General features: G+C 43.3%; 4 protein-coding genes and 1 long non-coding RNA gene across 16 annotated transcripts; 2 read left to right on the plus strand and 3 right to left on the minus strand.

The window, feature by feature from the left end:
- Positions 1-38,093: 38,093 nt before the first annotated feature.
- LOC128399425 (uncharacterized) lies at positions 38,094-44,585 on the minus strand. The gene is made up of 4 exons (XR_008327226.1): positions 43,915-44,585; positions 42,913-43,037; positions 41,174-41,253; positions 38,094-38,284 (listed from the first exon to the last, which is right to left on the minus strand). It is a non-coding gene; the product is annotated as an uncharacterized LOC128399425 (long non-coding RNA).
- Positions 44,586-46,631: 2,046 nt separating this feature from the next.
- Positions 46,632-71,975, plus strand: NR4A3 (nuclear receptor subfamily 4 group A member 3). Of its 5 annotated transcripts, none has more exons than XM_053361740.1 (8): positions 46,632-46,762; positions 49,028-49,150; positions 51,122-52,029; positions 55,378-55,507; positions 57,624-57,796; positions 64,144-64,343; positions 65,133-65,190; positions 68,816-68,919. In XM_053361740.1, the coding sequence occupies exons 3-7, from the start codon at positions 51,124-51,126 to the stop codon at positions 65,158-65,160; spliced, it is 1,437 nt and encodes a 478-aa protein (XP_053217715.1). In that variant the 5' UTR covers positions 46,632-46,762; positions 49,028-49,150; positions 51,122-51,123; the 3' UTR covers positions 65,161-65,190; positions 68,816-68,919. The 5 variants fall into 5 exon arrangements, 4 of the variants coding, with proteins under 4 accessions (XP_053217715.1, XP_053217714.1, XP_053217713.1 ...); XM_053361738.1 differs by having other exon boundaries at positions 46,638-46,762; positions 65,012-65,190; positions 68,816-71,812; XM_053361739.1 differs by lacking the exon at positions 49,028-49,150 and having other exon boundaries at positions 46,637-46,762; positions 65,012-65,190; positions 68,816-71,812.
- Positions 71,976-106,715: 34,740 nt separating this feature from the next.
- On the minus strand, positions 106,716-137,977 carry ERP44 (endoplasmic reticulum protein 44). Its single transcript, XM_053361178.1, has 12 exons — positions 137,884-137,977; positions 127,037-127,109; positions 126,160-126,199; positions 125,660-125,775; positions 119,178-119,362; positions 118,268-118,383; positions 117,789-117,846; positions 116,101-116,217; positions 114,070-114,181; positions 112,435-112,576; positions 109,471-109,573; positions 106,716-107,229 (listed from the first exon to the last, which is right to left on the minus strand). The coding sequence occupies exons 1-12, from the start codon at positions 137,941-137,943 to the stop codon at positions 107,128-107,130; spliced, it is 1,224 nt and encodes a 407-aa protein (XP_053217153.1). The 5' UTR covers positions 137,944-137,977; the 3' UTR covers positions 106,716-107,127.
- A 7,785-nt stretch (positions 137,978-145,762) lies between these two features.
- INVS (inversin) lies at positions 145,763-205,363 on the plus strand. Of its 2 annotated transcripts, none has more exons than XM_053362993.1 (16): positions 145,763-145,916; positions 157,719-157,885; positions 170,989-171,162; positions 174,974-175,141; positions 175,941-176,121; positions 176,842-176,951; positions 180,451-180,622; positions 185,651-185,806; positions 186,874-187,103; positions 188,170-188,276; positions 194,038-194,250; positions 196,226-196,542; positions 198,448-199,222; positions 202,432-202,667; positions 203,314-203,397; positions 205,083-205,363. In XM_053362993.1, the coding sequence occupies exons 1-16, from the start codon at positions 145,763-145,765 to the stop codon at positions 205,214-205,216; spliced, it is 3,378 nt and encodes a 1,125-aa protein (XP_053218968.1). In that variant the 3' UTR covers positions 205,217-205,363. The 2 variants fall into 2 exon arrangements, with proteins under 2 accessions (XP_053218968.1, XP_053218969.1); XM_053362994.1 differs by having other exon boundaries at positions 175,941-176,058.
- A 106-nt stretch (positions 205,364-205,469) lies between these two features.
- Positions 205,470-241,647, minus strand: TEX10 (testis expressed 10). Of its 7 annotated transcripts, none has more exons than XM_053362998.1 (16): positions 241,545-241,583; positions 238,621-238,692; positions 238,203-238,392; positions 235,701-236,413; positions 234,858-235,104; positions 234,562-234,674; positions 233,583-233,842; positions 231,194-231,329; positions 228,754-228,929; positions 226,990-227,167; positions 221,843-221,931; positions 219,935-220,068; positions 214,610-214,690; positions 210,831-211,012; positions 209,119-209,329; positions 205,470-206,602 (listed from the first exon to the last, which is right to left on the minus strand). In XM_053362998.1, the coding sequence occupies exons 3-16, from the start codon at positions 238,380-238,382 to the stop codon at positions 206,489-206,491; spliced, it is 2,814 nt and encodes a 937-aa protein (XP_053218973.1). In that variant the 5' UTR covers positions 238,383-238,392; positions 238,621-238,692; positions 241,545-241,583; the 3' UTR covers positions 205,470-206,488. The 7 variants fall into 7 exon arrangements, with proteins under 7 accessions (XP_053218973.1, XP_053218974.1, XP_053218975.1 ...); XM_053362999.1 differs by having other exon boundaries at positions 241,549-241,573; XM_053363000.1 differs by lacking the exon at positions 238,621-238,692 and having other exon boundaries at positions 241,549-241,647.
- Positions 241,648-243,793: the final 2,146 nt, after the last annotated feature.

Genomic DNA, 243,793 nt, shown 5'->3' on the forward strand with positions numbered 1-243,793 from the left:
CATTGTACACACACACACACACACACACACACACACACACACACACACATATATATAGTAGCCCATGCATCAAGCCTCATGTCTTACTATATATATTACATGATAGGCATACAATGTGCAGTGCTTGTTTGTATCCATATTAATAAGCCAATAATTCTCTGATAACAACAAGGATGAGAATAGCAATATCCCGGAGAAACGGTAATCTCCCTAAAACTGATCACTGGCTAAGAAAAGTGTGGGACATTGTGATATAGGACTTTGTCTTAGTCCCTGTGTGGTTCAAGCTTTCTATAAGTGACTTGGACAAAGGGGTAGAGTGGCTGCTTATCAGATTTTCAGATGGCCCAAATAGATAGCTAGTACCATAGTAGAACCAACACTCAAAATTATCCTGACAGGTTAGGACAGTGAGTAAAACCCAACAAGCTGAAATTCAGCAGAGATAAATGAGAAGTCCTGTATGTATGTACAAGCAAAGTATAGGATGAGACCAGGCTTAGGAGCTGTGCATGTGAAAATTGCTGTCCTATTGCTGTCCTAGCGATCATAAATACAGTGAGAACCAGCAGGACTTTGCAAGAGGAGCCCATCTGTCAAGATACTTAGTCTAAGCTTGGGGGTAGGTACCCTACCCCCCACCACAAGCCAGGATCAAATTCAGGGTACCCCAGTAAAGGGGTCCAGGGGCTGGCTTCTGTCTGAAAGCCTAGATGGGAGCCAAATAAGTAGCTATCTTATCTTTAAAAGACATCTGAAGGCAGCCCTGTTTAGGGAAGTTTTTAATATTTAATGCTGTACTGTTTTTAACACTCGATTGGAAGCCGCCCAGAGTGGCTGGGGAAACTCAGCCAGATGGGCAGGTTATAAATAAGTTGTTGTTGTTGTTGTTGTTGTTGTTGTTGTTGTTGTTGTTGTTGTTGTTGTTATGGGCCATAGAACCCCACAAGTGGCAGCCTGGCAGGATAGCCCTATAGATCTGTGTCTTGGGGGGAGTGTCCTTAACCCCCAGGATGAACCCTGATAGAGTATCAGCCAGCAACTGGATTGGTTGATTCAGGGTACATACCCTGCCCCTGTGCCAAAGCCTACTTACATCTGTAATCAATAAAAAGTTGTGGCCATTTCGATCCAAAGACAGTGTCTTGACTTTCTTTGCTGCTCCTGCCACAGCTGCCTCCCAGTGGGGGGGCCTGCAAATACCAGTGAGAACCAGTATGGCTTTGGGAGTTTTTTTCAGTTCTCTCTCAGCACCACAAACCTTTTTATTTGTAAAGTGCTCTTCATTGTGGGAATGATCTTCTTCATCTAAATTGCATACTGCCCTATGCCCATAGATCTCAGTGCAGTTGGCAACATAAAACCACAATATATGAAAACCAGAAAATATGTAATAAAAACAAAAGCATCATGTCATATTTCAACATATAATAGGAATTACAATGCGAAGCAGCAACTACAGTCATACCTGTTGCTCAGGCAAGGTTCCAGAATTTAAGTATTTGAAGGAAAGCGTCAGGACTGTACACATGACACGGAGGGGAAAAAAGTACTACAAGATAGTTGGCAAATAAATGAATTTCCTTATCCTACATGTCCTAAATTCAAAACTGATTGGAGGAATTATGACAATTAAACATATGAACACAAATAGCTATGTGGATTCTAACCCACATAATTGAAAGTAAGCCCCACGTAATTCAATAGGGCTAACACTGGGTAGCCCTATTGGCTAGGCCTGTGCTTTATGAGAATCTAGGGACAAGGATTTGGGGAAGGTACAATTTGCACCATAAGGCTGGTACAGTATTCAATAAAGCTGGCCAGCACTCTGAGGTTTGTGTAAATCACCCCACCCCATTCTGGCCACCAGAGCAGTCTTCTGATGAATGGAGGGGGGAAATAAATCCTCCTCCTCAGCTGATTTGCATGGGTCAGCTGACTGGGGGGGCTGTTGTGTACCACTTTGGGGCAAACTCACTGCTGAGATGCAGCCCCCGGAAGGTTGCAAATGGTGAATGCAGCTCCCAAGCCACCCCTGATCTAGATGGTCAGGCTGCCTTACTGTTTCCACATATTTATTTTTTGTTTGTTTATTATTTGTTTGTTTCCCCTGATGGGACTCAAGTCAGCTTATAGATAAAGGTAAGAATCACGGGTGGCGCTGTGGTGTAAACCACAGAGCCTAGGGCTTGCCGATCAGAAGGTCGGCAGTTCGAATCCCCGCAACGGGGTGAGCTCCTGTTGCTCCTCGGTCCCTGCTCCTGCCAACCTAGCAGTTTGAAAGCATGTCAAAGTGCAAGTAGATAAATAGGTACCGCTCCAGTGGGAAGGTAAACGGCATTTCCGTGCGCTGCTCTGGTTCGCCAAAAGCAGCTTAGTCATGCTGGTCACATGACCCAGGAAAACTGTCTGTGGACAAACGTTGGCTCCCTCAGCCAGTAAAGCGAGATGAGCGCCACAACCCCAGAGTCGTTCGCGACTGGACTTAACTGTCAGGAGTCCTTTACCTTTACCTTTAAGAATCTCTACAAACATAGACAAATCGGTCATTGAAATACAATTAAACATCAATGGATTATATATGTGTGTGTATGTATATATATATATATATATATATATATATATATATATATATATGTATGTATATGTTTAAAACAAACAAATAAATTGTAATGAAACCAGCACAGCACCAGCCCTTTTATGAAAAGCAGTCAGATTCCAAATGCCTATTGAAACAGAGAGCTTACCTTTGATACCTGGTAGTCTGCCTGATCCCTTAATATTATGCAAATACAGAGGGCGTATCTCTCCCCCCTCATTATTACTCATTTTAGCAGGCTGTCAAATCATTAAGGGTTGTTGCTTTTTAAACCTACTAACTGTGTTGCTGACTAATTTTGATGCATTATATTTTTTATGGGCGTAGTGTTATGTGTGTGAAAAGAGGACTGCCAAAGAGCATTTCCTAATGGGCACTGAAAGGTAAAAAGTGCTTGATTAAACGAGTATTAATAGTTTTTGATGGCTGGGGTCTACTAGTTACTGCACACAGCATTCCTATTGGGGTGGAGCTGGAGGGAACCAGCTAGCAATTTGAATGCAGCCAGGAAAGGAGATGGAGGTCTGAGTTTTGTCGCTAGCTGCAACCAAAATATTCAAGGGACTTGTTTTGTATACTTTTTGCTGGGGTGGGGGCTCTGATGCTGCTGTAAAGAATAGTGTTATCCGTCTGGGGGGGTATGCCTGCTCCAGCTTCACCATGACCCACCTGTAAATTTAAAAACAAACAGATTTTACTATAACTACAACAAACCACTATAAGACTCCAGTACTTCCCTCACAGGGAAATAGCCCTTGCAATGGATACTCCCGAGACTTCCCATAGAAGGGTTGGAGACCATTTTTCTTTAAGCTGCAGGGCCACATTCCCTTATACCGTGGTACCTCAGGTTAAGTACTTAATTCATTCCGGAGGTCTGTTCTTAACCGGAAACTGTTCTTAACCTGAAGCACCACTTTAGCTAATGGGGCCTCCTGCTGCCGCCGCACCACCGGAGCACGATTTCTGTTCTCATCCTGAAGCAAAGTTCTTAACCCGAGGTACTATTTCTGGGTTAGCGGATTCTGCAACCTGAAGCGTCTGTAACCTGAAGCGTCTGTAACCAGAGGTACCACTGTGGTGGGCAGGACCAGAGACAAAAGTGGGTGGAGTCAAGCAGGTGGATCTTACCTTTGTTCTGTAGGATGCATTCCAGCCACAAAGTCACACGTGGGCACATCTCTCAAGCAAGAGGCATTGTTCCACTTCAAGGATCAATTCCAGCCACACTGAAGCAACTGAGATGGAGTCAGAGCAGGCCCAGCTAAGGGGGTGGCCTCTGGGGAATCCTCAGGGACAAATAGGAAGGATCACGGGGATGGAAGGATTGCAGTTGTTTCCTGCTAGAAGCTTTATTCTGCTGGTGGAAGGGCTGACTTGGCTGTTCAGGATCAAATCAGCTGCAAACAGCTGCTAACTATCAGTGGGTTTTCTTTTGCCTTCCTTTCTTGCCCTGGCAGCCTGATCCTCCTGCTGACACTGATCAGAAGATGTCTGTCAGAAGCAATAAACATAGTTTCTCAACCCTTCCTGAGCCATGCAGAGTGACGCTGAAGTAAGGACCTATTGTTGACTGATTTCTAAGGCTCACTGGGCTGCATTATGTTGTTTAGGAATTAATTTATAGGTTTATATATCACACAAAAATAAAGTATGTAGGCAGTGAACATTGCACATCCTGCCAGGTACATAGTAATCACAACAAATGTTGTTAAAATGCGCTGCTTTGTAGCAAACCACAGTGCAATGTATGCTTGCAAAAGCACTTTTACTGCACTCAGTGCTAGCTAGGCTGGTCAGGGTCCTGTACTTTTTACATAAAAAAGAAAAATATAATTAGCCACAGCTAGGAATGGGAGAGAGCGGATTTGATTCTGCTTGCATTTAAAGGCAAGCCTATCTAATCCACACTTTGCAAAACAATATACAATCCAAAACCCAAATTTTGCAGTGCACTCTCTAGCCAAGTAATGTGTACAAAAATGCAGATATTAGTTGGGAGGGGGCAGAATACAATTTATTTATTTTTTATGTAAGGGGAAATTGCTTTGCAAAGATGTGATGAGCATGCAAAATTGCATGCAAACGTGTACATTAGGAGAAATTCGGACTGGAATCTTGAGTGGTGTCCAGAGCGCTTTCTAGTCCTGTTACACTAGATAAGTTTCCGTTAGTATGGCTTGAAGACGTAGACAAGGTGCTGGGATCAGTCAGGGTGACCACTTGCACTCTGGACCCTGGACCCTCTTGGCTGACAAAAACTAGCAGGCAGAGGGCAGCTGGCTGGCCCAGGGAGGTGGTTAATGCCAATCTTCCCTTCTAGGGCAAAGTTCTTGAGCAGCCCAACCCAGGTTTGGAGGGACTTGCCTCCGATACACACAGGTGTGCCAGAGGCAACCCAGTGCAACCTAGAGATTCACACTGTTGCAGCAGAAGTTCTGAGGAAACAGAAGCTTTCAGACTCGCTCTTCCTTCCACAGCTCTTTTGTCTACTTCTTCCCCTCCTGATACATCTGGGGTCTGACTTGCGCCAAGCAGAATGTGGAGGGCTGTAAACAGATGCCCCAGGAAAGAACAGGGGAGCGAAGCCACAGCTACATACTTCGTCTCTGCTTTCTCATGTGTTTTAAAGCTACGAAGTGAATTGTAATGTCACCCCCTAGTCAAGGTAACCCATATGCAGCATAGTTCTACGTATCCATCGATTATGTCCCACAACTAGAGACAAGTGCCACATTCTGCCACATCATCTGGTGCAAGAAATCTGCCCACTGATGCCATTTGGCCCAGGGAAACCTGCAGTTTTATTCCTGCCTGTTAAGACATCAGCGACAGCATTATACCAAAGAAGAGATGTTATGGGCAGGTACACTTGTGCTGATGTTCCAGGGAGGAAATGGCATAAAATTATTATTTAATATTTGACCTTATCTGATAGTTGACATGCAGTGGGAGATGCTATTTGATTGATTGATTGATTGATTGCGCAACACTTTTTTGGTTTTTAGGGACTTTTTATAAAGTACCTCATAAATGTAATAAATAAATGAAAGCTACTACAATCAAATGCCGATTTTTGAGATAAAATTTAAAATTCTTTGTTTGAATTTCAAATGTGAAATTGCACATTGAATGGCAACATTTGAAACTTTCCGATACTGGCAAAGTTCCTATATTTGTTCAGTTCTACCTGGGAATTTCTTTTATCGGTGCAAAATGGTTTCATCTGTAAAATAAGGATGCCAAAGGCACAGGCTGCCTGAGGGGCATCTGCTATAACTAGAAGTCAGAGAGCCACTCACTCTTGGAAGAGGTGCAGCCTTGCTACTCTGGGGAATGGTTGATTTCTCTTATCAATGAACTTAAAAATCATTTTGTGAGCTGGAAAGCAGACTGTGGTTAAAGATTAATGTAATACACATTAATTGGTCATTGGACTCAAGGCGTTTTAAAAGTAGTGTTTAGATTGGAGATCAGCTTAGTAGCATTCAGGCATTCTTGATCTTTACCATTTTTTATTATTTGAAAACAAAATATAAGTTAAGAAAAAAATTTCTAATCATGAGGCTGAGTCATCCACTGTCCTTAAACAAACCAGCCTACTGAAACGGAAGTTCTTCATCTCCTCAGGAGGGTCCACAGGTAACGTCTGCTGACGGACCACACACCTCTAGATCTAAAGGTCTCTAGATCTTGATGGCTTGCATTATGTTGCAGGTAATCTGAACCAAACTGGTTGCCAAAAATGAGGAAGCTAAAGACCAAAACACCACTCCAATATTTTAGTGTCAGTAGATGGCAGTAAAATCCTTAGCACTCCCTACCAACTGTAGTCCAGTAGCTTAACTTGAAATGGTTTGCAAAACAAACCAAACCTGACTTATTTAATTCACACAAGCAATATCTTAATCATGAAAAAACCAGACAATTATAATTACAGGAACATTTCTAAAAATCGGAGACTTCAAAGATGGCCTCCATTCTAATGCAACCTGAACTTTGGTAAACTCATGTAAAAACAATTCTGCACATCAGCAAAATGCATCTTCTCTTGCTTACTACATTTGTTCAAAGCTTCAGTCTGTGGGATCCCCTATGGGACTGCACAAGCAGTCTTCATAAGCCAGTGCTCCAGATGGGACTTATTCAAAGGACCTTCTGATAGAACAAATGTTATGTCTTACAATCCCATGACCCCATTTGAAAACTTGTCTTGCTATGGAACCTCTTACAGCCACTGAGCTCTCCAAGACCTACATGGCCTGGCCTGACCCAGACTATGCATAAAATAACACCTCTTGCCAAGATTTCAGTCAGATTTCTACTAATAACTGGTACAAGTGCCACAGATAGGACCTTTAGCTAACTAGACTCAAAAAATTGCATGCAAATAAGCTACGTCAACCCTAATCAATGTCTGTGGTAGAAAACACTTAACGAATTGTACCGGAAAACCTGAAAAAAGTGAACAATGTACAATCAAGGTACAATGTCTAGGTGGCTTTCACACAAAGATGGGTGTTTTTTAATGTATTTGATGGCTGAATCAGGACTACAGGAAGCCCTTGAACTGGTTAATGCTTCCAGTAGCATTGCACATATATTGTCATGACCATAAAGTAAGTGGGAAGAGGTCATTTCCTTGGCAGATGCTGCTTCAGATGCTGTTATTACAAAGGCAACAACAGCAAGACAGACTTTGGGAGTGGATCGCTGTGGTGCAGGTGAAGGTACAACCAGTGCAACCAGTGGCTTCAGTGAAGAATCAACCTTAGAACTATAGATGAGATGAAACAGCTTTACGGTATTAATATGGTGTCAAGTAGCATAAGCAGGGGCTATCCTTCACAGATGCACTGTTCAGATCTCAGCAAATAATTGATACCACAAAGAAGTCTATGACTCATCCTCATACAGTTCGTCTGTGGCTGCTGTACATGGAAATGGTTGCTGTTTTATGGAAATTCCTTATAGGTGAATCAACAGGAAGTTGGCATTGTGACGCTTTTAAGGCCACAACACCTTAGCCTCATTTCATGTCAGAGAAAGGGGCTTAAAGCCCCTTTGGGTCCCTGTCCTTGGATCTAAGAGCCACAACTCATCATGGGTGAGAGATGAAGATGGCCTAACTCTTCTTATAATGTTCCTTCATTGGTATTTCTTTCTGCTTCTTTTCCTCCCATTAAATCTTCCTCTGTTCATCCTTCCCCCTTTCTTAGCATTCTCTGCTGCTTCTAAGTCAGAAATGGCCCTCCCACACCTCTCTTTTCATTTGTGCCCTCCTTCAGGGCACCTGGCCTCAATTCCAGGCAGGTGGTGAGGGCAGGGAGCCAGGCTGTCTTGGGATGTCTCCAGCACCCCTGACAGGTGTCTTCACTGGCAGTCTGTGCTAGGCATGGCCTTATACTCTGAAGCAACTAATGATGGCCTGTATTCAGATTCGGTCTACATCTATAGGCAGCAGATCTTGTTCATGAGAAGCAACAGCCAGATACACACATGCTATTTTCACCTGGCCATTGCATTCCCCAGACAGCTCAGTGCTTAGCAAGGCTCTCTTCAGTTCTCTCAACTCAACAAGTATTTATGAGGAATCTGAAGAGCACTACTGGAGGTTTTACACATGGGTAAGCTCAGCAAGTTGTGTGGCTCCTAGCAGTGCCAACCTATGCAGAAAGAAACAGGAGCAGAGCACCGAACAAGTATAGCACCACTTCCAGGCAGGAAGTAGGTGGTGTAGCCACTCATATTATCTGTGATTGTCTCCAGGGTAGAAACTCATTCAGCAATTACCCATCTCTATGAAACAGCAAATGGAGTGGTTGTTAGGTCATCAACAGTTACATTGTAAAGATGTTGGGAAGAATATTTTGAGGTCAATAGCTGGGGGGAAAGTACTTCACAATACACATTCAAGAGAGGAAATCAAGTTGCAGCTGTTACACTGTAACACTTACCGTAACTAATGCTGTGGAAGTAGGATCTGAGACCATACATACACATCTACAGTTACTTCTTCAACGTTTGGTTTTGGGAGCAAAGAGTATAAGTGAAGATATCTCACGAAACTTCAAATATCAGTTGTGTCAGAAACCATCATTACTTCCTGAGAAAGGCAAGTGAGCCCGTCCTTGTTGAAGCCCTGTGGGCCATAATGGGCAGTGAAATTAGAGGAGAGTCCATCAAGTTTTCCTTGCTGTGGAAGTTTAGATGGTGGTCCACTTCTTAAAGACCGAATAAGATGTAGCCCCTCTGTGCAAAGGCAATTTGTGACATGTATGTGAATTATCTTTTTCGGAAGTACCTCTGAGATGGTCACAAGGTGTTGGCATGCAAGTGAGCTTCACAGGTAGCAAAGCTGTTCAAAGAAAGGAGGAGCATTTCCTTGCTAACAAGACCAACAAGCAGGAGCTCATGGATAAACTAGGTACAAAATTGATGGACAGTGTTTGGATAGACTATGAAATGGTTTATGAGCAGAAAACTAGGGAAGGGTAATTTCAGAAAACTGACCTGTTAAAGCAGTCATGGCACCAGCCCTCCGGGGCTTGTTAGTGCATGTAGGTGCAAGTCTCAGAACAGCTGCAAGAACGGCCAGGGCAGCTGCAGAAAACAACAGGATCAGAGTGTCAAGTGGCCTGGTGTCAGCTATTGCAATTCGCCTGCTTTTTCTCACTGAAACCTCACCGACGAGGCATAACACAAATGAAATGTACTTGGATGCTGTATTGTATTTTGTAATATTTGTGATTTGATGGCAAATGTACACCAGTACATGTATCCTAGGTCTCTAAAATTACTGAAGGTGGAGAGTAACAGATGCATTTTGCTGATGTAGATAATATAGTGTGCATTTGCCAAAGTTCCGTGCTAGATCGCATTAGAATGACAGCCATCCATGCAATTTTGGGGATGTTCCTCTGATTATAACTTTGATTGTTGACATGTTCAATACACTGTTCATATGCATTAAATGACAGATTTTTTTTTCCTTTGCAATAAAGTTGACATTGGGCCCCAATTTTCAGTAGATATATTGGATTACAGAGAGAAGTTGCAAGAGAACCCCAAGCCGCACTCTGGTGCCTGTAAGGGCTGATTGATCAGACAAGGTTTCTTCACTTCTGCCTTGCTAAGAAAGCAGCAGGCAACAATCTGAAGAACAGTCGCTCCGTACAGCTGGTTTTATGCTCCTTAGGAAAGCCTTCCAGCGCCAATGTGTCTGTAAATTCAACATGACAGGAAATTTCTCTGTAGAAAAACATAGCCATTCCCACAGTGGAGGCCCTGTAGTGTTCGGCTTGTAGTACTGTCAAAAACACTCCTATCAGAGAACCATGAAAGAGGAAGAGAGTTCTGGTGCTGAAAAGTGCTAGGCTAAAACTTGGGAGGTCTTGCTGGTCTTGTTGCAGGTGAATCTCACCTTATAAAAACTCCCAGGGGCTGATGGCGAAGGAAAGTGGGCTGACAAATGACGGCTAATGACTGTGTTTGACTTCAGTTTTAAATGTATTCATAACAGCCATTCAGGACTCGTACTTCCCATATGAAGAGTTGGAGAAAGCACCATCTGTGGTGTCAGCACTGCTCTGGCCACATTCGTGCACCCAAGCCATTCCTTGAAAGAGCAGTTATCAAGTGGTGGATGTGAAGAAAGGGAACCACCACGCAGACTTCCAAGGAACTGAACCATGCCATGGCTGATATTCCACCCACAAAGCCCTGTGAATGCCACTCCATCCCTTTAGCAGGGGTGAAGTTGCCACCATATCACCCCCACCCCCAACATTTCTCCAGCGAAAATAGAGACACCCCACACCCCCTTTATTGGGAGAGGACACAAGCTTGTTGCTCCCAGACTTTGGAACTCCCTTCCTGCATTGTTTTTCTGCGTTGTAAATTGCCCTGTGATCATCAGATGAAGGGCAGTATATAAATTTAATAAATACATAAAATAATAATTCAACCCACCCAGCCAATTCTGTCCCAGCAGAGCCCCACACATTGGATTTGCCAGGGACCTGCATAGGCCAGACTATCCTGATTGTGTCCCAATTGTGTTTTTGTATTATTCTAAACCTAGACCACCCCCCCTCAGAATCAAGGAGAGCCAGGCAGGAGATCTTTTGCTTCTTTATATATCCCCCCCCTCTCCAAGCCTCTCAAGGTAGCATTCATGGTTTTCCATTTCCCCATGTCATCTTCACAACCAGCCTGCGAGGTAGGCTAGGCCGAGAGACAGTGACTTGCTCAAAGTCTCACGTTGAGTTTCATGGCTGAGTGGTAATTTTAGCCCTGCTCTGCCAGAGCCTAGTTCAGAAAATATCTCACCACTTTATTCCATACTCTGGAAAGACCTTAAAGTGAATGAGCTGGAGGAGGGAAACAAACTTTTCCCATAGGTTTGGGAGTTTATGGAGCCAGTGGTTAACAGTTATGTTTGGCACCTTTTCATTGTCCCCCGCTCCACCCAGTGCCTTTTTTCTGGGGGGACGCATACCCCTAAACATTTTGTGAATTTAAGTTTGGTCTCATTGAGGGGCAGTATTTCAATATGAGAAGGAAAATGAGAGTACCCCTAAATATTTTTAAGGGGAGGAGCAATGGCTCCACCTATGCAATCTCCTAGTTGCCCTACCAGCTGCCACTCACAACTTCCTATGTAATAGGCACTGAACCATATTTTAAACACTAAACACACACAATCCTGTTCTTTCCTCCCTTCACCTTCTCTGCTGTGGCCCCAAGGAGGCATCTAATTCCCTTTTCAACTAACCACTGTTTCTCATTTTTTTCTGAACTAGGACAAACAATGGTTAGTTTAAACTACAATTTATCCCACAAGCCATGGCTTCATCTTGACTTGTTTGGAATTGAAAGTTGGAAATGGAATCAGATTCTTCCAGTCTCCTCAGTCATGCCAGAGGAGGAGAACGGAGGGGTAGCAACTGTTCACACAACACAGAATTATAGTGAGGTCATTATGCAACATGCCATGTGAAATTCCACCCTCACACACAGTTCAATATTTGGAGGAAAAAGAAACCTGCATCCAGGCCCCCACAAAACACACACACACACACACGAGAAGTTAATGTTAATGTACAGAGGTGGTTCTTAATTGTGTTTCTCCCAACAGCATATAAAATTTTCAGACACCCTTGGTATGGTAGCTTGGGTTTAAATTTCACTCACTGTGCTTCAGTCATAAGGAAATTTCCTGTGTTTCTGGGAGAAAGAGTTAAAATCAGGAACCAGCTCTGTACAATTTGAAGCTCACATGCTCTGCCCCTCAACCCTGCCTTTACTCGTTGCTTTTAGATAATCAGTATGTTTTGTTGAATAACCAGCATACTTCCTAACATAGCTGGAGAGAATTTCATAATAGAGTTCATTCATTATTATTAAAAACACACACACAACAGCAAAGCTTGTATTCTTACATCATTTCAATGAGCATTTCAGAATTAAATGGCAATCATAAGACCGCCAGCCTACACACGAGGAAGTGGTTTCCTCAGGCTTGCCAGATTAAAGAGTGACATCACATTATCTTCGTCAGTACAGATTCCAGTTCTTCGATAACAGGCAAATATGGAAAATAGCTTCTTGTGTCATCATGTCGGGTTCTGCTTTCCACTCTTTCATTTATCTTTTTTAAATGTACTTGCCCTAATCTCAAAACCTGACCTCCGTGGAAATACTGCAATGAGCAGCCGCCCAGGCCAAAGCTTGGGATATGAAACAAATGGTAGAAATGTTCTCAGTTTTCAGTGCTGGCTTCTGCCGCAGCTGGGAGGGGGAAAAAATGAGTTGTGGGTTTCCCCTTTCTAGGGTTTTTTTTTTTTTAAAAAAGTTGTTTTTCCGATTCCTGTCAGACACTCCCACCCCCACACACATACACACACAAAAGCCAAATGAACACAAATCGTGCTTTGCTGCTTTTGTATCAGTGGCTGCTTTCTCAATGGAGGTCAGTAGTTCTTGCCTACCATAAAATAACTAGCAAGACAACCCACTATGAAATCTTAACTCGCTGATATAGGAGTCAACCCTTGGCGCAATTACTCTACGGGGCCCAAATCTGGACGGGAAATCATTGCCGCACACTTGAAACGGTCCAGTCTAAATTTTTAAGACAGATTCTAGCTGTTCCACCATGCGTACCAAATGCGGCCCTACGGCTGGAGACTGGCCTCCTCTCCGTCAAAACCCGGACCTGGCTAAGAACATTCAACTATTGGCTTCACTTAAACTTAAACCCATCCAGACTACTACCTCTAGTAGCACGAGATGCTCATAGAAGTCGGTGGTCCAAAGTAGTGCATCAAAAACTACTTACATGTGGCCTCCAAGCACAGCATCTCCTGAAAATGGGTCTCCCCAAGGCAAAAACCTTTATTGACCAGCGCATGAAGGATATTGAGCAACAGAATAATCTGGCCTATATTAAGAAATTTAGTGCTTGGTACGCTTATCTGCCCCCCTCCCACTTTGATTTTCGGGCACCTTATTTGTCTACCTTAACCATTCCAAAACTCAGACGGGCCTTTACACTGGCCAGACTAAATATGTTACCATCAGCTGTTCTTGAAGGTAGATATCAAAAAATTTCTTTCGAGAACCGGCTCTGCCCCTGTGGAGCTGGCTACGTAGAGACTGTGTCACACGTTCTCTTGTCCTGCTCCCTATATAAAGATCTCAGGGACGAGACCATCACGCCGCTCCTATCTGCCATCCCGGGCCGCTCTTGTGAAGCCAAATTGTTCTCACTCCTAGCCGACCAGAACAGCTCGACAACAGAGAAGGTTGCCAAATTTATCGAGAGAGCAATGAGACTGAGAGCTGCTATCTGAATGACATCTGTGTCGTCACCTGGATTCCTCGCCTAGGATTTTATTATTATTATCATTACCTCTGCCAAGTTTTAAGTACTGAGATTATTTTATGATAACTATTTCCGTAATGTATTTTTGTTTTTGTCTGTCCTTTGATGCTATGGCCTGTTGGCTACGCAAATAAAGTCTATTCTTACATTCCTAGAGGCCAAGGTCCCTTTGCCCCCCAACAAAAAAATTTTTTGAAGGGGATGGGGGAGCCCCAAAGTTGATGTGCATTGCCATTCAAATGGTGTGTGTGCACCATGTCATGTGATAGATTATGTGGGGGCAGGGCTTACCTGGGTCCCCCAATATTTTATTCAAGTTGGCACCCTTGCAAGGGCATTTGACTCACCCTTTTCAGTGATTTGGATCCTGAACCAAACTGAGCTAATCCAAGTGGTTCAGGCTTTTGGCAAATCAGACTGAGACACGCCTATAAAAATAAACTTTACCCCCAAAAGTATATTGAGGCTGCACTGGATCAGCCCATCCAGAGTGATTCGGGGCTGTCTATTACTTCTCTTGATCTGGACAGTATACTTCTGTTGATGTAGCTTAGAATAGCATTAGCCTTTTTTTTTGCTATTGCATCACCATGTTGACTCATGTTAATACTCCCATATTAAGAGCTCAGATTTGTCTTGCTTGTTTCCTATACTCTGTGCATTGGCACAGAGATGGAGGCATAGAAGTGAGCCTTCTTTACTGCCTCATTGCCATACACTAAACATGATGATATGGTTTCACTTGCCCTCAGTCAGGTTAAAAGCTCAGTTTTTGCCACTTGTGGTGTACCCAACCCTTAATTCCTGGGCATATCAGTTGTGCAGGGCAGGTTCCACAGCACCAGACATCGTGCTCAGGGGTAACCATTTCAAGAGCCTGAAGGGTCTCACTGTTAAACGGTGAGATGGGGCTTCAAAGGGGTCATCTACTCTAGCTGCTGGGAAGAAAAAAACAGGGCACTTAAGAATCCATTGGGTTCCATTAGTTTCTGGGTGCAGACTATCTGAATCATTCTACCACCCCTGGAGGGGAGGATCAGAACTGTAAGTCCAAACTTCACCAGGACGGCAGGGTGTTATCCACCAGCGCCCCCATCTTGAGAACACCCCTTCCTCTATCTGGAGCAAATCTTGTGTGCCAGATCAATGAAGTATGCACAAATGTAGCAGGGTTGTTAATCTTCAGTCTATTACATAATAGATGGTGAATATTTATCCTACGTGGCTCGAAGTATAAGTCTCTTAGCAACCACAAGGTCTGGTAGAGTCCTTTTTCATTCTCTAATAGTCAATTCCCATACAACAGGGATATAATTCAAAAGTACATGAACATCTGCAAACATCAAGAATTTCTCCAGTGGAAAATTAATATTGTTATAGCTTTGCTGTAACAGGTGGTGGTGTTCAGTCTTGATGATAGTCATAGAGCCTGTATATGTGAGGTTAGAATCTATGAGGGGAAACCTGATGAACCAGCCAAGCCACTTGCTTTGTTAAGGTTGGCCACTTCAGTACTGCCCTTGGTTGGCCAGTTCAGCACTCCCATTTACTTGCCCCTAAAGGTTGCCATACAGACAAATGGGTGGGCCTTTCCCCACTTCACCAGGTTGGGTGCCATGTCATCTTAGGATGGAGAATAATAGGCCAAGGTTGGGGGAGGCTGCCCGTGAGAGAGTTTGACTGGTGCTGGAAGCCAAGGACAGAGGAGCATGTCTTGCTCTGTGCTGTGAAGGGGCCTTCCTGGAAACCAAATGCAGAGGCAAGTTCTGTTTTAATGCTTTGGGCCCCTCCATCCTATGCTCAGGTTGTATTTACCGGTATGTGTAAATAAAACCACATATCACAACGACACCACAGTCTCCATTGACCTTCATGCCAAGGAAACCGAACGCTGGGTCAACCCTCAGGACAGTAATACCTCAAGAACTGCATCTCCCCATATGAACCGACCTAGACCCTGCAACCTTCATTGGAGGCCTTCTCCATGTGCCTCCTCCATGAGAGGTCTGGAGGGTGGCAACACGAGAACGGGGCCTTTTCTGCAGTGGTTCCCCACTTGTGGAATGCTCTCCCCAGGGAGGCTTGTTTGGCATCTTCCTTATACACCTTTAGGTGCCAGGTGAAAACATTCCTCTTCAACCAGGCCTTCGGCGGATTAACAGTCAAACACTTTATTATTGTGTCTGGGGGGTGGGGTATTGTGTTGTTGTTGTTTTGCTTTTGTTTCTGTTTTATTATTTATTTTGTGTTTTCCTTTTCTATTTTGATGCTGCGAACCACTCTGTGACCTTCGGATGAAGGGTGGTATACAAATATAATTAATCACAGGAATCACAGGCATCCCTGGAGTCTCTCACTGCTCGGAAAGTGGGGTACGTGCAACAATATGGACAACTTCCAACCAAAAAGATGCTATCACTCGACAAGCACACATCATGGGCCCCAGCATTACACCTCCAGCATATACCTGAATTAGAAAACAATAGCTTCTTGCAAGGATGCTGTGGAGTCCAGTGTACCCAAAATACTACTTTTTGCTGAATCAGCTTTAAATAGTTTTTTACCATGATCAGCAGCATTCCTTGAGAAACCCATTTGCTGTTGTTTGCATTTTAAGCTTTCTGTGAAACGCTATGGAAGAAATAGGGGTTTTATTTGCAGGAACCTGACATCATAATTTATAGGACACACTTACGTATTTGCAATGGGCAGAATTTACCAGAGCATGACACAGTTGCTTTGTTGAAGATCATGTGACGGATCTTTCCTGAATATGACAGAAACTCTGCTTTCCCATTGGATCAAAAGATCACACTGCTGTGGCAGACAGCTTGAATGTTTTGGTCTCAGACAAATGAGGAAGGCTGCTGGAGGGCCCAATGAAATCCAACATGACAGCTGCGTTAAGCAGCCTATAAGCATAAACGTTAATGCTGTTAGATATAAAAGCATTGCAAGAGCTTTTTAAATATATATTTCTGGTACCTGTTTGGTTTTGCTTCCTCTCTATCAACCATGGGTCTTCTATTAACCATTTATCTTAAATGTTATGTTAAGAACAAAAAACTTTTTATTGCAAAACTCCTTTATTTCACAGTGATAAGCAGAAATAGTACAGTACATCGTTATACAACAAAGTTGTTCAGCTCTCAAGTATTAAATGCCCTCTCTACCAAAACCTATGCTAGGCATTTTACTGAAATGTCTTCATTCTAGTAAATAATAATGCCTTTAGCTGATATTAATAAGGTATGGTTGGAAATTATAACAAATTGTTATTAATCATAAATGCAAAACCAAGAAGATATGATTAATCCAGCTTGATTAACAGAGAGTACAAGGGTGTGATCTCAAGCATTGCACGAAGGGGCCAGCTATGGATTAGAGGGTGAGTCAGAGAAAGCTTTGATTCATCCCCCTTCAGAACGGCATTCCCTTTTTCAAATTGTCACTTTTTACTTCAGCAGAATGCATTCTGTTCAATTCTTTTCACTCCTTTCCCTGAGCCTTGGAGCGTTCACTGGCTCCCACAGCTTTCTCTGGAAGGCCACTTTAACATCTTATGCACAACGGAGACCCCACTGCAAACTTATCAGTTTTTTATTCCTCTCTTTGTTTCTGTCCAATGGGAGCTCACGCTTTTAAAGCCTCAAAAAGGTAGTTTTTCCATGTGTCCTAGGAAAGATTGCATATGAGTCCAAGAATCCTTGGCCTACTATTCTGATGAAATATTTATCATACTAAAAGTTCCCCTTTGGTATAATATATTGCAATGTTTTCTTTCCATGAGCATTATGCATTACGTAGTGCGCAGCCCATTGAAGCTGCTTTGGCTGATAGGGCCATTTTGCACATTGCCTTTTTAGATATATGTCTAAGAAGCTTTGTGCATACTATGGAAAGATATAAAGTGTAAATGTGCAATAAATGCTTGTGTCATACAATAATGAGCAGGGCTTCAGCTCCTGCTTTGAGTGCCCACATTGTACCAATCCCAGGTTTGCCCCTGCATCTTGTGACAAATGGCCTGTAGATTTCACAGTGTCAAGTGTACCAAAATAAGGCACTCTGTACTAATTTTGCGTGGAATTGCTAAGCTAACCAAAATATGCAGGTTGTCCCTAAAAGTGGCTTCCACACCACATGCTTGAAGAGCAGTCAATCGAACGCAGTTTTTGGGTTTGTTTTTAGCAATCCGGGAAACTACAAACCAATTCGCTTAACGTTAAGTGCACGTAAACCAGGCCTCTTGCACACTGAGCATTTACTGTGGTGTTGCCATGCTTTTTTCACTTACTTTTGAAAAGGCAGCTCTACAATGTCATGAACGAAACATCCCCCTCTCGTTTTGTGTGTGTGTGTGTTGAGTTTTATGTTTAAGAGCTCCAAAAATACAACTTTTTAAATTATCGAAGGAATGGCTGTGCAATTTCTGTAGGTGCAGGTGACCTCTTGTGTTGCTGCTCACCTGACTCTGGCATACAGACTATTTCCAAGGCTGCTAGAGCCATTTGTTTTCCCTCTCCTCTGAGGGAATCAACCCTTCTCTTTTTAAATACCAGCGCCTTCATATCTGTTTCTTTCTCTTTTCTTCCTAAATTGCAGTGCCACGAGAGTTGGGGGAGGAAACATGATCAGGAGCACAGTGCAGGGGGCAGGGTATATCTGACCCTTATCACACAACAGGTCTGTCACACACACAGCCCCCACCCCCTGCCACCACCCAGCATTTGGAGTTAGGGAAATGGGGACCGTCTGCTTGGTTACAGACAGCTGGGAATGTGGACACAGTTTTCATTCCATTTTAAAGCAGAACAGCCACTATTTGTTGTTGTTTAGTCGTTTAGTCGTGTCCGACTCTTCGTGACCCCACGGACCAGAGCACGCCAGGCACTCCTGTCTTCCACTGCCTCCTGCAGTTTGGTCAAACTCATGCTGGTAGCTTCGAAAACACTATCCAACCATCTCGTCCTCTGTCGCCCCCTTCTCCTTGTGCCCTCAATCTTTCCCAATCTCAGGGTCTTTTCCAGGGAGTCTTCTCTTCTCATGAGGTGGCCAAAGTATTGGAGCCTCAGCTTCATGATCTGTCCCTCCAGTGAGCACTCAGGGCTGATTTCCTTAAGAATGGATGCGTTTGATCTTCTTGCAGTCCATGGGACTCTCAAGAGTCTCCTCCAGCACCATAATTCAAAAGCATCCATTCTTCAGCGATCAGCCTTCTTTATGGTCCAGCTCTCACTTCCATACATCACTATTGGGAAAACCATAGCTTTTACTATACGGAGCTTTGTTGGCAAGGTGATGTCTCTACTTTTTAAGATGCTGTCTAGGTTTGTCATTGCTTTTCTCCCAAGAACAGCCACTATTGGGTGCTGCTAAATAATCAACACCTGGAAGCATGCCCGGCACATGCATCTTGGGGGAGAGGCCTGACGTAACATTTACTCTAGTGTCAGGGGTGATACACAGATATATATTGCCCACAATTCCGCTGGCACTGCTACCACCATGTCTCTGTAGATAGAGATGGCAGAAGGAGCAAAGTTGTGGACAGTGCTGCGCTTTGGCTATGGTTAAGAGTTCCGCTTCTGCTGTTGGTGGATTTTAAACTGTTAAAAACCATGCTCTTTTTGAGATGACAGTGACCCTAGAACCACACACGTTACTCAAAGTCATTTGCAACCTTTTTGCGGAGACAATAGCAAACAGGGTGTGCCAAAGGCCGGGCTGACGTGGTATAAGGGAAGCTTTCTCGGTTGCCATGGCAGATACTTCAAGAGAAATGTTGACCCAGCGTGCGGCAGCTGTGAAAAGGGCAAATAACTTGCTAGGGATTCTTAGGGAAGGGGCTGGAAATAAAACTGCCTTTAACTTTACACAAACGCCTGACGTGTCCACACTTGGAATAACATGGGTCACCATCTTCCCACCTCAGAAAGGATATCACAGAGCTGGAAAAGGTGCAGTCAAAAGGATCAAGGAACCAGGAGGCAGTCCCTACAAAGACGTCCAACATTTAAGAATGTTCAGTTCAGAAAAAAGAGCATCATAAAGATGTTTGTGGAATTGTGCAAGGTGTGGAAGAAGTGGATAGTGATAAGTTTTTTCTTCTCCATTTCTCATGATGCCAGAGTGGAGGACACCCAGTAAAACTGATTAAGAGCCAATTTTAGGACAGACAGAAGAAAATATACAGAACACCTAATATGGCACTCACTACCACACAGTAAAGGCTATTAGTCACAAGAGTTTAAAGAGGATTAGACAAACTCATGGATGAGGGGGATACCAATGGCTATTAATGGCCATGGCTAAATGCCACCCCCAGGATTAGAGGCAATATAGCACTGAATCGTAGCTGCCAGAGAATAGAAGTAAAAGTGACCTATTATCTTCAAGCTCCGACTGTCCACATTAGGTCCCTTTCTGCTCCAAGACCACGTTACGTGGAAGAGCCATGGAAACCCTCAGCTCAGCAGATTGTTCCTTGACAATCAAGCCACATAGGTTTGAATGTGCACGCAAACATATCACTGTGTCTTGATACAGTCATATCGCTGAATGTGTTTCAATAGTCATGCCTTCTCAAGAGCTTTAAAAAGTTGATGCGGCACCCACAGACAGCAGCACCCTACTCCCCCCAAGAAAGGTCTCAGTAGATATCTCCTCAGAAATTCACAATGCACATTACAGTAGACTGCTCAGTTTCTGTTTGTACTGGCTCAGCCTCTCCTTCATTGAACACAGCACATTTCGTTGGCTGCCAGGACTGGACACACACACACCCATCCATTCTGAACTAGTAGCTAGTGCACCTTTTCTTCATTGAGGGAGGGGGGCGGCATGCCCAAACCATTTTGTGGCCCTGTCATTTTGTGTTAGGCCACACCTCCGTGGCGGCCACGGCACCTTCTCCAAATGTGCTATTGGCTCAGAAAGATTGGCAACCCATGTTTTAAGACCTCACATCACAGCCAACCATTTGGCTCATTATTTCCAAAATACCATGGAAATTCCTGCGTAGATTCCTGCATGGCAGGGGGTTGGACTAGATGACCCCTGGGTCCCTCCCAACTTTAAGATTCCACAGCTCCATTATTTGTGCATTTGAATCATGCCTCTCCGTCCATGCACTTTCCCGGGCAGCCCCTGATAAACACTTGCCTGGTAAGATAAAATAAGACTTGTGGCAGCCTGCCTTTTTCTTTCCTTTCCGCTTTTGTGGAAATGGGGAATATGGTGAATAAAGCTTAGCATGAGCAAGGTTATTTTGATTACATATTTCCCTGTTGAGCTTGTAACTATTATTACCTCAATCAGTGCCAGTTTGAGGCAAGTATAGTGCACAGACACAAAAAAAGCATTCTAAACAGCCCACAAAGGGAAACTATGTTTAGTGAGGAAAGTGAGAAGATAGTTGCTTTAGATTGGTATGAGTAATGTTAAGAAACAGCTGGGAAGGAATATTAGGTAATCACACACACAAGCTGGAAACTGGGAGCATCAGGCTAACATACTAGTATAATTTTGTATCCCCTCCCCTTCCCACAGATACAGCAAGGCAGAGGCCATGATGTAGTCGGGTCTTCAGATTTAGAAGCTATTGGGAAAAGCAGCGTGACTCATGACTTTCTTTCGTAATTTTAACTCAGTCCTTCAACTGCAGTTCCTCCTGAAGACTGGAAGCAATGAGAAAGAATAAGAAATGGAGACAGACACAATACGCTTAGTGTGTAGTAGCGTGAAGCCTGTTTGAAAACTCAATGTACATTTTTGTGTTGCTTTGTCTGAGGCCTGCAACAACAACAACAACTTTACATTCTTTCCATATTTCACAGAAAAGCAAAGCACAACAGTTCAGCCTGCTCAGTTCTTCCCCTGCCAACTGCAGATGGGCAGAGCAACCCTGGAATGTTAAATCATGTAAAATGTTGACAGTAAGACAACAAATACGGTCATTTTTGAAAGGAAAGAAAGAGGCTGAATTCCCTTTCAGGATTTACTTGTAAACAAATTATGGGTCAGTATCTACCAGTGAGTACTCCCAGGCCAGCTGAATAGAAGGTGCCCAGGTGTCCTGTTCATTTTGATGACATTTGTACAGGAGTACTTTCTGGGAGACGGTGCTCATATGACATTGCAGGGGGTTGGGCTGGATGATCCTCAAAATCCCTTCCAACTCTGCAATTCTATGATACAGGCTTCCCCGTCCGTCAGCTGCGCAGCTCAACAAGGCCCCTCCGCCCCTCCGGCTCACGTGAGCAGGGGGGGCAGCGGGGCTTGCTCAGCTGACGTGCAGGGACACGGCATCGGCTGCTGCACTACCCTGTATGTCAGCTGTTAGGCGGGGAGGCTGAGCAGACTCAACAAAGCCCCACTCCACCTCCAGCTCATGAGGAGACCCTCCCCGGAGCTTGAAGAGGACATCCTCTTTGGGCTCTGGGGAGGGTCTCCTCATGAGCCAGGATTCTACAGGGTGCCCCCCACTTCCGGGTTCCACTTCCAGGTTCCTGGCACTGTCCGTGTGAGCAGTTGAGTGCAAACAGGAAGCTGTCTGTATAGCATCTGCTGAGATTTCTGTTTCTCAGTCTATAAGGTGTGAGAATTGATGCACTTCATAATGAAGAGGTTTGCGGCGGTAAAAACAAAATGTACACACACTTTAAAAAGGAAGGTACACAAAGCCTATGGACAGCTCCCAGGTATCATAGTGAAAGATAGGAGAGAGAGAGAGAGAATGGACTACAGTCAGACCTCAGGTTGAAGTAGCTTCGGGATGAATATTTTCAGGTTGCGCTCCGCGGTGACCCGGAAGTAACGGAGCGCATTACTTCCGGGTTTCGCCACTCACGCATGCACAGACGCTGAAAATGGTGGCGCGCGGAAGCGGCGAATCGCAACCCACGCAGACATGGGTTGCATTCGCTTCAGGATGCAAACAGGGCTCCGGAACGGATCCTGTTCACATCCAGAGGTACCACTGTATATCTTGTTCAAAATACAAATTCTGCTTTTTTTCTGCTTCCATTTTAAATCCGTTCTTAAGGAAACAGAAACATATGAATGGGGAGGGGATTGGGAATTTATTTGAAAATAGGGGTGGAGGGCATTCCTAATAAGGATGATTCCTCCCACTGGCTATGAGGGGCAGGATCTTCAGAACTGTTCAGCTCCTGCCCTCCAGACTGACTGGCAAGAATGAAGACAATTCCTTGACCCCAAATCCAATGTCTGCAGAACCTGGCTGCCAACCAGATGAGAACAACAACTTCAAACCAGAGAAATAGCAAAGAAGGAGACCTGGTCCTAGACATAACAAAAGTGGGCATACACCAGTACTCTAAATAATGCGTGCAATATGTAAGAGAGCAGCAGAAGTCCTACATCAGCAATCTCGCTCCAGGAGAAAACACAGAGAAAGGAGCGGTGCCCTCTGTCCCTATCTCCAAATAGAAATTCTCATTAAGTACAATTTCCATTTTTGCCAGATAGGGACAGAAGACATTCATCGTAGATATATATCAGAGGAGCCTCCTTCAGACCTGCTTGGGTTTCCTCTGCCTTCACTGACTGCAGCAGAAACCCTCTGGAGAAGCTTTCTGCCAAAGGCTCCATCAGCTGATGAAAGTAAATCTATTCTGCAGTGTTTTACAAAAGTGTGTGGCGAGGCCCAAGTGGACGCCCAGCAAATATCTATGATAGGAAAACTACACCTGTAAGCAGCTGCGGCAGCCGCTTCCCTGAAAGAGCAGTCATTCCAGAGGGAGCAGACTTGCACATCAAGAAATCATGGCTGTGGACACATTTATACCTTTGGAAGCCCCCGAAAATGCCACAAGGAGGGACTCTGGTTTCCTAAATTTCACTGTTGGATCCAAATAAAACTGCAGGGCACGACTGACATCCAGTGAATGTCATATATGCTCTTGACAACAAGATGGAGGGGTTCAGAGGGAAGGCAAAACCACCTGGGCACAGAACTCTGGACACAGATTTCACCTTGGGAATAAAATCAGGATCAGGGCAGAGGACAAGCTTATATTGATGGAATATGCAGGGTTTCGAGGGGTATGCTGTCTGAAGACAAGAGTTAGCAGTTACACAGCGCATTTCAGGTGTGCCACACTTATTACCGCCATAAATCTTACAACAGTCCTGTAAGAATCTAGTATTGCTATTCTCATACCTGAAATGGGGAGTGAAGGCAGGCAGAACAATGGATTGCTTAAGGCAACTGGATGGCTGCTTGAGGTGATATTTGAATCAGGAACTTCCCATTTCACACTTTTAGCAACTTATGCTCCATTAACTCTCTGAAAATATAGCAGGGGTGCTGGGTTCTGACAACTAGCTAATTTACAGATCCTATCCATTCTTAAGGTTTGTTCCACATGGTACAAGCTTCATGGAGAGGTAAATAAAAAAAAAATGAAACATACTGCTGTTGCTGAATTATTTTTAAATTGTCACATGACAGGGAATCCTCCTTATTTGTTCTCCCAAAATATTACTATTTTGCCTCATTTTATAACTAGGTTTGCTCCTATATTAAAGTGCTTTAGAGAGGGCGTACATACAAGTCTGCCTGGCCACGAGAGGGTTAAAATATCCTTTCAAGTAAATATCCTATATAGTACCAGGTAAAAATCACACTTTTAAAGCTAACACAGTGGAACTAACCTATTCAGACACAACAAGTCTTCCTTAGGGGAATATGTCTCATTCCAAGGTTCATTCCTGGTTTCACATAGTGTGTCATGAATTTCTTGTTCAAAGAAATGTAAAACACATCCGTTTTCTGCTTTAGAGACAAACTGTAGTGCCAAATATCTTAATTTCAAAATGCAGTAGCTAAAAATAATTAAGCTTCATATAAATCCCAGTCACCTCTGTGCTATAATTTTAAATGTCCGCTTCAAACTCTTTCATTTTGTAAAGAATCTTGCTGTCAATTGTCATTTTTAATATAACGTCCATCCATTCATATTATTGTTATTGCCAACTTGTACTGTGATTTTCACTAGCAAAAAAGCAAACAAAACTGACTAGTGAATACTAGCGGTCATTCATTCAGCCTGAATCCTCTGAAAATTGCAGATTTTGATAAAGTTGCAATTGGCTTTTTTAGCAGAAAAGAAGCAAGTGACTCACCCCAAGCCCTGGTTCCACACAAATACTCAAACCAGGAAGCCCAAAGAGCTCTCAAAGGTCCCAGACCTCTTTGTTTTGTACTGAATGTAGAGCTCTGTGTTTTCAAGTTTGTTTATGATCGTTTTACAAAACACGATTACATGAGAACAACTCAGGATGACAGAAATTGCAACCTGGGAACAAATTTATAACAGTGTAGTTTACTTCTAAGGAAACATAAAAAAGATTGAGGCATAAGTGGCTTACAACAAAGGTTTATTCTTAGCAGTTGGCTAAACTTGAAACCTGAGAATATCAGATTTTATTTATCAAACGTAAATTTCTGAGAGCAGAGGGAGAAGACACCACACTCAGGGCCTCCTCCACCGGGCTGGAGTGCAGGTCCGGCTGAGACCACCCCCCTCCATCTAACTACCAGTGCGGTTGGTAAAAGAGCAGCCCAGGGAGAAAAAGCCCAGGCAGCGTGTGCTTAAAAATGGACAATAACTTCCAGCCCATAGCTTCGCAATAAGCCAGCTGCCTCTGGGGTCACCAAAAGGTAATAGTACTACTCCCCTTGGCAGCACTGTTGCAGGACCAGGCACCAGACTTCCCAGACCCCAACCCATATAAAGAAGAGACCAATAAGACTGGGTTTTGGGTAAAAGCAGGCCACCACTTTATTGAATACAGATGAAAGAGGTTTGGTTTGGGCAAGGGGCAATCTAAATATTTCCAGCCCGTCCACCGAAAGTGACGCGTGGTCAATCCAGGCGGGGGTTCCTAAGACTTACATCCAATAGGGTGACCCCCACAGGGACCGCCGTCTGGGGGAGCGCCTTTGGCCCTGGCCCCCCTGGGCACACGGACGTGGCGACTCCCCCCGGATCCTTTTAATGGGCTGCCCCAGCATTTGGAGGGGCAGGCAGGGACTACAACCTGCCCTCCGTCCCAAACAAGGGATTGCCCCAGTGCTCAACCAGTTGTGACGAATTGCTATGAGGTAGGCAAAACCACCAGGTCAGTGCCAATTAGCCCGGTGGGCAAATTCCTACCCGGGCCTGTAAAGAACGGTGACCACCACAGCCACAGCAAAGTCATTGCCTATGAGCGTAAACCGGGGGTGGGGTGGGGAACCTGGCGCAGGAACAAACAGGCTGTGCCCCAGGTGTGGGCTGCTTAAATGGGCAGGGGGCGGATCTGAGGGAAGCCCACCGTCGGCTCTATTGGCTCCGCTCACATCCCAGCCTGCATCCCCATTCGCCAATGTAGAGGGCAGGCTAAGAACCATCTCCTGGTAGGCAGCGGGGGCATATGCCCGCTCCACCTATCAGGAACGGCACTGCTGTTTGAATTCCACCGTCGGGAAACACCGCTGCACCAAGAGAGGTATTATATAAGCTTACTCAGGGCTGCATCCCTGCCATTCCTCCCAGGGGGTAGAGAGCAGGCGGAGGCGTGGCTGGTGCCGGCGGGGGCATGGCACACCTCCTGGGGGTGTGGCACGCCACCTGCGGGGGCATGGTGCGCATCCCAGGGTGTGGCACGCCACTCACGAGGGCATAGCGCACCGCCCACAGGGGTGTAGCACCCAGTGCGTGGGGGTGCATGGCACGTGTCCAGGGGGGCCACCGCGATGGCACCCTACCGGAATAGTGGTGCCAGGGGCGGACCGCCCCCTCTGCACTCCCGTTCCTACCAAAGCTGTCCACCTTCCCTTTTTGGGGGGAAATTCCCTTATTCCAGTGCCGTTTCCCGCTGCTTCCCGCTGCTATCCCAGATTGTTAGATATCCCGTAGACTGTCCCCGGGACAGGTGAGGCTGCTGATCCCTTATTTTCAAATCTGGAAGTTGACAGCTATGGTTCCTGCGCCAGTGATTTCCCTCACCATTAACTCCATGCAGCTTCGTCTTCTCACCTCGTACAAGCTGCCTTTCCCTTTCCCAACCCCAGACCCGAAGCCGCTTCTCTCTTCTGCTCTGCAGTCCCACTCTGCATCCGTGTTCCCCTTCACTCCCTGGTCCCTGCCTCCTCCCTCCCCTTTTGTGCAGCCCCCCTGCACCCAAACCATCCCCACGGTCACCTCCCGCATCTTCCTCCTCCCGCACATTGCACCTGCTAAGCACGCTTTTTTCACTTTCCGCCCAGGTCTTAGTGAGTTTCTCCTTGCAGAAAGTTCAAAGCAGCTGAGACCAAAATTGACACTGCCACTTGCCCTGTGCTTCCTAGGCACAGGTCAGAAGTTTCTGCCTTGCCCCGCTCCTTTCCCAGGGAAAACCTGCTCTAAACCGGAACAAACAGCTTGGAGGAGTGTATAGCGAAGGCCTAAGTAAAGGTAAAGGCACCCCTGACCATTAGGTCCAGTCGTGACCGACTCTGGGGTTGCAGCGCTCATCTCGCTTTATTGGCCAAGGGAGCCGGCGTACAGCTTCCGGGTCATGTGGCCAGCATGACTAAGCCACTTCTGGCGAACCAGAGCAGCTCACGGAAACACTGTTTACCTTCCCGCCGGAGTGGTACCTATTTATCTACTTGCACTTCGATGTGCTTTTGAATTGCTAGGTTGGCAGGAGCTGGGACCGAGCAACGGGAGCTCACCCTGTTGCGGGGATTCGAACCGCCGACCTTCTGATCAGCAAGTCCTAGGCTCTGTGGTTTAACCCACAACGCCACCCGCGTCCCTAGTGAAGGCCTAGCAGGGCCCAACTTAACAAAATCTATCCCATCATTTCAGACTCAAGTTAGATTTGGAATCGGGGTCACTTTGCTACATGCAGACCACATAGGGCATCGGCACCGAATTACTGAGTCAAAACGGAATTTAAAACTGAAGCCTTTTACTGTTGCAAATAAAGGTGCTAAATTTAGCGCCTGTTCCCAGGACTCAGTTAAGCTCCTCTTAATATAATACGGTCACTGCTTTTCAGCTACGCAGAGCTATAAACAATAGCCAACAACTCTGCTTTTATTTAAAACTTGAAGGGGGTTATTATTTTAGCAAAGGCTTTAAGAAATCCTACCTATCAGAAAAATTCAGCTTGTGAGGGGAACTTCCTGTTTTCATATTTGGCTCCTGTTTCCCTCAGTTGCCGGTTATTAGGCAGTTAAATATGAAATGTATTTTTAGCTCACTTGTGCCTATTATACAATCCCTACCACAGCTTAAAGAGCTTACAAATTGAGAAAATGTAATTACCGTATCAAAGATAAAGACAAGGATATACTTAGTCCCTTTGAAACAGCCAGTTTGGTTGCTTTGGGCTGTTGTCTCTTTTTTTAAAGGGGAAGTAGATCAATTTTTAGATGGCTGAAAATACTCAACCATTCAGCCTAAAATAATATTTTATTTCAAAATTTTGTATCCGATTCAAAAAGGTTCCCCCCCCCACTAGCTAAAGCATTAATCAATTGATTAAACTTAGCTCTAATAAAATAGGGTGGATTCAACTAGTGAAAAGTTTTTTTGAATCAAGTACAAAATTCTGAAATAAAATGTTATTTTTAGGCTGAATGGTTGAATATTTTCAAAACTATAAAATGGACAGACAAGAAGAAAAGAAAATGTAATTGCTTATGTGGCCTCTAGTTTACCTAGTAATAAAAGAAGTTATTTTCAATTTATATATATGCGCTGCATTTTCCACAAACCCAAAATTTGTACCCAAAGTTTACAGAAAATAGAGAGTCTACAGAAACAGAATTGCAATACATAATAAACTACAATATCATATTCAATTGTAGAATTATTAATTCAACCATTAACAATTCATTTTAAAAATATTAAAAAGTGAGCATAGGTTCACCATTTTTGACCGTTTGGTCAATTAGCAACATTAGGTCAATTAGCAACCCATTTATGCGGCCACAACAGACCACAAGTTCTCCTCACAGTTCTGCATGTGAATTTTTTTATTAAAGTTATTCATAATGCAATAATATATAGAAGACTAATCCAAATAAAACACAAAAGCAGCTACAAAAAACACAAATTGAACGTAGAATGCGGAGTCCTCTCTTAAAGGTAGTTCTTAAATTTCTGTGCCTCCCACCCGGTTCTCTTCACAGTTCAGAAAGGAGCTTCCTCATAAAGGTTCCCAGGGCCAGAGGTTGGGTCAAGGCAGGTGGAAAGAGCCATCCCCAAATAACAGATCTCTCATCTCGCAGCAAACTTCCAAGGAAGGTCCCTTATGCAATGCAGAATGAGTGTGTTTCAAAAGCATTTGCATTATTCCACACACTGGGATTTCCTCATTCTCATGTGAGAGTCTGAATAAAAAGTGGAGAAACTTTGATATGTGATTCTTATTCCCCACACCTTGTCCACATCATCAGGAAATGACATTGCTATGATTACCTTCATCATTAATTCACTGAGACTTAAATCACGGCATGAGTGGTATTTGGGATTCGCTGGGCACTGGGCAGCGCTTTAGGACAAGCTGGGGCTGTCCAAAAGGGATGAGCTCCACTTGAACCAAGATGGAACCAGACCAGAGGGGTTCACCTGCAGATCCTAGAAGCCTCTGAGCCATGACAGGGGACATATACTGGGAATCCAGCTGCTGCAAAACAGATGTTATGTCAGATACCATACCTACCCTGAAAACTGAAAATTCAGCATAGGATGATGACAGGTCATCATGCCCACCATGGGTCAATGACCTGTTTCCCCAGTCTTTATTTAATATTTTAATTAATTGAAATACCCACTTACCGGAAAAGATTAGCATATTAACAGCACACTCCTCTTGCCCCATGGGTGCAGTAACTGGGATCAGAATTACGATGGCCTAGGTGCATCCTTGCATGTTAAGCAGTTTGGTCTGTGCTGAATTTATCTGGGGATGGTACATCCATACATGCAAACCATCAAGTGATGTTGCAGCCATCAAGTGATGAAATGCCATGTGTGAACCAGTCCTTTCCTTCCATTCATGTTGCAACAGTATGTTAGTAATTCCAGGAGTGGGGGTATGGATATACTTGCTATTTGCTGAGATAAACTGAATAGACTGATTAGACTGTTAATTGTTAAATGTAAATCTCCCTCACCCCTTTCCCCAGCACGAATAAAATGACACATTTTAGACAGACTGTTCAGGCTCTTTCTTTTGCCAGTATACCCAGCAAACAGTCTTTTGGAAAAAGCTGAGATTCTGTTGTATGAATCAGGCTTATCTCACTTTTAACCTGTTCCCATAATAACTGTATTTTGTAATATATCTACATGGAGGTGTGGAGAGAAAGCTGCTGTTTTTTTCCCCTGCAAGCATTTTTAAATAGCTATCAGCACTTAATATTGTGGATCATTGTACAATTGTGAGGCGATACGTTCTACTGTGGTTGTAGAAAGGCTATTCAACCCAATTTTGGCCTTTCATTTTAGAACAGAAAAGCTGCTTCCATGTGATTGTTCCTGGTAGACAGAATGGCTCTTTGTGACGCAATACGTCAGAAATATGTCATTCTTTGATGCAGACTTGAAGGGGTAGGCTGGAAGAACAGCTTTCATAGGAAATAGGAAAACAGTTTTGTTTATACAAGGAGCTATGCAATCTCTCTGGGACTTCAAGAACTGTAATGATGATGATAATCTACATAGTTCTATTATTCATTTTTGAATGATAATACTATACGTTTTTGAGAGAGAAGTTACCATTACTGCTCTCAATAGATACTAGTCTAAACCTGTGTGTGTTAAGTGGAATATAAATTGAGTGGTTAATGTGTATCACAGCCAGCCATTGTGCACATTCACCAGGCCTCATGGAGAACATACACATAATCCTTCAATGAAGAGGGAACTGTGTACATTTACCAGTCAATAGACATAAACTTGCCTTTGGGCAAAGTACACATCTCAGCTGAATTTTGTTTATTATCTGGCCCTTATAGATAATTCCCAACAGGCCTTGGGGAACATGCATATCCTGTTTTGTACACTCTGTGCACATACTCCAGTCAGTCTGCAGAGTCTCCAATAAACACAGTGCAGTCATGCCATGATCGGTTAGAATTTTGTTAATTCACCCAAACACTATTAAACTGCAGATGCATTATTCATCTTGCAAAGACTCATCTTGCTATCCCCCTATAACTGTCTTCCCTCTCAGTCTGCATTGACCATTCCACCTGGTCATTAATTTTGGAAGAGGTTATCCCGAAATTATATTTCCTTTGTTTGTCCTTTACATTCATTGTGTTGGTCATATAGGAATTACACTCAACTCATTTCTCTTCCTCTGTAACTCAGGAAACACGATCATGGATTTCTTTGCAGCCTGTACAGTGGACCCTCTAGTTACGTACCACTCTGGATACGTAACTTTCAGGTTATGAATGCAGAAAACCCGAAAGTGTATACTTCCAGGTTTCACCGCGCACGCATGCGCAGAAGCGCTCGATCACACCGCGTGTGTGTACAGAAGCGGCGCCTCTGCCTAAGATTTTGGGTTGTGGACGGACCCCTGGAACAAATTTAATTCATATCCGGAGGGTCTACTGTACCTGTTTAACCTTTTTTTGCAGTGGTTCCCCATTTGTCAAATGTTCTCCCCACAGACTCGCCTGCAGCCTTCATGATCTTTAGGCGCCAGGCAAAAATGTTCTTCAACCAGGCCTTGGGTTGCTTAACAGTCTGTGTCCTTTTAAATGAGAGGGGGGAGTTATTGGTGTGCATTATTGTTGTTCCTGTTTTTATTATGTATTTTTGTTGTTGGTTTTTTTTGTATTTTTATACTGTGAACCTAATATTGAAACATGGTGGCTAAACCATGTCACCCTGCAGCTCTATCACCACAGCTAAGTAAGTCCACCAGGACCCACTGAGAGAGGATGGAACCCACATTCCCCGGGGCCTTCTCAAACCTGGTGCCAGCTCTGAATGAACTGTATCTACTATTTTAATGACTAATCACCTGGTTTGGAGCTACCCTTGATTCCTTTTGCTTTTACCTGCCTGAATAATTTGGTCTCATCAGGAAACCAAACCATCATACAGTTCACTACCTGCTCCGGATCATTTTTGAACAAGTTACAGGGCACTCCACTTCTTACATCCATCCATGGTGACAGCTGTCCATGGATGCCTACTCTCTGCTTCCTGTTCTTTAACCAAGCTATAAGGGTACAGAGGCATACCTCTTCTAATTCTATCACTGCTCCATTTACTGTGGGAGAGAGGCTTGTTATATTTATTATTATTCATCAATCCATTCACTCAATGCATTTATACTTCCACTCTTCAGCTGAAAAAGATCCCAAAGCAGCTTCTATCAACAAAAATAATGCAAGCCTTCAACTGAAAAGGCACAACACAAAAGGAAAGTGGGATGGGTAGGGAAGAGGAAACCAAGCAAACTCATGCACCTCTTTCATGGTGTCAAGGTGGTCGTGATGATTTTTACTATTTAATATATTGCTATTTATTTCTCAGGCTAACTGTTAGGATTCAGCGCTGCTCAGACTGATAACCTGAGGTCTCCTCAAAAAAGGAACAAGGGCAGCTGGAACCTCCAGCAGATCTCTATACTCCAAATGAACCTGAGGAGCTATCCCTGCCCCAGGACTGGAGGTCCTTACCCAGCTGCCTGGGTTCCTAGTCAGTTCTCCAACACCCAACAAGACCACCGGAACAGGAGAGCAAGCCAGGGAGGATCTTCAGAGTCACTGCCAAAGCACCTGGCTATCTGCCTGGGAAGAGGACATGCACAAGCACTTTTTGTGGATCAGGGCCTGAGAACTTTGTTGCTTAACTAACAGCTCTTATGACAGCTCCAATCTTCCTGATGTCAGGATGCAGACAATGCCCCAGAAAACATGTCATTTGTTTGGTTAAAAGGAGAAATATTTTAGGTATAACGAAAAGGAGAATTTCCTGGACGCCAAGATCCAGGTTTGGGGCAAGTACTTTTAGGTGAGAGCCCCAGCATAGATTTAAAATCACAGTATATGCATCATAGTAAAGTGTGGAAATATAGGCAGTTAGTACTTTAAAATATCCCCTTCTAAGTTGCTTCCAAAATTCCCCACTTTCCATAGCACAGAAAGAGACCACACGTTTGGTAAGTTAAAATTTGTTTACTTACAAACTCCTCAGAGGTCAGATTCATGTGCTTTTCCATACAGCAGTAAAAAAAAGACAGGCAATTTAACTTGGGTTAAAAAATGCCAAGTTTCTAAATTATTTGTATAGAATCACGAAAATAGCTTGTTTAAGCCACGCATCCAGCTTAGACCTCCTTACTAGTAGGGTTCATATGGTGGAAGTGAGAGAACAAACAGTTTAGTAGCCGTTCCTCCCAAGGTGAGGGGCAGTGTCCTAGGTAAGCCTGGCAGGACAGCTTACTCTATGGTCTTAACCTCTTAGTGCATTCATTAGAGTTACGCATGTTGGTTATATGAGGCTGATTTATCCCACAAAACATTGGTATTAACAAACTGTAAACAGCAATAAACCAAGATGAGAGCTATCACTTTATTCCAATAATGTTTTACAAATTTTCTTGGAACTGCTGGTACATTTTCTTCACGTCTTACACTACAAAAATCTTAACAATTGTTTTCCTCATTCAGAAAAAAAACTGCCAAAACTTGCTCCAAGAATTAGGCAGACTACATAGTGATAAATCTTTGATGGCATAAACAATAAATGGAGCATAAACAATAAATGGATACCATGTTGTCATGAATAAATCATTTTCCCCCCCAATCCCTTGCCTAATTTGATGTGCAGGTTCTTCAGCTAAAATAATGTTCCTTGCTCATTCTATCTACTCTTTAGTGGAAAGTTCCTCCCCATCTTTCCAATGCTTATCCACCTCCATCTTTGCTGCAGCCAAGAGCATCCTAATACATTCTTTGTGAAGTAGCTCCTTATTAATAGTGATAACAAGGCCCTATCATTTGTCCAGTTTATTTCTGCAATACAGCGGTACCTCTGGTTACAAACGTAATTCGTTCCAGAGGTCCATTCTTAAGCTGAAACCGTTCTTAACATGAGGTGTGCTTTCACTAATGGGGCCTCTGCCGGCACGTGACTTCCGCTCACACCCCGGGGGAAAGTTCACAACAAGGGGCATCTACTTCCGGGTTAGCGGAGCTTGTTACCCAAAGAATTCGTAAGGAGGACGGTACGTAACCCAAGGTTCCACTGTAGTAAAAAATACCACTACTGATAGTCTTCCACAGCAGGACAGTGTTACTGCATGTAGGCTATGCATCCTCTTCAGGGATTTAGAGATAGAGAACTATATAATAGCTTTCTTTCTTTCTTTCTTTCTTTCTTTCTTTAATAAAAATATTTATTATACTGCTGTATCATAAAGATATACAACAGCTGTTCACAACAATATAAAAATATGAAACCAAACAATAAAATCATAAAAAGTTAAAAACACGTTGGTAGCCATCAAAAGAGCCATTTATCTTTCATTACTTTTTAAGAATAAGCAAAAAAAAATCTCTTAGTCTTAACTAATTGCAAGAGCTTCATTCTTATACGTAAAGGTTAGAACATTCCTCTAATATATGTTTCAGGCCTAGCTGTGTTTGAGAGAAGAACCACATTGTCCACATACATGAGTCTGGAGGCATTCTGGCTTCTGCAAATTTTCAGTTTATGACGTTCTGGAGAGTTAAATCAGAGAACAAGGGGAGCTAGGCTACAAGACTAATTCCTCTCGCGGTTGCAACAGAATTTGACAGAGGACCTCCTACACAACATCTGATTTCCATTCTACTTTCCAACTGTAATTGTTCCGTGAGATAAAACAGACTTTTATCAATTGATGCACTCTTTTGGTTGTTCTGCAACCATCCCCTAGGTGAGCAGTTTTCAACCAGTGCGGCGTGGCACCCTGGGGCGTCTTGAATGGTGGTCAGGTGCGCCATGGGCAACACTGGCCTCTGTCCCTCTTTCCTGCCTTCCCTCCTCTGATGCCCTCTCGTGTCTCTGCCACCCAAAGGCTTGCACAGCTGTTTTTTTTGTAGTGGCCCAGGCTACAAGTTCTCCAGGCGAAAGCAGCCTCTGGGGCTGGCCAGGGGAGCTGAGAGCTGGTTGCCAAGAGCCAAGGTGGCCTCAGAGTAAGCAAGCAAGCGGGCAAAGGTTCCTGAGGAAAGGGGAGAGGAGGCTGAGGGAACCCTCCACAAGGAAGGGTCTCCACAAAAGAGGTGAGGGGTGCACAGCTCGGCAGGCAAGGGGAGACATAACAGCTCTTGACACTCAGAGCACGTTTCCCTCCAGGGGAGCCGCAGAAAGAACGCAGTTGGTCAGGGGAACTGTGGACTCAAAAAGGTTGACAACTTCTGCCTTGGGTTATCAAATCAAAGGCTGATTTGAGACCTACCATCACTATTATCATCATCAATTTATTAATCACTAATAGGGATGCGGGTGGCACTGTAGCTTAAACCACTGAGCCTCTTGGGCTTGCAGATCAAGAGGCCGGTGGTTCGAATCCTTGCGACTGGGTGAGCTCCAGCTATGTCCCAGCTCCTGCCAACCTAGCACTTTGAAAGCACACCAGTGCAAGTAGATAAACAGGTACCGCTGTGGCGGGAAGGTAAACGGCACTCTGGTTTCCATCACGGTGTTTCGTTGCAGCAGAAGCGGTTTAGTCATGCTGGCCACATGATCTAGAAAGCTGTCTGTGGATAAACACAGTCTCCCTTGGCCAGAAAGTGAGATGAGTGCCGCAACCTCATAGTCACCTTTGACTTTACTTAACTATCCAAAGGTCCTTTACCTTTTACCTATTAATCACAACAGCTAGTAGTCATCAGAGTTAAGATGTGGGAATTCAAAACTTTCCAGCCTGTGGGTTGCATCCAACACGGCATGCACTAATTTCCACTCACACAATGAAGTTTCCTCTTCTCTCCTTTTGCACCCTCAAAATCTTCCCCAGGTGATGTTCCAGCCCTCTGGAGCTGATTTTGCGCTGCTAGGGAGAGGAGGGATGGTGAAAGTCTCATTTTGCAAGCCGAAGTCTCCTGAGATAGCAGAACAGCAGAGCCTCTGCCAGCATACATTAGAGAGAAAGAGTACAATTAAGCTTTGGCACAGGTAGGGTAGGACACCTGTGCAACTTCCTCACGTAACATCAGAGATTTCACTGGCTTGTTGGCAAAATTGTAGGAATGGGGTATTGCCTAGTAGCTCTGTTCTGGGAAACTGCTAATAAACTAAAGGAATACAACGAATGTACTCCTCAATGGCTACTATTACCTATAATTGTGGGTCCTAAGACTGACATTAAATTTAAAGAATTGCACATCTTTCTCAATGCTGCAGTCCATCCATCAACTGCCAAAATATGGAAAACCTCAACAGACTTGGACATTAACATTATGGCACAGAAATATGTCGAAAACAGCAACTCTGGGCAAGATAACCCACCAACTGAGAACGCTAAAAGGACTAAAGACACCTGATGCATTTTATGCCACAAGGCAAAGGTTTGTTCCTTAAACAAATCAAGGAAGGGCGGATCTTTCTCCAGCTTGCCTCCACATATGGGCTTCTAGACACAGAAATCTGAAAGTCTCCTTACTTTATTGTTGATAGTGCTTTGGATTTATATACATGTAACTAACTCCCTATATAGCACAAAAAACATTTTGGACATTAATATGTGAAAATTTGGCATATATCCTGTTTTTTGCTTGTACACCTGGTCCCCGCTTCATGCTTCTTATGTTTTGCTATAGTTTATCTATATATAAAAGCAATAAAAATATTTTTTTTCAATAAAAAATGGAATCCAGTTGCTGTGCATCTGTGGTATCATTTTCCTTTCCCTCTCCCCATTCATCTCAAACTATTTCCATTTATCTCCTGTGATTTGCTTTCCCCACCTCCTTTCATACCTAACTTCTACCTGAACTGCAAACTGCAGGCTGAAGTTTGGGATGTGAGAATCCTGCCTAGTAACAGCAAGATTCTATTGTCCCAGACTGGCCAGAAGTACTGCCTAGCAACAGTAGCCCCAACAAGTCCATTGATTACACTGGCCAACAAAGTGCCTTTTAAATAAAAATTACAAACACAACTCATGGGTACAAGTACAACCAACTGACCTAAAACAATAACCCATTTCCCCAAAATGTTAAACCTACTCAAAGCAGACCCACCGAAATTAATGACACGACTAACTTAGGTCCATTAATTTCCATACATCTACTCTTGAGCAGAACCTAGCTGGATACTCCCCAAAATAATTGGGTAAATCTTTCTGGAAAATCCACCCCAGCAAAGTCTACGGAAGAAAAATGCACAATACATGTCATTTAACGAATTCAAAATAACCCATTTCCTCTCTTTTCTACCCCAAGTTCGGCAGAAACCACCTTGATACTTACTGATGCCACACTGCCGATCTGTTGAACCATCTTCGAACTACCTGACTCCCCTCCTGATTTCTCATTGTAATGGTGTGATGTAATTCAGTTGACTTCACTTGACTATGGCCCTATAATAAATAGGACGATAAAATAAACATTTCCTATTATTTAATATAATTTTATAATATGTTATATTTTATACTATTACCAAATAAGTGTTTTCTATTGGGTATGAGGACAACTGTTGGGACTGGAGAAAAGCTCTTCTGAAACAGCTTAGGCTGCTGACTTTCTCTGGCCTTGGGCTGTTTGACAAAACCTCTCATGGTAAGATGATGTCCTGTGTGCTGTTGCTTTTATTGCAGTGAACATAAGAAGCTCAGCTTCTGTGAGAGCTTTGAGCTGATGACAGCATGCAGTTCCCTGGAGAGATCTTTAATCTTCCCTAGCAACTGCCTTTGAGAAAGCAGCACTCGGGTTCTTCACTCGCTTTATCCTTAAAGTATGTTTGGCTCTGCCTTGAGTGCTTTGCTGAGCACATGCATGGGTGCTCAATTCATTCACAGAAGCACCAAAGAAAGGGTGAAACGAACTGCTTCGGGCTTTGTCTGCAGTGAGTGTTTTTGGCAAATCTTCCTCATTGTGCTAGTACTGAAAAATAGCTTCTCTGATGGAAGCAGCAGTTTAGATGTCATACCTTTGTGTGGACCACTTAATCTGGCTCTACTCCAGCACCACTTTTCTGCGGAGGAATTGCAGTGTGCAGACTTGGGGGTGGCGGTGGGGACAGAACACACAATTCCCCTGTCAGCAGTGTGTATTTTGTAAACAAGGGCTCTGGTTTCTGTCTGACCTTTATATTTAATTCTTACTTCACAACAGTGGTGCAACCTAATTTATTGGAGCCACCCCCCCCCAAGACATTTTGCTGCCTGAGCGGCTACGCTGCACCATCTGATGACTAGAAGACCCCAGGATATCTTGCAACGTCACAGATGGTGCTAACATGAATCTCTTGGATCTCAAATGGGGACATTTGCAGAATTCTGAGGCAGGATATTTTAAAAGGTGGTCCCAGCATCTTCCTGCAAGGATCCCACCACCCCGTTTCACTGCATTTTCACTGCATTTTTTGAGTCCATTGTTCACACCTTATTTATTTACATGCTGCTTACTTGCCAAAGTGGCTTCTAAGCAGTTGTCCGCTGAATCAGGCAGCAACCCAGATACTTGACTGTCCCGTTTGAGAAAAAGCAATGAATCCAATATACAGACAACCAGTTCACAGAGAGTGCCTCCAACTTGCCTTTGAGTTGCTCTTCTGAAAAAGGAGTATTATCATGATAGAAACAAGAACAATTCGCTGTGTTTTAAGATTCTTCGAAGTGGCCCTCTACGTTGACAACAGAAAGGGGGGTGACAATGTAAGAAGGGAAGAACAAGAGAGATGGGAGGAGCAAGATTCCTCTGCGAATTCCACCCCAAAAAAGGAGTTCTCAACCCCCTTTCATTTCTTGTGGGAACAGGGAAACTGTCTGGGTCAAGGTGCTATTCCAATTACAGGCCTCCAAGTCAGCCCAAGGCTTAAGCAGTTCATTCCAGAGCGAGAATAATAAATGCTTACTCTGAAAAGAATCATAAGAGTCGGATGTGCGGGAAATCCCACCCATTCGTCAGAATCAATTTGTCAGAGTTTCCCACCCTGATTGTTCAAGCCACAGGAACAAACGAGGACAAGAGCTTGCGCAGGACTGCCATCTTCAGTGAAGTAAACATATCCAAGAGGAAGAGGTTGAGTTTGGACCATGACTTAGTGTGTTTTTCAATTTTCCTTTAAAAATGGGTGGGGGCAGGGCAATTCAGGATAAAGGTCCACGCACACACCCTAATTTTTCTACATTGACATCCCAGTAATTGAGAAATTTAAAGAACAGATAGATACAGATGTTAGGGGATTATATTGATTAAGATTCGGATTTAGAGAAATTGTTATTATGACCACCCAGTGTTCCAACCTGATATAAGGTGTGCATAATCCTGAGGGGCCACTTTGAAGGACCTGGCACCAGGGCAGCCATACCATCCATGAGCAGAATGGGGAGGCGATCCTGAGTCCCCCAGCCATAGCCTCTAATGGGAGGGTTCTCTCTTAATCATTGGGCCAAGGGTTCCAAAGAAAGAAGAAAGAAGGGGAGGGCGAGGAGAGGGCAACCTCATCTGGTACCCCTTACACCAAGTTATTGCTTCATAATCTGTGTCATTCATGAAGACTATAGTCTGTCAAGATGTACAGTTTGTCAGTAACCTGTTCCGATTTAAGCAGCTTCTTGCTGAACCCAGTTATAATAATGCGAGCAAGGAAGCAGACATTTAATCATGTTTGAAGAACTGATAATGAACATCACACAAAACCCCAGGGGGTTGTCTCTGAAATTTATAGAATACAGTATGGTTGAAAGAGAATCAAAAGATTGTGACAGCAAACAGGATTATCTGGGTGAGCTTGAGAATTGCTGGATCAGATGAGCAGGTGGGGGAAATAGATTCATAGATGTAGATCATACGTGTGGGGTAATTAATAAAAGAATTGTCTGGATCCCTAGATCTAAAGCGTGACACTAAACATGCTCTTCAGCAACAGACAGCCCCCAGCAGAGATTTAAAAGTCACAATCAGCAGCATATTGTTGGAATATAGCCTGTTAAACCTTTTAAACAACTCGTTCTGAGTCGCTACCAGAGCTTCCTCATTTCTACCCTCTTAGCACTGAACAGACAAGACACCTTAGGAAGTTTTAAAATGCTTTACTTGCAAAGTTCCAAAAGTCAGGTTCATGCATTTATCCATGCAGCAGCATATAAACACAGGCAAAAATGTTGGGGTACAAAATATAGTGAAAGAGCTCTAAGCACATGGTCTGAACTAATAGCGGGCAAGTTCAGGCTCAGGCACAAACTTTATCTGAGTTCACATGGTGAAAGAGAATGACCAGTACAGTTTAGGCCTTTAAAGACGACCATCAGCATTTTGAACTGGGCCCACAAACTGGTGACCAAGGCAGTTCTGTGTCATAGTCTCTGGATGGCAACCACCAACGGTTTTAGTGCTGAATTCTGAACATTTTTCAGAGATCAGATAAAATGCATTTTTCAGAGATCAGATAAACTGTAATATGACCTTAAGGTTACCAAAGTGACCCAGTTTACTACTTTCTCACAGAAATATCAGTATGCTGTAACCTCAGCTCAAGTATTAACAACAGGAGGGCTTTATAATTAAAAGCTTCACTCATGCTCAAAACATAACTATCTTAAGCCTAAGTGTTTTCATGCGGCTTAGGAAACACCTCTCATATTTTGTTTGTGTGTGTGTGTGTGTGTGAGAGAGAGAGAGAGAGAGAGAGAGAGAGAGAAAGAGAGAGAGGTCTGAAATCTTCTAATATTTGAGTTTGGACAGGAAAATAAGTTTAGACTGTGAACTACTTTGCTTGATATTTTCATTAGGAGCTGTTTTACATTTGCAGTAGAAGGAGAAAAACTGCAAGCCCTAGAGGCTTTGTCCAGTATCAACTTACCTCTGCCTTTGGCAGACTCACAATTCCTGGGCGGCCAGGACAACACCAACTTTGGTGAAGATGCAAGGGCCACTCTATGTATATTAGTCTTTCTGTTGAGGTGTATTTGTGCTTTGTTGGTTTTCGTTAACTTCCCACAAGACCTTGGTCAATGGGTAGTCTATAAACAGCACAAACAAAAAAATTAAAGCTGATTTAACTCTCAAATGTGGAAATGTTGCTAGCGGTGCAATTATTTGAGTGATTCTCCCTCCCCAGGGAAGCTAAACTGGCGCCCTCCTTGTTGGCCTTCTGCCAGCAGGTGAAGACTTTCTTGTTCCAACCGGCTCTGGGGAATTGATGGCTTTTAATGAAAGGGCTGGTGCTGTGCTCTTTTTATTGTCATTATCTGTATGGTTTAATGTATTTTGATCTATCTACGTAATATATACTTTTAATTCTGACAATGTTTAATTGTTTTTTTAATTATTGTTTTTTTCTTTGTTTTTAGCTCTTCTTACTTTTATCTATAAGCTGCCTGGAGTCCCTGTGAGGGAAAAAGGTGGGGTATAAATATATATATATAATACTGCTACTATGACGACATTTCCTTTTACGGTATAATGCATCTAGTTGCGAGCCCATTCCTTGTCTTACCCCTGTTACATTTCCTCATTGTTTCTTGGGCTTAATTTGTGTCAGGGCTCAGCATGGATTTTCAGTATCAGCGCTCAGCCCTATAAAAGACAAAGTAAGTAAAAAGAAAAGAGGTGGTAATCAAGGCTGCAACATTTAATTAATTAATGATTTAGAGTAATCATTTTTTTAAAAAATCATTGACTCAAAAAGTGTCCCTGTTAAGGGAAATATAGATTTTGCAACACAACTATATATATAAAAACTGCAGGTGGCAAACACTGTCACAAAAGAGGCCTTCTCATTCTACTCTCACACAGAAGGAATGCCTCTTAAGAAGACACATGCAGGCATCATCTAAAAACAAAGAGAACATTCATCTTGGTTCAAAATGGCACTGTGGGTTAAACCACAGAGCCTAGGACTTGTCGATCAGAAGGTTGGCAGTTCGAATCCCCGCGACAGGGTGAGCTCCCATTGCTCAGTCCCTGCTCCTGCCAACCTAGCAGTTCGAAAGCATGTCAAAGTGCAAGTAGATAAATAGGTACCACTCCGGCGGGAAGGTAAACGGCGTTTCCGTGCGCTGCTCTGGTTCGCCAGAAGCGGCTTAGTCATGCTGGCCACATGACCCGGAAGCTGTACACCGGCTCCCACAGCCAGTAAAGCGAGACGAGCACCGCAACCCCAGAGTCGGTCACGACTGGACCTAATGGTCAGGGGTCCCTTTACCTTTATATTTAGGTGACAGCTCCATTACAGTGTCTTTAACCAGACTGCAGTAAGAGTTTTAATGAGAGAAACTGCAGTTGAAGCCTGCTCCATGTGCCTATTCTCTGTAGTTTCAGGATTCAGGGCGTTATTGCCAGTCAGTGTTCATACAGTAACGTGGACCACCTGTTTGCTTTTCTCTCCCATCAACTGGGCACTGATTTATCCTCCAGAAGTCATGCTTGCTTCGTAGAATAAAGTCAACTTACAGAACACACACATGCACACCTGCAACAGTCCCTATCTGTGGTTTGTTTATGTTTTCTCTTGTGCGGAAAAGCCCAATTACTTCCCTGATCTGATTACATTTTTAACAGTGGGCTGTGCTGATCAGTGGGACAATGAAAGAAGGCTTTCTGCAGGTTTCTCAAAATTTAGCAGTTACCCAGGTATGAAGAAAAAAATTAACTGTAAGAGAGAGAGCGTCTACCAACGCTGCAAATGTGCAAAGACTTTCCAGCTAGAAACTTGGGGGGGGGGGCTGACGAAAGCTACAAGGGGCAGAATTTGGCCAGGGGGGCAGGTTATCCAGTTTTCTGAACCAGATTCAGAAAAAAACACAAACAAGGGCAAGTATTTGCACAAGAGCATTTTTTTTATTTTCTTCCTGCCCTCCATTAAAAAGGAACTTTCTTAGACAGCATGGAGAAGGATGAGGTATACCCCCAAACTCTCCAAAACAGTATAGTTAGAGGAATTTAACCAGAGAGAAAGAGAAAACATTATTCAGAAGGAGTCTTGCAGAGCAACTTGCTATGCTGAAAACAGAAACCTCCTTATAAAGCACTAAAGTTCAGAGCCAATCACAGAGGGATTTCCTGCCCTTCCCCCTCCACCAAAGTTGTATGATGGGCTGGCACCCAAGTTAGGCACTCACACCTACTTAATGCCCAGGGGGCGTGGGGGTGTTTGAACTGCCTCTGTCCCCCTGCACAGGACAGCTCAGGTTAGGCCACCCCACATTTATTGCAGTCCCAGTTCCCTTCGCTCACTCATCACATTGAAGGAGAACGGGCCCCTCCCACGTGACTTCTCCTAGCCCTCCAACTTGCCTTTCATTCAGAGTGTGGCTGGCAATCAGCGACAGAAGTTGTGGGGAATGGTCTCTCTTCTGGGCCTGCAGGAAAGATAGCTGAAGATTAATCCCCACACACCAAGGAACCTTCCAGCAATGGCACCCCTGGAGGAAATGAACACTTTGCATTTACTGCAGCTACTATGATGTCCAGCAGTAGAGGGCAGCATGGAGTCACTGGCCCCGGAGCTGCCAAGGAACCAATTTGGGGGGGGGGTGCCCATCTGGAAAATGGCAACAATATTCCATTTGACATGGTGATAAAAAAGAACCACCCCCCCCCAAAAAAAAAAACCCACCCCAAAGAATTACAGCTTTTGCTCCACTGGCTCATGGAACTTATCTGGTCATCTGTCTGATCAGAAGATTGCTTTTAAATAAATGAAAGAAAAACATGCTTGCATCTGCCTAAAGGCTTCCAGGATGCATGAGCAAAAGCCCGACCCCTATAACCAGCTGCCTCTTTTCTCCTTGCGCCTTAACCCTTACAGGATGAGGAACTGCAGGAGCAAACAGGGGAAGCCACCCATTTGCAACTTTTAACAGCTGCAAGGGGTCTCAAAAGCAAACATCACTGCTGGAATCTTATGGAATGTAATGAAGATTCCTGTGATGCATATGGACTTATGCATATGCACTGCAGCAACCCCAGTGCAACTGGACCCTACATTTTTAAATGCATGCTTGTGCATATTTCACTATTAGCATGTTAAAGGTGTATTCACACGTTTTGCTTTTCTCCTCCAGGGCTGTCAGTACCCGGATATGGGAAGACTGTTTGTTTTGCAGCAAGGACCGGATAAAAACCATTCAGTCACTTGCAAGAAGTAAACAAGTCCCACTAAACTCGTGGGGACTTACTTTCGACTAAATACCGCATAGAATGCTGCCCTAGAGCTACAATCCTGTACACACTTACCTGAGAGCAAATCCAATAGAAGTCAATGGGGCTTACTTCCGAGTAAACACAGGTAGGGTCGGGCTGCAATTCTACGGGTATTTATTAGGGAGCCAATCCCCTGTGACTTCAGGGAAGCTTTCTTCTGCGTGCACGTGCACGGCACATCCTCACGTCCGCACACGCGTCTCCACCGATTGCGGATCAGCCGTTCCAGCGCTGCACCCAGGTGCGCCCGAGCAAGTGCCCGGAGGGGGCCGGAGGTTGTTTGGTCCCGCTCCAGCTTTCTGGACTCGGCGGCTTCGTCCCTTTTCCTTGGCGAGAGGGCAGCGGCCCCCTCCGGGCAATGCGCGGCACCAAGCCTCGCGGCTCCGGGCGGAGTCCCCGCCCCGGCAGGGAGATCCCCGTCCGCTCGCCATTGCGTCAGGCTGGCCCGGGGCAGCCCCGGCGTCTCCGCCCTGCCCCGCCCGCGCGGGGAATCCCTGCTCCGGCTCTCGCCCCGGGGGCAGAGGCTCCGGCTCGCATTTTCCTCTCCCCGCCCCGGAAAAGCGGCGGCGGCGGCGGCGCCGCGCTATAAATACTTCCCGCCCGCGCTATCTTTGGCTCGCCCGGCGCTCCCGAAATAGCTCTCCCTTGCGCGCGGGCGGAGCAGCAGCCGGGCGCCCGCCCACCGCGGGGGCCAAGCCGGAGCGCAGCCGCCGCCTCGGGACCCGCCCGCCGCGCCCCCGGCCCCGCCGCGCGCAACCGGCTCCGCGGGGGCTAAATTTAGCCTGGCCGCTTGCGTCAATCACGCGCCTTCCTCTGCGTCAAGCCTCCTCGGCCCCGCCCCGCCTGGCCGGGAGCCCGCCGCGTCCGGGGCTGGGATTGGGCGCGGGGTCACGAGGGCCGGGGCCGCGCGCTGACGTCCCCGCGCCCATTGGCTCCCGGACGGGGCTCCCTCGGGGGCGGGGGGGGGGGCCGGGGCGAGGGCTGCGCGCTGGCCAGTTCCCTTTCCGTCTCTGCGCCGCGCGACGGAGCTGCTTTGCGCGGAAGGGAGCTGCCCCCGGTCGGAGAAACAGGTGCGCACGGAAGTGCCCGGGCAGATGCGCGCAGCCTGGTCCTGTGCAAGGTGGCCGGGGGGACAATCCCCATTCACACGTTCGAGCAACGAGACTTAACCCGCCTAAACAATGGCCGGGGGGGGGTGTGTCTCGCAAACCAAGTATTCTCGCGCGCAAAGGGGCTTTTGCAGCGCCTCTCGCCTTCCTCGCCTCGGGTCCACACTCTCTCCCGCAACCTGCAGGAATACTGTCCTGGGAAAGGAAGGCGCGTGCGGACGCGTGTGCCAATCTCGAGTCCCTTCCGGGATTCCGCCCGGTTTCCTGCTCCTCAGCAGCAGCGGAGCAAAAGGGAAAGTGCCCGTCCTCCTTTCACCTGGCCGGGCATTCTGGATGCTCTCCGCCGCCTCGGGTCTCCGCGTTCCTGTCACCGGGAGCGTGAGAGTTGGAGAGGCGGCCAGGGCCACGTTGGCCTGAGCAGAAGCCAAGGCAAGGGGCCCGGCGCAAGGAAGACGAACCGCGCAGTCCATCAGCTGGACGTTGCAACAAAAGGGGCCCCAGGGAATATTGCTGGAGCCCGGAAGGTCGCCCAGCAATTAAGGGAGCTCCTCCGAACTCGTTTTTGCACTGCCACTATCTATATCCAGACAGTACCCGGCCCTGTGTGCCTGAAGGAGCGTCCGCACCCCCGTCATTCCGCCCGGACCCCTCCATGCCAGAAGTGAAGCTACAGGGCACCAGGCAGAGGGCCTTCTCGGTGGTGGCCCCCTCCCTGTGCAACGCCCTCCCGTCAGATGTCAAAGAGCTAAATGCCTACACAACTTTTAGAAGAAGGCAGCCTTATGGTGTTTTTAATATTTTGTTGATGTCAGATGGGCAGGTACAAACAATAAAATTGATTATTATTATTACACTTGGAAGTGCAATAACGAGCGCTCCCCCCCCCCGCAAAATATACACATATACACACGTCAGGGGATATAAAATATTGGGGGACTTAGGTAAGCCAAGCCCCACAACCACAAGGCGCGCACACATATTTGAATTGCAATGCAATTCCTTTTGAGTACGGTGTGGCCCTCTCAAATATGACACAAACATACACACCATTTAAAATAATCTGTATGTATAATATTTCGGAGCCACAGATCTCGATGGTGCGTCTCTGTGTGTACATACAGGAGCTGACCTCGTCCTGGCACTTCCAGCCAGCCACTGTTTTCCACATCCTCGGACCCCCCGAGCGCCGTTGCCCCGCGAAGACGGCTCCGTCTTGGCCCCGAGCCGCGCGCCCCTTCTCGGCCCGCCTCTCTCCTCCTCGGGGCTCCTCCGGCCGGAGAGCCGGGTCGCCCGCACACGTGTGTGCGCGTCCCCACGCCGCGCGGGAGGGGCGGGGGGCGGGGGTCAGGCGCGTCAGGCTCCCATGGCGTCACGATTGACGTCTCGCATTCCAGCCGCTGTATGAAGAGGCCGCTAGGGCTCCTCTCGCATAAATGACGCGCGGCGCGCAGGGAGAGCGGCGAGAGGGAGAGGTGGCGCGCGCGCTGCGGAGCCCGAGCCGGAGCCGGAGCCGCCTTCGCCGCCGACCGACGCGGACGGGCTGGGAGCGGCTCGCCCCGCCGGCCTTTCCGAGCCCGAGGCGCCTCGCTCCGCCGCCTGGCCCGCGCCCCATGCCTCGGGGCGGCGCATCCCCCCCGGACTGCCGCTTCGCCCGAGCCGCCGGCTCCCTGCCCGCCCGCCGCGCCTCACCACAGCGCCCACCTGCCGCGGCTTCTCGGGGAACCAGGCGCGGGACAAACTGCATGTAAAGACGGAACCGCCACAGCGCCCCAGTACGTAGGCGAGGCGCGGCGCCCCGGCCGGCCGGCCCCGGCACTTGCGCAAAGTTTGGGGGCTTCGCTTCTCGCTCCGCGGGGCGCCCGCCGCTCCCGCCGCCGCCGGCTGCTTGGCGTTGTCATGGGGATGGCGCGCGGGGGGCGCGGGCGGGCCGGAGGGCGGCGACCTGTCCTGCTCCGGGGCAGCGGAGCTTCCCGGCGGGGGGCGGGCAGGAGGCGCGCGGGGAGAGGCGCCTGCTCGGGGCGCCGAAAGAGGCAGGCTGGAGTTGCGCGCGGGGAGCGGCGGCCCTTTTCGGCCGGCGAGGAAGTGGGTCGCTCCCTTCTCGGCTCGGCTCCGCGGGTCCCGCCTTGGAACCCGGCCGGTTTGGCGGGGGCTCTGCGATGGTGGGGAAGCAGGCCAGCTTCTGAAGTGAAGCGGAGAGAGCCTTTCTCGTCCCGGGTCGAGATCCGCCCTCGAGGGCATCCTGCACGTGCCCCTTGCTCGAGACGGCCCATCGGAAGCAGGTTGTTGGGCGGGTCCCGCGCGGCGGCGGGGCGTCGGCCCGGGCTCTCTGGGGGCGAGGCGGACTTGCCCCGGGGCGGAGGCGGGGGTCTTCGCCCGGCCTCTGCGCCCCTGCAGTGCCACCTCGTCCGGGGCGCGGCGATGCCCAACCTCTTCGGGGAAGAGCGGGGCGAGGCGGGAGGGACGCTGCTGGGGGCGGGAGGCGGATGCCGGGCGAAGAAGGGGCTTTTCTAAGGGACAGTGTCTAATTGAAAGTAAGGAGGATGGTGGTTTTTTGGAGGAGTGTCCCGGCAGAGGACCCGCCAGCAGCCCCCCATCGGGGACTCCGGAGGAAGGCTTTCCACAGGTGGGACTGGAGTCGCTTCGCTTTTCAAAAGGCGCGCCGGAGGGCTGCCGCTTGGATGTAGCGCTCTTGGCGGACCGGCTCCTGGTTCTCCTGCCGCGTTCAAGTCCTTTGAGACGCCGCCGGACAGTCATTTGGTGGGAGGGCGGGGGCTCAGCAAACTCGCGGGGTTTTCTTCGCTTCCTCCTTGCGAAGTTTGCTTTCTCCTTGCCGGCCCATCCTTCTCCCTGGCCAGACCTCTGGCTTACCGGGAAAGAGCGAAGGGGCCTGGCAGCCCCCTCGCCTGTTTAGCTTGCCAAGGGTGCCAGCCCGTCCCTTGCCCACTTAGGAACCCGGGGGGGGGCGGGCTGGGGGCACGATGGTCCAGGGTGCTTGGGGGACGCCGGTACTTCGCGTCCTTGGGAGGAAAGTAGGGGCGCCGCGGGCTTGAGAGACGAGAGTCTCCAGGGGGCGCGGGACTTTGAGACGTCGAGCCGGGGCAGCCCAGCCGGCCCCTCCAGCCCTGATCCTCAGCTGGGCAGCCTGAGCCAAGGAGCTGGGTGGGTCCCCTAAGGCGTCTCTGGTGCTGAGAAGGTGGAAGCGAGATGCCCCTGGGTCGGGGGAGCTTCTGGCGCTGGGATCGGGCTGGCCCGGGCCCGGCTGCTCCCACCCCAAGGCGGCCGGGGGCGGTTCAGGGGGTCCGGTGTGACTCCTCCGGGCGCCAGCGGGAAGAGCTGTGTGCCCGGCTGCGCGGAGCTCAGTTTGAACTTGGTTGAAAGTTGGTGCCTGCGCGCCCAGCGGAAGGGGAGCCAAGCGCGGCTCTTGTGGGGAAGAGAGCCCTCCGCCCCCTCGACGGGGTTGTTGGGGCAGAATGGACCTTCTCCGGCCGCAGCAGGGAGGCCGCTTAGTGCCCGCGCATGGGCATCCCCGAGGGCACGATGCCGCCCTAGAAGGGCGCCCCTCCTCGAGGAGACCAGAGCAAAGGTTGCGCCCCTCTCGCCTTCGCCCCGCGGCGGTGGTGGCGCTCCGGGGCGCTTTGCTTTGGCCCCTGGCGCGGGAGGGCCAGGCGTCGGGGAAGCCCCTGTCTGGACACACGCCCCCCTCCCATGCCGAGTCCCCTCGAGGGGCGGCAGGGGCGCACTCGGACCCTGGACTTTCCGACACCCGAGGCCAGAAATTGGGTCGGGTGTGGCGCCGTCCAGAGCAGCCTGGGCTGCAAGATCAGGGGAGCCTTGCGGCAGGTTTCGAGCTGGCATTTCGCGTGAATAAAAGCGCATCGGGTAGAGACGGGGGTGGCCGACGCTGCGGACTGGATGTCCCCCTCGAGGGCTCCCCGGACTTGCCTGGACGGCAGGCGCCCGCCTCTCCCCAGACCCCTTCCTCCGGCCCCGGGATCCTGCCCGCTGCCCCCGCCGACCCCCTTGTCTCCGTCTTGCAGAGTCCAGGTCGGAAGAGCCCTCTCCGGGGAGCCCCCGCCAGCCCGAGGCCGACCAGCCAGCGCCGCCCCCGCCAGCCGCCCAGCCCGCTGTCCGCACCATTCGGCCAGCAAGTCACCGTCCAGGTAAGGGCGCCCAGCCCGGCCGGGGCCTCCCCGGCAGTGGCGTAGCGTGGGTTGTCAGCACCCGGGGCAAGGCAAGTAATTTGCGCCCCCTAATCCGTGGATTTGCGCCCCCTAACCCTAACCCCCAGATGTTGCGCCCGGTGCGGCCGGCCCCCCCTGCACCCCCCACGCTACGCCACTGCTCCCCGGAGCCCGCTTCCCCTTTCCAGCGCGGCTCCTCCGCGCGCCCAAATGTCAAGCGGCGACCTTTGCTTTCTCCGGGAAAGCGCCTCTCTCCCGGAACGGGGGCCGCGGGGCGGGCGAAGGGGGCTTTCCTGCCCAAGGCATGGATGTTGCTCAGGGGCTTCTGGTGAAAGAGGGCGTTTTCCAAAAGAAAGGAAAGGAAACTTGGAGAGAGGTCTCTGAGCCTCCTCTAATATATGCTGTATAGAAAAATTAGATGCGAAGCACACAATTTAAAGTCGAGAGTTTTCTTTGGAGTAGTTTTCAGTCAGAAAGAAGGTAGAACGCTCCTGGGTGCATCTTTTATTGGAAGTAAGCCTCTCTTTTTTTTGCAGTGGCGTTTACTCCTTTAGTAAGTGTTTAGGGTTGCAGCCTGAGTTCTCTTTCTTTGCAAATCCCAGTAGTTAAAATCTGCAAAACATATTTTACTATAAACATGAATGTTAAATCTTAAATAACTGTTTATAGGGCAACTTTCCTTATAGTGGGGCAACAGTAAAACTGCCAGAACATTTGCAAAGCTAAGCAGAGCCTGGTATGTTTTGTAGGATTCCAACCACTTACATTGTAAATTTATTTATGGATTTTAATGGAAAAATTGAAATGAAAGCAAGAAGTTGTTTTCCAAATTAAGAAGGAGAAGCTGCTATTTAAATGGGGGAGGCCATTATGAGAATTGTGGATTTGTTTGGTTCCTTTACATTTATTTTGAAATAAACAAGAAGCCTAAATCTCCTGTCATGCATAATAAATATGCAACATACAGTATGTTCTTCTCTTTTACCAAAGGGTCTCTTTTAGTCCTCAAAAACTAATACTAAAACTTGATGATTTAATGTTTTATTGCATGTGTTTAATCTTTTTCACAGTTTCAGTTTCATTAAAGTATCAATGAAAATAACACAAAATAAAATGGTATATTTATTATATTTTATTCAGATTCTTATATGGGCATTTGCAGTGCTATCATAGCATTGTTGCTGGTGTTAAAGCTAGTTTGATTTACCTTCACAATAACAAGCTTCAAATTATAAAAATATCAATATGCAGATCCAATAGCAATAACCATTTATCTCTGGTATATGTTCTTCCTTTCTATACCACTGACAAACATTTTCATTTTTCTCTCTTTTTGTAATGTCTTGATGTTTTGATTTCTCCCCTGCCCCCTCCCAGCTTGGGTATTAGGACCTAATTGTTCAGAGCCTATTAGTTCTTCTTTTGCTTCTTGATTGATATATTAAAAATAACTGAAATTTAAACAGTCAAGGGGTTGGGGAGCTGAATTCTGTCGTTATATCATTGGAAAACGCTGAGTAACTCTGCTCACTTGATCCAGCTGCCTGAAAGCCAGTGTTAACTTTTGCACATTATGGGATGTGCAATTCCCACATTCATTCGAGGGGCTGCCACAAATGTGAGGAACTCCTTATGTGGAAAACCTTTCAGGCTGCAACGCTATATCCAGTTACTTTGGAGTAAGTCCCATTGGACTTGTGTATCTTTCATTGCCTGAAACTGAACTGAGAGATAGCACACTAGTCATATGCATGTCCCTTTTTCGTGTGCCCCCCCCCCCCGCACAGAAGTATTTTCCAAGTAGAAAGTTTGTTTCATTTTGAAGCATCTCCAAGGCAGAAAATGTGTTTTAGTTGGACTTGCAATAAAGTAACACAAGGAACAAGTACTGATAAGAAAACTTGGGAGTTCAGCCGTTGCTAATGGACCCTTTCCTCTTTGCCCTTGCAGATATGCCCTGCGTGCAGGCCCAGTACAGCCCTTCGCCCCCTGGCTCAAGTTATGCAGCTCAGACCTTCACCTATGGCTCGGAGTACAACCCCGAGATCATGAACCCGGACTACACCAAGCTGACCATGGAGATGAGCGGGGCTGAGATCAGTGCCACTGCCACCACCTCTCTGCCCAGCTTCAGTACTTTTATGGAGGGCTATGCTGGGAATTATGAGCTCAAGCCCTCCTGCTTATACCAAATGCAGTCCTCTTCGCCCTCCTCTTCCGCAAGCCAGAGGCCCCTCGTCAAGATGGAAGACAGTCGGATGCATGGCTACCACCCTTCCTTGCCTCCCTCTGCTGATGAAGGCATGGCTGTGAACACCTCCATGTACTTCAAGCAGTCCCCGCCCTCCACGCCCACCACCCCCGGGTTCCCCCCACACCAGGCCCCCTGGGACGAGCCGCCGCCGCCCCCTCTTCCGCCAGCACAGACCTGCATGGCCCCTGGCCACCTGATGAGCGCTGCCCCCATGAAAACGGGGCCCGGCCGCTTCCCACTCTTCCACTTCAAGCATTCGCCGCCCCACACGCCACCTGCCGGCGCCCACATGTGCTACGATGCCACTGCCTTGAGCCTGCCCATGGGATCGGATAGACCCCCCGCCGGCCAAGCCGCCATGGAAAACCACCCGTACGGGCTCCCGTTGTCCAAGAGAGCAGCCGCCTTAGCCTTCTCGCCGCTGGGTCTCAATGCAGCCGCTTCCAGTCTTCTGGGGGAGAGCAGCGGTAGCAGCAGTGGTCTTCCCTCCCCACCCAGCAGAAGCTCTTCGTCAGGGGAGGGCACTTGCGCCGTGTGCGGGGACAATGCTGCCTGCCAGCACTATGGCGTACGGACATGCGAGGGCTGCAAAGGCTTCTTCAAGGTAAGAACCGCCAATGTGAGCCCTCCGCTCTCCCCTTCAGCCAGTAGCAGTGTAATCCAATACACGCAGGGCCTGCTATCCCAGTGCTCATTGTGCAAAAATTCACTTATCTGAGCACGAGGATTTAGTACCCAAACCTCGCTATACATAGTGCAGATTCAGATATTCCAAGAGTCAGACCTGTGTGTGGCGCTGTAAACAGATAAGCAGCCTTAAACAAGTCTCCTTTTTGTGTTTTTCTGGGTTGCGGCACCCATTTCTCCAGAAAGCCTGGTTGGAGGAGGGGGAGAGTTTTGACAACTAAGAAAACTTTTCCCCTCTTCCTTGCAAGGATTTAGAGGGGTTTCCCAGGTCTTTTCCTCATTTTGGAGTCAAAATTCTGTGGTCAGGAATGCATTCGAAGTCATGACTCGTTATGCAGATATTCGCCTAGCAGACAATTTCCTGAGAACAAGTTGTGTTTGGAGAGCAGGATCTGTGTGTACGTGTTTAGGTAAAAGTAAGTCCCATTGTGTTAAGGAGGGTTTAAGGATTGCAGCCTTATTTGTGAGGAGGCCCCATTGAAAACAATGGTACTTCTAAGTGGATGTGGATTAAAAGCTGCACATTTCAATGGAACAAGTTTGGTTGCTTTCCATGGGTCTTGGTTGCAACCAGTTTTCGCTGAATATTGTGTCTGCTCTTAAGCTTTTACATTGTTCATTAAAAAAAAAAATTGCCCTATCTGATTTTTCTGGGGAAATGCAAGATAGCTAACAAATCAGTAATGGAACAATATGAAAGTAAGATTCAAATAATCCCCAAATTAAAGTCAACCACAGAATCAAAATATCAGAAAACTAAAAGCGCATTTGATGATTCCAAAACAGCCATTGAATAAATACAAAACTAAGCCAGCAAATTATTTAATTATAAAGCCAGGGGCCTTTTCACCAACCACCTAAAGCGGTATAATGACAGGACCGCCAAATCTCACCCAGCAGTGTGGACACAACAGCAGAGAAAGCTCACTGACACCAGTCTTTCCTCCCAGTGCGGAGAGATCTGAAGCAAGGCCTCAGGTGGTAGGTGGAGCATGACAGAGAAACAACACGTGGAATTAGGCAGCCCTTACAGTCCTCGGGTCCCAAACCACTCAGGGCTCTAAAGGTTAACACCAGTGCCTGACACCAGTGCCCTGCTGAAAGTGACCTATGGAGCAGCCTGGCCAACCACGAAGAATGCGCCTAATACCTTCACAGTGCAATCCTATTCTTGACTTGAAATTAAGTTCCAGGTGATTTCTAAGACAATATATCTGAAATATATATTTCAGATATATATTGAAAATACACTCTCTCACATAAATGCATTATACAAATATATCTATATGTTTATTATATACATTTTATATATTTTATTATACACCACCTTTGTTTCGTGTATAATAAAGTATGTTGTTTGACTTGTTCTGCAAATCATGTTCAGCATGTGAAGTGAACGGGTAAAGGATTGTACCTCAGTGTAGGGAAACAGGCAAATACATCTAAGAGTTTTCTCTTCAAATTCACTAAGCCAAGAGGCCTTAGGCTGAGAACACTCCACCTCTCTCAGGCTCAGTTTCAGGGTCAAAACACAGACCTGTATTTTCTAATAGGACCGAGAAGAGACGTGCTCTCAAAACGTTAAATAAATGTGATATATATGAAACAAATTGTGTGTGCTATACACAGTTGTTTCACATATCATGTTTCCATAAATATGTTGGTTGACTTGTTTTTCAGACTATGTTGTGTATTTGAGGATGTACAAGGTTGCTTTAGCTCTTGATACTGAAACGTCAGCCTGCCCTGTTTCTCCTTGGGGTCAAGGGACACATGTTGCCAGAGAGTTCTCTTCCGCATGTCCATTGAGAGGAAGAGGCGGGTGTAATCTCCTGCTCATTTCAGTAGGACATGCCCAAAAGAAATTGGCCATGCCTTGAGCTCCAAACTTCCTAGAGCCTGTACCAACTGAAGGGATCGATTGCTTTCTTATTGCCTTTGTTGGAAACATGTTTTATATTATGGTCACTACTTAGTGATAATATATTTGCAGCATATTTATCAGGCTTTTGCTGTTAAAGCCCTAATTTTGGCCTGCACTAAACCACAGAAATCTTCCCTTAGACAGTTGAAACTTGGTCCCTTTATAGGGACCCAGTATATAATGTGCAAGTTATAGTATAGCAAAGTCACCTACTAGGTTTTAAAAATATGCTGTTATATAAAGACAAGCACATAGCAATCCTTTATATGTTTGTTCAGACGTCAGTGCTATCGCATCTAGTGGGGCTTCCTTCCAGACAGGATTGCAGGCTTCACTGTTTTTCAGCTCTTGGTTAAAGTAATAAGTAATATTATTAGAAGGAAATAAAAACCCCTTTCATTTTACTTTAGCTGTCTGAATACATTACAGTATCTGTTTTCCTCACATTTAACAAAACCCAAGTTTAATCTTAATACTTGAGGTTTGTGTGTTTTTTATGACCCACCTTGCTTTTATGGCTGAAAGTTGCTTTAAAAAAATTCATATTGTATTTCAATGCTGCAACGCATCCTGGGATCTTAGAGTGAAGGGCAGGCAAGAAATAAAAGAATGAAAAAATAGTAAAATAATTCCATGCAAACATTATTTAACCATAGACAGTTAACTCCTTAAAAAAAACCATATATATGAGGAAAGGACTTCAGCTTAACGCTTCCATTCAAATAAATTTGACTGAAAAGTACCTAACTTTGGTTGAATCATGCCCCCTATTTTTTAAATTTTGTTGTGAGCCCATAGTAATACTTGTATAATTTAACTTACAGATTTATATATTGTACATTTGCTTCTCTTTGTGTTTTATATATTCTTTGTTTATGGCAATGATGAATTAAACCAGTTATTTTGATATCTAATAATTGAAGTAGTGAGATAAATCTAAACCAGTTATCTTGATAGCAAGAGAGATCAATCTTCAGGTAATTTTGATTCTATTTTAATAAGGTCAGTAATAATCAGGGGAATGAACCAAGTAAAAATTGTTCTCAGAGGAATATTAAAAGCCCAGATAATACATTCCCCAAAGGTATGATGCGATGACCTGGTAATTTCAGATATGATTTTATCATTTAGGAGTTGGCTGTCTCCTGAGCGCGGCTTCTGAACCACCGTCGATTTTCATTGTCAGTAGCTAACACTAATAAAATTGTTTTTCCTGGAGGCTAGTGTGTTAGGAAATTAATTTTATTTAATTATGTGAATTGCACTGTCACTTTTCACACTGTAATTAAAATGCAACTTGTCAGGTCCCGGCTCACTCTTTCTTGCATTGTATCTTCCTAGAGGACAGTTCAGAAAAATGCAAAATATGTTTGCCTGGCTAATAAAAATTGCCCAGTGGATAAGCGCCGTCGAAACAGATGTCAATACTGCCGATTTCAGAAGTGTCTCAGTGTCGGCATGGTAAAAGAAGGTAAGAGTTTGCTATTATTAGCCTGCACATCAGACTACAAAACGGCTTGAGTGCAAAAGGAGGGACCCTAAAGGAATTGTGATTTTTAGAAATAACAGTGAATGTCTTTGTTTTTACACGTTGCGTAACAATGACTTTACAACAGATGTTGGATCTCTTATTCCAAATAACATGGATTCTTCAGAGGTTCTTTAGATATGGGAGCAAGAAAGTAGATCTTTTAAAAGGAAGGTTTTCCACACCAATTATTTAGTCTGTTCTCCTTGCTTTTTTACATAGTTCTTGTTTCATTGAGTCCTGTCTCCCTCTATTTGAATAGCCCAATCCTATACATAGCCTAGTTAGAAAAAAGCCCTGCTATGCTGAATGGGGCTTATTGCATTCCACCCTCATCAAATTCATGCCACTTTCCTTTTCTCAAAATTATTAAGTACTTTATAGACACGAAACAAGCAGATAATATCCTTTTTGCTATCATAATTGATAATAGTGTTTCAGGGCTGCAAGCCTTTTTATCCATTAAATATAGAGATTTATCAGTAGAAGTTTTAATAGATTAATGTTGGGGCTAATTTGAAATGGTTAGGTAACATTTTAATCAATGTGATTAGTTGGCTATGTGGCTATGTTTAGTTTTTGTGTTTTCCCGTAAAAGGACATTTCCAAGAAAATATGTTATTTGTTTTGTTGATTAGAAAATAAACTACATCCCCCACACAAAGGAATGGCTAAGAGTACCTTATGACTTAAATGCAATAACAAAATACAAATGAGCAAAACTAAAAAACGGCAGCAGAAGCACAAAGGGTGCTTAAGTCATACTCCAAGAAGACACAGTGAAATCAGTAGACTGACTTATAAGTTAGTCATGGCTAACTTTAAGGCCACTGACACAGTTGCTGACAGGCAATATATCCACAGAATCAAAAGCTTTAAAAAAAAAGTTACCAGTTGTCAGCAGAACCACAAATAAAGAGGCAGAATAACCGAACCCCTTGGGGCAGAGAGTTCCACAGATGGGGCACCACCACAGAAAAAGCCCTTTCATGTGTTCCCACCAAAGGCAATGGCAATTTAATATTTGGCTTTCCTCCACTGATGTGTGGAAGCTATTTTTAACTCCCATCGGTATCTAAAATAATTACACTGAGGGTTGAATATTATGTGTCTTATCAGTTGAAAAGCAAATAATTTGTCAGGGCCACTGGTTCGAGTGTCAGACTAGGACCTGGTAGTTCCCTATCCAACCATTAAGATCCCCGATCTTGGCCAGTCACAATCTCTCGCCATAGCCTACCTTTCAGGGTTGCTGTGAGGATAAAATGGAGGAGAATCATGTACACCATGTCAGGCTCCTTGGGGGAAAGGAGTAAAATAAAGAAGCTTAATATGCAGGACTTTGTCTTCTCAGAAGTAAGCCCAATTGGGTTCAGTGGCATTTACTCAGGAAGTGTGTGGCTGCAGCCCTGTGCACGCTTAACTGGGAGTAAGTCTCATTGAAATCAATGGGACTAACTTCTAAGTAGATGTATCAAAAATAGCTCTGTAAAACTGTTTAATTGTTGACAGTCTTGTTTTATCTAAAATCATTAATACAGAGCTGAACACTTCAAGAGAAGAGAATTGCCATCTAGTTCATGTTTTCAGTCAGTTACAAGATGTATTTGTCAATATTATATTTCATTTTTATATATGCCTATCTCTTGTATCTTTACTGCTAATTACAAATGCAAAGGTATTTGTTTTTAGCAGTGCTGTGGTTAACGCATGACAATCAAGCATGTACAAATTTAAATCATGCCAGACTCATAAAATGCCTGTAATCTCCGCCCCCTATAAATGTTACAGAATAGACAGGATAGTACTCTAGTGAATACTGACTGTTGGTACAATACGTGTTGTTGTTGTTTTACATAATCTCCATTTGTGTAACTGCTGTGAACTGAAAACTGCATGTTTAAGGAAGGGAGATCAATAGGCAGCTTTCTTGTCTGCTTTGATTTCCCTCGTATTAATTAGGCAAAAAGCTGGCCGTGTAATGTTCACGTGTATCTTGTTGGAATTTCCCTCTGAAGACTGATGGTGTGTGTGTTTTGTTTTCTCTCCTCTTGATCAGTTGTCCGTACCGACAGTTTGAAAGGGAGAAGAGGCCGACTGCCTTCCAAACCAAAGAGCCCTTTGCAGCCAGAGCCTCCTCAGCCCTCGCCACCTTCTCCTCCAGTCAGTATGATGAATGCTCTTGTGCAAGCGTTATCCGATTCCGCACCCAGAGAGCTTGATTATTCCAGAGTAGGTTTTGTGCTTTTCTATATAGAATTAGCTTTTTTGATGACCAATGGCTTTTAGCAAATATATTTGGCCAGCTGATACATAGGATTCTTTATCAACTGTTGTGTTTTAATGTATGAAATACCAGTAAATGCCGGGTGCAGGTAGAACAAGTGGGTGGTTTCTCGGCGCAGCAATGGGTGCTTTGTGACTGTATAGCATTTTGCCAGAAGTTGTCTGTAGTTGCAGCAATGCTGCAGAATGGTTTCATTTTATTCCTGAAATTGGTCAGGGCTTCATGCATGATTCTGTAATACAGAGAGTAGAAAGTAACAAAAGGAACCCCATGAAATTTAAATGATTTGTGAATCATAAGTGTGTTTCAGTCCAGTCATTTGTATCTTTACTTGGAAGTAAGTCCCCTTAAATCCAATTAGTAACTGTGGTTAGAACCAAGGAGTAAGAAAGACTGGAATTTTTCTGTGGTTTTTCATGTACATCAGCCAGCACTTGTGGACCCAATCTTCCACCATTTCAAAATTTCCACATACAGTAAGCCCGCAACTTAGGCACATTTAACCTGTGCGCATTCAGCTTTATGCGCTTGGCCAAATTTTTAAAAAATTAATTAATAAGAATAAAAATAAAAGAATTAGAAAGGGGGCGAGTGGCACCCAGGTGAAAAGACTTTAGCAATCGCACCCACATCCAATGTGTTTTGACTATATGTGATTTTGGCTTTAGGCACCATGCCCAGAATTTAACCCCTGTGTAAGTTGTGGGCTTCCTGTATCTTAAGTGAAAGCGAGACTCTGACCTCAGGAATATGCTTTGTTTCTGAAGTGAAACGCCATCACCTCAAAATGAAAAGATAGCCCACCGCTTGACAAATCCCTAGTCATAAATCTTATCATAATTTTATGCTTTCATTTGGCGTGTTTCATTTGGGATGGTTTGCAATCTGGAGCATTAAAGTTGGTTATGTACACAAATAATAGTTAAAGCTGCCTTGGGGGTGGAGATTGGGACCCAGAACCTAAACATGTTTCCCAATTAACTTAATCAGTGGGGCCTACTTCCAAGTAACTTTGGGGGATTGGAGAATAAAATATTTTTGTATTTTACTCACAATGGTTAGTATCCGCTGCTTTTGTGTAGTTCCAATGCATGAGATTTTTTTGGTGGAACATCTATTTACACAGAAGTAGTTTGAGAGTGAGCACTTAAGATTTCAGTTGGATTTCATGAGCCCTATTGCAGAATGCAACTCTTGTTGAGAAGCGGGTGTAAACATGCTGATTATGTTTTAATTGGCAATATTTTGTTCCAAAATCATATTACTGATCAGCATTTTAGATTTACCTGGGTACATAAACTTTGAGCAGTCAGCACAGCTTAGCAAAATTTTGTTAAATAAAATTCATTTAATATTAACTATTGATTAGTCTTAACTTTTGGCTAAATATGTTTGCCCAGTTTTTCCACATGCCTTACGTAGGGCTGGTTCATCTTTATTAAATACTTTGCAGAATCAATGTGGACACACAACAGTAGTTTCATGACCAGCCAGTATTTTGAGCCAGAGTCATCCTAGATAACTTGAATTGATGATCCTTAGATGCTATACAGTTATGTTAGAATTTATTTTGACTTGCTGCTAATGTTTTAGGGCTGGTATTAGCTTACCCAACCCATAGCAACAGTATATTTAGAAACTGGCTTTCAAAAAGCAGTCACTAGGAGGAAACCCTTTCAAGGGCAGCAGGCCTCATTCGGGTCTCCCACCTGTTTTTACACTGTTCCAACTCCATTTCAGACATGAGCTGTGTCAAGGCGACGAGAATCTATCGTTAAACCATTTTTTTATTCAGACAAAACTCTTGTTGAGTTCAGTGAGAATTCTGCCCCATGCAGTGACTCTGAGAGATCATAAATTAACAAGGAGAGCTTGCCTAGCGCTAAACAAACCTTGTGTTACCTTCATAACACTAGAGTCAAAATGACAGCATTTGCAGGGGACCAGCGGCAGGAGGGAAACACTGAGCTCCTTCTCAACCTGCTCATTCTATCCTGCAAATGCCCCCTGGGCAATATATACCCCCACAGTCAGGCTTGAAAAGCAAAAGTGAGTCCCAGCTGGAGGTTTGTTTAGTTAGGTATTTTTATACTGCCCTTTACCGCAACAGTCACAGGACAGTGTTCAGCAAACTGCATTGCACTGAACTGGAACCGGAGAGAAGGCTTGTGACTGAGGACCACAAAATATGATTAACATAACTCAGCCTTTTGGGAGTGGATTCCTTCCTTCCTTTTAAAACAACAAACTTAAAATATACTTTTGGATTACTAAGGATATCAAATCAAGCAAATATAGACAGCTTAAAGTTTCATTAGTAATGTGGCAGATGAGATAGGCACAACCATCCCAATTTAGCAGGAACTAAATTCAGAAGTTTTACATTTACATTTCTGATGTTTACATTTCTGATGTTTACATTGGCGACATACTTAATAGACAATATGCTACCTTGGGCCACATTTGTTTTTTTGTTTTTTTCATCAGTTTCTCTCTCTCTGATAAACAATTGGCAACCTTTTAACTCCCCTTCCTTCAATAATAATAATAATAATAATAATAATAATAATAATAATAATAATAATTTGTTTATACCCTGCCCATCTGGCTGAGTTTCCCCAGCCACTCTGGGCGGCTCCCAATCAAGTATTAAAAACAATACAGTGTTAAATATTAAAAACTTCCCTGAACAGGGCTGCCTTCAGATGTCTTTTAAAGATAGGATAGCTACTTATTTCCTTCACATCTGAAGAGAGGGCTTCCACAGGGCAGGCGCCACTACCGAGAAGGCCCTCTGTCTGGTTTCCTGTAACCTTACTTCTCACAATGAGGGAACTGCCAGAAGGCCCTCGGCGCTGGATCTCAGTGTCTGGGCTGAACGATGGGGGTGGAGACGCTCCTTCAGGTATACAGGACCAGGGCCATTTATATACAATTAATAAAATTTCTGCAACACATTTCTACACCAGATATACTCTCAATCAATACACAATCTCCACTAAAGTTTCCAAGCACCACCTGCCATTTACTGGAGTGGTTGGTGCATTCAGCCTAAGGGCTTACACCATGGTAGACAGCAGGAGCTGGATGGGCCTCTGAACCCCCAGAATCTTTGGGGACCTGCGCTGTTAAGCCTCTTTAGGGAGACTAAAAACAAAAAACAACAACTTTGCTGTGTTTCCACATTAAATTGCCTTTAGTTCACAAGAATTCAGTTGTGCTTCTTTCTTTCTCGTGGCACTATTTTTATTGGTTAGGGAGGACAAAAGATATTAGCAGGGCTGCCAGGTTGCAACTTGCAAACCAGAGATCACACCTTTTACCATTAATCCATTTGAGTTCTTGCCACCCACCCCTTGCTTCCCAGATCTCATTAGTCACCCTCTTCCCCCACCCCACCTGCTGTAGGGGGCAGGGACTGAGGTTCTGCAAATTGCAGCAGAAAGGCAAAGAGAAGCTATGGGACCTGGGAAGGATGCGGCAAGAGAGTAACAGCAGCACTAATCTCTGCCACTGCGCATATGCATTTAGGTTTCAAGTTCAACCTGCAAAGAAGCTGTGCTGATAACAAGTATCACTTTTCTCTGCTTGGAATATATATATATTTTTAGGCAAGCAATTTATTATGGTCACAGGCTAGTAAAATTCAGTACAAAGAGGCACAACATCTAGTAACAAATATAGCCAGCAAGTTTTTTTTAATTAAAAAAAGGCATCATGTTTGGGGGAGAACCTGGCAACCCTCTTGGAGACACAAGAGGATACATACATTTCAGTATGTTTCTTTTGTAGCACCCCCCTCCCCAGCCACTTAATTTTTTTACACTCGCTAATTACAATACATATCCAGCTGTCATCCTGGCATGCAAACTTACAGGTCATTTATATATTGCCTGCTTAACCGTGGAATGTAAACATGAAGGCCACTTAACCAACTTGTCCAGCAGAACTCCAACTCCCATCAGCATCAGCCATGGTGGTCATTGGTCAGGGATTGTGGGAGTTGTAGTCCAGTGATTTCTGGAGGGCTTCAGGCTCCCCATCTCTGATTAAGTATTCAAGCCCGTTTGTAGATCTATCAAATGGGAATGCTGACATGTTTGTCAAGAAATATTATTTGCGCGTCGAGGTCCCCAAGACACTCCCCAAAGAAAAACACAATTGACACTTAATTTTTGTTTAAGGTTTTTGGCATAATTTTGGCCACAACTTTATTCAAATTACAGCAATGTAATGGGAATGCTAACATGTTTGTCAAGAATTATTATTTGTGAAAAGTTGTTTTTTAAACTTTCAGACAAAAATATATTGTCAAGCAGAAATCTGAAGCAGGCCTTTGCCCCTAAATATGGCAGTAATTAGTTGTGCAGCCCTGCCCTTCAAAAATGTTTCAGGTCATTCCAGTTTTCTTTTAACTTCCCTTGACATTCGTACAAAGCTTTCACCTGAGTGGAATCCTCCAGATTTTCCCCTGAATTTCACTTTAGATTAACTTCTCTGGCAACTCTGTCGGTGCGCAGTATAGCTTTGGCGTCACAGTTGTATATCCTCAGTGGTGTAGCGTGGGTTGTCAGCACCTGGGGCAAGGCAAGTAATTTGCGCCCCCTAACCCCTAACCTGCCGCCGCTGCCAGCTTCTTCTTGCTGCTGCCTGGGCTGGGCTGGTGTGGTTCTCTCCCACGCTCAGCGCTGCGCTGGGCGGCCGCTGCACTGTCCCTCCCCCAGATAGTCCCTCGCTCTCTCTCCGCACCACACGCCTGGCACCCACCCCCTCCACAGTGGGCGGCAACCCGGCGGCTCGGATCGGATTCGCACAGCCAGCACTGCAGTGAGAGAGGGTGAGTGAGCCAGGTAGGGGCAGAGAGCTGCGAGTGCGAGCGCGCCCCCCCAGATGTTGCGCCCGGTGCGGCCGGCCCCCCCTGCACCCCCCACGCTACGCCACTGTATATCCTGTAGCTGTAGTAGAACATGCTTTTAAAAGGTGGAGATGAAGAATTAGGAGATAGTGGAAGATGATGGGAACTGATCTGCAAGCAATTGAAGGAAATGGGATGTGGGGAATGGTGACATCATTCTTCTAAGTCGGGGTGGTCCTCCTGTGGCTTTCCTTGACGTTCCTGGACTCCTAGCTCCCCTTGGCACTGGCTGCTGCATTTGGGATCAGGAAAACTTTCCCACAACCCACAAAGTAATTGATCCTACCAATTTAGAGAAGAGAACTTGAGATGGGGTTTTAGGCAAAGCAAAACCCAGGTAACGCACAATGTGCATTTTCCACCTCAACATTTTAGCATTAGTACGCACTTGCTCAAACATCACTTTCACATTGTTATAAAAGAGCATGTCTGGTGGCCCTTTTGAGCAATGTGAATGCAGAGCCGGACTGCCCATGAGGCAAGGTGAGGCGACTGCCTTAGATGGCAGGATCCACAGGGGCGGCAGATCTGGTCTCCAAAGACCAGATCACCCACTGCAGCGCCACAGCAGCTGCAGCATGCTCCTTGGAAGCCAAACCCGCCCACCCCTCTTCTTGATGAAGATCTTCACTCCCCTTTTCTTCCCGGGTGAGGAGAGTGCCATTCTGTGGTTTATCTCAGGTGCCAAAATGTCTTGGGGCCAGCCCTGTCAAGTGTTTGATGGAAAAAATCATGTTCTAGATTAGTTTTTTGGAGTACTATACTACCAGTCATTCTGTGGGGTAGATTAGTTTGAGCCAATAGCCCAGAGTCACCCAGTACGCTTTATGGGCATGCAGGGGTGTTAAACCCAGATCTCCCTTGCCTTTCCAAATCTCTACTTTTAAGAACTGGAGTTTGCTTTCCCCTTCTCCCTCCCACTCCCTTTTCCTTACACGTATCTTCTTAGATTGTGAGCAGGAGGGCAGGAACTGCCGCAACTGCTCCAGGAGCCTTTTCAGCTAAAGGGCGAGATACAGATATATAAGTAAATAATACATAAAGTCCACGCCAGCTCTTATAACCATTTTAGTTTCAGAGAGACTGTAATGGCAGCAAAGCGGGCTGATTAAAGGATGCTTTTGATTGATACAACTCTCATGTAAGAGTCAGGAAGCCCAGAGGCATGGTTTAGGAGTTGAGATGCTTATGAATTGTCATATTTACTGTGTCTGTGTAGAATAAGCATTCAGAGCTACACATATAAAAACAAAGCACACCTGACAATTTGTATAAAATCTGCTTTTGCTTGGCAGAAAAGAGGTTAAGAAGAATACTGTGATATTTCTCAAAAACGTATTTCCCCTTTTCTCTTTTCAAAAATAATTTTCATTCTAGTACTGTTCCACTGAGCAGACTTCTACAGGTACAGATGCAGAACATGTGCAACAATTCTATAATCTTCTCACTGCCTCCATTGACATATCCAGGGTCTGGGCAGCAAAAATCCCAGGATTTACAGACCTCCCAAAGGAAGATCAAACTCTACTCATAGAATCAGCGTTTTTGGAGCTCTTTGTATTGAGAATGTCCATCAGGTAAATCTGAGGTTCATTTTGTCGAGATGTCATGACTTATTGATATTTTAAAATATAACTGTGAGGTCATTAACTCTGTTGTTTCTAAAACTATAATAGCTGTGCAAGTTGAGCTCTGTCTTTGGGATAAACAGGATCTCTCGGCTGACATGTGTCAGTCAGACTTGTTTACTTGGTCAAGGGCTTAATTCGCGTGCCAAGTAAATTATGAGTCAAGAAAAGATTCCCCTGGATAATTGGAATTCTTGATCCCTTCTCTGCGTGTGGTTCTTTTTTTCTTGGCATGACTTTGTAAAAGTTGCTTTGATTGTGGAGAGGTGGGTAAAGGAAAGTTCAGTGCAAACATGATAGAAGTGTCCCATAGACATTTACTGCAAGCATGACTGAAGGACTCCCATTAAAACACAAACAATGTCTCCCTACATACGCAAAATCAGACGCCCAGGAGAAGGGTTCTTGCATGTTTCTTCAGGGATCTGCAACTCATCTGAAATGAGATTACTATGTGATCGGCTGTTTTTGTAGACCTGCCCAAAAGCTTCAGTCTTGCCAATCCATTTTCAGACTTCTTTCCAAGTAAACATGTACTAGTGTGCAAATGATGTGCTGTTAACAACGGCACATACCACTCTAACAACGTTCATAACGTGTGTCTTTTTACATTCAAGATCTGACACTGCTGAAGATAAATTTGTTTTCTGCAATGGACTTGTGCTTCATAGACTTCAGTGCCTTCGTGGATTTGGGGAGTGGCTCGACTCAATTAAAGACTTTTCCTTAAATTTACAGAGCCTCAACCTTGACATCCCAGCCTTAGCATGCTTATCAGCTCTAAGTATGATGACAGGTAAGAGCACTTTCAATTTTAAAAAATCTCTTGAGTGAAAAAAAAAATCTCTGCAAATATTTTTTAGAGATAATAAGGTGTTTCAGTAAGTGCCCATCCACTTTTACAATATTCTAAAAAGATGTGTCATTCTTAAAAAGGTAAAGGGACCCCTGACCTTTAGGTCCAGTCATGGCCGACTCTGGGGTTGCGGTGCTCATCTCGCTTTATTGGCCGAGGGAGCCGGCGTACAGCTTCCGGGTCATGTGGCCAGCATGACTAAGCCGCTTCTGGCGAACCAGAGCAGCGCACAGAAACGCCGTTTACCTTCCTGCCAGAGCGGTACCTATTTATCTACTTGCACTTTGACATGCTTTCGAACTGCTAGGTGGGCAGGAGCAGGGACCGAGCAACAGGAGCTCACCCCGTTGCAGGGATTCGAACTGCCGACCTTCTGATTGGCAAGTCCTAGGCTCTGTGGTTTAACCCACAGCGCAACCCGCGTCCCATGTCAATCTTAAATGCTTGCAAAGGCTAGACTGACAAGAGTTGCAATAGTGAATTCTTCCAGTTCATAAAGCCCTTACTGCTATGTTTTCCATGAGATCATTTTCTCTGTGATATTTCACTTGCCGAAAAATTGCATTACAGATTCTCAGTCCTGTAAGTTTCCCATTTCTGGCATTATTTATTTGTTAACTGATACTTCTTTGTGTTCAGTCAGGGGCAAATCATAGGCTGCAGTAAATATTTCATTGGAGAAAGGGCTTTCTTGCTAAGAATGTGATTTGTGTTCAGTCCTGATCAAAGTTAGTCTGCCTAAATTCCTGTGAAATCAATGATACGTTGGAATAAGTCCTGGATTTCAGCTCTACTGATCTTGGGCCAAATCCTGCCACTTTCATTTGGAATTGCGCAACAGGCAAGAAATGCGTAACACAGCAACACTCCCTGCAGAAGAGTTTTATTGCCCAGCAGGCACTGGTAGGCCATTTCCCGTGGCACATGGGGGAGTGTGTTCAAGACTCCTAACCCAAATCAGACCATGAGCCAACTAACAGGTCCACCTTGTATGGATAAAGCTTCAGTCTGTTGTATCCCTTGCAACAGATGAAGCAGAGAGCCATGCTTTCCACTGTCTCCTTGGGGGTGCATGGAAGCAATCCTAGCATCAGAATCTTGATGCCTCCACTGCCCAAATCTCTAAGTGAGATTTTGTCTGCGGCTTCATATAGAACAAGGTCCTGCTTCTAGGTCTTACTCTCCAGGAACAAGCAAAGCCCCTAGGTTCCCAAAACCATTTGCAGAAGAATAAACCACAGAGCCTAGGGCTTGCCGATCAGAAGGTTGGCAGTTTGAATCCCTGCGATGGGGTGAGCTCCCGTTGCTCGGTCCCTGCTCCTGCCAACCTAGCAGTTCAAAAGCACCTCAAAGTGCAAGTAGATAAATAGGTACCACTCCGGCGGGAAGGTAAACGGCGTTTCCATGCGCTGCTCTGGTTCGCCAGAAGCGGCTTAGTCCTGCTGGCCACATGACCCGGAAGCTGTATGCCGGCTCCCTCGGCCAGTAAAGCGAGATGAGCGCCGCAACCCCAGAGTCGGCCACGACTGGACCTAATGGTCAGGGGTCCCTTTACCTTTACTGTGGTATGAAAAGCTGCAGAGGGTCCAGGAGAAGCAACAGGATTGAAGTTTCCCCCTGGAATGACTCCCAGGGCAAGGGAGGCTGTCCTTTTCTGGCCCGAGGGCTAGGCCACATGGGCTGCCAGCCACCCTTCCATGCCAGCAGTGGGGGTGGCCATTGCAGACGCGCACATGCACTTTACATGCAGCACACACACTTCATCAGACATGCAGCCTCTCAGAACTCTCTCTCTCTCAGACAAGCACTTCTTGGCAGCTCACCGCCAGCCTCATGGGCCACTGGCTTACTGTCCCTCTAAAAGAAAACGTGGTAAAGCGTGTTCTCCATAATAGAGAGCACGTGTTGCGGTGGGGGCCAAAAAGGCCACCCCACTGTTGTTGGGCAAATTGGCCACATGCTGTGATTGGGCAAGGAGTGTTGCTGGGGGGAATGTTATGTTGCTAAAGTGTGGGAGGGGTCAGAGGTCTTCAATGCAGGGCTCGCAGCCTGGGGCCTTCTCTTGGGCTGCGTGCACCGGATCACCCGCCCACCCTCCCTGAAAAGGGGGGGGGGCTTCGTTGTCCTCTGACCTTGCTATGCCTGTCATGGGGTCGCCTGCTTTGGGTGCAGGGGCCTGGTAGGAATTTTGTCCATTTGGCTGATTGGCTGTTGCCATTTGGTTTTTGCCTACTGCGTAGCAAATCGTCACAACTTGTAAGGTTGGCGGTTAGGCATCGGTTCAAATTGGTTGGTGGAGGGGTAAGTGCCTACCCCTCCAATGGTGGTGCGGAAAGGGAATTCCGTTAAAGGAATCCAGGGGCTTGCCATTCTTTTCATCCTTGTCCCTGGCATCGGACTTGGGCTGTGCAAGCCACCAGGAGCATGAGGGTGAGAAGTGAGGGACTGATGTCCAGCTTCATTTTCTCCCCAAAACTGTTTCCCTCACTGGCTTTCGCTGGAATCCGGAGGTCAGTTCTGTCCCTGGGGCAAGGACAGATAGTCGTAACCAATGCCTAAGCAACCACTCACGTGTGTGTATTTAAATAAAGTTGTGGCCAAATTCATGCCAAAAACCTTAAACAAAAATTGATGTGTGAAGTGTGAGTTATTGGGATGGCCTGGGGGACCTCGATGCGCAACTTTCTCTTCCAAGGCAATATGGTACAGAGTACCAATTAGCAGGAGAGAGAAAGCAACAGTCAGGGAGGGCTACATCTCCTGTTGGTGGGCTTCCTGGAAGCTTCTCCGGAAAACCTTATAAAGGCCTAGAAGGACCTTCTTATGTTTTCCATATCTGTTACCACCTACCGTTTGTCACAGGTTTGGTGGAAGGTGGAGTATAGTGAAAGCTTTTCTTAACATTCGGGGTTTTCTAATATAGCACTTTACACAACGCAATAAAATCTTTTTTTCCCAGCCCTGAAATATCTGGCTTGGAGATTGCTTTCTCTCCGGCCCTTTTTACAGGTAAATAAGCTGCAAAAAGTAGAAGATAATCAAAATAGCAAAGCTTGGTTGAGGTGCTTTTCATTTCTTAGAAGAGTGTCTGAATTCCTGATGGAATTCCAGGCCTAGCACTGATGGAGCTCACAGTGGATATTGATCTCCACTTGAATTCACTGAATAAATAATGGTTGCCATAGTTATAGAGTATTCACAACTGGTAGGGAAGCTGGGAGATCTCCAAAACACCTTCTGTGACAGTTCTGCCATCAAATCCTCCAATGAAACTATGGCACTAAAATTATGTATACATCATCTAGGTCCCTTTCTCTTCACCTGTGGCCGCACAAACATTTTGGTCTCTTAACTGGAGAAGGCATTTTTTAAAGACATTAGTGGTGTTTTAAAACCAAACTAGTGCATGTCTCTAACTGCCACACCTCACCCTGACATTCACATCTCAGTACTGTAGTTACTATGTAATGTGGTTAGTAATGAGCAGCCTTTTAGTATAAGAGGAGCTGACAAATTGATCATAAAGCATGGGTGCTCACTTGCGTTCTCTCCTGTTGCTTTGCAGAACGACATGGCTTAAAAGAACCAAAGAAAGTGCATGAACTATGCAACAAGATCATGAGCAGCTTTAAAGATCACTTGGCCTTCAGCTGCCAAAGCAAAGGACAACTTTTTGAGCCTGTGGAGTCCAAAGTGCTTGGGGTCCTTGCTGACTTGCGCTCCCTCTGCACCCTCGGACTCCAGCGGATCTTTTACCTGAAATTGGAAGATTTGGTGCCGCCTCCTTCCATTATTGACAAACTGTTTCTGGATACCTTACCATTCTGAGGTTCAAATTACCCTCGTGAAGGGCAACTGTCTACCAGAGCAGGCAAAAAAAAAAGACTGAAAACTTAATGCTAACAATGCTGCTCTCATTTAACCGGCGGAAAAAGCAATTCCAGCCCTGCGCATTGGACTTCGCCTAATGAATTTCCTTGCAAGCTGCCTAAAATGTATCTACAGGTCTGGAGCTAGGAAACTGGAGAGAGGGAGCGTTGAGTGCAGTTTTTGTTTTTTAATCACTAATATGGCACTTTTGAACGATGCTACCCCAGCAGGAAAAAATCTATTGCATAGCACCTCATCTTAAGTGGTGAGCAGAAAATTGTAGATGCTGTGTGTTTGAAAATAGTAGTGTTTGAAAACAGTAACAATGGCAAATTGTTCAGGCAGGTAGTATGTCTTTTATAGTTTATACCTTTAGCATACTTCCTGTACCAAGGGCACATTAACCTGGCACAAATGAAAAATTCTCTCTCTTTTTTTCTAATGTTGATTCATGTTTCGTATCGATCTGATATAGCAAAATGACAACGGCTGTTAACTCCCATGGTCAAGTGCAATTTTTAAAGTCTTGTTTGTTAATTATAATTTATTTTAATATAAAAAGTAAATGGAAATAGCAAGAGTGAGGGGGGGGCATAGTTTTTACATGCACTAACTTCCATGATAAAGTTTCCCAAACTTTGAATCCATGTAACATGACTTACTAACATGCCAATATGGGGGGGGGGGGGGGAGGAAAGGCAGGAAGGAGCAATTTGTGATGAGGCCACATTCTTATGAAGTAAGTCACGATGCATAGCAGCCGAAAGGGTCAGCGCCATGCATAGCTACAGTTTAGAACTGAATTTAGCAAATTGATTAGTAAGGATACAAGACAGTTTGGAAGAAGAACAAGTCTTGTAAAAAATAGTCTGAATGTAAATGCTAGAATGGGTTTAGTGGGCTGCATTTTAAACATTCCGTGTATGTACTCCCTATTTTGTATGTTTATACTGTTGATGCTATATTAATATGAAACTATTTGTTGCATAGTGTCTTTATTTGTATAAATATTTGCATGCATAATATATTGTAAAACTTCGCCTGTATTTATTGCAATGACTGCCCGCTCCTGGGAGCCGCGTTACACAGATCAACGAAATAGTGCGTTCACACTGATTCAGTTGAGTGTGGGTAGTTCACACACACATATATGTGCGCATTTCTATTAACCAGCTGTATATAAAATTCATCCTTCCACAAGTAAACTTTATCTTACTGTTTTATTTGCAGTGACTTTTAAGGCAGTACAATTTAGCACTTTGATATTAAAAATTTTGCTCATGTTTGGTAACATAAATAATATTTAAATATTTTAGTTCTTTACAAAAAAAAGATTATATGCACTGTATTAAGTTAAGATTGGTCATTTTGCTAAAAAGAAGAAGAAAAGAAAACATTTTGAATGTCAATTTCATGCCCCAGTATCTTTTTTTGTTAATGGTCTACAGTAATTTTGTATTTTTAAAAAAAACTGTATAGAAATTAAATTATACAAACAGATGCCAAATTAACTGCCTAATAGATGCATTGGACAACTTAGATATCAAGTTATTATCCCACTTTTAAAAAGGCTGGTATTTTATCATTATATTTGGGTGTGCTTTTGGGGGGAAACATATTAATCTCAAGATTGGTAATGGTATCAACAGGAAAAGTTATATTATAAGTTATATTTTCAGTTTTCCTTCAGATATTTTAAAAATTAATGCTTTTTTAGTATTGACTTCATGGGCAAACAGAATAGCATGATTAAATATCTGAGGAAACAGCTTTTTATTGCAGGTAAATTTTACTTGTTGAACTGTAAAGCAATTGTATTTTGATTTTGAATTCATGCACCCAATCAGAAGAGAATTTAAAAGGCATGCTAAAGTGTTTGCCACATGTGCAAAATATATAACTCACTAGAGGTAATAAGAACCTCTGACAGTAATTTAATTTTTCACTTTCATTCTCTTTCTGGAGACACACAAACCACAGTTCTCATTTGGCAGTAAATGGGATATGAAGGGTTGGTTTTTTATAATAATAGGCAAACAAAGTTTATTAGAAAGAATATGCTTTTGTAGTTGTAAGAATTTTCTTAGTTAATATATTTTCAATATTCAAATAAAATGCAAACATTTTTGAAAGTTTGTGGTACAGAATTAGTTCAAAACACTTCTCAGAATCCCTTCTCCATTCAGTTAATTTCTGAGATGTCCAAATTTCCGGGGCTCAGAGACAGTGATGATAACTCATCCATGGCATAATAAATATTCCCACAGTTAAATTTCCTGTGATCATTGTGTTTCACTTCCATAGATTTTTTTTTTGGGGGGGGGACATCATCTTTGTTACCTATGGATAATTATTTTTTTAAGTTGATCAGTTTGTTCATACAGGATAGTCACTGACAAATCTCAAGAGTGAAAAACGAAACGAAATGCAAAGCCAGTTCTGCTACTCCTTTTCTTAGAAACTTCTCAGTGTGAACATGCCTTGTTTCATATACTAAAATCAGGAATATTACAGCTGTTAATGGATAGTGCCTTGTTTTTATTTCTATTTCAGATAACAGAGTGCTTCAGAAGTTTTCTGTTCCTCTAACAGCAATGCTTCTGTTTTGTGAATGTGTTAACCTGTAGGGTTGAAAGAATTGCTCTTCTACATATCCAGTGTAAATTAAAATGATTAAATTGAATTAACTTTTCCCCCAGAGGCCCTATTTGTATTGAATTTTGCTGAATTATGATGTGGTTTTTTTTATCTCTTAGATCTGCTGTGGTTTAAAACCTGGGAGCAAGCTTAGAACACTGAAAAATTAGCAGGAACTTGGTTTGCGTATCTTGAGAAATAAATTGTTGCATTGAAAAGCACAGCCTCTCGATGACCTTACTATTCAGTATAGAGGAAATATATGCAGTGTGGGGGCTTTCATTTTTTATTTTACTGACTTGGTTTTTTCTGCTATCATAAGTCCTGCCAGAGGAGTGGGGGAAGCATAAGTACAGTTTGTGTTTTTTAGACCACCACTTCAACAGTTTAATGTCCATAACGCACACATTATTTTTGTGCATCCATAAGAATGCATGATCTTTGACCAGGACATGAGGAACAGTTGTTTCTACTGATTTCTACCACACCCGACCAGCAGAATGTGTCTTAATATAAGCTTTCTCATTATTAATTCATTTATTTAAAGTGAATTAAGAATTAGAAAGCTTATATTAATACACATATTTAAAATCAAAACATGATTGCCAAAAGTATTTAAAAATGTACAGTCCACTTTCCTTTTGAAATGTGCTATGGGGAGCACCTCATGATTGGACTTACTTATTTTGTGCAGTGCTAAAATTGTTTATATACGAATAACTTTCCACAGTTCTGTCAAATTGGACCTGCCCAGGAATATTCTGATTACTCACTACTTGTAATAACTAACCTGGGGTTGGGGGGGGGGGATATCACCTGTTTGTGCAAAGGGCTGCAAACCCAAGAAAAATAAAAAGGAATCTCAGGATGCTATGAAGATGAAGGGTGAGCCTTGCTTCTAATCTTAACCCAAGCAAAGACTGGGACATTACTAAAAAAAATAATACCTCAAACCTCTTCCTTGCCCCAGATACTGGAGTCAGTGGGCCTGAATGTCATTTACATCAGACTGTAGTGACATCGAAAGTGACATACACAAGACTGATGTCAAATGCTAATAATATAATTGACAGTTTGGGATGTACCAGATTTTTCATAGCCCTTAAGCAGTCTTAGATTTGCATTTACCATTGCAATTTAAACTTAGATGGCTTCGCTTCACTTTTAACACAGGAGTATTACTATAAAAGGGACACGGGTGGCGCTGTGGGTTAAACCACAGAGCCTAGGACTTGCCGATCAAAAGGCTGGCGGTTCAAATCCCCGCGACAGGCGGACATTTTGGACTTAGAAGGTTTTAACAATGTTTTCGGGTGGCATGCATATTTGTGGTACGACAAGGTTAAAGCACATAAAGCATTTAAAAACCATATTGTCAGGAAAGCATTGTTTAATGTCTGGATAAGATACAAAGACTTACTGGAAAATAAAACCCCAAGGTGGTTGTCACCAATGGAAGCGAAGGCTCAGAAAAAGCTCAATATGGAGGCCAAATGGCCGAAATATTGGGAAATATTGGAACAAGAAGGAGATAAATTGAAATTGCAGAGTTTTGAGAAATTAAAAGATAAAGTGCGAGACTGGCTTCATTATTATCAAATAAGAGAGGCCTATAATTTGGACAAAAAAATTGGCTTCCAGGTGGAAAAATCAAAATTGGAAACAGAATTGTTAGATCCCAAAACTAAGACACTTTCAAGAATGTATAACTTGCTGTTAAAATGGAATACGCAGGATGAAACGGTTAAATCTGCTATGATTAAATGGGCACAAGATATTGGTCATAACATTATGTTTGCTGACTGGGAACAGTTGTGGACCACAGGTATGAAATTTACGGCATGCAATGCCCTAAGGGAGAATATTATGAAAATGATATACAGGTGGTACATGACACCAGTCAAGCTTGCAAAAATATATCATTTGCCCGATAACAAATGTTGGAAATGTAAAGAAAATGAAGGTACATTCTTTCACCTTTGGTGGACGTGCCCAAAGATTAAGGCTTTCTGGGAGATGATCTATAATGAAATGAAAAAGGTATTTAAATATACCTTCCTGAAGAAACCAGAGGCCTTTCTCCTGGGCATAGTCGGCCAATTGGTGCCAAAGAAGGATAGAACTTTCTTCATGTATGCAACAACAGCAGCAAGAATACTCATCGCAAAATATTGGAAGACACAAGATTTACCCACCCTGGAAGAGTGGCAGATGAAGGTGATGGACTATATGGAATTAGCGGAAATGACTGGCAGAATCCGAGACCTGGGAGAAGAGTTGGTGGAAGAAGATTGGAAGAAATTTAAAGATTATTGCAGAAACACTGTAAAATTAATGAATGTTAAAAATGATGTTGCATTGAAAATAAGTGACATTAGCAACAAAGTTAATGAGAATATGAAAAAATGAATTGATAATGGATGAAAATATAAAGTTATAATATGTTAAGATATAGAGTTAAGATAAACAAAAGAGGGTAAGGATTTGCTGATTTGATTATTTAAATGGGAATAAAAAAGGGGAGGTGTGAGGAGGTCAAGGAAACAAGCTAATGAGTTTAAAGTTACAAAAAATAGATTTGTTTTTAACTCTTTTTTAACTATTCGTTTTTTGTATTTTGTATTTTTTTTATTTTTTTTTATTTTTGTATGTTTTCTCTTGTTATCTTTTCCTTTTCCTATGTTTTCTTTTTTTTATGTATTTTACAAACCTATGTTTTTGTAAAACTTCAATAAATATTTTATTAAAAAAAAACAACAAATCCCCGCGAAAGGGTGAGCTCCCATTGCTCAGTCCCTGCTCCTGCCAACCTAGCAGTTTGAAAGCACGTCAAAGTGCAAGTAGATAAATAGGTACCTTCCTCTGACGGGAAGGTAAAAGGCATTTCCGTGCACTGCTCTGGTTCGCCAGAAGCGGCTTAGTCATGCTGGCCACATGACCTGGAAGCTGTACGCTGGCTCCCTCTGCCAATAAAGCAAGATGAGCGCTGAAACCCCAGAGTCGGTCACGACTGGACCTAATGGTCAGGGGTCCCTTTACCTTTTTATTACTATAAAAATGAGCCAAAGCTTGCAGGATGCGCCAGAGGAGTTGTGCCTGCTGAGTTTAAGCAGCCTGTTTACAAAAATGTCCCTTTTCAGTCACTTTCACTGCTGTATAGCGTCATAATCAGAATATGGGTTTGTCTGAACCAGCATTGCATCGCGATAGTCTAATGCTAAAAGTCCTCCATCAACTATCGGGCAGTGAGTCAAACTAATCCGGCAACAGTGACACCTATGCCAATTTCTTCCTCCTGCAGGCAGAGAAAGACAGGGAGTGAAGCCCTTTTCCGGTTTGTAAGCAAGAACAGGGTGGTGCACCTGAAGGTGGAAGATCCTGAGAGAGGGGCAGGGAAGGGAAGACCTCCCGAGGTGGGAGACTGGGAGAAGACAGGGAAGCTCCCAGGTGAGAGCTGGGAGAAGCCACTCCTTTCTGTGTGAGACAAGGGGTAAGAGCTACCTTTGAGAGAGTGAGAGTAGTAGTAGTAGTAGTAGTAGTAGTAAATAATAGTAGTAGTAGTAGTAAATAATAATAATAATATTTTATTTATATCCCGCCCTCCCCAGCCGAAGCCGGGCTCAGAGCGGCTAACAACAATAAAAGTAACACAGCATTCTAAAATTCATTCTAAAATCAATTCAAAATCAAATTAATGGCAACCACTGGGCTAGAGTTCTGTGAGGATCGCCAAAGGAGGGAGTCAGGCTGTGTCCTGGCCAAAGGCCTGGTGGAACAGCTCTGTCTTGCAGGCCCTGCGGAAAGATGTCAAGTCCCGCAGAGCCCTAGTCTCATGACAGAGCGTTCCACCAGATCGGGGCCACGGCCAAAAAGGCCCTGGCTCTGGTTGAGGCCAGCCTAACCTCCCTGTGGCCCGGGATCTCCAAGATGTTTCTATTTGCAGACCGTAAAGTCCTCTGTGGGACATACCAGGAGAGGTGGTCCTGTAGGTATGAGGGTCCTAGGCTGTTTAGGGCTTTAAAGGTTAAAACCAGCACCTTAAACCTGATCCTGTACTCCACCCGGAGCCAGTGCAGCTGGTATAGCACCGGGTGAATGTGATCCCACGGCAAGGACCCCGTAAAGAAGACTTTGCATTTTCCTTTCTCTGTTTTTGTTTTTATTTAGATGAGTTTCCTTTACCTTGCTGTATCATGAAAAAGCTTTAATGAAACCTTATGGGAAGAAAGAACAGTGGGGTAGACAAACAAGCCAGCTCTAGCACTGTGACTAATCTTAAGTGTAGATGCAAGCAAACCAAACTATACCAACATTGTCTCCCATCTGACGTCTGCCGGTTATTTACCTTTCAGCTTGTAGTCAACCTGTAGATAAATATTATCTTTAATAACCAAATATACTGAACAGAAGTCCTTCTACACATACACTTTGGGCGGCGTGGGTCTAGCCTTCTGCAGAAGCTTGTTTCTTGGTTACCTCCAACCTACCAGTTTAATACTTGAACTTTCTCTTGTCGCCAGGCATTCTCTCCCTTCCCACAACACATGCAGAACATCACGACAAAATTCTTTGTGTAAAAACTCCAGCATGTCTTGGAATTTTGGCTGTGACCCCAGGCTTTCAAAGCTCAAAAAATATCAAGCAGAGGATGTGGCTGGGCCCTCAAAAAGTGAAGAATATGAGAACAAAACAGAGTCATTAAATACAATGCCAGCTGCTGCTGCTGCTTGTTTAGGCATCTCTTATTATTAAACCGCTCTGGTAGCAACTGGTGTGCTGCATTTGTTACCTCAATTGTTCACAGGCATTGGATAGAGTCATTCCAAACAGCCTAAGAGCAGAAAGCTAACAAGGAAAAAGGAACTTGGGCCAATGCGGTTGCGGTCCTTAAACACACGTCTCCCTGAGCAAGTGGAATTGAATTCGGTGGAATTTACTGCTGGTTTCTCGTGTACATAGAATGAAAATGCATAGCAGTTTCCAGAACTTTTCCCAAAACTTCTTCATTTCAATTTCACTTGCCTGTGACATACCCTTCATGTACTTCAGGTTCGAAGAAACCTTTAAAAGTGTGCTTTACTTGGGAAAATCATTCTTAATTTTATACAGGGCTTTTTTTTTTGCTGGAACTCTGTTCTGGCTCTTTTCAGGTGGGTACCATTGCCACTGTAAAACTACAAGGGAGGCATTCTTGACGTGTTCCGGCATCTCTTTTTCTAGAAAAATAGCATTGCTTTTATAAATTAATTTAGAAGGCATCATAGAACAGAAGAGGCTCGGGTTGAAGTTCAGCCATGATTTTATTTCCTTTATTTATGTACACTCTCAGACACAAGCCCCTACAAGGCACCCTCCTGTTCTCCCCCCACCCAAAGTCTCCCGCCCACTGTACAACTTAGCTCTTCACTTGCTACATTAATGGGACACAGCCCTGTGCCTGGGACACAAAATAGGGTTGTCCTCTGTCTCACTAAGCCCCAGGCTATTGCATTAAGGCAGAACTGGAACATCGTGGGCTACTTGGGTGCAGGGCAAAGAGCATTTCTTAAACTTAATATATAGATGATATGGCTGTTATGACAGAGATAGGACAGTGCCAAGTCTTAAAATTAATTCTGAGAATTAATTTCTTAGTGCAGTCCCTAAACTAACAACAACTCAAGCAATGGTGTTGCCAAGATGTCCCGGGATGTTTAAATATTTGGGCTTCTACATCCCAAAGCAAAAGGCAATGGCTTTGAGGTTTATTTCTTATTACAATCAAACAGTATATAAATTTTATGAAATAAACATACATTAAATTGATACCTTGATGAGTGCAAAGAATTAGAATGGATTCAAAAATATGGTTCAGGGGTGGGGCAGAAATCTGTTCTGGGGAGAATTTTCTCAGCATGTATGAGTCTGATGTTTCACGAGCTCCTTAAGCCTTTTTCCAGCACTGCTAAAGAAGTCTGCTCAGCCCCTTAGGTGTGTGCTGTTGCAGGCCAGTGGGCTTCTTCATGAAGGGCCTGGGTAAACCAGGGGTCATTTTTGTCACTTTTGTGATGAAAAGGTAAAGGTACCCCTGACCATTAGGTCCAGTGGCGGACGACTCTGGGATTGCAGCGCTCATCTCACTCTATAGGCTGAGGGAGCCGGTGTACAGCTTCCGGGTCATGTGGCCAGCATGACTAAGCCGCTTCTGGCGAACCAGAGCAGCGCATGGAAACGCCATTTACCTTCCCGCTGGAGCGGTACCTATTTATCTACTTGCACTTTGACGTGCTTTCGAACTGCTAGGTTGGCAGGAGCAGGGACCGAGCAACGGGAGTTCACCCCGTCGTGGGGATTCGAACCACCGACCTTCTGATCGGCAAGTCCTAGGCTCTGTGGTTTAACCCACAGCACCACTCGCGTCCCTGTGATGAAGTGTACCTGCAGCAATTCCAGTGTCCTACAGGTGCAAAACATGGCAGCATTTGTGCAACCGAAGAACTGCTCGCCCTTGCATTCAGCACAAATAACATTATAAATACTGGTTTTATCAGACAATCCAGACACACCCGTTCTGCAGCTTTGAGTAAGCCCCTTTTCTAGGAATGCATTTTGGCTAGAGCTATCAGCAGTAACCATGACCCCACAGACAACTTCCTCTACTGTGATTTGCAAGGCTCACATGTTCTGTGGGAATTTCTTGCCACGTACCATATGGGGAACTGAGGAATTGAGAGTTAATTATTCACTTTCAGAATAGTGAGTCTTCTGCTGGTTATGCTGGTGCAGGTTGATGAGCAAGAAATTTTAAGGTTTCCCTAGTGTCACACCTTTTGCCAAAGGAGGCTTTTGAGACTTGGGCAGTTGAGGAGGATGAGAGTGCAGGAATACACATCAGCCCACATGAGAGATGAAAGAAATCATAGCTGTAGCACTGTTAGGGGTAAACTACAGTTCCCAGCATGCTTTGGGAAAAGCCATGTGCTTTAAATGTGATTCAGATATGTGGTGTGGATGTGACCATAAGGGATCTGTGGTTCTGTAATCACATCAACTCAAACAGAAGGGGAAGAAATGGAGGCAGTGAGAGATTTTACTTTCTTGGGCTCCATGATCACTGCAGATGGTGACAACAGCCACGAAATTAAAAGACGCCTTCTTCTTGGGAGAAAACCAATGACAAACCTAGACAGCATCTTAAAAAGCAGAGACATCACCTTGCCGACAAAGGTCCGTATAGTTAAAGCTGTGGTTTTCCCAGTAGTGATGTATGGAAGTGAGAGCTGGACCATAAAGAAGGCTGATCACTGAAGAATGGATGCTTTTGAATTATGGTGCTGGAGGAGACTCTTGAGAGTCCCATGGACTGGAAGAAGATCAAACCTATCCATTCTGAAGGAAACCAGCCCTGAGTGCTCACTGGAAGGACAGATCCTGAAGCTGAGACTCCAATACTTTGGCCACCTCATGAAAAGAGAAGACTCCCTGGAAAAGACCCTGATGTTGGGAAAGACACAAGGAGAAGGGGACGACAGAGGACGAGATGGTTGGATAGTGTTCTTGAAGCTACCAGCATGAGTTTGACTAAACTGTGGGAGGCAGTGGAAGACAGAAGTGCCTGGCATGCTCTGGTCCAGGGGGTCACGAAGAGTCGGACATGACTAAACGACTAAACAACAACAATCACATCAAGTGCACTATGTTCTGCACTCAGTTTGCTCAGCTTCTCCTCCAGTGTTTCTGCCTGATGATCTTTTGAAAATGTGTATTTGGGCTTTTGTTTCTTCTTTTACCACCACTGGAATTCTGCCTGTGTTAAAGGGGCCTCCCCATCTGCACTATGTTCCAAAAGAATCTAACATCCAAATGCAGACTACCCGCCCTCTTACGTGTTTTGAAAAAATGTTGTTGATGTCCCTATCCTGCAGTAAGGTGCTGGTCAGAACTGGGGTTAAAAATAAGCTGAGAAACAATTGGAAGACTATTTGGCTATCCAAGCCTGCCCAGTCACTCTCTGTTTTGGGACAGATGGTACAGAACTCCCCTATACAGTGGTACCTCAGGTTAAGAACTTAATTCGTTCCGGAGGTCCGTTCTTAACCTGAAACCGTTCTTAACCTGAGGTACCACTTTAGCTAATGGGGCCTCCCGCCGCCACCACCGCACGATTTCTGTTCTTATCCTGAAGCAAAGTTCTTAACCCGAGGTACTATTTCTGGGTTAGCGGAGTCTGTAACCTGAAGCATCTGTAATCCGAGGTACCACTGTAGCTCTCACACATGACATTAGGGTCACCCCCAGATTAGTGGGTCTGGCCAGGAGACTTTTGGTATGGGAATTCAGCAATAAATTTATTAAAGAATCAACTGACTTCATTTGTTTGAAGGTTCTAATGTTGACATTAAATCTAAGAAGTTACTCACCTTTCATTATGGAAGCATGTTTGTCCATTACATAAAAATGGACATTAGTTTGTGGTATTCGACTGCATGGAACATAAGCGTTGCTTAACACACCAAGTCTAAGAAGAACAGAGAAATCTGATACAACCTTATTGACTGTTCAGATCACTCTGTTTTGCATGACTCCTTTCTGTCAGTCAAAAGGGTTTGTGACTTGTACATCTTTGGGGGGAGGGATAGATTTCAAATAACAGCATATCCAATGAGCTCCCTCTGTGTAACTGAAGATGGAAAATATGAAGAATTGGTTGTAATTCACATTGTTATAATTTACACTTATCAGTATTATGTCCAAAGGTTTCTTTTTTAGTTGTGTAGTTATCACTAAAAACAAAAAGCTTAAAAAATATATTTTCTAAATCTTGTTATGTGAATGTTAAGATTCATGTTGGGGGTTATGATTGTTTGCTTATGACTGACTGTCGATTTGTTCAGAACAAATTAGAAATAGCTTAAAATCACAGGAAAGCATTTGATGTGCCCCACGTTGATATGATGTTAAACTACAGGCTGGGTGTTATGACTGTTCTATTTGCCTTGCACCGCATGCATGGTCCACCATCTCCGGTTACTTTATGTAATAAAGGATTTGTATGATAGTGACCCTATGATCCTGTCAATGTGACGTCACAATTGGTACTGGAACGTAGGAGAAAAATTATGGCAGTTGGTTGTTTTGTCTGCATCTTGAGTGCTTTATGGGGGGAAATGTATTACAAACGTGCTGTCAGCTCAATTTTGAGTAGGCCCGGTTCTAACAGAGAGAAAGAGCTCCAATTTATTCATGTGAACTTGCAAAAAAGGGAAAGAAATCTGAGTGCAATCAAAGTAGCTCACAAATAGTAAGATCAATCCACTCATTCTTAGGAATGAGGATCCATTTCTTGACGCTTTGTGTAGAGAAGGCTAAATTTATGTGTTAATATATTCACAAATGAATAATTCAGCCAGTTTGGATAACACCCATGCTGAGAGTGCTTACAGCTTCCTCCCTGTTTCTAACACTGTCTGTCAATTATAATGCATGGATGACCCACCAGGACATCTCTCTCCCCACTGCACCAGGGTAAATACCGATCCTCAGCAGTCACAGCTTTCACCCATATCTAGCAGTGGCAATAGTCTGAAAAAAATAATGATCTTTCAGTTCTCAGAACAACTCTGCAGTAGGACTACCATCAGTATGGGGCTCTAATCTGTACTCCACAAATAAACTAAGCCAACATTTAGAGACATCCCAAATTCTCCAGTCCACGTGATTAAGTCCTACATATTAAATGGCAGCTAAGACTGTTCAATGGGACACAGGTGGCGCTGTGGGTTAAACCACAGAGCCTAAGATTTGCCGATCAGAAGGTTGGCGGTTCGAATCCCCGTGATGGGGTGAGTTCCCGTTGCTCAGTCCCTGCTCCTGCCAACCTAGCAGTTCGAAAGCACGTCAAAGTGCAAGTAGATAAATAGGTACCGCTCTGGCGCGAAGGTAAACGGCGTTTCCGTGTGCTGCTCTGGTTTTGCCAGAAGCGGCTTAGTCATGCTGGCCACATGACCCGGAAGCTGTACGCCGGCTCCCTCGGCCAATAAAGCGAGATGAGCGCCGCAACCCCAGAATCGGCCACGACTGGACCTAATGGTCAGGGGTCCCTTTACCTTTACCTTTTAAAACTGTTCAATGATCTTTAAACGGATGCCTTCCAGTATAACAGAGGGGCTTTAACAACAACTTTATGTTTGGAATACATATGTCATCAAGAAAATGTAGCGCGGACTATATTGAGCTTTGTCTTCATAGTTACCATCCACTAGCCAAATCATGTATCCAACAGGTACAGTGGTGCCTCGCAAGACGAAATTAATTCGTTCTGCGAGTTTTTTCGTCTAGCGAATTTTTCGTCTTGCGAAGCACAAAATCCCATAGGAATGCATTGAAATTCAATTAATGCGTTCCTATGGTCAAAAGAAGTCCAAACAAAGCCAAATTTGGTACAACAAGAGTTTATTAACTGCTCTTTAAAGTCACACATACTGTAAAGAGCATTTCAAAAATTGAAGGAACAATAAACTAACTTTCTAAACATGACAGAAAAACATTTAAAAATCAACAAAGTGTACAGTACATTTTCTAAGACTCTGGGGGACCACTCAAAGAAGGTTCCTCTTCCACTCTTTGCTTCTTGCTGAAGAACCTGTCCATGGTCTGCTTCTTCATCCGCCTTTTCAGCACCTCCCTGAAAGGCGACATGACCGTCGTATCAAAAGTGTTTGCAAGGTCATGTGCCACGTGCTTGTTAGGGTGGTGCCGCTGTGCAAAAGCCTGCACATCCTTCCACTTCATGCAAATGTCCCTCAGTTCTTTGGAGGACAGCAGTTCCTCAGTTGCTTCCTCCTCTTCCAGCGAGGCCTGCTCCTGCGCAGCCTCTGCCTGCAGTTCGACCAGCTCCTGGGTGGTCAGCTCGTGGTCGTGCTCCTCCACCAGCTCGCTGACGTCCTCCTCTGTGACCTCCAGGCCCATGGTCCTCCCTCCTCCCCAAGGCAACAATGTCCTGCACCACTGTTGACTCTGGTGCATCAGAGTCACTTGGTGCCACACAGTCCGGCCACAGGCTGCGCCAAGCGCAATTCAAATTTCTCTGGCTGATCCCGTTCCAGGCCGTGGTGATCATCTTCAAGCAGGTGACGATGTCGAAGTGGTCCTTCCAGAATTCCCGCAGGGTGATGGTGGTGCAATCAGTCACCTCGAAGCATTGCCTGAAAAGCTCCTTGGTGTAGAGTTTTTTGAAATTGGCGATGACCTGCTGATCCATCGGCTGGAGCAGTGGTGTGGTGTTAGGCGGCAGGAACATGATTCTGATGAAGCTGAACTCCTCCAACAAGTCCTCCTCAAGGCCTTTAGGATGAGCAGGAGCATTGTCCATCAGAAGCAAAGCCTTCAGCGGCAGGTCGTTGTCCAGCAGGTACTGTTTGACAGCAGGGCCAAAAGCAAGATTGACCCAGTCCACAAACAGCACACGTGTGACCCAAGCCTTACTGTTGGATAGCCACATGACACTCAGCTGCTCCTTGTCGACCTTGTGTTTCTTGAAGGCCCGTGGGTTCTCCAAGTGGTACACCAGCAGGGGCTTGATCTTCAGGTCGCCGCTTGCGTTGGCACAGAAGAGCAGGGTCAGACGGTCCTTCATGGGCTTGTGGCCAGGCAACTTGGCCTCCTCCTGTGTGATGAAAGTCCTTTTGGGCATCCTCTTCCAAAACAGCCCGGTCTCGTCGCAGTTGAAGACCTGCTGTGGAACGTAGCCCTCTGTCTTCACAACCTCCAGGAACTCCGTGGCAAAGTCTTCAGCCGCAGGAATATCAGAACTGGCAGCCTCTCCATGCCTGACCACGCTGTGGATTCCAGATCTTGCCTTGAACCGGTCAAACCAACCTCTGCTTGCCTTGAAGACTTCTGGCTTGCCTGAGGTTCCTGGCTGTTCCCGGACGAGGTCTGCGTGCAAGGCCTTGGCCTTCTCACAAACGACGGCCTCAGTCACTGTGTCCCCTGCACGCTGCTTCTCTTCTAACCAGATGAGCAGCAACTTCTCGACCTCCTCCAGAACAGCTGGGCAGTTCTTCACGATCCTGGTGACTCCCTTGGCTGCATCAGTCGCAAGGATCTTCTCCCTCATCTTCAGGATGGTGCCGATGGTCGATGGGTTCCTGCCGTACTTCCTGGTGAGGTCTGTCACACGCATTCCACCGTCGTGCTTCCGGATGATCTCCTTCTTCATTTCCAGCGTCACCTTCTCCTTCTTCCTCTCGCCGGCCTCTGCAGCAGCAGTCTTCTTGGGTCCCATGGCAGCACAGCTCCTACCTTCGTAAACTCAGAAAAAGAAAAAAAGAATCAGTGCTTCACATCCAAAAAATTCAAAAGCACCCAGCCACCCACCACACAGAAATTCAAACCCAGAACCAAGTCCTTGAATTCCAAACACCCAACCCAAAATCCAAAAACCCCAAAAAAAGTTTTAAAAGTTTAACTTACGAAATGGCTGCAAATCACCAAAGTCTTCAAAATCCTCAAATGGCTGCAAAAGAAGTTTTGGAAAAGCTTTAAAAATCACCAAAGTCTTCAAAAACCTCAACTCTTCCCCCAGCCACCCACCCACCACACAGAAATTGCAAACCCCTCCCCAACTGTTGCAAACCCCTCCCCAACTGTTCCCCCAGCCCCTCCCCAACTGTTGCAAACCCCTCCCCAACTGTTGCAAACCCCTCCCCAACTGTTCCCCCAGCCACCCACTGCACAGAAATTCAAACCCAGATTTTTTTTAAAAAAAAAAAACACAACATGGCCCAATGGTCACAGAAAATCATAAAAATTCAAAAAAAAAACCCACACAAGCTCCCAGATTCTTGCAAACCCCTCCTCAACTGTTCCCCCAGCCACCCACACCACAGAAATTCAAACCCAGAATTTTTTTTAAACAACAGCAGAGTGGCCCAATGGTCACAGAATATCATAAAAATGCAGAAAAAAAACCACACAAGCTCCCAGATTCTTGCAAACCTCTCCCCAACACCAAGTCCTTGAATTCCAAACACCCGAACCCAAAATCCAAAAACCCCCAAAAAAGTTTTAAAAGTTTAACTTACCAAATGGCTGCAAAAGAAGTTTTGGAAAAGCTTCAAAAATCAGCAAAGTCCTCAAAAACCTCAAAAAAGGCTACCACACCGCATGCTATGTGTTGCTCCTCGAAGTCAAGTCGCAACTGCACCTCTTCAAGCAATGCACCCTGGGTATTAACAGTTTTACGAAAAAGGAAACAAACTTGCAAGACGTTTTCGTCTTGCAAAGCAAGCCCATAGGGAAATTCGTCTTGCGAAGCAACTCAAAAAACGAAAAACTCTTTCGTCTAGCGAGTTTTTCGTCTTACGAGGCATTCGTCTTGCGGGGCACCACTGTACATAAAGCATTCTCACAAGATTCCCTGGTTTAAAAGGTCCAAAAACGACCAGCCAGAATGAACAAATGCTTTTATTTCCCAAAGCCACTAATTTTCGCTGAGTGCATGTCCCAGCCAGGGACACAGTTCACACGGGTCAAGTAGAGTGGCACTTTGGCAACATGTCTAAAATACTAGGATTATAAAAATGAAGAGGTAGTCAGGAAACGAAACAAAAATCTCCACTGTGAAAATCTTTAACTGGTGCAGAGCACTGCACAAAGGCAATAATGGTGACATGTACACAAATTTTCAGAACCAAAGAGAACTGATTTGTGTTGTGCAGACATCATATGACGTCTGCACATAGTTACATGCCCACTCTGCTACAATTGTGTTTACTGGCTGAACACCCCTCCATTTTTCAATATGTTGGCAGGTTATACAAAATAAATTATTCTACAAGTTAGAAATGAGGGGAATGCTAGCTTCTCCAATCCACACACTTCCTTTGCAGACCATCTGATATTTTATATTCAGGAGAGATAAAGCCAGTTTCAGAGCAGGGAAGAATAAGAGAGCTCACCAGGAAAGGTAAGCCAATTTTTAACTACTTTTGACTCTCCCAAAAGTTAACTGAATAGCTGAATGCTGAAAACTAGACACTGGAGTGTGGTAGTTAGGCAAAGGAATGCTGAATGAAAGTACCGACGTCTAATTTTATTAGCACTCATCTTTAAAATTTATTTTTCTGCCTTCTGGTCAGAGTCACAATATTCAAGGTGGCAAATGAGGACATTTATCAGAAAATATATTTTGCAACATGGGAGTGTTTGCATGGAGCAAAGTTTGAAAACTCAGGCCTTTCTCAAGGGTGGAAGCAGTCAAAAGAGTGGAAGCAGTGTACCTCTCTTTCAAATCAGAACTAGTGAAGGCGGTGAAGGTCCTGTGTGAGTGTCCGGAGGCGGTTGGAGGATGGATGGCGGTTAACAGATTGAGGTTGAATGCTGACAAGACAGAAGTACTGTTTTTTGGGGACAGGGGGTGGGTGGGTATGGGGGACTCCCTGGTCTTGAAAGGGCTAACTGCTCCTGAAGGACCAGGTGTGCAGCCTGGGAGTCATTCTGGACTCACAGCTGTACATGGAGGCGCAGGTCAATTCTGTGTCCAGGGCAGCTGTTTATCAGCTCCATCTGGAACACAGGCTGAGACCCTACCTGCCCACGGACTGTCTTGCCAGAGTGGTGCCCGCTCTAGTTATCTCTCGCTTGGACTACTGCAATGTGCTCTACGTGGGGCTACCTTTGAAGGTGATCCGGAAACTACAACTACGGTAATCCAGAATTGTGGCAGCTATACTGGTGACTGGGAGTGGCCACCAAGACCATATAACACCGGTCCTAAAAGCCCTACATTGACTTTCAGTAGGTCTCCAAGCACAATTCAAAGTGTTGGTGCTGACCTTTAAAGCCCTAAACAGCCTCGGCCCAGTATACCTGAAGAAGCGTCTCCACCCCCATTATTTAGCCCGGACACTGAGGTCCAGCTCCGAGGGCCTTCTGGCGGTTCCCTCACTGTGAGAAGTGAGGTTATATGGAACCAGGCAGAGGGCCTTCTTGACAGTGGCGCCCACCCTGTGGAACGCCCTCCCACCAGATGTCAAAGAGAAAAATAACTACCAAACTTTTAGAAGACATCTGAAGGCAGCCCTGTTTAGGGAAGATTTAATGTTTAATAGGTTATTGTATTTTAATGTTCTGTTGGAAGCCGCCCAGGGTGGCTGGGGAAACCCAGCCAGATGGGCGGGGTATAAATAATAAATTATTATTATTATTATTATTATTATTATTATTATTATTATTACAGTAGCTCTCAAATCTGTTTATTTACTTCTGCTACTTCCTTCTCTATTACTCTCACCTTCTTTTACAATTTTGATTCCCCCCCCTTACAAAGTACCTTTAAAAACAGGAGGCTAGGGGAATGGTGGTGCAGTAAATTCTTTTGCCAACAAGTTTTTTTAAGCAAAAGGATATTGAAGACGCAGAATGAAAGCTCCATTTGCAGTAAGGAGACACATACATATAGCAGAAATGGGGATTTCATTCACTGTTTCCAATACCCCTTTGCCAAGAAAAGCACCTGTCAGCAGAGCGGCTCTAGATTTGATATTGAATAGCAGCAGGATGCTATTTACACTTTGATAGGTTTTGAAAGTGAGGAAGAATGAATATTTAAAAGCTATATAAAAAAAACGTTTTTAATAAATCTTTAGAAAAGCAGACATACATATATGTGCTTCAACATTTTAATGCAAAAATTCTCTTTGACCACTTATTATACGATGGAAAAATTATTCACAGGCAAAGAAGAAATAATCTTTCCCGAGTTTGATTCTTAAAAAAGATTACAAGTTTTTCTGAAGTCAGAGCAAATCATGACAGAATTTTTAAATAGAAGGTAAAATAAAATGTAACAAAGTAAAAATAATAGTGTGAATATTTTTCATCTATTTAGTTGTCACATACATCAAGCCATTATGCAATTCAAGCACTTCAAGCCTCTTCTTTAGTTGAGATATGTGCTGTTCAAGATTCATACCAGTGCTTTCAAGGATCCAGTTCGTTTATAATAAGAATCTTGAACTGCAAAAGCCCTGTGGGCACTCCAGCCAACCAACACTGTCCAGCTTGCATTTAACCATCTTGCTAACGTGACTATCCTAAGAGAAGTCCAATGCCAGGAGCAGAGGGGAAAGCGCGCTCTCTCTCTCTCTCTCCTGCTTGACAAAGAAAATACAGACTCTCTAGTGAGATTAAAGGGATGCTGAGAGAAGGATCTAAGAATAAATATTGCAAAGAAGCTATAGAATGCACCATGGCATAAAAAGCCATATCCAAGTGTCAGCTAGGATAAAAGAACATACCTGAAAGGTCCTTCACCACTGGCCTTAGACACCTAAAACGTTAAATCTGAGTGATGGCACAAGGGCCATGGGGGAAAGATTACAAGGCTAGACGGACCTTCTTCTACAAACTTTATTGGAGAAAGTATTTGTGGAATGTGAGAAAATTGTTCTCCCATTCAAACAGCAAAGCATCCTTCTGTATGTTAACTCTTGTGGTGTAGTGTTTAAGAGCAGTAGACTCGTAATCTGGTGAACCGGGTTCGCGTCTCCGCTCCTCCACATGCAGCTGCTGGGTGACCTTGGGCTAGTCACACTTCTGTGAAGACTCTCAGCCCCACTCACCTCACAGAGTGTTTGTTGTGGGGGAGGAAGGGAAAAAGAGATTTTTAGCCGCTTTGAGACTCCTTAGGGTAGTGATAAAGCGGGATATCAAATCCAAATCCACAGGTTGGTGGACAAAGCACAGTATTACCATACAAAGAAATTTAGTTTTTTTATATTCATAGCGGGAAGCCACATTGTTGCAGAGTACTGGAAGGTAGAAGAATGGGCAAGGATACACAAATGGAAAAGGAACCAAACAAAATGAATTATCATGACAATGGAGAGTATGACAATGCCTCTCTTTCCCAACGGGTACAGACACTGTCTTTTTCTCACAGTGCAGTCGGGAATGGGCTGAAATGAACATGAAAACGTAAACATATTTTGATATGGAAAACAATTATCCACCTGAACAGACACTGTGGAACTGGTGTACTTTGTGTTGTCGTTGCTACCAGTGGCGTAGCGTGGGTTGTCAGCACCCGGGGCAAGGCAAGTAATTTGCGCCCCCTAACCCGTGGATTTTAGCACTCGAGTGCGAGCGCGCCCCCCCCAGATGTTGCGGCCGGTGCAGCCGGCCCCCCCTGCACCCCCCACGCTACGCCACTGGGGCTGGGGGCGAGCGAAGGAGCCAAAGACCCCCCCAAAGGCTCAGCAGGAATTTATTAAATTTATTATTTGTGGAGCCCCCGCGGGCCGAGGCAGCCGAAGCCCCCTCCCCTCGGGCGCCTCCCCGCCCCCTCCTCTCCTTGGGCTGTAGGTGGAGCCCGCGCTCCGAGGCGCTCCAGATCCGGGCTTGGCGAGCGCCTCTCCTCCTCCCGGCCGGGTCCGGGGGCTTCCAGCCGAGCTCCGTCCTCGCCCCCCCTCCCCCGCGGCTGAGACTTGCGCTGAGAGCCGGAGCCAGCGGCGCCCCCTTCCGACGGGAGACCCTCGCCCGCCCGCCGACTTCCTCTCGGAGGGTTTTGGGGAGGGCAGGGCGCGTCGAGGCCCCTCGGAGCTCTCCTCCCTCCCAGTCGGCAGAAGCAGTCGCCGCCTGTGGCTGGGCCGAGGGGATGGCGCCGGCGTCGGCATCGGGGTGCGGAGGCTGCCGGTGCCCGGCCAGGCGTCGGTGGCGGCGTCGGCGCTGCTGCAGCGGCTGCTCCTCCTGCGAGCAGTGAGTGGAGCGCAGCCGCAGCGGCGGCGGCGGGGGGGTGGTGGTGGGCGCGCGCGCTAGGGCGCAAGGCTGGCGGTGGCGGCGGGGAGCCCGGCGGAGGAAGGAACTTGTCCCTTCCCTCTGGACTCGCGCCCCCCCAGATGTTGCGCCCGGTGCGGCCGGCACCCCTGGCACCCCCCACGCTACGCCACTGGTTGCTACTGCTGTTTTGTAAAAATTAAATCAAAGCGTTTATGAAAAAAGAGAGAGCTCTGCTACTTTCCTGGTTAGGCATCAAAACGAACGTACTTCAAAGGCTAATTTGGTTGTTTCTGGTTTTCCCTCTATAGATGGCACCAAAGAAAATAAAACAATGACAGAATATGGTTAAGCTATTTATTTGGAAAAGGCTTGGCAAACACTGGCCTAGAGTAAAGTGGCAGCTGATTGGAGATTCCCAATCTGCAATGTGTTGCAAATGGGAAGGTTTGTGAAACTAATTATGATGGTAGCAAACAATGGCTAGAGTTAGAATGGGTTATTAGCCCTACAGCTGAAATCCCATTAATTTCAGAGGGATAAGCACCTTCACCTGGATTGGAGTGAAGTCTATTAGTGGCTTGAATCAGGGATGGGAACCTGTGGCCCACCAGATGTTGTTGACTGACAACTCCCATCAGCCCTGGTGAGCATAAACAATGGTCAGGGATGATAGGAGATGTAGTCCGGCAGCTTATGGAGGAACGAAGGCTCACCACCCCAGCTGCAAATAGTTGTATTGTTTTTGTGAGCGTTAAATGACTGGGTTGAGTAAAAGGCACAGAATCGAAGCTTCAGGTTGGTTCTTCTTAAAAGCCTTTTTCCCTCCACATTTTAACTTGAAAGAATTGAATTATACATTAAACTGGAATGTGTTCATGAGTGCGCACCCACCTGATACCGGCAGCATATAATAAATAGTTCTGTCCACGGAAACAAGAAATAGACTAGTTCTTTGTTTTAATTAAATAGAAGTCTGGGACACTTGATAAATTATACGACATGTACAATGTGTTTGCTGTAAGCTGTTTAAATGTTTACCAATGAGCTAGTGTTCTGTTTGTTTGCAAAGAAATCAGATTAATTATTTTACTACCAAATGTTCTCTACAACACACTTTGCTTGGAAAATTAGATGCTGTAAAAATACATTAGGAATTCTTAAGTAAATATTGATCTAAGGTTTCTGCCACAGGTTTTAGACAAATATATGCACAGCCACTCTATGTATAATCCACGTGCAAATTAGACATTTTTATGAATTTTCAGTTTACATATAATAATTACTTTTATTGTAGTTTTGACCATCATTGAAAGTGCAAATAAAAGGATAGATATAAATGCAATTCTCTTGTTTCCAGTAAAACGAATAGGAGATTAGAAGGCTTTTATTGTGGGGCCCTAATTCAAGCTCCCCATAGAGAAGAATGCTGTAGCCGAGAGAGGCAAGATGTCTGGCGCTTGGGCTGGATTGTGGCGAACCAGTGACAAATGCTCAGCCCAAACTACCTTAAGTGCTGCTTTGAGGTTCCACCTGCTTGCATGTCTCGTTCACATGGTGCTACGTGGTCGCTGAGGGGGCTGTGGGGGCCTCAACTGTGGGATCCACATTGGGTTCCAAGGGCTCCAGTGATAGCACCAGCCTTCTGGATACTTGTTTGGTTTGACATGGCAGGATCCCACATTTAGGCACACTTCCTGCCCACTGACAAGACCCCATTGGTCATGCAATGTGTCGGCTGCGATTCCCTCTGCACCTGTTAAACTTACAATACTGGGCAAGTACGCTGCTTCTGTGTGTGTATGTGTGTGTGTGTGTATCTGCCAGGCGGCAATCCTATATACAGTGACTCCTGCAATGTGCCACTAGAATCGCATTGTACAGTGGTACCTCTGGTTACGTACTTAATTCGTTCCGGAGGTCTGTTCTTAACCTGAAACTGTTCTTAACCTGAAGCACCACTTTAGCTAATGGGGCCTCCCGCTGCTGCCACGCCGCTGGTGCGAGATTTCTGTTCTCATCCTGAAGCAAAGTTCTTAACCCGAGGTAATATTTCTGGGTTAGCGGAGTCTGTAACCTGAAGCGTATGTAACCTGAAGCGTATGTAACCTGAGGTACCAATGGCTTAGTCCTGGTCCTTTACACTGCTGAAGAATGGGGGTTGGCTTCTAGGGCAGTGCCTTCTGGATTACGTTGCCTCATTCACAGAACCAGTCTTTCTGCTGACATGACCCCCCCCATTAATCCAGCACATCTGTTTTTCTGTGTTGAAGGCTCTACTTTTTAATTTCAGCCATTGAGCAGGATCTAGTTTATTCCTTCACATTTGTTGCTTATATTGGTAAAATTGTTTTGTATCAAAATCCCTGCACATAGCTCTCATCAGCAGTTGCACTTTGTGATTTGGCAGAGCAGAGCAGGCCTCCTTTGCTATTTGCTTGTATTAAATCTGGTAGACTGCATCAAGGGTGGAAGTTGGACCTGTATGGACCTAGAGAGGCAATGAGAGCGCCTCCATGGCTGCAGCTGCCCCCGCCCCCATCAAGTAAAACAATAGAAATACTTAACTAATTGACCAATCATGTCAATTTTGCCCCCCGCAAACAAAAATCCTGGTTATTCCCACGGCCTCCATTATACTAACTCAGGTAGTGAATGTTCAGGTAAGCAGTGCTGCAACATCTGACAAATCCCTTCATTACTTTCTGCTTTCACTGTATATCTTTGGCTTCCTTTATCACATAAGGTTAAACATCCTTTGGAAGCCTTGAGCCAGAGATGGTCACAAAATTTCAGTGGCTTGAGGCGTCCACCTGAAAAGCCCACCTTTGTTTTCATTCTATTACTAAGCTCAGATTTGGCGTTAAAAGCTGCTACCAGACAGCTCAGAAGTTGGGGCTTCTCTGGTGTCTCCCATCTCACTCCCAAAGGTTCTCTCTAAGTTGTGTGATTCTCAGACTCCTCCCAGTACTTGCTGCTTCTGGAACTGTGGCCCCTTCCTGATACTATCCTTATACGCAAAGGCTCCTTTTTATTCCATTTTATTTCCCTGCAACAGGATGGCTTGGGGTAAACTCTGTCACTCTGCATCCCAAAAGGCTCTGAGACAGTCCTCCTAAAGTTGCAACAGATCTTTCTCCTGTCTGATTCTCTTGGCCCTCTCGAAATGGCCACTTACCCTGCTCTGGGGTGGCACGACCTGTTGTGGCTTCCCCTCACACCACTGGGGGGATGAGAAAGTGTTTCCATAGAGGCCAGCCATAGGATCCTCTCCCAGCTGGTTGCTATGGATGGAGGAATAACCAGCTAACATCAAATTTGAAGTGCCCAGTCAGGGAAAGGGGTGGAGGCCAAGCCTGGGCAGATGATTTGATGGTGGAAGTTTCCACTCCAGTCCACCACTTGGAAATAAAAGCCAGCTGCACCTGAGTTTGGGAGTGCAGTTGACTGAAGAGCAACCTGTTCACCCTCCCTTGATGTTGTTGTCTCACCTGCCGGCTCATCTTGGTTACCTTCTTGAGCACCTTGTGTATTGACCTTGCTAGAGTTAATTAATGGTTGCCATATGTAGAGTCAGGGAGGGATTTGCCTGCAGACTAATTGGGCCCATTTGAAGGTTTTGTCATCCGCATAGCAAATGTCACAACCTTTGGCGGAAAAGGCATTGGGTGGAATCTTAGTCCATTAAAGGTTTTGGGGCAAAATGGTGCATCACCCCAACCTATGGCAAGTGGTGGTATGATAACTCTCCTCAGAGCAAAACTATTGAACTGTAGGGACCACAAGGTTTCCCTGCTCAAGGGTAGGGGCCCGGAAGGCTTTTCTAGATGTTTCCACATGCTTCAGTGTTCAGAGCCCATATGTATTACTGGACAGAGACCATAAAGAGTAGCATGATCTGCTTAGATCTCAAATATCTCCTCTGGTCAGGGCCGGCCCTCTGAAGCAGAGTGAGGCAGCTGCCTCAGGCAGCAGATGCTGAGGTACGGTGAGGGGACAGAGCCGTGAGTGCCACGTGGTCTGCCTTTTACTGCCTACACTAGCCTGCTGGCCTCAAGTGCAGTGGAAGACACTGTCCTATCAACAGTAGTGGAGCAAGATTCAACTACCAGTCCAATTGCCTTCTGCATGTGCCTCAGGGTGGGACACCATCTTCTCCTTTGCCTCAGGCAGCAAAATGTATTGAGCCAGTCCCGCCTCTGATAGTCTACCTTGTATTTGGAGAGCTCTTTTGAAGACACAGGCACCAAAAAACACACACAACACAGAGCATAGGCACCGACTCCTAGGCCCCCCCCCCATGTTCGAAGGGTGTTTGGTTGCTCCCTCTGGCACCATGTCACACAGGGCCTCCTCAGCCATCAGGAGAAGCTTCCCTTCCCTTGCTACAGACTCAGACATCTCAGGTTGTTCTCTCTACTCTGAAATTTGGGCAACATTCTAGATGCCTCTCTTTATGATGCAGGATGTGTCCTGCGGGGGAAATCCAAACAAGTATTTGTCTGCTGTGATGAGTCTCCATACAGAGCACGCCCATCTATTCACATAATAGTAGAACCGTCAATAATGCAGTCCGTCCATTGTTTTCTTTAACTTTTAGCAATCCTTTATGCAACAGTTCTCTGTTTATCACCTAATAGTTAAATTCCACACTCTATATAATTTTGTGCTTCCAGTACGGCTTATCAGAAGCTATTAATGAACTGCCATTAAGGCTGCATGGCTGCAGAGTGTACCAGCTGAAAGCGGCTGTGGGGTCCCTGATTACAGACATTAAAATGGTGTGTATTGGCTTACTGCCACTTCCCAGCAGGGAACCTCACTCGTAATTCCTTTGCATCTAGTCTCAGCAGGAGAAGATTGACAGGATTGAAAACCATGTCAACAGTGCTGCTGTGAATGTTGAAGAGGGAACCAAAAACTTGAGGAAGGCTGGGCTCCGCTCCTGCTGGTGAATCAATGGCACTCTGCCTCCCAGCAATCTTCTATATTAACCCAATTGATCCGCCGTCTTTACTGCGAAGGAACCAGCAATTAAGGAAATAAGGAAAAAATGACCCATAGGTAGTAGGGGGAGCGAGGGAGATCAATCTATCTCATAATGTCCTGTCACATCCAAATTGCCAGAAAATAACTTCTCTTGCCTAAAGCCTTGTGGCGAGACTGCTCTGTTTCTCTTTCTAATGAAACAGCGGCAAAACCCAGGGAAGGGTTAAAGAACCGGCCCACCATGAGCAAAAAGAACAGACATATCAAGGCCCAAATAGTCAATATGGGACTGGCTTCAACCCTGATGCTTAAATGGAAGAAAGCCGCACTAGGAACAGCAGGATTTACTTCCAAAGAAATGGGCTGAAGTTTAGGGAGGGCTTTTGCATACTTTCCCCAAGACAGATCAAATAACAGCAAAATGCAACCGGCAAACCTACTGGCAAAAAAGTCTCCACTGTACCCGCTCCCTCTTTAACGTGCATCAGCTTTTCCTGCTGCACAGGACCTTGATAAAAGTTTGAAATAACTTTTACTGAAGTAAAAGATATAGGCAAAGGGACCCCTGACCATTAGGTCCAGTAGCAGACGAAAATTCAGACCGTGGGAAGTCAAAACAAAATTATTACAATTTGGAAGACAATTGGACCTTTTTTATTTTAGTTTTTTATTTTTATTGGATCTGATTTGATATGTTAATTGGATGTTTTTATTGGAAAATTAATAAACACTTAAAAAAAAATAGGTCCAGTAGCAGACGACTCTGGGGTTGTGGCACTCATCTCACTTTACTGGCCGAGGGAGCTTCCAGGTCATGTGGCCAGCATGACTAAGCCACTTCTGGAGAACCAGAGCAGCACACGGAAACACCATTTACCTTCCTGCCAGAGCGGTACCTATTTATCTACTTGCACTTTGATGTGCTTTCAAACTGCTAGGTTGGCAGGAGCAGGGACTGAGCAATGGGAGCTCACCCCGTCGCAGGGATTCAAACCGCCAAAGTAGGCAGCTGTTAAAATGGCATGATAGGGCAATAGCATTAGATTAGTAATTCCCAAACTGTTTTTCAGGGCACACTAGTGCAATTGAATATAACTTGTTAATATCATATGCCATTATAAATACACCTAGTAACTCATGGAATAGACTCATTTGGAAGGTGACAGACTCTCATTCTTGGCAGGTTTTTAAGCAGAGGATGGATGGCCATCTGTTACAGATGCTTCAGTTGAGATTCCTGCATCACAGGGGGTTGGACTAGATGACCCTGGGTTCCCTTCAAATGCTACAATTCTATGATTCTATGAGGCTCCTGGAATCCAAAGCCTCCTTTAATGTGTTGCCTGCTACATCTCTGCGTGTCTTCCCATTGCCACCTTACCTCATCCACTCAGTGCCTGCTGAGGATGGGTAATTCTGCCCAAAGGGTTGGTGTTTTTAATCACTCCTAATACAGAGGCACAGCAGAATTATCCACCTCCAGAGGCCCATTGTATGTGTACGTCACTGCTCAGATTTGCCTCCTTCAAACAAGAAGTAGACCTAAACAGTCAATAGTGCAGGGACAGGGGGGTCCTTCTGTTGGCAGGTAATTCTCACCTCTGAAAATTACTTTTCCAGGTTCAACGGTGAAGCATACCTTGCTGTTAACCAAGGGTTGGGAAACAATGAGCTGGATCTGAAGGAGTGTATCCATGAACACAAGGCCCTTTGATCCAGTGGACCAGGGCAAATGAGTTGCGGCTCTTCTCTGATTTCCCCTCCATACTCTTCTGCTACTCCCTACACCAGGCATGTCCAAAGTCCATTTTGGGGGCCTAATCAATCTGGCCCGCCGGTTCATTTAACCCGGTCCCCATGGTAGTATATGTCCTGGGGTAAAATTCTAAAAAAGGCTCAGCAACTTCAATCCTAAAAAAAGCTCAACAACTTTGCTCGGCCCTCACGCATGTTCACTTCATCAAATCTGGCCCTCTTTGAAAAAAGTTTGGGCACCCCTCCCCTACAGAGGAATGCAGGGTGAATAGGCAAACATCGCCTCCTTCCTCTTCCTCTGCTAACCCACTTAGACCAGTTGGGCTACCATCTTGGAGAAGACAACAGTGACGACCTACATCTGAAAATCCACATCTCAAGCAAGACAGGTAATAAATGTTAATGCTCTCTTTCATACCAAAGTTACGGTTACCACTTTCCTTAAGAACCACCTCAAGAGGTGTGACAATAAAGCTCAGCAGCTGATAAAATGTCCAAAAATGCACAGATGAGCAAGCAGCATGTGGCTTAGTCTAAGAATCAAGTTGGCACCTCGAGGAGAACTGAGCAATGCTCAAGGATTTTGGGGTTTTCAGAGTGCCCAGTTGTTCCATTCCCTTTTGCAGGAGCAGGGAGATTGGGAGAGAGGGATGCAGGCTCTCTCATAGCCTTGAAAGGCCCCCTGGGCTTCTCCTCCTTCCTGGCAGCACCACTGTTGGCAGGACCTTTCAATCAGTCTGGCAAGGAAAGGCTTGTTGGGCCCTTCTTTGGGAGACACTTCCTACACCACTGCTTTGCCCAGAGGTTGTGCTTGTGCAGCCAGCAGCAGCAGACCCTCCAACATTTATCCGATGAAAAGAGGGATGTCCCATTCCATAATGATATTTTTACTATTTATTTGCCCCAGCCATTCTGAGCGGCTTTCAACATATATAAAGACATAATAAAACATTAAACATTTTAAAAACTTCCCCTTCAGACGGCTTGGGGGTCAGATAACTCCATACCCTCCAACATTTCTCCAATGAAAATAAGGACGTCCTCAGAAAAAGTGCAACATTCCGGGTTCAAATCGGAAATTGGGACAGCTTCTCTGAATCAGGGACATCCCTGGAAAAGAGGGACAATTGGAGGGTCTGCAGCAGAAGGCTGAAACTTTGCAGAACTGAGACCGGGGTCTCACTCAAGGTCAGCTGTTAGTGGGACTTGTTTATGTCTTGCTTGGTACATATGGAATATTAATATTGGTTTTACTGCAAGGATGTTTATGGATTCTTTAGAGGAAAATAAAGGAGTTTCAGCATTTTTGGAGATTTACTCCCATGTAACCAATTTTTTAAAAAAGAGATTTGCAACTTCCCCAAACCTCTGCCCCTTTTGAACTGGCAGTGTTCTCACCACAATAAGCTTTGCCCCACTCCCAATCCTGCACCCACAGCTCTTCTATTAGGCGCCATATAATTGCAACTCATGATCAAATCTCATGGCTCTGCAGGTAATAGCCACTGAATAAATGCCTACCATGTGGATGCAATGAATAGACACAAATTGATGAGGAATAGCTACAGAGTTCAGATGCACTAAAGACTGACAAGTCTGATGAAGAGAGATTTTATTTTATTTTAAATATTTATATACCTCCTTTATCCCGTAAGGGATGTGGGTGGCGCTGTGGTGAACTCCCGTTGCTCAGTCCCAGCTCCTGCCAACCTAGCAGTTCGAAAGCACATCAAAGTGCAAGTAGATAAATAGGTACCGCTCTAGCAGGAAGGTAAACGGCGTTTCTGTCTTCTGCTCTGGTTCGCCAGAAGCGGCTTAGTCATGCTGGCCACATGACCAGCTGTACGCCGGCAAGATGAGCGCCGCAACCCTACAGTTGTCCGTGACTGGACCTAACGGTCAGGGTTCCCTTTACCTTTACCTTTACCCCGTAAGGGTTTTAGGACAGTGTAATAATATACATCACAAAGGTGTATTTGGTATCCACATGTGTACCAAACTAGGATTCTTTTTGTCCAGAAAGCTTATTTTCTGATCATCCAAGCTTACAGTTAAATATATTTAAATAATATTAGTTAAAAATATTATGTTTAATTAATTGCTTAGGGAAATGTTGATGTTAACAAACACTAGCATGAGATCTTTATTTTGGTGGGAAATCAGTATTATTTTGAGTAGTAGCATTTTGATGCAAACAATAGACAAACATCATGTTTTTCATATTTTTATAGTTTTATATGAACATCATGTTGCATTTCTATTAAAAACTTACTTTAAAAAATGGAGTAGGCCCCATTCCATATACAAATGTACATATGCTTTGCATTACATAGCAATACTGTATAAGGACTATTGTTCTCATTACAGAGTGTTTGGAATAGAGGCTCTTTGACAAGTTCCAGTAGGACATTTCTTTTTTTTTAAAATAAATGTTTATTAAGGTTTTACAAATCAAAAAATTCATCCTTTCAGATAGATCATTACAATAAATAAAGCTCACATAGAAAACAGAAAAAAACACAGAGATATATAACAAAAAAAAACAGAAAAAGAGAAAAAAGAAAAATCCACTTTTTTTAAATTTACCAAATTCCATACCCCTCTGTCTTGACCTCCTCACATCTCCCTTTTTTGTGTTCCTCTTTATTTCAATCAAATTCAGCAAATTCAAACCCTTATTTAAACCATGCTTAAATTATATTCTTCTAATTATTATGTCCCAATTTTTCATTGTTTTAGCCCATTCCTCATTTTATATACTATGACATAATATTATTCTGATCATAACCCCTTCTCCTTTTTAAGATTCTTCTTTTCATTCACATTTAACCAGATCCCACAAACCCTGTTACCTTCACTTCCCACATCATATTAACACTCAAACATTTTGCAGTGTTTTTGTAAATAGTCCTTAAACTTTTCCCAGTCCTGTTCCATCAGTTCTTCTCCCTGGTCACGGATTCTGCCAGTCATTTCAGCCATCTCCATGTAGTCAATCACTTGCATCTGCCATTCCTCCACGGTGGGTAGATCTTGTGTCTTCCAATACTTGGCAAGAAGTATTCTTGCTGCTGTTGTTGCATACATAAAAAATGTTCTATCTTTCTTTAGCACCCGTTGGTCAACTATGCCCAAAAGGAAGGCCTCTGGTTTCTTAGGGAAGGTAAATTTAAATACCTTCTTCAGTTCATTATATATCGTTTCCCAGTAAGCCTTAACCCTTGGGCACGTCCACCAAAGGTGGAAGAATGTTCCCTCAGCTTCTTTACATTTCCAGCACTTGTTGTCAGGCAGGTGATAAATTTTTGCAAGCTTGACTGGGGTCATGTACCACCTGTAAATCATTTTCATAATATTCTCCTTTAAGGCAATGCATGCCGTAAACTTCATACCGGTGGTCCACAACTGCTCCCAGTCAGCAAACATAATGTTATGACCTATGTCCTGCGCCCATTTAATCATCGCTGATTTGACCGTTTCATCCTGTGTATTCCATTTTAACAGCAAGTTATACATCTTTGACAAAATCTTAGTTTTTGGTTCTAACAATTCTGTTTCCAATTTTGATTTCTCCACCTGGAAGCCAATTATTTTGTCCAAATTGTAGGCCTCTCTTATTTGATAATAATGAAGCCAATCTCGCACTTTGTCTTTTAATTTCTCAAAACTCTGCAGTTTCAGTCTGTCACCTTCTTGCTCCAAAATTTCCCAATATTTTGGCCATTTGGCCTCCATATTGAGCTTTTTCTGAGACTTAGCTTCCATAGGTGACAACCACCTCGGGGTTTTACTTTCCAGCAAATCTTTATATCTTGTCCAGACATTAAACAGAGCTTTCCTGACAATATGGTTTTTAAATGCCTTATGTGCTTTAACCTTGTCGTACCACAAATATGCATGCCACCCAAAAACATTATTGAACCCTTCTAAATCCAAAATATCTGTGTTCTCAAGAAGCAGCCAGTCTTTTAACCAGCAAAATGCTGCTGATTCATAGTACAGTTTAAGGTCTGGCAGGGCAAATCCACCTCTTTCTTTTACATCAGTTAAAATTTTAAACTTTATTCTAGGTTTCTTGCACTGCCAGACAAATCTAGAGATATCCCTCTGCCACTTCTTGAAACAGTCCATCTTGTCCAAAATTTGCAAAGATTGGAACAAAAATAACATTTTTGGCAAAACATTCATCTTTATAGCTGCAATTCGACCCAACAAGGAAAGCTTCAAATTTGACCAAATTTCTAAATCTTTTTTAACTTCTATCCAACATTTCTCATAATTATCTTTGAATAAATTCAAATTTTTCGCAGTCATATTAATCCCTAGGTATTTCACTTTCTTAACCACAGTTAAACCTGTTTCATTCTGAAACCTGTCTTTTTCAATTGGTGTTACCAGTAGGACATTTCAAATGAAATTTACTCCTGGGTTTGAAGATCTAAGAAATGTGTTGCAAATTAAATTTATTGTCAATCATAACATTAATGGCAGAGATAGACCAAGCCCCTTCATTCCTGTCCCCTCCCCATCCATTTACCATTGTCTTCCCCAGAAACCTCAGATAGATCACAAGCAAATTGTGGTGGTTCAAAGTCCTTCACTTTGCCAACTGCACAACTTTTACTTCAAAAGCAGGAAAAATATAATATTTTTCAGAGGGCTTTTATGCTTTTCCAGGTTGGTCTTTTTTTTCTATTTTTTACATGACACTTCAAGTCAACATATATTTTGGAAAGTTTTTGTCTGCTGTGCATTTGGACACCTCTTAATATCTCATAACTAAACTTTGCATGATGGTTCTCAAGGTGCAGCTTTTCATCTGGCTAACATGATGAATCAATATAATAAACTGAACCTTTCAAAACAGCACTGATTTTTTGTTTTCTTACAATCCCTGAGCAATGCCAGGGATGAGACTGCTAGTGTGTCTTGTGAAGATCAGGAACCCATGCAGGAATTTTAAACTGTTAAATTGGCGAGTTGGAAAGTAATAATTGGCACATTGTTATGCAACTTAAATAAAACCTTTCAACCATTGTATGTGTAACATTTTAATATTTCATTATAGGGTTTGAGAGACATACCTATAGGTGTGACCCTTTCCTATAACCATGAAATTTGGACCAAAAAACTGAGGCATGCTACTATTGGTATGTTTATGTTGGACAATTGGGTAAAAACTGTGGAGCTTTCCGTTGCATCTTCTATTTGGGGCAGCTGGTGGAGACTTCCTTGATCATTCTTTGTTCTCTTTTTCTGCATTGGTTTTAGACCTGTGAAGCAGCTGCAGCTATTGGCACTTTGAAACCTGCTAGAAGTCCAAATGGGACACCTCGCTATTCTACCAATAAGCGAACCTGCCACAGGCAGAGCTGCCAGCTTGTATTTCGCTGCCTCTAAGGGGGAAATCCTGTTAAAAGCAGGCACCTGTAGCAATGCACCTCCCACATGGGGCTTGAAAATATTCCCCAGATAATTGGTGCCTACATAAGCCTTACAGATTAGTGAATTAAACACACACACAGTGTGAGAGAGGGAGGGAAGGGAGAGTCACAGTTAAGAACCTATACTAGTACCTGTCAAAATTTTGATAACCTGGTGGACATAGTGGAATAGCAAGGGCCGTTAAAAAGCCAAAGCTGTGGCAAATTTACATGGAACATAATTTTAAATAAAATGGCACTTGTAAATAAAATACAGTACTTTACATAAGATAAATTGCCTTTGTTTTAATTACATTACCCAACCTGCTATATTACCACAATCCCTTGCACTTAAGTTGGATGTGAGCCTTAGGGCTCTCCCTGTTAGGGAAGCAGATTGGGTAGCCCTGAAAGGTGCTCTTGAATTAAAACAAATTATTATTATTATTATTATTATTTTATTTCTATACCGCCCTATACCCGAAGGTATTCCACCCTTTTGGTGGGCACATTTTAATCAGTGTGGGATTTCTTCATGACAGTAAAACTAGCATGTTTTAAATATTATTTTATAAAAGTAAAGCAATGGTTTTTAAGAAAGAAGTGTGGATTTTGTTTTGTTTTGTTTGTTTTTGCAATTAATCCATGTAAGGTAAGTGATCCTACCTAGGAGCATTTATTTCCTAAAGAGCTGAATAACCAGCCTCTTTGAAGTCGCAGTCCTCGCTCAGGCAGCCAGCTGGAGGCAGGCAAAGGGAGAGCAACACAATTTGCACTCCACAGATCACTTTGTCACACAAAGCTTCATGTTACACAATGACTGTACAACAATGCCCGATCTTCACAGCCTTTCCCACTTAAAAAATAGAGAGGAGCACTCTAATTAGACAATTAATGATAGAGGTCACCATATATAAATATATAAATATATAAATATATAAATATAATATATATAAATATATGCAACCAACTCCCATATATATATGAGGGCATACATAAATTGTGTAGAAACTGCTGAAACATTCACTTTGGAAGGAAAGAGTTGAGCTTCCTGTGTTTGTTGTCTTCACTTGATTAAGGAGCAAAATACATTATTATGGGCTTCAGAGTCAGGTAAAGGTACGGACAGAGTTTCTTCAGTAATTTCCTCTGGATGAAACATCTAGTAAAACTCTTACAGTGGATATTGATCTAGGAGGCACTTTGCCATTTGGGCAGTCCTTAATTCATTTCTAGTCAGAGGGAGGTAAGCACATGGGCGCTCCATTGATTGCAGCGCTAGAGTTAAGCATGCGCTATTAAAATCAATGAGATCTTAAAGTGCTTAACTGTGGCTGGATTGTGCTCAAAGTGTGCTCCGTAAGGCCAGTTGATTTAAGGCCAGGTGTCCAAGTGCCCAGGTTCCTTTGTAGTACTAGTGCTCACTTCCTGGGGCAAAACCAACCATATTAGACAGGCATCTCTTTGCAGCACTAAACTTAGAATACAACCAATCTTCATAGACTGGTTGGGGCATGTCTGACAATGCAATTAGGGTTAACTAAGAAATGTGGTTTAACAAAACAGTGAAAGAAGCCACTGCTTCTAACCAAGGCAGCAGATGGCCTAGACTTCTTTTTCCTCCATCCCATCTTTTAAAAGGACGCTTAAATGAATAATTAAATAACCCTAAAAGAATAATAAGCCTGACTAAACAAAGTTCTTACCATGCCTCCAGATGATCTTTGGGCTTTGGGGGCCATTCAATGAAACTAAATGGTGGGAGATTTAGGACAGACAAAAGTACTTCTCCACACAGTACATAGTTAAACTATGGTATTTGCTGCCAACTTATGGAGTGCCTTATAAGAGGATGTGACAAATTAATGGGTGGAAAGGCCATTTTACTTTAATGTTGTTGTTGTTGTTTAGTCGTTTAGTCGTGTCCGACTCTTCGTGACCCCATGGACCAGAGCACGCCAGGCACTTCTGTCTTCCACTGCCTCCTGCAGTTTGGTCAAACTCATGCTGGTAGCTTTGAGAACACTGTCCAACCATCTCGTCCTCAGTCGTCCCCTTCTCCTTGTGCCCTCCATCTTTCCCAACATCAGGGTCTTTTCCAGGGAGTCTTCTCTTCTCATGAGGGGGCCAAAGTCTTGGAGCCTCAGCTTCAGGATCTGTCCTTCCAGTGAGCACTCAGGGCTGATTTCCTTCAGAATGGAGAGGTTTGATCTTCTTGCAGTCCATGGGACTCTCAAGAGTCTCCTCCAGCACCATAATTCAAAAGCATCCATTCTTTGGCGATCAGCCTTCTTTATGGTTCAGCTCTCACTTCCATACATCACTACTGGGAAAACAATACCTTTTACTATACGGACCTTTGCCGGCAAGGGGATGTCTCTACTTTTTAGGATGCTGTCTAGGTTTGTCATTGCTTTTCTCCCAAGAAGCAGGCGTCTTTAATACTCTTTTACTTTAATACTTTTACTTTAATACTTGTATGCCATTTTCTCAAGAGAAAATGAGATCAAACTGGCTCATAGCAACAAGGCTATGAAGCTGCTACTCAACTCATGGCTGTTATGACGAGTCTATGCTGTATCCAGGAACAGAGGCAGTAGGCCTCTGAATTGTGGCAATATTAGCAAGAAGAGCAAGAGAGGGCTACTGTGCTGATGTCCTGCTTTTGCTTCTTTGGGGGGGGGGGACTGGTCTCAGAGGCGCCCAGTTAGCCACTGTGGGAAAGATGATGCTGGAAAGTTAAGCCTTTCTTCTGAACAAGCAGAAGTTGGTAAGAATGTTGGGTGTTTTGCCTGATCTGGTATAGTTGCTTGCCAAAGGTTGTGCACATATGAAAAACCACCACTACAAACAAGAATCCCTTTAGCGTGATTCTACCATTGTTTAACAGTAGTTTCTACAATTTACTGTAAGCACAGGCAGGTGACCCCATATTTACTCTCAGTTTTCAATTAGATCAGCCATTGTTTAAAGATGTGATAGGTTGCTTGAAATGTGAGTCAAATGTAAGGCTGACTTTGCACAAAGCAAAGTTTTGCAACCAGTGCCTCCACCCACTGCATCTTTACACAAGCTCCCCCCCCCCTGATTACATGGTGGCAGCATTCATGTATCACCCCAACCCAAGGAGCGATACCCGTTCAGAGATACATTGCCTCTATGTGAGGACCCCACCGAGTCAGAAACAACATCATGCAATGATCCGTGTCTCAAGCTGCCTTTCTCCATCTGTACCACAGATCTGTACAACTAATTTTTGAGTTCCTCCAAAATCCTTTAACTGAATATTAAGCAAAATTGTTCATTTGTATTTCAGATAGTGGTGAGCAACGATCTACATGCTGCCTTTCCACTCAAGTCAGCCCGAGGCTCTTAATCTCAGGGTTATAGGTTTGACCCCCACTTTGGGCAAAAGATTCCTGAACTGCAGAGAGTTGGACTGAGATGACCCTCACAGACCCTTCCAACTCAACCAATTCTATAATTCTATGGAGCTCCAGGTGATAGACTGTTCCCAAACTATTAATGGTAGCAGTGAAGTTCAAAGCCAAACCCCACTCCTCCTTCAGACTGTACTACTTTGAGATGCATCTGAGGATTACTCAGCAACCCATCCATAGCAAAATTCCCCTGTAGATGGGAAGGTAGCATGTCAGAAAGACAGGTTCTAGTGAAAACTGTTCCCTCGTGTACTAGTTTCTATGCAGAACATTTTTTATGCTGGAGACCACTTGAACTGTATGTTCCTCCACACCTCACACTGTGCCCTAGAAGAGACCTGTCACAATCTTTTTCTGAATGTGTGAAATTCCAAACTGTTCAGTCACGTCTACTAATCAATCTGGATAGCAATTAAAACTATTGCTATGGAAATTAGATTTTAAAAGGCAGCTATCAAACAAATTGTACTGAAACTGTCATGAAAGTAGTAGCTGTTGAACGGGCTCAGGCATTATGCTTTTTATAAACCAGTATTAAATTTATATGCCATCCTTCACTCGAGGACCACAGGGCAGTTTACAGAAAAGTTATCAAATTAAAATAATGGTACGAAAATATTGATATGCTAACAGTAAGCAGCACTCAGGCAAGTTCTTTCTTTCGCTAGCTTAAAGTGTCAGAAGATCTGGAATAGTTTAACACATTTTTGTCCTTGTAAACATTTTCTAAATGCTTACAAAGCATAACTATTACAGTAGTGCCTCGCTAGACGAAATTAATTCATTCCGTGAGTTTTTTCTTTTTGCGAGTTTTTCGTCTTGCGAAGCACGGTTTCCCATAGGAATGCACTGAAAATCAATTAATGCGTTCCTATGGAGACCGCCTTCAGACCAGCGCTTCCCCGCTGTCCCCAGAGATTGCGGGGCTGGCGGTGGGGAGAAGGGCTCTTCTCCCTGCCGCCCGCCTTCAGAAGAGGTCCGGGGACAGCTTCCCCGCTATCCCCCGAGCTTGCGCGGCTGGCGGTGGGGAGAAGGGCTTTTCTCCCCGCCGCCAGCCTTCAGAAGAGGTCCGGGGACAGCGGGGAAGACGCGCTGTGCTTCCCCGCTATCCCCGGAGCTTGCGCAGCTGGCGGTGGGGAGAAGGGCTTTTCTCCCCGCCGCCAGCCTTCAGAAGAGGTCCGGGGACAGATTGCGGGGCTGGCGGTGGGGAGAAGTGATCTTCTCCCCGCCGCCAGCCTTCAGAACAGGTCCGGGGACAGAGGGGAAGGCGCTATCCCCGGAGCTTGCGGGGCAAGCTTCGTCTTGCGAAGCAAGACCATAGGGAGATGCGTCTTGCGAAGCAGCTAAGAAAACGAAAAACTATTTCGTCTAGCGAGTTTTTCGTCTTCCGAGGCGTTCGTCTTGCGGGGTACCACTGTATAGGTATACTTCTCAAAATTTCTCATCTTTCTGTTTTTTATTTTATTTTAAAGCAGTTATCCCATAGCTGATTTCTTTTTTCCAGCATCTCTTTCACAGTGGCCGATGAATGTTTCTCCATTCTCTTCCCACTCCTTTAAACATACACACACACACAAAGGAACTACAACACAAATTATGTAAAATTGTAATTTATTTCCCTCCCAAGTATCCAGAATAGCCCATCAATAAACAAATTAACAAAATGATGTTCATGTGGAAGTAAAGGATAAGGCGGTCAGATTACACCAAAGGAAACCTAGAAGTCCTGTTAATGGGATAGTGCAAGTTAACAGCATGTTGCTGGCCATGTCAACACCTTCATTTGGATTTTAAAAAAAGTTTTACTTAACCATTTGATGAAATAAGAACTTTGGAAAGATGCTGTCCAAAATGACACTAACGTATTTACAAACCGCAGGGAGCAAAGAAAAAAAAAAGTTTAAAAATAAAAACACAGAGAATTTATGAAAATATAGGTTTCCTATTTCCACCCCACAGGAGTCACGGCTGCTGTTTTGAAAGGCTTATGAGATGGTTTCGAGCTTTCAGAGTTCATCTTTTTCCCGCAATAAGGTGTATCTATGTCCACTGGGTGCTAGCTTCTGGAATGAACTTTCAGGCGGGCTGCTCACTATGTCTTGAAGTGGCTGGAAAGAACAAAATCACAGATATGCTATAAAGAAGATATGGACTAGGAGTCACTAACCATTCTGGACCCATTTGAAAATTTGATGATGTCATGGGCACTGTCACAGAATGGTTGCCATCAGTCACATACCCATTTCCCAAAAGGGAAACTGGCAAGACTGAAACAAAAACTTGCTCAGCAAAATGAGGACAAGGCAGAGGTAGAGTCCGAACTCCAAAACTCAACACCACTCTTTCGAACCCACAAGTTCTCTGCTCCAACAGAGCACCCATTTCACAGAAAGCTCATCTCTCCTGCTCACGCTCAATATTTGTTTCCTCCCTTGGATCACCCCCCCAAACACATTCAAGCGTCTTCAGGAAACGACACCCATGCACACCCTCTCTCGCCAAGTCACCCTTCTAAACACAACCTTTACCACTGGCCCTCTTATTCTGAAGCAAATGTCTGTTTAGTTTGGATAGCTCTGATTTTGGTATTGTCCTCTGCTGTATAACTGGATTGACTGCTGGCATTTTATTACATCTTGGAACTCAAGGTTGTGTACATCTGGTATCCAGGCATTCATCCATCCAGACACTGACTAGATGCAGAACTACTTAGCTGCAATAAGATGGATGCCTCACCTGCCTTCAGACTAGCCTTATGTGTTTGTGGAGAAGGGGAGCTGCTCTGGGGGATTCAGCCACAGAAGCTGTCTCAGGTAGCAGGAAGGTATGTGGGGGGTTGTCAGCCAGACTATTACTGAGTGAAGTATGCTAATAGGGTTGTTGTTGTTTTTAACTCCAGTTCATCCAGGTCCTCCCAGGCAACAGGTCATGCCAGTGTTAGAAACTGAGATATGAAAGCTAGGAACTAAATGGCACCTTAAACCTGGTTATGGGCGCAACAACGGACCATCTAGGCGCCCTTTTTAAATATAATAATAATACAAAGCTGAAAATGAATGAATTGCAGCTAAAAATATTATGTTCATTTTTCACATGGTCAAGTCCTTCCCCTGCCCACTATTCTTAAGAGTGTCTCTTTTCCAGTCATCAGAGTAGCTGGAAGTGGGGAGGCAGAAAAAGGTCTTCCTTTTCTTCCATTCTGCACTCCTTGTTGCAATTGTTGGGATGCGACCAGAAACAGGGGCAATTGGCAGGCCCCCAGCTGGCTCCAGCCCACTATAGAACCTACTCCATGGTGGCCAAGAGTTCTCTTCCCACCATCACTGCATCTACACAGAATGGTCCAGAGGAACCATTGCAGGAGATTCCACAAAGTTCCCTGTGGAGGCAATTCCCTGGGGACAACTTGCTGTAACTCTTTTGCAATACACTTTGTAGACAAAATCCTCGCATTTGGATGCCCTGTTTTGATGGATTTTGTTCTACTTGAATTCTACCTTTGCCCTAGACCAGGGATGTTCAACGTACAAGAGACTGCGATCTACTCCTACTATAAAAAAACTGGCAGCGATCTACCCATTGGATTGACAAAAGTTGTTGAGCTTTATTATTATTATTATTATTTTATTATTATTGTTATTATTATGGGGGGGGATTGACTGTGATCTACCACGGACCCCCCGCGATCGACCAGTAGATCACGACCAACCTGTTGGGACATCCCTGCCCTAGACCTTTACCCATCCTGGCCAAAGCTGACACACAGGGAGTGTGAGTTGCTGCAGTGGTAATGCCACGCTTCAGCAGAGAACAATACTATCAGGAGCCTCAATCAGATGGTAGATCAATCTATTAAAAAATCTTGCTGGACTCAATGATGTTAAGAGAATCCCTTTCACAAGGTGACCATGTGGTGGCTCACTGTCTCTGGAACTGTCTCCTCCTGGGAAATTTTTATGGCTCCCTTCACTGTGTTTAGGGCAGTTAAAACTCTATCAAGGCTTTCTGAGCCTTCCTAGGTATTTTGGGGACACTGAGTGTTGACTGTTGTATGTTTATATTGTTTTACTGATTTTCTGATCCCCTTAGGAAGAAAGAGTAGTTTAAATAAATAGTGTGTGTGTACAGGATTAAAAATTACTAGGTTTTAATGACAATTACTTATATTCAATATATAAATTTAAGTTCACTTTTGATCGGTGGTAAAGATCAAGATCCCCCCCCCCCCCGCAAATAATTCCTTCTGAACCACAGTGTCTTCCCATGGAGAACAGAATGCTCATGCTTGCTTTAATACTGCCAATTTCAGACCTTGCCCAGCAGGGCAGGACTAAAGTGCTTGCTCTTACCTGACCAGGTGCTACATCAGTTGGATCTGGGCCATGGTGAAATTCCCTGTGCAGTTTCCCAGAGTGCAAATCTAGTACAAATTGCTTGAGTTTACCTGGAGTACTGAAACAAAGACAAAAAAATCCACACAAATAAAAATGATAAAGTTGAACAAAATCCAGAATGCTTACGACACCTTTGTTCTGGGGTCTAGGAAGAGGCACTCTGCCTTTCTATGATATAATCAAACCTAAGGCTGCTCACAATGCAATATGATTGCCTTCTGGAATAAAAAAAAATAGTTCTAATAGCATGTTTAAATGCTGGCAAAGAGAGTACAAGTACCAAGCAAGTTCATATGGAATTCACTGAGCACTGCAGTATTGCTGGTTTATACCTGTACTACTTTTGGTCTGCTATCCAGCTTTCTCTCCTTTTCCTAGCAATCTAATTTTCTTTTCCCAGTCTCACTTTATTCTTTTTCCTATTTGCCTATGTAATCTGTATTTCTATGCTAATAAAAATGATGGGAGGCTTGCATTTAGGGTGGACTTACAAAAGACAATCATTCTGTCCCTTTGAAAAAAGCATTTAGCCTTTCATACAAAAACTGCGTTCGAAAATAGCTAAATCCTAAACAAAATCTAAAATAAAAAATGTATGATTATATTTCATATGTCCAAGGTGTTTTTTTTAAAGTCAATAATACTGGCTTGAGAGCTAGACTAGGGCCTGGGGCAAGCTACTCCAATAGCTCTTTTTTCTTCCTTGCTCCTGAGGACACAGCAAGCATTTATTCCCTTCATTAATTCCCACAGAGCTGGCCAACCCAATAACTTCATTGTATGTTCCCTTCAGCCCCCTGCTTACTACAATACAGCAGAGAACAGCAGGTGCCAAATGCACAGTTCACAAATACAAATGACTGTCAGGTAGCTGTATTGACAAAAATGCCTTTGAAAGCTTCTCCAGTGCTTGAGTAATTGCATAGACACCAGAGATGAACACTGATGGCGTATCAGTTTAAATTTCTTCAGAGATCATCTACTGTTTCCCCCACATCAAAGACTGCTTGAATACAGCAACCAGTGTTCTGTATGTTGTCAGCGTCACAACACTGAAAATTAGGGGCTTAAGCCAGTAGTATGTTAAGTGCTAAATACAGAAATCTAGGAAACACAGTAGTATAACACTGCAATATGAAGAGAGCCCAAACCAGGAGGCTCAAAACATTTGTCTCTATCATGACAATATACAAGATAAGGGCAGGGCTAACAACCCTCTACTTCCCTTGCTACTGGTCCTGCAAATGAATTGCACCCTGTTGGTCCATGGGGAAGGGGCACACCATCATGGTTCAAGTCAGAGGGTGAGACTTCATAAGAATGTAAGACTAGCCCTCTGGAACAGGCCAAAGGCCCATGCAGTCCAGCATCCTGTTCTCACAGTGCACACCCAAGAAGCAGAACATGAGCACACAAGCATTTCTCTGCTCCTGTATTTGGAACTGGTATCTGGAAGCCTTGCAGCCTCCAACGGTAAAGGCAGAGCATAGCCATCTAACTAATAGCCATTGGGAGCCCTCTCCTTCCTCCATGAATTTGCCTAATGCTATTTTAAATCCATCCAAGTTGGTTGCCATCACTGTCTCCTGGGGGAGCAAATTCCACAGTATGCCTATGTGCTGCGTGAAGAAATCCTTTCTTTTACCTGTACCAAATCTTTCCAGATTCAGCTTCACTGTGAGTTCTCGTGTTATCAGAAAGGGATAACTTTTCTCTACCCACTTTCTCTATGCCATGCATAGAAAGATAGACTTCTATCATGCTATGTCTTGTCTCTAAAATAAAAAACCCCAAACACAGCAACCTTTCTTCAGGGGGGAGTTGCTCTATCCCCTTGATCGTCTTCGCAACCCTTTTCTGAACCTTTTCCAACAACAATATCCTTTTTGAGGTGAGGCAACTAGAACTGTACACAGTGCTCCAATGGTGGTTGCACCATAGATTTGGGTAATGGCATCACTGTGAGAGGCAACCTCTGGGACTTATCCCTCCAGTTATTTATATTTTTCTTCTTCTTCAAAAGCACCTGACCATCAACTCCCTGCCTATGCTACTGTGAGAATCTACCGTGTGCTCCTTTCAGAACAATCCATTTTCTTTTCCTTAAAAAAATGGTCAGAATCCAAAGGCCCTTGTTTTTCAGAATCCAAAAGCCCCTCCTTCCTATTGTAGCACTGTATGTTGCCCAAAGCCGCAACACAGGGGGACCAGGTGGAGCAGAATCCAGCCGTGCAGAGAAACTACAGCAGGAAGGGGGAAACGGCATGCATGATAGCTGTGTGAACACCCACAGGGGGGCTCTCTAAAATCCAGCACATTTTAGCATTCAATTATTGTACTGGGGATGAGGGGCCTTGAATGCTGATTGCATTTTGTGGTGTTCTAATACATCCAGGTGGCGCTGTGGGTAAAACCTCAGTGCCTAGGGCTTGCCGATCGTATGGTTGGCGGTTCGAATCCCCGCGGCGGGGTGAGCTCCCGTCTTTCGGTCCCAGCTCCTGCCCACCTAGCATTTCGAAAGCACCCCTAAGTGCAAGTAGATAAATAGGTACCGCTTTATAGCGGGAAGGTAAACGGCGCTTCCGTGTGCTGCACTGGTGCTGGCTCACCAGAGCAGCTTCGTCACGCTGGCCACGTGACCCGGAAGTGTCTCCGGACAGCGCTGGCCCCCGGCCTCTTAAGTGAGATGGGCGCACAACCCTAGAGTCGGACACGACTGGCCCGTACGGGCAGGGGTACCTTTACCTTTAATACATCCAAACCCAGAGTGTCTGGTGGGACTGGGGTAAGCATTTATTTTTACACGCTGCTACATAATATGAAAAAGGCATTGGTTGTCCACCCTCTCCTCCTCCCCACACGAGCCCCTTCCCTCTTTTCAAGGCTGGACGGCCAAGAGAAAAGAAATCATCTACTCACGCCACATCGCTGAAGTCTGGGAAGACATACATGTGCCTAAAACTGTCAATAGCAATAACAGGACAGTCTGCTGGAGTCTTCTGAATGTGGAGGAGTGGATGTCTGAACTTGTCACAATCAGCATGTAAAAAGTTTATCGTACCTTGAAATTCAGAAGCAAACTTTAGTTTGTTTTTTAAAAATGTAAGTCGCAACAAACAACAGTATATTTAATAGGTCTTTAGATAATGACTGGTAGAGATACGCCCACGTGTTGGTAGAGATATTTCCATGTGACATCCACAACAGACCAATTATAAAATAACTCTTTTTATAACATCCATTTATTAACCTTGCGCCACCACAAAGGTGATGAATTTTCTACTTAAGCAGAAACCATACAAAGTGTCCGTAGATAATCAACATGAAACTACTGCATACATTCATATTATACTTGCATAAATGCATTGGAAAGCCATGGAACGCAGCTGGAAGTGTCTGCAAAGTATGTAAACAGCCATTTTTTGCCATCAGTTGTAGAAATAATTACACATGTCCCATGCAACTCCATTCTCAACTTGGGATGAAGCATGGTGAAGAAATGTTCCCTAATATAGATTTCTATGTGAGCTTTCTTTATCCTAAGCAAGGACTCGTCAGAAACATTTTTCAATTGCTTTCCTACTAGCCTTTTCCTTACCACCTCCATTTCAAGCGCAGTTCTTGTTTTGTTTTGTTTTTTAAAAAAAAGTCTGTCAATTTAGACTGTGAATCCAGTGTTAGTCAGATTAAGAGTTGGCCAAGTAACTTAAGTCCATTGATTTAAGTTGATCTACTGCAACTGTGAGTTGGATATCACCTTGCAGTAATATCAGTAGGCTCATCCCATGTCCCACTTCATCAGCTTCCACCACTTTTCAACACCTTCACACATACACCCTTTTTACAGCGTCAGGTGTTGCTTAAAGTAGCTCCATTCCCCACACCCCCATTTTGACTCAAACCCTGGCAAGTCAGCTACCACCAATAGCAGCAAGTTACAGGTGCTCTGCACATGAGGCACGAATTTTAAAGACCCCCAAGCCCAGTCTCAAAAATGCAAAGAACAGCCCTATGCTGCTGAGGACATAACCCTAATCATATATGTGAGCTACGAAGTTTCCAGAGGATGCTGCACAGGGAAATGTTATGTCCTGGACTTGGATCTTGCTTGTGGGCTTCCCATAGGCATCTGGTTGGCCATGGATGAGACTTTGGTATGATCCAGAAAGGCTCTTCTTTTGTCTTTATATTCTTATAGACCCTTAACCCGTTTATGTGGAAGTTGACCGACTGTAGTCTACTGACTTGAGTGGTTGTAACATAAACCTGCCACTGTGGGTACTGATGAAGATAGGATGTAGAACAAGGCTGGAGAGCCTTTGGCCCTCTAGATGCTGTTGGACTCAGCATAGCCAAGGATTAGGAATGATGGGAGCTGTTCTCCAACAACTTCTGGAGGCTGACAGTTTACCCTGCCCCATTCTAGAGGATCTCTTTCACTCACAGGGAAAAAAATTAAATTCTGATTTGTCAATTAATATTGTTTTCTGGATTCAAAGGCAACACACACAAATGGAATTAAAGGCAAAGTGCAAGGCAACAACACACACCTACCCTTTTCACTTATTAACTGCCGTGCAACTTCCTGCTGGAACTTCTCTAGACTTTCTGTGTCATCTTTCATATGAAAGAGTATAAGAAAAGGAAGACCCTCTTCTGTCAATTCCTATGTGGAGAGAGAAGAATTGGCAAAGAGTGATTTCCATTTTCTACCACTTTTTCCTTACATTTTCAGCTGAATCTGCAGGACTTCCATGTTTATCAACTCTTGGCATATTATGTAAAGGAGTGTTCAAATCAGAGTGGACAGAGCTTTCAAGGTACAAAACATAACTATTCAGATGAGCCTGCAACACTTCAAATAAATCTTTGTTTTAACATGGGAACAGTCTCCAAAACAAAAAAAGGCCGAACATTTTCATGAGCTGGGAGTTCAGATACTTCTAATGGGGAAACTGAAATACCAAGTGTAAGCCAGAATGAGGTTTTATCAGGTTCAAGGTATATACATTTGGCCAACTAAGGAAAGCCATCAATGGTTAAAAACAGAGGAGTAAAATTTTACTTGTTCCAGTAGTTAAAAGATATATTTGGAACAGCATAAAAGCAATGTTGAGCAACTGATTCAAAACCCCAGGAGACAGCAAAAAGCACACATTGGCTGATATGTCAGGATGCTTTTTACTAACATATTTACCAAACTCAGGCATGTCTAGATAGGTGCGAACTCCTTGAAGAAGTAACCCATGTTAGGGTAAGGGAGCTTAGGTTTTGGCCTCAAGCTGGATTCAGGTGCTCTCCCTGCTCTGCATGCTAACCACCTCAGTCCTAAATTATTCCAGGTGTTCTTTCCATTCCAGCAGGACAACATCACATGGGATGAGCGCCTACCAGCCACACAGCAAACCAACGAGCTCTAATGTCTTGCTTCGTTCACTGGGCATATTTTTATATATAGCTCAAGCTACGTTTTCTGGTCCCCTCTTCCTACCTACCTCTATTGTCTGAGGCTCAGCGGCCTGGCACTGGCAGCAGCGGTCAAGGCAGGGATGCGCAGCTTGTGCGGCACATGGGCAAGTACATATGGGGTGTGGCGACACTGCGGGCCTGCTCACACCTTGAGTTTGATGCTGCAGCTGGAGCTGGGCTGGTGTGTTTATATGGAAACATGCTCCACTGCACAGGGAGTGAGGATCTTGGCAGTAGGTGGGAGCAGCCAACTGATTTATTTATTTCTGTGCATAGTCATGCATGAGTCGATGCACATAAATGGGGGGGAGGGGAGGGCGTGACACCTGTACCTAATAGCTTGTTTTTCTCCTCAGTTCCTGTATACTCTTATACTAGATCACCACACTAACACATTTACTTATGCTGCAACCAAGAAAACACAACAAAAATCTGCAGAACCGCAGCGGCGGAGCTAGCCACTCGGGTGCTGTGTGTGACGTGCGCGCCCTGCAGCCAGGGGTGGGGGCGGGGGGCGCTGCATGGAGCCTCTCTGCCACCTCCCCCTCAGCTGTAGGGTGGCTGAGGGAGAGGCGGAGGGCAGACGCAGGTCCCACGCTGCTGTTTTAGGCAGCACGGAGCCTGCAGACGCACAAGCCACCACGTCACTCCCAGGAGAGAAACATGGCTTGGGCACGCTGCAGACCCTGTGGTTAATGCCAGCCCCCGTGGTGTGGCACCCAGTGCCAGCTGCGTTTCGTTATGTTTGTTGACTGAACTAAAAAGTTTCGTGAGCCCATTGAAAAAAACACAACTCATATTTTTGTTATTTTGTCACACACACACACACACACACCCCATGAGTGATGACACCCGGGGAGGCCCGCACTCCCCTTCCTCCGCCACCGCATAACCATATGGGTAGGGTATGCAGTATATACTATTCTAATACAAGCCATCATTCTGTACAAACAACATTTGCTCTAACTTAAGAATATATCATATATATTATAGCTAAAACATGATATCATAAAGTAAATGGAGAGCATGTGACAAGTGGTTTTTTGGGCCCAAACATGTTTATCAGAGTTTCTCACTTAAATACCCAGACAGATTGAACAATCAGACACTCCTTACCTCTCCATTCTCAAATGTAATTTCACGAACAAGTGGAACACATTTATCTTGAGTCCATGCATAAGCCAAGTCAAAATTGGTCATAGAGCCCAAGTAAACCATATCTGGAGCATTTTCCTGTTAAAAGGGGATTGTTGTTTTGTCAAATCATCAGTAGGGGAAAAACATGAACATTGTACACCATTAAAATATACATATTGTAGTGTTCTGTGATGGAGATGTCGTGGAGCACAGCACCCTGTGGCAAGCTCCTTCTACCCCTGGCCATAGAGTCTAGGCAGCAGTATGTTGCAGGGTTCCTCTCCCCCTGCTTGCCAGCAGCCGCCAACGGCATCAAGCAGGGGGCATGGGAAAGGACAGCATGATACTGCAAGATCACATGGAGAGCACACCTAGACACTACATGTAGGAGGGGGTATGTTCTCAATAGGATGCTGTTTTCAAAAGCATCTTTGAAACTTGGGAAAGCTTGGCTCTTTAAAAAGGTGCCAGACATAGATGACTGATCTGGACCATCAATAGTACCATGAACAATAATACAGTGTTTACTACTAAGATTTTCTAACTCTCTATAGCAGGCATGTCCAACCAGTACATCGTGATCTACTGGTAGATCCCCAGCTGACCCTGGTAGATTGCGGGACCCTTATCGATCGTGGGATTAAATAAAGTTTACTGAAGGTTAACAAATAAAAGCTGAAGAACTCTGGATAATCCTACCCCCCAAAAGCTCAACAACTCTGGGTAATCCACCCACCCCATGCACGCTCCTTCTCTCTCCAATGACAATGGGTAGATCACTGCCAGTTTTTTTATACTGGGAGTAGATCGCAGTCTCTTGGGAGTTGGACATGCCTGCTCTATAGAATTAAAAATGTATGTATTTTTTATGACATTCAGTTCTAAGGGACACCCCCACCCTGCCCGAGGCAGCTATGGAGGTGTACACTAGTTCTGAAATGCTACATCAAAGTTTCAGATCCAGAAGTGCTATAAGGAAGAAAATGGTTACGTCTTTTGTTAAATTTAAGGAGTCAGATTTGTGAATGATCTGTTCTGCAATACACTCTATTATATGGTTTTTTAAAAAATGGCTTCAAAATGTGGAGCTTGTAGCTAATATGCCAAAGGTTTGTCACACATCCAAGCTTTCTTTTTTTACTGAGGAATTCCAGAATCACTACACAATCTTCCTCTTTGGAAGTTTCAACTGTTAGATTTCTAAAACACCCAGACAATCAATAACTATTTATCTCATTTATCTAAACATTTATACAACAGCTTCCAATCAAAACAAAGCAGTTTATAGGATTAAAAAGTAGCACAATAAAACAGTAAAATACTAAACAAACACCATTACCATAGAATTTGCAATAGAGCTAGAACTAAAAACTAGTGCTCAGGAATGTGCGGATGAATAGGTGTGTTGCAAGCAACTTGTGGAACACCATTACCAGAGGTGCCTACCATATATTTGGTGTCGTATCTATGTGCATATTGTTGGGTGAGTAGATATTAATTGCCTGTTTCAATCTTGGGCATCTCCACAATCAGGTGGTAAAAAACCCCAAACATCTCTAGCTGAATTCACTAGCAGGAAGCACCAAATCTAATATGAGGACTACATGATTTGGGCTAGCTACTTTATCAAATATAAGGATAAGGGATAGGAAAATATTGAAACTCACCCCAGGTGGCTTATAGATCACGTTGTCCCCACTAAATCGTTCTGGTTTGGAAACAGACCTAAGACAGGTAGTGACAATTTATCTTCTTATTAAGGTTAAGTACACTCAAGGTTAAGTACACTTACAAAATACAGGGCAAGGAGCAGATTTACAGTTAGTATCCCAGTCTCTACTGCAAACCAAGCCAGTTTTTTCCCCCATGGCAGAGTATGAGGAGATTACAAAAAAGGGACATAGCGTAGCTTCTTTGAGGAGATAATACCTTCAAATTCAGATTTTGGAAGCAAGTGTCCCTAGTTTTTAAGATTCCTGTCAGCAGGATTTCTGGAGCGATGCTAGAGAAATATATCTTATGGAATCGTGTATTCATTGATGTGTGGTTTCAGTGAATTAATGCTACTCTTCTGCATTTAATACAGTAGTATTTGAGCTACCCAAATATATCACTGTATTTTTTTTAACAACAACAAAAATCTTACCCAAATGCAGCAAGGAAGACACAGTCATCATGCAAAATATTTGCTACTCTTTCAAAAGTCTTGTAATTATCAGAGTCTTTGTGTTCAAAGTATCCAATAATATTTCTTTTACTGTGCTGTAACAAAAAACACATGAGGTATTATAACTCGAATTTTCATTTAACCTTCAGTCCTTGAGCCAGGAGGGAAAATGATTCCAATTTGTGACCAAATGGAGTGTCAGAATACGCTAAAGGTTTATGAATATATAATGAATACAAAGTCCCTCTTTGTTGCAAAATGGATTACTTGTTTAAAGTTAGCATATCTGACATCCGATTACATTATCAAGAAAGCCATAAAAAATAAGCCACTAAGGGCTGGTTTGCATGTTAAGTCATAGGTTCACTGCTTTTTGCACATGCTAGAAGAAACCTGAGAAAATCACACCTCTCTCCCTTGCTTTGCTAGGCAGCCAGAAGGATTCGACTTCCTGTTCAAAGGATGCTAGTTTAGCATTAAGTATGAACCAAATATTGTGAGTCAAAAAACCCTTAAATTAAGTCAATTTAAACAAGGCAACTCCGAACCATGGGTTATGAAGCTGACTTCTTTAAGTAACCACAGTTGGTTTAATTCAGAGTTCATTTGACTTGTCCATGTTGAGCCAGGATTCTTAACAGAGTGGAGCACACAGAGTGGAAAACAGTCAACCATTGTTTAGCGTTACATACAAATGTGGCTTAATACCACAAATATAGAGCATTTGTGTAACAGTTGTCACTAGCTATGAAACAGGCAGAACTTCCTAAGTGGCGAACATGCATTTCCCAAGTTATACATTGTCATTTAACATACTGAAATGAAAGGGAGACAGACAGACAGACAAACAAACAGACAGAGCAGGGGGCAGGGGGCAGGGGGCACTCACATCTAGAGACTTAATTTCTTCCAAGCTGAGTATTTCTCGAATAGGATTACTTTTCTGTTGTCGAATATAATCTGCTATGGCTGTCACCGATCTTTGACCCCGATATTCTCTCTTCATCATCATTCCATTCCGGAACAATTTTAGAGTTGGATATTTGCTTATCCTGTACCTTTGAGCTATGTCCGCTGAAAAAATAATTAAAAGACATTTGAAAATATGCAACTTTAAATGTATAGAGTTAGTATTCTTTAACCAATAATGCTGCTATCCCCTTCTTTTAAATATTATGAGAGAAGTAATTAAAAGTTTATTCTTTTAAAACCACAAGCTTCCAGAATATGGGTCAGTCAGAATCCCAACTTTTTCTATGTATGGTTGCTTTTAACTAATGGGGTATTTCAGACCCCAAATACCAATGTGTGTAGTTGGGACCTTGTACTATAAATAACCCTTAATATTGTACTATAAACAGTAATCCTTAACAAAATGCCTTGTTTTGACATGTAGTCACTGTCAGAAACATGGGAAGGGTTTAACCCCAATGCTAGACCAGTAATTCAAGTGTAGGAAGGTTATTTTTTCCCAATATGGACTTCAGATGTCCAGTCAGTCCAGTGTTGTTGAGGTAATAAGTACAGTACACACATTAAGGAATCTGATCAGAATTTGCTTCTTAGCAAACGAGCACCTTTTAAAACACTTTTAACACAAACTTGCCCTTGTTCAAGAACCTCATACTATTAATTGGGTTTTGACTGCAGTAATTTAGCACTTAACCTAATTTAACCAATTAGCTAAATTAGCTGTTAATCACCTACATTTTAAGAGGCTGACATACCTAATTTCAGTTACCTTTAATTTTCTTTAAACCTTCTCTTAAGGTAATTTTGTATATGTAGGTGTTTTTTTTAAATACTTCATGTGATTATGGCAGTAACAATCCCAGAGAAATATGAATCAGACAGTTAAACTCAAAACAGGAAAGAGAATTGAAAATTGGACTCAAGTGTTATTCAAGTCAGAGAGGACTAGAGATGTTAGACGTTTACAAAAGGAGTTAACTTATTTCTAACATGAGGTAAGGTTCACCCAAATGGCTGCCCTGTACATACTCCAGATGTGTATAACTGTCTAGTGCTGCAGTGATAGCTGTTTCCCTCAAAAGATGGAATCTGACACTTGTAGGTTACTTCCATTATAAAGATGGATCCAAGAGGGGCCTCCAAGTACCAAAAGTAAATCTCATTGAGGGGACCAAGTTTCATTGGTTCAGACACAATGGCGGCTCCTTTGAGTAAGTGTTTGACAAAAGGGTGCCCTGCAAAGGGGCTGTCAATGTTGGTATGGAGAACTCTTTCTACTGCCAACAGCTGCCTTTTTAGTGTGTGTGTGTGTGTGTGTGTGTGTGTGTGTGTGTGTGTGTGAAAAACCCTGACCCAATCCATCTTGCATGATTCTAAATATATGAGGTACCTCTACAGCAACGGGGGTGACTGTCTGACACCTACACTTTACAGCAAACAAACCCTGTCCAAGTTATGGACAGTTATGGAAGATCTGTGGATGTCTACATTATATGAACCACCTACTCAGATGGGCTCAATTCCAAGAGGTGCTCCTGTTCAATATCCACAGGCAAAGTCGTAACCAGTTAGATTGTGGGTGGAGGAATAGAGAACAAGGTAAGAAGATCCAACCACTTAGGAATTCTTCAACCTGGACTAAAGTTGATCAACTCTGAAAACCACAGGCATCTGAGGACCAGAGCCTGATAGCCTTATACTTTGCATAAAGTCCATGCAATCAATGGCAGGGGAGGGAATACACCTGTGTTCTCTCTATACACATTTTCTGCTTCCGTATCTTGAGATGAACTGTGGTATCTTGTTGGTGCACAATAGAAGAAGACCGATATTCCTCCTTGTCTCAACATCATATGTCCATCTGACTTCATGAACAAAAGAGGGAATGTGTGAGGATGTGCTTGGTCAATATGGAACCTATATTAAAGAATACTATGGAAATGCCACTGGTTTTGATGCCAGTATTAAAGCTATGGATCTCCCATAGCTTTAACATGTAGCTTTAATACAATTTAACAGTGAAGTTTTTATGATGTCAGTACAGTGGACGCTTGGGTTGCGAACGTGATCCGTGTAGGAGGCACGTTCACAACCTGCAGTGCTGCGTCTGCACACGCGCGGGTCGCGATCCAGTACTTCTGCGCATGCGCGGGCACCAAAACCCGGAAGTAACCTGTTCTGGAACTTCTGGGTTTCAGCGTGTCCGTAACCCAAAAATGCACAACCTGAAGCGTCTGTAACCCGAGGTATGACTGTAGTGTCTTTAAGCCAACAACCCATCCTCTTAAACCAGAAAAGCAAACGTTTGTGGACATGCTGGGGAATACCTAAAAAGAATTGTCACACCATGTTCCATATCAGAGAAGTTGCCGATAAACTCATTGGGAAAACAGCACAACAATTGGCAAACAGCTGGTATATGGTGGTCACTGCTCAAGATACAGGTGCACTGGCCCTTCTTCTATCAGGCCATTTCCCTCAAACTACACCACCTGTCCTACACCTTGATGCCAAACAACTGGAAGCCTTAAAATGTGCCCCCATTTGTTTCTTGGCAACCTGATGACAGGTAGCCCACTAGGGACTACAGTGCAGCCAATTTCAATCCAAAGTGGGGCCTGCACTTAGTGCAAATATTCTTTGCACTGCTGACTATATCCTTTGTGTTGTTAAATTGAATTCCATTTGGGCCATTCCCACAAAGGGGGGGGGGTTACTTTTTGCTTATATGACATCAGGGTCATTTTGGCACCAGGTGACTGAGAGGTGGCCAGCCTTGCTTATTTGTCAAAATGGCCTATGAGGGCCATTTGGCCAGCTTTGGATCCAGATTTCCAGCTGAAAAGGGTTCCCCACTCTTTTTCTCTACCTGCATCCCTTGGACATGTGAAACATTATCCGCTACCTTTGCATGGATGCAGTCAATGCTAGTGCCTGTGCTTCCTTTGGGCCATCTGCCCTTGCAAAGGAAGCAAGAGCCATTGTAGTGAACACGGACCTGAACACTGCCAAGGCTAATAACCTGAGTGAAACTCAGGAGCAAAACAACCAATTCTGCTCCCCTGTAGAAGGCAGAACAAGTTATTCCAGATTTTAGAAATAATTTAAACCATCATATTCTGCTGGGATGTGAGCAGCCAATTAAAATAGCTTGTGACAAGAAAGGTTAAAACCATCTGAAACAAAAATTGCAGCTGAAGTACAGTGCCATACCAACGGATAGTTTGTAATGTAAGCTTGCAAGATCAATGGAGGATGAATCCAAATATCCCATGGCAAGAACAGTAGGCAGTTCTGAATACATTCGCCTGGTCTTCAGCCTCCTACCCACCTACCCGCTTCAGGGGGCTTCAGAGTAGCCATGTTCAGATAGTAAATAACAGCTTCTTAAACCTCATTCATGTTTTTCCCCCTTGCAGCTTCCTCTCCTACTCCCACTCTGTGCTTCATCCTGCTTCATTAAGCCAACATTTCCTCTTATAGCTAAGTCAAACAACTCTGGTTCAATGTTATCCTGGTCTGCTAACCAACATTAAAACAGAGCTCCTCGGTTTGAATATTATCAGGAAACAACAGATTAATGCAAACTAGGATTGCTGCAACAAAGCCAGCAAACAATTTGATGAGGGACATTTATGGTATATGAAGTTATGGACAAACATCTGAATCATTTTCCTAAACTGTATACAGACTACCAAAACCACCATCTAGAGACAGTAGGGTTAGCATACCATCAGCAGTGCCTTTGGAAATTATCTTTCAGAAAAGTATAAAAAATGCAAAGACATGAAATGCTGTTTGAACTAATTCACAAGTCAAACAGTGAACATCTTAAATAATTTCATTAAACCTTGACATGTGATACAAGTGGAGTCAACACAATTATAGCTACTACAATATACTTCTAAAATTGAAAACATAAAAGTGCAAACAATGTTATGATTTTTATTCATCAACAACATGTGTTGTTCATCAAAGTACTTGTTGCTGACTTCCAAAAGATTCCTACCTGAAACTGGTATAGCTGGCACACTGAATAATTTGAAACATATAATGGGGGGAGGGGGATCTACAGGTGTACATTTAGCAAACCCCATTACATGTGTGCATGAGCTTGCATATCCGGCGCCGGGGTGCCCCCCTGGCAACTCCAAAACAAGAGAGGGAGTGGTGGAAAATGTCCTCTGCCTCCCCCACCGCCCCGATCCCCGGTGTGGTGGCAGCGATCAAGTAGGAAAACGTGCTGGTGGACATACTTTCTGGCATTGGGGCGCCCGAGAAGGCATCCTGGGAAGGCTGCACACCGCCTTTTGCCAGGAAGCAGGAGGAGGACAACGACCGGGAGCAGGGCCGTCTTTAGCAGATGCAGAGGCTTGGGAGGGAAGCTGCGCGCAGCTTTCCTCCTAAGCCTCTGCGGGGATCGCTCTCCTCCAGCCGAGGCTTGGGAAGAAAGCTGCATGCCCGCCAGCCATATAGTTAGCGGGGCGCAGCTGGCAGGCACGCAGGGAAAGGGGAGGCTGCCGGCAAAGCCGTGCAGCTCCCCCACTCCCTAGGGCGCCCCTGAGAGGCCGGCACCCTGGCGCAACGAACCACTAAGACCAATGGGAAAGACAGCTCTGACAGTTTCAAGCAGACACCTGCAACTTTCTGCTACCAGCAACCAGATCATATTAATTCAGGAAAGGAAGCACTTTATTTGGTAGGCTGCTCTTGACTGTTCAATCACTGTTAAGAGACTCCTTTCATTATATCTGCAGCATGCCATAATAATAATAATAATAATAATAATAATAATAATAAGGCATTATTTTCTTTTCCAACCCTTTTCCACAGTATTACAACAAAACTCCATGATCATGTTAACCAAAAATTAAATTGTATTTAATTTCCAGGCAGCCTCACCAATTAAACCCTTCCAATCAACCACAGTCTCAGCCCCCAATCTTCTACACTACCCGCTTTTTTGTTCTTTTAAGAAGCATGGTAAAACAGAAAAGCACTAATGCCTTCAGAATTTTAAGAACTGAATCTCCACATCCTCCCAACAGAACATCTTTATATTGGTTGTGAGGGCAAGTAAAATGACATTTTGTCGTTAGGTATCAAACATTGTGCAGGACATCAATAATTCTTTTTAATTTGCTGGGCCTCAAAGACTGGAAGGATGGAGCTGCTAGGGCCCGCAGTAGGCTTAAGCACCAGTGCACAAACAGAAGATAGATTTGAGAGCCTGACCACTGTGAATGCAGTTAAGAATGTGAAAGCAGCTACTTCTGCTTCCTACAGAGACTGCAGTTTCACAAGGGGAAGGCTATTTGCATTGCAAATGATGCCTCTGCCCAATTAACACCACTAAAAGCCAATGGATACTATACACTCAGAAACCAAAGGTGTTGAGTTTTATTATTAAAAAGCTCATGTCTACTATTAAGGGGAAAGAATACTTAATTCAGAACCTTTATAGTATGTGATGCTATACAGTAAACACAGAAGGTGACATGAGACAGTTTAAATGGCAGCTCATTATATGGCTCCATTTGCTGTTCTGTGGCTGGGTCAACCATACCCATTACTGGCGTAATCAGCCATAACGAACTGTACACATTATGATGCACAGAGAGGAACACTCATGTGTATTGGAGGACAGATGGGTTTTTATAAAATCTAAGTTAAGGGTTTAAAAAAATATATCCTGATTTAAAGGGAAGCCAAACAGAAACCAAACATGTTCAAACCAACACCTGAAGGCTTGGATTGCAAGATACCTTAAATTCATGTTATGTTTCCTGCCCCCTTCTTCCTGCTGCAGTAATCTGTGATGCCCAAAAATGTCTCCCTAGAAGGAAGATGCTGGGCGTAGAATGAAATGGGACATTTTGCTTCAATGAACCTCCTTGAATAGAATCCATTTATCTTAGCATCTAAGCCATTGTCTTTTAAACGTGAATCATGACCGTGTATCAAACACTGAGTTAGGGCTGCTTTTCTATGTAAAAGAGAACCAGACCCCTTCGTGCTGAAAAAGCACCTCACAAGTAAAAGAGATTTCTGTATATTTCTTTCCAATTTTAGATTAGGGAAGGTATACACAGACCTACTTTTCCCAATACCACAAACCCCTGCATTTTATTTTATTATATTTTCTTTAAAACATATTTGCAAGAGAATGCAATTTCAAGCCTGGGGAAACTGTGTTGAATAATGCAGGTTATGGGCAGCCTTTACATACAAGGTTTGTAGAAATTCCTCTCTTTTGAAGTATATTTATAATTCGTTTTACTAGATATCCTTTTTAAACCACTGCAAAAGCTTGTACTTGCTCTGAAGAGGTTTCAAAACTTGAATTTGCACAACAAGACATTTAAAATGGTAACAGCTGAATGAAAAAGGATTACTCACAGTGCTGATCACAATCTACTCTGGCAAACACAACTTGATTCTTATCTGGGAAATCCTCTTTAATGACATTAGAAGCTTCCTCAAAAATAGGATGCAGCATTTGACTAAAACGACACCTGTTGAAAGGGAGAATACAAAAAAAAGGTCCAATTACTGAAAATAAAATATCTGGAGATTCCATATATAGCACCATTTGAAGGAGTAATTCTACTGTGGATTGTCATTCCCACCCACACGGAGGGGAGCTAGCAGGGGAGCCCAAGGCAGTTTCTAGTTCTAAGGGTCTAATCCTGTGAAGTACCACCTGGCCATGCTGATAGGCTACATTAGACACAAATAAAATATATCTAGTAGAAGTTTAAAAGCAGACTGAGAAAATATTTTGTATGTTTTGCTAATTTATTATATTTAACATTGTCTAATTTCTGTTTTGAGTCTTACAATTGCAGAAGTTTGAAAGTACTGTGTTGGTATAAGTGTCCAACGGAAGAAATACTTACCAATCAGCATAAAAATTCACTAAAGCAACATCTGCATTGTCTAAAGGAAAGAATGACATTTTATTGTTAAATGTTGCGACAGCAGAAAACCAAGGCCTAACTAGGCACACACACACAAAAAAATCAATCTTGACATTACAGCTCCCAGAATTGCAAGATGGAGAACTTGAGCAAATATGAATTCAAAGTTTTAGCTAGCTTTAGTTACAAAACCCGAATTACTAGGCTAACTTTCCTCCCCATTTATTCTCTCTTTCTTCTGGAATGTGTTGCTCTATGCTGAAAAGGTACGTACATTTGGACAGCAGTTGTCAGTGGCCTTGTAAATTAATGTAAGAACCTTGAACCTGTCCTGGTAAAATTAGCATTACACAGTCACACTTTTCACACACAAAACCAAACTTATAATTGGGAAGTAAGGGTTGCAATTATGGATACTGATGAGAAAGTGAACCCCACTAAACTCAGTGCTTGCTTCTGAATATACTGTATGTGCCTAGGACTGCAGTGTAACTTTGATTTTACTTTTAGATTTGCGTTATGGAAGCTTCTAGCAGTGTTATTGAGTTCCAAAGATAAAAGCAGTTTTTAAGCAATTTGTATCTGTCACTGTTGTGCTCAAATCAGGATTATTAAATTAGCTCTCTTTAGGCGTCATCCTGTCCTATACGGTACTAACCAACAAAAGTACACATGCACAGAACAAACTAAAACTGAACATAAAGACATACTTAAAGCAATTCAGTGTTCTCCCCAGACTACTTATGACTCTGAATGCTGGCAGGACACATACCAAAAATGAATTCAACAATATAGTGCTTGAGAAAACCAAATGTATTTGTAAAAAAAACCACAGGGCAAAGGTTTGCATACTTACTTAAGGTATCATCTATATTCCCACCATCGAGGCTTGTTATTTCACTTCTTGCTGGATTAAAAAACCAGGACACCTGCAAAAGGACACACGTTTTAATAAATAATCTGACATTTATCCATCTCATTCTTGCTCGGTCAATTCCTCCTCCTTGTATTATAATGAAGGGAGCTCCATGCATTAAAAGAACAGGGCAGGTCATGTAGGTGACTCTCACATATTCAGCATGAACATCTACATGATACTGTAGGGGTTCCAGCCCAGGTAGAGGTCCACGTGTGTACGGTTCTTTGCTGCAAAACATCCACACTGCTGCTTCAACGTGTGCAGTGAGCTCAAGAAATATGAAACACAATCCAAGTTTCCACAGTGTTGATGGCACAACAGAAGTCCATCCTAATATCCAGGAAAAGGAGCAAATATGCAAGGGCAAAATGCTAAGTCTGGCAATTCATTTATGTATTTTAAAAGACTTGCCAGGCTTTACTTTAGAAATAAATCTTAAAGTTAAGCGAAAGATCTCCACATATATGTCTGGAGATGTTTGTCACTCTATTCTGGTTTAATGTAACTAAAATAGTGGGGCCTTTAGCATTTTGAAGTTTTCTGCCAAGGGCTCATTTGGGAGGAAGGGTGGGATAAAATTTTAATGAATAAATATATTAATTAAGAACATAAATACATAAGTTACAAAAAAAGGGGGAACTGTAGTAAACCATGGAAAATATAAAGGTGAAAATAGGAGATACACAGATATGGTCAAAATAGATATTATGCTAATTCAATAAAATTAAAACATGCCCAAAAGCATAAAGGTAAAGCTAAAGGGACCCCTGACCATTAGGTTCTGTTGCGGATGACTCTGGGGTTGCGGCGCTCATCTCGCTTTATTGGCCGAGGGAGCCGGCATACAGCTTCCGGGTCATGTGGCCAGCATGACTAAGCCGCTTCTGGCGAACCAGAGCAGTGCACTGAAACACTGTTTACCTTCACACCGGAGTGGTACCTATTTATCTACTTGCACTTTGATGTGCTTTTGAACTGCTAGGTTGGCAGGAGCTGGGACCGAGCAACGGGAGCTCACCCCATCACGGGGATTCGAACTGCCGACCTTCTGATTGGCAAGCCCTAGGCTCTGTGGTTTAACCCACAGTGCCACCCGTGTTCCTTCCCAAAAGCATAGGATCAGTTTAAATATTTTGCTGGATCTACCTAATGAAAGAAAAAGGAAACGGAAACACAGGAGGAGAAGCTTTTTTTAAGGTCAAGAAGGTATCATTTCCAATAAAGCAAATGCCAAAACAATGTATTAAAACATTTTGGTTAAGAATGAAATGAAAAGTTTTGGAATTTCCTACATTAAACCCACCCACCCACACCTGGCACAGGATGAAAATTGCAGAAATTCAGCAAAACTACTGAGACGATTAAAAAAACTCCAATAAGTTATTTGTATTTTTTTCAACACTACAGTTCTTCAGACATCAATAATAACACTAAATTATAATCACTGACCACCCTTCCATGGTTTCCTCCAAATATCAATTGCTGCTGCATATTATAATCCATCCATAGCTTCTTTTTCTCATTTTAATCTTGATATCCCTTTTACTGCTGAATTTACTCTAAGCCTACTAGCAATTTAAGTGAAAGGAAAATTTAAGTACAGTACTGTAGAGGACAGATAACTAATTCATGGTGCAAGGTATTAACTGCAGTTTGCAGTCTGAACAAGATTTATTAGAAAAACTAAAAAGACATACTGCTGAAATACAGAAATGGGGAAGTGTGCTTAATTAAGGTTAAACGAGACATCAAATTCATCTGATAATCAAAGGTTAATGCAGTGGGCATACAGAACAATTCTGCAGTATCACAAATGTTTCTATGTCCTGAATACTGGAACAATTTGAACTTTTGTTCTGCAATAACCAATGACATTTCTCTTTACCTAAAAAATGCATTTCTTTTAATAGTCAAGGCAATACAAATTGTTAGGTTTCCTTTCATTAAGCAGGCCAAATTGCTAAATATATTTCAGTAGTTTTCCTTAGCATATCCTAGCTAGAACTTCGTTTGTGGTTTAGCCTTGACTAAACAGGATTACAACACTTTCTCTTGCATTAGCTCTTTTCTGCAAAAAAAAAAAGGTAATTCTGCTACATGCTTAACAAGGTGCACATAAAATCCCACACAAACTAGTTTATTTTCTTTAAAGTGACTTTCTCTCTCCAGTTCAAATACCCGAAGAAGCTAGTAGTATAAACATTTCATGATCAGCAATAATGTGAAGCAACACTTGCAATATAAAAAAATACACAAGAGCAGCAATAAAATGCTAGAGTTGAAGAGAGAAATCTAAGTAGCAAGAAAACCCAAGGCTTGCTGGAAAAGTATATAATCTGACTTCACATGCCAGAGGATTCCACATCGTGGGTACCACCACAGAAAAAGCCCTCTGAGCCCACTACAGAAAAACCATCAACTCCACCTCAGAAATTAGTGGCATGCAAAAAAAAAGCATCTCCTAAGATGGACAGACAGACTCAGGTTATCCCTTGAAATAACTTTGCCCCAAGGTCCAGGCTGTATACCGGTACTTGGGAACTATACCCCCTCTGAAGAGGTGGGGGACCTGTTAGGATGGTCCACCCTCGCGGGCAGATGGATTCAATTAGTTTCCAGATGGCTCTGAGGGAATTTGCAACTGATATGACTGGTGCTACTTTTGAAGCCCTGGGCAACCTCTGGAACACCAGAATGACTCAGGCTGTTGACATGATCGCCCCTGAACACTCTCTCCCTTTTTGTGGAGCCCATTTGGCTCCTTGGTATCAGGGTTCGAAATTAGCAGGGCGCCAGGTGCATTTTGCACCTAAAGATTCTCCATTTGTGAGCACCTCAAAAGGTCTGGGTGCCATTTTTTGCGCCTGGCTGACATTCAAAGATTACTGAAATGTATGTGCTTTGAAGCCTCAAAGTATGAGGATAGACAATATATTAAGGAGTTTAACAATAAAGATTAACAGTGCTAAGCAGTGTTGCCAATAGATCTCCCCTAACCCTTTTATCATGTTTTTTCACTTCCACAGATGGGCATGTGTAGCAGTATTAAAGTATACCATTGGATTATGTAGTTCTATTGTTTATCTACCTGTCCCTAGACTCATGATCTTAAATAACACCAGCTGAATGGAATTGCTGGTAATTTTAATATTTCATTTGTAGTAAACCACTTAGAAGTTCAATACATCAAGTGATATACAAATTTGGTTGAATAAAGAAGATCAGTACTGAAAACATAACCCTGGGCTCCTTCAGTCATTTGGGCAGTCAGGTACTACCTGCTAGAAGCTCTGTGGAGAAAGAGTCGGGTGGGCCTGGGACTTGGTCCTGACCTCCCTGTATTACAAAAGTTATGCTTTTAAGTACTATATGAACATTGAAAGACATATAACCTGACATGACTATGTACATACACAAGGGATCTGGGGCTATCTAAGGTGAACATCTTTAAATCGATAATCTCCAATACAGTGGTGTTGCAGAAACTCTCATACCATGAAATCATTACTCCTAAGCCTCTCTTAAATGCCATTTACATACATTTCCAGCACAGTTCTCTCAATTAGCCCTAAATAGTAACCCAACCTCCTGTCAGGAAAGCTTAATGAGCAAAGGTGTTGCTGAAGTGAAAAGGGCTACTAGACACAAAATAAGAAATTACAACATATCCAAAATGGGGTCAGAAACCTTTTTACAATTGACTGTATTATGTACATCAGGGCAAACCAAAGTTGATCGGCAGAATAAGATGTGATGACAGAAAATAAAAAAGGTAAGTCTTCAAAAGTAGGCTGCTGAACAGCTGTAAGGCATGGGTGACAGTAATAGAATTTCAAGTGGCGAAGCAGTGCTGAGGAAGCTCTGTCCACCCATTCCCATCTGACGGGCTTCAAGACTAGAAGTAAGCCCAGGTAGGAGAAAAGTTACAAGGACGGGTGGGCCAGAAGAAAGGTTCAGCACTTTTCATTTGAAAATTGCTCTCACACTTCACTAGGGCTGAGCGATGTCTGGCTTCCTACATCATGATATAGCACCAGCTAAACATTGTGATATTTTGATGTGTATCACAATGTCTGAAATAAGGATGTAAGGTGAACAGGGAAAAGTCCTGAAAACTGTTACTGTACTCCTTAGGAGTCTAAAACGGATACATTTTTACTTAACTATAACATATTGTTACAACTGTTGGCTTGTATTAAAAAACAACAGTTAAGGATCTGGGCAAAGGTAGCATCAGACTGAAGCCACAGAATTAGAAGACATATTTATTCCATTCTTGTACTCTAATTCCTTGCAGCCTATCAGATATAGAGGCTCAGTGTGCATGTCACAGTTAACAGTTTAGCATGAATGTGCTGAACTGAGCTGTTATGCTCTACCCTGAGGATTAAAAGAAACTCTGTGATCCCCGGCTTACTGTTTTGGAATCAAGGACTGTGCTTTGTCTTGCTCCAAACCAACGGTTAGTGCTGTTTGAAGCAAAACCACAGTTCCCAGTTTAGACACAATGCTAAATTAGGGATCATGGTTTTTTTCCCCACAATAGCAAGGATGAACCAAGTGGGTGAGATCAGGTTGTGCACACTACATCACTATACAGTTTACCATGATGTGTGAATGCTGTTATGGTTGTCTCAAGAATCCACATGAACAGGAAGAATCAGTCCACAAATCTATCGCTTCCCTAAGAAGTCTCCATGTCAATTTTCTTCCCTTCAGCAATGTTCCCTGGTTTCACCTTTTGTACATCACTCAGACTTTCATCAGGCAGTGTGTCAAGGATTCCACTGAATGTTTGGGTTAAACCAGCCCTTGAATATACACAAATAGCATAAACCTTTGTAAGTTAGCATGCTTTTTGCTACTATTAAATATGCTCCTTTAAGTACTACAGCAGTCCTAGAACAGTGAGCTAATTTCCACAATCACATTTTATAAGTAGACTCCTATCTATTTGATCTCTGTGCACAAAAATTTCTACCAGTAACTGCTGAGTGGAAACTGGTAACTGAAATAAGAACAGGGAAGTACTCGCATTATTACAAACATACTTATTAGCACAAAGCAACATGTACCTATTTAAATATACAAATATTGCTCAAAATACCATGAGCTCAATTTATGATATCCTTTAAGCTTCACTTAAAACACCATCCAAAACTACCTAGTTGCTTCTGTCTTATTCAGTACTTGCAGATATCAAAACTCACACAGCAAGTTTGTATCAGTTTATATAAACACACAATATGTTTATTACTATGGAATACTAGAATGGAGCATACTATTTGATGCTAGTACCAGGATTTTTATTTTTTTCCAGCTATGTTAATACAACAGTATACAAGTATATTCTAAATGTACTTTGATCTGATCAACATGGATCAGTCATCAATAAAAACAAGCTCTTAATTATTTTGTTCCCTATTCTTCTAGCTTCTATAATTTTTGCTTTCTCCATAAGTTCACTATTTGATTGTTCTCCTTACCCTCTCAGGTAACCCCAATTCATCATTTTTCCTAAGTGTATCCCACATGAAACATAATCCATACACTAATGAAATTAATACAGGAACTGCCTTCCAAAACCAGAGCCATGTACCATAAAATCCATAATTTGTTTTTAATCATCAGGTGACGGCACAGCTCAAGAGACGGCAGAAAACACACAGTAATAACTCAATTAAAGGCTCACTCAATATTTAAATGGAATCTTAATCTGCATCATTTGCTCAACAGCTTTCAAAGCATTGAGCTGGTTCACACATCACATTTGATCACAGTTTAAAAAGCCCCAACAGCATTTAATGTGAACATGCAGAATGCTGGTGCACCCTACTGAAAAGTTCTTGCTGTGATTCTTCCCCATACCTGTCTCCCAACAAGCCAGAGTCTGGCTTATCATGACATACAAGCCTGCCATAACAAGGCAGGCTCTGGTTTGTTTTGCGGCACCCAGAGAGGACCATAATGAAAACTTCATTTAAACCACACTTCGTTTCATTTTCAGGTTTGATTTAATTTGAAATGCAAACTGGGCCATTTGCTCACTAGCCACTTGCCTGGTCATCTATGTCATATAATTATTCCCCTGGCATCCAGATACAAAAGCTGTAAGAAGTTGAGGTCGCCTTGATGTGTGCAGAGTTTGAAATTAGCAGGACTCCAGCACATTTTGTGCCTGAAGATTCTCCATTTGTGAGCACCTCTAAAAGTCTGGGTGCCATTTTTTGTGCCTGGCTTACACTCAAGGATTATTGAAATGTATGTGCTTTGAAGCCTCAAAGTATATGTTAAGGATACAGTACAAATATCCTTAACAAGTATATGTTAACAATAAAGAGTAGAGTATAGTGGTAACAATAGAGAGATTAGTATAAGTGGAAGAACACTGGTCCCAGGATTAGTCTCCAGCATCTACAGATAAACATGGAAAGATCCCTTGACTGAAAATCTGGGGTCCCACTGCCAATCAGTGTGGATAATACTAAGCTAGGTGAATCAATGGTCAATGACTTGGTATAAGACAGCTTCTTATGTTACTATATTTGGGGATATTTCTGCAACTACAGAAGCTGGTTAATACAACTCAGTCCCACCATACCTTGGTCTCTATTGCAAAGATTTTGTAGTCAAAGTTCTGTTAACCATATGACTAAGAAATGGAACTTGAGAAATACAATTTGGTCTTTTTCAACTACAAAAGACTGGCAAGCACAATTTGTTCTGGTTCACATATAACATTAAACCATGCACTATGTGCGTGAGCCAAACTGGCCTGAGTGAAGCCTCCAACTGTTGTGCTCTCCGCTACTCTTCTCCTATGCAGCTGGAAAAAGGACTTTCCTAGAGTTCATGTTCACTTCCAAATAATCCTGGCTTCAAATGACGTAAGACTCACAGAATATAGTCTGAAATCTTCTAGACAGTTTCTAAACAAGCCAACTTCAAACCATGGGTTATGAAGATGGCTGACTAGCTAACTCTTGCAGTCACTTCCAACTCTACAATTCTATGATTCTATGGTTTGTACATGCTATGATTTTCTGAAAGGGAAACTAAATGCTAGCAAAGCCCTTTAATACGCCGATGTGCGATAAGGGGGAAGGGGTGTGGCACATTATAATGTGGTTTAGTGTTAAGTGCAAACCAGATATCAAAATCTCTTGGCCAGTTCTTGTTTCCTCTGGCAACACTGTTTATGGTTTTGCTTGATTCAGCAGCTGTTTTTTTATGCTCAAGAAAGGAAAGCATTTTGAGTCAGACCCAAACTTGATAGGATTGTGGCCCAATTTGAAACAAGCCAAGTCTTTTTGAAAAGGGCGGATTCATATTCCATCCCACCCACCCCCTTCAGCATTTAAGTGCTACTTATCTCTCTGCTTGTTCATGAGAAATAATAAAATTAGATGGCTTAGTTTGGGTTGAGTAAGAAAGACAGAAACAGCACCAGTCAATTTTTACAGGATTCTCCTGTTGTACTAATCTGATGAATACCTGTGATGAAAATCAAAGCTGCTTCAACACTTTGTTCCTTCAGCATTATGTCTGATAAAAACCTATCTTCCATTGGACAAGGTTAACAATACATAGACACACAAGGCTGTTTTGCCCTTTAAACTTGTCTGACAGGAACCAAAGAGACAACCTTCCCAATTTATGCCACCTAAAACTACTTTCATGGGCTAAGGAATGAGTAAGTTCTGAACTTACAATGAAACCTATTTGTTTGGGTGTTAACTTTCCCCTTGTCAATCAAATCACTTGGTGCATGTCTTCAAAGTGGATAGCTTAAGGTACCCTGGTTGCCACTGCCAAATCACTCTGCATGAAGTAAGGATGCTGCTGCCTGATGAAAGTCACAGTGAGATAAGGTGTTAGAGAAAGAATCAGTTAGAAAATTACTGTTTTCTTTTTAATTCACTTTCTGATATCTCCTTTTTCTTGCTTTATTTTAATAAACAACCTTGAATTACAAACCTGAAGTTAAAAGACCATACTTGATTGCAGGACTGTAGACCCATGTCTAAGGCAGCATTCAAAATCCGCCAGGCACATTTTGCACCTGGCTATTGGCCACTTGTGACCAAGATGCCCAGGCGCCAGAATAGCACCAGACGTCTCCACCATCTGGAGGTGTATGCCTGGGAATCCTTGGATCTAGCCTGTTTTCACACACTAACAACACATTCTGTAGAATTCGATCCACTATATTTTATCTGCACAATCAGAACAAATTTCAGGAACCAAAAACTTTTATTGAAAAATATGACTTTCAAGCCATCTGGCCCCCAAACAGCAACTAGACATTCCTTTTTGATGACTGTAGCCCTGGTTTAAGGAGTCATTTGGTGCCCAGCTTATATATCTGAGTTTTTAACACCTCTCTCAGGTGCCCTGTGTAAATACTACTCGGTTTAAGAAAAATGAAGGTGATTCAGCATTAAGATACTGTAAATATAGATTTTCCACATGTCCAGATTTAGGAAACTCAACAAGGTAGTATCATTTATAAATTACACAAAGCACATTGCAACCACAGGAAAGAAAGGAGTGAGTAGTTAATGCCATTCTAACTTCTTCTTCTTTTTTTGGTGCAACCACAGCTGTGATCCTAAGCATACTTGCCCAGAGGTAATCAATTGGACTTCTAAGCATGCATGTTTGAATCAGACTATAAGAGAAGCAGTCATGATAAATTGTTTAAAAACTTCTTATGAGCAACTGCAATTTCCATAAATTAATATAGCTCTGTGTGCTCCTAGTAAGGGAATCAAACCTAAGGGCCATCAACTCTCACTCCTCTTTTTTGCTATCAGTAATTCCTATCCCTTGACAAGCCAACCATCACATTATCATCCACCTCTTAAAGAGGTTCCCAAATGTTTCACTGAAAGAAGCAATAACAGAATTCTTGGTTTGTTCATGTCACAGTCCAAGTTCATCTAACCTTAAAGAAAGAGGTACAGAAAAAGCTATCATTATAAAAGGCCAAAAAAGAGCCCGATATGTAGATATTGCAGATCTATTTCAAGAAGCTGAACTCTGTAGATCCATGCACCAGACTAAAATTTGATTTTCACTGATGTGATGAAGTCCCCCAACTGTAGCTGTTCCCTACATCCCAGCCAACTCTATACTTGCATCTTTTGTACAGAGATGTCACAGTAGAATTACCTCTCAGACAAAGAATGATCAAAAGGGTCAATCAGGGACACAAGGAAACAGGAAGGAGTTATCAAATAATCTTTTCAGACAGTTAAAATTGTTCATTTTAAGCACAGAATAGTAATAATTCTAAATTTATCCAACTCCGCATCACAGACAAACCAATTCCTGCCAGAACAGACTGAGCACCATTGTTCTTCGGGAGTTATAAAGTTTAAATCCCTGTAACAGAAAGCACTCTCCAGGGCCAGTTCACCCATGAGGTAAGGTGATCTCTCAGCTGGCAGCATCCCCAGGGGCAGCAGATCCCAATCTTTATTCCCTCCATGTTCCTGATGTAGATCTTCCCTAACCCCTTCTTCCTTGGAGAGGGGTGGGGCACCATTTTGTGGTTTGCCTCAGGTGCCAAAATGTCTTGGGCCTACCTTAGCCATCCCCACTCCACAGATATGGAAGTGATCCTTACTTCTCAGAGTCTGGAGGAAATTAGATGGTGGCATTTTGCACCCTAGACATCACTTAACACTGCCTTGGTATTTTAATCACACCCCAGAGCAAAACAGATTTGACCAAAACATTCAAGCAGCATCATTTATTTTATGCACTAGTTAAGCGATACAGAACAGTGGCAGGCAGGCAGGCAGGCAGGCAGAGACACACACACACACAAACCAGCTGTGGTTTCCAGCAACTAGCATTCAGAAGCATTGCTGGCTCCAACTGTGGATGGAAAAGTATAGCCACCATGGCTAGTAGCCCTTGATAGACCTAAAGTCATCCAAGTTGGTGTCATCACTGCCTCCTGTTGGAGCAAGTTCCACAGGTTGACACAGCCTGACTTTCACACTTCAAACTGGACTTGGGTCTGGGGGGGGGGGAGGTGTGTCCAAAACAAGTCTCCCCCCTCCAACCCCACTCTTTCTAGGGCGCAACTCCTAGCTGGGACCCCGGTTCCTTGAGGAGTTGTGAAGTCAGAATCCCTATAAAGGGCAGCCACCTACACCCTGCAGGTGCAGAAGTGGCCCTTACGAGTCTGGAGGACATTAGACGGTGGCAACTTTGCAGACCAAGGCCTCGCACAACGCCTTCTTGGGCTCTTAAACCACGTCTGGGACCAAAGGCATCCAAGCAGCGCGACTCATTTCGTGCCATAGTTACGCCATACAGAGAGAGGAGACCCACAAATAAAATGCACTTCAGCGGGGCTGCCTCCAGCTGCGTAAGCCATGCTACAGTCACCGTGGCTCGTCTTCCCCTGACCCTCTTCTGAAGCCCCCCCGGGAGAGAGTTCCGCAGCTGGGCTTCTCAGGTGGGGCTGGGGGCCCTCAACGAGGCGCCTTCCTTCCCCTCAGCTCGCCGGGCCGAGCACCGCGCCCCCACGCCGGCCCGATTCCGGGTCTGGGAGCCGGCAGCCTATCAGGCTGAGCCACACCAGCTCTAGCGGCCGCCCCACCCCGACCCGGTTTCACAGGGATACCGGGCGAGCCGGGAGGACCCGCAGCCCAGCGCCCCCCCCAGAGCAGCAACACCCCCTCGCCCCCCCCAGTATCTCCGCCCCAGGCGGCTCTGCCCCCCTGCCTGCCTGCCGCCCGCCCTCCTTCCTTCTCCCCTCAGCTCACCAGAAAGAGGAGGAGGCGGCGGCGGCCCCCGGGCTCGGGGAAGATGGCGGCAGCTCTCATGGCGGGGGGGGGCGCGTGAGGCGGTGGGTGGCTCCGGCTCTGTGGTTCTCTTTCCCCCCGGCCTCCAGGGGAAGTGCGCGGCGGGCGGGCGGGCGGGCGGGCGCCGACACGGAGAGGAGGAAGACGAGGAGGTCGGGCTCTCGCTCTGCGCCGCCTCCCCTTCCTCCCGCCCGCCCCCTTTCCCCTCACGCGAACCGACGCCCAGTTCCGGGTTCGAAGGCACGCCGGGAAACGTCCCCCGAGTTAGCGGCGGCGGCGGCGGCGGCAGGCCCGGCCCGGCGCGCTGGGGCGAGCGCCCTCTCTGGCCGCCAGGCGGAGCGGCAGGGCCCGAGGCCCCGGCTGACGAGCGGCTCCTTTCGGGCCGGGCGGGTCCGGTGCCTTCGCGTGAGGCGGTGGGAAGGGGTCGCTTTGGAGGGAGGGGAGGGGGCGTCCACTCCCCCTTCTTTCGCGAGGAAGCAGCTTGTGAGGTAGGTGACACGGGGAGGAGAGCGAACGTGTGCACGCAGCCGGGTGCGCGTGTGGTGCTGTCCCGAAATAAGGACCACCAGCAGCCAGAGCGTTACGACGCGTGTAGATTTCCTCTTGCTCTGTCGCTATTTTGTCCTCGGAAAAGCTCTGGGCAAGCGACTTTCACCCGCTCGCTCCCTTCGCAACACAACAACCCCGCGAAGTAGGTCGCCCGGCCCAGAGGCCAAGGCGGGCCTTCGCCGCTTCTCTCCTTCTGCGCCTCCGCCGCCTGCCTCTTCGGCCCCGGGGCTCGTGGGCGGCGGTTCTTGCGGGGGCTTCTCGGGGAGTAAGAGCCCATCGTCGTCTGGCTGGGAGGGAAGGGAGGGAGACGGGCTTGCGCTAAAGCTTCCCGGCAGCAGGATCAGCCTTGCCAGGAGATGATGATGATGATAATAATAATAATTATTTATTATTTATACCCCACCCATCTGCCTGGGCTTCCCCAGCCACTCTGGGCGGCCTCCAAAAAAATATATAAATACTGTAATACATCAAACATTAAAAGCTTTCCTAATCAGGGCTGCCTTCAGGTGTCTTCTAAAAGTCTGGTAGTTGTTGTTCTCTTTGACATCTTTGATGAAGTGAGAGAGGGCTGCCTCAAGCAGCAGGTTTGGGCGCCAGATTTCAGGCGGCTTCATTCCTCACCAAACAGCCTGGATTTTCCGCCTCAGGTGCCAAAACTCATCTTGGATGTGCCCTGTGAGTTTCAGGGCTCCCCAGGGATTTTAACCCAACAAGCCCAATCTGGCCCTTGCCACCTGGGCCCTCAGACTCATGGGCTACGGCGGCCAGTGTGGGTGGGAACATTACAGCTTGTTCTTGTGCAAGCATATCTGCTGGGATTTACCCCCTTCTTGCACCAAAGGATGAACCCCTGCAAGCCTACAGTCTCCTCTTCTCCCCAGAACCTTTTTTGTACGTTGTGGACCGCTTTGAAGCAGCTTGCTTTATAGGAAATGCTGCTCTTCTCAACTATGGGGCAGGCAAGGAAGGGATCTTAAGATTCCCTGAAAATGTTTGGTTTTTAAAGGTTGAAATTCTCCGGGGTGACATGGGTTCTAAAGGAGGAAAATCTAAATTGAGTCTATTCCATTGGTTCCCAACTCCCCCCAGCCTTGCACCACTTGAAAATTCCTGAGGGACTGGGCAGACCACTTAATGATTTTTCTACTTCTTGTAACCATTGCAATGCGCTAGATGCTGTATGATTTCTCTCTCTTTTTTTTAAAAGATATTTATTAAAATTTCCAATTTTTATACAAGCAAAAAAGTTTAAAAAACACATATAGTTCACAATACTTAGTTTTCAATGACATATTTCCCTGACCTCCTCATACCTCCCCTTCTTGTAGTCCAATTCAAATTATTTATTCAGCAAATCCTTATCTCAAGGCATTACAGCTTAAAAAAAACCTTAATTTCTATCCGACATCATTCAACATTCATTAATTTTACAATATTTCTGTAAATAGTGCTTAAATTTCTTCCAATCTTCTTCCGCCAACTCTTCTCCCTGGTCACGGATTCTGCCAGTCATTTCTGCCAATCCCAGATGCTGTATGATTTCTCACTGCTTTTATTTTTTACATATTGTATGTATTGCATTACAATCTGAATTCAATATATAAGGGATAAAAGAAAGCAGTATAAATATTGAATGTGACAAATGTGCTTCACACTCTGTCATTCTGACTCCTACTTCTTTCAAGCACACTGTAGTGGTTAGAGTGTCAGGCTGGGACATGGGAAACTAGGGTTCAAATCCCCACTTGAGTATGAAATTCACTGGATAGTCTTGGGCCAGTCACTACCTAACCTATCTCATGGGTCGTTAGTGGGATTAAATGCAGAGGGTGGAATCCTGTTCACCACCTTTAACTCCTTGGAGAAAAAGGTGGGATATAAATGCAATAAATAAATAAGTTGTTTCCTCTGTCCATAACTTCCGGTCTATCCCACTCATTTTGAGGTTGACTGCCCGGGTGTTCAAACATGTAATGCACCATCTGTGACCTATCTGACACTGGTGTGGAAGTTTAATAGAATGGAGTGTCTCAAAAGGGAAGAGGAGACACTTGGCATACTAAAAGTGTACAAAGAACCTTCTAATTGTTTTCTATTTGTCTGGATAGCTCATCTCCTGGTTCACACTGAAAAGCTACTTTTAAATCTCCCCAGGAATGAGAATGAGAACTATCCATACAGGTGAAACTCAAAAAATTAGAATATCGTGGAAAAGTTCATTTATTTCAGTAATTCAACTTAAAAGATGAAACTAATATATGAGATATATTCATGACACGCAAAGCAAGATATGTCAAGCCTTTATTTGTTATAATTGTGATGATTATGGCGTACAGCTGATGAAAACCCCAAATTAACAATCTCAGAAAATTAGAATATTGTGAAAAGGTGCAGTAGCTATTCAATCCATAACACCTGCAATGGGTTCCTGAGCCTTGAAATGGTCTCTCAGTCTGGTTCAGTAGGAAGCACAGTCATAAGGAAGGCTGCTGACCTGACAGTTGTACAGAAATCCATCATTGAGGGAAAGCCTCAAAAAGTAATTGCAGAAGAAGTTGGATGTACCCAAAGTGCTGTATCAAAGCACATTAATGGAAAGTTCTGTGGAAGGGAAAATGTGGAAGAAAAAGGTGCCCAAGCAGTAGGGATAACTGCAGCCTGGAGAGGAATGTCAGGAAAAGACTTTTCAAACGTGTTGGGGATTTTCACAAGGAGTGGACTGAGGCTGGAGTTAGTGCATCAAGAGCCACCACACACAGAAGGAACCTGGAGATGGGCTTCAAATGTCGTATTCCTCTTGTTAAGCCGCTCCTGAACAAGAAACAACGTCAGAAGCGTCCTACCTGGGCTGAAGAAAAAAAGAACTGGTCTGTTGCTCAGTGGTCCCAAGTCCTCTTTTCTGGTGAGAGCAACTTTTGCATCTCATTTGGAGACCAAGGACCCAGAGTCTGGAGGAAGAATGGGGAGGCACACAATGCCAGATGCTTGAAGTCCAGTGTGAAGTTTCCACAGTCTGTGTTGATTTGGGGAGCCATGTCATCAGCTGGTGTTGGTCCACTGTGCTTCATTAAGTCCAAGGTCAATGCAGCCGTCTACCAGGAGATTTTGGAGCGCTACATGCTTCCTTCCGCAGATGAGCTTTATGGGGATGCTGACTTCATTTTCCAGCAGGACTTGGCACCTGCCCACACTGCCAAAAGTACCCAAACCTGGTTCAATGCCCATGGGATTACTGTGCTTGATTGGCCAGGAAACTCGCTTGACCTGAAACCCATAGAGAATCTATGGGGCATTGCCAAGAGAAAGATGAGTGACATGAGACCGAGCAATGCAGAAGAGCTGAAGGCTGCTATTGAAGCATCCTGGTCTTCCATAACGCCTCAGCAATGCCACAGGCTGATGGCATCCATGCCACACCACATTGAGGCAGTAATTGATGCAAAAGGGGCCCAAACCAAGTACTGCATGCTTCTGCTTCTCAGAAGTCCAATATTGCTCTATTTGCAATCCTTGATTTGCTGATTTCATTTAATATTCTAATTTTCTGAGTTTGTTAATTTGGGGTTTTCATCAGCTGTACACCATAATCATCACAATTATAACAAATAAAGGCTTGACATATCTTGCTTTGCATGTCATGAGTCTGTCTCATGTAGTAATTTCACCTTTTAAGTTGACTTACTGTAATAAATGAACTTTTCCATGATATTCTAATTTTTTGAGTTTCACCTGTAGAACTCAATGGAGAAATCCAAGATTTTACTGTAGCTAGGAGTTTATCTGATTGGTTAACCAGATGCAAAAAGAGGCATGGTTCCTTCACCAGAAGTAGTTCTAGAGAAGAGGAAGTTTCAGCAGCCTCTGATATACACAGCTCTTGAAGATGCATTTGAACACCCCAGTGACCTATCCCAAAAGGTACAGCATAGAGAAAAGTTTCTTGAGTTTCTAACCTGATTCTTAGAAACGTGCTAATGCACATTCCAAAGCAAATTAATTCATTATCCATATTGCAGGTTGGAAACAGCCCTGTAGTGTAGTGTACACTGAATATTGTAGATTGGGCTCTGAGTGGTTTATAACAAAGATGCAGTGTTGTCTACTGGTATTTGATCTCTGTCGATCATTGAGTGTTGGCCTGAAGTGTAGAGAGTGCAAAAGCCCTGCAATTTCATTCAGTTCTTTTATTTCCTATGTTATCTCCACCTTGCTGAATGAGCAGTACGTATACAACAGCCCTGCAGCAGAGTAGTTCAGTCTGCACCCATATTGCAGGGCTGTGCTGACATAGAAAAGCTTAGAGCAGTCCTGCAGGGTCAATACTGCACACCAAGAGGTAAGGCTGGTTTGCATTGCCAGTCACCCCCCCCCCCCCGCCCAGCAACTTTAATACTTTTCAGATTGTATCAGAGGTCAGTCTACTTGAATTGCGTCTTCAGATATTTCCTCCAACCTCTGCCCCCAGGCCAGATCAACCACAATTGTACTCGACTTATTCAGAACCTTTTAAGGAATTTTGCACAAAGCATAAAAAGCCACATTAGGGCAGGGACTCCTGTTTTTGGTACTCATTTGGTAGTTTTTTAAAAAAATAATCCCTGATCCAGTGGCTCAGATAACACATACCAGGTATACACTGTAACATTTTGTTGTGGAGCCCTATGGAGATAAAAAGTGTAAGGATCTCTTCCTCTCACCTCAATATTGCATCCTCATGGCTGCTTTTGTTAAAAGTAAACAAAAAGATGGGAGAACGCATACCATATTTACTCGAGTCTAATGCACATATTTTTTGCCAAATTATGTTGTGAAAATTAGGGTGCACATTAGATTCAATAGCGAATTTACATTTGCCAGCAAATACTTTTTGGGTTTCAAGGTTTTGAAAATTGAGATGCTCCTTAGATTTAATGGCGCATTAGACTCGAATAAATATGGTATGTGAATGAGCATCGCATGAAGTTGGGTTTCTTTCTCGCCCCGGCGCCATTCCTAGAACTTTAATAATAGCATGAGATGCAAAAGTTAAGCAGCTCAGGACTTATTTTCATGCCTGGAAAAGCTTTAACTGCTCAGTTTCAGAGTATTGGGCTGCTGCTGCTGAAGGTGCACAATTTGGGTCGCAGCAGTATTGCTCCCACCACAACACTTGGGGATTTGTACAGAGATAAGTTTTGGGGGTTGAGTGGCCAGGTGGGGAAAAGGGCAGGACTCCTCCTTCCTTAAAGTTGTGTAGAAGCGAACATTTCAGCTGGTGCAGCTTGCAGGTGTAGTTCCATACAATTGTTAATATTGCAGGAGCCCTGCCCATTTATTTATTTATTTATTTTGCATCTGGCCACCCTACATGAGGTCCATGAAGAGAGTTAGTGCTATTGAGTTTTCACAAGTAAAGTTGCCAGGTCACATTGTAGAAATTTGCCCTGTCCATTAAAACCTCTGAGCAAGTGAAGATTCATTTTTCTTAGCTTTGGCTGATATATTCAGTATAATAAATAAAGGGCCACAAATTATAATTTATTTGTTTAAGTCCATTTATTTGCTTTAGGTTACAATGGATCGATATGGTAGCTTGCGAAAGTTTAATAGTATGATAGAAGAATTTTTAAATGATAAAATCAAAATGCAGACTGACAGTCAACCAATGAAGTCCTTGTAAGACAACAATGATTAACATTAAATTTCTCATTCACTTTTGCCGCAATCCAAAAGACTCTGCCAGTTATACCTACTGTACCCCAAGCTGTGTGGAAACACACAAACTAGGAAGACATAATGTGTGGGCAGGCTTATATAGGAGAAATTGGCCCTTAAAATATCCTGGTCCCAGAGCATTTAAGATTTTAAGAATCAAAACACCCTTTGCATTGGGCTTGGAAACAAAATGTAAGTGAAGTTGTCACAAAACTTAGGTAGTAATGCTTCAAACAGCCTGCCCTGTTGAAAAGCTGTTAATAGATCTGCTTGTGTGTATTCTCAAATACACGTGTTTATAAAACTGACCCTTAGATAACCTTTAATCTGGAGATGATAATCACATTGCAGTGGTTATTGCACTAGTTTACTACTAATCAAGAAATGCCAATATTGTCTTGCTTGCTTGCTTGAAGGAATTGGCAAGAACTGATGAATACAAAACAAAATGTTTATTTACACAGTGTTTATTGTTTACACAAAATGGTGGACAGTAAGGAGAAATGGGCTTGTGTTATGAAGTATCAGCACAGAAATATAAAATAGCAAGGTGGCTAGTTGTTGAAAACTACATAGGCTACCCAAGTCTGTGTTGCGTGGACAATAAACTTAAAATAAGTCCTATTGCAGAGCTGGACATAGATGGAGGTGGATAGTGTGCCTTACATAGAGAGGAGATGGGTGCTAGGGAACCAGAATCCCCCCTCCCATTTCCCCGTTTGAGATAGCTTAAAGCACAATTGCCAAAGGCCAGCCCATGAGCTTCGCGACTAAGAAATAATTTTTAATAATAATAATAATAATAATAATAATAATAATAATAATAATTTTTATTTATACCCTGCCCTCCCCAGCCAAGGCCGGGCTCAGGGCGGCTAACAAGCAATAATAAAAACAAGTTGAATGAATACAACTTATAGGTGCCCCAAATCCATTTCTGTGCTCACCTTCTCAAATTCTCATTGCATCTAATAGCTACAGTGCTCTTTGTCGCTGGCTCTGCTGAAACATTGCTTAAACTTCCTTATTTCCCCCAAGTTTATTATTTAATATCTATTAATGTTTATCCATGTGGTTGTATGAGTCATGTGGTTGTATGAGACTTTAAGACTTCTAATCATTTTTCCATCTCCCTATGGTGACAAAATTGTCTGCCTAAGCGTTAGTCTTTCCACTGTAGCATATTGCCATGTAGCATCATCTTTTTGAATCAGGTTTGCCATGAATATAAATCCTTTATTTTTCTCTTCCTCACAGAATTGAATGTGCAAATTTAATGCCTCTTGGTGGTCCTAAATGTTCAGTATGGGAGTTCAAATTAACTCCCAAGTATGTCGAAACAAAGTGGGCTTGTGGGACAAATTAAGTAGTTTGCATTAAAATAATAGCAGAGGTTCTTGATTGATAACTACATAGCTGTGAAGTGAATCCATTGCTATGTAAAGCTTGTATAGAAGAGTCAAGCTTTGAAAATCTAAAATGAAAAATGAAAAAAATGTAATTAAAGTATAAAAATATGTTGAGTGTTGCATCAATAAAACTGCATTCTTTTTTGCACAAAGTTATAGTAACCGTCATCGTTATCATAATGATAATGTTTTTATGCAATGCAGGTTTAACATCTGAACTCTCAGAGAAGAGTATGAATGTTTCTGAGGCTTGGCTGCTCAGTGGCTCCTCACTAGCATCTCAAGTTCACGCCGCTGCTGTTAATGGACATAAGAGCGCTCTTCTAAAACAGATAGCAGGTAAAAATGTTTCCCCTCTCTTTTCAGAGTCAAATTTCTTTTAAACTTTAAAATCTTTACAGATATATTCCAGATTCCAAATTTGTTATGCATTTATCTTTGACTTTCTCCTCATTCTGTTTTTAATCCCATTCCTTTCTTTTTATGTAATTTCAAATCCATTAGAAGCAATAGTATTTAAGTTGCAGTTCTTTTTTTAGCTTTTTCTTGGTCCTGTGGCTTAGGAAGATCCCCTGCCCACCCCATCAGAGAACAGATTGGTAGGCTTCTGCCAACTCTCTCTTCCTCTTTCCATTCTTGTGTGTAACACTCTAAAGCAGTGTTTCCCAAAGTGGGCGGTACTGCCCCTTGGGGGACACTGGAACAATTCAGGGGGTGGTAGTAGTCTTGGGTGCAATTGGGGGGCATTGGGATAGAAATAAGGGGGTGGTAGAAGCATAAAGATAGAAGAGGAGAACATTCTGAAGAACTGTTCTTACAGGTTTCATCTGTTGTGTTTACCGCCAGGTCAGCGCCGTTGCAGGATGGCGGCAATGCTTCTCCTGGATCTGGCGGTTGTGTGTTTTTCCCAGGCTTGAGTGAACCCTTTTGGGGTCCACCCAGGCTTGGGAAGTGTTATTTGTAATTTGTTATTTGAATATTATCCTTTGTTATCATCATTTTCTCTGTGTAATGCGGATGTTACTATGGTTGTTTTAATAAATGATTTTATAAATCATTTATTAATAAATGAGAGGAGTTCCCTACCAGGACAGACTTTGCTTGTGTGCTCAAGACATTGATTCCATAAAACATATTTTGTTGCATTGTGCAAAATATGAGCAAGCCAGGGCTGAACTGATACTACCCTTGCTGGTACCTTTCCCGGGAAAATCAGAGGCTCACTATGTCAGGTTCCTATTGGAAGACCGGACAACTGCTAGAACATTAGCAGTAGCAAAGTTTTTATCGGTGGTTGCAAGAACAAATGATCCCTATATTCTGAACAAAATGCTTGTTTAACCTGGAGGTAGGCTGTATGAATTGTGTATTGCTTTGTAACGATTTGTTGGGTCTCTGGACCGTAATAAAGATTGATGATGAAATGATTTTATAATTTCAAGCTTCAAGGTGTCTTATTTACAGCAACGTCTTTCTTTACTATGTCTTAGGACATAGGTAGAAATCTAGATACATCAAAGAATGCAAATTTGTTGGTGCATCTTTCTGTTTGTTTGCTTAAAGAAGGTAGATTTCCAGGGGGGCACTGAGTATTTTTTTTTTTTCTGAAAAGGAGGCAGTAGGCCAAAGAAGTCTCGGAGCCTCTGCTCTAAAGTCAGGGTGTGTGTATGTATGGAATTACTTTCAGTTGCTTTCCATAATACTAGCGTGGTGTTTTTTCTTCGAAATTAGTTCATAAAAATGCTTTTGTTTTTTTGACCGGTGGAAGCTTGTCCAGTAGAGAGAAAGGGATGTCAGCCTGGCCTCAGCCAGTTTCTCCTACTTTACAACCAGGCCAAGAAGCAGCACTGTCTGTCAGCTTCTTCCTGCTAGTCCTTAAGTTGCCCTTGTGGAACTCAGCAGGGATGAAGATAGGGACAAAATTAGAATTAATTGACTTCCTGCCATTTGCTGTAGCTCTACCTACTGTTGGTCATGCCGCCTTCCACCATACTAGCCTCAATGAGCACCAGCCATTACCGTTTCTGCACATTTTTGGCTTTAGTTCAGCTGACTGCTGGCATGCAGCCCTCCACATACTAACCCCAAGTCAATGGGGCCCTCAAAACACGAATACTTGGACAAAGGACATTGTTGCCAGAGGACCCTAAAGATCGGTAGCATAACCTAGAAATACCTTACCAATCTAAGAAACCTGCTTTGATTGTAATGGTGAGGTGCGTATCCTGTTTCCTTATTAACAATAGAAGCTGTAGAGAAGCTCTGTTCAGGTAGGGAGAGATACTTCCAAAAGCATAAATATGATAACACTGTCAAAGTTACTGTATTGTGGTCTTTTGGGTAGTCTAAGCAAGGTTTTTTGTTCAGAACTGTGTCGCAAATTCTTCACGGCGTTTTAGCAGAAATGCTCAGAGTTCCAGGTTCTTCAGTGCGATATTATTTATTGTGAGCTATATATACAAATAGGGACGTGGGTGGCACTGTGGGTTAAACCACAGAGCCTAGGACTTGCCGATCAGAGTGAGCTCCCATTGCTCGGTCCCTGCTCCTGCCAACCTAGCAGTTTGAAAGCACGTCAAAGTGCAAGGAGATAAATAGGTACCATTCTGGCGGGAAGGTAAACAGCGTTTCCGTGCGCTGCTCTGGTTCGCCAGAAGTGGCTTAGTCATGCTGGCCACATGACCTGGAAGCTGTACGCCGGCTCCCTCAGCCAATAAAGCGAGATGAGCACCGCAACCCCAGAGTCGGTCACTACTGGACCTAATGGTCAGGGGTCACCTTTACCTTACCTTTATATATACAAATATCTACAGAAGCAGTTCATACAGTCAGACAGAGTACCTGGCTGCACCTTAAGGCAAATAGGAAGACTCTTTCTCTCTGACCACACTCCTCTACACCTCCACCTTTAATACTAGACAGGTTTCCCTTTTAAACCGATGACAGCCAATCAACTGTCAGCACATTACTGCTGGCTGAGTCATCATTCTGACCCAGCACCTCCATAGAAAGTATTGCATCAGCCTGTTGCATCAACTAGCAAACTCAAGCGTGCAGACTTACTATCTTACACAGCATTCTGTGAATCCCGACAAACTGATGAACCATTTGTATAGAGATATTTAATCACATCTCATTTCCCAGCTTGTTCCCTATTACAGCTGTGCGTATTGATATAAATGTTAGTGCGAAAGGATTAGGAAGTTGTGTAAACGCCTATGAAGATTTTATTTATTTATTTATTTGAATTTATATACCGCCCTATATCCAGAGGTCTCAGGGCTGTTCACAAAAAAGATGGAGAATATGCTTGTTTCAGAAAGGCATTTGAATTTTATTATTTATTCTATTATAATTTCAAAATTATACATGAGTGTCCCATAGCCACTAAAGTTGCTCTTATTGGATTTTACTTATAGCAATAATAGTACTGATGTCAGTTTCAGGTAGGCAGCTGTGTTGTTCTGATGCAGTCGAAATATATATAAAAAAATTAATAAATTGTCCAGTAGCACCTTAGAGACCAACTAAGTTTGTTCTTGGTATAAGATTTCGTGTGCATGCACACTTCTTCAGATACCTTCAGATACGTATCTGAAGAAGTGTGCATCTTATACCAAGAACAAACTTAGTTGGTCTCTAAGGTGCTACTGGACAATTTATTTATTTATTTAATTTCAGTAATGATGTCATTTACTAATTGTATTGTGTTTTCCCCAAAATACTGAAAGTACTTCACGTGCATCATTTCAGTAGTCTTTTTGATGTAAATCTGTTTTTATTTAGCTAAAAAAGCTCCTAGAATGGCTTTAAGATCACTAAAGGGAGGAGGGCTTATATTTTTGCCCATAATATAGATAGTTCACAGGGCTGAGAGCTAAACTGCAATCCTACACGCCATGGTTGGAGAACTGAATTTAGCTGGTGGGCCAGATCCAAAGCTCTCTCACCCCTGCAGACCACTTTGACACAGGGGCAACTCCTCCCACCTGCCAGTCACATGGATTCAACTACAAAGGAAGAGTCTTCTTTTGCAGGCAGCGTTTATTCATGCTGCGCCTATATGAAGGAAGATTGTTCTTTCCTATCTATGGTTGCAATTCCAGCAGCAGATGTGAAGGAATGATTGAACTCTCCTTCCTTGGAGGTTTTTTAACACAGGTTGAGTGGCCATCTGCAGTCGATGCTTTAGTTGAGATTCCAGCATTGCAGGATTTTGGAATAGATGACCCTCACTTTTTTGTTGTTGTTGTTGTTTAGTCATTTAGTCGTGTCCGACTCCTCGTGACCCCATGGACCAGAGCACGCCAGGCACTCCTGTCTTCCACTGCCTCCTGCAGTTTGGTCAAACACATGCTGGTATCTTCGAGAACACTGTCCAACTATTTTGTCCTCTGTCATCCCCTTCTCCTTGTGCCCTCAATCTTTCCCAACATCAGGATCCCCTTCATGGATCACTGCCTTGTCGTGGCGAAGGAGCTTGAATAACTCAGAGAAGCTATGAGCTATGCCCATGCAGGGCCACCCAAGATGGACAGGTCATAGTGGAGAGTTTTGACCAAACCTGGAGCAGGAACCGGCAAGCCACTCCAGTATCCTGGCCAAGAAAACTCCATGTACAAAGACAACAGGATGACCCTCACAGTCCATTCCAATTCTACAATTCTTTCAATCTATGATTGGGAATCTTTTTGGTTTGGTCCTGCAGGGTTTAAAGTAAACCATGCCACAGGCTAATTGGGAGGCCTCTGCTATACACATTTACCTGAAGCAAATCTCATTGAATTCAGTAAGAATTACTTCTGCGTAGATATACGTAGGTAAAGGTAAAGGGAGCCCTGACCATTAGGTCCAGTTGCGGATGACTCTGGGGTTGCAGCGCTCATCTCGCTTTACTGGCCGAGGGAGCCGGTGTACAGCTTCCAGGTCGTGTGGCTAGCATGACTAAGCCACTTCTGGCGAACCAGAGCAGCGCACGGAAACGCCATTTACCTTCCTGCCAGAGCGGTACCTATTTATCTACTTGCACTTTGACGTGCTTTCGAACTGCTAGGTTGGCAGGAGCAGGGACCGAGCAACAGGAGCTCACCCCGTTGTGAGGATTCAAACCGCCAACCTTCTGATCGGCAAGCCCTAGGCTCTTGCAAGTTTCAAGTTTCATTCGTTATGTTGCACATTTAGGAATCCTGCCACCTCAATAGTGCAGAGCTCATGGACCTGTTGTTTCAGGTCTTACGTTTGCAGCCTGAGAAGTCAACCAATTTAATACACAACTTGCATTATTTGTAGCCAAATAAATAGTGTAAGATAGTAATTGAAATGAACTATGCCTTAGATCCTAAGTTGCTCCTCTATTCACTAATAATAATATTTTCCAGCTGAATCAATAGGTATTTGAGAGGAGTGTCTATTTTGAATCGTTTTAATTTTACAAGTAGATCCAGAGCTGATGAAGCGGCTGGGCCAAAGCCGAAAGGACGCTCAGTTGCGGATATGCCTGGAAGCGAAAGGAAAGTCCAATGCTGTAAAGAAAAATATTGCATAGGAACCTGGAATGTAAGAACCATGAACCTGGGAAAGTTGGAGGTGGTCAAAAATGAGATGGCAAGAATAAATATTGACATCCTGGGCATCAGTGAACTAAAATGGACGGGAATGGGCAAATTCAGTTCGGATGACCATCACACCTACTACTGTGGGCAAGAAACCCGTAAAAGAAATGGAGTGGCCCTCATAGTCAACAAAAGAGTGGCGAAAGCTGTACTGGGATGCAATCTCAAAAATGATAGAATGATCTCAATACGAATCCAAGGCAGAACTTTTAACATCACAGTAATCCAAGTTTATGCACCAACTACTGGTGCTGAAGAAACTGAAATTGACCAATTCTATGAAGACTTACAACACCTTATAGAAGTGACACCAAAGAAGGATGTTCTTCTCATTATAGGGGATTGGAATGCTAAAGTAGGGAATCAAGAGATAAAAGGAACAACTGGCAAGTTTGGCCTTTGAGATCAAAACGAAGCAGGGCAAAGGCTAATAGAGTTCTGTCAAGAGAACAAGCTGGTCATCACAAACACGCTTTTCCAACAACACAAGAGACGACTCTACACATGGACATCACCAGATGGGCAGTATCGAAATCAGATTGATTATATTCTCTGCAGCCAAAGATGGAGAAGCTCTATACAGTCAGCAAAAACAAGACCTGGAGCTGACTGTGGCTCAGATCATCAGCTTCTTATAGCAAAATTCAAGCTTAAACTGAAGAAAGTAGGAAAAACCACTGGGCCGGTAAGATACAATCTAAGTCAAATCCCTTATGAATACACAGTGGAAGTGACGAACAGGTTTAAGGATTTAGATTTGGTGGACAGAGTGCCTGAAGAACTATGGATGGAGGCTCGTAACATTGTACAGGAGGCAGCAACAAAAACCATCCCAATGAAAAGGAAATGCAAGAAAGCAAAGTGGCTGTCCAACGAGGCCTTACAAATAGCGGAGGAGAGAAGGCAAGCAAAATGCGAGGGAGATAGTGAAAGATACAGGAAATTGAATGCAGATTTCCAAAGAATAGCAAGGAGAGACAAGAAGGCCTTCTTAAACGAGCAATGCAAACAAATAGAGGAAAACAACAGAATGGAAAGAACCAGAGATCTGTTCAAGAAAATTGGAGATATGAAAGGAACATTTCGTACAAAGATTACCATAATAAAGGACAAAAGTGGTAAGGACCTAACAGAAGCAGAAGACATCAAGAAGAGGTGGCAAGAATACACAGAGGAATTATACCAGAAAGATATGGATGTCTCGTACACCCCAGGTAGTGTGGTTGCTGACCTTGAGCCAGACATCCTGGAAAGTGAAGTCAAATGGGCCTTAGAAAGCACTGCAAATAACAAGGCCAGTGGAAGTGATGGTATTCCAGCTGAACTATTTAAAATTTTAAAAGATGATGCTGTTAAGGTGCTACACTCAATATGCCAGCAAATTTGGAAAACTCAGCAGTGGCCAGAAGATTGGAGAAGATCAGTCTACATCCCAATCCCAAAGAAGGGCAGTGCCAAAGAATGCTCCAACTACCGCACAATTGCACTCATTTCATACGCTAGCAAGGTTATGCTTAAAATTCTACAAGGAAGGCTCAAACAGTATGTGGATCGAGAACTCCCAGAAGTGCAAGCTGGATTTAGAAGAGGCAGAGGAACCAGAGACCAAATTGCAAACATGCGCTGGATTATGGAGAAAGCTAGAGAGTTCCAGAAAGACATCTACTTCTGCTTCATTGACTATGCAAAAGCCTTTGACTGTGTCGACCACAGCAAACTATGGCAAGTTCTTAAAGAAATGGGAGTGCCTGATCACCTCATCTGTCTCCTGAGAAATCTCTATGTGGGACAAGGTAAGCTACAGTTAGAACTGGATATGGAACAACTGATTGGTTCAAAATTGGGAAAGGAGTACGACAAGGCTGTATTTTATCTCCCTGCTTATTTAATTTATATGCAGAATACATCATGCGAAAGGCTGGGCTGGATGAATCCCAAGCCGGAATTAAGATTGCCGGAAGAAATATCAACAACCTCAGATATGCAGATGACACAACCTTGATGGCAGAAAGTGAGGAGGAATTAAAGAACCTTTTAATGAGGGTGAAAGAGGAGAGCGCAAAATATGGTCTGAGGCTCAACATCAAAAAAACGAAGATCATGGCCACTGGTCCCATCTCCTCCTGGCAAATAGAAGGGGAAGAAATGGAGGCAGTGAGAGATTTTACTTTCTTGGGCTCCATGATCACTGCAGATGGTGACAGCAGCCACGAAATTAAAAGACGCCTGCTTCTTGGGAGAAGGGCAATGACTGGCCTAGACAGCATCTTGAGAAGTAGAGACGTCACCTTGCCAACAAAGGTCCGTATAGTTAAAGCCATGGTTTTCCCAGTAGTGATGTATGGAAGTGAGAGCTGGACCATAAAGAAGGCTGATCGCCGAAGAATTGATGCTTTTGAATTATGGTGCTGGAGAAGACTCTTGAGAGTCCCATCGACTGCAAGAAGATCAAACGCATCCATTCTTAATGAAATCAGCCCTGAGTGCTCACTGGAAGGACAAATCGTGAAGCTGAGGCTCCAGTACTTTGGCCACCTCATGAGAAGAGAAGACTCCCTGGAGAAGACACTGATGCTGGGAAAGATGGAGGGCACAAGGAGAAGGGGACAGCAGAGGACGAGATGGTTGGATAGTGTTTTCGAGGTTACTAGCATGAGTTTGACCAAACTGCGGGAGGTAGTGGAGGACAGAGGTGCCTGGCGTGCTCTGGTCCATGGGGTCACGAAGAGTCGGACACGACTAAACGACTAAACAACAAAAATTTTGTTTTAAATTGATCTTTTCTTTTTGCTGTTTTTAATTGCTCATCACCATGAGGTGATTGCTAAACTAAGGATTAATTAAGACCCAATTAAGATGATAAATAAATTGAGGATAATAATAGGGGGTGGGCGATCTCTGCCAATTCCCCCCTTCATCTGCAACCCCTGTACCATATCCCATAACTATCACATGGGTTCTCCAACTCCAGGAATGGATTCTTTGGGCATGTAGAAGGGCTAGCAATAGAAGTCAGAAGAGGGAAATCTATTATGTTCACAGAAGGAATGTTAGGATTCAAGCCAAGGTGATTATTTTTTAAGTTTCCACCCTGTGCTAGATTGTATGATACATTCTGCAATAACTTATTGTGACCAAGACCATGAAGTACACTGTTTTTAAATTTCTCTTTTTTGAACTAATTGGATCTTTTTTTGGGGGGGTATACTGCTCTTTATTTTTGCCCCTTCTGTTCAGCTCTATAAAAGTTATAATACCCCACCCCCCACTAAAGATTAGTTTGTACAGTCAGAGAATAAATTTTTCTAAATAATACCTGTTCATAAAAAAAACCCTCCCTGCACATATAAGATTAAAATACAGTTCCCAAACACCTCCGTTGTCATACATTTCGGTTCTTGAATGCCAAAAACTCGGAAGTAAATGCTTCCATTTTCGAATGCTTTTCGGAACCCGAACATGTGACGCAGCTTCCACTGAGTGCAAGAAGCTCTTGTAACCAATGGGAAGCAGTGCCTCAGTTTTTGAATGTTTCAGAACCGAACGGGCTTACAGAACAGATTTCATTTGATGACCAAGGTACCACTGTATTGGTGAGAAAGGTTCCACCTAGCCTTCCCCCATTGTGTTTCCTTTTTTAAAAAATTCAGGGTCCCCTATCCTCACTTCCTTGCAGCACATTTAGGCATGTAATCCCCACTTTGAAGCAGATTAGCCCAGAAAAAGCTTTACCACTTTAAAATGTAACTGGTCCTATTTTGTGTTGTCTATCCTTTATGATTTCAAAACCTAGTACAGATTTATCTGTTTGCATTTTTAATAGTGCAGCTACATTGAAATACGCCAATTTATAGTTACTCATTTCTGACTTCCCCCTCTATGGGCAGATATGAACAGATAATATAATCCTTATCTTCATGTTCAGCTTTACCTGCTGATTTCTGCTGTTAAGGAAAGGTACGGGAGAATTCCATGTTGTGTTCCTCTGTTTTTCTAGTCTGCTGGCCACCCTAGCAACAAACAAGGCCATTGTTATAAGAATTCTAAGGTATCAAATATTGAATAAGTGTTCATAAATGCACAAGGTAAACATGAATACATAAGTATATAAACCACACATCTGAAATAGCACACAAGAGCAATCCAGAAGCCATTTTTATTCTCCCAAAGTGACTTCAAATGCTCCACTTCAGTAGGAGAAAATGGGGAAAGCTTTCCAATTGTCTTTTCACTTGCAAATCCCATTAGCAAAACTGCCTGGAATCTAGGGGGTTTACCCCCTTCCTGCAAATCTAGTCTGGCAGGTTTCTGTTAAGTTGAGCAAACTGTCAATAGATGTAAATTTGTGAAAGAGATTCAGGAACTAAAGTATTTACTATCTGAAAGGAATGACCAGTCTGCCCAGGTAATGCAATCAGTGACCTTGGCACAGTGGTCTCCCACAGAAATTTGAGAGTGTTGCCTCTCTCCTGTCTCCCATTATTTCTGTGGCAGACCACCTCCTTCTGTAACGTAAGCAAGATATGTCAAGCCTTTATTTGTTATAATTGTGATGATTATGGCGTACAGCTGATGAAAACCCCAAATTAACAATCTCAGAAAATTAGAATATTGTGAAAAGGTGCAGTAGCTATTCCATCCATAACACCCGCAATGGGTTCTTGAGCCTTGAAATGGTCTCTCAGTCTGGTTCAGTAGGAAGCACAGTCATAAGGAAGGCTGCTGACCTGACAGTTGTACAGAAAGCCATCATTGAGACCGTCCATAAGTAGGGAAAGCCTCAAAAGGTAATTGCAGAAGAAGCTGGATGTTCCCAAAGTGCTGTATTGAAGCACATTAATGGAGAGTTCTGTGGAAGGGAAAATGGGGGGGGGGGGGAAAGGTGCACAAGCAGCAGGGATGACCACAGCCTGGAGTGGATTGTCAGGAAAAGACCATTCAGACTTGTTGGGGACTTTCACAAGGAGTGGACTAAGGCTGGAGTTAGTGCATCAAGAGCCACCACACAAAGAAGGATCCTGGAGATGGGCTTCAAATGTTGTATTCCTCTTGTCAAGCCGCTCCTGAACAAGAAACAACGTCAGAAGCGTCTTACCTGGACTAAATAAAAAAAGAACTGGTTGCTCAGTGGTCCCAAGTCCTCTATTCTGATGAGAGCAACTTTTGCATCTCATTTGGAAACCAAGGACCCAGAGTCTGGAGGAAGAATGGGGAGGCACACAATGCCAGATGCTTGAAGTCCAGTGTGAAGTTTCCGCAGTCTGTGTTGATTTGGGGAGCCATGTCATCAGCTGGTGTTGGTCCACTGTGCTTCATTAAGTCCAGGGTCAACACAGCCGTCTACCAGGAGATTTTGGAGCACATCATGCTTCCTTCCGCAGACGAGCTTTATGGGGATGCTGACTTCATTTTCCAGCAGGACCTGGCACCTGCCCACACTGCCCAAAGTACCAAAACTTGGTTCAATGCCCATGGGATTACTGTGTTTGATTGGCCAGCAAACTCATTTGACCTGAATCTATGGGGCATTGCCAAGAGAAAGATGAGAGACATGAGACTGAGCAATGCAGAAGAGCTGAAGGCTGCTATTGAAGCTTCCTGGTCTTCCATAACACCTCAGCAGTGCCACAGGCTGATAGCATCCATGCCACGCCGCGTTGAGGCAGTAACTGATGCAAAAGGGGCCCAAACCAAGTACTGAGTACATATGCATGCTTCTACTTCTCAGAGGTCCAACATTGCTCTATTTGCAATCCTTGTTTTGCTGATTTCATTTAATATTCTAATTTTCTGAGATTGTTAATTTGGGGTTTTCATCAGCTGTACACCATAATCATCACAATTATAACAAATAAAGGCTTGACATATCTCGCGAGTCATTGGTATCTAAATGCAGATAAAACCCTCTCTTGGTTCTACCACTTTCACAGGCAAGCTTGGTGGGCATGCAGGACAGGTCCTTCTCGGAGGCTGCTCCCAGACTTTGGAACTCCCTCTCTAGAGAAGCCAGACTGGCTCCTTCCTTGTCCTTCTTGTTCCAACAGACTTTTGGGAACGGCCTGCTTTTAATGAAAGGGCTGGTGCTGTGCTGTTTTCATTGTAACTATTTTTTATAGCATATGTATAAATGTGTGTGTGTGTGTGTAGATAGATATAGATATAGATAATTATATCAATATTTGATTGTTTTTTAATGATGCTTTTTCCCTGTGTTTTTAGTCCCTGTCAGGGAAAAAGGTGGTGTAGAAAACAACTACTACTATCCTTAGTGGTGTCCATATTTTGCTGTTTTTAAAAGACTGTCTGACATTTTCTTTAAAAATGTCATCCAGGATAGAATCCCAAAACAGACAAAAAAACTGATCCCTGACCTCAGGAAACATGTCAAATTTGTTTAAAAGATCTTAAGTGTTGCCCAATGTATAAGAAACCAGACAAACTTTTTTCTACCCAAAATATACAATAGATGTACATATTTAATAAAACTTATGTAGAGCCAGCACTGCAATTCACTTTGTTGTTCTTATAGGTAATCCTGATCTGAAGGACAAAGAGGACCAGTTTGGGAGAACTCCACTAATGTACTGTGTGTTGGCGGATAGGCTAGACTGTGCTGAGGCTTTGTTGAAAACAGGAATAGATGTAAATAAAGTCGACCTTAACCAGAGAACAGCTCTCCATCTCGCTGCACAAAAGGTAACAATGCAATCTTACATGCCTACTCAGAAGTAAGTTCTGTTGGGTTCACTGGGGCTTATTCCCGGGTAACTGCATATATAGGATTGCAGTCTAAATGATGTTCCAAGACCAGATTCCAAAGAAATGTGTAACTAGCACTGTAAATCCAAAATAATTTTGAATGTTCCTTTCTCAAATACAGTGGTACCTCGGGTTAAGAACTTAATTTGTTCTGGAGGTCTGTTCTTAACCTGAAACTGTTCTTAACCTGAAGCACCATTTTAGCTAATGGTGCCTCCCACTCTGCCGTGCGATTTCTGTTCTCATCCTGAAGCAAAGTTCTAAACCCAAGGTAATATTTCTGGGTTAGCGAAGTCTGTAACCTGAAGCATATGTAACCTGAAGCGTATGTAAGCCAAGGTACCACTGTAGTAGCCTTCCTTTCTACCACGCCATGCCATATGGCAAACTACTTTTTAAATTTAAGTAGGATTTTAAAAAGTGTTTTGGATATGTCGGGGTAGTCTGCTGTTCAAAGTGGAAGGCCTATCAAATTTCACAAGTCTGTGAATTCACACAAAGTTGTTCTTTGTATCCAGATGTTTAGCTGACAATGTCACTAGCAGAGAAATCGGATCTTAGTTTTAAATACTTTATTTCCAGAATTGCAAAGAATCTGCTACTCACTCAGGAGTTCAATAATGCTAAAAATATCACTAATTGTTTACTTAAAAGCATGTGTGCATTAAGCATTACACTCATGACTAATAATATAAATGCAAGATGTATAGTAAGTGCTTCAGGATTAAGATATTTCATATGATGGCTCTGGTAAATGTACATTTAAATAAAGAGAAAAATGCATTTGGTAACACCTTGAGATTAATTTTTAGAAGTGTTTTATTATAAAATGACATGCTGTTTCATGAAATGTGAAGTTGGAGCTTGGGAAGATAAGGAAAAAATTCAGTTGAACGCTGATGACATCTGATGGGAGGGTGTTCCGCAGGGCGGGCGCCACTACCGAAAAGGCCCTCTGCCTGGTTCCCTGTAACCTCACTTCTCGCAGTGAGGGAACCACCAGAAGGCCCTCAGTGCTGGACCTCAGTGTCCGGGTTGAATGATGGGAGTGGAGACGCTTCTTCAGGTATACGGGGCTGAGGCTGTTTAGGGCTTTAAAGGTCAGCACCAACATTTTGAATTGTGCTTGGAGACGTACTGGGAGTCAATGTAGGGCTTTCAGGACCGGTGTTATATAGTCTCCATGGCCACTACCAGTCACCAGTCTAGCTGCCACATTCTGGATTAGTTGTAGTTTCCGGGTCACCTTCAAAGGTAGCCCCACGTAGAGTGATTGCAATAGTCCAAGCGAGAGATAACTAGAGCATGCACCACTCTGGCGAGATAGTCTGCGGTCAGATAGGGTCTCAGCCTGCGTACCAGATGGAGCTGGTAAACAGTTGCCCTGGACACAGAATTGACCTGCGCTTCCATGGACAGCTGTGAGTCCAAAATGACTCCCAGGCTGAGCACCTGGTCCTTTAGGGGCACAGTTACACCATTCAGGACCAGGGAGTCCGCCACCCTTGCCCACTCCCTGTCTCCCAAAAATAGTACAGTGGTACCTCCGGTTGTGAATCCCGAGGTTTCCACAACCGGGGGGACTGCTTCTGCGCATGCATGGAGCACGGTAGAGCACTTCTGCGAATGCGCATGGGGCAAAACACTTTCGGGTTTGGCGCTTTTGCAACCCAAAGTTTACATAAGCCGAGTTGTAACGTAAGCCGCAGTGCTACTGTACTTCTGTCTTGTTAGGATTCAGTCTCATTCCATCCTCCAACTGCCTCCAGACACTCAAACAGGACATTCACTGCCTTCACTGGTTGTGATTTAAAAGAGAGGTAGAGCTGGGTATCATCTGCATACTGATGAACACCCAGCCCAAACCCTGTTGCCATGTAGAAATGCAACAGGTTAAATTGCCAAATTGCTTATAGCCTACCTTTGACTTTTGTTTCACATACCCCACACTCCTTTCTGGAGGTAAAAGTATCACTTAAAAGTGTAAATAAAGATTACCAAAAGAGATACAGAATTTTTTTGAAAAGTTCAGTCCAGGACAAAAAAGAAAGATTGATTATGAAGACAATGTGGCCTATGCAAGTGAGTTGAGGATTACTTTTTTAGAGCAACATTGCTGTATTTTTTAATGTTTTTATTTATCCTTTGGAAGTCCAGTTACATATTTCCCATGTATTCTAAGAAGAGCCCAATAATCTGTGCTTACGCTGTTAAGCAAATTTTGAAGGAAAGATTTGGAGTGGAAAACCATTTTCCAGCTCAACCTGATTTTTATAATTAGGAATTAATTTGCATGGCATTCAAATTAGGATACCAGACTGGGCTAGAATATGGCAAACCTACACTCAATCACCTTTTCTATTTATTCAAAGCAGCTGTTTGGGAGGTAGTTTTAATCCATCTTCCGATCAAAGTTGCTATCAGCCCCACTTGGGTGGAGGGAGAGAAATAGAGGGACCATACAGGCTCATGTGGTCATTCATTTATCGCATTTGTTTTCTTTTTTAAAGGAAACTTTTAAAAAGTGCTTATGTTTGGTGGGGAAGTTTCTCAGTGACATCACAGAGTGGTGAAGCTTTTACTAGTGAGCTTATTTTCAGAGGTGCAGAATGACAGTTGACCCTGGAGAGAAAAATATATGTTTGGCTTGATCATAGGGAGCAGGGCCGGCTCAAGATATTTTGGCACCTGAGGCAAACCACAAAGTGATGCCATCGCCCTGCCAGGGAAGATCTACAGCAGCGGTTGATGCATTCCTTGGAGGTCAGATCTGCTGCCCCTGCAGATCCTGCCATCTGAGGTGGTTCCCTCACCTCTTCTCACGGGTGTGCCAGCCCTGATAGTGAGGGCATTTCCAGAGTGTCTCCACTGTTTTTTGTTTGTCTTCTTCCATGCCTAGAAAAAAATGAATCCTTCCCCCTGTTGAGTCACTTCTTTCTTTTCATACTCAGAAAGTACTAGTTCGGAAAAGTATTTCTTGAGCTATATCCCACACCTGTCTTCTCCTGCAGCTCTGCAGCAACCTACCCTCACTCTCCCACCATCCCTACATTATCTATCAAATGCAAGTTCTCTGGTGGGAAATGTGCTGATTTCCCCCCCAGTATAGTACCAAATCAGGTTTTTTTCTTAAATAACTTAGAATTCATAATTGGTCAGTTTTAAGTTTGGTCTCTGGGGCTATATGTGCCCGTTTAGAGTACAAGTGGGGGAGAGAAATGCAGGATATTAAGAGCCTTAAGTGTTGACTGAACCCAGTCAGTGGCAAACAGTTTGTGAAACTGATACCAGAAGCCATTTGTGATGGGGCATAAGGGTCTGATGTTTAAAGAAAAAGCCAGAAAATCCTACTAGATATGCTCAAACGCTTGTATGTGTCTAAAGTAACTCTTTGAAGTCTAAACATTATAAACATAAGTATTGCTGAGGAGGAAGCAGCAGCTAAAACATTTTAAATTGCTAATTTATTGAGTAAAATATTCAAAAAAAAGAAATTAGGGCTGGAATCCTATAGACCTGCAAATAGGTCCCATTGAACCCAGGGCACTTCCTTCTTAGTAGACACTGTATAGGATTGCTCTATAGGAGCACGGTATGAGAACCCTAGAATAGTCAAGCTTTCTTTGTCATTTATTGTGACAGGTTAAATTTATCATGTCATTCTTAATACATAAATCCTTCTTCTCAGGCTTTAAGAAAACATTTCTGACACAGATTTTACTGTGCAACTATAAAGTGTCACAAATATTTCTTTTTATAAATAGTTTTGCTCCGTCTTTAATGAAAACTCCGTTTTATATTCCTAAAAATCCTGCTCTTAACAGAAAATTACAAGTCTGGGAAGTTAATTTCACCAGTTCCCGTTTGAGCTGTTTATGAAGGGCATCAGTGCAACCTAGTGGAGAAGCAGGACATCAGCATTTGCATGTCTCGAATGTTTGTATTGACAAATGGGTAGTCTGCTATTGACATCTGTGTCCCTTGGCAATACTTCCATTCCAGCTTACCCTTGCTGGTCAAATGCCTTAATTGTTCTGGCCTTTAATTCAGTCAAAGTTGGAGCACAATTGGAAGAGAGAAAAGAAGGAGCAGGTCTAGCCGAGCGTCAAGCTTGAGTTGTGAAACTACTGGCAACGATCAACCTGTCATAATGTTATGATTTGTTCATTTTTATACCATTTATTAGCCTTTACTTGTTGTGCCATTTGGCCTCCAGGGCAGATAAAGTGCTGTCTAATTTGGGAGGTTTGCTTCTGTCAGAGTGGCCTCCACAGAGAAGGTGTTAGCTGCAGTGACAAATAATCAATAGCTGTCGTTGTCATGAAGAACGTGAGTAGTTGGGCCTTTCATCTGGAGGATTAGAGGTCTAATTGGATTGAGAATAGGGAGGGTGGGCTGTTGTATAACCCTGTCAGCTATGTGAAGCTGTCAGATGTCAACCTTATTCATACTGAAAAGAAGGTGGATGGCTGGTCTTTCACAGCTTGCAGAGTGAAGTCATACAGAAGCTTTTGAAAATGTAATAGATGGGGGAAGTAAAATAGGTTAATGTATGCTTTGACCTCTTTTTTGTTGTTGTTTAATTATACGTCCATGTAGTTAATGAACCTGTGTAACTTGAAATGATGCTCTCTTTTTTGGTAGGAAACTGCTGGTAACATAATACAAGTTCTGGCTGATTATTTATATCTTAAGTAAAAGCAATTTTAACTACTCAGATGGAGGTTATATAAATTTGAAAGTTTTCAACTTGAAAGATATTAAAACCAACCATAAAGGAAGGAGATGTTTCAGAAAGAACTACAATATTTTTGTAAATAATAATTATTTGAAGAGATCTCAGCAGTAATAATGCATGCCCAGAACTTCAGTGTGTTCCTATGAAGCACATAAAGAATTCACCATTGCATAATTTTGGTAGTTGAAACATTTCTTTTTCTTTTTTTACCCATTTGATATTCATTGAAGAAAGATTTCTTATGGTTTTCATGGAATCAGTCAGGAGATATTCCATTAAGAAAGGTATATTTTTAAAATCAGCTTTTCCATTTAAAAGGTATTAAGAAGTCTCCCCTCAATATACTTTTTAAAATTTTATTTGCCTTTACCAAGTCCATTTTGTTGAAAATTATCGGCTGACAATAGAGACCTAGTACAGGGTGTGGTACAATCCTCCTGGAATATAGCACTGAAATTAAAAAACCTAAGTTAGTAATGTCTGTTAATTTTAGTGGATGTATTCTGAGTAGGACTATCATTAGGTACAACCTTAACAGAAGATCAGTGCAATGTTTTATTACAATTGTTGCATGATCATGAAGCCTTAATGCAAACTATTGCCTGACAAAACCCACGCAGTTGTTTTGAGGGGGGGAAAGACCATTTAAATATAAAGGTAAAAGTTAAAGGACCCCCGGACAGTTAAGTCCAGTCAAAGGCGACTATGGGGTGTGGCGCTCATCTCGCTTCAGGCCGAGGGAGCCAGCATATGTCCACAGACAGCTTTCCGGGTCATGTGGCCAGCATGACTAAACCGCTTCTGGTGCGACGGAAGCCAGAGCACACAGAAATGGTGTTTACCTTCCCGCCACAGCATTACAGTACATATTTATCTAACTTGCACTGGTGTGCTTTCGAACTACTAGGTTGGCAGAAGCTGGAACAGAGCTCACCCCGTCACGGGAATTCGAACCACTGACCTTCCAGTCAGCAAGCCCAAGAGGCTCAGTCCTTTAGACCACAGCGCCACCCGCTCCCCTTTTAAATATATTTCCATTTAAAGGCAGATTTTGAAGGTCTTGCCTGTAAGTCAGTTTAAGAACTTTAGAAGCACCATCTTCAAAAGTTTTCAAGTGGCTCAAAGGATTTTGCCACCCCAGATAAATAAGTATTATGTATGTACATGTGCACACAGCTGCCCAAGATAGTCCGTGGTACTACATGTGTTGGGAGACCCAAGCTATGCGCAGATGATGAAGGTTCATGCTCTGGACATTTCCTTTTGTGGCCATCTTCTAAGGCGGTGGTTCTGGACCTGTGGGTCCCCAGATATTGTTGGACTACAACTCCCATCATCCCTGAGCTCTGGCCTTGCTAGCTAGGGGTGATGGGAATTGTAGTTCAACAACGTCTGGGGACCCACAGGTTGAGAAAGGCTGTTCCAAGGGACGGATTGAACACCTCCCTACACCCTCCATGTTTCTCACTTGGAGGTGTCTTCTGAATTTCCACTTGCTTAACAAAGAAAACATACCGTTGAGAATTCTGTGCTTATTGGCAGCATGTAGCCTTGCCCTGCATTCAGGGAACCTCCTTAGTTAATCTAATTGCAGTAGGTTCCCTACAGATTCTGTAACCAATGGACAATAATGTTCTAAATTAATGACATCTTAAAACATTAGTTTTTAAGGGCCCTCCTAATGCATGAAAATTAAAGTTAAAGTCTTATGTCAATGGCTTAATTCCCTTGTCCAAAATATTGTATCAGTAAAAATGAAACCTGCCTGTTTTCTCTACTCTGGGAGTCCTCTAAGCCACTACTGTCACCAAGAGCTGTACTTCTGAAATATAGTATACCACTATTGAGTCATTGTCTTGTAAAATTTTTGAATCTCCTTCTGATATTTATAGTGCTACCCTGTACCTGTGCATGTCCGAAAAATAGATTGTCTTGTTAGAGACGTTGTGTTTACTTGAAAGGTTTCAGAGCCAGTAGTGCTATAACTACTCCTGTTATTTCTTTGATCCTGTTGCATGCAATCCTCCTCTTGGAAATGAATTCCTCTGACTGTCCCTTAGCTAAAACTGAACTGGCTCTTGGTACTTGAATATCAGTAGAAAAACTTTCTGGCTGCATGTTAAAATAACACAACTGGGAAAATATTTTTATTAGCTTATGCAGTTTACTAGCTCTGTCAAAACTGTGCATCTGCCCCATCAGGAGACAGCTTCTACTTAAGATATATTTGCAACAAACAGCTCTCTTGAATACACCTATAATCCACAGATTCCCATTCTGGAATCTCCACAAAATTATCCAAGCACTACAAAAGTCACCCTTTAAACCCCTCATATTGGCTTCACTCCAGATTCTTTCTTTAAAAGTGGTTTTCCTAGCAGCCATCTCCACCACACAGAGGGTTTCAGAATGCAGTGATCTCTCTGTCGAAGACTACCGTTCCATTTTCCACAGTGCTTAAGCAATTTTTCACCCTGACTTAATCTTTATCCGCAAGGTCTTCTGTATGGCTTAATAAATGATCTTACCTTTGCCTCAAACCATCCCACTCTATGAAGTAGGCTTGGAAATCAAAGAGGATCTACATCTACATCTCCCACGCTCAGGTCATTAAACAAACTGCTACTGTTTGTCTCCATTCACTTCTCTACCATGAGGAAGAAAGTATCTACCGTAATTCTTTTCTATCCACATGGATCAAGACTTACATTGGCACTCCACTTAGTCACTCCAATACACTTCACAGCACACTCCACTGAATAAGCTGCTTCTATCATGAGAACTGTAGGTCACATGGCCACTTATATGCCTTGGAAGAAGCCACTTTTGGGAAATAGTGCTCCAGTATATCCTCCCTAGTTTACCGCATAGCTACCTAAATCACTAAGCTATATTTAAGCTAATTGTTTTGGCATAGGGACAAGTATTGTCAGTGCTCCAAAGTGTATAAAGATCACTGCTGCTTGGAAAACCTCCAGTATATAGGTTAAGCCCAGTGATACTGAGTGATAAGCTCAGAAGCAATTGCCATAGCAAAAAATAGGCCACATGATGTGTATTTACTACTACAACAAAATGGTCCTGAGTCGTCCCTCTCTTTGGGTCAGCCTTGTAATAAGCCCACGTATGATATTAACTTGAAATAATTCTGAATTAGATTTCAGTAGAAGCTACTGTAAGTGTTTATGTGTAAGTGGATGTGTGTTTATCTTGTGTCTTAAATTCATGCAAGATTAATTGTTTTTAGAAGCTTCTGCCTGAACTTATCTAAAAGAGCAATGGAGGAAACCTACTAAAACCACTATTAACAGCACCTAAAATGACTTGGAAATGAAAACATTTTATGCATGATGCTAGAGAATTGAACTGAAAGCAGTCAATTGTTTCCGATAAATTTCAGCACAGGCTTTTGAACAACAAGCAGAACAAGGAAAGCTTGCACCAGTTGTGCTCAGTGAGCTCAAAAGTCAAAGGTTCAGTTTAAAGAGGAAAAGTACACGGAGAAGTGGCCTCTTTCCTCTCATTTTTACTGTGCTTGTACATGTACCCTTTCACGGTGCACCACTTGATAGTTCAGCTTATTCCTATGGAAACTAACTGAACAAAGCTAAGGTTTCAGTGGGCATTTGTAGAAGAAATGTTGTAACATTTCAGCCACAGAGCAGCTAAGCATGCTGCCTTGCTTTCAGTGAAACCACAGTTGATCACCAGAATGGGTTCCAAGTCGCAGATGTTCTTGGCTGGTTTGCTGCCTAGGTTGCTTCGCCAGACGGACAAACTCTTTAAACTTGGAAAGTGACTAATAAAATTGCCTTTCAGCTGAGTTTTCTTTTGTATGCTGAGAGTTCTGTCCTTGGTGTCCTGGATGGTGAAGGTGACATTGCCAAAAGGGCACTTTCCTTAAGATTTACCGTACGTAGGTCCACTGTTAAGATGGGTGGTGCTGTTGCCATCATTGACTTGAAAAGGATTAGCCACACATGGAATGCTTTCACTAAGCAGCAATTTATGTTAAAGAAGGTGCTTTGCAATTCTACTAGTTATCTAATTCAATCATATTCACTATTAAATTGACATGTGACATCACTGATTTAGTTTATAAGGTCCTATATTCTATCAGCCTTATAAAAAGCCATAGTGTTTGTTATATCAGTTCTGTCAAGGGAAAAAGCATTGGCTTCATAAAATCCCACAGTAACAGAGAAGATGCTGGCAACTTGTCACTCACTTCTAAACATACTTAGTTTGTAGTGGATTTAAACATGCACCTTCAGTGACCTGCAGTGTGGCTTTCACTAAACTCTAAGCAAATGAGATCATTTTCAGGAACAACCACACCAATAATATGCTATCAATAAGTAACTACAGGGTAAGTTTTCAGTTGTATTCAGAAGTAAGCACCAATATCTGTGCCAGAACAGCAGTATACGGATTTGAAAAATATTTTCTTTTAAATAAACTGATCACCAAAAATGACCAAACATTTATCCTGTTTCTGTGCGTGAAGGGTGAGGGTTGTACTGTGCAAATGAAACCAGAAAACATTTGTAGTAATGTGTGACTCTATAAGTCAACAGTTGTTGGTTATACATATTTTCAAGCAGATGCCCATTGAATTAGATGGCTTTCCAATATGGAATTTTCATTGAAGCACTGTCATGCATTCACACATGACGTGTCAGTGGAAATCCATCCGATACAACAAACGCCTTAGAGTGATTTTAGTCAGGCCCTGGGGAACATGAGGACTCTGTTGTAACTGGGGCAGGTTTCCCAGAGGAATTTGCCTGGGGGAGAAGCTGTCTCAAACTCCAGTTTCAGGGGCTCTGGCTATCCAGATTGATAGTCTGTTTGAGGCTTGGTATGTTCATTTATTTATTATTGCATTTATACCCCACTTTTCCTCCAAGGAGCTGAAAGTGATGTATATGGTTTCCCCCCTTCCCATTGACCCTGTTTGTGATTCACCCAGTGTCACCCATGAAACTTCATGAACGCATGGGGATTTGTATCCTGGACCCCCAGGTCCTGCTCCGATACTCTGATGATGATAATTAATAATAATTTTAACAATCATCATAATTAATTTATACCCTACCCATCTGGCTGGGTTTCCCCAGCCACTCTGGGCAGCTCCCAATTGAATTTTAAAAACATGATAAAACATCAAACACTAAAAACTTCCCTAAACAGGGCTGCCTTCAGATGTCATATAAAAGTCTGGTAGTTGTTGTTCTCTTTGACATCTGGTGGGAGGGCATTCCACAGGGCGGGTGCCACTACCGATAAGGCCCTCTGCCTGGTTCCCTGTAGCTTTGCTTCTTGCAGTGCGGGAACCACCAAAGGGCTCTCAGAGCTGGACCTCAGTGTCCAGGCTGGACGATGGGGGTGGAGACGCTCCTTCAGGTATACTGGGCTGAGGCCATTTAGGGCTTTACAGGTCAGCACCAACACTTTGAATTGTGCTCGGAAACATACTGGGAGCCAGTGTAGATCTTCTATATTATATTATTAGTGTAGATAATATTTGGGAAATATATCTACACTTAGTTACTTAGGCACTGAATTACTTTGTTACTTAGGTAATTCCCAAGATGTTATATCAGACTGAACAAGAACAATTCAGTCTTCTTTCTTATTCTTTCCATTATTGTTAAAAATATAATTACTATTTTATTAATTCCACTCAGTGTATTTAAAAATCAGTAAATTAATTTTGTAATTTCTATCATGCTTATTCAAAAGTTAAACTGAAATCAGTGGGAATACTTCCACATGAATATAAATATACAATCCTTTTTTGTTCAATATCTATGGAAACTCACATTCTCCCCCAAAGCAACATTGAGAGTTCTGTAGCTGAAGGGTCACCCTCCCTCAAATAGATGCCTTTTGACTTGAAGGGTAAAATAATTCCAGTCCCCTGCTTAAGATAATATCCTATTATAATCTCCTCACTGCATGATTCTCCTTGAAGGAAGAACTGATAGACAGATTCGATTTTTAATTCCACTTTTTCTCTTTATATTATCCATCTATTTATTTATCTGTCATTTTCTTAACAAAAATATTCAACAAGAAAACTCTTATTTCAACTCTTATTTATGGAAACATTTTGTTTTGATGAGGCTCCATAATTTTGGAAACTTGCGCTAAAAATAATAATAATAGAAAGCAAAGAACATCTCTTAATTTACATGATAATGAATTTGCATCTATCAAGTGTATTTTTATGTTTGGTTTGATTTTAGTAATGACATTAGAAAAGAGTTTCTTTGCTTTAAAAATATTTTAATTAATTACAGAATTTATCATTTCATCTTTAATTCAGAAAATTGCTTCATTCTGGGAATATTTATTCAATTTATCCAAATTCCTGTAGCTAGATTTAATTTCAAAGCAAGTATTATCCCTCTCAATAGAACATTTTCAGGAGAACACATATATGGTTAATAAATCTAATTACCACCAGATGGTTTCCTAGATTTTAACATGTGGTAAAGTATTTCTGGGTAAGTCTTCCCAATTCAAATAATTTCCTTTGGAGTACTTTCTCAAGATGCAGTATATATTTTGCAAAACCTTCTTCTATTTTGAGTACTGCTTGGCTGGCACCCCTGCCCGAAGGCTTTCTGCAAGTGTGCTACCTGTGGGGAGAAACACTAGTAGTTGCTTACTTTTCTGTATTCAGCATCAGGTCTCTTAAAAATATATCCCAGAGTAAGATGGTGCTGGAAGCACGTCCTACTAAGTGAGAGTTAACATTCACTGTGGTTTCTATGGTTATGAATTTTTATCTGAATGAATGAGCTCCCCATCGATAAGAAAAATCTTAAGAAATTACTGATGTGGGAAAGGTTTAAAACACTTACCTCTAGGCAACCAAGTGGCTCAAAATCCCCCCCGCCACCTTTTTCAATGGATAAAATGTAAACTTTGTGCAAGCCATTCAACACTCAGGACAAAACTATAAGAAAGAATTAGACAGATAACTTGTTCAAAAACTAACAATAATCTAAAAACTGTGTTACTCTAGATCCTGGCTGAGTGGGAGAAAGTAATGACAACCTACTAATTTGACTTGGGGTTGCCTGTAGTATGTATGAAAAGGATCTAGAGGGTCTTAGTAGACCATAAGCTGAACATCAGACAACAGTGTGATGCAGCAGCAAAAAAAAAAGCTAATGCTATTCTAGGCTTCATCAACAGAAGTCTAGTGTCCAGATCAAGGGAAGTAACAATGCCACTCTGTTCTGCCTTGGTCAGACCACACCTGGAGTACTGTATCCAATTCTGGGTGCCATAATTTAAGAAGGATATTGACAGGCTGGAATGTGCACAGAGGGCTACCAAGATGATCAAGAGTCTTGAGGCCAAGCCTTGGGGGAAATGGTTGAGGGAGTTGGGTGTGTTTAGCCTGGAGACAGGCGTGACGCAGATGGCACTGTGGTCTAAACCACAGAGCCTCTTCAGCTTGCTGATCAGAAGGTCGGCAGTTCAAATCCCCGCGACAGGGTGAGCTCCCGTTGCTCGGTCCCTGCTCATGCCAACCTAGCAGTTCAAAAGCACGTCAAAGTGCAAGTAGATAAATAGGTACCGCTCTGGCGGGAAGGAAAACGGCATTTCCGTGCGCTGCTCTGGTTTCACCAAAAGTGGCTAAGTCATGCTGGCCACATGACCCGGAAAAACTGTCTGCGGACAAACATGGGCTCCCTCGGCCAGTAAAGCGAGATGAGCACCACAACCCCAGAGTCATTCACGACTGGACGTAACTGTCAGCGGTCCTTTACCTTTACCTTTTTAGCCTGGAGACAAGAAGACTGAGAGGAGATATATGGTAGCCACCTTAAAATATCTAAAGTGCTGTCACATGGAAGATGGAGCAAGCTTGTTTTCTGCTTTTCCAGAGGGTAGGACTCGAACAAATGGATTCAAGTTACAAGGATGGAGATCCTGACCAAACAGTAGGAAGAACTTTCTAACAGTAAGAACTGTTTGACAGTGGAATAGACTCCCTCAGTAGCTTCAGGACTCCTTCATTGGAGGAGCGGTTGGATGACCATCTGTCATGGATGCTTTTGTTGATATTTCTGCATTGTAGGGAGTTGAACCAGAATGACCCTCAGGGTAACCTTCCAACTCTACAATTCTATGATTCTAGTCACTTGTCCACAGGACTATAAACTATATATTGCCATTACCTCTAATGATTGCTTTTTGAAATTATTACATGTTGGTTTCATAACGCTTTTTATTCATTGAAATTAACTTTATTCTTCCCCTACCTCGTTACATTGCTTAGGGAAATTATCGCTTTATGAAGCTTTTACTTGCTCGTAGAGCAAACTGGATGAAGAAGGATTTGGAAGAAATCACTCCGTTACACTTAGCTACACGGCACAAGAGTCCTAAGTGCTTGGCTTTGTTGCTTAAATACATGGCACCAGGAGAAGTAGATACACAGGACAAAAACAAGGTAAAATCAGACTTGTAACTTTTAGTGTTGCTGAAACCTCTGGCTCCTCTTAATGGTCTCTGTGTCACCTGACCAGAACAAACATTGGAACTTTCTTTACTGCCCGGGAACTGGTACTTGTGCCCCTCCCCAAATCAGCTGCACATGCTATGAAAGGTAGAGACTTAGCATTCACTTCCCTGTGGGATCAGCATTTCAGTTAGCCATCAGTTTTCAACTCACTCCATCAGACTACTGATTCAGGATTGTCACTTTGAATCAACTCTCTTTTTCATTGTACCAAGTAATGCATAGTGGATATCGTTTTGTATCCCCCTTTCTCATGTCATTGTGTGCTTGGAATGAATCCCCTCTGTGTTTTATGTACAGGATGTTGTTGTTTAGTCGTTTAGTCGTGTCCGACTCTTCGTGACCCCATGGACCAGAGCACGCCAGGCACCTCTGTCCTCCACTACCTCCCGCAGTTTGGTCAGACTCATGTTTGTGGCTTCGCGAACACTATCCAACCATCTCATCCTCTGTCGCCCCCTTCTCCTTGTGCCCTCCATCTTTCCCAGCATCAGTGTCTTCTCCAGGGAGTCTTCTCTTCTCATGAGGTGGCCAAAGTACTGGAGCCTCAGCTTCACGATCTGTCCTTCCAGTGAGCACTCAGGGCTGATTTCATTAAGAATGGATGCGTTTGATCTTCTTGCAGTCCATGGGACTCTCAAGAGTCTTCTCCAGCACCATAATTCAAAAGCATCAATTCTTCGGCGATCAGCCTTCTTTATGGTCCAGCTCTCACTTCCATACATCACTACTGGGAAAACCATGGCTTTAACTATACGGACCTTTGTTGGCAAGGTGATGTCTCTACTTCTCAAGATGCTGTCTAGGCCTGTCATTGCCCTTCTCCCAAGAAGCAGGCGTCTTTTAATTTCGTGGCTGCTGTCACCATCTGCAGTGATCATGGAGCCCAAGAAAGTAAAATCTCTCACTGCCTCCATTTCTTCCCCTTCTATTTGCCAGGAGGTGATGGGACCAGTGGCCATGATCTTCGTTTTTTTGATGTTGAGCCTCAGACCATATTTTGCGCTCTCCTCTTTCACCCTCATTAAAAGGTTCTTTAATTCCTCCTCAGTTTCTGCCATCAAGGTTGTGTCATCTGCATATCTGAGGTTGTTGATATTTCTTCCGGCAATCTTAATTCCAGCTTGGGATTCATCCAGCCCAGCCTTTCGCATGATGTATTCTGCGTATAAATTAAATAAGCAGGGAGACAAAATACAGCCTTGTCGTACGCCTTTCCCAATTTTGAACCAATCAGTTGTTCCATATCCAGTTCTAACTGTAGCTTCTTGTCCCACATAGAGATTTCTCAGGAGACAGATGAGGTGATCAGGCACTCCCATTTCTTTAAGAACTTGCCATAGTTTGCTGTGGTCGACACAGTCAAAGGCTTTTGCATAGTCAATGAAGCAGAAGTAGATGTCTTTCTGGAACTCTCTAGCTTTCTCCATAATCCAGCGCATGTTTGCAATTTGGTCTCTGGTTCCTCTGCCTCTTCTAAATCCAGCTTGCACTTCTGGGAGTTCTCGATCCACATACTGTTTGAGCCTTCCTTGTAGAATTTTAAGCATAACCTTGCTAGCGTGTGAAATGAGTGCAATTGTGCGGTAGTTGGAGCATTCTTTGGCACTGCCCTTCTTTGGGATTGGGATGTAGACTGATCTTCTCCAATCTTCTGGCCACTGCTGAGTTTTCCAAATTTGCTGGCATATTGAGTGTAGCACCTTAACAGCATCATCTTTTAAAATTTTAAATAGTTCAGCTGGAATACCATCACTTCCACTGGCCTTGTTATTTGCAGTGCTTTCTAAGGCCCATTTGACTTCACTTTCCAGGATGTCTGGCTCAAGGTCAGCAACCACACTACCTGGGGTGTACGAGACATCCATATCTTTCTGGTATAATTCCTCTGTGTATTCTTGCCACCTCTTCTTGATGTCTTCTGCTTCTGTTAGGTCCTTACCACTTTTGTCCTTTATTATGGTAATCTTTGTACAAAATGTTCCTTTCATATCTCCAATTTTCTTGAACAGATCTCTGGTTCTTCCTATTCTGTTGTTTTCCTCTATTTGTTTGCATTGCTCGTTTAAGAAGGCCTTCTTGTCTCTCCTTGCTATTCTTTGGAAATCTGCATTCAATTTCCTGTATCTTTCACTATCTCCCTCGCATTTTGCTTGCCTTCTCTCCTCCGCTATTTGTAAGGCCTCGTTGGACAGCCACTTTGCTTTCTTGCATTTCCTTTTCATTGGGATGGTTTTCGTTGCTGCCCCCTGTACAATGTTACGAGCCTCCATCCATAGTTCTTCAGGCACTCTGTCCACCAAATCTAAATCCTTAAACCTGTTCGTCACTTCCACTGTGTATTCATAAGGGATTTGACTTAGATTGTATCTTACCGGTCCAGTGGTTTTTCCTACTTTCTTCAGTTTAAGCTTGAATTTTGCTATAAGAAGCTGATGATCTGAGCCACAGTCAGCTCCAGGTCTTGTTTTTGCTGACTGTATAGAGCTTCTCCATCTTTGGCTGCAGAGAATATAATCAATCTGATTTCGATACTGCCCATCTGGTGATGTCCATGTGTAGAGTCGTCTCTTGTGTTGTTGGAAAAGCGTGTTTGTGATGACCAGCTTGTTCTCTTGACAGAACTCTATTAGCCTTTGCCCTGCTTCGTTTTGATCCCCAAGGCCAAACTTGCCAGTTGTTCCTTTTATCTCTTGATTCCCTACTTTAGCATTCCAATCCCCTATAATGAGAAGAACATCCTTCTTTGGTGTCACTTCTATAAGGTCTTGTAAGTCTTCATAGAATTGGTCTATTTCAGTTTCTTCAGCACCAGTGGTTGGTGCATAAACTTGGATTACTGTGATGTTAAAAGGTCTGCCTTGGATTCGTATCGAGATCATTCTATCATTTTTGAGATTGCATCCCAGTACAGCTTTCGCCACTCTTTTGTTGACTATGAGGGCCACTCCATTTCTTTTACGGGTTTCTTGCCCACAGTAGTAGATGTGATGGTCATCCGAACTGAATTCGCCCATTCCCGTCCATTTTAGTTCACTGATGCCCAGGATGTCAATATTTATTCTTGCCATCTCATTTTTGACCACCTCCAACTTTCCCAGGTTCATGGTTCTTACATTCCAGGTTCCTATGCAATATTTTTCTTTACAGCATTGGACTTTCCTTTCGCTTCCAGGCATATCCGCAACTGAGCGTCCTTTCGGCTTTGGCCCAGCCGCTTCATCAGCTCTGGATCTACTTGTACTTGCCCTCCGCTCTTCCCCAGTAGCATGTTGGACGCCTTCCGACCTGAGGGGCTCATCTTCCAGCGTCATAACTTTTATATGCCTGTTGTCTTTGTCCATGGAGTTTTCTTGGCAAGGATACTGGAGTGGCTTGCCGGTTCCTCCTCCAGGTGGATCACGTTTGGTCAAAACTCTCCACTATGACCTGTTCATCTTGTGTGCCCTGCTCGGCGTAGTTCATAGCTTCTCTGAGTTCTTCAAGCCCCTTCGCCACGGCAAGGCAGTGATCCATGAAGGGGATGTACAGGATACTTGACATCATTTCTGTGCAGTTGGTCACATCCAGAGACTAAACAGATGTAAACCCAGGGCCTCTCTCTGATAAACCAGCATTCCCTCACTTTCAACTGTCCTCAGTCTCCATAATTTGTAAATTGTTCATTTTACATGGTTTCTGAAGTTCACAAAAGCAGAATGTTTATTTCATTTTACTGTGCATCTCTTCTAATTACCCCCAGCAAACTGCCCTTCACTGGAGTGCCTATTACAATAATCCAGAGCATGTGAAACTTCTGATCAAACATGATTCTAATATTGGAATCCCAGATATTGAAGGCAAAATTCCACTTCATTGGGCTGCTAACCACAAGGATCCAAGTGCAGTTCATACTGTTAAGTGCATTTTGGTAAGGATTTCTTTTCAAATAAATACCTATCTGATCTGATGTACCTTTTTTTTAGTGGCAGTTGTATGTAGGCACCACAAAGAGTACTTGGAATCATTTTAGGGCTCATAGTCGTAAGGGTTGTCTCTGTCACAAGAGATACTCTAACGTCCTTTTGAATGCCTCCCAACTTCACTTATTAACATGAATTCACGCGGGTGGCGCTGTGGGTAAAACCTCAGTGCCTAGGACTTGCCGATTGCATGGTCGGCGGTTCGAATCCCCGTAGCAGGGTGAGCTCCCGTCTTTCGGTCCCAGCTCCTGCCCACCTAGCAGTTCGAAAGCACGTCAAAGTGCAAGTAAATAGGTACCGCTTTATAGCGGGAAGGTAAACGGCATTTCCGTGTGCTGCGCTGGTGCTGGCTCGCCAGAGCAGCTTCGTCACGCTGGCCACGTGACCCGGAAGTGTCTCCGGACAGCGCTGGCCCCCGGCCTCTTAAGTGAGATGGGCGCACAACCCTAGAGTTGGACACGACTGGCCCGTACGGGCAGGGGTACCTTTACCTTTACACACTGGTGCCGCTAGATTTGAGAGAGCCCTGGGCAAGGTGCCTCTTCTTTTAAGTCCATTGCCATCCCTCCCACCCCAGGTCAAATTGAAGCCTGGCCAGCAAGCACCTCCCTAGCATAATTTTGGGTTTAAATGTCTTGAGTACGTGCAGCTTTCATGTAACCTCTTAATTGTAAAACCATCCTCTCTTAGCTGCTACAATCTCTTAATGCTAATCACACCTTATCTACCTGGCACTTTTGCAACTAGGATGCTGCTCCAACTGAATCTCTGCTGAACTGGCAAGACTATGAAGGACGAACTCCCCTTCACTTTGCAGTTGCTGATGGGAATGTAGCTGTTGCTGATCTGTTGACCTCCTATGAAGGTTGCAATGTCACCTCTTACGATAATTTATTTCGAACTCCCTTGCACTGGGCAGCTTTACTGGGTAAATACTGAACGACTAAATTTCTAAATTTCTTCTTGGGCATATGTACCAATTTTGTGGAACTCGAATTTCCTAAATTGGAGCTTGAAACATTGAAGAAGTTTGACTGGTGTGAAAGAGGGTGAAACAGGAACATAAAGACTGCTTTATCCTAACTCTGACTATTGGTCCAGCTAGCTCAGTATTGTTGACACACTTTGGCTGGCAGCGGCTCTCCAGTTATCGGTCTTTCCCAGTTATAGCTGAAGATACTACGGATCTCCATGCAACTCACAGCACCTGGTGGATACTACGGACTTCCATGCAAAGCACGGACTGTACCACTGATCTACAGCCCTCCCCATAACATGCAGTGCGACTTGGCTAAGGAGAATCTTGAGGTTGATTAAGATGCACACAGATACGGTTGCTTGTCAGATTTGTACGGTTCTAGATTTAGCAGTCATACTGCTGATCTCTCTTTCAGTGGGGGAAATGAGCAGATAACATGTTGTTGAACAGCCCAAATTTGCCAGCTTTGCTCGGCTTTTTGTAACTTCCTACTTACTTGTATCAATGCTGCATTTTACAGAGCTCCATAACTAAAATGGATAGGTCCCTGCACTGATGCACATGCGCTGGTGGAAACAGAGATAGCAACATCCTCATAGGACGAGGGAAGAAATCTGGAGCACATATAGTGAGCACATATAGTAATATGTATTCTGCTCTCTCTTTTAGGTCATGCGCAGATTGTCCACCTTCTTTTGGAAAGAAACAAGTTTGGGACCATCCCATCTGACAGCCAAGGGGCAACACCTTTACACTATGCAGCACAGAGTAACTTTGCTGTACGTGAAACAAACAGGTTATGTTGAAATATCTCTGATTTGTATCGTGGGAGGCTGGAGCCAATGGGGTGATGCAGGCAGGAGCAATGCTTTGTGGGAAATGGGCACCTTCACCTCAGTTTTTTCTCCTGCCTGACGCAGCAGAACGTTCTCCTTGGCTCTCCTGCTTCAGATAAGCCTCGACCCCCGCTGTTGGATTTACTTGTTTATTTTGCTTATTTTTTCCATTAAAACCTAGTTTTTCTGCCCCTGGCTTTTGACTGTGGCTGAGGCATTTTTTGGCCGCCGCTTGCAGGGTGCAGTCTAGCTTCCCGCTCACCGCCTCCATTTCTAACTCGGTCACCTCCATTGCTGGGGTCGCCTATATTTTCTACAAACTTCTTGTATGACAATTTCTTCCGTTGTCACCTCAGCATCGGGCGAAGCAGTTCCTTCCTGCCTGATATCCCCACCCTCCCCTCTCCAGCCCTCTCCGATTGCATTTCTCACAAACGGCACAGGAGTGAGTGGCAAGAGACTCTTCTCCCCCTCCCGGTACGTTTTTAACAGCGATGGAGTGTGTGGCTTGGCAGTAGTATACAACAATCTCCCGGTTCGCTGCTGTGGCAACTGAGAACATGGCGGTTGAGTTCATCCACTCTCACCACAGCAGCTTATTTAAATGGCCTGAATAGTTTTAGCCCTTTAAGGGACAGCTGCATTGCTTCTGCCATTCCTCTCCTGGTTCATGGAGTGACAAACGGAGAGGGATTGTGAGCCTATTGTTCCTCCTCCTAATTAACCGGGTGGCAACAGAATTAAGTGTATTGAGTTTCCCTTTCTCTGTGTGTGCCTATCTCTTTCAGATAGATATGGACATGGAGGACAATTAGAGTGAGGGTTCAACTCATGAGGAACCCATATCTGTGAGGCTATTTCAAGAGGCCAGTGCCCCTATTCTGAAGTGCAAAATAATGCATGCTCTTGAGTTAACCTCTCAATCAGATAAACCTACATCTTCCAAGCCAGAGAGTGATGTGTCTTTGTTAACTGACAGTCACTCCTCTTCCAATTTTATGCCAGCTCCTTCTATTTTGAAGGCTGTAACCAAGGCTGAGCTTGATGCTCCTATGCGTTCTAAAAAGAATACCATCTTGGCAGACAAGTTATATTCCTTAGACCCTGAGTATTTGGCCTATATTAAAACCCCATACTAAATCTTTCCTCTCGGAATCTGGTTCCCCATGAGGCGGACGCCCAACTCCGTGACATCACAGACAAAAGACTTGAGTGGTAGTGACTTGTTATGGTATGTCTCACCCCATTGGTTCCAGCATCCCACAATACAAATAGAATAATTGGTCTTACCTGGTGGAGATTTGGGAGTGGGATGCTGTAACCAATGGGCCCCACCCTGGGGCGCTCTACACTGCACTGATGGAGGTTTATGGCCTGTCAGTTCTTTATTTTCCATACTCACAGATACCTAACAGTTTCTTTCACTTCATTGAGCTGAGAGAGAGAGAGAGAGGGAAATAGTCAGGGGATTTTATTCTTTCAGGACTCGGTTGATACTTGCTGCTTGGTGAATCCGAAAAGGTGAAGGGAACAAGCCTACTTTCCGCAAAGCTTTGCTCCTGCCCGCATCACCCCATTGGCTCCAGCACCCCACTCCCAAATCTCCACTTCAGGTAGCACCAATTGTTCTTTTTCAAGTCCTGTCATTAATTGGCCTGACTTCTGGTGAAAACACTTTTATACTAAGGTGTGTTGGCAGTGGATAAAAGAACATTGTTAAGAAAATGGAGGTTTGGGTGATGTTTCTATTCTTATGGTGTGCACACACTTCTTTTGTCGCATTGTTACCTTTGATCAAACAAGCTTTGCCATGTTTTTGAAACAATATGGAAACCTGTTTTCCTTAGGCAAAATGGAATGAATGTTTACAACAAAAGATAGCAGTCCTGCTTTCCAGGTGCTAACTTTTTGAAATAAAAAGCTATTGTCGAATTCCAACTAAGCCAACTAATTACAGTTGCTCAGAGCAGACCCACTGAAATGAATGAAGCCAAGTCCGTTAAGTTTCCCGCCAGGGCACCCTCCCCACAGGATTCTGCCACCTGAGGCAGGCTGCTTCCCTCTGTCTCAGGGGCAGGCTGGCCCGGGATTGGGAGGAACTGAGGAATAAATATACATCATGAAATATATCATGTTCTGGTATCCACCCTAAAACTGTCAAGGTCTGATTAAGAAAAGGATCAACCATCTGGTATTGCTGAGAGCCTGAGGGGGGAAATGCATTTTCTCATGAAGAAGAGTAGGTCTTTTACTCCATGATTAAAGAGAAGGTTTGGTGTATCGGATACAGTGTGGGAAGCATGAAACTTTGGCTCAGCTTAAATAACGCCTTTTACCTTTTTGATTAAGGGCTTGTATAGCCTTAACAGTTTGTTCTGTTGCCTTTTGGCAGGGAAGGAAGGCAGCAGTATTGTGAACATATGTCAAAAGCCAAGAAGTTTGTATGCACATCTACTTTGTTGTGCCAGGGAAGTAATATCTAGGACAGGTCTTGGTCTTTGAAAAGAGAGAGAGAAAGAGAGAGATGAGAGAAGGGAGAGAAGTTCATCTGCATCTTCTCCCATCAAGGCGTAGCTTGCCAGGGGTGCAGTCCAACTGTCTTTCAGTAAAACATGATGACTTGATTGCATATTAACAAGTAAGGATTTGTTGCATGCCATACAGTGCAACAAAATGAAACATCTCGGAATCTGTTCACACAATATTTTACTTGTACATGTGAACAGTCCTGACCATTCTCAGGCATGTGTCCTGCAGACATAAATGTGTACAAGGTGATTATGGAGATGGCTGGCAGCAGTTCCCATCACGTGGTTTAAGTGGTACATTTGTCCATCTAAGTTATAGCTGAGGATGCTTTTTCATGTACAGAACAATATTGTGCGAACCAGTCCTCAGAGAGCTTTAAAAATAAAGTTTGAGGAACTTGCGAAAATATCTAAATTCAATAAACAGAACAAAGTACTAATGCCTCTGTGGATACATTTGTCATCATGGAGGCTGTATTATACACTTGTATGAATTTTGTGTCATACTCAGCAGTGAAGTACAATAATGGAAACCTAACAAATTATTTAAAAGGCTTGGTAGTCTTTTTAAAAATTAAGAAAGAGAGGCTAATTTGACTGAAATCCACAACCCATTTTTTCACTTTATTAGGAATACTAAACAATTAGGGTTGTTGTTGTTTTTTGAAAAAAGGGGTGAAGCCGAATAGGCTTAAATAGTGTTGAGGACTCAGAATCCCCCAATGCTCTTTTAATGGCAATATTTCCAACCCGTTGTGAAACTTGTGATGTTTCCTTGAAAGGAAGAATGAAGTTTTCTTGCTTAAGCAAAAAATCTTTGCTATGATGTGACAATAGTTTGATTTGTGAACCCTAGAGCCATATATTATTTTCATTTCAATACCATCCTTATTCAGAGAAGATTTGTGGTCTAGGAAACCGTGGAAGCATTTTTGAAGCATCCTTCTGTGAAAGATGATTCAGATCTTGAGGGAAGAACATCTTTTATGTGGGCTGCTGGGAAAGGCAGCAACGATGTCATCCAGACAATGCTGAATTTAAAATTGGACATTGATATCAACATGGCAGACAAATATGGTGGCACAGGTAAGAAAGCCAACATATTTTTGAAGTTCTTATAAACTTGGTAGGTGTTTTGAACACACATGTATGCAATATGAATTCTAGATTCTCTAAGGATGCATTGTACAAGTATTGTACAATGAGCAAAAGATTGTATTGAGCAAAATAGGATGGATTGTAGATTAATCAAAAGGGAGAACAGTTGCTGTAGGTTAATGCCAGAATCCCTCCCCCAGCCCCCATCCAAGAGGGGCTATTATGTCTTGAACAGCAGTTTCCCTCCACGCTGCATGGCAAAACTGTTTTGGAAACTGATAGAAGTTTCAAATGCAGTCCATTTTCCTAATGGCACTGAGGAGATGGGGAAAGTTTTTTGCATTCAAGCCTTTGGACACAGCTAAGGCAGCTCTTCAGAACCTGGTCTGAAAATTCAAAAAATGTGATGATAAATGGAGATAAAGTTTACTAACTAAACTATGACTGGTTGATATACAGAATCATTGGATATACAACATGAACATGGCCACAAACTTTTGGATGGCCATAAACCTTTTTTATAGAATAATATAGATATAATTAATGATTAAAGGAATGTTAAACACGATGGTGATATTAGGGATGAAACTTTCTGAACCAAAGAATACCCCCAGACCATGGGCTTGCTCCAGAGGAACTGCCGTACCATCTAGAGCAGGATGCACACCAAATTCCTGGACACAGACACTACTGACCAATAATGCTACCCTCTTTTCAGGGTTGAGCTTCAGTTTGTTGGTCATTAGTACTGCCTCCAGAAAGCAATTTAGAATTGATACAACTTCATCTGGTTCAGATAGAATAGAAAAGTTGAGCTGGGTGTCACCTGCATTTTGATGGCACCAGGTTCCAAATCTCTAGCTGACCAAATCCAGTGGCTTCACACAGAACATTATCAGATGCTTGTATTTGACAGCTCACTAGAACCTGCACTATGTGTAGTGTCAAAATCGTGTCGTATCCTCAAAATGCCTTGCAAATTTGTCACAGCAGGCATCAGGTTTGTGATAGCTCCTAGCTGTGACTCAAAAGTCAGCAGTTCCCTCAAAATTCTTGAAAGCTCTGCTGACCTGCTGAGGAGTAATGGGATATTCTTATGACATTTGGAACCCAAGAGTCAGCTGGTTAGGAGAGAGAGAGAGAGAGAGAGAGACAGAGAGAGAGAGAGAGTTTTGTTTCAGTTAGTGTATTTGTTATAGTAGTTTTGTGTATGTTTGCTGAGTGAGGGAAGTATGACAGTGTAAGGCAATTGTATCTGCATACTTTATTGAACAGATAATTTCCTATGCTTATGTATTTAGTTATTCTTGAAAACTCAATTAAAAAAAATTTTTTTAAGCTGCTGGACAGTTGCTCAATGACACAATATTGGTAGCAAAGTGAGCCACCTTTGCTGCTATCACTGTCACATGGTAGATTCAATTATGTTCTCTTTTCTGTGTTTGGTCAGTCTTGGTGTGAGTCTTGCACTCCATCTGTCATCCAACTGCTTCGTAGTTCAAAGTTCCACAGAAAACCACTGAACTTTGGACTTCACACCACTGGAGAGGGTGCCCTGGAGCTGTCATGGCTCTTTCCATCTCACCATTCTAGTGAGACCATAGCTTCAACAGGAGCACCAGCAATGTCAGATTCCACAAGTCTTCTACCAGAGCATAACAACTCGTCCTCTACCTCTGCAAGGTGAACAGTTACTTCCTGTCCACATTTGACCAGAAAGTAATCTGATAACTCCCCCTGCAACTGGAAAACAACTAGCCCACTCTGTGGCAAAAAAAACACAGCAAGGGTATGCCTCATGATGTATTGAGATAAACCAATGGCTGTCATGGCTTCATGAAATCCTGAGCTGGCCCTACTAAGGCAACCACAGAACTGCAATCTGGGGGCACTCCAACACCACATCTGTGATCACCTTTACAAGGTCACACAGTGCAGAAGGATGGACGTTACACCAGCAGAATCACCGTTCTGTTTCTGTCTGTCTCTCTCTTTCCTTTTACCAGTAACAACTTTTCAAAGCTGGTACCTAAGCAAACTGGCTTTCTGGCAAGGAAGATGGAACTCCTGGGGATGATGGCAACTCTATTGCCACTGTTCTCTTGACCCTCCAATCTATCTTTGTACCTGAGCCGATATAGTTAGGTGAACCCAGGTCAGCCCAGTGTGTCCATGCCTTAGTAATGCATTCCAGATAAGTCGCCTCAATCACAGTTGCCATGATTGTGATTAGGCCACTTCCATGGGTGTCAGTCCATGAGGCAGGTAGATGGGCTATATCACCATCTAATGTATTAAGGCAGGAAATGCAAATAGTGCTGAGGAGCGCACAGCCTCTTTGAGTCGTGCCTTCATCCAGAATAGATCTCTTAGTCTTTGCTTCACATGCTATTTTCTCTTATGGTGCATCTTGCATTTCCTGTGAACGCAAGGGACTGACCCTTTTTCTCCTTGTAGATTCAAGAATGAAGGCAGCTAAATACTGGAAACTTCCTAAAGCCCTCACTAAATTGGGATGACATGAAAGAAAATGATAAGTGTCACTAGTGGAGAAACTTGCCCACCAGGGCAGACTTTTCATACATTTAGCAAATCAATATTTATTCACAAATATTTGGTTGTTGTTGTTGTTTAGTCATTTAGTCGTGTCCGACTCTTCATGACCCCATGGACCAGAGCACGCTAGGCACTCCTGTCTTCCATTGCCTCCCGCAGTTTGGTCAAACTCATGTTGGTAGCTTTGAGAACACTGCCCAACCATCTTGTCCTCTGTCGTCCCCTTCTCCTTGTGCCCTCCATCTTTCCCAACATCAGGGTCTTTTCCAGGGAGTCTTCTCTTCTCATGAGGTGGCCAAAGTATTGGAGCCTCAGCTTCAGGATCTGTCCTTCCATTGAGCACTCAGGGCTGATTTCCTTAAGAATGGAGAGGTTTGATCTTCTTGCAGTCCATGGGACTCTCAAGAGTCTCTTCTGGCACCATAATTCAAAAGCATCAATTCTTCGGTGATCAGGCTTCTTTATGGCCCAGCTCTCACTTCCATACATCACTACAGTGGTACCTCAGGTTACATTCGCTTCAGGTTACATTCGCTTCAGGTTACAGACTCCGCTAACCCAGAAATAGTGCTTCAGGTTAAGAACTTTGCTTCAGGATGAGAACAGAAATCGTGCTCCGGCGGCGCAGCAGCAGCAGGAGGCTCCATTAGCTAAAGTGGTGCTTCAGGTTAAGAACAGTTTCAGGTTAAGTACGGACCTCCGGAACGAATTAAGTCCTTAACCTGAGGTACCACTGTACTGGGAAAACCATAGCTTTAACTATACGGACCTTTGTCAGCAAGGTAATGTCTCTGCTTTTTAAGATGCTGTCTAGGTTTGTCATTGTTTTTCTCCCAAGAAGCAGGCGTCTTTTAATTTCGTGACTGCTGTCACCATCTGCAGTGATCATGGAGCCCAAGAAAGTAAAATCTCTCACTGCCTCCATTTCTTCCCCTTCTATTTGCCAGGAGGTGATGGGACCAGTGGCCATGATCTTCGTTTTTTTGATGTTGAGCTTCAGACCATATTTTGCGCTCTCCTCTTTATATTATTAATTAATATAATAATATTATTAATATTTGGTACTCATCAATTATTTTTCTCAATCAACAATTGGCTATACAAGGACCACCTTGTGTGCACAGCAAGCATGTTTAGAATGTTTGCTTTTAAATATTTTACATGTATCTGCTGAAGTACACCAGTGGAAGGTCCCACATTGTTGGTAATCGTTAACTCTTGACGAGTTGGTACTTGATTTATGCTCCTCTCTCCCAAAAAAGAAATAAAAAACTATTTAACTATTTATTAAAAAACTATTTAACTATTCTTCTGTAAAAGAAATAAAAAACTATTTAACAAGTGCAGAACCCTCCGCTTGCCTACGCTTATTTTCACTTAGCTATTGTTCTCAAATGCTTTCCTCCTCAGCCAAGCTCTCTTACTGGAATGGACCTCAACTAAAATAAAAGTGTTTGGGGAGTGGCAAGCGGCAGGTGCAGCAGTTCTGCACTCCTACCCAACCCTTGCCATTAAAATTAGACACACTCTCTCAGGGAAGTTTTACTGTTTAGCCACACAGAATTTCCATAATCATGTCTCATTTGGCAATTTTAAATATGGAAGAAGTTTGGCTAAAGTATATATTATCCAGCTGCACATGTTTCCAAAAGGGTCTGTGATACGGATGCTAAGAAATTTGCTTAGTTGAACCCAGATCTACCATTGCATTTGAGTCCCTTCAATTCAATTAATAGAATTGCAAGACATTTGTTATTGTCTAGCAAAATGATACCAAGGGAAAAGAATGTCGATTAGTATCGTAGGAGCAGCACAGGGGCAGCTTTATAACTTTGCCGTCACTATATACAATGGAGAGGGATCTAAGTGTTGGTGGAACAAAGGTTTCATTGTGACCAGCTGGCTGAAGAATCTCTTCAGTCACTGTGACTCCCTTCAAGAAAAATGAGCTTACTAGGAAATACTGAACAGAGGCTTGGAAGCAAGTTGCCTGCGTCAGAATGAATGATGGAGGGGGGGAAACCAGGCCTTGCTGACATAGCTGCTCCTTTATTTAAATGTATTGTTGCAAACATCTCATGCATCAACCAGTTGAGTAGTTTACTGCCTTGTGCTCCACAAGTGTAGTGCTGAAAAACAGGATCTGGAATGTACAGTAGGGTCAGACCACGCAGCCAAGTTCCTGCAGCAGGTGGCGTTTTTGCCAGACTTCTTTTTTTCTAAACAGCCAGTAACCCGATTAGATTCTTTTCACCAACGTAACTTAAACTGTTTCCTCAGCTAGTGCAATTTATTTAGTGATAGTATTAAGAATGCATAAGTTGTATGCATAGGTTTAAAAATAGGTGGAAGGTGAGTGTAAATCCCCCTTCTTGCCCTGGTGTTTAAGTTTTGTTACATTCACAATTCTAATTGCTCTCCTCTAATTTTTACATGCCCTGTTTTTTGTCCATCTTTCAGCATTACATGCGGCTGCCCTTTCTGGCCATGTCAGCACCGTGCAATTGCTGCTAAAACACGATGCCCAGGTAGATGCTGCTGACGTCATGAAGCACACTCCCCTATTCCGTGCCTGTGAGATGGGACATAAAGAAGTGATACAGTCTCTCATTAAAGGTCAGCTGTGACACATTTATAGACTTGTTCATAGAAACACTGCTGTCTTCAGTTTTTGAAATGAAATAAACAGTAATGACAGACAAGAAGAAAGTGAATCCCCAGTTGGCACAGGAAGAGAGTTGAAAGAAGGTATTTATCATGCATCTACATTGAAAGATCAGGGCAGAAAATTAGATCTTCCACCAAAATACTTCCTAAAGCTACATTTGAGGTAAATTTGGATTATGCTGATCCTTTAGATTGATAACATTAGATTAATGTGGAAGAAGTTGCCTCTGAGTTTTTCATTGGCTGTTTGAGCAGTATTTATATGTCATGTTTTAAAACTAACTGAGAGGGACAGTTTGTCATTGAGCCTAAACTTCACATTTGACCCAAAGCTAGTTTTGGAATTTGTTTCTGAAAAGCTCCCTCTCTCCATTAACTCGCATAAATAATATTGGAATTGGCTTCCAGCCAGGCATTTTTGGTTAGGCAATCTTTAATTCTAATACTTTTCCTAGTCTTTGCCTAATGGGGCACAAATATGCAAATCTTCTGTCATTGTGTTAGATGTAGTGTTGCCTTTTTGGAGCCAACAGGCAAAGCTCTGTATAATCTACTAAAAGAATTTGGCAGTCATATACAATCAAAATTCTTCACCAAGAAAACTGAATTTTATATAAATCAAGGAAATACGGATAGTTTAGCTTATTTTGTAGTTGTTACTATTTACCTAGTTTATATTGATTTTTCTAATCATGGAGAAGAAGAGGAGCTATGAAGCCGCAACCTCTGGAAATCTCATTCAGCTACTCCGCTGGCTCTGAAATTTCAGCAGGTATTGCCCATATACTTTCAAGAATAGCTTCCAAGCCCATGTAGGTTAGAATCATGTCTATGTTTTAATAAAGACCAGTGTTTTCAGGAAGCTGAATTCTGTGGCTAGTTCTGTCTTTTGTGTTGCTGTGGAATTGTGGCATTCCTTTTAGACTGTTTCTTGTGTTTTGTACAGTTTTATAAGCTGCTGCTAGAATCAGGCGTCATACAGCGTTGGATAATTAAAAAATCTATTATTGTTGCAGGAGGAGCAAGAGTTGATTTGGTTGACCAAGATGGACACTCTCCCTTGCACTGGGCAGCTCTGGGAGGAAACCCTGATGTTTGCCAGATATTGATAGAAAATAGAATAAATCCAAATGTACAGGATTATGCAGGTAGAACCCCATTGCAGTGTGCTGCCTACGGAGGCTACATTAATTGCATGGTGGTGCTGTTGGAGAATAATGCAGATCCAAATATTCAAGATAATGAGGTACATGTCTCCTTTTTTGTGCCTTTGTAATATGAGATCAAAACGGTGCTGTTGAATCTTGCTTTTTCTCACCACTGTTAGAGATAACTTCTCTTTGCGTTGTTACCAAAATGTGAATATGACCAAAGACGGCGTCTCCTTGGGGATCCCTGTCCCCATCTCATACTATAACATCGCATGATGGACTTGCCACGTGAACTGAGGCAACCCCCCAGGGAATTTTCCTAGCAAATGGTAGTGGAAAACGCAAATGGAATGAGTGCCATACAGTGACCAGGGTCAGTTTCATTTAATTGTGCCAATAATTTCCCCTAGTTGCTGCAGCCACAATATAGGCAGGGCTGGCCCACCCATGAGGCAGGCTGAGGCAGCCATCTCAGGCAGCAGAAGCCCAAGAGGCAACAAACCCACCACCACCATTGGCACCCTACCCACCCCACTGGCAGAGAAGTGGCAGCGGTGGTGGTTTCTGGTGAGATCATGTGCACTCCATGAAATCTCATGAGATCTCACCTGAACCTGCCATCATTGCACTGCCTTTAATAATAAGTAGGAGAAGGACTTGTGGATTTTTAAAAACAATTTAGACGAGTTAAGAATTATATTCAGTTTTTAATTAGTTACATATTTTAATTTTAAAGACCGCATCTGATGAAGAGCATCTGAGCTCAGCACACCAGGATCTGATGGTTTCTGCTAGAAGATCATTGATACCCACTTGCACATAATTCAGTTTGCAATTAATATAATCCTTTGAAATTAGCACCAGCAGTTCTCATTGTCTGTTGGGAGAGAGACTGGGAAAATGTTTTCTTTTAATCCTCCCCATCTTCTCAGCAGCTTTCGATACTCTCAACTATGGTATTCTTCTGGAATTGTTGTCCAGGTTGTCCATTTTGTGATACGCCTCAGGTGGCTGGCCCCGGTTTTATATATATTCAAAATATTGTGATTTGAATTTCGCTATAGTACTGACATACCAACAGATCATTTTTATATTTGCACTGAAGTTTCAGAATGTAAAGCAATTATTTTACATACTTTTCATCTGCCCTGCTGATTATAGGGAAGGACAGCATTACATTGGTTGTGCAACAATGGTTACCTTGATGCTATAAAGTTGTTGCTGGGATTTGGTGCTTTTCCTAACCATATGGAGAACAATGAAGAAAGGTATTAAATAATTTGTCTACTATCTTTATGTTCCATCTTCTTGTTTGTTTAATGCACAGTGGTATCGCATTGAGGGACGCGGGTGGCGCTGTGGGTAAAACCTCAGCGCCTAGGACTTGCCGATCCCATGGTCGGCGGTTCGAATCCCCGCGGCGGGGTGTGCTCCCGTCGTTCGGTCCCAGCACCTGCCAACCTAGCAGTTCGAAAGCACCCCCAGGTGCAAGTAGATAAATAGGGACCGCTTACCAGCGGGAAGGTAAACGGCGTTCCGTGTGCTGCGCTGGCTCACCAGATGGAGCTTGTCACGCTGGCCATGTGACCCGGAAGTGTCTGCGGACAGCGCTGGCTCCCGGCCTCTAGAGTGAGATGAGCGCACAACCCTAGAGTCTGGCAAGACTGGCCCGTACGGGCAGGGGTACCTTTACCTTTACCTATAGCATTGCAGATTAGGAAGCCACTGGTTTGAATTTTGTCCCTCATGATTTTTTTTTTTAAATGTTTCCTCTTCCATTGGAGGAGAGAATTCAATTGGAGAATCAATGGGAGATAAAATGGAGGGAGGTACTTGGATAGGAGTGAGTCTCAACTTTTCTCCAATTTGGGGGTCTATTGGGGGACCACAACTGCCTTGGGGCCTTCAGATCCTTGCTGTTTCCCTGATAAGGGATGGGTTTTTAGGTGAGAACTATATTTGCACAAATTATGTAAAGCATCCCAATATGACGATTAACAGCCTGATTCTTAGATTTTGAAGTCACATTATGCAAGTTGAGATTCCATGAGTAACCTTTCATATGCAAAATACTCTCCTGGAAGCGATGTGATTAATGATAAAAAGAGGGCTAAGCAGGCCTGTACTGTGATAAAATTAATTGACCACATTTTAGATTGGAACTTTAAAAATTATTAATTGAACTGGTTAGCTGTAATATTTAAAAACAGATATAAATGTTTATAGATGTTGTTTTTCAGAAGAGGCCATTCCAAGACTCATCTTGGATCTTGACATTCAAATCTCTGTGCTCTCTTCTTTGTCTTATAATTTCTATTGACATTTCAGTTTGAGACACTCTAATCTGACTATCAGCCAATCACCATGTGGCAAGTCCAATTTGGTTGGCTTTGTCTCTTTTCTTCTGTATTTTCCTGTATTGTGTCCTTCCTGGTTACCATCAGGAAGAACTTTAATTTGACCATCTTGTGCACTGACACTAACGGTTCAAATTGATGTATCATGTATGGATTGGTTTTGTCTGTAGCAGGTAACTTTAAGCTTGTAGACACCTTTGCCTTGCATGACTGTTTGTATAAATCTATGGAATGGGTACTGGCTATTGTCAAGACAAGTGGACTTGCGCAGAATGTGTGCAGGAAACAGCTTTTATTGAGTAAGCTTTAAAATAAATGTAAATGTATATAAATATTACATATATATTCAGCCCAGCAGGAAAATGCTTTTGTTGAAGACCCCAGTCATTACACACACACACACACCAGTTTGCAAAAAAAACAAAACCAACCCATTCCATAGCCAATGAATCCTCATTGGGCAGTTAGTTTGTTTTCTAAGTGTGCAATTTAACAGCCAAATAACACAAGTTCTTATCCCAAACTACTGTTTACACAGAAGGCAATAAACAGTTCAAGTTAACCAGAATGTTTTATAATGTGAGGGAAGTCCTCTGTTTTCATTTTTATCCCTGTACGTGAAAAAGCTGTTACATTCAGTTCTGAAGGAGTCTTTTGCTTTCAGACCTTGAGTCAATTTTATGTTATTATTTTATTTTTCCATTTGTCCATTTGTCAAAGAAGATTCCTGAATTGCACAGGGTTGGACTAGATGATTCTTGGTCCCTTCCAACTGTACAATTCTGTTAATCTAATTTCTTCCAGTATCTTGTTATTATTATAAGCCTGGCTGCTAGTAGAAGAGAATTCATTAAAGGTTTAAACTGTAATTTAATGCTGTCTCCATGAAAAAGATTGAGGGAAGCCAGCTGGATATCTAGATACATTTTGTCCAGTAAGTGCTTTTAATTGGACAAATACTTCCTCCCCGAACTGAGCCACTTTTCCATGTGTCCACTACATGTGTTGATTAGAACCTAACATTTCACTCCCTCTCCAACATTTTAGTGAAGAGGAGGGGCTAATATGGGCTACCCATACCAGTGTGAGATGCCATTTTTGCATTATTTCAAGTACTGCCCCTCTCATCAAGGCCAGGACTTATTTCATAGAAAATTTCCCCCACTTTGAGGTCAACATCTCTTCACTGATAGTCATCTGTCCATCACCTTACCACATCCACCTTAAACCATCTGCTTGTAACCATGTCGATTTTTATTGCAGTTTCCTGCAATAATAATATAGAAACACTAAGCTACTTTTCAGGGCATACGTGACCCATGCTTTCTCAACCACAATACCCCCCCTGCAATACAAATGGTAGATTTTATTTGCATTTGTAAGGCAGTTGTATTTTAATGTTTACATACTTGAGGAAAAAACACAAGATTTTTTTCAAGAAAAAGAGCCCACTACAACATTTTGCTTTTCGATGGACACACTACTTGCACATTACATTAAAATCCTGGATTTCTTAAGTGTTTTCTCTTGGCAATAGTCTCATCTCCATAAGAAAAGCAATAATAAGTTCAAAATTAGCCATGAAATCCTTTCAAAATGAGCCAGTCTTTCTCCATTATCTGAATCCAGAGAAATCTCTAGAGAGACATGCACCAAAACAGACCCCCAAACGGCTTCCCTTTCTTTGTTGTCTGGAGAAGGGACTTCCTGGATCATGTGACTTTGGGGTCTTCCCTTGGGCTGACATCTCTCAATTACTCTTTAGCACTCATCAGTTACACTCTGACTTTTCTCATTGGCTGAAAACAATGAAAGGCTCTTACTCACAGTGCAATTGCTTTGAATGGTGCCTGGGCATTTTGCCGCATAACTTTGATTCTATAAAGGCTGCAGATATTCTTTTAAAAAGTAAAGCTCAGAGTCCACAGTCCCTCCTGACTCTGGGCCTGGTACACAAGTACCCCCTCAGGATTACACCAACACTGTAATGTTTTTAGGCTGCAATAACTGGAAACCGTTCAAGCAGCTGTACAAAATGGAGCTAAGGAAATATCCTGTTTTTCTGCTGAATTCCGTGGATGATAATGATTTTATCCTTAAGGTGCAGGTCACAGCAGGATGCTGAGGGTTCCAACTGATCATTCAGGATCCTTATGAGAAAGATTCCTTGTCAGTTGAAAAGATTCCTTGGTTAGCACTTCCTGAGTACTGTGACGGCAGACAAATGATTTGATTAAGAAAAGCTTCTTGTATCAATTGGAATCATTTTATCTACTTCTTTGGGACAACCCAGTCAGATGAGTGGGATACAAATAAAAAAATTATTATTACAGTGGTGCCTCGCAAGACGAAATTAATTCGTTCCGCGAGTTTTTTCTTGCGAGTTTTTCATCTTGCGAAGCACGGTTTCACATAGGAATGCATTGAAAATCAATTAATGCGTTCCTATGGAGACCGCCTTCAGACCAGGTCCGGGGACAGCGGGGAAGACGCGCTGCGCTTCCCGCTGTCCCCGGAGATTGCGGGGCTGGCGGTGGGGAGAAGGGCTCTTCTCCCTGCCGCCCGCCTTCAGAAGAGGTCCGGGGACAGAGGGGAAGCGCAGCGCGCCTTCCCCTCTGTCCCCGGAGCTTGCGGGGCTGGCAACGGGGAGTAGCGATCTTCTCCCCGCCACCAGCCTTCAGAACAGATCCGGGGACAGAGGGGAAGGCGCGCTGCGCTTCCCCGCTATCCCCGGAGCTTGCGGGGCAAGCTTCGTCTTGCGAAGCAAGCCCATAGGGAAATGCGTCTTGCGAAGCGGCTAAGAAAACAAAAAACTCTTTCGTCTGGCGAGTTTTTCGTCTTCCGAGGCATTCGTCTTGCGGGGTGCCACTGTATTATAAATTCCTACTTTTAAATCACAGCTGCTCCTGAAGTCCTCACCTCTTCTTTTCAAAGTTTCAAAGCATTTGGGCATTTCACAGCACAATCCTATAAATGTCTCCTTCTTTGGAGGTCTTTAAGCAGAGGCTTGACAACCATATGTCAGGAGTGCTCTGATGGTGTTTCCTGCTTGGCAGGGGGTTGGACTCGATGGCCCTTGTGGTCTCTTCCAACTCTATGATTCTATGATTCTATGCCTATTCAGAAATAAGTCCCACTGACTTCAATGCGACTTACTCTGAAGTAAGTGTATTTGACTGAAACCTCTGCATTCACACTCTTCTTTTATATCTGCTGCTATAGAATAAAATGATACTATTCTGTCCATTTGGAGAAAGCTAGCCTTGCAAGCAGGCGGTGAAAGTTGGAGGCTAGTGAAGATGTAATGGCTCTTGATTATTCAATTGCACCTGCACTGATTTCTAATGTTGTACTGTGGGTGCTGCTGAGTGGCTGTGGGAAAATACAGGATGGGGACAGTTTAGCACGTTGGGGAGTGTTTATGCTGCCCTTTAATGATGGACCACATGGTTTGAAGATGTAGTGGCCTCTGGTTCCAACGGCTGCTACAGCTGATGGCAGCTGGAAGCCCCTTTGGAGGATTCCCTGGTCCTGAATGGGGTAACTGTGCCCCTGAAGGACCAGGTGCGCAGCCTGGGAGTCATTTTGGACTCACAGCTGTCCATGGAGATGCAGGTCAATTCTGTGTCCAGGGCAGCTGTTTACCAGCTCCATCTGGTATGTAGGCTGAGACCCTATCTGCCTGCGGACTGTCTCGCCAGAGTGGTACATGCTCTGGTTATCTCCCGCTTGGACTACTGCAATGCACTCTACGTGGGGCTACCTTTGAAGGTGACTCGGAAACTACAACTAATCCAGAATGCGGCAGCTAGACTGGTGACTGGGGGCGGCCGCCGAGACCATATAACACCGGTCTTGAAAGACCTACATTGGCTCCCAGTACGTTTCCGAGCACAATTCAAAGTGTTGGTGCTGACCTTTAAAGCCCTAAACGGCCTCGGTCCAGTATACCTGAAGGAGCGTCTCCACCCCCATCATTCTGCCCGGACGCTGAGGTCCAGCGCCGAGGGCCTTCTGGCGGTTCCCTCATTGCGAGAAGCAAAGCTGCAGGGAACCAGGCAGAGGGCCTTCTCGGTAGTGGCGCCCGCCCTGTGGAACGCCCTTCCAGCAGATGTCAAAGAGATAAACAACTACCTGACATTCAGAAGACATCTTAAGGCAGCCCTGTTCAGGGAAGTTTTTAACGTGTGATATTTTACTGTATTTTTGGTTTTTATGGAAGCCGCCCAGAGTGGCTGGGGAGGCCCAGCCAGATGGGCGGGGTATAAATAATAAATTATTATTATTATTATTATTATTATTATTATTATTATTATTATTATTATTTCCAGTCTGTGCCCCAAATACATGGCAAGGAGACACCTGATCCCATCTGCCCATACACTCCTGCTGCGCCACCGTCAATTTCTCTGCCAGAGAAAACAAGCAAATTGCAACACCAGTTGCCCTCCTTCCTTGTTTTGTCAGCGAATCATTTCCCCGGCTCTTCACCTCACAAGTGCAAGCAACATCAGATCAGCATAATTAATCATATAATACTACAATATTCCGAATCCAACAAAGCAGTGGCGCTGACGTGCTGTTTGAGAAACTGTTTTTTGTTTCCTTTTGTTAATTACAGTATCTGCTTGTCCTGTGGTTCAAATATGTACTAATGTTTTATTACTTTCAGGTACACGCCTCTTGATTACGCCTTGCTGGGAGCTCATCATGAAGTGATTCAGTTCATGTTGGAGCACAGTGCACTATCCATAGCTGCCATACAGGACATTGCAGCTGTAAAAATCCAGGCCGTCTATAAAGGATACAAAGTTAGGAAAGCTTTCCAAGATAGGAAAAATCTTTTAATGAAGCACGAACAGCTGAGGAAGGATGCCGCTGCCAAGTAAGTGGCGCACATGTGCAAAAAAACCCCAACAAATAACCTCTTTAAAATGAAGTAATCCCTGAATACCATTGTACCTACTTGATCATTCCCCCACACAAACCAGGCGATGATTGCTTGGTTGTGTACATATGTACATGAGGGCGGGGGTATGGAGAGAGAGAGAGAGAGAGAGAGAGAGAGAGAGAGAGAGAGAGAGGGAGAATATATCACAAACACACCTCGACTGAGGCTACTGTTTTCCTATTTCATGCTTTTGTTAAAGAGGCTCTAGCTCACAAAAGCTTGTAGCAAAATACTAATTATTTGTGGTCTTTAAGAAGCCACGTGACTCTTCGTTGTGTTGAATTGCTCTGTTAGCCAGCCTGCCAGATGGACTCTGGAGTGACAAGGCTAAGGCTTCTACTGCAGCTGAATGTACCTTGCTTGTCTTGTTTCCTTTTATGGAATGATGAGGGGAGCCCTCGTCTGTGTGCCTCTTTGAAAGAGAAGGAAATAATTGTGCTGTGAATAGCAAGGCCTAATTTATCAGATCAAAATGGCAGACGGATCTGTACTGGGTACGAGACAGACACCCATATGCTTTCTGTTTGGTGATACTATTATTTGAGAATGAGCCACTTCTGTCAGTGCCAAAGGCTGAATGCTGAAGTGCCTCAACCTGCCCAGAGTACAGTCTATGGCTCCGCCAGCAGCTCTTCATGCACCCAGATTCAATCAGCTGCTTGATAAGATAGCAATGACAGATAAAATTCAGACTCTTCCTTGACACCTTGTACTGACTTCACCTCTTGCTGTTACTTGTGAATCACAACAACCGATAAAGGCATGCCATATAACTAGCCTGTCATTTATCAGCAGTCTACAACCCAGGTTGCAGCATTAAAAGTTTAAAATATCAGGGCTGCATGTCCATTTTATAGTCTTTTTTTTTTTTACTGCAGCTAGGTTTTTTTTTTGTCATGGTGCATAATTTATTTATTTAAATTAAAATATTAATATGCGAGCATCTCGATGTAGGGTGAAATATAAAACAATAGCATCAAAATATACAATATAGTGAAAACCAGAATACAATCAAGTCATCAAAATTTACTTAAGAACTGCAAATTATGTACGTTTTGCCTGAAGCGGGGGGGGGGCGTGTTCCAGAATGTGAGCGCTACCAGAGAAAAGGCCCTCTTTCTGGTTATTACCACCCCGCAAACTGTTCCCGCAGAAGGATAATGACCCCATCCACAATAGGCAAAGTGCCTAATTCCCAGACACAGGAACCACCCACCACCCACAAGATTCACCTTCTGTTTCCTGGCTCCCATCCAGCCCACCAGTAGATTACTGGTCCAGAACCTGCATTAACACACCTGACTCAGATGATAGAGAGAACAAGGGGAATACTGGTGATACTGCCCTCCCAAGTTTCCTCATGACTGTCTCATATAGTAGAAGTTAAATAGCATTGAGAACAAGATGGCACCTAGTGGCACCCGAAAGCACAGTCACTCAATGTTACAAATTCTCTAAAGCTGATGGTGAGAACCAAAGAGGGTTCATCTTTTCCATCCAGCTTCCTGCTGAGTTCTCAGCAGCAGTATTGAACTGAGAACAGAGGAGCAATCGTGCACCTTCTCTCTCCTTTTCCAGGCTTCTTTTTAAAAAGGAAACATCTCTTTGTTTTCCCGCATTGCTCCTGGCCTTTCATAATTTTCTTACTGGTTAGGGGGGCAAGTTGGGACAGGGAAGGTAAGACGTGTAAGGCCCTTTAGTTTTTTCCTTGTAATTCAATAGTGTGTTTTCAGTATTATAATTTTCATGCTAAACTACTTTACAGGGTTGTTCATCCACTAGAGGAAAAGTGCGGTACAAGAGGGATTCTTGTTTGTTTGTTGTAAATTCTCATGTTTCCAGGAGTGCCTTTCATTTTAATACTGTGCTTCAGGCAGTTTTAATGAACAGTATAAACTATTGCTTATAGGAAACGTGAGGAAGAAAACAGAAGGAAAGCCACAGAACTGCAGAAAGAAATGCGGAACTCCAGGTCCAGCAAGGGCCAGGTTCAGCAGCAGTTCACTTCTGAGACAGAGAAGAGTCCCTTGAGACTTCAGGCGGCACAAGGCTGCACCCAGCAAGGGGACGATGCCCTTGGTAAAAGGCCTCCCTCTGGCAGCCTGTGTCAAACCCAAACAGGGAAGGTCAAGAGAAACTCAGCCACAGTCTTGCCAAACAAAGTGACTAGCAAGAACAAACATCACTCCGAAGAGCTGTTTGGCGAAGATCAAAAAAAGGAAATGGGTTTGTAATCTCGGTGTTGTTGTTGTTGTTGTCATTATTATTATTTATTAAATTTATATATTTGATTTGTTTCATTATATTTCTATGCTGTTTTTTATTCAAATCAATCCCAAAGCGGCTTACAAGCAATAAATAACAATAGCATGATAGAACACCACAGGTAAAGGTACCCCTGCCCGTACGGGCCAGTCGTGTCCGACTCTAGGGTTGCGCGCTCATCTCGCTTAAGAGGCCGGGAGCCAGCACTGTCCGGAGACACTTCCGGGTCACGTGGCCAGCGTGACAAAGCTGCTCTGGCGAGCCAGCACCAGCGCCGCACACGGAAACGCCATTTACCTTCCCGCTATAAAGCGGTCCCTATTTATCTACTTGCACTTAAGAGTGCTTTCGAACTGCTAGGTGGGCAGGAGCTGGGACCGAACGACGGGAGCTCACCCCGCCGCGGGGATTCGAACCTCCGACCTTACGATCAGCAAGTACTAGGCACTGAGGTTTTACCCACAGCGCCACCCCCGTCCCAGAACACCACAAGTAGTGCATAAATCATATAGAATAATTAACAAATCATCATATACTGCCTTTCTTCTGAAGATCATAGGGTGGTTTACAGTATAAAAACACAAAATCCATAATATAACATCACCAACAAACAACACACGTCCCAGACACATTAAGAAGGCCATAGATAATCAGCCAAAGGGGGAAGAGGAATGTTTATGCACTGAAGGTGCCAGCTGAGTCTCCCTGGGGAGAGCTGTCCACAAGTGGGAAGCCACCACAAGAAGGCCCATTCCCATGTTGCCATCCTCTGGGCCTCCCATTGATAAGGGCTGGTTGCCATTGAGTAAGTGATGGGCAGTCTAAGAGCAGCTCAGTCACTGTCTGGCCAATGAGTTTTTGGGGCTCAGGATTAGGGAAGACTCATGGGTGTAGCCCGGATTTGTTAGGGGAGGCAGGCTTTATGTTGTGGGTGCGGGTAGAACATCAGTTAAGTATTTTTATTGATTTAGGGGGGGCTGACCCCAGCCCCCCTTGGCTATGCCCATGGGCAGAGTCCACTGCTTTATAGGATCAGCTGAAAAATGATTGGGCTGTTGTGTCACCTGACCAGTGCAATGCCATCCCCTGGTCTTCTGCAGCGCTTGTGTTGCAGCACAACAGGCCAACAGCTCCCCACTCCAACAAGGTGCCTGGTAAGAGCTCAGGGTTTCATGGGTAGCTAGTCTCCAGTTTCAAGACTTCCGTTTCATTGCTTTGCTACCTTAATATCAAAAGAGGGTGAAATTCACTCCTGGCATCTCCAGAAGAATGGATTTCCTTTTCATAATTTTGTGAGCTTCCCTTGCAAAGGATGTTCCTTTATTGGGGGTGATACAAGCCAGGGGGTGATTTTTGACCTGGAAGCTTTGTATTTATATGCTCAATAAGTGCTGTAACAATTATATAATTGTTTAATTAATTATATAATTAATGAAACTATAATTACATTTCATAAGCTCTTATTGAATAGAATAAGGAGAATATGTGATTGCATGAATAAGTTCTGTATTGAATAGTTTGATAATGCACTTTGTTCCATGAACTATTAGATCTGCAGGGAACATTATCAATGAGCATGAATTAAATTCTTAGCAGAAAGCTGTACATAAAACAGTTTTAACCTTTTGAATGCTTTGTTCTCTGACTTCCATGGTCTTTTTATTTTAGTTAGTTATGAAACATTTAAACAATATTTTAATTTTAAAACTGGGTCCCCTACCTTGACTTCCAAAAATGATTCCCCTTGAATACAATTAAGCTTTTACATTTATCCTAACTGTATTGTGTCTCAGTATTTGTCAATCTGACTAACTGCTTTTAGGAAATTAGAGTTATTTAAATTATTATTTATCTTTGTCTCCCAAGAGGTATCCAGGGAAAACAGCAAATGCAAGACTGTCTGCGCCCCTTCCCGTTCCAGTAGAGAAAATGATGGGCATCAAGTTGTATCTGCTGGCTCAAGCAAGAATGGTAAAAAGCTCAAGGAACCTACTGTGAGAGCAAATGCCACCTTCACACATGCCAAGAAGAGGCACGACTCTAGCGCTAAAGCTGCCTCTTCTGGGGAAAGATCAAAAAATCCAAGTCAGTCATTAAACAACAGTATAGACCATTGTGAAGAAACAGGAGTTTGGGTTCAGACTAGTAAATGCACTGATGGAAGCACAAGGAATTCAAGACACTCTGAGATGGCCCTTAAAGGCACCCCACAGCAGCAGAAGGCAAAAAGCAAAGATGATGAGAAATGGTCCCTAGCTGGGTTCAGCAGACCTGGCAGTGCCAAAGTGAGAGGCGTGAATATCAGAAAGGACCTTTCAAGTGCTGCTGTTACACAAACCGGTAAGGTGGCAAATAACAAAGTCTGTCCTTTGCTGGTCAATGATGCAAGGACTGCAAAGCTAACACCCAGCAGGCGGGCACTGGACAATGGCCATGGAGACAGTGCAAAACCCAGCAGGCAAGCTCTAACGGCACCCAGGAATTCAGAACATCAATTGCACTTTCTTCACTGCAAGAGCCCAGCTACCGGACCTGTCCCCTCAGAGGTCTTGAAGCAAGTAATTGAGAAGGAAAGGGCAAGGAAGGAGCTCTTCCAAAAGAAGAACTGTGCTGCTGAAATAATTCAACGGGCTTGGAGAAGGTACTCATTTATTTTGCTTTATTACAAATATTTTTGACCCTTCATCAGTATAGATAGGGATGCCGAACACAAAATGAAGGCAACCAACCAAAACGTAAAATAAAGAGTACACACTAAAATACACCATCAAACAAAGAAAGCAGAAAAAGCAACAGAGAATGTTGAACGATATCCAGCTTACAAAACTCAAAATGAGGGGACACTTGGCTATTTCTTCTTGTTTAGCAGATTTCATTTTAATTACCACTTCTCATTTCATCAAGTCCTATACAGTTGTGGCTATACTGGCATTCTTTGATCAACATGAAGCCAAGCTTGCAGTTGATGTATCAAGGGCACTGGACGGAGGCCTATTCAGTCCAAAAACAAGCTGCTATGCCGGATGCATTAGTGCACCTCTTTTCATCCTCTAGCCACTTCATGTATTAAAAGGACTTGTCAGTGAAGGATGCATGATTCAAATATCCTCTTTCCATGTTTTCAGATATCATGTGAAAGGGGAACATGCATCTAATATGTTTTTGAGACAGGACTTGCCCTTGTAAGAAGCCATGCTGGCTTTTGCTTCAACAAGACTTGGTCTTCTATATGCTTGGTTATTTTATGTTTAACAATACTTTCCACCAGTTTTGCCAGAACAGATGTTAAGCTATATGGCCTATAATTTCCAGGATCCACCTTTTTGTTATATTGGCTACTTTCCAGCCCTCAGGTATGGAGGTTGGATCTGGGGGATTAGTTACATATTTTTGTTAGAATGTCAGCAATTTCATATTTGAGTTCTTAAAAGAACTTTCAGGTGGATGCTGTCCAGCTCCATTGATTTGTCAGTTTTAATTTTGTCTGTTATGCCTAAAACTTCCCTCATCACAATGGTCTGCCTAAGTTCTTAAGACTTGCCTCCTGCAAGGCACTGGGATCTGTCCAGTATCTTCTATTGTCTCTCTGTTGCTGGTTGGCTGCAGCCATTTTAGAAGAAGCCATGGCAGGAGTAGGGAGATAAATGTTCCCATGGGGAATAAATGGAAATTGCTAGCTTGTTATGTGAACGCTTGCCTAACAAATGATTTCCTGGGAGTGCATTGTGCTCAGAACGTGGGATCTGTGTGTATGCTCATGAACTGGTGGTGACAGACCAAGAGCAAGACCTTGGGAACACAGTAGGTAGTGCAGTGAAGATGTAGACCCATGAAAAAGACAAATTCCATGCTTTCCATTAGGAAAGCATCTGAAACTAAATCTGTTATCATACAATTTGATGGTGCAACCACATTTGGAATACTGTGTACAGTTCTGGTCATCTTGCCTAAAAAATAATAATTGTAGAGTTGGAAAAGGTTCAGTAGAGGGAAACCAAAATGATCCAGGGAGATGGAGCGGCTCCCCTATGAAGAAAAGTTGCAGCATTTGGGATTTATTCGTTTAGAGAAAAGGTAAGAGGCAATATGCTAAAAGCAGGCCTTTGCAGGGTAGCCAAGTACAGTCATACCTCATGTTGTGTTAGGTTCATGTTGCGTCTTTTCGGCTTGCAAACACGGCAAACCGTGTTTGTATACTTCCAGGTTTCGCCACGCATGTGTGCGCAGAAGCTTCGCACATGAGCAGAAGCGGCGTTCTAGTTATGGACTTTTCGGGGTGCAATTGGCACTCCGGAACAGATTGAGTCCGTAACTAGAGGTACCACTGTACACTTGCCTTGGGCCTCGGAGGACTAAGCTGGCACCCGGGGGGGAGGGCGTGTCAGGGGCCAGCTGCTTTTTTTGTTTAATAGTATAACTTTATTCTAATAAGACTTGTATGGGACTGGATAGAAGTATATAAAGTTATGCCTGGCATGGAGAAAGTAGATAGAGAAAAGTCCCCACCCCGCCTGTTGTAACACTAGGACTCGTGGACTTCCAATAAAACTGAATGTTGGAAGATTCGGAACAAATCCAAGGAACTGCTTCTTCACATAGTGCACAGTGATGGCCACCGACCTAGATGACTTGATAAGAGAATTTGACCAATTCATGGAGGAGAGGGCTGCCATTGGCAGCCAGCCATGAAGGCTCTGCTCTGCCTCCACAGTTTGAGGCAGAAATACTTCCAAATACCAGCTGCTGGAAGCCACAGGAGAGAAGAGGGCACCGGGGTTGAATTCTCCCTGTGGGCATGTTAGGCCACTGTGAGAATAGTCTCATGTCCTTCAGGTGACATGGTGGCATGCTGGCTAACTAGAAGGAGCTAAGTTCATTCCTTGCAATCCAAGCATGGGCCTATCAATAGATGAAACACACAGTTTATGTTTTTTTCCTTCAAGCTTCCTAGTCCCTGTTCTTTCCTGCCCTTGGTAATAGTTTAATTGTAGCAAAGCAGATATAAAGCACATGCAAAACGAACACCAGGTCACAGAAAACAGCTATCAACATTATTTTACCACATCCCATCATAAATACAAAATTAATGGGTGATATAGATCCAGATCTTCACAAATCTATGTGTTATCCAGTCCTTATTATGCATCTTTGCCTTTCCTCTCAGCTCAACAACTACCAAAATAAACTGAACTTCATGAGCAATGTTTCCATGCAGGAGATTTAGCTCTTTTCATTCCAATCCACAATGCAAGCAGGGGTTGCCAGTTAGCTACGGTGGACATGCCGTGGTATAACATCTAAGGTGGCATGTATTTCTATTACTAAACATAATTAGCAGAGATTTATGAGCATCAACAAAACCGAAATAATACTATTTTAAGAAAAATAATGCAAATCGTGTTTTGGCACTTTTAAAGACTAACAGGCTTCCTATGGCACAAATGTGGTTCAAAACCTGAATCACCCAATAGATTGTAGATCAAAGGTCTGGGAGAAGAGCACAGCATGGACACCCCCCAAAAAGACCCTCAGGAGGTGGGAGCTGCTAGGCTGTTAGTCTGATTGAGTTTTCCCCTTTTCTGGAATGGAGGTTCTTCGTAATTAAGACAAAACATAAATACGTGCCTGGCAAGCTTAAAGTTTGATGTTAGGTATATCAAATTAATGGATCTTATTTAACTCAGACCTTCCTTTGCTGAAGAAACCTCTTTATCCCACAAAAGTGATCCAATTAAGGGGAAATTTTGTTTTCCCAGTTAATAATGAAGTGAAGAGGGTTATGGGAAACTTTAGGGTTGATAAGAGGACACTTAAAAATGAGCATTCCTCTCTTTTCTTTTCTTCTTCCAGCTACCAGTTAAGGCGACAGTTTCTTCAGCTTTTTAGTGTCAAGCGGCTGTGCAAGGACAATGAAGACAAGTGGCAACAAGAAACAGCTGCCTTTTGCATTGAGGTTGCTTGGAGCAAGCAGCTGAACCAAACCCCTTTGAAATCAATTTCCTCCAGCAAAAACCTCAAGTCCACGAACAAAAGCAACTCAGGTTTAAACTCTACGCAGAAGCCATCCACCTTGAAACAGATATACGGTAGGAAAGCATTTTCTTGGGTACTTATTTTGAGGAGTTAAGGATTGCATTTGTTTGTGTCATACTCTCCAGTTAAAAACGTTGGAACATAATGCAACTCCAGCATCATCAGAAATGGATATATTTGTCCTGCAGATGTACACTCTCTGAATATATTTGAAAGAGAGCTGGGAATCCACTGCCCACAGACTTCCCACAGCTCGCAGGAGCCTCCTGCTCTTCACCCTGGCCATTTCCTGAGAAGTAATTAGGCTTAAAAAAAAAATACAAAGCCTCCATTGGTGCCAGTGGAAGCTTTTTAAAAACCTAACTGGAGTTCAGGGTGTTGGGAGGTTTTTTTTTTTTGTGAAATTAACTCTTCCCTGCCTCACACACCGAGACCCCCAACAACATAAAAACTCAGGCATCATTTAAGCTGTTCTGTCTTCCTGTTCAGTGGCATTCTCAGAGGGCATTGCAGCGGGTCTTAAGAGTAAGGGTGGCAACAAAAGGTTAAATGAGCATGCTAGCAGTTGTATTTACACTGTTCAGTTTTGTTGTGTCCCCCTCTCTAAAGCTGAACAATAACTACAGTAGAACAAAGAGTGAAAAATGTAGAAATACAAGCACAAATGTTCACACTTGATTTGAAAACTTGTTCTTAAAGGGCGCTCTCAAGAGGGAAGAGTCTATCATCCAGTGAGACCTCCTTCTTCAAAATACAAGCTTTCTGAACTACAGATACTATCAGGTACCGCTTGTTGGCCTAAAAATCAAAATTGGTTGATAGCTGGTGTATCCTTAATTAAATGTGATATATTTGGTTTAGAATCAGAATGGGCCAAACAACACCAGAAACAACTTCATTCCTTCGGTTTTATTGATCAGATCCATTCACTAGATTAGGGGGTGGACTTGCACTTTATTTATTTCTTGCTACAAAAGTGTGTAGATTTTGGATTAAACCAACAATCGGGAAACCTTCCTCAACAAAAGTCGGTCAATTGATTATTTGGAATTGGGATGAACATTTCTTAACAATATGCTGTAGATGGCTGCAAATTACAGTGGTATTGTTCATTATTATTAAATTGTAGTGTAGGGTATTACTTCATTTTGATGACGCTGAAATGTTGATCTCCCTTCTAGTTTTCACCCTCCCAGTTAACTTGCTGTGACTGGAGGCCTTTGTAATCTCAGAAAGGTTCTTTGTTGTGCCCTTCTGAATATAGCTTGGGGAGTTATCAAGTCTTTTCACCTGCCAACTTTCACACAGCCATCTATGCAAGACCTTAAAACTTCCTCAAATGTTAATTCATCTTGTGCCCCCCCCCAGTCTCCCCCGTGAGTTTTCCATACAGTCCAATTGTAGGCCTTGCAATTTCTCGATGCATTTGCTTTTTCATAACTTGGTGATGAATAAGACAGTGATAGGGATTTTGCCCAGTCTGTTAAGAACAGTACTTTCATTCACCAGATGGTGACTCAGGAAACTTTTGCCCTGTCTAAAGATGACAGTACATTTTCCTTTAAGCATGAGGTTTTTCAAAGAAGTTCAGAACTGTCAGCAACCAGAGCTATAGGGTGTATCTGACACGTTTCTAGAGCGAATTTGATTCTACTTGATGTGTGTCACAGAAGTGATATAAAAGGTAAACCAGCATTCCCTTTAAAAGTTAAGGCATCTTGTTGAGAAGTAGAAGAATTCAGTTGGTGTGTAAGTGCCAAAGTTACCAACAAACTACCAATAAAAATCCAATTTAATTTTCTTTTAAACTTTTGCTAAGCTTGATTTGGAACATGCTTTCAAAGCCCAGACTTGCACACTTAGTTTGAGAATCCTTAGAAGGTAACTCAAGGTTCATAAGAATGTAATAAAAATTACACATTTTTGACCTTTAATAGGATATATTGCAACGTGGCTATACTTCGCTTTAAACATTGAAAAAACATGGTTGTGTTTGTTGCATTTCTGATACCTGTATACAGCACTTCTTACTGGGCAAAAGAGTAATGACTCCTCAAGTGATAAAAAATTTCAAGGTGCAGTATAACTAACAGTGGTAAACAGTACTATTTTTCTAGTAAAAAGGGGTGGAACTCACCATGAATGCCTCCCTTGTTCTCTTATAATGGCAATGGCACCACCTTAGAGGTGCTGGAACTGAGTTTCAGCTGGAAAAAAAGCCCTAGTGGTAAATAAATGTTTTAAATAAAATTTTGCAGATGAGTATTATAATGGTAGTGTTCAAATTTGATAGGTTAACCTAAAGAGCAAGCAGAAATAAAGGTTCCTCAAGAATGGTTTAATGGTTTTTGGTTGGATGAGGCAGCTTTAAGTAGCTCTGGTGCTCAATACAAGTTTATTAATGAGAGAAATGTCAAGTATTTTCACTCCTCGTTGGCCAAACATACTAATTTATAGTTGCTTTGCAGAAAATGGATTGCAGTACCTTTGCCTGCTGGAAAACAAAAGGAAATTTAGACCATTTTCATCCAGTATGAAACCTACAACAACAGTAAAAATGAAGCACACCAGATCAAGGCATGAAAGCAAGACTGACCTATAGCATAAGGAGAACCTATCAATTATATATGGACATATTAAAATTACCTTTAATAGTATTTTCATCATTGTATTCACCTAAGGGATCATAAACAGTTCCAGATTCTGAAAACTTCCACTCTCGAAAAACAGTAAAATCCATTAAACTTTACATTATTGAAAACTTTCTGCTTACTGAGTGAACTAGCGACAACTAGAATGCTCCCACTGTCACCATATAAATAAAATGAAAAAACACACAACCAATTTTCTCAAAGTTTGAGTAGAATTCCTTTTTTTTAATCAGTAATATACAAGGCCCAAAAGGTTCACACCAGCCTGGCAGCTGAAATCCTCAATGATTTGCTCCTTCCTTCCTTCCTTCCTTCCAAGAGAACCAACAGTACTCAAGACACCTTGCTCAAAAGTAGTCACAAGTCAGCAGTTCCACGCTGACAGATGAAGTCGTTATATTTTGTCAAACCACTGCATTCGCCAAAATATCCAACAGGTTTTGCAGCTCTCTGCTAGTTTGGACAACTCTGGCTTGAACTTTGTGAACTATGAAAATGAGCAAGGATGGCAAACTCTCAGGTTAATAATAAAAAGATAGTTAAGACAATCCTCAGTTTTATAAGAAAAATAATATGCAAAAGGATTTTTTTTTTTTACTACATAATCAAGAATAACGTGTTACAAAACTTGCCTGGGGCGGGAGCTGAGAGGCCACCCAATGAAACTGGCATTTCTCCACAATCTCTTCATTCACTCTAGCCAACTTAGTGTTCACTCTCCTCCAAAAGCAGCTTTTAAAATGCCCTATATCCCTTAAGGGGTAGAGCAAGCACCTTCCTGCACAGTTCTCTTCTGGCCTCGACATTAGCAGCATCCCCATGAAAGTTCCTCTCCCTGCACGCTTATGGGGCAGCTGCTATTTGCACTGGAAAGAAATCCCCCTTTGCACCAGCTTCAGACAAGGGATTGTCCTCAGGATCACAGCAGGGGGGAAGTGGAAGCTTCCCTTCCAGGCCTGCTGCAATTTCAGAAGTTGTCAGTCTTACCAGCAGACACTTTCCACCTTTGAAACGCAAAGACACGTTTTACATCATGTATAGTTTGGCCCTTAGTGATGGCAGCAAGCTGCTCAGATCAGAACCGGCTGCTTTTGAATTTTTGGTACAAATACAGGAAAAGTAGCTTTTTACATGAAAAAGTCTTTTTAATGAAATGTAACTTCAATTTCCACAGAAAATTGACATTTTGCACTGAGACCCGCAATCAAATGCAGTCGTTCTCTTTAATATACTGTGTCAGCTGCACCAGATCCTGGGGGATGTGTGGCTAAGTATATATTGTAATAGTAATGGAGGTCTGTCAGCCACTGGTCTTGAACTTCGCCACTCTTCAATACCTAGAATCAGAAAACAGAGTTACTGCTTGGAATTTTTCAACATACCCTTGCTTCTGACTTTTTAAAATAAATAAATAAATATAGTTTTATTGATTTCCTATATACTGCATAACAATTAAAAAAAGAGAGAGAGGATACAAAAACAAAATCCCCCTTGCCTTCCTCTTGGACAGATCACTCTAGTTAAGTTTGTCAGAGTCCCAATCTGTGATTTCGGTAGTTGCCATTCTTCGGGACTATCAGTAAAGTATTTTATAAAAGGATGCCATATTTCAACAAAATCATCTACATCTTTTGTATTATTCAATGCATGTAATCTTTGTTAATTTTTCTGATACAGCAACAGCCCATACATTCTGTTTCCAATGGGAGGTAAGGTAAAAGGGTAAAGAACCCCTGGATGGTTAAGTCCAGTCAAAGATGACTATGGGGTGTGGCGCTCATTTCACTTCAGGTCAAGGGAGCTGGTGTTTGTCCACAGAAAGCTTTCCAGGTCATGTGGCCAGCATGATTAAACCACTTCTGGCGCAGCGGGACACTATGATGAGTGCCAGAGCACATAGAAACACCATTTACCTTCCCACCGCCACAGTACCTATTTATCCACTTGCACTGGTGTGCTTTCGAACTGCTAGGATGGCAGGAGCTGGGACAGAGCAATGGGAGCTCACTCCATAGTGGGGATTCAAACTGCCAATCTTCTGATTGGCAAGCCCAAGAGGCTCAGTGGTTTAGACCACAGCGCCACCCGCATCCCTCCAATGAGAGATACACAGATGTTCCAATCCTTTCCAATTCTGTGCCTCTAGTAGGCGTGCCACTAATAAAAGTAATTAGTTCTTTATAACAAAGGTTAGATTGCCCTTCTCTAAAAATAGTTAACAATCCCACATTTGGGGTGCATTCCACATGGTGACCCATAATAAAGCTTATTCCTGTAAGCACACTAACAGAAGGCTTTATGTGAAATGTGGTACCTATACTATTGCAGCCTCTCCAGCTCAATGGTGGGATAGTTTTGCGACTGACTTTCAAGCGTCTTCTGAATACATTTTTTAAGCCAAAAAGCCTGTGCAGCCGCTTAACATTTCTTGATCAGCCAGTCATTTTAATGATTATTTTGAATAGTTTTTATGGTGTTTTATTGTACTTGCATACATTATTGTAAACTACCCTGAAATTCTATACTAGTTCTGTACAAGTTGGCAGTATATATTTTTATAAATATCACAATTTCATTGGTTTAGATGCTTTTCATGAACTAGTGTTTGTTATGGAGAAAACAATATTGCCATATTTATTTTCTCAAACACAACTTGGAACTCCCATCTCTGAAAATATAAACACTGGGTACAACTTTTTATGCTTCTCTCATGAAGTAGGCAGGACAGGGAAGAGAGAGGATTACAGTTACGTAAGAATGTAAGAAGAGTCCTGCTGGATCAGGCCTTTGGCCCTTCTGGTCCAGCATCCTGTTTCACAGCGGCCAACCAGATGCGTCTGGGAAACCAGCAGGCAAAATAGGAGCCCAAGAGCAACACTTGCCCCTTCCATGGTTTCCAGCAACAGAGTTAATTGGAATTACATAAATTAGGCTCTTTCCTGGTATGCTGTGAGGAATTATTTAGGCTAATCAGCAGTTGCATTTAGTAAATTAAAAGAAAATGCTTTTATAAAGCAACAATGTTTCCAAATTGTATCATTGTACTTGGACACTTCCCTAATTATCCCTTCAGGTGTTATAATGCAAACCGTGTTGAATGTACCAGGCTATGCTTATTAAAGGAGAAATAACATTCCACCACTTTTGGATGCTATTGACCCAAAGCTAATGATTTCATGGAGACAGGTTCACACACATATAGAAGTAACGACCAGCATCTGTTCATTCTAATAGTTCACTCCTTTTATTTTCAAACAGGATATATTGTATGTGGACACACTGAGCTTTGAAACATGGAAAGGGCTAGCACTGGGATAGAATCCCCTTATAAAGGGGATTCTTGAGATATAGGGGGGGATGACCCTGCTTTTTAAAGCAAGTCCCCTTCAGAGCAGCAAGGACTATGAGCTGCATATGCACCCTGCTTGTATGCTGCAAGCAGACTTTGGCGGCACAGCCCTCACCCACTGCAAATGGGAGCTGGAAGGACAGCTGCTTGCTCAGCCTAGAGGCCCAGTGGAGCAGGGAGATGTGCCTGGAGAATGCACACGCCCCTCAGGTGTGCCTTTCTCAATCTCATCAACAGGGGGGCCACCCCTTTACAGTTTGAAGCAGCCTTCCCCAACATGTTATCCACGCATTTTGGAAACAATTCCCACCAACCCGAAGACAGCACTGATGGCCAGGAGAGGAAAGGAAAATTAGTCTTGGCTCTCAGAGGGCCCATTGCTCTTCGCTTGCAAACAGAAAAGGTCTGCTTCAAGGTGTGTGCGTCAGGCCAAGGTAAGTTAAACAGCCATCAGGGACGCTGAAAACTAGCCTGAGCAAGCAGTGATTGAGCATGAGTGCCTACCATGATATCTTTGACAATCTGTTTCACCAGAAGTTCATTGGTCACCATATGAATTCGAAGCTGTCCGTGTTGCATTAGCAAGCGGAGGAGCTGGGCAAGGACAGGCAATTCCTCCGGACAGACTCTGCTCACTTGAAGACTCTGCAACATCAGCCTCAGTACGCGAGGCAAGGCGGTCAGCACGGAAATGCAGCAACTCCACAATGCGTCCCTGCAGAGGAAGAAAGCACAGCCAGAGAGTCTATAAGGGAAACCAAGGGCAGAGGAGTTATTTAAGCTCAAATTAACTTTCTCAGTCCACCTCTCTGAAGAACAGAAATGAGTACTGTAGACTATGGTTTCTAGGAAGAAAATGGCACAGAAAATGACAAAAACTGGTACACTAAAGTTACTTGCAAACCATTTCCACCAATTTGTCACCAGTTATAGTTAAAAAATATTTTTAAAATATTTATTAATATTTAACTACATAGAGTCAATTATATAGTCAACCATGAATACATTGAGCACAAAATAATGAATTATCAAATTAAAGCTGCCTGATATATAACAGGCAGGAGCCGTGACCCAGTTCAAGATTCCGGTGCTGCAAGTTACAGTAAGATTTCTACCGTTTGGACAAAGGGTAGTCAATCAAAGAAATCCCAATTGCAGAGGTAACATTCCTGTCTGATTTATCTCTCACTTACTTTAAAATCAGTTTTGTTTTGTTTTTAAAAAGCACATTGTTTCAGAAGAGCTTACTGGGAATAACATTCTAGAGGGTTAGAAGAGAATTAAAGCAACTAGTGTCTTAGAATGCTGATATTCAAAATCCAGCCCGCTTTTGGCTCCATGGGCCAGATCCTCACCAAGATCTATTCTCATGTGGCTTCCTACCTGTTCTCACAACAATCGCTTTGAAGTGCCAAAGTTAGTACTTCACAGCGCTGCACAAAGCCAATCCAGCAGACTTTGGCTCTCCCGCATACAGTGGTACCTCGGGTTAAGTACTTAATTCGTTCCGGAGGTCCGTACTTAACCTGAAGCCCCACTTTAGCTAATGGGGCCTCCTGCTGCCGCCGCACTGCCGGAGCACGATTTCTGTTCTCATCCTGAAGCAAAGTTCTTAACCTGAAGCACTATTTCTGGGTTAGTGGAGTGTGTAACCTGAAGCGTATGTAACCTGAAGCGTATGTAATCCGAGGTACCACTGTATAAGCTCAAGGGCGGCAGAACCAAAGCTTACTTTCTGCAGGCGTTGGGTAGGGGAAGGAGTTTTCTGCAGGGGAACCCCTTTACACACCACAACTTGGAGTGCACTTTAAGGCTCCCATGTGTGCACCAGCACCCACATCCCTACCTGCTCCACAGCTGACATCATACATAGCATCAGATGTGGGGCAGGGGGCAGTGTTTGGGGGACATGGCCTTGCAGGCGAAATTTGGACTCCCAGTTCGCTTTAGCACGCGAACCCGTCGTAAGGAGCCTGGGAAACTAAATAAGGCAACAGTCTAAATCCCAAAAAATTGTGTGATTGCTGGCAGTATACATCTGACTTATTCCTCAATGTGGTGCAATGAAATGGAAGCCAATCAACCTTATAAAAAAAACTTGCACAGGTACAGACTGATATTTTATTCCTCAAGTAAAACAAGCAAATTTCATATGTATTTCTAAAGTGATTTTTACAGATGCCAATATTTGAGAAGTACTCAAATTAAAAGCTTACCTCTTCTGCAGGTGTTCTGTATCTTCTCTCTCTATCGTTAAGAGGAGATAAAGGAGACTGTAACACAAAGACGCTAGGAACTTTGCAAGGTTTTCATTAAGCAAGCACGCTTGATCCAAGAGCTTACTAATGGCACACAAAACAGATCCAGCAGCACTGTCAGGTATTACAGTCAACCCTGCCTAGGAGACAAAACAAATAAATTACCTTTCACACAGACACTCATTTCTGCCGTAGCTGTGCTTGCGCCTGTGTCTAAGAACAATTCTAAAAATAACTTCATTTCCCCCTCAATCTGTTACATTTTACAACCTGCCCTTCCTTTCCTTTGAGGATTGAGCACATTAATCCCATGAATTGGCATCTTATTTATTTAGCAACAGCCAAGTAAAACACCTTCCATACTACCTTGTACAGTGGGCTTAAGCTCACGTCACAGATTTAAAATACAGTGGAAGAATATTACTATGTGGGTAGGATGATCAACAGGCCAGTTTCTGCACACCCTCTGCATACTCTAGCCCAGGCATCCCCAAACTCAGCCCTCCAGCTGTTTTGGGACTACAATTCCCATCATCCCTGACCACTCGTCCTGTTAGCTAGGGATGATGGGAGTTGCAGTCCCAAAACAGCTGGAGGACCGAGTTTGGGGATGCCTGCTCTAGCCTCTGTCCAGACAGACAAGAAATGTATTCTCAGGGTCCACGGACACATTGCAGCCAGGCCAAAGCATTTGAAGTGCACAGAAGGGCCAGAGAGGAGAATGGCCTGGCAACAGTTCCAAGGCAGTTTCTAGGCAGACAGGCCTAGAAAACCACGCTTGGGCAGAGTCTGAGAGGGTCCCCACTCACGTTCTGTGCCTTGGGAGTCAGGTTCAGCAGCAGAGGCATGACAAAGAAATCAGGACCTCAAGCTTCAGGTCCATTCTATTGCTATGGATTCATGGGGCAAAGTTTTTCACAAAACACTTGTCTAGAGTGGCAGTCCTAATGAAGTGAAATATAGTTCATGAAGGGTTCTGTTATCATTGTCTTTCAGTCTGACTTTGGTAGATGGATTTAATTTTTTTTTTGTTGGGAGAAAGTATGAAGCTGGTAGTCTTAAAACTTGCTAACTTTAAATAATGAATGCCCTGGTTCACTTTTTCCTTTTCCCTTCCCATTCCTTTTTCCTCTTGTGTTCCATTTTTTAGAATTTAAACCTGAGGTCCGGAACTGTCTTGTTTTTTTATTGATCTGTAATCCTTGCAGAGCCTTTTCAGCTGAAAAGTTGGGAGCCAATTAATGCTTGATTCTGATGCAGCTCTGAAGAGCATATATCACCAACTATGCTGTCCCTCTAGGTCACGCTGTCAGAATGGGGCTGGGAGGTACTGTAGCAAGTCATTCCTGGAACCGAGTCATTCCTGAAACAAAGGATCCAGCAGGTTACGATGGGAGACTGCTGCTCTGAACCATGGCCCCTAAACTTAGGGAGTGCTGCCATAGTGAGAGCCAGTGTGGTGTAGTGGTTAAGAGCAGTGGACACGTAATCTGGTGAACCGGGTTCGTGTCTCCGCTCCTCCACATGCAGCTGCTGGGTGACCTTGGGCCAGTCACACTTCTCTGAAGTCTCTCAGCCCCACTCACCTCGAAGAGTGTTTGTTGTGGGGGAGGAAGGGAAAGGAGAATGTTAGCAGCTTTGAGACTCCTTAAAGGGAGTGAAAGGCGGGATATCAAGTCCAAACTCTTCTTCTTCTTCTTCCATGCTTTCTAACATCTACATGAAACTGTTGGGTGAGGTCATCCATAGATTTGGTCTGAAGTGTCATGGGTTTCTAGTAATGCACTGAACGCCCTGAATCAATGTTTGGAGACAGTAAATGATGGGATGTGGACAAACAATCCAGTGAAAAGAAAAGCAGTCCACCTGGAAACAGTTGTCTCAGAGACGGCTGTACAGCCTGCTCTGGGTGGGTTTGAGCCACTTCTTAGGAATGCAGCTTTTATTGTTTTCTGTGACCCCGTGCTGCTCCTGATAGCAGAAGTGGTGAGGGTCAGATTACCTGCAATGCTAAGCCCACCACTTCATCCTCTGATTCGAATTACACCTTCCCACATGTGACCTGCAACTTGTGATTGCATACTGAAGTGTCATGTGCCCAGGGTCTTGCTTTGAAGGCATTCATTTGTGGATGTCTATAAATGAATTTTCACATCGAATTGGACACAGGTCATCTGCTGGAAAACCTCTCTTTCCAGGGTATCCAATAAATAACACCATAAGTTTGGCTCTTGCCCATGAGACAGAAGTTCTTCATGCATATTGCCACAGATGAGGGCGACTGATTCATACTTTTTGAGAAAACAAGTTATAGATAAATTAATGATGTGCCAAGACTGTTACTTCTTTTAAAACACAAGAAAAAGAAAATATTTAAACTAAGTGTGGCATACTTCTTGATTATTTTTGCAGGGAAGATTAAGGCAGTTAACAAACAGTTTTCAGTTCACTGGAGTTAAATAATAATATTGTTGTTGTTGTTTAGTCGTTTAGTCGTGTCCGACTCTTCGTGACCCCCTGGACCAGAGCATGCCAGGTACTCCTGTCTTCCACCGCCTCCCGCAGTTTGGTCAAACTCATGCTGGTAGCTTCGGTAACAATGTCCAACCATCTCGTCTTCTGTCGTCCCCTTCTCCTTGTGCCCTCCATCTTTCCCAACATCAGGTTCTTTTCCAGGGAGTCTTCTCTTCTCATGAGGTGGCCAAAGTATTGGAGCCTCAGCTTCAGGATCTGTCCTTCCAGTGAGCACTCAGGGCTGATTTCCTTAAGAATGGAGAGGTTTGATCTTCTTGCAGTCCATGGGACTCTCAAGAGTCTCCTCCAGCACCATAATTCAAAAGAATCAATTCTTTGGCGATCAGCCTTCTTTATGGCCCAGCTCTCACTTCCATACAACACTACTGGGAAAACCATAGCTTTAACTATATGGACCTTTGTTGGCAAGTTGATTTCTCTGCTTTTTAAGAAGCTGTATAGGTTTGTCATTGCTTTTCTCCCAAGAAGCAGGCGTCTTTTAATTTTGTGGTTGCTGTCACCATCTGCAGTGATCATGGAGCCCAAGAATGTAAAATCTCTCACTGCCTCAAAAAATATTATGTAAAAGTGACGGCAAATGTTACATTGGTCAGTACAGAATTACCTGGTACTGCTCTATTTTCACTAGTAATTGATTCATTTTAAAGCCCTCAAATGCCCCCATTTATCTTGAGGATAACGTCTTTGTACATATTCCTTCCTGTCCACTCATCAACATCAGAGGTGTTGCGCCAGCCAGCTGGTGGGCATGAAGGGAAAGGCCTTTTTGTTGCTCTAGCAAAGGAAGCCCCTTCTCCCCAATGCCTCCATTACTGCTCATGGCCTGTGGCTGTTGCTGGTTTCTAATGATGGCCAACTGATAGTAAAAAAAATCCTTGTTGTCATTTGTTCCATTTTTATGACAGTTTGCTGTTGGTCATTTTGAAATTTCCATAAAGAAACATGGAATATAACATATTTAAACACAGTATGAAGACTTTCATGACTGCGATGAAATGTTTCTGCAACCGCTTATGAACAGGAAAACTGCTATTATATACTGTTCACAGACGAAGACATGAATAGTGAGTATAACTGCAAGGCCAGAAATGAACCTAGCAGGAACATCTGCACATACCGAACTCTTTTTATTGCCCACAGTTTCAATCACAAACAATAATTAAATAAAACCAACATAGAATATATTCAGAATTACCACCTACCAGGTATTTGCAAATGCCATTTTGTACAATATCTATGCATTGGCTTCTTGAAGGTATAGTAGACAGGCACTGGGTCACCACCTGTTACAACAGCAATAATATTAATGCCAATATTCACTGTACATCTACATCTTTGTTTCTACAAAGTCATAGTGGATACATGGTCAAAAGTAACATATTCCAGAATTCTAAAAGCTGCATTTAATCATTTCATATAAGTTAAAGCAGGCATAGGCAAACTCAGCCCTCCAGATGTTTTGGGACTACAATTCCCATCATCCCTGACCACTGGTCCTGTTAGCTAGGGATCATGGGAGGTGTAGTCCCAAAACATCTGGAGGGCCGAGTTTGCCTATGCCTAGGTTAAACCACTGACCCTCAGCCAATTACCATCTCTCAGCCTAACCTACTTCACAGGGTTGTTGTGAGGCTAAAAATGGCGAGGAGGCACAAACACTATGCCTTTAACTCCTCAGAAGAAAGGGGGGACGTAAAAGCAAAAACAAACAAGGAAGTAAAGTCCTGCAGGGCTTCCATTTCCTGCTCACACTACAAGACACTCAAATATGATAAACTGAATCAGACGCACGGGTGCCTTTTTAACAATTAACGGTTTTAGAATCCTCCTCACCATCTGAAAGCACCACCAGTGACTCATAGTGAAGGCCAAGGGTCGCCTTCGTCACCCAGGAAGGGACATGTGGCTTGATTACTTCCCCGTTCTCTTCCCCTTGTTGACTCCCTCCAGTCCAGTTCTGTGGCTGAGCCTGCAGCAGAAGGCGGCTCTCAACAGTACCAGGTTCAGACAGGGCAAGATAAGCAGGGAAAGGAGGAAGGAACATCAACCTGGACAAAGAAATCTGTGTGGGCCTAACTGAGCTATGTGGATATGGGCGGCCACCATGTATATTATCCAAGGTAAGGTAGTGGATGCCACCACGCACCACACAAGAGCAACTAGAAGCTCTGTTATTTGTTTGTTATGGACGCACAAGCTGCATGTACTCCTGGATGGAAACAGGAATGGTTTAAAATTAAAGAAAGTACCTGTTGCAGTACTATCCTCCCGAAGGCCACTTCAACCAAGGTATGCATGTCTATTCTTGACCAGGCACACCTGGGAGAAGAGCCAGCAGGGGACAGGCTAGAGGAAACAATCAAGTCACATGTCCCCGCCTTGTGCAAATGGGAGACGAACAACCCATGAATGGATGCGTCACACAGGCAAAGGAAAGAAGAATTCAAACATGCCTTAAACGCTATATTTTGAAATGCTAACAGAACAGAGGTAAAGGATAACATCTTTTTCTGTTGTCTGAGGTCAGAACTCTAAAACATTTTGTGCACTGAACGGTGAGTGCTACGGTGAAAATTAAGTGACATAAAGAGACAATTCCTTAGAAACCTTATCTTGCAATCTGGAAAGGCAACAAACCTGTAGACATGAAGCCTCGAGGGATAAAGCACTGACAACAGAAGGATCAAATTGCTCTCTGGCTACAGTCAATATTGAGACTACAGATCCAATGCTAATGAAGACTCCCTGCCTGTAATTGGAAAACAAGCTCGCTCCCCACTCATAACCCAACTGCCATTTATGCTGACACTTAAAACATTTACTCATCTTACTACCTTCCTTCCGATTTAGAAAATCCCAAAACAGTCCAGGCGTGTGCTCAAACAAATTATATGGACAATTAGTGCCCTGTGGTTCTTAAAAAATAGGTTGCAACTGTTGCCGCAGCTCTTTTTTCCATATCCTTGAGTATCTACAAAGTGAATTAATATAACCATAAATTCTTCTGCTCATTCTCTTCGACTCCGCTCACTGAGCATCGAATGCAGGCTTCCCTAACCTGGTGCTTCCCAGATGTTTTGAACTCCAACCATCTCTAATTACTGGCCATGCTGATCAGAGTTGCGGTCCAAAACATCTGGATGGCATCCGGTTGAGGAAGCCTGATTTAACCATATAAACCACCCCGGACTCTGTGATCATCCTCTGAGGCCCTTCTTCGAATGTCTCCTCCAGGAGAGGTTGGGAGGGTGGCAACGTAAGAAAGAGCCTTTTCTGCAGTGGCTCCCCAGGAAGGTTTGTCTGGCGCCTGTGATAGGAATTTTGAGGTCTTAGATATATGTTAAATGTTCATAAGCGTACCAACCAAGCACATACATAGATCAGCACAGGAAGACCGACCTGGAACCATTTTGATTCCCAAACTAACCAAATGTTTTCTCTGCAAGGTCAAAGGAAAATGGAAAAGCCTTTTCCTTCACAAATCCTGTCTTAAGGGTATGTCTGTGTTTGAATAAGGGTGTGAGCCTGTGACATGGCCCAGGAACTAAGTATTTATCATTACAAAAGTCTGGCCAGGCTACCCAGGAAACCCAATCAAGTAACCTGCCAGACAGGAGATAAACAACAACAGGAGAAAAACAATATTAAAATTTCTGTTTTAGACCGTCTTTTCTGTGATGTAGGTGTGATATATCTGAGGGATGGTCTTAGGTTACACCCCTTCTGTGATGTATGCATGATGTTTCTGGGGGTGGTCTTGATCTACAGGGTGGCAATTTCAAAAGTCTTTATAAGGTCTTGCACACCATTTTTCCGGGTCCCTCCTCTCTCCTGCGGGTGAGGGGAGCACCCTGTTGCAACAGATCAATAAAGGCCAAGCCTACAGGCTGCTGTTTTGCTCCAAGTTATCCTGGTTGGTGTCTTTGTTTTTGTCCAAGGGAGCCCTCGGATTTTTCCGTTAACACCATATAAACCACCCCGGACTCTGTGACCATCCTCCAGTGTCTCCTCCACGAGAGGTCGGGAGGGTGGCAACATGAGAAAGAGCCTTTTCTGTAGTGGCCCCCATCTGTGGAATGCTCTCCCCAGGGAGGCTTGTCTGGCGCATTTATTCTACATCTTTAGGTGCTAGGCGAAAATGTTCCTCTTCATCCAGGCCTTGGGCTGATTAATATTCTATGGCCTTTTAAATGTGTTTGTGGGAGGGGGCATTACTGTTTTGCTGTGCTTTTATTCTAACTACTTATTTGTGCTTTTATCCTGTATTTTTATCTTGTGAGCCACCCTGAGATCTTAGGATGAAGGGCAGTATATAAATGTAATAAATAAATTTAATGGATTGGTTTGCAGGCAGAAGCCTCCATGACAAGCATTGATAGTGCTGGATGCTTCTGTCTCTTCTCTAGCCATTGATTGGGGAAAGTTTTTGTATGAAAAGTGTTCATAATGCAGTTATAAGGCAAAAGCTGCTATGATAAAGTAAGTCCAAGCAGCGATATAAACTCCTTTTTACAAAAACTACTTCTAATATGCAATTGGCTTTCTCCACCTTTTAGTTCACACCAAACAAAACACATTTTTGTGGGTGTTGAGCTCATTTTATCCATTCAAAAACTGGCCAATGAAGATTCCATCCCAAATGAAATGATCGCACTATCATTTAGATTATTTTTTTAAAAAATATGGATATTGACAATTAAAACAGTAGGACCAGCGAAAGACTCACAACTCTTTTTGCCTAAAAGAACTCTCCTGAATATTCCCAAATCACCCAGTAATAAAATTAAATGCCTGGCTAGTCTGGACTTGCTCAAATGAAGAATGCGATAATGACAATATTTTTTAACGTAATCTGCCCCAAATGAGCCTGTATTTCCCAACGTCATCTTAAACAACATGGCCTTATATGCAACTTTTATATTTCCCCCTATATTAAACTTTCCCCCAAAATGTTATTCTTTTGGCTTTTAATCATTTACTCAAGAGTATCTTCCCTTCTGGACCTCATGTGCTTAGCCAAGCCACTGCTAAAAAGCATCTTCTGAAAGCTCAAAGCTCTGGTAACAATGCCCAGAGTATTTCAGATACACAGAGATAACTGTTCAGGGGATTGTGGATTGCTTGAAAACGCAAATAACATCACATAAAAGCATTGCTATTTTTATTCTGAAAGAACATACAAAGTAAAATTTGCACCACTGTGTCTAAGGGATCCAGCTAGACAGCCTTACAATCTTCCTACAACTGGTTGGCAATGTCTCACGTGAGCAGTTCTAAAACCGCAAAGAACTGCTTGATTTGAACCGAATATTTTTATTTACTTCTGTTTCTATAAATATCCTGCAGGCTCAATGGACTGATACACCATCAAGAAAGCTATATGTAACTTTGCTCCACACAAAGGTGCATCTTTGTGATAACTTACCATTGTAACTTCTTTTGCTGTTACACATACTGACTGTGTCACTGTGCCCTGTCACTTTTATTTTCAGTCTTTATTCAGCAAAAATTTCAATAAAAATAATTTCTTACCAAATATCCTGCAGATCATGTACGTAAAGTGCATGAATCACCTAAGCTTACATTCCAGGTGGCAAAGACTCCAAAATATGGATAGTTACACTGTGGTGTAATCAACGCCTTAATGTGTTTGTAAAGTACACTTATTTTCATTTCCTACTTCAAAAAGGAAACGTGAAATAGGCTGTTTTTCACCTTGCTCCTCAAACTGACCACAACAGCAAAGCAAAAGCAATGCTATCTAAGCTGTGAGAAGATGGCAATGCTGACAGTGCAAATTCAAGACAAGGCCCATTCCCCATTCTGAATCCATTGCCAGCCTTCTAACAGAAGAAGAAGAAGAAGAAGAGTTTGGATTTGATATCCCGCTTTTCACTCCCTTTAAGGAGTCTCAAAGCGGCTAACATTCTCCTTTCCCTTCCCCCCCCACAACAAACACTCTGTGAGGTGAGTGAGGCTGAGAGACTTCAAAGAAGTGTGACTAGCCCAAGGTCACCCAGCAGCTGCAGGTGGAGGAACGGGGAAGCGAACCCGGTTCACCAGATTACATGTCCACCGCTCTTAACCACACTGGCTCTCTTGCCGAGTTCCTAGGGGACACCAATGGCCAGCAAACCTTTCAATGCACCCTGATGTGAAGAGGGCGTGCAGCCACCATATCTTGCAGAAAAAAGGAAAGACTCTAGCTGGGCCGTCTATGCCTGCTATTGAGGAACCGCTTATTCTGAGGCTGATCAGAATAATAATATTCAGAATAATAATATTGAGGAACCACTTATTCTGAGGCTGATCAGAATAATAATAGGCTTTAGTGAGACTGTAATGAAACCACTAATATTCAGCTTCAGCCACTACACTGGCATCCTTTTTCTCTCATGAGCAACGTAGTTAGGGAATAACGTATAGATTTTTTTACTCCCTACAGAACATTTACCACCAATACTGAGCCTACAGACATGCCAGCCTATGATATTTTGACTCTGAATTCTCCGTGTGGACGGTCTTACCTCTGCCATTGCCCAGTGATATGAAAACTGATCCAGATCTGTCAAGTAGATCTGGACCGGGGAGAGCTGTGTTTGGCTTATGTGTGGCCTCCCTCTGATGCTCTGCAGGTTAGTCAGCTCTTCTCGGGAGAAGCCTGGAAAAAGTTGACAGAGAAGCCCATTAGGAGGGAATTACCATTCTGCTATTTTTCATCTATAATAAAAAAAATACTGGTTAACAACTCATCAAAAACATTCTATCCCACAGTTCATATTTGTGAAATATAAAGGGAAATATACAAGACCTGCAGTCAAAATCAGAATGATACTTAAACATGCAAACAAACAAATCTTCAAACAGGAAAGTATGCTAGCAGTATTACACCCTGGACACGATCCAAGTTAAGCACAATCTCCATTAGTTTCCATGAGACAGCATTAAGTATGTGCTTACAATCGCATAGATTTCCATGGGATAATTTAGTAAATAATTAGCTTTAGCCAATCCTTAGAATGACTGGGATAACTACTGCTTGAGTTCCTGCTGGTAGCTTGTGCCAGACAAATAGAATTGTTGTTCCACATCCCGCTTCTTGAGCAGCTGAGCTTCCCATGCTTTGAAGCATTCTTGTTTCAAAAGCAGTTCATCATTTGGCTACTGCTTAGGAAGAGCTTCGTTGCGTTTATGGGATGAGTTTCATGTGTCTTTGCATCCTACCCCATACCTCTGAGGGCCTGGGTGTTATTAAAAGCTAGGGGAAATGACTTAACTGAGCCAACTATTCATTACTAATGCTCAGTTTTAATGACTCACTCTCACGTTTTGCCATTTTAAAGACAAGTCTGGTCTCACTATGAAACTTTGTGAGTCCTAGCTACAACTAATCAGAAGAAAAACATGCTGAATTCAACAGGGTGATTACTACTAGGTAAGTGGATTCACAACCAGACTTCTTAACCATCAGGTTTTAATAGTGAATTAAGCTGAAATTGGAAACAATACTAATTGGTAGAGAAACATAAACCTTCAAACAGATCTGATGCTAATCTCTATCAGTGGTTTAGGTTGTTTTTTTTTAAAAGTGTTTCGTATTTGAAGCTTTATATAAAAAGATTGTGATTGTGCTGTGACTGCAAGTTAATATTTGTATTGCAGATTATGAAGGTCTGAAGCAAGCCAGGGAACAGTGTGATTAAGAGGAAGAGATTAATAATATTGGCATACAAGGGCATGAGAATTACTTGGGCAGTACAGGATTTTGGACACACAAGAAAGAGGATCAAGGACTGATGAGGCTGTTTGGTAGCAAGGAAAGTTTAAGAATGGAGGGGATGCTGGAAACAAAAATAAATTTACTATGACATTCAGGAGCTACTGGTCCCCTGTCTCCATAATCCAGCCAGCTTTTATACATCTGCAAGACTGGTGTACAGAACCATACTGGTGGCAGTTATTTGGGAAGTTCTGGAATACTGCTGAGCTTAGTTATAGTTCTAGAATACTGCTAGAATACTGCTGAAACAGTGGACTCACCACTATTACAAAATAGAAACTTTACTGGGAGGTAATTGGGAGAACAGAGCAAAAGGATACCCGCCAGGTCTTGGGGAAATAAAACATCTCAAAACATATTAGAACAGAAAACAATGCCAGACAGCTCCAGTGGTGCCCGCAGAGAAACTCCCCAGTGAAAAAATGAAGGCAACTGAAATCTGACAGCAGGTAGGTGAATAAAGCAGTCACAGACGTGCTTGATCACTCATAATAGTCACTTCTTAAATTCTCGCTTTTATGTTGATGATTAGCCATTGTTTGTACAAGGAATTACAGGATGCTTGCCTTCAATCTACTTAATGCAGCATTTTTTCCTAAATGAAATTCAACAAAATTATGCTGAAATAAACAAAATTTAAATTCACACAGATTACCTGTAAGAGTTGAAAACAGGAAGCTGAAGTAATCCAGATCAGTCACTGAGTTGCCTTGCACTGGGTACTTCCATCCCACAAAAGAGGATCTATTTAATTTTTAAAAAGGAAGGGTTATTAGGATACATGAAAATTCAAGTCCGAATGAGATGTGATGGTAGGGGAGGGGTAGGACTGTTCCACACATGCCTGTCATCTCACAGCTCTTTCCCCTCACTCAACCGCTAAATATCCAAAATATGCCTGGCTCAGGTAGAGGAACACTGCAGAGATAAGCAGGAATGCAGGTCTTGTAACTTTTTTCAGGTGTTTACTAGGTTTTGTTTTCTACAAATGAAAGTAAAAATCTAAGTTGGAAAGAATGCAAAAAGCGAGCAGAGGATATTTGGATGTTTTCAAAGCATCCAACCCATTCTTAATAACCTCATATTGTAAAAGTGTTTTTGAAGCATAAATAAGTGTTAATGACAATTATATGCATTCTTGAATGAAACGTGAACATCTGAGCTTTTATCGTATGACTGTGAACCTGCCAAATGGGAAGAAAAAGATGAAATCGTCTTGGCAGTCATTCAAAAATTTCTTTAAAAGTCAGGAGGGTAAATGAGCTCAAAATATTTTTTCTAAATTATACTAAATCTATATCACAGTATATGGACTCTTCTTGATCAAGAAGGAACTAAAGGGTATGCCAAAACCAGCATCTAAAGAGAAAGTTATGAAAATACACAGGTCCCACAATCCAAACATTCGTTCTGCAAAAATCCACTTATCCAAACACAAGGCATTAGTACCCAAACTTTGCTATACACACTGCAGAATCAAATATTCAAAGAGTAGGACAATTGTGCAGTACTAAAAACAGATAGACAGCCTTACTTTTTTGTGTTTTGCTGGTCTGTGGCAGCCATTTCACCAGAAACCAAGGTGGGGCCAAAATTCCATGGCCAAGACCGCATTAGAAATTTCCCCATAGACATCAATGGAAACTGTTGACTGGTTATGTGAACGCTTGCCTAACAAACTATTTCCTAAGAACGCAGGAAATGTGTTTAGATAGCAAGACTTGTATGCAAAATGTTGCCAAGAGTCCACTGGCTCATCTCAAGGAACTGCAGATTGTGTCTGAAGACATTATTTAATAAAGGTGGCACTGTGGGTTAAACCACAGAGCCTTTGGCTTGCCAAATCCCCGTGATGGGGGTGCTCCCGTTGCTCGGTCCCTGCTCCTGCCCATCGGAAGGTTGGTGGTTTGAATCCCCACAATGGGGTGAGCTCCCGTTGCTCGGTCCCTGCTCCTGACAATCTAGCAGTTTGAAAGCACATCAAAGTGCAAGTAGATAAATAGGTACCCCTCCGGCGGGAAGGTAAACGGTGTTTCCGTGCGCTGCTCTGGTTCGCTAGAAGCGGCTTAGTCATGCTGGCCACATGACCCAGAAGCTGTACGCCGGCTCCCTCGGCCAATAAAGCGAGATGAGCGCCACAACCCCAGAGTCGTCCACAACTGGACTTAATGGCCAGGGGTCCCTTTACCTTTATGCCACCTACTGCTTGCTAATACATGCTAACAACATGCTCAACCACAGCTGCACTTAGACATTTGCTAATCTGTTCTGCTTTCAACTAGTTTCTTCTGATGAAGCAAAATCATGAATTTTATCCAACACCTAGTTAAAACCTCATCCGTGACCCTTTATAAGGCTAATAATCACATTCAGCAATGTGATTATGACTTCAAAATCATCCTAAAAGGTGTCACTTCTTACTTTACAATAGAGATTACATGAACGTCAGTGAAATACTGTTTCATTAACTATGAGCTGCAGTGTATCATGTTTGTGCTGCAATGCTATGTAAATATGTGGTGCGTCAAATGTTCAGATTACCTGCATAAAGATAAAATACAAACTTTTCCACAGATCTCCTCACTAACTGCTTGGATCCACTTGACTAAAGTATCAAGATTATAATTTTGACACTTTCACTGCCTAAACTTAATTCTAAACAAATATTTTGTACATAGCAATGTAAAAAACCCAATGGCAATAGCTATAGCAGCTACGCAGTAGAAGAATCTATTATTCTATTTCAAATTGCTTAAAAAGCATGAAAAATATGAAGGATGAGGTTTAGAATACGAGTAATATACATCTCCATTCAACCAGTCTGTTTACACAGAAGACACACAGTGCCATCTAGTGACAATGTTAACCTCCATCTGCTGAAAAGGACTTGAAAGATGTGCCTGAATACACTGTTCCCTTGTTAATTATGCTGTTTTAAATGTGCATTTTATATTTTACTTCCTTCAGTAATGTTTTCTTTTGAAATGTTTAAGATTTTGTTGTTGTTAACTTTGCTGTGTTAAATAGGCATTCTGCAGCTGACCTCCTTTGTAATGTTTTATTTTGAAATCTTCAAGATAATATTTTACTTTCCTGTTAATTATGTTGCTTCGAATGTATAATTTACATTTGACTTTATTCAGTAATGGATTGTCTGGATTGTTTTATTTGATATTTTAATGGGTTGTAAGTCACTTTTGTGATTTTTTTCCTAAACATTTAAAGCAGTATAGAAATGAAATGAAATGAACATCAACAACAACAGTAGCAGCTCCCGCAGAACCAACCCCTGCTGAAAACAGGGCCTGCATCTGATGGCCAATTTAAACAGTGGCAAATGCAAGCTCTGCAAGTTAGGATCAATGGGGAGCAGCCCCCCCCCCCCCAAATGTGCCCAATGCCAGCCCTGCTGCTTTCCAGCGGGTGCAGATTCACCTGATGACACCGGGTGATGGCCTGCCAAAAATGGCCTGTGGAAGAATGACCAATGTTGGATCACATTTGCTGGATGAAAGTGGTTCTCCCACTTGAGTATATATAGCTTAGAACAGGGGTCAGCAAATTTTTTCAGCAGGGGGCTGGTCCACTGTCCCTCAGACCTTGTGGCGGGCTGGACTATATTTTTTTTGGGGGGGATGAACAAATTCCTATGCCCCACAAATAACCCAGAGATGCATTTTAAATAAAAGCACACATTCTACTCATGTAAAAACACGCTGATTCCTGGACAGTCCGCGGGCTGGATTGAGAAGGCGATTGGGCCGGATCCGGCCCCCAGGCCTTAGTTTGCCTACCCATGGCTTACCAGTAGCAGCAATTTTACTTCCTTTGTGTGAAGAGCCGTTTCAGTGAACTTTACATTTCCATCTTTGAAAACATCATTATTTCACCAAACAAAATGAGGGCCAAATAAAAATACCACTTTTTATTATGTTTTATGAAGAACAGCATGACAATTCTTTCTTCCAAACATGTCTTTAATCAGTGACTATCTTATTCCTACAATATATTTGAAAAAGAAAAATAACCAGATGTTCCAGAGGAATGTACTGACCCAAGACTGTTAAGGAGCTTCTGTTGTTTTCAACCTGGGAGAGGTCAGCTCTGCACACAGAAAATGAACCTGCAAGGAGGTTTTTAGGCCACTTCTTCTGTAACATTCAAATATAGTCCCAGGGTATACAGTCATACCTCAGGTTGAATGCGCTTCGGGTTGCGCGCGTTTGAGTTGCGCTCCGCTGCAACCGGGAAGTAACGGAGCGCATTACTTCCAGGTTTCGCCGCTTGTGCATGAGCAGACGCTCAAAATGACGTCACACACATGCACAGAAGCAGCAAAAAGTGACGTGCGTGTGCGCAGATGTGCCGTCGCTGGTTACGTTTGCTTCTAGATGCGACTGGGGCTCCGGAACGGATCCCGTTCGTATCCAGAGGTACCACTGTACTCTGAAAGTACAGGCGGCCACCATCCTCCTGAAGCTAAGCAGGTCCAGGTATGGTCCAGGTATGGTCAGTGCCCGGATGGGAGAACCACATGTCTGTCACCTTGGAGTCCATGGTGAAGAAACGCAGGATGGAGATGTAATGAAATCACAGAAGCAACTGCTAAGCTCTACCAAGGGAAAACGTCGTGGTGTGGTTTCTTTTATTTCAAATACTTAAAACTCACTTTTCACCAAATGGTCTCAGGGCAGGAACAATGAAGTTAAGGTAAAAAAACTGTGCATATTCCTCCAAGGTACTAACCACAATGATTTGAATCTATTTTAACTGTAAACATATCTGGCTCCTGAAGAGGACTCAATGTTGAAACGTGTTTGCTCTTTCATTATTAACATTCATATTTATATGTTTCAATGGGGATTTGGCCTCTATAAACCCTATAAAATTGCAGTTTAAATATTTTTATATTTTGTTAATAACATTTCATTTTGTAATGTATTATTTGTAAAAACAGATTGCTACAGTAACTTGGTGTGTTTTTTTTAGAAACAGTATTTTGTCAGAGATAAGATCGTATTTTAAGCCTTCTAGGGTAGAGAATGCAAGTTCATTAAAACCACAAATAACAATATTTCAAAAGTAAAGCAGGCAACACAGAATACATAACCAATCCAAGTACAAAACATTTTCAATCGGCAACTCCCCCCCCCCTTTCCAAAAGTATGGGTAAAGACACGATGCCTGAATGACGGGCGCCCTTGGGACAGATTAACAACTAGCCTAAACCCACAGCAAAATCGCCAGCTTGCAAGATCTGCATGGGAGGGAGGGAACGCTCCTGTCATCGTTCCTCGGGAGCTTGCAAGAAGAGGAGTCATAGCATTTAGGCACAGTCAATGCTGTCCGTCACAACAGATTGCCTTTAAGAGCATGCCGTTTTGTGAGGCAATAGCAGCAGCACGACTGTCAAAGTGCCCGCGGTGTATCTTTCCTTTCACCCAGACAGCAAGAGCCTGCTCCTTATATCATTTCCTCTCCAACTGCTTTTCCCCACAATGAACCTCCATCCCTATTTTTCAACTGCATTTCAGTGTTTGAATATATCCCCCCTCTAATTCGCTTATTCCTTCCTTATGCAACTGACCCGTTTCATCTATTTTCCTGATCCTTCACTGTCGTCTCCTCCATTTCCCATCCACAGTGGCTCCCCTCTTTCCCTCACAATGGTTTCCCCAACATCCTTACTTCATGTGCACGCACCTTCAAAATTACATTATGGTTTGAGAAGATGGAACAGTAAGCTTCTCCTTCAATATTCAAATTTGCCCATGGAAAAACTAAACTGGATAGGTTGCTTACCTCATACGCACTATCCCGATAAGAGTAGTCGATAACTTTACCGACAGTTTTCCCATAATGCAGCAGCGACTGAGAGAAGAAAGCAGATTGCCTGGTAAATGTGGCAGAAAATAGACCAGCTGGACTAAACGTTGTTGCGATTCTTCTGGCAAAATAGCGACAGCACCATCTAGTGGATCTGAAAAAAAGAATCAGCAGCTAATGTCATCTGAAAACCTCAGAATGGGGTGCTCTTTCAGCTGGCAGAAGTTTCCGCGCTCCACTCTAAACTGCTGTAAAGGAGAAACTGGTTGCATTTCCACAAGAGCCACATCAGGAAATCCCAGAGCAAGAGCAGGTCGAAATGTCACCTGCAGTGGGGAAAGCAGGTGGGCTGTGTAACTGCACGGGGGCCAGGCCACTCAAGAGAACCACAGCTACCGCTAGGGAATCCTACCCACTTCTTCATGCTGTGTGCCACCCCACACAAAGAGCCAGGGCAGGTGGTACCAAGGCAGTAACAGATTCAGCATTGTCCACCCCAAAGAAGTTATCTCCTCGGGCCCAGATTCCTATCACACAAGGGCCAATCAACGTGTCAAGCTGCACACAAAGAGCAGCCCACCATAGTTCAGGGACAGAGATTCCTCTTAGAAAGCTACGGGGAAATGTGATGGCGGTTGGCACTGGGAAGCAGGTGAGAGGAACTAGCAGGAAAAAAACTGAGTGGGCAGTAGTAGTCCCTCAGGGGGCCTTGATAAAAGATGAAAAGACCAGAGTCACAATGGCACCCACTGGAAACAGAACAGAACAGAAGTCAGAAGAGCAGTTGAGAGAGAAAGGAATAGAGGGAAGGCTCTGCTTGATGCTCCCACGGCAGATTTCAAAAAGGACCTGAGAGGAGCAGGAGCCCTTCTGAGTGTGTACTTGGGGTGGGGCGTAGGGTCCCACCAGAACTCGTTCACTTAGCTCTAGGAAGTTCTGGACGCTGCTTGTGCTCAGAGTCCAGGAAGAGGGCACACCAGCTAAAAATGAATGATGCCAAAGAACTATTCAATTTTCTTCAAAGAACAACTCAATGATGTAGGTTCATTCGTCACCCCAGATCCAGCCAGCATCTTCAAATGGTGAGTGAAAAGCACATGTTTCTTCCTTTGCAACTACCCAGTCCTTCACCTGAAACAAATTTATCGAATTCTTGCTCCCTTTCCAGATTTTTTTCCATGATACAACTGAGAGGTGGTTACAGGATTCCAAGTGTGAAATCAGGAAATCTGAGGGGGATTTAACACGGTGTAACTAAAGCCACCAGAGACCTGAAGCTGGATCACACCAAAGACCCATGTAGTTGAGCACAAAAGGCATTAAAATATGGCTGGTTTCTTTTCAATCCTTTTCCTAATGATTTCTAGCATGAAATCCACCTTTTCCACAGCTGTCACACATTGGGATAGAGCAATATTGATTTAAAAAAACAAACTACTTTTTTGTAAGCAGCTTTGGAGGGGCTTTGCCTGGGAAAGTACATATTTTTTTTTAAAATAATGAAATATATATGTGGATAGCATTTTCTCCAGATTTCTTCTTTCCACAAAACTAATTTGGCACATGTATTTCTCACTTCCAAAGAACACTACAGCTCCTGTGATGGCTTTCCATAATACGAAAGAAGCAGCCTGTTATTATGAGAGGAGAAACTAAAAAATACCCATCATCTGGGATTCCTCAGAAACCAAGAGTCTTTATCCCCTATTGTTAATTTTAAAAGTTCTGCAAATGAGGTACCGTAAATTCGAGGAGCAGCAGCTTGCAAACTTTGCAGGATTTCCTTGTTTGCCCGGGATGCAGCCGAATAAATAGTACCAATCAACTGGTCCGAAAGCTCGGCGTTTCTCAAACCAAGAAGAACAAGTTGTTGAGGTAGACCAGCCAGCCAACGAGTTAATACTTTGCTCCTGCTTCTAGTATGTGCAAGGGAGAAAAGGCAAGGGGAAAGTAATATGTATTAGAATATGGTTCCAGAGAATGGGAAACTTGTTTATGAAGAGGAGGAACCCCTCTGCCCCAATTCATCAGCCCATTTTCACATGGCAAATTTTGGCAGGGATTTCCTCAATGGAAGAGAGTATTGAACTGTTTCTCAAGGTACTCACTGACAGTTCCCCTCTGTGCTTTTTAATTGTACAATGTGTTTTTACTGTGGCCTAAGTTGATTTATTGCATTTATTTATTGCATGATGGCAGCCCCCACTCTTTCTCCCCCAAGTGCCCCTGGAATGATGCTGAATTGCAGGACAATTTTGTTCTATGGGCATTTGGGGGGGGCAGGCAGTAGTAGCTGATGGCCAGTTGCTACCATGAGGGATCCTGCCCCTTTGAGACAACACAATACGATATAAAGGAAACAAAAAAGAAAAACCCATTGCCAGTCTACTGCCACTTGCAAAGAGTAAGAAGCATCTGGAAACACTGAGAACCACCATCCCCTCTCAAGCAAGAAGGTTCAAAAAAAGAACTTGCCTTAATTAAATACATATGATTTACACATTTCCATAAGTGTTCAAGGCTGATCATATCATATATAAACAAACAAAATTACAATTTAAGCCTTCAACATACCTTTATTTTTAGTATTCCCACCCAATTCCTATCCCTACTTCTGGAATGTTCTGTTCTGCACTGCCACACTTTTGATTCTGTTAGCTGCTGGAAATCATTTATTAACGTTACGCAGGCATTATACGGTTTCAGACACCTGCTTTTTTATTTTAAAAAATCAGCAAGCTTATCCAGACATATAATTGAGTTATGTACAGTCATACCTCCGTTTTTGTAACCCTCTGGTTATGTAAACCTTGGGATGCACGCGTGGCAAACTCGGAAGTATTTTACCGAAATATTGCGCATGTGCATGCGCAGAAGCAGTCCTCAGGTTGCAGAAACCTCAGGATCTGACCAGATCTCCGGAACGGATCCCGTCCGAAACCAGAGGTACCACTGTATACCTATTTTTAAATTCCACTGATTTCATTTGTGTATCATTGATAATTGTTTTATGTATGCCACCTTAGGGATTTTCTGAAGATCATCAGAACATGTGGCTCCTGGAGAAGCAGTCTGTGTAAATAGAACAGGCAGGAAGAAGGAAAGATTTGCATGGGGCTGGGAGAACACCCTACAAGCTGAGTGTCAACAGAGAATGGGAGAAGAACCTTCTTGCATGAGAGCAGAAAGGAGATGCTCTCGTCCGGAAGTAGGTGGGCCAAGCTTTCTTTGGGAGCAATGTCAGGGCAGGGGCATTGGGCATCCATTCCCCACCTCTGCCAGGAGGATACCAAGTCCTTCTTCCTCCACAGGGCCACGCTTCCAGAGAATGGTCTCCGTCGCCAGCACACAAGCTGATGGATAGAGCGAAACTCCAGCCCCACCCCCCCAGCTACGCTGCTCTATTCTCCCAGCATGAGTGAATAATGTGAGTGCATGTGAGAGCATGAGTGAATAAACATGGTACACATGTTTTTTGAAAGGAAAAACAAGTGTAACCTCTTTTGTCCCAGTTTGGTGGGATTGTATTGAATACATAAAAAAAAAAGAAAATTTACATTTGTCTCTTCCACAAGCCTCTCAAGAAATCTGGGTTAAGCAACATCTAAATCATTGAAATTTTTTCTTGATGTAATACAGAGCCTTTATGTACAGAAATACAGTTTTTTTACTTCCGTAGACTTACTTGTGGACACTCTCCACTTACTTGTTCCTATCTTATTAATAATACTAATAATAAATTTTATTTATACCCCGCCCTCCCCGGCCAGAGCCGGGCTCAGGGTGGCTAACACCAATAAAATTTCAGTAAAAACATAGTAAGGAAAAAAATTAAAATACACATTAAAATGCAATTTAAAATACAGCCTCATTTTAAAAGTCAAAACCGTAAGGGGAGGTAAACCAGCTTTATCATTTTTCTTGTGAATGTAACGTTCTTCTTCCTATTATTTATTAAATTTATGTAAAGCCCTTCATCCGAGGTAAACAGGCAGTTTACAATATAAACATCCATGCCAGCCTTGGTTTGGTTTAGTTTTTATGTGTTTGTCTGATAAAGTTCTATTCTGTTATTTGGATTATATGGACAAATTTTTTATTTAAAAAAAATCAAGATAAAGCCTAGTTTAGACTTTGGGAAATTGAACTGAAAGCTGAAATGAAAAATAATAATTGTTACCTGTTCGTATGAAGGTTCAACTCTTCCTTCTGATAAACTCTGCTAAAAAAATTCAAAAGCAATGTACGAATAGGGAAAGAAAGGTTTCTTTGCTGGTAAAGAGTATACACGGCTTTCATTAGCGTCTCTGCTGCCACTGAGAGGGAAGACAAATGAAAAATGATGTTTTACCTCCTCTCCATTCTTTGGAACAAGTATTCAGCAATTTATTGCACCAAACCACACATCTAAAATGGGTAACTATGAAACTATAGCAAAGGCCAGTGTGGCATCAGATGCAATTGCGTGGATGTTATTGTATCTTCATGCTAAAGCGTCTTGACATCTCAATGCACAAATACACCCCACCCCCGGCACATATATATGTAATTTATTAGTCATTTTCTTTTTGCCATGGCAACTCAAAGAGATTTATTAAAATTAAGTTACATACATTAAAAGGGGGGATGGGGAAATACAGTGAAAGATTTGGCCAAAGATAGTTAAAAGCCAATGGGCTGGTTAAAAAAAAGAATGCTTTCTCCTGGTGCCTGAAAATATGTAATGATGGCACCAACTGAGCCTCCCTGAGGGAAGACTTCCACAAACAGGGAGTCACCACTGAAAAGGCCCAGTCTCGTGTTGTCACTCTTAAACACCACATTTTTCTATGTGAAAACCTGGGAAAATGAGACTACTTCGGAATGGCACGTGTTACATTCTCTTGTCTTGAAGATACAGAAAGAGTGCCATTGCTGTCTCCCCAACTTGGGGTATGTGAGGAGCAGGAGAGAGAAAGAGTTCATAAGAGCCCTTACATCAGGGGTCACCAACCTAAGGCCCATGAGCCGGAAGCGGCCTGCGGAGGTCGATTGACCGGCCCACGAGCCGCCCCCAAACCAAACTGCCCACTCTCGTGCTGTGCTAAACTGGTGTAGACCGGGGACTCGCTTCCGTGGTGCCAGAAATCGCATCTGCACATGCGCAGATGGCGGAAATCGCATCTGCACAGACGCCAAAAATCACATCTGCACATGCGCAGACATCGCGGATGCACGCGCTCACGAGATCTGGCCCACAGAGGGATCTCCACAGGACTGGTACAGCCCAGGCAAGATAAACCTTGCCGACTCCTGCCTTAAATCAAGGACTCATCTCTTGGCACATGTGCAGGTCTCCCCATAAGCTTTCACTATGAAAATGTACTGTTTTTAACATCTCCATCTGTGTGTCTGTGTGTGTGTGTGTGTGTGTGTGTGTGTGTCTGGGAAAATACCCATTCGCATTCAATCTCAAATGTGCTAGCCTTCCACCCCTTCTACATAAAAACCTTTATTGCATTAGCATACAGCCATAGCAGGATAAGACAAAAATGCTAGAGAGAAGCAACCTAACAAAATTCAAACGATATTACTGGCATTGTGACATTTAAACTACCCTAAAACAATAATGTAAAAATTTAGTTGCCAGCGCCGGGAATCTAAAATGCAGATGTATATAAAACATATAATGGCCCCAAAATAGGCTCGGCACATTAGGTTAAAAAGGTAATACAAAGAATTAAAACAGGTCCAGGTCTGGGACACACTACCCAGTCAGTGTAGCCCTAAGTTTCAAGGCCTGCACTATAAAGATTGCCACCCCACGTGAAATTTGGGGATTTGCGTCCACAAGAAGTGATTTCAAACAGTCTTCCTTAGATGTGATGGTGGGCGGGATCAAGAGGAGGAGCTTAGTTCTTATTAGCTCATAAATAGGGCAGTAGAAAAAGAAGTGTATGAAGTCCTCTACTTCATTCATTGTGCATGGACATAGACGCTGAGTAATGGGGGAGCGGTGGTTGTTTCACTTGTGATATACCACCAGGTGAAGGTGCCATCATGCTCTGGCCCTCAAACAAGTCCTGGGTGGTGTATTTGATACATCACCCAGGCCTAATTTCATTATAAGAATGTCATAGCTAAGTCAGTCTTGCATATCTCAAACTTACAAAATTTACCTTGTCTTCCAATTCTAAGCTTACAATAAAATCCACTGCTGGTAACTTCCTTATTGAACATCATGAGGGGGGGGGAAATCTAAACATTTCTAAAGTCTAGTACCTATAAGCATATTCAAATGGAGAATCTATCACTGTAAGACGATGCATGCAACCATTTGTTCCTGCTGCTAACCCTTGCTACAAACAGTGGTTTGGCACTACAATGAGTTCTGAAATATAAAAAGGGTGCGTCTCCTGATCCTATCTTTTACGGTCAGGAGAGGAGGTGAACTGTATTAATCTAAGGCACAAAACTGCTCTAAATCACTTCTGGATTGTCTCACTAAAGGGAAGAAATGCAAATAACCTAGAAAAATGCCACATATTGGTAAATGCATAGACAAAGACTGTACACTCAGTGGGTCTTACCTTTGTTTATTTGTATCTGTAGAAGTCTCCAAGTCACTTTGAGCAATTTACTCAATTGCTTACTGTTTAACTTACAGCCATTGTGAAGGGGGAGCTTACAACCATCGTGAAGGGTCTCTATCACAAACTTTCTAATCATATCTAGCCAATGAGAATCCATCTGCAGTGTTGAAGCACTCGCCAATGAGACCATGATTTCGCATAAGGTTAAATTCAACATGAGATGATCAATGTTTGACGATGTCATACAATACTTGTTGCTAAATGAAAGACAGAGAAGTGTTTATGAAAACTGGCACAAAGCATTATTCAATAGTGAAGAATTCTACGGGGGCCCATAACTCTATAGATATTTCAAATAAGAAGGCATATACTCCAAAGCGTTGAAAGTTTCAACAGGTTCCACTGCAACATGAACACAGAAGAGTAAACTTCTGAATTTCTCCTGGTGGCAATGCCAAAAAGCAGGAGGAAACCTTGCAAACCCAAGGTTCACTGGGGACTATTCCTGGAAAACTATAATTTAGCACGTATTTGAACAAACGCCAGTATAAGAGAAAAGTGCTGGTTGCAAAAATCAGTCTTTCATCCACATAGGACAAGCACAAATTACTATGGAGTACACAGGTATATCTCTCCAGTTAGTTGGCTTATGCAATACCATACATCAAAACACATAAAAAAACCAGAACTCAATCAAATTTATTGTCTGAAAATATTCTCTTACGAACAAAACTGCATTATGCATTACTTATGAAGGAATTACTGTTACTGTGAGTTAACAACAAAAATTCCTTATAGTGAGGATTAAGGGGGGGGAGAGAGAAATGCCTGTTGATCAACCAACTGCTGAGCTTTCTCCATTGCTACTCCAGGATTTTGCTATGGTTGTGAAAATTTAAGAACTCGGATCACAACCTACTGATTATCTGAAAAGGGAACCACTCAACTCTGACTCTCCTGGTCTTAGAAGCAATACCTTTTCAAGGGCTCTTTCTTTCGGTGTTTGCTTGTTTCTTGGAAAGAGTAAGGAAAATGAGACATGAAATGGTGCTTGAAATCATTCAGGTAATTTGCTCGAAGCCACTCTTCCTGTAAGAAAGGCACCACACATTAATAATTTTCTCCAAGTGCTAAGAGTTTTAAGGAAAGGTATACAAACAGAAAGATCATAAGGGTCTAATTTATGGATTTTTTCCAAACTTGATTAGGTAAGAGGACAAGGATGCAAATAATTTCCTGTAACATATCATTTCAGCAACTTCCATTTCTTACCATTTCATCCAGATCTTCATTTTGCTTTACAAGCTTCCACAACAGGTATATGATACCAAGTACTTGCTCCATTAGTTGCTGAGATCCAGGTTCCAGAAGATTTCCAAGAATGGGAGTTGCAAGCTGTGCAGGCGATGCTTCAATCCAACAATTAAGCAGCAATGGAATTATAATTTGAATAAATCGTTTTAAATTCTCAGGAGATGACAGGCCATTTTCAACACTGCCTGTCATACTTACCAAAGACCTAGAACAAAGGCCAAAACAGTCTTTACAAAACTACTGCACAGAAAGAAATGTATTTACAGTTATAATTCTACGCACACAGACCCAGAATAAGCCCTGTTTGACACAGTAAGACTTATTTTGAAGTAGTATACACCCGGCTGTATGAGTATGTTATAAAAGCTGGTCAGGAGAACAGCCTTACTCATTTCTACAAAATGATGTCAATTTGGAGGAGGCCATGTACAGGTTATTTACAGTTATAATTGTGCTATTATTCTTACATTGCTCCATGAACGTGAGTGATTCATGAGAAACATGTATAGGCAGTAGCCAATGAAAACCCAGCCTCCTCAATTACACTCATTTGGGTGCAGAAAGGTGGGAGCCACACCCCTTGATGCATAAGCATAACTCGTGGGGCACCCATATGAATGGCAGCCCAAGTCTGCAGTCTTCTCAAAAGAGGCTCTGCACAAGACCCACGTGTGTGACTGCACAGCATTACTACAATAAGCCTCACTATATTGCCATGGTCAGCAGCAGCCTGCTCACTATGTTTCACATCAGTGACAAAGCATGAACCTTCAAACATGTTGTAAGCACACTCTTTCTTACCTTAGCCTGAAGGATGAATGAATTCTGAGTGGTGGGCCACCATTTTCATACAACTGGATGTGCTGCTGGCCACTGGCATATTCCTGCCAATTAACCTGCAAGGAGTTTCTTGGTACTTGTGGGTTGTCATTTGGCTCTTGTAGCCCTTCGCTGTCAGTTTCTAATTCACTGGATCCTTCCACCAGCACCTGAAGGAACTTTCGGAGCCTGATCAACACATTAAGCCTCCATTGCTGTGACGTTACCCTACGATTAGGATTAACAGACAGCATCCAGCATATTTTCTCCTTATTTTTCAGTTGTTTTGACAGTTGTTGATGAGAAATCAGTTCTACAAAGTTATTCAGCAACACACTACTGCGATCCGTCAGGAGAGTAGGGTATTCCTCCAACAGAATGTCCAATACCTTCAAAGAATCCTCCTGAATTCCTTCACTGATATGAGTCATGGCACTAGAAAGATGTGCACTAAGTAATGGGAAAAATGGAGAGATGTGTTCAGCTCGTATTTTTGGAGCCAAGAACTTAAGGAGGCAGATTGCTGCTGCTCGTACAGCAGAATCTTTGTCTGTAAACACAGCTGCCAGCTCGCTTAGTATATTTGAAAGGTGTGCATCAATGACGAATGGATACTGGGACAGCAGATCTTTGAGTCCAAAAAGGGCACTTTGTTTAATTCCTGCACTATAGTGGTTCATTTGTGAAAGCAGATCCTAGAAGGAATAGAGAGTTGGTAATTGAAAAACTATTTACATCACAAACTTATAACTATTACATTTGTGGTTGAAAGGTTTTATACACTTCCAAAACAAGAAATAAAAGCAACCTTCACACTAGCACAGCAAAAACAAAGCATTACAATGTTAAGAAACCATCAGCCCCTTCCTTTGCACAACTGGGGGAAATAAGCTCACATATTTCAGTTAAGTGTACCTATTTCTGCACAGACTTAGGCTGCATACATCAAAACAAACATTTCTCAGAGGCAGAGATAGATGTCACCTTTGCTGTTTAATCGATGTTTAGAAATTACTGGAATTCAAGCAGGAGACATAAATCTGCATTTACGTAAATGACAAAAGTGTTTATGCTTTAAAATGCAAAGCAGTCAATGAAAATCCAAGGCAATCAATGCTAAGATTGAATGTAACTTTATAGGTCTTCAGTACACAATCAGAATATAAATAAAATCCAGCCCAGTTGCTTAGAAATCTTATCATAGTAGAACAATTAAAAATAAAGCTAATGAACATTAGTCAAACACAGAGCAGACCCACTGAAATCCATGGATGCAAGTCCTGTTAAGATCATTGGTTTCAGTGTGTCTATTTGGAGTGGGACTTGGTTCAGTAGTGGGGAACCTCTGACTTGCGGTCCTAATCAGACCTACTAGGCCTTGCCATTTGGTCTGCAAGCCCATGTTGGCCAAGCCATGCCCACTTGCCCTGCGCTGTACACCAAATAGGCACCACCTATTAGTTGATTGGCAACACCTGCAAAGTCCTGTGCAAAGCACCATGCCCTGGACTTTGAAAATCCTGACAATCAGCTGATCATCATCACTTCTGAAGCCCTGTGCCTAGTGATCTGCAACCGCTGAGAATCAGCTGATTATCAACAATGGTCGCAACAGTTCAAATAACCAGGAGTCTTCATAGACTAGACCTGGAAGATGGACATAATACAAAGTACTTGAGAATCTCAATGAATTTCAGGAGAGAGCATACGCATGGTGCTACCTTGGGCAAATCAACTCTTATGGCACTCCCCTCTTCTAAAGGCACTGATGGCTTCACCACTGTTGGAATTTTGCCACACGGTGAAGATACTTTGTGACAGAAAGCAGTATTTAAAAGCATCTATCTTGTAACAATACAACTCATGAGATGGAGATGTTGAACACCACTGATATAGCTATGGGTTAAGGAAGCTCACCTCATGACAACAAAGACACAGTAAGAGATTATTAGCTGAGGTTGTAAGGTACAGTCATACCTCGAGTTAAATATGCTTCAGGTTGAGCACTTTCGGGTTGCACTTCACGGTGACCCGGAAGTAACGAAACGTGTTACTTCCAGGTTTCGCTGCTTGCGTATGCGGTCAAAATGACGTCACACACATGCGTGGAAGCGGCGAGTCGTGACCCGCGCACATGCAGACACGCGGACGTGGGTTGCATTTGCTTCAGGATGCGAACGGGGATCCGGGATGGATCCCTGTCAGTATCCAGAGGTACCACTGTATTCAGCAAGGGTCCTTGTAATTCTGATTTCAGCTTAACAATAATGCTAAAATTAAAAAGATTAGGTATTTTGAAATTTATTGTCTTCTCTAACTTATCTATGTAGCTGTCCAGATTCCTAGATACGATGTTCTGGCATCTCCAGTAGTATGTTAACCCTTGACAAAAGCTCACACTGTATCAAAATTAGTCTCACAGATGCTAATGAACTCAAAAGTGCAACAAGAATTGGTGGCATATAAATTTGCATTTCACTGTACCTTTATGTTAAGTTTTCTATTATTTGTCGGAAGCACTCCATCCTCTCTAAGTTGCTCGGATAGATGTATGGCTCTTGTTTTGAAGTTTGTATCTGTTGCATTTTCTAGTCTAGGCTTCTTTTTTCCAACTTTTAGCTTCACCTTATGAAAATCTTCTTGATGTTTCCTTTTCTTTGTCATTTTGAAGCCACTGTAGAAAAATATGTATGTTTAAGGGGGGGAAAGTTCCTGCAACTAAACTGAGCAAATAATTACTCAGACTCAATTTTTGAAATCAAAGTCAATTTCTGGTTTTCTTCAGGGTCCGCAACATCATCTAAAAAGAAATTGCAAAACGTACACCCTTATGCTCTACTCCCTAATGCCAGTCATCTGAAAATCTAGAAATGGCTGCCTTCTTCATGGCACTGCAGCTTACCTGATGAAGTTTCTCTTGGGTTCAAGACGAAGTTACAATAGATCCAACTCTGAAAATTCAGAGTGTAAGGTACTGTGATGGATGGCAAAAGAAATTCTGTGCATCTCCACATCCAAAGGGTTCACAACAGAAAACATTTATCATCAATATCAACATAGCCTAGCACCTTCACATTTTTTTAAAAAGGTATTAATAGTTGAAGGCTTTTACATGCATGCCCCCACTGAAGCGAGGGTTATGTTCCAGGCCCCAGCGTGCATAAATGAAATTGCATAAAGTGCAGAGCACCTTTTAAATGCTCTCTTTCTCTGCAATCCATACAAAATGAGACTGCATTCAAAAATATCCACGACTAGAATTGAACCTCCATCAGGAGGCTGGAGGACATGTGGAAAAGTGGTGGCTGCTACTATTGCGCTATCCTGCACATCAGCTGTTAGGATGGAGAGGCTGAGCAGCTGGTCTCTTCGGGGCTTCCTCTGCCCTTACTGACACCCTCTTTGGGCTCCGGGGAAGGTCTCCCTGCAAGCCACAGGGACTTTCCAGCTCTCTCCTGCCATTTCTGGGTTTGAACTGATTTTGTTTTATTATTTCCTAATGACTGTGGCAATGTGTGTATTAGTGTAAAAGTGTGGCAATGCCTGTATTAGTGAACAGCATTGAATGCAAACCAGGAAAATTTTGGTTCAAAACCCCAGAGCCAAAATCACTCCAAGAGTTAAGCTGCAAATCTGTATTTAGACTGCTTGCTTCAGACCGCAGGCGTAAGGTCACATAACCAAAAACTCAACCAGATAAAAACAGAATTTATCAGCATTCAGGAAGTTAAGGTACCTGGAGGAAGGGTTTTAGACTAACCTTCAACCTGACACTGGTTTTCCATATAAAGGAAACCTTTTTGGATAACAGCATGGCTGTTTCAAAGATAAAATAGGGAGGCATATTCTAGCCCCAACTATCAGCCATATTTCTTAGAGCCATTGGGAGGTTACACCCCTGCATCTCAGGAACAGCTCCACCATAATCAACCTAACCCCACCATATCAACCAATGAAGCAACTGCTGCAGGAAGCTTGCCTTCCCACCTCCCTGCCAGAACATTGGGCCCCAATGGCCAGTTGGCCTGGGACTGGGAAGCAGAAGGGGAACGCCACACATTGCCATTGGCCCAGAGGAACAAGGGCAGGTGGGTCAAAAACATCACTTCTGTGCATGCAAAAACCTCCAGCAAGGAAAGACCTGCCTGGCAGGAACTGTCACATAAAGACTTATTTGGAACTCATCACTTTGTTCTGGGCATTGCAAAAACTGCTTTTTTACCATTTTTGCCCTCACTTCCGTGTGTGTGAAGGTTGCAAGCCTGAGGACAGGGCCTGTCCCTTATTAAGGGAGGTGAATAAATCAGATAAAGGTACAAAGAGGCAGAAAAGAAAAGAGATAATGATTTGAAACCAGGGAGGGGGGTGGGGAGAAGTCCAGGGGTTGGGAACCTCTTAAAAGATATTGTTCTGTATTTTGGAATGAATGCAGTATGTAAACAAAAACTTTCTAAAATTACAGTGGTACCTCGCAAGACGAATGCCTCGCAAGACGAAAAACTCGCAAGACGAAAGAGTTTTCCGTTTTTTGAGTCGTTCCGCAAGACGAATTTCCCTATGGGCTTGCTTCGCAAGACGAAGGCAGGCGGCGGGGAGAAGAGTGCTTCTCCCCGCCGCCAGCCCCGCAAGCTCCGGGGACAGAGGGGAGGCGCAGCGCGCCTTCCCGCTGTCCCTGGACCTCATCTGAAGGCGGGCGGCGGGGAGAAGAGCGCTTCTCCACGCTGCCTGCCCCGCAAGCTGCTAAGCACAGGTACCGTTAATAGCCGTGCTTCGCAAGACAAAAAAATCTGCAAGACGAAGAAACTCGCAGAACGAATTAATTTCGTCTTGCAAGGCACCACTGTAGATAGATATGGGACGTGGGTGGCGCTGTGGGTTAAACCACAGAGCCTAGGACTTGCCAATCAGAAGGTTGGTGGTTCGAATCCCCACAACGGGGTGAGCTCCCGTTGCTCGGTCCCTGCTCCTGCCAAGCTAGCAGTTCCAAAGCACACCAAAGTGCAAGTAGATAAGTAGGTACCGCTCCAGCAGGAAGGTAAACAATGTTTCTGTGCGCTGCTCTGGTTCGCCAGAAGCGGCTTAGTCATGCTGGCCACATGACCCAGAAGCTGTCTGCGGACAAACCCTCGGCCTATAGAATGAGATGAGCGCGCAACCCCAGAGTCGTCCGCAACTGGACCTAACGGTCAGGGGTCCCTTTACCTTTATGTGTGTGTGTTTGTGTGTGTGTGTGTGTGTGTGTGTGTGATACCCTCGTGTCTCAGGGTTCTCCCCTAAGAAGGATTATCATCAGGGTAATTATTATTACTATTATTATTATTACTACTATTTCCATACCGTCCTTCCATCTGAGGATCACAGGACAAAGATTTACAACATAAAAACACAAAAGTATAGTATCAAACAAACAAAACACCCCCCCTTAGCGCGCCGCTTTAAAAGGCCATAGATGGTTTAATTAGCCAAAAGTGACTTCGCTTTCGGAACGACCACTACTGTCCTGAAGGGCGAAGAGCCACAGCCCCGCGGGCAGCGTCCCAGGTAGGGCTGGAGAAGGGAGTCCCGCTTAAAACCCGGAGAGCCGCCGCCGCCGCCGCTGCCTGCCAGTGCAGACAGTACTGAGCCGGAGGGAACCATTGTCCCGACGCGGCGTGAGGCGGGTTCTTCGCGTCCCTGGCAGGCCTCCGGCTACAGAGCGAGAAGCAGCAGCAGCGCGGGGGGGGGAGGGGCTGTCACGGACCGGGGTGACCAACGGAAAAGAAAGAAGCGGGGGCGGCGCCGGCGCAGTGCAAGAAAGAAGGCCGCTTCTCCGCCCGCCCCACTTACCCACCTCCTGCACGCGCGGCCGGCAGCGAAGGAAACGCGCTCGGGGAGTCCTTCCGGGTCACGAGCAGCCACGGTTTCCAGAAGCCGCCCGCCCGCCCAATCAGCAGGGCGGCTGAGTGGAGCACGTGATCCCAGCAGCTGCGTAGTCCACCTGGAACCTCCTCCGGAGAGGGAGGCGGAGCGCTGACTGGGGAAAGAGCGCGAGGGGAAGCGAGGATTCGCGTCTGGCGCCGCCTTCAGGAGCGGAGGTGGAACAGCAGCCTGACAGGGACTCGAGGCATCTTGCAGATAAACATGAGAGCAGCGAAAAGCAAATATGTATACAGTGGTACCTCGGGTTACATACGCTTCAGGTTACTTACGCTTCAGCTTACAGACTCCGCTAACTCAGAAATAGTACTTCAGGTTAAGAACTTTGCCTCAGGATGAGAACAGAAATCGTGCTCCAGTCGCGCAGCAGCAGCAGCAGCAGGAGGCCCCATTAGCTAAAGTGGTGCTTCAGGTTAAGAACAGTTTCAGGTTAAGAACACACCTCCGGAACGAATTAAGTACTTAACCTGAGGTACCACTGTACCTGCACTGTACATATATATTTTAAGAAAAAATAAAACATAGATAGAATTAAAACATTGTGCACACACACAGAGAGAGTATCATTAAAACCAGGGGTCAGCAAGGTTTATCTTGCCTGGGCCGGATCGGTCCTGCGCCAATCCCACTGTGGGCCGGATTGCGCACGAACGTGAGCGTGCCCATGATTTTTGGCATCTGTACAGACACGATTTTCAGTATATGTGCATGCGCAGATGCGATTTCCTGCGCCACAAAAGTGAGTCCCCGCACCGCGCTGGTTTAGTGCAGTGCAAGAGCAGGCAGCTCGGTTCAGGGGTGGCTCGTGAGCCGGTCAAACAACCTCCACAGGCCACTTCTGGCCCATGGGCCTTAGGTTGCCTACCCGATTGTTGTTGTCGTTTAGTCGTGTCCGACTCTTCGTGACCCCCTGGACCAGAGCATGCCAGGCACTCCTGTCTTCCACTGCCTCCCGCAGTTTGGTCAAACTCATGCTGGTAGCTTCGAGAACATTATCCAGCCATCTCGTCCTCTGTCGTCCCCTTCTCCTTGTGCCCTCCATCTTTCCCAGCATCAGGGCTTTTCCAGGGAGTCTTCTCTTATGAGGTGGCCAAAGTATTGGAGCCTCAGCTTCAGGATCTGTCCTTCCAGTGAGCACTCAGGGCTGATTTCCTTAAGAATAGATAGGTTTGATCTTCTTGCAGTGGAAGACAGGAGTGCCTGGCGTGCTCTGGTCCATAGGGTCACGAAGAGTCGGACATGACTAAACAACAACAGGCCTACTGACTGCTGTTTTGCTCGTCTATTCCTGGCTGGTGTCTTTGGTAATTCCAGCGAGCCCAAGGGTTTTCCTATAACAGCTGCAATTGTATGCACACTTACACATCAGCTGTGGTGGCTGATGACATTTAGACTTGGTAGGGCTGCCATTTATAACCTTTTTCCCCCTTCAAAATGGGGCTTGTGCAGCACTTATTTAAGGACATGTGCTGCAACATATGTGCAAAATGCCATAATTAGCTCCTCATAAACAAAAATTAAGAATGAACAGCTTCCATATTAAGGGGGCCAAAGTTCCAAAAGCAGAATTTCCTAAAAGTTGTGAACTTGAACACTTGGTACAAGAGAGTATGGTGTTTTGATCTTGCAGAAAAGTTGGTGCACACAATGAGACTAACAAGACAAAGTACAAAGACCCTTGGTGGAGTTTTATTTTGTTCGCAAATACTCCGGAAAACCAAAGTCCTGCTCCAAGAGTTTATATGAACTTGTGGATCACTTAATAAAAGCCTGTTTTACAAATTTATACTCTAAGTGGTGGTCATTGGATGGAAATATACGCTTTCATAATGGACATTTGGAGGTCTGGGGAAAACTCTGTTGGGTTTCTTGGGTATGCTTTACTTTTGTTCCAAAAATATATGCAATTATTTTGAAAATAATAAAAATAGTATTATTTCCCCAGATAGTCTATGTGTCTATACAGATCTCAGCCAGCCTTTCAGGTTAATATGGAACTGAGTGGCTGGATTGCTATCATGACCACAGAGGGAAACTGCACAGCCAGGGCGAAGACCCCTAAAGACAGATGGCTGGGTTTTCCTGGCTGTAGGAATACTTTTGGATTGACATTGGCTTTGTAGTGAAGAGAGTCAGAGAATGGAAGATTGACAGAAATG

The sequence above is a fragment of the Podarcis raffonei genome, chromosome 13, assembly GCF_027172205.1.
Source record: "Podarcis raffonei isolate rPodRaf1 chromosome 13, rPodRaf1.pri, whole genome shotgun sequence".
Classification (NCBI taxonomy): Eukaryota; Metazoa; Chordata; class Lepidosauria; order Squamata; family Lacertidae; genus Podarcis; species Podarcis raffonei.

Bases quoted from the DNA above. Each gene is read 5' to 3' on its own strand.
- NR4A3 (XM_053361737.1), top strand. From the start codon at position 51,094: ATGGACCCTTTCCTCTTTGCCCTTGCAGATATGCCCTGCGTGCAGGCC. The intron at 52,030-55,377 runs GTAAGAACCGCC...GTATCTTCCTAG, and splicing joins GCTGCAAAGGCTTCTTCAAG to AGGACAGTTCAGAAAAATGC. The intron at 65,191-68,815 runs GTAAGAGCACTT...GTTGCTTTGCAG, and splicing joins AGCTCTAAGTATGATGACAG to AACGACATGGCTTAAAAGAA.
- ERP44 (XM_053361178.1), bottom strand. From the start codon at position 137,943: ATGAGAGCTGCCGCCATCTTCCCCGAGCCCGGGGGCCGCCGCCGCCTC. The intron at 125,776-126,159 runs GTAAGTATTTCT...CCCTTTCAACAG, and splicing joins GTGAATTTTTATGCTGATTG to GTGTCGTTTTAGTCAAATGC. The intron at 119,363-125,659 runs GTGAGTAATCCT...TTATTTTTTCAG, and splicing joins AGTAGATTGTGATCAGCACT to CGGACATAGCTCAAAGGTAC.
- INVS (XM_053362993.1), top strand. From the start codon at position 145,763: ATGTTTTTATGCAATGCAGGTTTAACATCTGAACTCTCAGAGAAGAGT. The intron at 176,122-176,841 runs GTAAATACTGAA...TCTCTCTTTTAG, and splicing joins GCACTGGGCAGCTTTACTGG to GTCATGCGCAGATTGTCCAC. The intron at 188,277-194,037 runs GTATTAAATAAT...TATTACTTTCAG, and splicing joins ATGGAGAACAATGAAGAAAG to GTACACGCCTCTTGATTACG.
- TEX10 (XM_053363000.1), bottom strand. From the start codon at position 238,382: ATGACAAAGAAAAGGAAACATCAAGAAGATTTTCATAAGGTGAAGCTA. The intron at 236,414-238,202 runs GTACAGTGAAAT...TATTCCTTCTAG, and splicing joins ATAGAAAACTTAACATAAAG to GATCTGCTTTCACAAATGAA. The intron at 234,675-234,857 runs GTAAGAAATGGA...CCTTTCTTACAG, and splicing joins ATGAAGATCTGGATGAAATG to GAAGAGTGGCTTCGAGCAAA.